Consider the following 288358-nt stretch of genomic DNA (forward strand, 5'->3'; position numbering starts at 1 on the left):
AATATGGGGGGCAATGTTGGGACTTGCTGGAGCCGCAGGGGTCTTTTCTGTCTCTGTCTTGTGGTTAGCCAGCCAATAGAAGCCCATGATTTGTGATTTATGTGTCTGCTATCTGTGTCCTTTACGTTGAGTGTATTGCTGAGTAGATCATGCCTCTCCTTGGGCCACAAAAGCAGGACAGCTCTAGTCTGCTTCCTCCCCTGGGCTGTTTTATCTTAAAGTGTTTAAAAGGAAGGAAAAAAATGAACTCCCTTAGACTATCTATCAATGCTTTCCTCTCCCCCTTTTTTAAAAAAGGTAAACCCATAATTTTTTGTTGTTTACTTTGAAATAATAATAAAATGCTATTAGGCTCTTCCTAAGAGATGGAAGAAATTATGCGACTTTTAGCTCTCCCAGCCCATGTGCAGGCAGCTCAAATGCTGATGTAGTTTCAGCTCATTGCTTGGCAGGGCTCTCCTGAATCACAGAATTTATGGAGGAAGAGCCAGCTGTATGTTTGAGTGTCAAGTTTCCCAACCACTCAGCATCTCTGTTTCTTGGTTGACTCATCTGCAAAATGGAGATCATAATACCTGTGTCAGTATTTTGGAGTTTAGGGATCATATATGTAGAGCACTGAACATGTTCTCTGGTATATTAGCAAGTACTAAAATATGGTAACAATATCATCAACTAGGACTACATGTTGCAGCCATGGAAAATCCAACTCAAAGTGGCTTATATAATAAAGGAAATTTGTTGGCTGACATATATGAAAAGATCAGGGGTAGGAGTAGCTTCAGATGAGATTTGATCCACCTTCTTAATAGTGGCACCAAGGAAACTTTCTGTTCATCTCTCCCATCCCATCCACCTTCACAATCAACCCTCTGTTCACCTTGACCTTCTAGGCTTTCCTTTTTTGACCGTACTAGTTCTAGATCTCAGATTGTCACTTTCTATCCTACAGGGAAAAAAAGAAAAAGTCTCTACTGGTGTTTCTAGTTGGAAAGAGAAGTTTCCTTTGCTTGAAACTGTAGCTTCAAGTTGCAGCTTCATATTTCACTGGTTCTGATTGGGTTTCATGCTCACACCAAACTTTGCAGCCAGAAAATGGTGTGTGTTAATTGGCTGGGCTTAATCAAGTTCTATCCCTAGAGTTAAGGCTGAGTTGATTCCCATCCAAACTACATAGCTGAGAATGGAGTAGTTGTAGTTGTGTAAAGGAAATCTGAATATAAAGGATGTTTGGTACAAGGTGTTAATGTGCAAACAACAGATGTTTATCACTGTGGTTTTTAATTTGCTCTTCTCTGATAATTAACAATAGTGAACAATTTTAATACACTTATTGGCTTTTCCTCTTTTGTGAAGTGACTGTTCAATTCTTTTGCTCATTTAAAAAAAATTGTGTTATCTTTTTTAAAAAAATTGATTTGTAGGAGTTCTTTTTGCCAGTGATACATATTGCAAATATCTTCTCCCATCTGTGGCTTGCCTTTTCATTCTTTTAAAGGAATCTTCTGATGAACATAAGTTCTTGAGTAGAGTCCAACTTATCAGTGTTATTCCTTATGGTTAGTATTTTTACTGTTCTGGTTAAAAACTCTTTTCCAACACCAGCTATCCTCTGATGTTATCTTTATTGTTTATTTTACTCTCCACATTTAGGGCTGCAATCCATCTGGAATTAACTTTTGTATACGAAGACATTTGGACCTGGAGTTTTCTTTTTTTGGAAGGGTTTTAAATTACAAATTCAATATCTAATAGATATTCACATATTTTATTTATTCTTTTGTCAGTTTTGGTTAGTTATGTTTTTCCAGGGGTGTGTTTATTTCACCTAAATTGTTGAATTTATTGGTATAAAGGTTTCAGTAATATTTCCTTATTATCCTTTTAATGTTTATAGTAGGGCTTGGCAAACTTTCTTCTGTAAAGGGCCAGATAGTAAATCTTTTAGGCTTTATGAGCCATGTGGTCTCTGCCACAAATACTCAACTCTGCTGTTGTAGTATGAAAGCAGCCATAGATAAAACATAAATGAATGAGCATGGCTGTGTTCTAATAAAACTTTATTTGTAGGCATTAAAATATAAATTTCATGTGATTTTCATATGTCACAAAATATTGTTCTTCTTTTGATTTTTTTTTTCCTCAACAATTAAAAAATGTAAAAACCATTCTTAGCTTGCAAGCTATACAGAAACAGGTAATGGCAGATTTGGCCCATGGACCATAGTTTGCCTACTGCTCTATAGCATCTATAGCACTGGACTCTCTTTCATTCCCAAGTTGTTAATTTGTGCTTTCTCTTATTCTTTTCTTACTCAGTCTTGCTGGAGGCTTTCACTTTTAATAATCTTTTTTAGAAACAATTTTTGGCTTTGCTGTCTTTTTTTTTTCCTATAGTTTGTCTATTTTCTATTTCACTGATTTCTGTTCTTATTTGTATTATTCCATCTATTTACTTTATGTTTAATCTTAGGTTATTAATTTTAAAGCTCTCTCTTTTTCTAATACAAGAATTTCAACCTTTATATTCACTCTTCTAAGCATTACATCAGGTACATCCCACAAATTCTGTTACGTTGCATTTTATGTTCATTCAGTTCACAGTATTTAAAAGTTTTCCTTATGGTTTCTTCTTTGACTTAAGGATTATTTAGAAGTGCATTGCCTAATTTCCAAATAGTCAATGTTTTTGCTTTTTTGTTATTGGTTTCTAATTTATTTCTGTTGTGTTCAAAGAATACACTCTATAAGGTTTCAACCTTTTGAAATCTGCTGAGATATTTTATGGTATGTAATATAGTTTATCTTGGTAAACATTCTATATGTATTTGAAAATCTTTATTTTACAGTTTTTGAGTTAGATATCAACTAGATCAAGTTGGTCAATAATTTTGTTCAAATATTCTCTATGTTTATTGACGTTTTACTCATTCTGCTAGTTGCTGACTGAGTGCTGCTTAAATCTCCAAATATGATTGTGGATTTGGTTATTTATTCATTTGGTTCTGTTAGTGTTTGCTTTATGTATTTTGTTAATCTTTAGTGGAGTATAATTGCTTCACAATGTTGTGTTAGTTTCTGCTGTACAACAAAGTGAATCAGCTATATGTATACATATATCCCCATATCCCCTCCCTCTTAAGCCTCCCACCCACCCTCCCTATCCCACCTCTCTAGGTCATCACAAAGCATTAGGATGATCTCCCTGTGTTATGCAGCAGCTTCCCACCAGCCATCCATTTTACATTTGGTAGTATATATATATGTCAATGCTATTCTCTCACTTCGTCCCAGCTTTACCTTCCCCCACCCTGTCCTCAAGTCTGTTCTCTACGTCGCCGTCTTTATTCCTGCCCTGCCACTAGGTTCATAAATACCGTTTTTTTTTAGATTCCATATATATGCGTTAGCATACGGTATTTGTTTTTCTCTTTCTGACTTACTTCACTCTGTATGCCAGACTCTAGGTCCACCCACCTCATTACAAATGACTCAGTTTTGTTCCTTTTTATGGGTAACATTCCATTGTAAATATGTGTCACATCTTCTTTATCCATTCACCTGTCAGTGGACATTTAGGTTGCTTCCATGTCCTGGCTATTGTAAATAGTGCTGCAGTAAACATTTGGGTACATGTATCTTTTTGAATTATAGTTTTCTCAGGGTATATGCTCAGTAGTGGGATTGCTGGGTCGTATGGTAGTGCTATTTGTAGTTTTGTAAGGAACCTCCATACTGTTCTCCATAGTGGCTGTACCAATTCACATTCCCACCAACAGTGCAAGAGTGTTCCCTTTTCTCCACACCCTCTCCAGCATTTATTGCTTCTAGATTTTTTGATGATGGCCATTCTCACCGGTGTGAGATGATATCTCATGGTACTTTTGATTTGCATTTCCCTAATGATTGATGATGTTGAGCATTCTTTCATGTGTTTGTTGGCAGTCTGTATATCTTCTTTGGAGAAATGTCTATTTAGGTCTTCTGCCCATTTTTGGATTGGGTTGTTTGTTTTCTTGTTATTGAGCTGCATGAGCTGCTTGTAAATTTTGGAGATTAATCCTTTGTCGGTTGCTTCATTTGCAAATATTTTCTCCCATTCTGAGGGTTGTCTTTTGGTCTTGTTTATGGTTTCCTTTGCTGTGCAAAAGCTTTGAAGTTTCATTAGGTCCCATTTGTTTATTTTTGTTTTTTATTTCCATTTCTCTAGGAGGTGGGTCAAAAAGGATCTTGCTGGGATTTATGTCATAGAGTGTTCTGCCTATGTTTTCGTCTAAGAGTTTGATAGTTTCTGGCCTTACATTTAGCTCTTTAATCCATTTTGAGCTTATATTTGTGTATGGTGTTAGGGAGTGATCTAATCTCACACTTTTAAATGTACCTATCCAGTTTTCCCAGCACCACTTATTGAAGAGGCTGTCCTTTCTCCACTGTACATTCCTGCCTCCTTTATCAAAGATAAGGTGACCATATGTGCGTGGGTTTATCTCTGGGCTTTCTATCCTGTTCCATTGATCTATATTTCTGTTTTTGCGCCAGTACCATACTGTCTTGATTACTGTAGCTTTGTAGTATAGTCTGAAGTCAGGGAGCCTGATTCCTCCAGCTCTGTTTTTCATTCTCAAGATTGCTTTGGCTATTCGGGGTCTTTTGTGTTTCCATACAAATTGTGAAATTTTTTGTTCTAGTTCTGTGAAAAATGCCAGTGGTAGTTTGATAGGGATTGCAATGAATCTGTAGATTGCTTTGGGTAGTAGAGTCATTTTCACAATGTTGATTCTTCCAATCCAAGAACATGGTATATCTGTCCATCTATTTGTATCATCTTTAATTTCTTTCATCAGTGTCTTATAATTTTCTGCATACAAGTCTTTTGTCTCCTTAGGTAGGTTTATTCCTAGATATTTTATTCTTTTTGTTGCAATGGTAAATGGGAGTGTTTTCTTGATTTCATTTTCAGATTTTTCCTCATTAGTGTATAGGAATGCCAGAGATTTCTGTGCATTAGTTTTGTATCCTGCTACTTTACCAAATTCATTGATTAGCTCTAGTAGTTTCCTGGTAGCATCTTTAGTATTCTCTATGTACAGTGTCATGTCATCTGCAAACAGTGACAGCCTTACTCCTTCTTTACCGATCAGGATTCCTTTTATTTCCTTTCCTTCTCTGATTGCTGTGGCTAAAACTTCCAAAACTATGTTGAATAAGAGTGCTGAGAGTGGGCAACATTGTCTTGTTCCTGATCTTAGTGAAAATGCTTTCAGTTTTTCACCATTGAGGATGATGTCGGCTGTGGGTCTGTCATATATGGCCTTTATTATGCTGAGGAAAGTTCCCTCTATGCCTACTTTCTGCAGGGTTTTTATCATAAATGGGTGTTGAATTTTGTCAAAAGCTTTCTCTGCATCTATTGAGGTGATCATATGGTTTTTCTCCTTCAGTTTGTTAATATGGTGTATCACGTTGATTGATTTGCGTATATTGAAGAATCCTTGCATTTCTGGAATAAACCCCACTTGATCATGTTGTATGATCCGTTTAATGTGCTATTGGATTCTGTTTGCTAGTATTTTGTTGAGGATTTTTGCATCTATATTCATCAGTTATATTGGTCTGTAGTTTTCTTTCTTTGTGACATCCTTGTCTTTTGGTATCAGGGTGATGGTGGCCTCGTAGAAAGAGTTTGGGAGTGTTCCTCCCTCTGCTATATTTTGGAAGAGTTTGAGAATGATAGGTGTTAACTCTTCTCTAAATGTTTGATAGAATTCGTCTGTGAAGTCATCTAGTCCTGGGCTTTTGTTTGTTGGAAGATTTTTAATCACAGTTTCAATTTCAGTGCTTGAGATTGGTCTGTTCATATTTTCTATTTCTTCCTGATTCAGTCTTGACAGGTTGTGCATTTCTAAGAATTTGTCCATTTCTTCCAGGTGGCCCATTTTATTGGCATAGAGTTGCTTGTAATAATCTCTCATGACCTTTTCTATTTCTGCAGTGTCAGTTGTTACATCTCCTTTTTCATTTCTAATTTTATTGATTTGAGTCTTCTCCCTTTTTTTCTTGATGAGTCTGGCTAATTGTTTATCTATTTTGTTTATCTTCTCAAAGAACCAGCTTTTGGTTTTATTGATCTTTGCTATCGTTTCCTTCATTTCTTTTTCATTTATTTCTGATCTGATTTTTATGATTTCTTTCCTTCTGCTAACTTTGGGGTTATTTTTCTTTCTTGTTTCTCTAATTGCTTTAGGTGCAAGGTTAGGTTGTTTATTCGAGATGTTTCCTGTTTCTTAAGGTGGGCTTATATTGCTATAAACTTCCCTCTTAGAACTGCTTTTACTGCATCCCATAGGTTTTGGGTCATTGTGTCTCCATTGTCATTTGTTTCTAGGTAATTTTTTATTTCCTCTTTGATTTCTTCAGTGATCACTTCGTTATTAAGTAGTGTATTGTTTAGCCTCCATGTGTTTGTATTTTTTTACAGATCTTTTCCTGTAATTGATATCTAGTCTCATAGCATTGTGGTCGGAAAATATACTTGATACAATTTCAATTTTCTTAAATTTACCAAGGGTTGATTTGTGACCCAAGGTATGATCTATCCTGGAGAATGTTCCATGAGCACTTGAGAAAAATGTGTATTCTGTTGTTTTTGGATGGAGTGTCCTATAAATATCAATTAAGTCCATCTTGTTTAATGTATCATTTAAAGCTTGTGTTTCCTTACTTATTTTCATTTTGGATGATCTGTCCATTGGTGAAAGTGGGCTGTTAAAGACCCCTACTATGAATGTGTTACTGTCGATTTCCCCTTTAATGGCTGTTAGTATTTGCCTTATGTATTGAGGTGCTCCTATGTTGGCTGCATAAATATTTACAATTGTTATATCTTCTTCTTGGATCCATCCCTTGATCATTATGTAGTGTCCTTCTTTGTCTCTTCTAATAGTCTTTATTTTAAAGACTATTTTGTCTGATATGAGAATTGGTACTCCAGCTTCCTTTTGGTTTCCATTTGCATGGGATATCTTTTTCCATCCCCTTACTCTCAGTCTGTATGTGTCTCTAGGTCTGAAGTCAGTCTCTTGTAGACAGCATATATATGGGTCTTGTTTTTGTATCCATTCAGCCAATCTGTGTCTTTTGGTGGGAGTATTTAGTCCATTTACATTTAAAGTAATTATCGATATGTATGTTCCTATTCCCATTTTCTAAATTGTTTTTGGTTCATTTTTGTAGGTCATTTCCTTCTCTTGTGTTTCTTGCCTAGAGAAGTTCCTTTAGCATTTGTTGTAAAGCTGGTTTGGTGGTGCTGAACTCTCACGGCCTTTGCTTGTCTGTAAAGGTTTTAATTTCTCCATGAAATCTGAATGAGATCCTTGCTGGGTAGAGTAATCTTGGTTGCAGGATTTTCTCCTTCATCACTTTAATATGTCCTGCCACTGACTTCTGGCTTGCAGAGTTTCTGCTGAAAGATCAGCTGTTAACCTTATGGGGATTCCCTTGTGTGTTATTTTTTGTTTTTCCCTTGCTGCTTTTAATATGCTTTCTTTGTGTTTAATTTTTGATAATTTGATTAATATGTGTCTTGGCATAATTCTCCTTGGATTTATCCTGTATGGGACTCTCTGTGCTTCCTGGACTTGATTAACTATTTCCTTTCCCATATTCAGGAAGTTTTCAACTATAATCTCTTCAAATATTTTCTCAGTCCCTTTCTTTTTCTCTTCTTCTTCTGGAACCCCTATAATTCGAATGTTGGTGCATTTAATGTTGTCCCAGAGGTCTCTGAGACTGTCCTCTGTTCTTTTCATTCTTTTTTCTTTATTGTGCTCTTTAGTAGTTATTTCCACTATTTTATCTTCCAGGTCACTTATCCGTTCTTTTGCCTCAGTTATTCTGCTATTGATCCCATCTAGAATATTTTTAATTTCAGTTATTATGTTGTTCATCGTTGTTTGTTTCATCTTTTGTTCTTCTAGGTCCTTGTTACATGTTTCTTTTATTTTCTCCATTCTATTTGCAAGATTTTGGGTCATCTTTACTATCATTACTCTGAATTCTTTTTCAGGTAGACTGCCTATTTCCTCTTCATTTGTTAGGTCTGGTGGGTTTTTTATCTTGCTCCTTCATCTGTTGTGTGTTTTTCTGTCTTCTCATTTTGCTTATCTTACTGTGTTTGGGGTCTCCTTTTTGCAGGCTGCAGGTTCATAGTTTCCGTTGTTTTTGGTGTCTGTCCCCAGTGGCTAAATTTGGTTCAGTGGGTTGTGTAGGCTTCCTGGTGGAGGGGACTAGTGCCTGTGTTCTGGTGAATGAGGCTGGATCTTGTCTCTCTGGTGGGCAGGTCCACGTCTGGTGGTGTGTTTTTGGGTTTTTATGGACTTATTATGATTTTAGGCAGCCTCTCTGCTAATGGGTGGGGTTGTGTTCCTGTTTTGCTAGCTGTTTGGCATAGGGTGACAGCACTGTAGCTTGCTGGTCGTCAAGTGAAGCTGGGTGTTTTTGTTGAGATGGAGATCTCTGGGAGATTTTCGCCATTTGATCTTATGTGGAGCTGGGAGGGAGGTCTCTTGTGGACCAGTGTCCTGAAGTTGGATCTCCCACCTCAGAGGCACAGCATTCACTCCTGGCTGTAGCACCAAGAGCCTTTCATCCACACGGCTCAGAATAAAAGGGAGAAGAAGTAGAGAGAAAGAATTAGTAGAAGTAGGAAGAAAGAAAGAAAGAAAGAAAGGAAGGAAGGAAGGAAGGAAGGAAGGAAGGAAGGAAGAAAGAAAGGAAGGAAGGAAGAAATAAAGAAAGAAGAAAAGAAGGAAAGAAGGTAAAAAGGAATGAAGGAAAGAAAGGAGGGAGGGAGGGAGCCAGGGAGGGAAGGATGGTGGGAGGAAGGAAGGAAGGAAGGAAGGAAAAAAGAAAGAAAGAAAGAAGATAAAGTAAAATAAAATAAAGTAAAATATAATAACATTATTAAATTAAAAAATAATTATTAAGAAAAAATTTTAAAAAAAGAAAATGGACGGATAGAACCTTAGGACAAATGGTGGAAGCAAAGCTATACAGACAAAATCTCATACAGAAGCATACACATACACACTCACAAAAAGAGGAAAAGGGGAAAAAATCATAAATCCTCCTCTCGAAGTCCACCTCCTCAATTTGGGATGATTCATTGTCTAAAGGAGGGAAGGAAAGAAAGAAAGAAAGAAAGAAAGAAAGAAAGAAAGAAAGAAAGAAAGAAAGAAAGAAAGAAAGAAAGAAAGAAAGAAAGAAAGGAAAAATAAAATAATTAAAATAAAAATTAATTATTAAGAAAAACAAAATGGACAGATAGTACCCTAGGACAAATGGTGGAAGCAAAGCTAGACAGACAAAATCTCACACAGAAGCATACACATACACACTCACAAAAAGAGGAAAAGGGGAAAAAATCATAAATCTTGCTCTCAAAGTCCACCTCCTCAGTTTGGGATGATTCTTTGTCTATTCATGTATTCCACAGATGCAGGGTACATCAAGTTGATTGTGGAGCTTTAATCCGCTGCTTCTGAGGCTGCTGGGAGAGATTTCCCTTTCTCTTCTTTGTTCTCACAGCTCCCGGGGCTCAGTTATGGATTTGGCCCCGCCTGTGCATGTAGGTCACCGGAGGGCGTCTGTTTTTCGCTCAGAGAGGACGGGGTTAAAGGAGCAACTGATTCGGGGGCTCCGGCTCACTCAGGCCTGGGGGAGGGGGGACACGGAGTGCGGGGCGAGCCTGCGGCGGCAGAGGCCGGCGGGACGTTGCACCAGTCTGAGGTGTGCTGTGCATTCTCCCGGGGAAGTTGTCCCTGGATCACGAGACCCTGGCCGTGGCGGGCTGCGCAGCCTCCCGGGAAGGGGGGTGTGGATAGTGACCTGTGCTCGCACACAGGCTTCTTGGTGGTGGCAGCAGCAGCCTTAGCGTCTCCTGCCCATCTCTGGGGTCCGCGCTTTTAGCTGCAGCTCGCGCCCATCTCTGGAGCTCCTTTAAGCAGCGCTCTTAATCCCCTCTCCTCGCGCACCAGGAAACAAAGAGGGAAAAGTCTCTTGCCTCTTCGGCAGCTCCAGACCTTTTCCTGGACTCCCTCCCGGCTAGCCATGGTGCACTAACCCCTTCAGGCTGTGCTCACGCCGCCAACCCCATTCCTCTCCCTGTGCTTCGACCAAAGCCCGAGCCTCAGCTCGCAGCCCCACCCGCCCCAGCGGGTGAGCAGACAAGCCTCTCGGGCTGGTGAGTGCTGGTGGGCACCGATCCTCTGTGTGGACATCTCTCCGCTTTGCCCTCCGCAGCCCTGTTGCTGCGCCCTCCTCTGCGGCTCCGAACTTTCCCCCTCCGCCACCCGCAATCTCCGCCCGTGAAGGGGCTTCCTAGTGTGTGGAAACCTTTCCTCCTTCACAGCTCCCTCCCACTGGTGGAGGTCCCGTCCCTATTCTTTTGTCTCTGTTTTTTCTTTTGCCCTACCCAGGTACGTGGGGAGTTTCTTGCCTTTTGGGAGGTCTGAGATCTTCTGCCAGCGTTCAGTAGGTGTTCTGTAGGAGTTGTTCCACGTGTAGATGTATTTCTGGTGTATCTGTGGGGAGGAAGGTGATAGCCGCATCTTACTCTTCTGCCATCTTCCCCCCGTCCCTCTTGTATTTTTTATTTATCAATTTTTCTTGAACTATGTTAAAAATCTTTGAAATTTTCTGATTGATTTTTTATTATTTTATTTTATTTATTTCCTTTTTATCCTATAGTTACTTTCTTTGGTGTCTATTCACTGTATTTCTTCAATTTAGTCTTAGATTCTGAAAAAAGTTTTTCTAATTCTTTTCTAACATGTCATGTCTTGCTTTATGTATTCCTCTTATCTAGTCATATATATATCTGAGCTTTTCTATTTCTTATTTGTGATATTGTGTAAAAGCTTTAATAATTCTTGAATTTTTGATTACCTCATTTTGAAATATTTGAATAAAATTTTCTGCCTTGTGGTCACATTTTAAAATCTTTAAGAACTTTGTGGGTGGGGTCAGAGGCCCCACCAGGTGAACCTTCCCTCTCTTACTCTTACTCTCAGTTTTTCTCAATTTGGTTCCTTTTTCCACTGGCTTTCTCTCAGGTAAGAATCAATTCCTCTGATATAAGTATTGGCTGAATCATTCTGAAATTAGAGAGCTGAAACACTCTTTGCCTTTCCCATGTCTTGGGGTATGTTTTTACCTTCACCTGCATCACAGAACTGGAGGAGGACTATTTCAATTTCACTTGTCATTCCTATTTCTATTTGGTTTCCTTCTGAGTAAGGTTCTCTCTCCTGTGGGTAAAGTTTTGTAGCAATGTTTAAATTTCTACAACTTGGAGGGTTGATTGGTAGTCCCCTTTTATTTCCTGCCTTCCCTACCATAGAGCTGTAAGTCCTAGGCAGGTCAAAGTTGGTGGTTTGGTAGCACTTATTCACATCTTGGGTCTGTGGCAATTCTCTATTGTGAACTTTTGTTGCTGATGGCCCCTATGGAAATTTCCCCCCTTGGTTGTGGCTGATCTATTTGGTTTGTAGGAGGTGCTATGGGGACTCTAAGAAACTAGATTCTCACCAGATCATGCTGTGCTCCCTGCCCCTTATTAGATGAACTTGCTCCCTATTTTGTCTCTAAACTTCCTGCCTACTTGCCCCTTATGCAGATGTATCTATATCCAGATCTATCCTTAGCATCTTTCCTTCAGACTCAGAAGAATGTTCTAAGTATTACCAAGGGCAGGCTTCAGTTTCCTCTCCTCTTGCTACTTCTGTGAGGTCACTCTATCCCCCACTCTTTTTTTACCTTTAATCTCTCTCTTTCCTGACATCTTCTCCTTATCTCATAAACATGATCATCTTAAAAAATAAATCCTTTTATGATGCAATACAAGACACCATCCAAACTCTCCTCCCCCTTTATCCTCAAATTAATGATTAGTAGTCTTCTTTTCCTCACCTCCCAATATCTGTAACTCATTGCAAACTGCCTTTCATTTCCACCATTGTTTTTGAAATAGATCTTGTTATAGTCATCAAGAGTTACTACTTGAAAAATCTAATGGACATCTCTAGATTTATCTTATTTGACCTCACTGTTATATTGAGACTGTTGATCATGCCTTCCTGTACTCTCCTGTGTGTACCTGTAAGTCCCTAACTCTATAAGGACTAACAAAAGAAATGTGTTTCTTTAGTGCCAGTGAAGAATTTTCCTTCTCTAGAACAATTGTTTATTATAATCTTACAAAAAGTTGATGAATAATATCTGGTGAAATAGCAAGATCAGAGGTAAAAGCTCCCAAGCTTAAAAAGTGAAGAAATGTGGCTTAGAGGAAAAGAACCATGAATGAAGTTACCTGGAGATCTTGGAACTCTCACTAACTAGCTATGACCTTGAAGGACAACCTTCTTGAATCTGTGAAATGAAATGATGGTCTAGGTAAGTGCTATGAACCCTCATAGCTCTAACATTTGATTCTAATAGTCCAGCTAGTTATTTTCAAGAAAATATTTCAAATAATGCGGGATAATTTGGAGACAGCCTGGTGCAATGGCCTGGCAAAGTAAAGAAAACCCAAGACAAAATTATTAGCACTAGATATCTTCCCTGTAGACACAGATTCATGAATTCTTGCCACATAATATGACCTTAGTTTCATGCCAGTTCCCCTTCACCCACAATCTTCTTCCTTTCCCTCTGCCTACTCATCCCACCCTCCCTTCCTCCAAGGCCCAATCATATCCTACTTCCTTATTTGTATTTGTCCTTTCTCTGTGTTTCTGTTTACTGGAATTATGATAATTACCACACTTCCATATTTAATTATTCCCCAAACATTTAATGTGACTTAAATTTACTTTTATGATGAAAAATTTTAAGCTCATAGGACACTGAGGCATGTGCTTTAACATCCTCAAGACTTCATCAGGGACTAGCACTGCGTTGGGATCATAGTGGTTCCTTATAAAATCCTTGCAGGCTGATTAATCTATAGTACCAATATAAGAAAATGTGAATCAAACATTGAATGAAGGCTGTTTGGTGCTTTGGGGAAATTTCCAGCAGAGCTTCCTCTTGGAGAGGCTTCAAGTTTCAGACCAAGATTAGGACTTTTACTGTGAATCCGAAATCTGCCACAGACATTTTTTGTATAATTTTTCATTTTCAGGTTGTTATCACTGATGATTATCCTTAACTTATGGGAGTTGGAAATGATCAGTTTGGGACCTGTGATTCTTCCCTCTTGACACCACACGGAGTTCACCTTTGCTTATTGGATATATCATCTCTTGATCAAAGCCTGGCACTATTGTTAAGCCTGTTTCAGCCTCAACTGGACAGATTCCTTTGCTCAAAAGGAGCTGCCCCAATCCTAATAGCTTCCTGCAGAGCTGGTCTGATTGCTGCTGTTATTTCTCAGCAGTCCACAGCTTTGCCACACTACTTGAAGCTTCCCACCAGGTCATCCTTAAAGCATTTGCCTGCTCTCCCTTGCAGAGTCATGGGCAAGCTTGTCTGTGTGACATACTCTTTATCTATTGGAAGATGGGGTCACCAAAACAACTCTTTTGGAAGACTGCCAGGGAGCAGGATGGGAAGTACATGGGCTACAACTCAGCTGGGCAGGTGCTGAGGATGACAGATGTGCTGAGTCGAGCAGCTCTCTGCTGCAGGAGAAGGCAGGCACTATCCTGTGGATTTTGGCTGAGGGCTTATTCTGCTATCAAGAAACCCTTGACTTCTCTCAGATGGGGGTCTGAATGTATCTCTTTCCCAAGTTTATTTAAGCAGTTACTACTAGAGGCAATGCCACATTCTCCTAAAGGCTCTTTGGCAATACTCTATTTGTATCTTTCAGAAACACTTTATAGAATGTGGCTCTTACTCCTTTAAGATCTGGTATTCAATTCAATTCATTCAAATTCAACTGTTTTTTAAGAAGCTGGGTTGCTGGGATTGCACTGTGAAGAAGACAGACATGGCATATATTCTCTGGGATTATCTCATGTTCTTCTGGAGCTTTTAAATTTTTACTTTTACATTTAAACTATTATATTAATGATTATATTAAATTAATGATATATTAAATCATTAATTCATCTGGAATTAATTTTGACATAAGGTATGAAATAAGAATATGATTTTTTATCATTTTCTAGATGATGAGCCACTTGTCCATTTTTTGAATAAATCACCTCTCTCTCTCCATGAACAGTACTTTCTTTTTTTTTTTTTTTTTGCGGTACGCGGGCCTCTCACTGTTGTGGCCTCTCCCGTTGGAGAGCACAGGCTCCAGACGCGCAGGTTCAGTGGCCATGACACGGGCCCAGCTGCTCTGCGACATGTGGGATCCTCCCGGACCAGGGCACGAACCCGTGTCCCCTGCATCGGCAGGCAGACTCTCAACCACTGCGCCACCAGGGAAGCCCACAGTACTTTCTTCATTATGGCAGAGTTCTTCCCTTGTGTTATGATGATAATTTGTTCTAAGTAGAAAATCTTCTTAGTATTATTTCAATGGCAAAAAACTGTGTAGTTTCCTGACCATCAAAGCAAAAAGATTTTATGCTAAAACAAACCCAAACCCCATTGAAATAAACACAATAACTTCAATAATTAATGTTTAGCTATTATAACCTGACATGACAAAAGCAAGTTTCATTAATTTTTCTATAATATGGTTATATACCTGTACATTCATCTCTTTCATGGCCATTAGATATTGTTGTAATCTTAAAATAATCCTCAAAGACAAAGCATTCATATAATCCTCAATATTTATGTAACTGAATTTTTTGGGTAAAAAATAATCAATGAAAATCAATCTAGATGAAGCTCTTTTCACTACTACATACTGAAGTATTTTAAAGGAAAACCAAATGAACGTGTACCAACTTTACAATTCCAAAGAGTCTGCCTGTAGGCTCTGATTTCATAGCACTTTGTTGCTCAGAGGGAATCTTAATTTATTTTCTTAAATACAAGTAAAGCCTTTTAAGCCAAAGCAGGAGTATTAAATGAAATTCTTCATAAAATGAACTCTTGCCATTTGAATGCTTATACCATAAGATATGGCTCTACTAAATCCAGTATGTATTTGTGTCTGCTTCTGGACTCACTATCCTCATTTATTATCCATCTGTTCACATACACAGCAAAATCATACTCTTCTAATTACTGTAACTTGGTAATACGCTTTACTATCACGTAGAGTTAGTCCTCACTCAATACTTTTCTTTTTCTAGAATATTTTTGTTTTATTCCTACATGTTTATTTTGGATAAACAAATAAACTTTAGAAACACTTTTGCTTAGTTATTAAAAACATCTACTGGTATTTTATTAAAATTTCATAAGATCTATAATTACTTTCTAGTGAATTGATTTCATTTTGATATTGAGTCTTACAAGACAAGAACAAGTTATGCTCTTTCATTTATTCACATCTTATTTTTGGTAGCTTCACAGAATTTAACAACTTCATATAATATAATCTTGTAAATTTCTTCTTAAGTTTATTTCTAGGTCTTTAATTCTTTTAGCTTCTGCTTTAACAGGATCTTTTTAACTGGTTTATTTTTTTGTATACAGAGTGACCATTATCCTTTATATGTTAATTTTGTGTGAAGTTAGTTGAATTATGCTATTTTTTTCTTTTTATAGATTTTCAGTAAATTGTTCCTAAGTTTTCCAGTTATATAATCATACAAGTTTAAAATTGATTTACCACGTTTGGGATTAGCACAGCAAGGTGATATTTATGTATTGAGATTTTTCTTTTTTATCAGTAATGGATTTGGGATTGTATCAAATGCCTTCTTTTTGTCTATGCAGATAATGGTATGATTTTTCTCCTTTGACTTATTACTATGGTGGTTTATATCAAGAGGTTTCTATTACAAAACATTATTAATTTCTTTGCGTTACCTCCACTTAGATACGGTCCTTAGATTTATTCTTTCAGTGTGCTGTGTGTTCTATTTACTGATGTTATATTTAGGATTATTGCATTGATATTTCATAAGTAACACTGGCCTGTAGATTTTTGTGTGTGCTTTCAGTATCAATATTATACTAGCTTCTCAAAAATTTTCTGAAATAGTTTAAAGAGTACTGTAATTACATATGTAAGACATTGATATAATCACTCCTGAAAATCTAGGTACTTAATGGTTCTCTAATTTAGTGTTCGTTATCAATTTTTTTCATTTATCTCCTAGTTGGCTAAAATTCAGCTTCTAGTAGGTTTTTATTCAAGAAAAAGTAATTTTTCTTCTTCAATTTTTGCACATTTGGCTTTTTTGTCATGTGCCGGAGACTGCTAGCTGCTTATTCAAGTCTATTATTTCTGTTTTTTGGGTACACATTTCACATTTCCCAGCCTGCCTTGACATCTGAGTTCTAGATAAAGGGATGTGAATAGAACTGATGTGTACCTACTTTAGGCCTACCTCATTAAGACCCAGGTACCATTCTGAGGACTTGGGATAAGGCAGTCCAAAAAGACCATCTCCCTGCTCTCTTGAGGCTTATATTGAAATTGAGGGAACATGAAGTGAAGAGAAGGAAAATCTGGGCAGAAAAAATTAATATGATTGAAACCCGGGAGTGTGAACTGTAGGCAACAATTAAGAGAGAGCATGTATATTGGTGTGACCAGAACATAAATGATATGTGTAGTGCTGGGTGAGGTGGTAAGAAATGAAGCTGATGAGGTGAGCAAGGATCAGATCGTGCAAGGCCAGGCAAAGGGGTTGAGTGTTAACAGTGAAGTCATATTCAGGTGTGTGGTGTCAATCAAGTCACCCTGATAATTTTCCAGAGAATGGAACAGACTGGTGCTGGACAGGAACCTGGATGACAAGTTAGCAAGTATCCTAGAAAGAGATGCTGAGGGTAGGAGGGCAGGCTGAGAGGAGGGACTGTTAATGAGGTAGAGTCAATAAACCCTTGTTACTGGTCAGATGTGGAAGATAGAGGAGGGCTGAGAGAGAGTGCCAAGTTTTTAGTGAGGATGGATAGTGGTTCCATCCACTTGGACAGTGTACAGGGCAGAGAGTGAGTTTTATCCACATTCTAATCTACAGGATTGATAACATTTTAACTTGATCAGTATCCGTCAGTTAGATTGCTGCTTATCTAAAATTTACAGGAAAATTCTTGATGACATCTCTGATTAGTGTTGGGCTTTTTCACCATAAATGGTCAATTCATATGAAAATTTTTGATTTTTTTCTCTTGCCACTTAGGCAAAATTGAGATAAAAGTTACAGGTTTAATTTGCTTGCTTATTAAATTTTTTTCAAATTATTGTTATACCTTACTTGAATGAGGTTTCACATTTATGTTTACAAATATCTGTATTATTTACTGACAAGCAGAATTCAATAAGCATGATTTCTATGTGGACAGTTTATTCACAGATTTCTTTAGAATTTAATAAAAGGTGTCACAGTTGCCAATATAAAGTGTTTTCTCTTTTCTTTTACTGTCTTTTCACACTTTTTACTACAGGCTGCTATCATTCTTATAGGAAATGAATAGCTATGAATCATAAGTATAACAGCTCAGCATAACAGTAATTGGCATTTCAAAGAGGTACCTGTCAAAGGTAAATTAAGACATATGTCCCAATGATATTTTAGTATTTATAAATTTTAGTGAAGCAAGTTTTTAAGATCTAGGGAAGCTTTTCTATGAAGTCTGCCTGGATTTGACTCATAGATTAATAATTTGAGATTTTCATCTACTGTTTATAATTAAGTTCAAAAACATACATACAAAGATAAGGGAAGAATAAGTTGCTTCTCCTACACTTTCTATTTCTGAACTTTTCTTATTATTTTTAAAAATTCACTTAGAATTAACCCAAAATGTGGTAACTGAAATACTAAAAGTTATCCATAATGCTAAAATTATATCAATTAAAAATTCTCAGGTTCATGACACTTTGGTGCAACATGACTTTTTTGTTTTTAATGTGTTATGTTAAAAAATATGTAGAATGTTGTTTTCCATTAATGTTTGTATATGCTTCACATATTTGAAACTACATGAAGTTATTAAAATACTTGTAATTTCATATAGAATTTTACACATTTAAAAAATTCTACACAGGTGTTGAGTTTAGATATTTACTGAATTATGTACTAAGCAAGCACTTCTTATTGTGTTTTTTCCCCCCCCAAGTGTAGCTACTTTTTTTGAGGATTCCTCAAACTAAATGTTTACTTATCATAGCATAGTTCCATAATTCATAGGTAATCCTTCATGTGTGCTAGGCAAAATAAGTCTTCATTTTCACTAAAACACAATTCTGATTTGGTTGGTGACATTCTTTCCTTGCCAGTTTTTTCATATTTAGGTCTATGAATTTTTTTCCATAACACCATCTGTCTTTTATCTTTGAAACTGCCAGCTAATGTGCAGGGAAGTGAGGCATATTCCAGAAAAAGAATGTGTACTCTAAGATATTTAAACTGAACTATATGGCTAAGGATGTTAAAAGCTGATCTTATACTAGACAGTAGCATTAAAGCAAACTTCCGTTTCCTCGTTTTCAATGTCATTCCTCCAATTTTTTTCCTGGGTGCATTACTTTAAAGACTTTTTATTTTGAGATGATTATAGATTTGCATGCAGTTGAAGAAATAATATAGAAAGATCATTACTACATTTCACCTGTTTCCCCTCAATGGTAACATCTTGCAAAACTATAGTACAATATCACAAATATTGATACAATCCACAAATATTATTCATATTTCCCTGGTGTTATGTATTCATTTGCGTGTGTATATATGCATGTTTTTAGTTCTCTACAATTTTGTCACATGTATAGGTTCCTGTATCTGCCACCATAATCAAGATAGACTTTCTCTGTCACCACAAGGATCCTTTCTGTGTTCTCTTGTAATGGCACCCCCCTCTCAACTGCTGACATTTATTAACCACTAATCTGCTATAATTTCTAAAATTTTGTCATTTCCAAAATGTTATATAAGTGGAATCATAGAGTATGTGATTAGCTTTTATCACTTACCCCAATTCCCTAGAGATTCTTCTAGATTGTTGTGTGTATCAATAGTTCATTCCTTTTTATTGCTGAGTAGTATTCCATTGTATGGATGTACCACAGATTGTTCATTCATTCATCCACTGAAAGACACAAAGATTGTTTTTGGTTTTGGGCTATTACAAACAAAGCTGCTATAAATATTTGTTTTAATGGTAACATAATTTTCTCTGTGATAAATACCTAACAGTGCAGTTGCTTGGTTGTAGAATAATTGAATGTTTAGTTTTATAAGAGACTGCCAAATGTTTACCAGAGTGGCTGTACCATTTTTCATCTCTACCAGCAATGTGTGAGTGATCCAGTTTTCCTTCATTTTGTCAGTATTTGGTGGAGTTATTTTTTATTTTAACCATTCAGTTAGGTATGATTGGTGATTTGTGTCTACTTGCTTTTATATCATTGATTTTCTATATATTTTTTGTCTTTGATTTTATTGATTTCTGCCCTTGTCTTTATTATTTCCTTTGTTATGCTTGGTTTGGGTTTGTTTTCTTTTGCTAGTTTTTTGAAGTAAGAATTTATGTTATTGATTTGAGACCTTTCTTCTTTTCTAATATAATCATTTAGTGCTATAAATTTCCCTTTGGAACTGTTTTAGCTGCATTGCCCATATTTTGATATGTTGTATTTTGATATGTTGTATTTTTATTCAGTTTTATGCATTTTTAAGAATTTCCTTTGAGATTCTTTAAAATTTATTTTATTGAAGTATAGTTGATTTGCAATACTGTGTTAGTTTCTGATATATATATATATATGTAACTATTTGCATCTGCTAATCCCAAACTCTCATTCCACCCTACCCCCAACCCCTTCCTCTTGGCAACCACTCTGTTCTCTATGTCTGTGAGTCTCTTTCTGTTTTGTAGATAAGTTCATTTGTGTCATATTTTAGATTCTGCATATAAGGGATATCATATATATTTGTCCTTCTCTTTCTGACTTACTTCACTTAGTATGATCATCTCTAGGTTCATCCAAGTTGCTGCAAATGGCATTATTTCATTCTTTTTTATGGCTGAGTGGTATTCCATTGTGTATATATACTACATCTTCTTTATCCATTCATCTGTTCATGGACATTTAGGTGTTTCCGTGTTTTCGTTATTGTGAACAGTGCTGCTATGAACATATGGGTGCATGTATTCTTTCAAATTATAGTTTTGTCTGGATATATGCCCAGCAGTGTGATTTCTGGATCATATGGAAACTCTACTTTTAGTTTTTTAAGGAACCTCTCCATACTGTTTTCCATAGTGGCTGCACTAATTTACATTCCCACTAACTGTGTAGGAGGGTTCCCTTTTCAACCTTTGAGTTTCTTTTATTTGACCCATGGATTATCTAGAAGTGTGTTATTGAATTTCCAAGAGTTTAGAGATTTTCCTGATGTCTTTTTGCTATTAATTTTTCCATTTCATTCAGAGAACTTTATTTGAATTCAATATTTTAAAATTTGTTAAGATTTGTTTTATGAACAGTGACATGGTCTATCTCAGTGAATGTTTCGTAACTACTTGGGGAAAATACATATTCTGCTGTTGTTGGGTGAAGTGTTCTCTATATGTCCACAAGATCCTATTGGTTAACTGTGTTGTACAGTTCTATATCCTGGCTGATTTTCTTTCTAGTAGTTCTGTCATTTACAGGAAGAGAGATGTAAAATCCCTAATCTCCATTTAGCATAATATACATTTTGCTTCTTTACTTATTCATCTGTTATTTTGCCCCCAGAGACTGTCAGCTTCATGAGGGCAGGAATTTGTGTCTATTTCATTCACTCTGTGTCATTTAACAGGCAGTATGCTGAAACCAGTATACTTCTGTACTAAAAGAGCATTAATGCTTACTGCATCTTTGCTTGAGAGAATGTCTCTCATTCAGCTTGGGCTTAGGGCCCAGAACAAACACTAGCTTTGGGTAGGTGTTTAGTAATGTCTGTGGAATGAATAAATGCATTTCCTGGATGATCCATTCCCAGACATTGGGAGGCCTATCAGACATGTTTCTGAAACAGCTTTGAGGATGGAGAGCTTTGATTGGCCCCTGCAAGGTTGGCGTCCTTGCTTGGGAAGCTCTCTGGAGAAGTGGCCATGGCAGGCAGCTTCCCCAAAAGGCAGCAGCTGGCACTTGAGATCTGTCTCTTCTTTTGCTTTGCAAAGTTTTCATGGCACAGCTGAGAATGTTCACAGAATATTACCCAATGTTGTCTAATTACATTTTAAAATTTTGTTCAATTATATTTTAGAGCTTTAGCATCTCATTATGTAGCAATTTGGTTGGTTAGGGGTGAATGGTTGCCGATGATGATTTTGGTCACTTGTATGTGTGTAATAGTTCTTCAGCGTGTGCCAAAGAAAGATTTCAGGGAGTTGAAGGAGCAAAATTATTTTTTTCCTCTTAGAAAACAAAATACTTTACTGTTAGAAGATGCTAAGAGTATCAGGATAGCAAGAAAAGATTAGCATATGGATAGAAATCAGGCATTCACATCAGACAGACTGGGTTCAAATTCTAGCCCTGTTGCTCAGTAGTTATGCAAACATTAGTTAGTCAGGTAATCTCTCTTTGCTCAATTCCTACTTCTATAAAATTATTTGATATGTTACATTACATAAGAATTGAATGAGTTTAAAATATCTAAAATGGAACCTGTGATAAATTAGAAACTCATCTAAATATTAATTTATTTCATTCCTACCCTATTTTTGACATGTGGAAACGAAGAACTCTCTCCATCTCCCAGAACATTTACACTCTGTGTCCATGTTATAATTTGACATTGTTCATGGTCAAACATATTGTGGGATACAGAGAATCTGGCATCAACAACAATTAATGGATTTTCAGACACTTCTGATGAGAATGAACATGGAAGGGAATGAAGAAAGTAAGCTAAATGTGGGCATATATCCCTGTAAAAGTAGAATAAGTAGTTACAATAGACTATCCTTATTTCCATTTTCTATTACAAGTAGGATATGATCTCAGAATGATCTGTGTCTACTGATTACATGTTACCCATTCAGTTTTCATTATCATATTTCAAGTACCCTTAAAACAAAGTCTGTGTCATACCTATAGTTTTACATTTCCTAGAACATAAAAAGAACTCACTGGATTTTATAGGTAACATTTCCACTTATTTTCATCTTTTGTAGTGCACCAGAGTGTTTTTTTGGAACTTCTAGATGAAGGAAAGAAAGGTTGCCCTGTTAAGTAAACTAAAATATCAATCCATAATTAACCAAGATGAACATATATAATTCTTTATATGAGTCAAGATTGCTCCTAGGAACCATAACCTGATTGAAGGCTAAGCTGTCCAAAGATGTCATTAAAATTGTGAGTCATACAGCACCTTTATTTTGACTACATGATTATGAATCAACACTGATTATAGTTTATTTTTCTCTATGGCATGCTACAAGAACAGTGTGCTGTCTGGGAGATCCAATGGGTTTGATCCTCTTGGAAATTTTATTTCTTATTTAGAAATAATAAAGTTTGCTCTTAATCTTGTTTTCTTTGTTATTGTGCTGTGCTCTTGAGGTACAGACAAAATTAGGTTTCTGTGTCTTTAAGGCTAAGGGCTAGGTTATTGCCTAATGCAATTTATTTGGGAAGTCCACTCTGGGAGGCCTCTAGTGAGGTGATATGCTCTGATGAGTAATACTCTAAGCTCATCACTGGCTCTTCTTTTCCTACTTGAAACATGCTTACAAAGCAACTTACTTAGAAATTCTTTACACGTTTGAAGAGACAATATGAGTAAAAAACCTAACTAATTAAAAAAGTAAAAGTGTTTCAGATCTGGATCTGGATCTCATATTCTCTTTTATATATACCAATGAAAATACTGTAAAGTCTGAGGTTTAGAAGAATCCTAAGGTTAACTCAGGAGTCCTCTTTATCTCTAGCAGATTATCATTAAGCCTCTGACTGAAGCTGATTATTGCATGAAGTAGACTCTATTTAAAAAAAATTTATGTTAAATTTATACATAGTGAAACACATATATCTGAAGCTACAATTAGTGAGGGTTTTCTTGGTAGTTATTACCTTTATTTTTAATATAATTTGTTCAATTATGCTTATATACTTTATTTTTTTATTGGAGTATAATTGCTTTACAATGTTGTGTTAGTTTCTGCTGTACAATGAAATGAATCAGCTGTATGTATACATATATCCCCTCCATCTTGGATCTCCCTCTCACCACCCCAATCCCAACCATCTATGTTGTCACAGACCACCGAGCTGAGCTTCCTGTGCTTTATATCATGTTCCCACTAGCTATCTGTTTCATGCATGTAGTATATATATGTCAATCCTAATCTCCCAATTAGTCACACCCTCCCCTTCTCCCCCTGTGTCCACATGTCTGTTCTCTATGTCTGCATCTCTATTCCTTCCCTGGAAATAGGTTGATATGCACCATTTTTCTAGATTCCACATATATGCATTAATATACAATATTGTTTTTCTCTTTCTGGCTTACTTCACTCTGTATGGCAAACTCTAGATCCATCCACATGTCTACAAATGACCCAATTTCCTTCCATTTCATAGTTGAGTAATATTCCACCGTATATATTACCACATCTTCTTTATCCATTCATCTGTCTTTGGACATTTAGGTTTTTTCCATGTCCTGGCTATTGTAAATAGTGCTGCAATAAACATTGGGCGTACATGTGTCCTTTTGAATTCTGGTTTTCCCAGGGTATATGCCCAGTAGTGGGATTGCTGGGTCATATGGTAGTACTATTTTTATTTTTTTTCTTTGCTTTTTTATATTGCAGGTTCTTATTAGTCATCAATTTTATACACATCAGTGTATACATGTCAATCCCAATCGCCCAGTTCAGCACACCACCATCACCACCCCACCACGGATTTCCCCCCTTGGTGTCCATATGTTTGTTCTCTACATCTGTGTCTCAACTTCTGCCCTGTAAACCGGTTCATCTGTACCATTTTTCTAGGTTCCACATACAGCATTAATATACGATATTTGTTTTTCTCTTTCTGACTTACTTCACTCTGTATGACAGTCTCTAGATCCATCCACGTCTCAACAAATGATTCAATTTCATTCTTTTTTATATTACCCAGGTGAAAATAAGGCTGGGTAATATAAAAAAGGCTGGGTAATATTCCATTGTATATATGTAACACAACTTCTTTATCCATTTGTCTGTCGATGGGCATTTAGATTGCTTCCATGATCTGGCTATTGTAAATAGTGCTGCAATGAACATTGTGATGCATGTGTCTTTATGAATTATGGTTTTCTCTGTGTATATGGCCAGTAGTGGGATTGTTGGATGATATGGTAATTCTATTTTATGATTTAAGGAACCTCCATACTATTCTCCATAGTGGCTATATCAATTTACATTCCCACAAACAGTGCAAGAGGGTTCCCTTTTTTCCACACACTATCCAGCATTTGTTGTGTGTAGATTTTCTGATGATGCCCATTCTAACAGGTGTGAGGTGATACCTCATTGTAGTTTTGATTTGCATTTCTCTAATAATTAGTGATGTTGAGCAGCTTTTCATGTGCTTTGTGGCCATCTGTATGTTTTCTTTGGAGAAATGTCTATTTAGGTCTTCTGCCCATTTTTAGATTGGGTTTTTTTTTTTTTTTTTTTTTGCGGTACATGGGCCTCTCACTGTTGCGGCCTCTCCCATTGCGGAGCACAGGCTCCAGACGCGCAGGCTCAGCAGCCATGGCTCACGGGCCCAGCTGCTCCACGGCATGTGGGATCTTCCCGGACTGGGGCACGAACCCATGTCCCCTGCATCGGCAGGTGGACTCTCAACCACTGCACCACCAGGGAAACCCCGGGTTGTTTGTTTTTTTGATACTGAGCTGCATGAGCTGCCTATGAACTTGGGAGATTAATCCTTGGTCAGTTGCTTCATTTGCAAATATTTTCTCCCATTTTGAGTGTTGTCTTTTCCTCTTGTTTATGGTTTCCTTTGCTGTGCAAAAGCATTTAAGTTACATTAGGTCCCATTTGTTTATTTCTGTTTTTATTTCTATTACTCTAGGAGGTGGATCAAAAAAGATCTTGCTGTGATTTATGTCAAAGAGTGTTCTTCCTATGTTTTCCTCTAAGAGTTTTATAGTGTCCAGTCTTACATTTAGGTCTAGAATCCATTTTGAGTTTATTTTTGTGTATGGTGTTAGGGAGTGTCCTCATTTCATTCTTTTACATGTAGCTGCCCAGTTTTCCCAGCACCACTTATTGAAGAGACTGTCTTTTCTCCATTGTATATCTTTGCCTCCTTTGTCATAGATTAGTTGACCATAGGTGCATGGGTTAAACTCTGGGCTTTCTATCTTGTTCCATTGATCTGTGTTTCAGTTTTTGTGCCAGTACCATATTGTCTTGATTACTGTAGCTTTGTAGTATAGTCTGAAGTGAGGGAGTCTGATTCCTCCAGCTCCGTCTTTTCCCTCAAGACTGCTTTGGCTATTCGGGGTCTTTTGTGTCTCCATACAAATTTTAAGATGATTTGTTCTAGTTCTGTAAAAAATGCCATTGGTAATTTGATAGGGATACATTGAATCTGTAGATTGCTTTGAGTAGTATAGTCATTTTCACAATATTGATTCCTCCAATCCAAGAACATAGTATATCTCTCCATCTGTTGGTATCATCTTTAATTACTTTCATCAGTGTCTTACAGTTTTCTGCATACAGGTCTTTTGTTTCCCTAGATAGGTTTCTTCCTAGGTATTTTATTCTTTTTGTTGCAATGGTAAATGGGAGCGTTTCCTTAATTTATCTTCCAGATTTTTCATCATTAGTGTATAGGAACGCAAGATATTTCTGTGCATTAATTTTGTATCCTGCAACTTTACCAAATTCATTGATTAGCTCTAGTAGTTTTCTGGTGGCATTTTTGGGATTCTCTATGTATAGTATCATGTCATCTGCAAACAGTTACCGTTTTGCTTCTTCTTTTCCAATTTGTATTCCTTTTATTTCTTTTTCTTCTCTGATTGCCATGGGTAGGACTTCCAAAACTATGTTGAATAATAGTGGTGAGAGTGAATATCCTTGTCTTTTTTTCTGATCTTAGAGGAAATGCTTTCAGTTTTTCACCATTGAGAATGATGTTTGCTGTGAGTTTGTCATATATGGCTTTTATTATGTTGAGGTAGTTTCCCTGTATGCCCACTTTCTGGAGAGTTTTTATCATGAATGGGTGTTGAACTTTGTCAAGAGCTTTTTCTGTATCTATTGAGATGATCATATGGTTTTTATTCTTTAATTTGTTGATATGGTATATCACATTGATTGATTTGCATATATTGATGAATCCTTGCATCCCTGGGATAAATCCCACTTGATCGTGGTGTCTGATCCTTTTAATGTGTTGTTGGATTCTGTTTGCTAGTATTTTGTTGAGGATTTTGCATCTATATTCATGAGTAATATTGGTCTGTAATTTTCTTTTTTAGTAGTATATTTGTATGGTTTTGGTATCAGGGTGATGGTGGCCTCATAGAATGAGTTTGGGAGTATTCCTTCCTCTGCAATTTTTGGGACGAGTTTCAGAAGGATGGGTGTTAGCTCTTCTCTAAATGTTTGTAGAACTCACCTGTGAAGCCATCTGATCCTGGACTTTTGTTTGTTGGAAGAATTTTAATCACAGTTTCAATTACATTACTTGTGATTGGTGTATTCATATATTCTGTTTCTTCCTGGTTCAGTCTTGGAAGGTTATACCTTTCTAAGAATTTGTCCATTTCTACCAGGGTGTCCATTTTATTGGCATAGAGTTGCTTGTAGTAGTCTCCTAGGATGCTTTGTATTTCTGCAGTGTCTGTTGTAACTTCTCCTTTCTCATTTCTAATTTTATTGATTTGGGTCCTGTCCCTCTTTTTCTTGATGAGTCTGGCTAATGGTTTATCAATTTTGTTTATCTTCTCAAAACTTTTAGTTTTATTGATGTTTGCTATTGTTTTCTTTGTTTGTATTTCATTTATTTCTGCTCTGATCTTTATGATTTCTTTCCTTCTACTAACTTTGGGTTAGTTTGTTCTTCTTTCTCTTGTTCCTTTAGGTGCAAGTTTAGATTGTTTACTTGAGATTTTTCTTGTTTCTTGAGGTAGGCTTGTATAGCTATAAACTTCCATCTCAGAACTGCTTTTGCTGCATTCCATAGGTTTTGAATCATCATGTTTTCATTGTCTTTTGTCTCTAAGTATGTTTTGATTTCCTCTTTGATTTCTTCAGTGATCTCTTGGTTATTTAGTAACATATTGTTTAGCCTCCATGTGTTCGTGTTTTTTACGTTCTTTTCCCCTGTAATTCATATCTAATCTCGTAGTGTTGTGGTCAGAAAACATTCTTGATATGATTTCAATTTTCTCAAATTTACTGAGGCTTGATTTGTGACCCAAGATGTGATCTATCCTGGAGAATGTTCCGTGCACACTTGAGAAGAAAGTGTAATCTGCTGTTTTTGGATAGAATATCTTATAAATATCAATTAAATCTATCTGGTCTATTGTGTCATTTAAAGCTTCTGTTTCCTTCTTTATTTTCATTTTGGATGATCTGTCCATTGGTATTAAGTGAGATGTTAAAGTCCCCCATTATTTTTGTGTTACTGTCGATTTCCTCTTTTATAGCTGTTAGCAGTTGCCTTATGTATTGAGGTGCTCTTATGTTGGGTGCATATATATTCATAATTGTTATATCTGCTTCTTGGATTGATCCCTTGATTATTATGTGGTGTCCTTCCTTGTCTCTTGTAACATTCTTTATTTTAAAGTCTATTTTATCTGATATGAGTATAGCTACTCCAGCTTTCTCTTGATTTCCATTTGCATGGAATATCTTTTTCCATCCCCTCACTGTCAGTCTGTATGTGTACCTAGGTCTGAAATGGGCCTCTTGTAGACAGCCTATATATGGGTCTTGTTTGTGTATCCATTCAGCAAGCCTGTGTCTTTTGGTTGGAACATTTAATACATTCACATTTAAGGTGATTATTGCTATGTATGTTCCTATGACCATTTTCTTAATTTGTTTGGGTTTGTTTTTGTAGATCCTTTTCTTCTCTTGTGTTTCCCACTTAGAGAAGTTCCTTTAGCATTTGTTGTAGAGCTGCTTTGGTGGTGCTGAATTCTCTTAGCTTTTGCTTGTCTGTCAAGCTTTTGATTTCTCCATCGAATCTGAATGAGATCCTTTCCACGTAGAGTAATCTTGGTTGTAGGTTCTTCCCTTTCATCACTTTAAGATATCATGCCACCCCCTTCTGGCTTGTAGAGTTTCTGCTGAGAAATCAGCTGTTAACCTTATGGAAGTTCCTTTGTGTGTTATTTTTCGTTTTTCCCTTGCTACTTTCAATAATTTTTCTTTGTCTTTAGTTTTTGCCAGTTTGATTACTATGTTTCTTGGCATGTTTCTCCTTGGGTTTATCCTGTATGGGACTCGCTGCACTTCCTGGACTTGGGTGGCTATTTCCTTTCCCATGATAGGGAAGTTTTCAACTATAATCTCTTCAAATATTTTCACGGGTCCTTTCTCTCCCTCTTCTCCTTCGGGGACCCCTATGATGCGAATGTTGTTGTGTTTAATGTTGTCCCAGAGGTCTCTTAGGCTGTCTTCATTTCTTTTCATTCTTTTTTCTTTATTATGTACCACAGCAGTGGATTACACCATTCTGTCTTCCAGGTCACTTATCCGTTCTTCTGCCTCAGTTATTCTGCTATTGATTCCTTCTAATGTAGTTTTCATTTCAGTTATTGTATTGTTCATCTCTGTTTGTTTGTCCTTTAATTCTTCTATGTCTTTGTTAAACATTTCTTGCATCTTCTTGATCTTTGCATCCATTCTTTTTCTGAGGTCCTGGATCATCTTCACTATCATTTTTCTGAATTCTTTTTCTGGAAGGTTGCCTATCTCCACTTCGTTTAGTTGTTTTTCTGGGGTTTTATCTTGTTCCTTCATCTGGTACATAGCCCTCTCCCTTTTCATCTTGTCTATCTTTCTGTGAATGTGGTTTTTGTTCCACAGCATGCAGGATTCTAGTTCTTCTTGCTTCTGGTAATTCTATTTTTAGTTTTTTAGGAGCCTCCATACTGTTCTCCATAGTGGCTGTATCAATTTACATTCCCACCAACATTGTAAGAGGGTTAACTTTTCTCCACACCCTCTCTGGCATTTATTGTTTGTTGATTTTTTTTTATTGTTTGTAGATTTTTGATGATTGCCATTCTGACCAGTGTGAGGTGATACCTTACTGTAGTTTTGATTTTCATTTCTAGTGTTTATACCTGTATAACCATTACTCCAAACAGAAGATAGACCATTACCTCATTTTTCAAACAGATATGATAACTGGAAATTTGTTTATGTTGAAGTATAATCTGACTCTTTGAAACTTCTTCATGCTCGTCCTATTTCTGTCCTCTGGAGTGTGCACATTCAACCTGATTTCTCTTTTCCTTGGCAGTCTTCAAGTATTTGAAAATTGAATATGAGAAAACAAATTCTTCAGAACTTAATAAGAATCATGTGTTCTGACACTATTCCAGAACATACTTCAGTGTATTTATTTATTTAGGAAGTCTGGTAAAGTGAAGCCTACTGCTTTCCATGTATTAATTGTGTGATCTTGGGAAAGTTTCTGTGCCGCCATAAGCTACAGTGTCCTCACCTGTAAAATGAGGGCAATACCTACCCTGTGGGTTTGCTGAAAGAATAAAATGATTCATGTATTATATGCTTAACATATTTCCCGGTCCTTAGTAAGGTATACAGTAGAAAGTTGTAGATACTATTTTAGGCAAAGTAAATTTGATCATTCTCAAAAAGTCCTTGGAAAAACTTGTTTCTAATTGTCTCATTTTTTGAAAGGTATTAAAGAGTATAATGTAGGAGACCTTCAAGATGGCAGAGTAAGATGTGCAGATCACCTTTCTCCCCTAAAATACATCAGAAATACATCTACATGTGGAACAATTCCTACAGAACACCTACTGAATGCTGGCAGAAGACCTCAGACTTCCCAAAAGGCAAGAAACTCCCCACATAGCAGAGTACAGCAAAAGAAAAAAGAACAAACAAAGACAAAAGAATAGGGATGGGACCTGGACCTCTGGGAGAGACTGTGAAGGAATAAAAGTTTCCACTTTTCTTCCACACTAGGAAGCCTCTTCACTGGTGGAGACGGGTGGTGGGGATGGGGGAGTGGGGGAAGCATCAGAGCCATGGAGGAGATCGCAACAAGTGTGCAGAGGGCAAAGTGGAGAGATTGCTGCACAGAGAATCAGTGCTGACCAGCACTCACCAGCTTGAGAGGCTTGTCTGCTCACCCACCAAGATGGGTGGGGGCTAGGAGCTGAGGCTCCAGCTTTGGACGTCAGATCCCAGGGAGAGGGCTAGGGTTGGCTGCATGAACACAGACTGAAGGGGGCTAGTGTGCCACAGCTATCAGGGAGGGAGTCCGGGAAAAGTCTGGAAGTGCCTAAGAGGAAAGAGAGACCATTGTTTCAGGGTGTGCAAAGGAAGGGAATTCAGAACACTGCCTAAACGAGCTCCAGAGAAGGGTGCGAGCCGGGGCTATCAGCCTAGACACCAGAGATGGGCATGAAATGCTAAGGCTGCTGCTGCAGCCACCAAGAAGCCTATGTGCAAGCACCGGTCAATATCCACACCTCCCCTCCTGGACCCTGTGCAGCCTACCACTGCTAGGGTCCCATGATCCAGGAACAACTTCCCCGGGAGAACACACGGCATGCCTCAGGCTGTTGCAATGTCACGCTGGGAATCCCTTTATAGCAATTTCTCCCTCCAGCAAAGGAATGAATCTAGGGTCAGAGGTTACTCGTAGTTGTCAGGTCTCTTTAGCCTCTTTTAACCTGAAACATTTCCACAGCTTTTCTTTTATGACATTGATATATTTAGTCTTTTAAAAAGTATGTCCCTCACATTATGCTTGTCTGGTGTTTCCTCTAGTCACGGTTGTGTTAAGATTATATTGCCTTGACTAGAATACCACACAGATGATGCGTTTTTCTCAGGGTATCACATCTGGAGGCACATGATGTCCATCTGTTCCTCATTGGTCATGTTAATTTTGATCACCCAGTGAAGTGTTGCCTGAGTTCTCCACTGTATATTACTGTTTATTTTTCTCCTTTGCAACTAATAAGCAGTTTGTAGAGACATGCAAATGTACTGTTTCTCATGAAGTTTCCCCTTGAATTAATATGTATTGATAATTTTTGCCTGATCCAGTCTTTATTACAACTGCAAAATAATGATTTTTCCACTCTAGCACTAGTATTCCTTACACATTTACCAGTTGGCCCTCACCATTCTACTGTAAGAAGTTATTTAATTATTTACCTAATTATTACCTTTATAGGCTCATGAATTCCTATTATTTTCAATTGTTTACAATTTATCATTGAACTTAATTATTTTGAAGGTGAAATTGTTCCAGATTTGACCAGTGGGAGCTCCTTCAAGCTGGCTATAGTATCCCTTTGTATCCTTGTGATATCCAACCCTTCTCCCTACCCCCTGTTTTTGAGCACTTCCTTACTTCCTAGTATAACAAATCAAACCAATTATTTAAGATCTACTTCAAATATCATCTTTTCCAGGGCAAACTCCAAGACTGACTCTGCCCCCAAAGATAATTTTATTTTTCAGTGCATTGATGTATAGATTGCACTGAATTCTCTTATTCCTGCTTACCCTTAGAAGTAATTTCTTTTTTTAAAAGAATAAACCATGTTCATCCAGGTGAATAAAATGGAAAAATAATATTTAACAATCAAATATCACTTATTACACTTATTTTTAAGCAAAACAACCACACACACACAATTTGCTACCTTCTGGCAAAATTCGAAACCAAAAATTTCCAGGAAGAGCACAGCAGATTGGTAAAGTGTAAAGCAGCCCTGAATTTTTTTTTTTGGGGGGGGGGGGTGGAGGGAGGCTATAATTGCTTTACAATGTTGTGTTAGTTTCTTTCTGACTTACTTCACTCTGTATGACAGTCTCTATGTCCATCCACATCTCTAAAAATGACCCACTTTCATTCCTTTTAATGGCTGATTAATATTCCATTGTATATATATATATCACATCTTCTTTATCCACTCATCTGTCGATGGACATTTAGGTTGCTTCCATTCCTGGCTGTTGTAAATAGTGATGCAATGAACATTGAGCTGCCTGTGTCTTTTTGAATTATGGTTTCCTCAGGGTATATGCCCAGTAGTGGGATTGCTGGGTCATATGGTAGTTCTATTTTTATTTTCTTCCCAAGTTCGGTGATTTTATTTTTTAAACTAATTTTTATTGGAGTATAGTTGCTTTACAATGTTGTGTTAGTTTCTACTGTACATCAAAATGAATCATCTATACATATACCTCTTCTTTTTGGATTTCTTTCGCATTTAGGTCACCACAGTGCATTAAGTACAGTGCCCTGGGCTATACAGAAGGTTCTCATTAGTTGTCTATTTCATACATAGTATCAGTAGTTTATATGTGTCAATCCCAATCTCCCAATTCTTCCCACCCTCCCTTGCTTTCTTGGTATCAGTACATTTTTTCTCTACCTCTGTGTCTCTATCTCTGCTTTGCAAATAAGATAATCTATACCACTTTTCTAGGTTCCACATATATGTGTTAATATATGATATTTGTTTTTCTCTTTCTGACTTACTTCACTCTGTATGACAGACTCTAGGTCGATACACTTCACGACAAATAACTAAATTTCATTTCTTTTTATGGCTGAGTAATATTCCATTGTATATATGTACCACATCTTCTTTATCAGTTCCTCTGTTGATGGACATTTAGGTGGCTTCCATGTCCTGGCTATTGTAAATAGGGCTGCTATGAACACTGGGGTGCATGTGCCTTTTTGAATTCTCTGGGTATACACCCAGTAGTTGGATTGATGGGTCATATGGTGGTTCTATTTTTAGTTTTTGAAGGAACATCCATTCTGTTTTCCATAGTGCCTGTATCAATTTACATTCCCACCAACAGTGCAAGAGGGTTCCCTTTTCTCCACACCCTTTCCAGCATTTATTGTTTGTAGATTTTTTAATCATGGCCATTCTGACAAATGTGAGGTGATACCTCATTGTAGTTTTGATTTGCATTTCTCTAATAGTGATGTTGAGCATCTTTTCATGTGTTTGTTGGCCATTTGTATATCTTTGGAGAAACATCTATTTAGGTCTTCTGCCCTTTTTTGGATTGGGTTGTTTGTTTTTTTGATACTGAGCTGCATGAGCTGCTTGTGTATTTTGGAGATTAATTCTTTGCCAGTTGCTTCATTTACAAATATTTTCTGCCGTTCTGAGCATTTTCTTTTCACCTTGTTTATGGTTTCCTTTGTTGTGCAAAAGCTTTTAATTTTAATTAGGTCCCATTTGTTTATTTTTGTTTTTTATTTTCATTACTCTAGTAGGTGGGTCAAAAAAGATCTTGCTGTGATTTATGTCAAAGCGTGTTCTGACTAAATTTTCCTCTAAGAGTTTTATAGTGTCTGGCCTTAAAATTAGGCCTTTAATCCATATTGAATTTACTTTTGTGTATAGTGTTAGGAAGTGTTCTAATTTCATTCTTTTACATGTAGCTGTCCAGTTTTCCCTGAACCAGTTATTGAAGAGGCTGTCTTTCCTCCATTGTATACTTTTGCCTCCTTTGTCATAGATTAAGTGACTGTAGGTGTGTGGGGTTATCTCTGGGCTTTCTATCCTGATCTATTGATTTATATTTCTGTCTTTGTGCCAGAACGATACTGTTGATTACTGTAGCTTTGTAGTATAGTCTGAAGTCAGGGAGCCTGATTCCTCCAGCTCTGTTTTTCTTTCTCAAGATTGCTTTGTCTATTTGGGGTCTTTTGTATTTCCATACAAATTGTAAAATGTTTTGTTCTATTTCTGTGAAAAATGCCACGGGTAATTTGATAGGGATTGCATTGAATTTGTAGATTGCTTTAGGTAGTATAGCCATTTTCACAATATTGATTCTTCTAATCCAAGAACATGGTATGTCTCTCCATCTCTTTGTGTCGTCTTTGATTTCTTTCATCAGTATCTTATAGTTTTCTGAGTACAGGTCTTTTGTCTCCTTAGGTAGGTTTATTCCTAAGTATTTTATTCTTTTTCTTACAATGGTAAATGGGATTGTTTCCTTAATTTCACTTTCTGATATTTTGTTGTTGGTGTATGGGAATGCAAGTGATTTCTGTGTATTAATTTTGTATCCTGCTACTTTACTAAATTCATTGATTAGCTCTAGTAGTTTTCTGGTGGCATCATTAAGATTTTCTATGTATAGTATCATGTCATCTGCCAACAGTGATAGTTTTACTTCTTTTCCAATTTGGATTCTTTTTATTTCTTTTTCATCTCTGGTTGCCCTGGCTAGGGCTTCCAAAAGTATGTTGAATTACAGTGGCAAGAGTGGATATCCTTGTTTTGCTGCTGATCTTGGAGGAAATGCTTTCAGTTTTTCACCATTGAGTATGATATTTGCTGTGGGTTTGTCATATATGGCCTTTTTTATGTTTGGGTAGTTTCCCTCTATGCACACTTTCTGGAGAGATTTTATTATAAATCGGTTTGAATTTTGTCAAAAGCTTTTTCTGCATCTATTGAGAGGACCATATGGTTCTTATTCTTTGATTTGTTAATATGGTGTATCACACTCATCAATTTGCATATATTGAAGAATCGTTGCATCTGTGGGATAAAGCCCACTTGATCATGGGGTATGATCCTTTTAATGTGTTGTTGGATTCTCTTTGCTAGTATTTTGTCGAGGATTTTTGCATCTAAGTTCATCAGTGATATTGGTCTGTAATTATTTTTTTTGTAATATCTTTGTCTGGTTTTGGTACCAGGGTGATGGTGGCCTTGTAGAATGAATTTTGGAGTGTTCCTTCTTCTGAAATTTTTTGAAATAGTTTCTGCAGGATGGGTGTTAACTCTTCTCTAAATGTTTGGTAGAATTCACCTGTGAAGTCACCTGGTCCTGGACTTCTGTTTGCTGGGAGATTTTTAGTCACCATTTCAATTCTATTACTTGTGGTTGATCTGTTTGTATTTTCTATTTCTTCCTGGTTTAGTCTTGGAAGGTTGTAGCTTTCCAAGAATTTGTCCATTTCTTCCAGGTTGTCCATTCTATTGGCATACAGTTGCTTGTAGTAGTCTCTCATGATCTGTATTTTTGCAGTGTCTGTTGCAATTTCTCCTTTTTCATTTCTAATTTTATTGATTTGACTTCTCTCCCTTTTTTTATTCTTGTTGAGTCTAGCTAGCTAAAGGTGTATCAATTTTGCTTATCTTCTCAAAGAACCAGCTTTTAGTTTCATTGATTTTTGCTCTTGTTCCCTTCGTTTTTATTTCATTTATTTCTGCTCTGATTTTTATGGTTTCTTTCCTTCTACTAACTTAGGTTTTGTTTGTTCTTCTTTCTCTAGTTGCTTTAGATGTAAGGGTAGTTTGTTTAATTGAGGTTTTTCTTGTTTTTTGAGGTACTATTGTATTGCTATAAACTTCCCTCTTAGAACTGCTTTTGCTGCATCCCATAGATTTTGGGTCATCGTGTTTTCACTGTCATTTGTTTCTAGTTATTTTTTTATTTCCTCTTTGAGTTCTTCAGTGATCTCTTGGTTATTTAGTAATGTATTGTTTAGTCTCCATATATTTGTGTTTTTTACAGTTTTTTTCCTCTAACTGATTTCTAGTCTCATAGTGTTGTGGTAGAAAATGATGCTTCATACTATTTCAATTTTCTTAAATTTGCCAAATTTGATTTGTGACCCAAGCTGTGATTTATCCTGGAGAATGTTCCATGAGCACTTGAGAAGAAAGTGTACTCTGCTGCTTTTGGCTAGAATGTCCTATAAATAACAATTAAGTCTATCTGGTGTATTGTGTCATTTAAAGCTTTTGTTTCCTTATTAATTTTCTGTCTGGATGATCTGTTCACTGTTCTAAGTGAGGTGTTAAAGTCCCCCACTATTATTGTGTTACTGTTGATTTCCCCTTTTATGGCTGTTAGCATTTGCCTTATGTATTGAGGTGCTTCTGTATTGGATGTATAGATATTTACAATTGTTACATATTCTTCTTGGATTGATCCCTTGATCATTATGTAGTGTCCTTCTTTGTCTCTTGTAACAGTCTTTATTTTAAAGTCTACATTATGTGATATAAGTATTGCTACTCCTGCTCTCTTGTGATTTTTCCATTTGCATGGAATATCTTTTTCTATCCCTTCACTTTCAGTCTGTATGTGTTGCTAGGTCTGAAGTGGGTCTCTTGTAAACAGCATATATATGGCTCTTGTTTTAGTATCCATTCAGCTAGTCTGTGTCTTTTGGTTGGATCATTTTATCCATTTAAATTTAAGGTAATTATCTACATATATGTTCCTATTACCATTTTCTTACTTGTTTTGGGTTTGTTCTTGTAGGTCTTTTTCTTCTCTTGTGTTTCCTTCCTAGAGAAGTTCCTTTAGCATTTGTTGTAGAGCTGGTTTGTTGGTGCTGAATTCTCTTAACTTTTGCTTGTCTGTAAAGCTTTTGATTTCTCCATTGAACCTGAATGAGATCCTTGCTGCATAGAGTAATGTTGGTTGTAAGTTTTTCCCTTTCATTACTTTAAATATATCCTGTTACTCTCTTCTGGCCTGTAGAGTTTCTGCTGAAAAATCAGCTGATAACCTTATGAGGATTCTCTTGTAGGTTACGTGCTGCTTTTCCCCTGTTGCTTTTAACATTTTTCTTTGTATTTAATTTTTGTTAGTTTGATTAGTATGTGTCTTGGCATGTTTCTCCTTGGGTTTATCCTGTGTGGTACTCTCTGTGCTTCCTGGACTTAGGTGGCTATTTCCTTTCCCACGTTTGGTAAGTTTTCAACTATAATCTCTTAAATATTTTCTCAGACACTTTCTCTTTCTCTTCTTCTGCGACCCCTATAATTTGAATGTTATTGCATTTATAGTTGTCCCAGAGGTCTCTGAGACTGTCTTAATTTCTCTCCATTCTTTTTTCTGCATTCTGCTCCTTGGCAGTTATTTCCACCATTATATCTTCCAACTCAATTATCTGTTCTGCCTCAGTTATTCTGCTATTGATTCCTTCTAGTGTATTTTTTATTTTGGTTATTTTGCTGTTCATCACTGGTTTTTTGTTCTTTAGTTATTCTAGGACCTTGTTAAACACTTCTTATATCTTCTTGATCTGTGCCTCCATTCTATTTGCGAGGTTTTTGATCATCTTTGCTATCATTACTTTGAATTCTTTTTCAGGTAGGTTGCCTATTTCCTCTTCATTTATTTTGGTCTTGTAGGCTTTTACCTTGCTCCCTCATTTTGACATATTTTTTGTCTTCTCATTTTTTTGATGAGTGGGTCTGTGTTCTTGTCTTGCTGGTTGTTTGGCCTGAGGTGTCCAGAACTGGAATTTGCAGGCAGTTGGTTGGAGCCAGGTCTTGGTGCCAAGGTGAGGACCTCCAGGGAAGCTCACACCAATTAATATTCCCTGGGGCCTGAATTTCTCTGTTAGCCCAGCAGCTTGGCCTCAGTGCTCCCACCACAGGAGCTTAGGCTCGACCCCCAGCCTAAGAACCAAGATCCCACAAGCCATGTGGCACAACATAAACAAAACAAAACAAAACAACAAGCAAAAAGAGCAGAACAATAACAAAGAAGAAAAAGTAAAATATAATTAGAAAAATTAAAAATATATTAGGAAAAATAAAAATGAAACAACAACAAAACAGAACCACAGCAGCAAGAAAAATAAAAAAACAAGAAATAAAATAAAAACTAAGAAAAAATAATAAAAACTAAGAAAAAATTATAAAAACTAAGAAAATAAAATTAAAATATAAGAATAAAAACAATACAAAATTTAAAAAAATAAAAACTTCCCTGGTAGCTCTGCTGTCAGTGTCTTTGCACCCACAGTGAGCTACAGCCAATCCCCACCTCCCCAGCAGGCCCTCCAAGACCTCTAGGTAGGTCTCTGGACCTGCTGTGTAAGCTGCACCTCTTACCAGTATCTGCTCCTGAAGCTAGCCTGGAGCACACATGTCCATGGACGCCAACTGGGGTGCAGGCCTTCACAGGCACAGCTGAAGGAGGCTTTGGAGGGGGGTGGTGCTTGGCCCACCTGGGCCTGCGAGGCCAGAGGAGGCCCTGTCAGTGGTGGCACTTGGGCTGCCAGGACCCACGTGTCCCTTGGAGGTTTTGGCAGGGCTGGGGTTTAGGCCTGTGACCTGCTTGACTGGAGGAAGATTTGTCAGTGTGGTGTGCAGGCTGTTGGGACCTGTGCAGCCCATGGAGGTCTTGGGGGTCCTTTTGAGGGGGCTCAGGACCAGGACCCTAGCAGGTTTGCTGGAGCCCAAGTGGGCAGGGGAGACCCTGGCCACTTTTCTCTTCAATCTCCCAATACCCCAAGACCCACCTCCATCCTGCTGATCCCCACCATGAATGGGCCTCCCTGAGTGTGAGAACCTATTTTCTCCCCCCCAGCACCCCCTCAGGGGTGCTGGTCGCATCCCGTCTCCACTTTTCTTCCAACCTCCTTCCCTCCTACGTCCTTCCTGGTCATGTGGGGATTCCTCCTGTCCCCTTAGGTGTCCAAGGTCCCCCACTGATGCCAGTAGGTGTTCTGTGAGAAATGCTCCAATGCACTCATGTTGTACTCGTGAGGAGATGCAAACTACACGTCCTCCTACTCCACCATCTTGACTCTACCCCCTAGAAGTAATTTCTAGTTGTTTTTTTATATTTGATTTATCTCTTAAAGAGATTGTGTTTCAAGGTCAGGATCTATGTTTTCTACCTAAAAAATAAGATCCCCCTTGGAAACTTAAACTGTTTTAGATATACAATAGATGCCAAATAGTGCTTTTTTTTTATAAAGAAAGGAAGAAAGGAAGGCAGGAAAGAAGGAAGAAAGGGAGGGAAGAAAGGAAGGAAACAGTCTAGAAAAGTGTTTCTATTTTATGTTTTTCAATTTATATGTTGATTGAAAACAGAGCTATGTATTGGAGTGTAATTAGACTCCAAACAGTGGGAATTGGATGTGTCCCTATACTAGTGATATAGAAAAAAGAAAAGTAAGAAATCAGTGACCTCATCAAAGAATGTTTAATGATCTCAGTTGCCCAATTGACAGGATGATTTACTTTTTATTCCTAATTTAAGGCAATTTATTGCATTATTATATTTTAGAAAATGTTGTTCATTATTTGAGATAATAATATTTTTTTAAGTTAATATTTTTTGGTGAAGATTTTCTTTGTTTTTATTAAAATTAATTTCTTGGATAGATTAAATGATTTAAAAAGTTATTGACTGTCTTGCTATGGGGTTTTGTGGTGGTGAACAAGTTTATGATCAGGAGGTGAATAGTAGAAGCTTCCATCCTTGATGTTGCTGCTTAAACTATTTCTCCCTGTTGACCCTTGAACCTGCAGAGTTGAGATGAAATGTATTTATGAGCATGACTCCCTTGCCTCGTGCCCCACTTTTATAGGCTGCATGAATTTACCCCATTCATCAAATTCAGCAAAACTTCCTAATCTAAGCTAGTCTAGGGAAATGTAGTGAATATCAGAGAATATTTATGTAATTAAATTTTCATTTTTTAAAAGTAGTAGTGTAACAATACCTCTTCAGAACACATTCATTGTGTTAAAGGCCCTTGAAGACTTAATTTGCTAAAATAATTAACCTATTAATCATTTGTATGTTATTGGGTGTGTTTTTCATAGACTCAGGGCAGCGTCAGGCTGGATGTAATTGTGGTCTTGAAGTCAGACCTTCTCATCTTACAGGTAAGGGGTTTGGGACCCAGAGAGGTCAATGAGAGCTCGCTGGTGGGAGATTTGGTCAAAGAACCAGGTCTTCTGACTCTTGATTGAGTGTTCTGTCTTCTATACCTCAAAATACACCTACGGTGTTCTGCTTATTAAACTCATTCACCTCACTCACCCATCATACCCACCACCTGCTTAGCAAATCTTTCTAATTAGAGACAGCATGGAATCTTCAGCCCACTGTGAGCATTATCCTGAATTCCAAATGTCTGAAGTCTAAGTTTGTGTTTTTACTGTAGTTCTTACTAAGCCAGTTTGATATTTAAGGTACTCTTTTGCTAGATAGAGAATGAATTAATCAAATACTGAACCAGCTCTGTAGAAATTTTTGCATTCTATAAAGACTTCCACATTAGTTTGTAATCTCTTCAGTTACATTGTTACATCACAGTAAACACCCATATTTAGGGTCAGGCCAGTTATGCAAATTAACTCTTCTGTGATCACCTATTCCCCAACAATTTCATTCATTCAATAAATTTTGAGATTTTTAATGTGCCGCACCAAGGGCTTACAACTGGGGATGTGAGGTAACTTGTAAGAACTGATCACATGCCTCACTGTGCTTGATAGATAATTGGAAACTAAAACCACCAAAGTGAAAAATTACGATAGAGGAAGAACATGGAACCATGAGAACATATGGTAGGACGACCTAACATTTCTGGGAAGTGAGGCTGAAATTGATACCTGAAGGATCATTAGTAGTAGCCCAATGAAGAGACAGAGAAAGATCACTCTAAGTAGAGGGAGTAACATGTAGGAAAACTGGAGACAAGAGAGAGCTCAGCAAAGACAGTAATGGCTGGAACAGAGAATTGAGTGAATCAGGGCAGATGAGACTCAAGAGCTGGCAGAGGGCCTTGAAAGCCATGTGGAGTTCTGATTTTTTCCTAAGTCCCTGTATTAGAGTCTAATGACTTACTCATAAGACAATGAAAGATTCATACCTCTCTTATGGGCACTTGTCTTACTATATTATAGTCATTGGTTTATAGGTATGCCTCCATGGTAGTCTCTACACTCCTTGAGAGAAAGGCTATTTCTTTTTCAGCTTTGTGTACTTAATGTCCAGCGGCATGCCTGACACTGACCAAGTGTATAGTGAATCATTGAAGCCTGAATGAATGATACAGTTAGTAATAAATAATTATCACCACGCTCTCTGAACGCAGGCTTACTTTGTACATGTAGTTACGTTAGAGTTAAATGTTTTCTCTAGAATAGGGAGGATGAATTTCTGAGATTTCTAGAATGATCTTCATAGGATATAGACTTTTTTCCTATATCCCTAAGAGAAAAGTATAAGAAGTTAAAGTTGGCTCATAGGTCATTAGGAGAATGCCGGCTGTGAGTACATGATGTCTTTCTTGTCTGTGCCCCACAACAGTTTAATTTGGGGTCTAGATAAAAAACAGTGGAAGTGCTTCTTGCTTAAAGCATTTGTTGACAAAAGCCCTGTAGCCTTTGGATCATTCTTTACAGTGAGAAGTTGACATTCTAAAGACTACATCCATAGGTGACCCCACTGTTGCAGCCCCTCTGGTGCTCACTAAGCATTATTCAAGGTGTCCAAATTCAGGCACACTGGCTTGGGGTCAGCCCTGAATCATCTGATGGTTATTTATGTAGATCTGTTGGGGTTTAGCATAAAATCACCATAATATTTAGTGACTTTGTAAAATTCCCCTTTTCTTATTTTTAATCAGGGTTGAAAGCCACAATCTTATTAAACAGTTATTTTTGACAGTGGTGAGTGCCATTGTGATTGGTTTTGGTAATTATTAAATGAGTATTTTACTGATTTCTGCCCCTTCTCTTCAGGATAGGCAGTAGCAGCCTTCTCTTCTGTATTTATTGCCATGGTAACTAAATCTAGGCTAACTGCTGCTTCAGAAATGTTCATTGGTCTGTGGGTTTCTTGGTGAGGCTCTTTGCTGATATTGTAATCCCTTATGATTTCTTTCCATTAACACTTTGTGTGTGTGTGTGTGTGTGCGTGCGTGCGTGTGTGTGTGTGTGTTTTTTTTCACTTGAATCAGTAGTTACTTTGATCTGAATCCATTTCTAAAAGTACTATATGGATTAGTTCCAACCCGGGCAGACCCCTGAGGCCATGTTGCCTGTTTGTATGTATGTGCATATGTGACTGTTGAAGAAATAATAAAAGTGGAAACTGCTATGATTTCCTCCTGAGGTGTAAAATGTCAGGTTTGGGCATCTCTCCCCAGAAAGCCTGCTATTTTTCTTCTACAATTGGTCTTGATTGTGTGATGTGTGTTTGTGTGTGTGTGTGTGTGTGTGCATGCAGGAAGGTATATTTATGTCAGACTATTTGTCTCCACTGATAATCCATGTGATTCAAGTTACATGAAGAATTACTTTCTTTGATTAGTTAGCATTACAGTTTTTTAAATCTCTTCTTGATAGAATGGGACAAACACACTATGAATTGGATTCTGCTACTATCTTTCACTTACATCTCATAAAATACTACAATGCAAATCATGCCTACAGTGTCCCAGCATTACCAAATTAGATGTTCCTTTGAGTGAGTAGGAACTGATATTTCAGGCTGAAACTGGGTCTCAGTGGAAACACATTTAAAAAAAAAAAGAAAGTGATGCCATATCATCTATGAGCCTGTAGAAGCAATATGGTATAAAGAATTTCTAGTATGCTCCAGATTAAAGTCATGGTGCCTGTTTTACCCTGTTAACTGACAGGACTACTGCACATGGAGTCTACTGCCAGTGACCCTATGTTGACTGGCTGCAGCCATTTCTCCTGCCAATATTATGGAGATCAGAGGCCATATAAGGCTGTGTAATAATGACAGGTGCCTCATAAATATTGCAGGGAGAGAAGAATAGTCAAGACAAGAACTTAATGTTGAACTTGCTGTTCTTCCTCGTTGGTAGTTTGCACTTCTGAAAGGGCTGGGTGGATGTGTCCCTCTGGAGGATACCCTTCAATCTCCTTTGCTGCCTCCTTCAAGCTTCTGGCCTCTTTCTAGAGGGCTTTGTCCAAGTCTTAGGTCAGGAAGTGTTTTTATGTTTCTCTGTGGTTTCTCTCTCAAAAACAGGATCCACTCTTAGGGCTTCAACTCCCCTTCCTCTGCAGCTTTCACTTCCCTCCTAAGTTCTGGTTCCTCATAGCCCACTTCCTGTTCTCCATGGCCTCCTAGATATCCTATTTGCATCTTTCCTCACAAATCAAGTCAGTTTTCTGGCATTTTTAGTGTTGTTAAAGGAATAATCACTATTTCTCAGTCGATTGGGCTTAAACCTTGGTCTCATTTCTGACTACAGTACTTTCTTTCCTTTCCTTTCCTCAAACTACTGTTCATACAATACTGATTTTACTTCCTTAATAATTCTTTTTTAAAAATTGAAATATAATTGACATACAATATTATGTTGTTTCAGGTACACTACATTGTGATTTGTATACGTTATGAAATGACCACTGTAAGTCTAGTTACCAACTGTCCCCATACAAATTTATTAAAATATTATTGACAACATTTCTTATGCTGTATATTACATTCCTCTGGCTTATTTATTTTATTACTGGAGGTTTATACTTCTTAATCCCCTTTACCTATTTCTCACATCCCATCCTTTGGCAACTGCCCTTTTGTTCTCTTTATCTATGAGTTCGTTTTTATTGTTTTGTTTCTTTTGTTTTTTAAATTTTGCATATAAGAGAGATTATACAGTATTTGTCTTTCTCTCTCTGACTTATTTCACTTAGCATAATATATTCTAGATTCATCCATGTTGTTGCAAATGGCAAGATTACATTTTTTTTTTTATGGCTGAGAATGTTCCATTGTGCGTATCTGTGAGTGTGTGTGTGTTCGTGTATGTATCTTTATCTATTCACCTACTGATGGACACTTAGGTTGCTTCCACACCTTGGCTATTGTTAATGCTGCAATGAATGTAGGTGGGCATATATCATATCTTATTGAATTAGTGTTTTCGTTTTCTTTGGGTGAATACCCAGAAGTGAAATTGTTGGATCATATGGCAACTCTATTTTTAATTTTTTGAGGAATTTCCATACTGTTTTCCATAGTGGCTGCACCAATTTATATTCCCACTAATAGTGCATGAAGGCTCCCTTTTCTCCACATCCTTGCCAACATTTGTTATTTCTTGTATTTTTGATAATACCCATTCTGACAAGTGTGAGATACTATCTCATTGTGGTTTTGATTTCGATTTCCATGACGATTAATGATGTTGAGCACCTTTTTATATCTACTGGCCATTTCTCTGTCTTTGGGAAAATGTCTGTTCAGGTCCTATGCCCATTTTTTAACTGGGTTGCTTGTCTTTTTGCTAATGAGTTGCATCATTTCTTTTTATAGTTTGGATATTAACCCCTTATTGGATATATTAGTTGCAAATATTTTGTAGGCTACCTTTTCATTTTGTTGATATTTTCCTTTGCTGTGCAAAAGCTTTTTAGGTTTATTAGGTCCAGTAAAACAATTTTACTTTTGTTTCCCTTTCCTGAGGAGATATATCCAAAAAATATTGCTAAGACCAACATCAAAGAGGTTAATGCCTATATTTTCTTCTAGAAGTTGTATGGTTTCTGATTTTGCACTTAAGTCTTTAATCCATTTTGTGTTTATTGTATATGATATGAGAAAGTAGTCCAGTTTGATTCTTTTGCACATAGCTGTCCAGTATTCCCAACACAAGTTATTGAAGGGGTATCTTTCCAAATTGTATATCTTGCCTCCTTTGCTGTAAACTAATTCACCAGGCAAGTGTGGGTTTATTTCCGGGATCTCTATTCTGTTCCATTAATCTATGTGTTTGTTTGTTTGTTTTCTGTCTTTATGCCAGTGCCACACTGTTTTGATTACTGTAGCTTTGCAGTTTAGTCTGAAGTCAGGGAGCATGATACCTCTAGCTTTGTTCTTCTTTCTCAAGATTGCTTTGGTAAGATTGATTGTTTTGTGTATATCTATTAATTCTACCTGGTCTAATGTGTCATATAAGGCCAGTGTTTCCTTATTGATTTTCTGTCTGGATGATCTGTCTATTGATATAAGTGGGGTTTTAAAGGCCCCTACTATTATTGTATTACTGTCAACTTCTCCCTTTATGTCTGTTAATATTTGCTTTATATATTTAGGCGCTCCTATATTGGATGCCTATATGTTAGCAAATGTAATATTCTCTTCTTGTTTTGATCCACTTATCATTATATAATGCTCTACTTTGTCTTTTGTTATAGAATTTAAGTCTATTTTATATGATATCAGTATTGTTACCCTTGTTTTCTTATCATTTCCATTTGCATGAAATATCTTTTTCCATCCCCTCACTTTCAGTCTGTGTAGATCTTTAGCTCTGAAGTGAGTCTCTTAAGCAGCACATGGACTTTTTTTTTTTTAATCCAATCAGCCACCTTATGTCTTTTGATTGGAACATTTAATCCATTGAGATTTATTAAGAAGTATGTACTTATTGCCTTTTTATTACTTGTTTTCTGGTTGTTTTTGTAGTTCTTCTCTATTCTTTTCTTCTTTTAGTGTCTTCTCTTGTGGTTTGATGATTTTCCTTAGTTGTATGCTTGTATTCCTTTCTCTCGTTTTGCACATGTATTGTAGGTTTTTGATTTGTGGTTACCACAGGGTTCATATATAACAACATATATACATATGTGTATATATGTATGTATATATCATATATAATCTTTTTAACCTTATGATCTCTTAAGTTTGAATACATTCTAATCACACTACATTTTTACTCATCTCCCTCAGATTTAATGTTTTTGACCTCACATTTACATCTTTTTGTTTTGTGTATCCCTTAACTACTCATTGTGGATGTAGATGATTTTACAACTTTTGTCTTTTAACCTTCCTACTCGTTTCATAAGTGGTTAATCTTCTACTGTACGTTTGCTTTTACCAGTGAGATTTTCCCCCACATAATTTTTATATTTCTAGCTGTAGCCTTTTATTTTCACTTAGTGAAGACCTTTTATCATTTCTTGTAAAGCTGGTTTAGTGGTTCTGAACTCTTTAATTTTGGTTTGTCTGTAAAACTCTTTATTGCTCCTTTAAATTTGAGTGATGGCTTTACTGAGTAGAGTATTTTTGGTTGTAGGCTTTTCCTTTCATCACTTTAAACATATTGTGCCACTCCCTTCTGGTCTGCAGTTTCTGCCGAAAAGTTAGCTGATGATCTTAAAGGTGTTCCCTGGTACATAATTGGTTGCTTTTCTCTTGCTTCTTTTAGGATTCTCTTTTTATCTTTAATTTTTGTCATTTTAATTATAATTTGTCTGAGTTTGGACCTCTTTGTGTTCATCTTGTTTGTTTGGGACTCTCTTTCCTTCCTGGACCTAGATATCTGTTCTCTTCCCTAGGTTAGGGAAGTTTTAAGCTATTATTTATTCAAGTAAGTTCTCTGCCCCTTTCTTTCTTCTCCTTCTGGGATCCCTATAGTGTAAATATTAGCATGCTTGATGTTGTCCCAGAGGTCTCTTAAACTACCCTATCTTTTTAAAATTCTTTTTTCTTTTTCCATTCAGTTTGGGTGATTTCCAATACCCTGTCTTCAAACTTACTGATCCATTTCTCTGCATCATCTAATCTAGTTCTAATTCTTTCTAGTGTATTTTTTTCAGTTATTGTATTCTTTAGCTCTGTTTGATTCTTCTTTAGTTTTCTAACTCTTTAAAATTCTTACTATGTTCATCCATTCTTCTCCTGAGTTTAGTGAGCATCTTTATGACCATTACCTTGAACTCTTTATTGATTAGACTGCTTATCTCTGCTTCATTTAGGTTTTTTTTCCCTGAGGTTGTCTTGATTCTTCATTTAAAACATATTCCTCTGTCTCCTCATTTTTCCCAATTCTCTGTGTTTATTTCTATGTGTTAGGTATGTTGTTGCATTTCCTGATCTTAGAGAAATGGGCTTATGGAGGAGATACCCTCTGGGACCCAGCAGCATGTGCTCCTCTGGTCACCAGAGCTATGTTCTTTAGGGATGCCCTCTATGTGGGTTGCATGGGTCCTTCTATTGTGGTGGGGCTGACTACTGTGGGTGCACTAGTAGGTGCAGCTGGCCCCTGGCCTAGTTGACTGCAGGGCTATGCCTTTTGCAGTGGCTGTGGGACTGCTGAAGAGTGGGGTAGGCCTCCTAAATGGCTATCTGCACCTCCCAGGGGACCTCCAGGCTGGTGCTGCCATTGCAGAGCAGGACCTTGTCACTGCAATGCTGTCTGCATGGCCCAGGGGGGCTTCGGGATAGAGCCAGCCTGCTAGAGGGTGAGGGCTCATCCCCAGTGCTAATAGGCTACAGGGATGACTCCAAAATAGTGCTTGAAAATGCCAGTGATGTCAAGGTAGAATGTGCTCTTCCAAATGGCTCCAGAATCTCCATTCCCAGAAGAAATACCAGTTGGGAGGCTCTTCAAGATCAGCAAGTGGGTCTGACCCAGGCTTCTTTTGAGCCTTTGTGCTGAGACTCAGAGCTTGTGAGCTTTTGTGTGTGCCCTTTAAGAGTGGAGTCTGTTTCCTATAGCCCTCTGGCTCTCCTGTATGTAAGCCCTGCTAGCCTTCAAAACTGGATATCTGGGGCTCACTTTCCTGACGCAGGACTCCCAGGCTTGGGAGCCTGATGTGGAGCTTGTACACCTTTTTCCTTGGGAAGAACTTCTACAATTATGATATTCCTTCTATTTGTGGGTTGCACAGATGGGGGTATGGGTCCTGACTATACTACATCTCTCCCCCTCCTACCCTTCTCATGGTTCCTTCTTTGTATCTTTAGTTGTGGAAAATGTTTTCTGCTAGTCTTCAGATTTTTCTCATAAATAGTTGTTCTGTAAGTAGTTGTAATTTTGGTATGTCTGTGGGAAGGGGTGAGGCACGTCTTGCTCCTCTGACAATTTGTGGACTTCTGCTTTCCTTAATAATTCTTACATTCCATCCCCAATTGTATGACTATAGTGTAGACCTTCAGTATCTCTCATTCAACATTTGCCCTAGTTTAACACCTAAACTTCCTAGCCACTACCAGCTTCTTGTTTTCCCACCCCATTCTGCCAATTGTCAAATTATTTGTCTTAAAGCCTATCTCTGATTAAACCACTTCTTTACTCAAGAATATTCAATGGCTCCCCATTGTTTCTTAGACAACTATCCACAGTGTATGATTTTAAGATTCATTACATCTTCCAGAAATTCCCTAGTACTAAGTTCTTCAAGGTTTTTACTGAACTGTAAGACTTTTTCATATCCACATATATTTCTGTGTCAAACTAAGAGTTTTTAACTTGTTTGAATGTTGTCTTGTCTCTCTCATTCACTAGACCATTAGTTCCAGAGCAGGCACCGCATCTGTTTTTGATCATGATTGTATCATCTTGCCTAGTATATCACTTGTCACATAGCACAGTAGGTAAATTTTGAGTGAATAAATGTATTTTGTGATTTGCTTCCACAGAACTTGGTGAATGTGCTTCTCATGTTTGGAGTATCTTATATGTACAACTCTGACTATTGTAATACCTTCTATGCTTCAATACCCATTCAAATATTACCCCATCTATTGATTGTTTCCTAATCTCTTTTCCTTCTCACCTTGCCTGTGTTCCCTTTCTTCGCTTCCCCAGCTGAGTGTGTTCTTTTCCTACTCCTTCTGGCTTCTTTGAATCTCCCTATGTCACTTAATATATAATGGCATCATACTTTGGATATTTGCAACATTATTAGTCTTAAGTCCAACTAGCAATGGATGTTTTATCTCTCCAGATATTATTATGCTGACTCTTTTTGGCCCTATTTTTCTCAATGATATGGACAAATGTATAACAAGCAAGCTTATTACATTTGTAGATGACGTGAAGCTGGGAGAGGAGCCAATGCTTTGATATTCAAGAAAGCCTTGAGAGGCAGAAAAAGTAGACCAAATCTAACAAGAATTAAAGAAAAATGTGATTTATTCACAAAGGCTTTATTTAAAACCAGATGTACAAGTGTAGGGTGGGAAGTATGCAGATTAGTGAAAACTTAGAGTCTTCTTTAAGAATTGGTTTAGTATGGAAAGGGTGATGTAGCTTCCAAAATGCTGAAGCAGTCTTGATCTTGGATCGTGGATATATTGACAGAAATAGACTCCAACATGAAGCAAATGATAATTCTTATCTTAGGCTGAACTGTCCACATTTTAAGAGATATAGAAACACTGGGACATGTTAAGTGGAGAGGGACAAGGATTTTTAAGGATTTGGAAACCAATCAATCATGGTCAATATAAGAAACTAGAGATATTTAACACAGAATGGGGTCATGATAGCTGCTTCTGAGATAATGGATCTTGTTTACTAAAGAAAGATAAGAAGCTACAGGAGGTCTTCAATGAATCAGAAAAGGAGAGGACATTCTGTTGAACAGAGCTTTTCTAAGTAGAAATGACTCCCTCTGGAAAGTGATTTTCTTGTCCCTGGAAATGTCCAAGCTAAAGCTGGGTCATAACAGTAAATCATTTCTAAAGTCTTTTGTACCCTTAAAAGTTACAAGATTCTAGATTTTCTTACATTTTCTTATTTATTATGAAAATGAGGGGCAATTCTTTCCATATTCATTTATGCAAACATAAATCAGAGACGTTAAGTGTCCTCAGTACTGCAATATGCCAGGTACTGGTGATACAATGTTGAACAAATAGTTTTAGCAGATGGAGGAAATTGATATAAATTAATTATTATAATACAGTTTGATGAGAGCTATAGTAGAAGTACTTATGAGATGCCATGGGAATATAATAGAAGGACATATATGTTTTCTTGGATGACCGAGGGAAGGATTCAAAGTGGAGTGACATTTGGCAGGCCCTTGAATGAATTGGAGCATGATAGGAGCATAGATGGTATTTAAGTTCTGGACCAATATGTGGGTTATTCTCAGTAGATTCAGATGAATTTACACAGGGGAGACTAAATTAATTCTCTTTACTAGCCCATAGATTATTTTATAAATTACCAATTAATTCCTCTTATAAAAGAAATACATGTTTATTTTAGGAAATTCAGTAAATCAGAAATGTACAGGAGGGGGACCTTCAAGGTGGCAGAGGAGTAAGACATGAGATCACCTTCACCCCCACAAATACATCAAAAATAAATCAACATGTGGAACAACTCCTAAAGAACACCTACTGAATGCTGGCAAAAGGCCTCAGACTTCCCAAAAGGCAAGAAACTCCCCCATGTACCTGGGTGGGGCAAAAGAAAAAAGAAAAAACAGAGGCAAAAGAATAAGGAAGGGACCTGCACCTCTGAGAGGGAACTGTGAAGGAGGAAAGGTTTCCACACAATAGGAAGCCCCTTCACTGGTGGAGACAGGAGGTGGGCAGGGATGAAGCTTCAGAGCCATGGAGGAGAGCGCAGCAACAGGGGTGCAGAGAGCAAAGTGGAGAGATTCCCGCACAGAGGATCAGTGCTGACCAGCGCTCACCAGCCGGAGAGGTTTGTCTGCTCACCTGCTGGGGAGGGTGGATGATGGGAGCTGAGGCTCGGGATTCGGAGGTCAGATCTCAGGGAGAGGACTGGGGTTGGCTGTGTGAACACAGCCTGAAGGGAGCTAGTGCACCACAGCTACTGGGAGGGAGTCCGGGAAAAATTCTGGACCTGCTTAAAAGGCAAAAGACCATTGTTTTGGGGGTGCACAAGGAGAGAGGATTCCTTCCTTGTGTGCCCACAGAAGACAGAGCACTGCCTAAACAAGCTCCAGATATGGGTGCATGCTGTGGCTACCAGCTTGGACCCCAGAGACGGGGATGAACCACTAATGCTGTTGCTGCAGCCACCAAGAATCCTGTGTACAAGCACAGGTCACTACACACCCACCCCCAGGAGCCTTCAGAGCCCACAAATGCCAGGGTTCCATGGTCCAGGTACAACTTCCCCGAGAGAGCACATGGCGTGCCTCAGGCACAGGCTTGCCCCGCATTCCAATTATAACTACCATAGCCCTTCCTCCCCACAGGCATGAGTGAGGAAAAGCCACCTAATCAGCCGCTGTTTTGACCTTGTACAGTCTGGGCAGGAACAGAAGCCTGAGGGCAACCTACATGCAGATGTAGGGTCAAAACCAAAGCAGAACCCCAGGAGCTGTGTGAACAAAGAAGAGAAAGGGAAATTTCTCTATGCAGCCTCAGTGGCAGTGGATTAAATCCCCACAATCAACTTGAGGTACCCTGAATCTGTGAAATGCCTGAACAGACAATGAATCAACCCAAAATTGAGGCAGTGGACTTTGTGAGCAAGTGTAGATTTGGGGTTTGCTGTCTGTGACTGACTTGTTTCTGATTTTTATGTTTATCTTACTATAGTTTTTAGCGTGTGTTATCATTGGTGGATTTGTTTATTGGTATGGTTACTCTTTTTTTTTCTTTTTTCAATTAATATTTATTTTATTATTTTAATACGTTTGTTTTTCTATTTTATTTATTTTATATTATTATTAAAAATTTTTTTCTTTCTTTTTTTCTCCCCTTTCTTCAGAGCCATGTGGCTGACAGGATCTTGGTGCTCTGGCCTGGTGTAAGGCCTGAGCCTCTGAGGTGGGAGAGTCATGTTCAGGATATTGGACCACAAGAGACCTCCTGGCCCCATCTAATATCAATCAGTGAGCTATCCCAGAAATCTCCATCTCAATACCAAAACTCAGCTTCACCCAACGGCCAGCAAGCTCAAGTGCTGGATGCCCCATGCCAAACAACTAGCAAGACAGGAATATAACCCCACCCATTAGAAGAGAGGCTGCCTAAAATCATAATAAGTACACAGACATCTCAAAACACACCACCAGATGTGGTCATGTCCACCAGAAAGACAAGATCCACCCTCATCCACCAGAACACAGGTACCAGTACCCTCCAGCAGGAAGCCTACACAAACCACTGAGCCAACCTTACCAACTAGGGGCAGACACCAAAAACAATGGGAACTATGAACCTGCAGCCTGTGAAAAGGAGACCTCCAAACACAGGAAGTTAAGCAAAATGAGAAGACAGAGATATTCAGCAGATGAAGGAGAAGGTAACAACCCACCAGACCAAACAAATGAAGAGGAAATAGGCAGTCTACCTAAAAAAGAATTCATAGTAATGATAGCAAAGATGATCCAAAATCTTGGAAATAGAATGCAAAAAATACAAGAAACATTTAACAGGACGTAGAAGAACTAAAGAGCAAACAAACAATGATGAACAACACAATAAATGAAATTAAAAATTCTCTAGAAGGAATCAATAGCAGAATAACTGAGGCAGAAGAACGGATAAGTAACCTGGAATATAAAATAGTGGAAATAACTCCCTCAGAGAAGAATAAAGAAAAAAGAATGAAAAGAATTGAGGACAGTCTAAGAGATCACTGGGACATCACTAAACACACCAACATTCGAATTATAGGAGTCCCAGAAGAAGAAGAGAAAAGAAAGGGACTGAGAAAATATTTGAAGAGATTATAGTTGAAAACTTCCCTAACATGGGAAAGGAAAGAGTCAATCAAGTCCAGGAGCACAGACAGTCCCATACAGTATAAATCCAAGGAGAAACATGACAAGACATATATTAATCAAACTATCAAAAATTAAATACAAAGAAAAAATATTAAAAGCAGCAAGGGAAAAGCAAAAATAACATACAAGGAAATCCCCATAAGGTTAACATGTGATCTTTCAGCAGAAACTGTGCAAGCCAGAAGGGAGTGGCAGGACATATTTAAAGTGATGAAAGGGAAAAACCTACAACCAAGATTACTCAACCCAGCAAGGAGATCATTCAGATTCAACAGAGAAATGAAAACCTTTATAGACAAGCAAAAGCTAAGAGAATTCAGCACCATCAAACCAGCTTTACAACAAATGCTAAAAGAACTTCACTAGGCAGGAAACACAAGACAAGGAAAAGGACTAAAATAACAAACCCAAAACAATTAAGAAAATGGTAATAAGAATATACATATCAATAATTACCTTAAATGTAAATGGATTAAGTACTCCAACCAAAAGACATAGACTGGATAAATGGATAAAAAAAAAAAGACCCCTATATATGCTGTTTACAAGACACACACTTCAGACCTAGGGATACGTACAGACTGAAAATGAGGGGATCAAAAAAGATATTCCATGCAAATGGATATCAAAAGAAAGCTGGAGTAGCAATTCTCATATAACACAAAATAGACCTTAAAGACTATTAAGAGAGACAAAGAAGGACACTACATAATTATCAAGGTATCAATCCAAGAAGAAAATAGAACAATGGTAAATATATATGCATCCAACATAGGAGCACTTCAATACCTAAGGCTAATTCTAACAGCCATAAAGTGAGAAATTGACAGTAACACAATAATAGTAGGGGACTTTAACACCCTGCTTTCACCAATGGACAGATCATCCAAAATGAAAGTAAGTAAAGAAACACAAAATTTAAATGACACATTAGACAAGATGGAATTAATTGATGTTCATAGGACTTTTCATCCAAAACAACAGAATAAACTTTCTTCTGAAGTGCTCATGGAACATTTCCTGGGAGAGATCATATCTTGGGTAACAAATCAAGTCTTGGTAAACTTAAGAAAATTGAAATCATATCAAGATCTTTTCTGACCACAACGCTATGAGTTTAGATATCAATTACAGGGAAAAAATGTAAAAAATACTAACACATGGAGGCTAAACAATACACTACTAAATAACCAAGAGATCACTAAAAGATAAAAGAGGAAATAAAAAAATACATAGAAACAAATGACAATGAAAACACGATGGCCCAAAACCTATGGGATGCAGCAAAAGCAGTTCTAAGACAGAAATTTATAGCAGTACAATCCTACCTCAGGAAACAAGAAACATCTCAAATAAACAACCTAAACTTACACCTAAAGCAATTAAAGAAACAAGAACAAAAACAACCCGAAGGTTAGCAGAAGGAAAGAAATCACAAATATCAGATGAGAAGTAAATGAAAAAGAAATGAAGGACACAATAGCAAAGATCAATAAAACTAAAAGCTGGTTCTTTGAGAACATAAACAAAATTGATAAACCATTAGCTAGATTCATCAAGAAAAATAGGGGGAGGACTCAAATCAACAGAATTAGAAAAGAAAAAGGAGAAATTACAACTGACCCTGCAGAAATACAAATAAACATGAGGAAATACTACAAACAACTATAAGACAACTTGGAAGAAATGGACAAATTCTTAGAAAAGCATAACCTTCTGAGAATGAACTAGGATGAAATAGAAAATATAAACCGACCAATCACAAGCACTGAAATTGAAACTGTGATTAAAAATCTTACAACAAAAATAAGCCCAGGACCAGCTGACTTCACAGGAGAATTCTATCAAACATTTAGAGAAGAACTAACACCCATCCTTCTCAAACTCTTCCAAAATATAACAGAGGGAGGAACACACCAAAACTCATTCTATAAGGTGACTATCACCCTATAACAAAACCAGACAAAGATGTCACATTAAAAGAAAGCTACATGCCATTATCACTGATGAACATAAATGCAAAAATCCTTAACAAAGTACTAGCAAACAGAATCTAACAGCTCATTAAAAGGATCATACCCCATGATCAAGTGGGGTTTATCCCAGGAATGCAAGGATTCTTCAGTATACACAAATCAATCAATATGATACAACATATTAACAAACTTAATGATAAAAACCATATGATAATCTCAATTGATGCAGAAAAATCTTTCAACAAAATTCAACACCCATTTATGATAAAATCTCTCCAGAATGTAGACATAGGGGTAACTTACCTCAACATAATAAAGGCCATATATCACAAACCCACAGCCAACATCATTCTCAATGTTGAAAAATTGAAACCGTTTCTTCTAAAATCAGGAACAAGACAAGGATGGCCACTCTCACCACTATTATTCAACATAGTTTTGGTAGTTTTAGCCACTGCAATCAGAGAAGAAAAAGAAATAAAAGGAATCCTAATCAGAAAAGAAGAAGTAAAGCTGTCACTGCAGATGACATGATACTGTACATAGAGAATCCTAAAGATGCTACCAGAAGACTACTAGAGCTATTCAATGAATTTGGTAAAGTAGCAGGATACAAAATTAATGCATAGAAATCTCTTGCATTCCTATACACTAATGATGAAAAATCTTAAAGAGAAATTAAGGAAACACTCCCATTTACCATTGCAACACAAAGAATAAAGTACCTAAGAATAAGCTTACCTAAGGAGACAAAAGACCTGTATGCAGAAAACTATAAGACACTGATGAAAGAAATTAAAAACAATACAAACAGATGGAGAGATATACCATATTCTTGGATTGGAAGAGTCAACATTGTGAAAATGAATATACTCCCCAAAGCAATCTACAGATTCAATGCAATCCCTATTAAACTACCAATGACATTTTTCACAGAACTAGAATGAAAAAATTCACAATTTGTATGGAAAAACAAAAGACCCCGAATAGCCAAAGCAATCTTGAGAAGGAAAAATGGAGCTGGACAAAACAGTCTCCCTGATTTCAGACTATACGACAAAGGTACAGTAATCAAGAGATTATGGTACTGGCACAAAAACAGAAATATAGATCAATGGAAGAGGATAGAGAACCCTAAGATAAACCCCCACACATATCATCATCTTATCTTTGATAAAGGAGGCAAGAATATACAATGGAGATAAGACAGCCTGTTCAATAAGTGGTGCTGTAAAACTGGACAACTACATGTAAAAGAATGAAATTAGAACATATCCTATTGGGATTGGCATACATACACTAATATGTCTAAAATGATAACTAATAAGAACCTGCTGTATAAAAAAATAAATAAAATTCAAAAAAAAAAAAAAAAAAGAACACATCCTAACAACTACACAAAAATTAACTCAAAATGGATTAAAGACCTAAATGTAAGGCTAGACACTGTAAAACTCTTAGAGGAAAACATGTGCAGAACACTCTATGACATAAATCACAGCAAGATCCTTTTTGACCCAACTCCTAGAGAAATGGAAATAAAAACAGAAATAAACAAATGGGACCTAATGAAATGTAAATCCTTTGCACAGCAAAGGAAATCATAAACAAGACAATAAGGCAACCCTTGGAATGGGAGAAAATATTTGCAAATGAAGCAACTGACAAAGGATTAATCTCCAACTATACAAGCAGCTCAAGCAACTCAATTCAAAAAACCAAACAACCCAATTCAAAAATAGGCAAAAGACCTAAATAGACATTTCTCTAAAGAAGATATACAGATTGCCAACAAACACATGAAAAGATGCTCAACATCACTAATCATTAGAGAAATGCAAATCAAAAATACAATGAGGTATCACCTCTCACCGGTCAAAAGGGCCATCATCAAAAAAACTACACAATAAAGGCTGGAGAGGGTTTGGAGAAAAGAGAGCCCTCTTGCCCTATTGGTGGGAATGTAGATTGATATAGCCACTATGGAGAACAGTATGGAGTTTCCTTAAAAAGCTAAAAATAGAACTATCATACCTTCCAGCAATCACACTACTGGACTTATACTCTGAGAAAACCATAGTTCAAAACAAGTCATGTACCACAATGTTCATTGCAGCTCTATATACAATAGGTGGGAAATGGAAACAACCTAAGTGTCCGTTGACTGAATAATGGATAAAGAAGATGTGGCACATATATACAATGGAATATTACTCAGCCATAAAAATAAATGAAATTGAGTTATTTGTATTGAGGTGGAAGGACCGAGAGTCTGTCATACAGAGTGCTGTAAGTCAGAACGAGCAAAGCAAATACCGTATGCTAACACATATAAATGTAATTAAAAAAATGGTTCTGATGAACCTAGGCGCAGGACAGGAATAAAGACACAGACATAAAGACTAAAATTTAGGAAAAATTGGAGGGAGAAGAATAAACTGGGATGAAGTGGGAGAGTAGCATTGACATATACACTACCAAATGTAAAATAGATAACTATTGGGAAGCAGCTATATAGCACAGGGAGATCAGCTCAGTGTTTTGTGACCACCTAGAGAGACAGGATAGGGAGCGTGGGAGGGAGGCTCAAGATGGAGGGGATATGGGGATATATGTGTACATATAGCTGATTCACTTTATTATACAGTGGAAATTAACACAACAGTGTAAAGCATTATACTCCAATAAAGTTGTTTAAGAAATTATATATATTAAAAAAGTGTAGACAAAAGAAAAGAATCTCTAATTCTGTCCCTGAGAGAGAACTTCTATTAATATTTTGGGGCAGTAGAAATTAAGGAGACTTGATGGGTGGAGTTGCAGTTTTTCGAGAGCGATGGGTAAGACCTTTCAGAGGCAATGTTAAATAAGCAGAAGCCTGCAGGATATGGACAAGTCAGGCCATTGAAAACTGGGGCTTGAACTTCCTAAATGGAGACAGTAGTAAGTGCAAAGGCAGGGAAGCAGAAAATTTGTTGCTTAAGGAATAGGAAGGGGATGAGTTTTTTTGGAATGTGTGACCAAGTGGAGAGTTCTAAGTGAGCTTGGTGAGGAAGGCAGGAGACCAATCATGCAGACCCCTGAAGGCCATGTGACCACGTTTGCACCTCCTTCCTTGTCCTCAGGGGACACCGAGAGGTTTTTCAAAGCAGGAGCAACACCATCTGGTGTATGTTTCTGGAAGATGACTCTGGCTGCCAGTGGAGAATGGACTGGGATGGAGTGCAGGGCTTGAGTGGAAGCAGAAACTAACGGCAAGGCTGACACAGTATTCTGGGAAGAGCTGACAGTGGCTAGAACTAGAGAAGTGGAGGAGGGAGAAACAGTTTGGACTTTAAAAAAACCGGATAGAACTAATAGAACTTTGTGATTCCATGTAGAGTGTGATGAAAAGTGAAATAAAGGATAGCTGACCATTTTATATCAGAAATACATTGTATCTGTTCATTATTTTCATATTTAGTACAGATACCATAAAGTAAAATCCATGTAGTTCTCATAGAGTGTGAAGTGAGTCATTCTTAACTGTTTGTTGTATTAAAAAATATTATCAACCAATCTCTCCAGATATTGTTATAAGCATATACTTGGCCTAGATGTGTCCTCACATTTGAAATCAATATTCTTTAGCTCAGGCTGTTCAAATCTTCCTCAGAAGATTACTTTGTCAAAACTTTAAAAAATATATATTTTCTATTAAATGAGTAATTATTTGTTTTATTGTAAAAGTTAAGAAAATAAAGGTGGACAGAGAGAACACAAAAATGATCATTGGTAACCTTGCTACCTAGATATATACCTGGTAACATTTTGTGATAAAAACTTTTAGACAAGGACAGATTTATGTGAAGATAATGAAACTTGCATTATGTCCCTTTTCCATGCTTGATAGGAGCCCAGGTAATTTTGTGTTCATCATTTCGTATTCTTTACCTAAAATGGTCCCTTCTTCACAAGGTATAAATTTTAGACTGTACAAAACCAAGGTCCAGCTTTATTTCCAGATTATTTATTTACAAGTAAATTTCATATTATGAAAAATAGGGTCATATTTCTATTAACTTTTATCTGCTAAAATATTATCAATATCTTTCCATACTGTTGAATAGTTTACAATCATATTTTTATGGGGTGTTTTCTTTTGCCGTATGTCTGTACCATAATGTGTTTAATTAAATGACCATATTTGAGACATTAAGATTGAGGACAGCATGTTTTCTACTTGTGTTTGATACTCATTAAATTCATGCTGTGGATCTGTTACAAGAAGGGACATATTATTGCTTCAAAAAGAATGAAATACCTAGTAACAAACCTAACTAAGGAGGCAAAAGACCTGTACTCTGAAAACTATAAGACCCCCATGAAAGAAATTGAAGATGACACAAACAGATGAAAAGATATACTGTGTTCTTGGATTGGAAGAATCAACCTTGTTAAAATGACCATACTACCCAAGGCAATCTACAGATTCAACAAAATCCCTATCATAATACCAGTGGCATTTTTCACAAAATTAGAACAAAAAATTTAAAAATCTGCATAGAAACTCAAAAGACCCTGAATAGCCAAAACAATCTTGAGAAAGAAGAATGGAGCTGGAGGAATCATGCTCCCTGACTTCAGACTATACCACAAAGCTGTAAAAACAGTATGGTACTGGCACAAAAACAGACACATAGATCAAAGGAGCAGTATAGAAAACCCAAAAATAAACCCACACGTTTATGGTCAGGAATATACAATGGAGAAAAGAGAGTCTCTTCAATAGTGGTGCTGGGAAAAATGGACAGTTACATGTAAAAGAATGAAATTAGAACATACTTTAACAACACATGCAAAAATAAACTCAAAATGGATTAAAGACCTAAATGTAAGACTGGATACTGCAAAACTCCTAGAGGAAAACATAGGCAGAACACTCATTGATGTAAATTGCAGCAATATTTTTTTTGGATCTGTCCTAGAGTAATGGAAATAAAAACAAAAATAAACAAATAGGACCTAATGAAACTTAAAAGCTTTTGCACAGAAAAGGAAACCATAATCAAGACGAAAATACAACCTATGGAATGGTAGAAAATATTTGCAAATGATGTAACAAACAAGGGGATTAATTTCCTAAATATAAAAATAGCTCATGCAGCTCGATATCAAAAAAACAAACAACTCAATAAAAAAAAATGGGCAGAAAACCTAAATAGACATTTATCCAAAGAAGACATATAGATGGCCAAAAGGCACATGAAAAGATGCTCAATATAGATAATTATTAGAGGAATGCAAATCAAAACTACAATGAGGCAACACTTCACACTGGTCAGAATAGCCATCATTAAAAAGTCTACAAATAATAAATGCCAGAGAGGGTGTGGAGAAAAGGAAACCCTCTTAATACTGTTGGTGGGAATGTAAATTAGTGTAGCCACTATAGAGAACAGAATGAAGGTTCCTTCAAAAACTAAAAGTAGAGTTACCACGTGATCCAGCACTCCCACTCCTGGACATATAACCAGAGAAACTGTAACTCGAAAAGATATATGCACCCCAGTTCATAGTTCATAGCAGCACTATATACAATAGCCAAGACCTGAAAACAACCTAAATGTCCATTGCCAGATGAATGGATAAAGAAGATGTGGTACATATATACAGTGGAATGTTACTCAGATGAATGGATAAAGGAGACGTGGAATATATGTATAAATATATATACACAATGGAGTAAAAAAGAATGAAATAATGCCATTTGCTGCAACATGGGTGGACCTAAAGATTATCATATTAAGTGAAGTAAGCCTGACAGAGAAAGACAAATATCATATGATATCACTTACATATAGAATCAAAAAAATGATACTGATGAACTTATTTACAAAGCAGAAATAGGCTCACGTACATAGAAAAAAACTGATGGTTACCAAAGGGGAAAGTGGGGGGAGGGATAAATTAGGAGTTTGGGATTAACAGATACACACTACAATATACAAAATAGATTTAAAAAAAGGACCTAATGTATAGAACAGGGGACTATATTCAATATCTTATAAAAACCTATAATGGAAAAGAATCTGAAAAATGCTATAAATATAACTATATATAACTGTATATTATATATAACTATATATATATAAAATCACTTTTCTGTACACCTGAAATTAATACAGCATTATAAATCAACTATACTTCAATTAAAAAAATAAAATTTAAATTTAAAAAAAGGGGAGAGATTACCTGTCATGCTGTGGTCAGTGGTTCTGGAGTATTGCTGGCTACACGGCTATTTCTAGGAATAGAGGTAAAATAACAGGTGAATCATTTGTTTCTTCAATACTTCTCTTACTGTTGCAGCAGTACTATGGATTTGGATGAAGTTCAGATTGACTCTTATTTTGGTTAGAATCAATTAGATTTTCCATAATACATGAAATAATTAAATTAAAAATTATACTTGGTAAAGTCTATTTAAAACGTTTTCAATTAACAGCATGCTCATTAGAATTATTAGATTCTTAAATTATTAAATATATTTAAAATATGATATCTGACTATTTCAAAAAGATAAAAATAGGTTGGGTGGATGAGCTTTGCACACAGTATTTGCAGCCTGCTTATTAGTTATTCACTTATATCAGCATGAACTCTTCTTTTTCTTTTTTTTCAACATCTTTATTGGAGTATAATTGCTTTAAATGGTGTGTTGGTTTCTGCTGTATAACAAAGTGAATCAGCTATACGTATACATACAATCTCATATCTCCTCCCTCTTCCATCTCCCTCCTTCCCTCTCTATCTCAACCCTCTAGGTGGACACAAAACACCGAACTAATCTCCCTGTGCTATGTGGCCGTTTCCCACTAGCTATCTATTTTACATTTGGAAGTGTATATATGTCAATGCCACAATCTCACTTCGTCCCAGCTTAACATTCCCCCTCCCCATTACCTCAAGTCCATTCTCAATATCTGCGTCTTTATTCCTGTCCTGGCCCTGGGTTCTTCAGAACCTTTTTTTTTTTTTTTTTTAAGATTCCATATATATGTGTTAGCATACGGTATTTGTTTTTCCCTTTCTGATTTACTTCACTCGTATGACAGACTCTAAGTCCATCCACCTCACTACAAAAAACAATTTCGTTTCTTTTTATGACTGAGCAATATTCAATTGTGTATATGTGCCACATCTTCTTTATCCATTCATCTGTCGATGGACACTTAGGTTGCTTCCATGTTGTGGCTGTTGTAAATAGAGCTGCAATGAACATTGTGGTACATGACTCTTTTTGAATTCTGGATGTCTCAGGGTATATGTCCAGTAGTGGGATTGCTGGGTTGTATGGTAGTACTATTTTTAGTTTTTTAAGGAATCTCCATATAGTTCTCCATAGTAGCTGTATCAATCTACATTCCCAGCAACAGTGCAAGAGAGTTCCCTTTTCTCCACACCCTCTCCAGCATTTATGGTTTGAAGATTTTTTGATGATGGCCATTCTGACCAGTGTGAGTTTTGTAGTTTTGATTTGCATTTCTCTAATGATTAGTGATGTTGAGCATCCTTTCATGTGTTTTTTGGCAATCTGTATATCTTCTTTGGAGAAATGTCTATTTAGATCTTCTGCACATTTATGAATTGGGTTGTTTGTTTTTTGTTATTGAGCTGCATAAGCTGCTTGTATATTTTGGAGATTAATCCTTTGGTAGTTGCTTTGTTTGCAAATATTTCTTCCACTCTGAGGGTTGTCTTTCCTTCTTCTTTATGGTTTCCTTTGCTGTGCAAAAACTCTTAAGTTTCATTAGATCTCATTTGTTTATTTTTTTAATTTCCATTTCTCTAGGAGGTGGGTCTAAAAGGATATTGCTGTGATTTATGTCATAGAGTGTTCTACCTATGTTTTCCTCTAAGAGTTTTATAATGTCTGGCCTTATATTTAGGTCTTAATTCATTTTGAGTTTATTTTTGTATATGGTTTTAAGGAATATTCTAATTTCATTCTTTTACATGTAGCTATCCAGTTTTCCCGGCACCAGTTATTGAAGAGGCTGTCTTTTCTCCATTGTCCATTCTTGCCTCCTTTTTCAAAGATAAGGTGACCATATGTGTGTGGGTTTATCTCTGGGCTTTCTATCCTGACCCATTGATTTTTATTACTATTTTTGTGCCAGTACCATACTGTCTTGATTACTGTAGCTTTGTAGAATAATCTAAAGTCAGGGAGCCTAATTCCTGCAGCTCCATTGTTCTTTCTCAAGATGGCTTTGGCTGTTCAGGGTGTTTTGTGTTTCCATACAAACTGTGAAATTTTTTGTTCTAGTTCAGTGAAAAATGCCATTGGTAGTTTGAAAAGTATTGCCTTGAATATGTACATTGCTTTGGAGAGTATAATCATTTTCACAATATTGATTCTTCCAATCCAAGAACATGGTATATCTCTCCATCTGTTTGTATCATCTTTAGTTTCTTTCATCAGTGTCTTATAGTTTTCTGCATACAGTTGTTTTGTCTCCTTAGGTTTATTTCTAGGTATTTTATTCTTTGTGTTGCAATGGTAAATGGGTGTTTGCTTAATTTCTCTTTTAGACTTTTCATCATTAGTGTATAGGAATGCAAGAGATTTCTGTGCATTAATGTATCCAACTACTTTACCAAATTCATTGATTAGCTCTAGTTTTTCTGGTAGCATCTTTAGGATTCTCTATGTATCGTATCATGTCATCTGCAAACAGTGATAGTTTTACTTCTTTTCTGATTTGGATTACCTTCATTTCTTTTTCTTCTGATTGCTGTGGCTAAAACTTCAAAAATATATTTAATAATAGTGGTGAGAGTGGGCAACTTTGTCTTTTTCCTGATTTTAGAGGAAATGTTTTCAGTTTTTCACCATTGAGAATGATGTTTTCTGTGGGTTTGTCACATATGGCCTTTATTACATTAAAGTAAGTTCCCCCTTTGCATACTTTCTGGAGAGATTTTATCATACATGGGTGTTGAATTTTGTCTAAAGCTTTTTCTGCATCTTTTGAGATGATCATATGGTTTTTCTCCTTCAATTTGTTAATATGGTTTATCACATTGATTGATTTGCGTATATTGAAGAATCCTTCCATTCCTGGGATAAACTCAACTTGATCAGGATGTATGATCTTTGTAAAGTGCTGTTGGATTCTGTTTGCTAGTATTTTGTTGAGGATTTTTGCATCTATGTTCATCAGTGATATTGGCCTGTAGTTTTCTTTCTTTGTGACCTCGTTGTCTGGTTTTAGTATTAGGGTGATGGTGGTCTCGTAGAATGAGTTTGGGAGTGTTCCTCCCTTCTGCTATATTTTGGAAGGATTTGAGAAGGTAGGTGTTAGTTCTTCTCTAAATGTTTGATAGAATTCGCCTCTGGAACCCTCTGGTCCTGGGCTTTTATTCATTGTAAGATTTTTAATCACAGTTTCAATTTCAGTGCTTGTGATTGGTATGTTTATATTTTCTATTTCTTCCTGGTTCAGACTCAGAAGGTTGTGCTTTTCTAAGAATTTGTCCATTCTTCCAGCTTGTCCATTTTTATTGACATATAGTTGCTTGTAGTAATCTCTCATGATCCTTTGTATTCTGCAGAGTCAGTTGTTACTTCTCCTTTTTCATTTCTAATTTTATTGATTTGCGTCTTCCTTTTTTTCTTGATGAGTTTGGTCAATGGTTTATCAATTTTGTTTATCTTCTCAAAGAACCAGCTTTTAGTTTTATAGATCTTTGCTTTCATTTCCTTCATTTCTTTTTCATTTATTTCTAATCTGATCTTTAAGATTTCTTTCCATTTGCTAATGTTGTGGGTTTTTTTTTTCTTCTTTCTCTAACTGCTTAAGGTGTAAGGTTAGGTTGTTTATTTGCGATGTGTCTTGTTTCTTAAGGTAGGATTGTATTGCTATAAACTTCCCTCTTAGAACTGCTTTTACTGCATCCCATAAGTTTTGGGTCATTGTGTTTTCAATGTCATTTGTTTCTAGGTATTTTTTTATTTCCTCTTTGATCTTTCAGTGATCTCTTGGTTATTTAGTAGTGTATTGTTTAGCTTCCATGTATTGGTATTTTTACTTTTTTTTTTTTCCTCTAATTGATATCTAGTCTTTTAACATTGTGGTCAGAAAAGATGCTTGAAATTATTTCATTTTTTTTAATTTATGAAGACTTGATTTGTGACCCAAGGTATGATCTATCCTGGAGAATGTTCCATGAGCACTTGAGAAGAAAGTGTATTCTGTTGTTTTGGGATGGAATGTCCGATAAACATCAGTTAAGTCCATCTTGTCTAATGTGTCATTTAAAGCTTGTGTTTTCTTATTTATTTTAATTTTGCATGATCTATCCATTGGTGAAAGTGGGGTGTTAAAGTCCCCTACTATGAATGTGTTACTGTTGATTTCCCCTTTTATGTCTGTTAGCATTTGCCTTATGTATTGAGGTGCTCCTATGTTGGGTGCATAAATATTTTCAATAGTTCTATCTTCTTGGATTGATTCCTTAATCATTATGCAATGTCCTTCATTTGCTCTTGTAATAGTATTTATTTTAAACTCTATTTTGTCTTATATGAGAATTGCTACTCCAGCTTTCTTTTGATTTCCATTTGCATGGAATATCATTTTCCATCCTCTCACTTTGAGTCTGTACATGTCAGTAGATCTGAAGTGGGTCTCTTGTAGACAGCATATATAGGGGTCTTTTTTTGTATCCATTTATCCAGTCAATGTCTTTTGGTTGGAGTATTTAATCCATTTACATTTAAGGTAATTATTGATATGTATATTTTTATTACCATTTTGTTAATTGTGTTGGGTTTGTTATTTTAGGTCTTTTCCTTGTCTTATGTTTCCTGCCTAGTGAAGTTCCTTTAGCATTTGTTGTAAAGCTGGTTTGATGGTGCTGAATTCTCTTAGCTTTTGCTTGTCTATAAAGGTTTTCATTTCTCTGTTGAATCTGAATGACTTCCTTGTTGGGTAGAGTAATCTTGGTTGTAGGTTTTTCCCTTTTATCACTTTAATTATGTCCTGCCACTCCCTTCTGGCTTGCACAGTTTTTGCTGAAAGGTCAGTTGTTAACCTTATGGGGATTTCCTTGTATGTTTTTTTTCCCTTGCTGCTTTTAATATTTTTTCTTTTTATTTAATTTTTGATAGTTGATTAATATGTGTCTTGGCATGTTTCTTCTTGGATTTATTCTGTGTGGGACTCTCTGCACTTCCTGGACTTGATTGACTCTTTCCTTTCCCATATTAGGGAAGTTTTCGACTATAATCTCATCAAATATTTTTTTAGTCCCTTTCTTTTTCTCTTCTTCTGGCACGCTTATGATTCGAATGTTAGTGCATTTAATGTTGTCTCAGATGTCTCTGAGACTTTCCTCAACTCTTTCCATTCTTTTTTCTTTATTCTTCTCTGAGGTAGTTATTTCCACTCTTTTATCTTCCAGGTCACCTACCCATTTTTCTGCCTCAGTTATTCTGCTATTGATCCCTAGAGAGAATTTTTAATTTCATTCATTGTGTTGTTCATCATTGTTTGTTTGCTCTTTAGTTCTTCTAGGTCCTTGTTAAACGTTTCTTGTATATTCTCCATTCTATTTCCAAGATTTTGGATAATCTTTGCTATCATTACTCTGAATTCTTTCTCTGGTATACTATCTATTTCCTCTTCATTTGTTTTTTTCTGGTGGACTTTTACCTTGCTCCTTCTCCTGCTGTGTATTTCTCTGTCTTCTGATTTTGCTTATCTTACTGTGTTTGGGTCTCCGTTTCACAGGCTGCAGGTTTGTAGTTCCCATTGTTTTTAGTGTCTGCCCCCAGTGGGTAAGGTTAGTTCAGTGGGTTGTGTAGGCTTCCTGGTGGAGGGGAATGGTTCCCTTGTTCTGGTGGATGAGGCTTTATCTTGTCTTTCTGGTGGGCAGGAATATGTCCAATGGTGTGTTTTGGCATGTTTTTGAACTTATTATGATTTTACTCATCCTCTCTGCTAATGGGTAAGGTTGTGTTCCTGTCTTGGTAGTTGTTTGGCATGGCGTGTCTAGCACTGGAGCTTGCTGGTCTTTGAGTGGAGCTGAGTCTTAGCATTGAGATGGAGATCTCTTGGAGGGTTCTTGCTGACTGATATTACATGGGGCCAGGAGGTCTCTGGTGGACCAATGTCCTGAATTCAGCTCTCTCACCTCAGAGGTTCAGGCCTGACAGCTGGCCAGAGCACCAAGACACTGTCAGCCACACGGCTGGAGAAGATGTGCTATGAGTTGGGTGTCAGCCACTGCCCTGTTGTAGCTCCTTCTCAGCTCTCTCCAAAAGTCTCCCATATACACTGGGTTTTTCCACCATTCCTCCAGACTTGCACATGTCAGTCTGGGATTTGTAGATGTCCTCTTGATACTCTTCTTTGAAATACCTTGCATTCATGGGGGTGAGAGATATGCTAATAGCATTGGTTCTCTTCATTTCAGAGACTGAGACCGTCTGAGCCTTCATGTGGCCAAGTCAGGAGAAGCTGACCAATGGTCCCAAAGTGATAACAATTCAGATTCCAAAAAGGCTTTCTGCAACACCTGAGCAGTAGTTCCAAGCAGCTGCTCTGCTCAGCTGCAGCACTCTGACCAGGGAACTTGGTGGGACTCTCAAACGAGTATTTCTGCTGACCCTAGAGCCAGAGTGGCCCACCCAGTCAAGGAGCTGAGGAGAGCATCTCCCAGCCCCATTTCACCAGAGGAGTGGACACCTGGAAGCTCTAACAGCATGAGCTCTTAATGAAAAAACCAATAGTCTAATTAAAAACAAACTATATGGAGATAATTTTGAGAATTGCAAGAACACCTAAAAGAAAATGTGATTTAATTCTCAAGATTACAATCCTGTACACTGAATTTTTAAGCTAACAATGGAAATATGTTACAAAGATGAAAAGATTTTGTTTTCAGATAATAACAGAAACAATCAGATATCATTTCATGAAATGACTTAATATTGATAAATGTTAAGGCAACAATTTGAATGTACAAATTCAAAACTATTGTTCAGGGCTTCCCTGGTGGCGCAGTGGTTCAGAGTCCGCCTGCCGATGCAGGGGACGCGGGTTCGTGCCCCCGGTCCGGGAAGATCCCACATGCCGCGGAGCGGCTGGGCCCGTGAGTCATGGCCGCTGAGCCGGCGCGTCCGGAGCCTGTGCTCCGCAACGGGAGAGGCCACAACAGTGAGAGGCCCGTGTACCGCAAAAAAAAAAAAAAAAACTATTGTTCATCAAAGGGTTTGCAGTATTTCGTGGTTTATGAGCTGTCTCCATGATGTACACTACTGTATTTTTACTACTGGTGTTGATGGTTTACTCTGCAGGGTAAGTTACCTCCAGTCAATATGGCAGACTGAACTGATGTGGGAAATGTAAAGAGCACATTCCCAACTCATGGAGTTGCTCCAGCGTAACTAAGTTAGAAAGCCAATAGTCCAGCTCAAAAGCAAAAAATAGAAATTCTGAGGAGCTAGAAACTAAGAGGAAACAAAGCCAGAGCCTGACTGTGGGTTAAATCTGAAAGGTCCACAGAGCTACTGAAACTTGATACAAGCTTAAAGGTTTATAGTTTCAAAAATGAGGGAAGAGCGTGGGTGGAAGTCGAGGCCAAGTATCCTGAGTCCCCTGCCTACCCTCAAAGCTGTGAAAGTCTTAATCAGGACCTAGAACAATTCTGTCCATTGGCCCAGGGACACAGCAACCATAGCAGGTACCTTGGTAATGATAGAAAAAGTCATCTGTGGGGCTTCCCTGGTGGCGCAGTGGTTGAGAGTCCGCCTGCCGCTGCAGGGGACACGGGTTCGTGCCCCGGTCTGGGAAGATCCCACATGCCGCGGAGCGGCTGGGCCCGTGAGCCATGGCCGCTGAGCCTGCGCGTCCGGGGCCTGTGCCCCGCAACGGGAGAGGCCACAACAGTGAGAGGCCCGCGTACCGCATAAAAAAAAAAAAAAAAAAAGGAAAACGTCATCTGTGAGGAAATGGAACAATGAACCTCTTCTGGAGGTGTGGAAGTTGAACCAAGAAATTTTTTTCAACAAATACTCATTTGTTGAGAATTTATGTTGTTAAGAACAGCTACATACTATTCTAAGTTCTTCACAGATATTAACTTATTTAATCCTTATAATGACTTTAGGAGAAAAATTAGTTTAGAGAAAAGAGGCAAACACAAAACTGTAGCATGAGGCCTCCTCCACAGCTGAGGTTGCATGGAACTACCACAGGAAATAACTCTTGCTAAAGATGACCTAAGCTGAAAATTACAAAGCACATATGAAAGCAACCATGACAGAAAATCAGCAGACACAATGAATGGGCGAATTCATTTTCATTATAGATAATGGAGTGCTATGTGGAAATAATCCATTTTCTATGTGACAGAAATTGAAATTTTGGTAGTTTAAGTGACCTACTTCACACAGGCACTAAATGGGGAGCCAAGATTAAAATCTAAGCCCCAGAGACCAAGCTCTTGATCACTAGCCTGTATTATGTTTTCTATAAAATTAAATTCCTTATAAATACAATATAAACTTGCCAAACTCTGAATCTATAGATATTCTAAATATAGATAATCACTGAGACATATTTCTGTCAATAGTAGCCATAGTTAAGTTAAAAGTACTAGTTAAAGAATATACATCTCAGCCCAGGCAAGTTCCTTTTCTCAATGTAAGGTATGCCTGTCATTAATTCCCTGATCAAGTTTTCTCTTCTTCTAGCTTCAAACTTAGCCTGATTTCCTCTCCCCATATTTGCGAGCCCTTAATGAACACCTTGGCCTTATCCGAGGAGAGGCATGTTTTTTTTTCCTTCAGTCTCTGGTAAGTAACACCCAAGCTTACTTCCAACAGTGGGTTTACTTTACTCTCTGTAAAGGAAAATTTTCCACTCTCAGTTCTCTCCCAAACTGAACTAAATCCCATGAAAGAAACATGGTGCCATGGTCTGAATTGGACTGTCTCAGATTTTCTCCAGTCAGGGTCAGTTTCCTTGATTACTCCAGGCAGGCACCAGTTTGCTCACTCCTCTCATTCATGTTTCTCCTTTGATACTGCCTATCTACATTCAGCAGACTTTTTCTCTCCAAACTTTCATTTGTGAAGGCCCTGTGCTGTCTCCTTGTATTGACTAGAATAGTTGATGGGACACAGTACTAGTCACATCTACAGCCATTGACCTCATGTCTCACTTTAATTACATCCTTCACCTTCTCACCATCCTGCACTGATACTAACTCTTTGGCTTAAGGACTTCTAATGAGGGTCACCTCTCAGTCTGTTGTTCTCATTGTCCTCATTCCATGGAGTCCAGCCCTCTGCTTCAGTTAGGCAGACATAGTTGCTCTGCCTTGCACCTGCTCCTCTTACAGTTAAGCCACTGTAAATATTGATCTGCTCCTAACCTGGAATTTTCTCCCTTACCTTTGTTGCTAAACCACTTTTTTTCTTTCTCTGGACAACCTTAATGTATGATTTACCCTAAAGGTCCCATTTGGCTCAAAAATGCTATGAATTCTCCCAAGAGCCTTCCAGACCAGCCACTGTAGGTTCTAGTAGATCCCTAACACTGCCCCAGCAAGGCCCTCTCACCTGACATATACAGAGGCCTATGTCAGCCACCACCAACAGCATGATAGAGTAGGTGTCCCTCCGAAGACCAATAGAATGGGCAGGTTTTCTCTGAATACATCTTATCTTGGGGAGGAGGAGTGGAAGAGGAGAACACTTAAGAATGGAGCAAAATTCAGGAAGACTGAGTAATTACTCAAAAGAGAGCTACATTGGATTGTCAAAATAAAGATTTTTTTTCCCCCTGCAATTTCTGCCATCACTGGAATTGGGAACTTAAAGGCAAGGGGGGAATATTTAAGTAACACAAAGGATGTTATTTTGTCTGCCTATATGATGAGTTCGAATAATTTTGACCCATCTTCCACTGGTTGTTGGGAAGGGTCAGTGAGACAACGTGTAAAGTGCTTTGCTCAGCATGGGGTACTCAAAGTTCAATAAAAGTTGATTTATGGAGTCCTGACATTTTTAAGAGACTTTTTCTGCAGGTGAAAACTCAGAACATCTTGTGTGACAAGTAAAAGATTTTCTTGGAATGACCAGGGTCTCAAAAAGGGGCAAAAATAGAAAGGAGAATAATAGGAGTGATAGGCAACTTCCTTTTTCTCACCTCTTGCAGAAGCCTGGTAAATGAAATACATCAGTGGATGTGAATGGATGGTGAGTGGCCATTTAAAGCCACTCCAAGTCACCACTATTTCCTAGGTTTTATGGCCAGTCCCACAGCTCCTCCTCACCACCGTATGGTCTCAGTATGGGACTTTGATGGTGCTTGCTTTTTACTGCCAATTAGGAAAAGGACTGTCCCTTGATGGGTCATCCTGGCTCTATAAAATTCTCTGGAAGAGCCCTTTGAGTTCTGAAGGAATGGGGCTGTTCACAGTGATGCCAATGGAGATGCATAGCTTTTTATAGGATTTACTCTCAAAAACACTGTTCAATATGAAAGATAAAAGAAGATACTGTCTCATCATCTCACTTCACCACTCCTGGCTGTCCTGTGGGTTACAGGATCAGCATCTGAAGTTGTTGGTGACTTATTCTCAATGTAGGTAAAGTCACAAAATAAAAGTTGTACAAAATTAATTAGGTCCGGGGTGGGGCAGAACCATTGGAAAGGAAGGTTGTGTTGGAAAACCATGTCTGTCACACGTGTCAGTGTTTCCTTCTAAGCTCTACGGAGACCGGAGCTCTGGGACTGATGCCTGACTGTAACATTCCTTTTAATCTACAGGACAGATAATTACGTGGCAGCTCTTCCCAAGGGAATGTAACTAAAATAGGCCTCAGAGGTAAAATTACATTACTTCCAGCTGAGGGTTTTTTCCTTAAAGGTTTAAATATATCTGAAATATATTTAAGTATATTTCTATTTTTTGAAATTTGGGTAAACTTTAGGTTATTCTGTCTTTGATTCTGTAATTTTGGGGCTTTAGCAATCTAGTGACCATATAATTCTAAATCCCAAATAAGAACGTTTGATAGGATATACTTTTTGGCTCAGGTAGTGGTCTGGGAGATGTCACAATATTAGAGCTTTTCTCTGAACTTAAACAAATATTTTTGGGAATAATAGATGTAATAGTTACAACCAGGACTTATCCAGAATTTTGGACATTGTTCCTGTTGTCTTTCATCTCTATGAACATCGATTTTCAAATTGGCATAGCTCTTTCTTACTTCTAAAATATAAATTTGAAGATCAACTGCAGTAATATTTGTAAGAACTTTCAAATAAATAACACAATGAACAAACTTAAAGTTCTATGACATAAAACTGTTACTTGGTACAAATAACTAGGAAGCTTAATAGGAAAGGGTGGCAAAGACTCTGTATGGAAAGGGAAGAGAAGCAGCATTATGGGAGGTCTGAAAGTGCCATACACTTACGACCTATGATCTCGTTTGGTGATTTGCATTGATTACTTTTCTAAAGTTCAGCTAACATTAAACTAACATTACTATTTTAAATCCAACTTTATTATGATATCATCATTCACATATCTTTGGGCTTTGGTTTGTTAATATTTTATTTAGAATTTTTGTCAATCTGTGTGCATAATTTCTCAGGCATATGTTTTTCCCCTCCCTTTTCTTCCTTTCGTTGTTTGTCTTTCTCTCCTTCTTACCTTTCCTCCCTACTTCTCCCCTCCTTTCTTCATCCTTCCTTCCTCCTTCTCTCTTTTCTGCTTTCCTTCATCTTTATTTCTGAGCTCTGATTGATTCCAAAGCAACCTTCCCTATAGTACTCTGGGGTGGGATTTGGAAGAAGATACTATGGATTTAATACTGGTTCATAATTACCCAGATGTTATAGCCATTTTGGGGCCTAAATTAAAGTGGGACAGTCTGATAATATTTCTCATCTCTGTTTGAGCCTGCTCTAGACTTCTGTCACCTTGGCCTCACTAGGTCACATCTGTAGCCCAGTTTCTAGGTATTTCCACATGTCTTCAGGATAAAGGAGTTTAGTTATCCTTAGGTACTCACTTTCCTTCTTGGGTTCCAGTTTTCTTCTCAACAAGGCCTGGAAGTCTCCAGAATCTGTCAGCAATTCCACACTTTTAAGATTATATATACATACATACTTATATATATATAATTTTTTTCAGCAGAAATGTTGGCATCAATAGCCTATTACCAGAAACAGAACATATTTACAATATGTTTTTAATGATTCAACTAACATTTTTGTTGTGTTACAGCAGGAGGTTTTCAGGAAAACTGTCCTTGGTATTGCCAAAAGAGAAGGTCTCCATTTTGTGGGGGAGTTGTCTATTGAACGAGGGGGATCTCTATTAAGTACAATATTTGCTGTAATTACTATCATAAAGAAGTATAAGTGACTTGGGAGCACTCTGGAGAGCTGGGTCTGGTTGTCAATTCACTCCTTAGTGCTTTTTTTCTCTATTTTTTGGCAAAACATATGGGAATCTTAAAGCTTCTTTCATGTACTGGGCCCTTAGGCCAACACTGGGTTGCACAGCTCTGGTTAACAGTAATATGTTTGAGGTCATTTTTGTACTACATATAATTTATCCCTAAAGTGTAACTTGTAAAAGGTATTAGAATGAAAATGAGCACAGTTAGACATGGTTTCAAGCGAATATTGAAAAAAAAAAAAAAGGCAGCCAAGACGCCTTCTCAACAATGGGCTGATCCCGTCTTTTCATGGCCTTTGATGTGGCTTTGATTGTGCTCATCCATGGGGTTACAGGCAGTCTATTCTTGACTTATCTCCCTGGCACTTGGAACACTTTGATTCTGGCTTAACGTAGGGTTTTACATGTCTCTTTCTGCTCAGTGTTCACTATATTGCCATTTTATATTTACACATTCCTATGTCTATTATGTAACTGTAAATGTTTGCTTTGTTTTGTAGGATGATGCTCTTGGAAGAGAAAGTGAGCAATGGATACTATTCTCGATGAAGAAATAAATTCAAACCCACTAGTAATTATACAAAGAGACATGCAAAGTATTACACATACAAGGATGCTTCTTAGGTTTGTCTCTGAAGCCTCTGTTAATAGAACCTCTTGTTTTGACTATGCCTATTGACTGAAAGTTCTAAAAAAATTTTCAGCCTCTTGAGATTAAATTTGTTTTTGTTTCCACCCACTTAACTTACCAAGGACAAGAGAATGCTTTTTGTGTGGATCCACTTAAAATTTTTTTTTAACATCTTTATTGGAGTATAATTGCTTTATAATGGTGTATTAGTTTCTACTATATAACAAAGTGAATCAGCTATATGTATACATATATCTCCATATCTTTTCTCTCTTGTGTTTCTCTCCCACCCTCCCTATCCAACCCCTCTAGGTGGTCACAAAACACTGAGCTGATCTGCCTGTGCTTTGTGGCTGCGTCCCACTAGCTATCTATTTTACATTTAGTAGTGTATAAATGTAAACTCTCTCTTATTCCTACCTTAACATTTCCCTTCCCCATATCCTCAAGTCCATCTTCTACATCTGCATCTTTATTCCTCTCCTTCCCCTAGGTTTTTCAGAAACGTTTTTTGTTTTTTTTTTAGATTCCATATATATGTGTTAGCATACGGTATTTGTTTTTCCCTTTCTGACTTACTTCACTCTGTATGACAGACTCTAAGTCCATCCACCTCACTACAAAAAACTCAATTTCATTCCTTTTTATGGCTGAGTAATATTCAAATGTATATATGTGCCACATCTTCTTTATCTTTTCATCTGTCGATGGACACTTAGGTTGCTTCCACGTCCTAGCTATTGTAAATAGGGCTGCAGTGAATATTGTGGTACATGAATCTTTTTGAATTATGTTTTTCTCAGGGTATATGCCCAGTAGTGGGATTTCTGTGTCATATGGTGGTTCTATTTTTAGTTTTTTAAGGAACCTCCATAATGTTTTCCATAGTGGCTGTATCAATCTACATTCCCACCAACAGGGCAAGAGGATTCTCTTTTCTCCACACCCTTTCCAGCATTTATTGTTTGTAGATTTTTTGATGATGGCCGTTCTGACCGGTGTGAGGTGATACCTCATTGTAGTTTTGATTTGCATTTCTCTAATGATTAGTGATGTTGAATATCCTTTCATGTGTTTGTGGGCAGTCTGTATATCTTCTTTGGAGAAATGTCTATTTAGGTCTTCTGCTCATTTTTGGATTGGGTTGTTTGTTTTTTGATATTGAGCTGCATGAGCTGCTTGTATATTTTGGAAATTAATCCTTTGTCATTGCTTCGTTTGCAAATATTTCTCCCATTCTGAGAGTTGTCTTTTCTTCTTGTTTATGGTTTCCTTTACTGTGCAAAAGTTTTAAGTTTCATTAGATCCCATTTGTTTATTTTTGTTTTTTTTTCCATTTCTCTAGGAGGTGGGTCAAAAAGGATCTTGCTGTGATTTATATCATAGGGTGTTCTGCATATGTTTTCCTTTAAGAATTTATACTGTCTGGCCTTACATTTAGGTCTTTAATCCATTTTGAGTTTATTTTTGTGTATGGTGCTAAGGCGTGTTCTAATATCATTCTTTTACATGTAGCTATCCAGTTTTCCCAGCACCACTTATTGAAGAGGCTGTCTTTTCTCCATTGTATATTCTTGCCTACTTTATCAAAGATAAGGTGACCATATGTTTGTGGGTTTATCTCTGGGCTTTCTGTCCTGACCCACTAGTTTATATTACTGTTTTGGTGCCAGTACCATGCTGTCTTGATTACTGTAGCTTTCTAGTATAGTATGAAACCAGGGAGACTCATTCCTCCAGCTCTGTTTTCTTTCTTAATATGGCTTTGGCTATTCGGGGTCTTTTGTGTTTCCATACAAATTGTGAAAATTTTTCTTCCAGTTCTGTGAAAAATGCCACTGGTAGTTTGATAGGGATTGCCTTGAATCTGTAGATTGCTTTGGGGAGTATAGTCATTTTCACAAGGTTGATTTTTCCAATCCAAGAACATGGTATATCGTTCCATCTGTTTGTACCAACTTTAATTCCTTTCATCAGTGTCTTATAGTTTTCTGCATACAGGTCTTTGTCTCCTTAGGTAGATTTATTCCTAGGTATTTTATTCTTTGTGTTGCAGGGAGTGTTTCCTTAATTTCTCTTTCAGATTTTTCATCATTAGTGTTTAGGAATGTAAGAGATTTCTGTGCATTAATGTTGTATCCTGCTACTTTCCCCAATACATTGATTAGCTCTAGTAGTTTTCTGGTACCATCTTTAGGATTCTATATATATACTATCATGTCATCTGCAAACAGTGACAGTTTTATTTCTTTTTTTCTGATTTGGATTCCTTTTATTTCTTTTTGTTCTCTGATTGCTGTGGCTAAAACTTCCAAATCTATGTTGAATAATAGTGGTGAGAGTGGGCAACCTTGTCTTTTTCCTGATTTTAGAGGAAATGTTTTCAATTATTCACCATTGAGAATGATGTTGGCTGTGGGTTTCTGACATATGGCCTTTATTACTTTGAAGTAAGCTCCCCCTACGCCTACTTTCTGGACGGTTTTTATCATAAATGGTGTTGAATTTTGTCAGAAGGTTTTTCTGCATCTTTTGATGTGATCATATGGTTTTTCTCCTTCATTTTGTTAATATGGTTTATCACATTGATTGATTTGCGTATATTGAAGAATCCTTCCGTTCCTGGGATAAACTCCACTTGATCAGGATGTATGATCTTTGTAAAGTTCTGTTGGATTCTATTTGCAAGTATTTTGTTGAGGGTTTTTGCATCTATGCTCATCAATGATATTGGCCTGTAGTTTTCTTTCTTTGTGACATCTTTGTCTGGTTTTGGTATCAGGGTGATTGCAGCCTCATAGAATGAGTTTGGGAGTGTTCCTCCCTCTGCTATATTTTGGAAGAGTTTGAGAAGGATAGGTGTTAGCTCTTCTCTAAATGTTTGATAGAATTCGCCTGTGAAGCCATCTGGTTCTGGGCTTTTGTTCGTTGGAAGAATTTTAATCACAGTCTCAATTTCAGTGCTTGTGATTGGTCTGTTTATATTTTCTATTTCTTCATGGTTCAGTCACAGAATGTTGTGCTTTTCTAAGAATTTGTCCATTTCTTCCAGGTTGTCCATTTTATTGGCATATAGTTGCTTCGTAGTAATCTCTCATGATCCTTTGTATTTCTGCAGTGTCAGTTGTTGCTTCTTTTTCATTCCTAATTCTATTGATTTGAGCCTTCTCCCTTTTTTCTTGATGAGTCTTGCTAATGGTTTATCAATTTCGTTTATCTTATCAAAGAACCAACTTTTAGTTTTATTGATGTTTGCTATCATTTCCTTCATTTCTTTTTCATTTATTTCTGCTCTGATATTTATGATTTCTATCCTTCCTCTAACTTTAGGTTTTTTAATTTGTCTTTCTCTAAGTGCTCTGGGTGTAAGTTTAGATTGTTTATTTGAGATGTTTCTTGATTCTTGGAGTAGGATTGTATTGCTATAAACTTCCCTCTTACAACTTCTTTTGCTGCATTCCATTGGTATTGGGTCATTGTGTTTTCATTGTCATTTGTTTCTAGGTATTTTTTAATTTTCTTTTTGATTACTTCATTATTCTTTTGGTCATTTAGTGTGTGTTGTTTAGCCTCAATGTATTTGTATTTTTTTCAGTTTTATTTTCCTCTAATTGATATCTAGTTTTTTAATGTTGTGGTCAGAAAAGATGCTTGATATGATTGCATATTTTTTAAATTTATGAAGGCTTGATTTTTGACCCAAGATATGATCTATCCTGGAGAATGTTCCATGAGCACTTGAAAAGAATGTTTATTCTGTTGTTTTTGGATGGAATGTTCTATAAATATCGAATAAGTCCATCTTGTCTAATGTGTCTTTTAAAGCTTGTGTTTCCCTGTTTATTTTAATTTGGATGATATATTCATTGGCGAAAGTGGGGTGTTAAAGTCCCCTACTATTCTTTTGTTACTGTTGATTTCTCCTTTTATGGCTGTTAGCATTTGCCTTATATATTAAGGTGCTCCTATGTTGGGTGCATAAATATTTACAATTGGTCTATCTTCTTCTTATACTGATTCTTTGATCATTATGCAATGTCCTTCATTGTCTCTCTTAGTAGTCTGTATTTTAAAGTCTATTTTGTCTGATATGAGAATTGCTACTCCAGCTTTCTTTTGATGTCCATTTGCATGGAATATCTTTTTCCATCCCCTCACTTTCAGTCTGTATGTATCCCTAAGTCTGAAGTGGATCTTTTGTAGACAACATATATATGGGTATTTTTTTTGTACCCATTCATCCAGTCTATGTCTTTTGGTTGGAGCATTTAATCCATTTACATTTAAGTAATTATCAATATGACTGTTTCTGTTACCATTTTCTTAATTGTTTTGAGTTTGTTACTGTAGATCTTTTCCTTTCCTGTGTTTTCTGCTTAGGGAAGTTCCTTTAGCATTTGTTGTAGGCCTGGTTTGATGGTGCTGAATTCTCTTAGCTTTTGCTTGTCTGTAAAGGTTTTAATTTCTCCATCAAATCTGAATCACCTCCTCTCTGGGTAGAGTAATCTTGGTTTTAGGTTTTTCCATTTCATCAATTTAAATGTGTTCTGCCACTCCCTTCTGGCTTGTAGAGTTTCTGCTGAAAGATCAGTTTTTAACCTTATGGGGATTCCCTTGTATATTATTTGTTGCTTTTCCCTTGCTGCTTTTAATATTTTTTCTTTGTATTTAATTTTGATAGTTTGATTAATATGTGTCTTAGCATATTTCTCCTTGGATTTATCCTGTATGGGACTCTCTGCACTTCCTGGACTTTATTGACTATTTCCTTTCCATATTAGGGAATTTTTCAACTATAATCTCTTCAAATAGTTTCTCAGTCCCTTTCTTGTTCTCTTCTTCTTCTGGGACCCCTATGATTTTTTTTTTTTTTTTTTTTTTTTTGCGGTACGTGGGCCTCTCACTGCTATGGTCTCTCCCATTGTGGAGCACAGACTCCGGACGTGCAGGCCCAGCGGCCATGGCTCACGGGCCCAGCTGCTCCGCGGCATGTGGGATCTTCCCGGACTGGGGCACAAACCCGTGTCCCCTGCATCGGCAGGCAGACTCTCAACCACTGCACCACCAGGGAAGCCCTGGGACCCCTATGATTTGAATGTTGTTGCATTTAATGTTGTCTCAGAGGTCTCTGAGAGTTTTCTGAATTCTTTCCATTCTTTTTTCTTTATTCTTCTCTGACGTAGTTATTTCCACTATTTTATCCTCCAGGTCACTTACCCATTTTTCTGCCTTAGTTATTCTGATATTGATTCTCAGAGAGAATTTTTAATTTCATTTAGTGTGTTGTTCATCATTGTTTGTTTGTTCTTTAGTTCTTTTAGGCCCTTGTTAAACGTTTCTTGTATTTTCTCCATTCTGTTTCAAGATTTTGGATCATCTTTACTATCATTACTCTGAATTCTTTCTCTGGTACACTATCTATTTCCTCTTCATTTGTTTGGTCTGGTGGGTTTTTACCTTGCTCCTTCTTCTGCTGTGTATTTCTCTGTCTTCTCATTTTGCTTATGTTACCGTGTTTGGCATCTCCTTTTCACAGGCTGCAGGTTTGTAGTTCCTGTTGTTTTTGGTGTCTGCCACTAGTGGCTAAGGTAGGTTCAGTGCGTTGTTAGGCTTCCTGATGGAGGGCACTGGTGCCTGTGTTCTGGTGGATGAGCCTGGATCTTGTGTTTCTGTTGGCCAGGACTACATCTGGTGGTGTGTTTTGGGGTGCCTGTGACCTTATTATGATTTTAGGCAGCAGTCTGCTAATGGGTGGGTTTGTGCTCCTGCCTTGCTAGTTGTTTGGCATGGGGTATCCATCACTGTAGCTTGCTGGTTGTTGAGCTGGTTCTTAGCATTGAGATGGAGATCTCTGGGAGAGCTGTTGGCGTTTGTTATTACATGAGGCCAGGAGGTCTCTGGTAGTCAAGTTACCTGAGCTCAGCTCTCCCACCTCAGAGGCTCAGGCCTCACTCCTGACTGGAGAACCAAGAGCCTGTCAGCCACACGGCTCAGAAGAAAATGGAGAAAAAAAAAAAAGAAAGTAACAAATAAAATAAAGTTATTAAAATCAAAAATAAATTATTAGAAATAAAATAAGTAAAAAAAAAATAAAAGAAAGAATGAAAGAAAGATGATAGCAACCAAAGCAATAAAGAAATCAATGATAACAAGTGTTAGAAACTAAACTAAAAAAAAAAAAGAAAACAAAAAACAGACAGAACCTTAGGACAAATGGTAACAGCAAATCTATACCTACAAAATCACACAAAGAAGCATACACATACACACTCACAAAAAAAGAAAAAGAAAAAAAAATATATATATAAATTTTAAAAGAGAGCAACAAAATCAATAAACAAATCGACCAATGATAATAATCTCTAAACACTAAACTAAGATAAACATGAAAACAGAAACAAATTAGATGCAGGAAGCAAACCCCAAGTCTATAGTTGTTCCAAAGTCAACCGCCTCAATTTTGGGATGATTCATTGTCTATTCAGGTATTCCACAGATGCAGCGTACATCAAGTTGATTGTGAGGATTTAATCTACTGCTCCTGAGGCTGCTGGGAGAAATTTCCCTTTCTCTTCTTTGTTCATACAGCTCCTGAGGTTCAGCTTTGGATTTGGCCTTGCCTTTGCATGTAGGTTGCCCTGTGGTACCTGTTCTTCATCCAGACAGGAGGAAGTTAAAGGAGAGGTTGATTCGGGGGCTCTGGCTCACTCAGGCTGGGGTGTGGGAGGGGTACTGAATGCAGGGTGAGCCTGCAGCGGCAGAGGCCTGCGTGATGTTGCAACAGTCTGAGGTGCACCGTGTATTCTCCCGGGGAAGCTGTCCCTGGATCATGGGACCCTGGCTGTGGCAGGCTGCACAGTCTTCCAGGAGGGTAGGTGTGGATAGTGACCTGTGCTTGCACAGAGGCTTCTTGGTGGCTGCAGAAGCAGCCTTAGCATTTCAGGCTGCTCTCTGGTGTGTGCAGTTATTGCCACAGCTCGCGCCTTTCTCTGAAGCTCGTTTAAGCTGTGCTCTGAATCCCCTCTCCTCGCGCACACTGAAACAATGGGCTCTTGCCTCTTAGGCAGTTCCAGACTTTTCCCCAGATTCTCTTCTGCCTAGTTGTGGTGCACTAGCCCCCTTCAGGCTCTGTTCACGCAGCCAACCCCAATTCTCTCCCTGGGGTCTGACCTCTGAAGCCCAAGAGTCAGCTCTCAGCCCTCACCCACCCCGGTGGGTGAGCAGACAAGCCTCTCAGGCTAGTGAGTGCTGGTTGACACTGATCCTTTGTTCGGGAATCTCTCTGCTTTGTCCTCTGCACCCCTGTTGCTGTGCTCTCCTCCATGGCTCTGAAGCTTCCCCCACTGCCCACCCCCTGTCTCCAACTAGTGTAGGGGCTTCCTAATATATGGACACTTTTCCTCCTTCACTGCTTCCTCCCAGAAGTGCAGGTCCCATCCCTATTCTTTCATCTCTTTTTTTTTTCTTTTGCCCTACCAGGTACATGAGGGAGTTTCTTGCCTTTGGGGAAGTCTGAGGTCTTCTGCCAGCGTTCTGTAGGTGTTCTGTAGGCGCTGTTCCACATGGAGGTGTATTTTTGATGTATTTGTGGGGAGGCAGGTGATCACATGTTACTCCTTCACCATCTTGAAGGTCCTCCTGAACATTCCTTTTTCTTATCAGAATAAGTTATCATTTTTAGCCAAAATTCTCTTCTCTCTTTTTTACCCCTGAAACATTCCTTTGCAGAGCTGAATATATATGTGATATGCATCATAAGGAAGGCTGTAAGAACGGCCAAAATCCAGAACACTGATAACATCAAATGCTGGTGAGGATGTGGAGTAACAGGAACTCTCGGTCCTTGCAAGTTTTCCTCACCCAAGACTTACTACAGAACTTGACAACTGTCATCGTCCAGTGTCCTGGAAAAGGTCTGTCACTGGAACACTGATGGCTCTCCTCCAACCGGGCAGCCCGTAAGGTCCAGGCTGGATCTACAGATGACCTCATCCAATGGGAAAGATGAGAAGTGTGTAGCAGGCAGGAGTGCCTGTGTTTTGCTTGGCATCCAGAGAAAAGGCAGAAGTGAGTGCCTGGTCCCAAGGATGCTGGAGGGTGCTGGGTCACACGGTTAAGGTCCTAGCCTGGCGTTATGCTGGCTGGGCTGCACCAGTGGCACTGGAAGACCTTGCCGCCCAGCTTCCCCACTTAAATTTTAAGATGGTTTAGACAGTAAGTTCCTGGAAGCTTCACACTTGCTTATATCTCTGAGTCTTTGTCCATGCTTCTGTCTCTTTAGAATTCCCTTTGTCTCCATTCTGCCTGACTAATTCCTTCTTATCCTTCACAGCTGCTCTGAGAAAACTTCTTTGACTTTCTAATCTGTGTAGGTTTGTGCATATGCATCCTTTTTAGCCTGTATTTGTTCTACTATGTTGTAGTTAACATGTAAGAAACTCTGGCTATAGAGCCAAGTTACACACACTCAAACCTAGGCTCCTTTAGTGACAAGCTGTGTGACCATGGACAGACTTACTTAACTTCTCTGTGCCTCAGTGTCTTCTCTGTAAAATAGGCTAGGAATTTTTAAAACAATAAGTAAGATAATATATGCAGAGAATTTAATACAGTTTGACATATAATTGGAGATCAGTAAATGTATGCTATTATTTTTCCAAGCTCTTGGCACATTGTATTGAGATACTCAAATCTCCTATTGCCAGACTTAGCTCTCTTTGAGGTCAGACATTGTCTTTCATCTCTGCCTTCTCGGCACCTGACATGGTGCCTGACCCATGGCAGATTCTCAGGAAGAATAGGACTAAAGAATGAATGATTTCTTCATTCTAGAACTCTCAGGAGAGTTGCCAGATGGTTATGGGTGTTGAGGTTTCAGTACTATATTTATGATCCTAAATTCCCATGTCTCCTCCAAAGGGTTCTGTTGGGATGGACTGTTGTACAGGAATTTATTATCATTTGTGGCCAAAGAAGTTGTGAATATCAATGATGTAGGTGTGTAACTATGTGTTTGTTGTGCATGTGTGTGTGTGTGTGTGAGTGTGAATGTGTGTGAGAGAGAGAGAGACAGAGAGAGAGAATGCAAGTTCCCTATGATAGCCAATCCTACCTGTAGCAATTAGCTAAAAATTAGTAGGGGACAATATTGGCCATGAGTTCTTAGAGATATGTTTACCAACCTTCTCCAGTGCAGATCCATGGAGACATGTGTAAGTCTATAGCAGACATAATACCTTCACAGACATAGTACCTATCCCTTTCCACAGGTTACCCAGGTAGCCAATCCAACACAGATAACTGTCCATCAGCATTCACTTTCAAACTCTATCACTGTCTTCAGTCTCCTGATGAGCATCAAGAGACCAAGCAGAGAGTCAGGGAGGGAGACTGGACAGAGAAACAATTATTGTTAATGTTGATGACATGGCTGGAGCAAAGATGGTTAGGGTCTTAATGAACACCCAGACTCCTCGTGATTGCCATCACTATTTATTTTCTTTTCGTCATGCTTTTGTTTGTCTCATAGGCTTCTAAGTATTTAGGAATTTGGGTTCTGCTGATGCCACTTTACTGAGGTTGCCCTGTTGCTGTTCAAGGTTTGTGTTCTTTTTTTTTTTTAAATTGATGTGTAGTTGATTTACAATGTTGTGTTAATTACTGCTGTATAGCAAAGTGACTCAGTTATACATACTTATATATTCTTTTTTATATTCTTTTCCATTATGGTTTATACCAGGACATTGAATATAGTTCCCTGTGCTATATAGGAGGACCTTGTTGTCCATCCATTCTCTATGTAATAGTTTGCACCTACTAACCCCAAAGTCCGAATCCATCACTCCCCCAACCCCATCCCCCTTGGCAACCACAAGTCTGTTCTCTATGTTTGTGAGTCTGTTTCTGCTTCATAGATAGGTTCATTTGTGTCATATTTTAGATTCCACATATAAGTGATATCATATGGTATTTGTCTTTCCCTTTCTGACTTATTTCACTTAGTATGATCATCTCTAGGTGTATCCGTGTTGCTGCAAATGGGATTCTTTCTTTCTTTTTTATGGCTGGGTAGTATTCCATTGTATATATGTACCACATCTTCTTTATCCAGTCATCTGTTGATGGATATTTAAGTTGTTTTCATGTCTTGGCTATTATGAATAGTGCTGATATGAACATAGGGGTACGCATATCTTTTTTAAATATAGTTTTATCCGGATATATGCCCAGGAGTGGGATTGCTGGATCATATGGTAATTCTACTGTTAGTTTTCTGAGGAACTTCCATACTGTTTTCCCTAGTAGCTGGACCAACTTACATTCCCACCAACAGTGTAGGAGGGTTCCCTTTTCTCTACACCCTCTCCAGTATTTCTTATTTGTAGACTTTTTAATAATGGCCATTCTGACCGGTGTGAGGTGATACCTCTTTGTAATTTTGATTTGCATTTCTATAATGATTAGCAATGTTGAGCATCCTTTCCTGTGCCTATTGGCCATCTGTATGTCTTCTTTTGAGGAATGTCTATTTAGGTCTTCTGCCCAGTTTTTGATTAGGTTGTTTTGTTGTTGTTGTTGTTGCTGTTGCTGAGAAACGTTTGTGTTCTTAATGTTTGTTTTGCCCTCTGTACTTGTCATGGCCCCACTCCAGCAGCACCCTCAAGGGGCAACAGCACCACAAGTTTAAGAGAAGTGTGGGCCTTTTGACACCAAGCACCCTTGGTGCAGAGACCTGCTCCATCCTCATCATTCCCCTTACGTTCACTCAGGTGTAGCTTTGGGCAAACAATTTAACCCTTTGGTTTTGTGTCTGCAAAGGGAATGGGGCTCTAATATTGTCTGCCTGTTTTCCTCATAGGCTTGTGCAGAGGATTAAGTTTGGCAATTAAAGTACTTTTATTATAAGTCTCCCTACTCCCTGGCTCCATGGACATATAAACTTGCTTTAATGTATTCTGCCTTTCTTAGGGCAAAACTACTGCTTTAGGGGTAGAGACAAAAACAATACTTCTCAGTGGATAGGTCAGATTATGTTTTTTTTTTAAAGTAAGAATCTTCAAAAGCATTCCAAAAACTCACTGCATATCCATCCCTTTTCAGCTTCAAAGTATTTCTTGATTAACCAGAAGTAATTTTTTAAAAAAAGGTGCTACCATTTGTTTTCATGGCTGCTGTTAAACATTCTGTTCAGAAAAGGAAGGTGCTTTTAGGCTATTTCATGTGTTTTATTCAGATACTATTCCTGGAATCATTAGCAGCAAAAGATATCAGGAATCCCAAAAGGGGACATTTTGCAGACTGGAAGAATCCTGTACATACCTGATTTAATTAATTCTTTACAAATCGGAGTTCTCTCAGATTACTGGCCCCTCTAGGACAAAAATCAAGCTCTATTAATCTTTGAATCACTTCATAATAGGGGATTAATACTGGTTTATTAAATTAATAAATGCATTTACAGAAACATTGCTGCAAGAGTAGATTTAGGCTTTAAACCCTATAGCTCTCTTCAAATTCTCAAACATTCAGAAAATATTTCTTGATCTCTTACAGTGGACTGGAGTCTAAGGATAGAGAAAGCCCTGCCCCTTCTCTGAGAAAGCCTAATTATTGGGGAAAATGTGGCATGAATAAGAGGGTTATGCAGAAGGGACTGCAGAAGGGGGAGAGCCTAACTCTTCCTGGGTGGTTGTGTTTAAGTATGCAGTAGAATTTTCTGGGAAGACGAGGAGACTCAACAGGCAGCCCAGAGAGAGGAAACAGCTTGGTCAGATGACCAGAAGCCTGAGCTATCACCAGTTTCGTGCTGGAGTGAACTTCTCTGGTGGCTCTTTCAGGGTGCTCTACGTGGCATTCTCAAGGAGATATTTCTGACTAGGGTACCTGAAGCAAAGGCATAAAATTACATTGACAGAACAATATCTCTCTTAAAAATTATGAAATATTATAAAAGCACTACTGGTCTATTATACAAAAGTAGGAAAAAAAACTTATAGTCTAAATTAAGAGAATAAAATAATCATCCACGATACTTTCATTTGTAGACAATCATTGTTAACATTTATGTTTTACTTCTTCCATGAGTATTGTTTTATCTAGCTGTGATCAGACTATACATATAATTTTTATATTTCCCTTAACATTTTTCAATGTCACTAAACTGTCTTTAAAAAATCCTTATTGAAGCCTGAATAATATTCCAGAATATTTGTGTACCTATAGGGTATCTATAGCTGTATCTATAACTGAGATCTCTTTTCTGGTGTTTTGGTGTTATGAATGTCATGGTGGCTAGTATCTGTAGCAGTAATCTTTGTATTTTATTTTTTCTTTTAATATAAATTCCATTCATGTAAAATTTAGTTAGTTAAAAATTGTTATAATTTAGGGGCTTCCCTGGTGGCACAGTGGTTGAGAGTCCGCCTGCCAATGCAGGGGACACGGGTTCGTGCCCTGGTCCGGGAAGATCCCACATGCCGCGGAGCGGCTGGGTCCGTGAGCCATGGCTACTGAGCCTGTGCGTCCAGAGCCTGTGCTCCGCAACAGGAGAGGCCACAACAGTGAGAGGCCCGCATACTGCAAAAAAAAAAAAAAAATTGTTATAATTTAAAGCTCCTTCATATTGCAGTGCAAAATTATTTTCTGAAAATATTAAACCTACATGTATTCCCCAAACTATGTATTTGGTGCCTATGTCACTGTAGCCTCACCTGTTGAAGATATTCTCAATTTAAAAATCTTTTTTTTCAATAGGCAAAAAATGGCACTTCATTAAAAGTTTAATATTTACAACCTTAATAATGCATTTAAATGTCTTTCAGATATTTATTAGCATTTTGTCTTGTAATCTATATGTTTATATCTTTTATACATTTTGTATTAGGAGTAGATGTGGCAAGATTAGTATTTTCTTATTTAAGAAATTTATTTAATAAGAAATAAATTTCTTATTTATTTTAATTTAAAATAAATTAAAAATTAAATTTAATTTAATTTCTTATTTAATTTAAATAAGAAATTTATTTCTTATTTAATAAGAAATAAATATTTCTTATTTATTTATCTTATTAGTATTTTCTTATTGAATTATATAGGTTTTAGATGTATTACCACTTCATTATATTTAATGTAAATATTTATATATAGTTTCTTGATTATATGTTTATCTAAAATCCAAATAGGTTTATGTAAAATACAGACATTTAATATTTTTAGCTGTCTAATATGTCAATATTTTAATATTTGGGAGGGATTTCTTTTAAGCTTATAATTCCCCTTCTTACTTAAAGAATAGACAAATATTCAACTATATTTCCTTTTTTTTTATAACTTCATTCAATTTCTATATGTACTAGCTCCTGCTTCCTGGTTATATATCACTTCATAGATTTGCCCATCTATTTTCATGCCAGTGCCACACTGATTAGCTTTATAATGTTTTAATATCCAGTGAGTCCATTACATCTTTTCAATTTTTTTCTTAGCTATTCCAGATGAACTTTGGAATCAGTCTGTCAAAATATTTAAAAACACAGTTGGAGTTTTGATTGGGAACACATTGTCTTCAAATTAACTTGGAAAAAATTGAAACTTCCTGCTAGTTTGTCTTCTTATCCAGGAATCTGGCTTGTCTACTTATTTAAGCCTCTTTTTTTTTTCTCTCTCTGTAGTTTGGTAAATTTTTCCCCATGTGCATATAACCCTGACTTTACTTAGTCTTTTCCTCCTTGTCTTTACATATTTTCCTTAAAAATCTAAATAAGTTGTCTCTTAGATTCCAGTTCTACAACTTATGGGAGTTCAATGTCCTCCCTAAAATATTTTGCAACATTGCTGTTTTTATGGTCATTGCTGGCTCTGAGCTCAGGGCTAAGCTAACTGAATAAGTTCAGTTTTTGGATCATTGCCATACTACCTTGACTGCCCATATTTTATACCCATTGACCACGAAGTGGAATTTGGTCTCATTCCTTGATTTACACACACACACACACACACACACACACTCTTACATACTCACATACACATGTACACACTCAAATTCATGTGCTCACTTATACAAAATCTACTTTCAAAAGGCGTTTGTAGATTAGGAAGGTTTGGCTAAAAGCTTGAGGGGACACAATATTGAACCTTAAACACTCACATAGTTAAAAACCTTTAGGCTACCCAGCTTTGTTCATTAGCCATTTCCCATCCCCCAATGCATCTTTATTTATTATGCAAAACAATTCAGGTATCTTTTTTGTTTCTTTTTCCTAACTCCCTTTGCCCTCATGGTTTCTGCCCTTTATCCCCAGTGACTCAACAAGATAATTCCCCCAAAAAAGTTAGCTCTGTCCATCATCCAGAGCCAGATTTAAAAATAATATCCCCAATAATCTATGATTTCACATTTCTTATTGGACTTATTCACATATATTTAATCTTTTTAGTTGTTATTAAGAAAGGAAGGACATTTTTGTTTTCTTTTAATTAATTATTGATGGTATTCATGAAACTCTAAAAGTTATATATTCATTTATATCCCGACACCTTTCTAAACTCTTACCAGTTCTACGACTATATTTTTAAAAGTCTATAATACGAATTGTAATTAATATATTCTCCTGTTTTCCAATAGTTGGATACCTCATTTTGTTCTATGTCATATTGTAAAATATGAATTTTTTGTGTATGTTTGTGATCACCCTTCTCCCATATCAAAGATTCTATAATACTTTTAGGGTAAGCTCAGGGAAGAGATTATAAAGAAGTTATAGGGAGTGGCTATGGAATAATGATCCCTGATTTTCTCCCATAATATCAAGGTAGTACTTAAAATGTTTGTTTTTAAAGACACTTTCTGGTAAAAACAGATCAACAATGGTGATTTCATAGTAATAGTCAATAAGCTTTTTTCTTTCTTGTTGGTTTCAGCAACCTTAACCTGCCAGTCAGTCTTCCAAAGAAGACTTCCAAATGCTCAGAGCATTTATTTTGCCTCCAGACATAGTACCATAATTTCTCATTATACATTCCTGATAAGAGATTTCTAGTGTATAATTTTTCCACATTCCCCCAACTTTGTGATAATGTCCTATCTTAACATGGTTAAGTTTGGGGGATAATAATCATAAGTGTTAGATTGTATTTTCTCTTTTCTTACTATAGTTTAGCATTAGTAGTTAAAATATAAAATTTAAAAACTACAGAGCCCCATAGTTGCATAGTTGGCACCTTGAACAGATTTCCCACTGAGGATAACTAGAAAAGTTGAAAAAAGTCTACTTAAAGAAACAAGTGAACTAAATGGCAGTAAAGAATTCCTGGGTGAAGATCTGGAAAAAGCCAAACTTATTTGAAGTTTTTTTTTTACCCCTACATGCATCTACTGACTCTTGAGAAACCTGGTAATAGGCTGAAAATGTGACCAGTTTGGAAGGACTTTGAGGCTTGTGGGACTGACATTGGAGAGCACAGACTGCCAAACATAAGGACCTAGTGAATCCCTCTTGCTTTAGATTAAATGTGGAAAGGCTAAAGTCTATAGGTAAGGATGATCTCGGTGAATTAGAAATAAACAGGTTTTCACAGGGACTGCTGCTCATATTTCAATCATCTCATGCATAAAACTGCCAGAAACAAATGTAAACCCTCTTTGGAAAAAGAAAAATTATTCTAGTCCTTAATTATTTCTATTTTTAAAATATTTATATTTTATCAGTGTGATGTTTAATTTAATTAATTAATTAACTAATTAAAAAAATTTTTTGGCCATGCCACACAGCATGTGGGATCTTAGTTCCCCAACCAGGGATCGAACGCACATCCCCTGCATTGGGAGTGTAGATTCTTAACCACTGGACCACTAGGGAAGTCCCTATTTCTATTTTTTAAAAGGTGCAATGTGCAGCATATAACCAAAAATATCTAGAAACCTGAGATAAGACAATGTGAACAAAACCCAGCAGAAAAAATAGAGAATAGAAATATATTGTGGCTAGTACTTCCAATACTATGTTAAGTAGTCATGGCGTGAGTGGGCATCCTTGTCTTGTTCCTGATCTTAGAGGAATAGCTTTCAGCTTTTCTCTGTTGAGTATAATGTTCACTGTGGGTTTGTCATAAGTGGCCTTTATTATGTTAAGATATGTTTCCTCTATACTGACTTTGTTGAGAGCTTTTCTCATGAATGAGTGTTGAATTTTGTCAAGTGATTTTTCTGCATCTATTGAGATGATCATGTGATATTTATCCTTTGTTTTCTTAAGATGGTGTATCATGTGGATTGACTGATGTTGAACCACCTTATATCCCTGGGATAAACCCCACCTGATCATGGTGTGTGTGTTTTTTAATGTATTGTTAAATATGGTTTGCTAAGATTTTGTTGAGGATTTTTGCATCTATGTTCAGCAGTGATATTAGCATGTAAATTTCTTTTTTAAAAAATGTCTTTATCTATTGGTATCAGGGTAATGCTGACCTTGTAGAATGAGTTTGGGAGTGTTTCCTCCTCTTCATTTTTTTTGAGTAGTTTGAGGGATAGGTATTAGCTCTTTAAATACTTGGTAGAATTTCCCTGTGATGCCATCCAGTCCTGGAGTTTTGTTCTTTGGGAGTTTTTTGACTACTGATTTAATTTCAATACTAGTAATCAGTTTGTTCAGATTTTCTATTTCTTCCTGATTCATTCTTGGAAGTTTGTATGTTTCTAGGAATTTATTCATTTCTTCTAGGTTGTCCAATTTTTTAGTGCATAACTCTTCATAGTATTCTCTTTTAGTTGTATGCTCTGATTTTGATTATAAGTTCTCTTCTTATGTTTATAATTTTGTTTATTGGGGTCCTCTCTCTTTCTCTTAATAAGCCTAGCTGAAGGCTTATCAGTTTTGTTTATGTTAAAAAAAAATGGAAGGATAATTACAATTGCAGAGGTTCTCACCCCAAGGAGTGAGGGATCTAAGCACCACATCAGGCTCCCCAGCCAAAGAGGTCCTGCACTGGGTAGATGGACCCCAGAATGTTTGGTTTTGATGGACAGCTAGGCTCACTTTTGGGAGAACCAGAGGATTTTGGGAAATAGAAACTCCACTCAAAGGATACACGCAAAATCTCAAATTATTGAGTCTGCCAGAAGCAGTAACTTAAAAGGATCCTAGATCAGAGCCACCTGCTGATCTTGGAGAGCCTCCCAGAGAGATAGAAGGCAATTGAAACTCACCCTGGAGATATAGACACTGGCAGCAGCCATTTGGGGAAGCTCATCCCACCACCAGGACATTGGTGCTGATAAGCACCATTTGGGAGTACTCTTACTAGCTTATTAGTGCTGGAATCTGACCCTGCCCACCAGCTTGGTGGCAGCAGTCCCAGCATTCCCCAGGTCAGGCAGCTAGCTAGGAAGGGACATGGCCTGACCCACCAGCAGGCCAGCTGCAGTAGGACTCCCTGAGCCCCCAGCATCCCTAGGACCTATCCAACCCACCAGAGGGCCGCAAACAAAGTGAGTTGGCACTAGCTCTGGGACCCAGCCTCACCTACCGGGGGGGAGGTACCAACACAGGGACTTCCTTGGTCCTGATCCTGCCCACCTGCATGATGACACCACCTCCATAACATCTAGGTTCCACAACCAGAAACCCCAGGATGTAGCTCTGCCCACCAATGGACCGACACTATCCCTGGTACCTGGCCTCACCCACCTGTAGGCAGACACCAGCCCTGGGACATCCCTGGGCCCAAGCCTCACTCATCAGTAGGCCAACATTAGCTCCAGGACACTTTGAGTCCCTCAGTCAGACATCAGTGCCCACCCACCAGTGGCCTGTCATCAGCTCTGGGTCATCCCAGACTGTGCAGTCAGTAGTGTCAGGAAGTGGCTTTGCCCATCCCATAGGCCAGATAAGCCCTAGGACACCCCTGGTCCATAGCCCCACTCATCAGTAGGCTGATGCTAGGTCCAGGATCCCTATCCCACAGCCAGCCACCCCAGGAACTGACTCCACCCACCAGTGGGCCAGCACTAGTCCTGGGACCCCATGGGCTCTGTAGCAAGTTGCCTCATGATCTGCCCTGCCCACTTATGGGCTGGCAACAGGACCAGGACTCCCCTGGACATGCAGTCAGCTGCACCAAGACCTGGCCTGGCCCACCAGCAGCCAGCAGCTTCCTCAGAAGGCAGGGCCTGGCAACCAACCAGACTGGGCCCCAGCCATGCCTACCAGGACACTCACAGTAGTCAGCCTGCCACAAGGACCCACATATGGGACACCCCTAAATCATATAACTCTGCTGACCAGAGGGGAGTGTGCTTCTGTGCCACACCAGATGTTTCCTACATAAGACCATTTCTCCAACATTGGGAAACAAAACCAACCTATCAAGTACATAGAAATCTAAAACGTGAATTAGGCAAAAATAGGTGACAGAGAAACATGTTCAAAATGAAGCAACAACATAAAACCTCAGAAAAAGAACTAAGTTAAGTGGAGATAAGCAATTTACCCAGTAAAGGGTTTAAGGTAATGATCATAAAGATGTTCAAATAACTTGGGAGAAGAATGTATGTACAGAGTGAGAAGTGAGAGGCTTTAGCAAAAAGTTAGAAAATATAAAGAAGAACCAAAGAGAGATGAAGAATACAATAACTGAAATAAAAAATACACTAGAAGGAATTACCAGTAGATTAGATGATACAGCGGAATAGATCAGCAAACTAGAAGACAGAATAGTGGAAATCACTGAAGCTGAACAGAAAAAAGAAGGAAGAATACAAAAAATGAGTACAACTTAAGAGACCTCTGGGACAACAACAAGCATACTCACATTCACATTATAGGGGTCCCAGAAGGAGAAAAGAGAGAGAGAAAGGGGTAGAGAACATATTTGAAGACATAATAGCTGAAAATTTTCCTAACCTGGGAAAGGAAACAGACATCCTTGTACAGGAAGCACAGAGTCCTCAAAAGGATCAACCTTGTAATTAAAATGGCAAAAATTAAAATGGCAAAAATTAATTGTAATTAAAATGGCAAAGATTAAAGATAAAGAGAGAATATTAAATGTAGCAAGGGAAAAGCAGCAAGTTACATACAAGGGAAGTCCCATAAGGCTACCAGCCAACTTTTCAACAGAAACTCTGCAGGCCAGAAAGGTGTGGCAGGGTATATCCAAAGTGATGATAGGGAAAAACCTAGGACCAAAACTACTCTACCAGACAAAGCTTTCATTCATATTTGAAGGAGAGAGCAGAAGTTTACAGACAAGGAAAAACTAAAAGAGCTCAACACCACATGACCAGGTTTACAAGAAATGTTAAAGGGACTTAACTAAGTGGAAAAGTAAAGGTCACATCTAGAAATATAAAAAATTATGAAGTAAAAAATTTCATACATAAGGGTAAATATACAATAAAGGCAGTAGATTAACTATTTATAAAGCTAGTAAGAAGGCTAAAACCAAATACAAATATAAATACAAAACTAAAAAAAAAGAGTAAAATATAATGACAAGCAGTAAATGTAGGGGAAAGGGAGTAAAAATACAGGGTGTTTAAAATGTGTTTGAATTTAAGAGATCAGCAACCCTTATCTCTTACCAACATACCTCTTGGTAACCACAAGCCAAAATCTGTAATAGGCACACAAACAAAAATGCAGAAGGAAATCCAAAAATGAAAGGAATCTAAATTGGAAAGGAAGAAGTGAAATTTCACTGTAAACAGATGATATGATACTATACATAGGAAATCCTAAAGACACCACCAAAAAATCTATTAGAACTCATCAATGAATTTGGTCAAGTTGTAGGATACAAAATTAATATACATAAATCTTGTGTTTCTCTACACTAACAACAAACTATCAGAAAGAAAAATTAAGGAAAATATCCCATTAACAATCACATCATAAAAAATAAAATGCATAGGAATAAATCTAAGTAAAGAGGTAAAAGACCTGTTCTAGTAAAACTATGAGACACTGATGAAAGAAATTGAAGTTGACACAGATGGAAAGATAGACTGTGGTCATGGATTGGAAGAATTAATATTTTGTTGCCACACCATGTGCTTGTGGGATCTTAGTTCCCCAGCCAGGGATTGAAACCAGACCTTCGGCAGTGAGAACATGGAGTCCCAACCACTGAACTACCAGGGAATTCCCTTAATTTTGTTAAAATGACCATATTACTCAAGGCAATCTACAGACTCAATGCATTCCCTATCAAAGTACCAATAGTATTTTTCATAGCACTAGAACAAATAGTTCTAAAACTTGTATGGAAAGACAAAAGACCCTGAATAGTCAAAACAATCTTAAGAAAGAAGAAAAAGACAGGAGATATCATGCTCTCTGATTTCAACCTATACTACAAAGCTACAGTAATCAAAACAGTATGGTACTTGCATTAAAAACATACATAGATCAATGGAACAGAACAGAAAGCCCAGAAGTGAACCCACACTTAGATGTGCAATTAATCTATGACAAAGGAGGCAAGAATATACAATGGGAAAAAGACAGCCTCTTCAATACATAGTGTTGGGAAAACTGGACAGCTACATGTAAAAGAATCAAACTGGATTGCTCTTCCACACAATACAGAATAATAAGAAAAATGGATTAAAGATTTAAATGTAAGACCCAAAACCATAAAAATTCTAGAAGAAAACATAGGCAATATGCTCTTTGACATCAGTATTAGCAATATTTTTTGGACATATTTTGTCAGACAAGGGAAACAAATAAAAAATAAACAAATGTGACCTCGTCAAACTAAAAAGCTTTTGCGCTGTGAAGAAAACTATCAACAAAATGAAAAGGTCATTTACTGAATGGGAGAAGATATTTGTAAATGATATATCCAGCAAGGGGTTAATATCCAAAATATACAAAGAACTCATACAACTCAACATCAAAGCAAACAACCCAACTAAAGAATGGGCAGAGGACCTGAACAGACATTTTCCCAAGAAGACAAATAGATGGCTAACAGGCACATGAAAAGGTATTCAATATCACTAATCATCAGGGAAATGCAAATCAAATCCACAATGCGATATCATCTCACATCTGTCAGATGGCTATTATCAAAAAGACAACAAAAATATAAGTATTGGTGAGGATGTGGAGAAAAGGGAATCCTCATGCACTAAAGTAGGAATGTAAATTAGTGTAGCTACCGTGGAAAACAGTGTGGAGATTCCTCAAAAAATTAAAAACTGCACTCTTATACAAGCAGCAATTCTACTTCTAGGTATTTATCTGAAGAAAATGAAAACAATTGAAAAAGATACATGCACCCCTATCTTCGTTGCAGCATTATTTACAATAGCTAAGTTATGGAAGCAATCTAAGGGTCCATCAATAGATGAGTGGATAGAAGAGCTGTGGTATATATATAAAGTGGGATATTCCTCAGGCATAAGAACTAATGAAATCTTGCCATTTGTGACAACATGGATGGACCTAGAGGGTATTATGCTAAGTGAAATAAGTCAGATATAGAGAGACAAATACTGCATAATTTCACTTATATGTGGAATAAATAAAAATGCACAAACATAACTAAAAAGAAACAGTCAGATACAGAGAATAAACAGGTGGTTGCCAGAGGGGAGAGGGATGGAGTGAGAAGAGAAATAAGTGAGGGAAATTAAGAGGTACAAATTTTGTTTACAAAATGAATGAGTCATGGGTATGAAATATATAGTATAGTCACAGGTATGAAATGTATAATCACAGGTATATAGTCAATAATTATGTAATATCTTTATATGGTGACAGAGTAACTAGACTTATCATGGTGGTCATTTTGAAATGTATAGAAATTTTGAATCACTATGTTGAGTACCAGGTAGTAATGTAGAGTTGTAGTGTAGTAGGCCCATTATACTTCACAAACAAACAAACTCATGGAAAAAGACATCAGATTTGTGGTTACCAGAGGTGGGGGGTGAGAGGAGGGGAAATTATATAAAGGTAGTCAAAAGTTTCAAACTTCCAGTTATAAGATAATTATTAGAGATGTAATATACAACATGATAATAAACACTGCTGCATGTTTTATATCAAAATTAAAAGAGTAAATCCTAAGAGTTCTCAACACTAGGAAAGAAAATGTTTTCTATTTCTTTAGTGTTGTAGCTATATGAGCTGATGGAGGTTCACTAAACCTATTTGAGGTAATCATTTCATGATGTACATAAGTCAAACTGTATGTTTTACACCTTAAACTTATACAGTGCTATAAGTGAATTATATCTCAATAAAACTGGGGAAAAAAGAGCAGAGCCTTGGGTTTTTTTTACAGCCTTCTAGTAAATCTCACTGGTTTTCAAACCAATTAAGGGGGCGTGTATGCCTGGTGTCAGAGCCCAGGGTGGGGTGCCTAATGTGGGGTTCAAATCCCTTGCTCCTTAGGGAGGATCTCTGAGCCAGTGATATCTCCCTCCTCTTCTGGTCACCTGCTAGGGGTATGGATCTCTACTAGATACTTCTCCCCTCCTACCACACTCCATGTGGCTCTTTCTGTGCAGTGTTCATTGTAGAAGAGCCATTCTGCTAGTCTTCAGGTTGTTCTCAGTGACAGTTGCTCTATTTGTAGTTGTAGTTTTAATGTGTTCATGTTCATGGGTGGAGGTGAGCTCAGGGTCTTTCTACTCTGCCATCTTGATCCCTCTCCCTAAGTAATCATGTAATCATTTTTCATTAGTTTTTAATTTATCATGTCATTTGTTAAAAAATAAGTGTATACACACACACATGTATATTTGTATTACTCTTTCCCTTTCTTATAAAAGGTAACATACTATATATGCACTTTCCTTTTTTTAGCTTAGCAGTATGTTAATATGTAGAAATATTCCACAATCTCTTTTTTATACCTGAATAGTACTACATTGTGTGACTGCACCATAATTTCTCCAACCAGCCCCATTTGTGCCGTTTCAAGTCTCTTTCTACTACCAGTAGTGCTGTATTGTATAGTCAGGTGTGTACATCTTTTTGCATTATTGCAGATATAGTGGTATGGTTGGATCAAAGGATAAATGCATATGTAATCTTCTAATTATCAAATAAAATATGTTGATTAAATTAAAATTAAGCACTCTAACAAAAGACACAACACCATTAAAAGAATGAAAAGGCAAGTCACAGAGCAAGAGAAGTTATTTGTAACACGGACGACTGACAGAGGAGCCTTATCTAGAATGTATATATGTGTATATAAATCTTTTATATCTACAAGAAAAAGAAAGGCAACTTAATCCGATAAAAAAATGGATTCAATAACATTAAAATTATGAATAGAAATTGAAATAAAAACTTGTAATTGTTAAAATCAAAAAGTTGGCTAAAACCGAATGTTGATGAGACTACAGAGCAAATGGAAAATTGGTGGTAGTGTTGATTGGTACAATTTGGAAAACAGTTTGATGTAATTTATTAAAGCTGGAAATACACATATTCATGATTCAACATTTCCTCTCCTAGATATATGCACAACTAAAATGTGTGTAATTGTGCACTAAGAAATGTGTTCGAGAATGTTCATAGTAGCATTGTGCAAACATCCACATGTAGAATGGTTAATAAGTTGTGGTTCATTCATGCAATGGAATGTTATATATTCATGCAAACGAATAGACTGCATCTACCTGTCACAATGTGAACTTTTAAATATAATATTGAATGAAATAAGCCTGACATACTCTTGGTGCATATCTACATTTTTAGAGGAGGGAGGGAGGATTACCTGGGAATAATGGATATTGCTGCTCTGGGGTCAGAGTACATTGGTTTGTTTCCTAGCTTCTTTTTTTCTAACTTTATGACCTTGGAAGGCTGCTTACCTTCTTGTATCTGTTTCCTTATTTCTACAATGGTGATGATAATAGTAACTGCCTCATAGCGCTGTGAGGATCAAGTGTGCTAATAAATGTGCTCAAAGCAGGACACAGCACATAGAGCTCAATACAGGCGTTCCTCTGTATCTGTGGGGGATTGATTCCAGGACTCCCCAGGATTACCAGATCTCTTATAAACATGGTGTAACTCAGCCCTCTGTATTTTTGGGTTCAGCATCTTCAGATTCAACTAACCACTAATCAGCAGATGGTGTGGATGTAAAACCCGTGGATATGGAAGACCTAGTGTGTATAGTAACAATTAATTTCCTCTTTCTCCATTTCCTCTCCTTTTCTTCATTGTTGTTATTTAAGTTATTATTATTATTATTATTACTATTCTCTCAGGCCACAGTTAATGCAGAGGCTCTCAACTATCTTTTAAAGTAAGAAAGCATATAGCTCTCCTTTCTCTTAAGGCTCCAACCCCACGGGAGGAAGTCTTCCTAGGGAGACTACCCTTTTTCTTTTGAGAACCCTTATCAGAGCTTGAGCCTGGGGGCATAAGCTGTTCTGTCCCTTGTTCTGTATATGCAGGTGATGAGGAGGAGCCTAAAAGGCCTGGCTGTTCCAAATGTAGTTCTTAATATAATTACCCTGATTGTTGTCCCTATTGACCTCTCTGACTATTGGATTTAGTCCTTTGAGTTTGGAGCTTCTCCAAAGCACCCTTGAGAAGAACTATACTCCCCTTTGATATGTTGGACAGATGTTTTGTCTGCTATGGCTTCTCTGTCTATCTGATCCCAGGGATTTCCAGATGTTATAAATTTGTCCACATTTTTATTCTGTTGATTGCATTCTTTATCATTTTCTAGTACTATTATGGTTTTTTCCTTTAAAAATATGTTGGGATTTTTGTCATTTCAAAAGAACCTTTGGAGAGAGGAGGTAGGTAGAAGTACTCCTCTTTGATCTTGTTGTCTGTTCAGAATTAGACTATATTTGACTCTTGTTATTTGGACATGTTGTCTGATTGTCTGTTCCTATCTGACAAGAAGATGTTATATCTTCTGAGATTAGCTTAATTTCTGTTAGGTTTTCCCCTACCTCCTGATTATGTCTCCCCCCTCTCTTCCTGTGTACCACATGCTTTAAATCTCTCTGGGGGCTAGCCCCTAGAATAATGCCCCAGTTTGACACTAAATGAATGTTTGAGTAATTTGCATTAAATATGGCATTTTCCTCTATTTTTAAATGTATTTTCATCCAAGCAACTTTCTTCCACATGTATCACATTTCTCCTCTGGGTTGTCATTTGATACAAGTACCAGGTCACTGGGAAAATACTGGCCTCTTGCTCGACCTTGGCCTCCCAAACCTCTACTGCTGTAGATTTCCAGTTTCCAAGGATGGCTGAAAATGTGATTTATGACTCATGGATTCCTGCTGTAGTAATTCAGTAGAGGAAATAAAGTGGTAGAGAAGATGTAAGTTAAGAGTAGGGGTAATTATACAGCTACAGACCTTTCATTCAAATCCCAGGTTCTCAGAAGAGCATGGTAAAATTGGGCTCAATTTGAGCTTGATTTAGTATCCAATATATCTGACATTTGATGTGGACATGGCAATAAAAGCCTCTATGCAGTGATAATCATCATCTAGGCAATAGACTCATCCTCATTCTGGTTGGTCCCTGCTATGTATGACAGCGTGCAGAGAAAGGATCTGACAAGTCTAAACAACAATCTAGAGCTCAGGCCAAATAGTCTGGGGTTCAGGGGACAAATATTGCTTCTACAGGACGTGGAAATACAAAATAGAAAACCACAGCATCTGTCACTTTGCAAGATTGGGCAAACCCAAGAGAAGGAAGGCTACAGCCTGTGACGGCCAGTGGCTGGCCAGGGCTCACACAGACTCCACTCACTGAGGCAGGTGGGGCTCTGAAAAGACCTCCAAGCCTGGGGATGATGGACTCTGGCCAGGCTGGGGTTTGACTTGCAGATTGAGGCTGGGGAAGTTACGGACTAGCATGCATCTTTGTTTCTTCCAGTTGCTCCTCTGGGTTTTCAATGCAGCTTCCATCTCTAAGACCTATTGCCCTTTGCAGCTGGTCTTCTTTATTTGCCAATCAGAAAGGTCCTCATTCTTAGAGTTGGGTGATGGGTGAAATGAATGCTTATGAGCTCCTCCTTCCCAGCCTCTGATCCCATGAGAGGAGCCAGTGTGGAGCAGAATCTTGAATCAAGCAGGCCCCAGGGATTTCAGCCAGTGGCGTCAGCACTTCCTCTGCCTTAGGTGTTATTTGTTTATTTATTTTTTAACAAATTTGACATAGTGATACTTCTGGGTGCTGACAGACCTTGCAAATTTGTCTTGCCAACTGCTCCCGCCAAAGCAAGAAGGTGAAAGAGCAGCCACAGATGCTGCCATCACAGCCACAGCCATCTGCTAGATGATTATATGCATACAGTGCTGGTAAGAGGAATGGGAAAGAAGAGGATGCACTTGAAATGTACAGGCCGCTCCAGCTTAGACTCCAGGACACAGCAGAGCTCATAAGTGGTTTCTTGTTTTCCTTTCCTGAGGTAACTCTCCACACCTCCCCACTGCCTCTCACCTCCTCCAACTCTGCCATTTCCTGGTGAACATTCAGATGGTGAGCAATGCCCATCTCCCACCCCTTTCTTGGGAGTGCTTCTCAGAGTTGTGGCACCTTTAGGGCCTGCCTTCCAAGCAGAGATTTTGTCACCATTCGACCCTCTAGTTCCCTGACCTCTAGTCTTTAAACATCAATTAAAATCTTTTTTATTTTTTTTTGCCAAGTGGCATGCAGGATCTTAGTTCCCCAACCAGGGATTGAACTGGCTCCCCACTTCAGTGGAAGCGCAGATTCTTAACCACTGGACCACCAGGGAAGTCTCTCTCCTCTTTCTTGAATCTTTTTCAACCCCAGTATAGAAGTTAATGCTACTTGCATTTAGGCCTCCCAGACATAAATGTTACCATGATTTTTTTTATTAATATGCAGGTCAATAAAGGCTATAAACAATTCTTGGATGTTGGCTAAGTCAACTTCTCTACACCCCAGTGTTCCCGTTTCTAACGTAGCAGTAGCATTCATAAATTCTAACACTTATTGAGCACTTTGATATATGTCAGGCACTATTTTAAGTACCCTGAGAAGTAGGTATTATTATTATCATCCTTATCTTACAGATGAAGAAACTGAGGTGTAGAGAGTGTAAGTAACTTTTCTATGCAGCTAAAGGTGGTAGAGCTAAGGTCAATTCTAGGCAGCTTGGCTCCAGGTCTTGTTATTCTATTCACTATATTACACGGTCTCTAGAGCTCTTCCAGTTTTAAGGTTTCACAATTTTCTTCAAAGCTCTAGCTTTTCTTTTTTTCCTTATCATGGAGAACAGGATTGCTAGAGTTCAGGACTTTAAATGATTATGAATTTCTCATCCTAGTAGAAATGTAGCAGTTCATATCTGGATTGTTAGGCTTCCAACCTTTTCCTGACTCACCAATTCCTGGAACTGCCCATCATGTACACCAGGCCATTCCTCAACCCCTAGGAGCATCTGCTGACTTCTCATATCAAGTGTCGACTTCATCAGGCTACTTTAGAAGCTTTCCAACTATATGAATTTGTGTTTCTTGTGTGATACCATTGCTTTCTAACACATTCCTCCATATAGTAAAACTTGTATTCTTGTTTTCTTATCCTCCCACTTCATTTTGCCCTGAACATTTTGTTTTCATAAGGAATTCACTGTTTTACATTTGTTTGCTTCTCAGTTTACAATGTGTTTTCAGATACCTTATTCCATTGGCTCCCCATGACAAACCTGGATTATTGTAACCAAAGATTAGTTTTTCTACCTTCAGACATGTCCACCCCAATTTCTTCCTCCACATAGCTGTCAAAGGAATATTTCAGAATGAATAAATCTGTCCATATCACTCCCTTGCTTACAATTTTCCAGTGGATTCTCATGCTCATAGATCATGTTGCTTTCCACCCTTCCTACCCCTTTCTCCTCATGCTCCTCTCCCCACCATGTGACTCAACAAGTGTAGTCCCCAGAACTCACCACAATGTCTCATACCTCTAATCTTTTGCTCCTGCTCTTCCTGGGGCATCACCTGCCGTCTTCTTTCGTTGCCTCTCTAATTCCTATTGTCCTTTATGATTCTGGGGCCAGCTCATCCAGGCAATTTCTCTGCTAACCTCCCTGCTCCAAGATCCTGCTCCCCTAGTGTGTCCATCCACATCCTAACATTCATCAGTTTGTATTGAAACGATTTATTTGTTATGTGCCTTTTCTCTCAAACTACCTTTATTCTTGAAGTACTAAACTTTATCAGATATATCTTTGAAGCTTTTGAATCCCCAGATCTTAATACTGCTAAACTAAAGAAAGTATGTAGGCCTGACTGAATTCTCATTTTGTTGATCAGTCAACTGAGCCTGAGAAAGGTTAAATCAACTTCTGCAGGTCTCATGGCTGAAAATGACAGAGCTAGGATTAGACTTCAGGATTGCCAGTGCCTTAACACTCTTGCCCAAGTTGTCCTAAATATGTGGAATAATCTTCCTCCTATTTTACGTAAGTCTCTCCCTCTTTTTCAAATAGTTTCCCAAGATGTACCTTCTCCACCAATCTTCTCCCTTAACTCAAACTTATAATGACTCTATTTACTGGATTACCTATTTTATATCACAATTTCCCCCACTTGTCTCTAATCTTTAGATCAGGAACTGCATCTTCTTTCCTCTCTGCCTCATTGCTTAAAAAGGGCACCCAGTGGGCCCCAATCAGTGCTCTCCTTCTGACTGAAATACATCAAAGGAAACCTCAGTGCACATGAACAACACACTTTCCCAGCTTGTGGAGATAGTTATTAAGCTCTGTGCCTAGGGCTGGGCCTCCTCTAGCTCTCCCTCATTTATTCCAGTGTAATGTGCTATTGTCAGTTTCCCACTACACCCCATTTCTTTGAGACATCTCCACTTGGCCGAACAGTCTTGGCATCTGACACAGCCTGAGCAGATTTGTCTTGCTCCAACTGTATAGTAGAAAATGCAAGGGCCTTAGAATCAAAAGAACTAGGTTTGTGTCCCAGGTCTTTGAGCCCCAGTTTCTCATCTGAATGTTGGGAATCAAAATAGCATATGTCCTGTTTAAGTTACAGAGTTATTACTGTAGGAGGAAATGAGATAAATACATGTGAAATGTATTTTTAAAATTTCAAATATACATAATATATATAATACAGTTTATCCTTTATCCTTATTATTTGTGGATTCTGTATTTGTAAATTTGCCTAAAGTTTATTTGTAACCTCAAAATCAATACTTGTGGCACTTTTATGGTCATTTGCAGGCATGCACAGGGCTGTGAAACATTTGGGTTGTTCAACATGCATGTTCCCAGCTGAGGGGGAACAAAGTGATGCTCTGCCTTCCTGTTTCAATTCATACTGTAAACAAGTGTCATTTTCACAATGTATTTAGTGCCATTTCTTTTTTGCATTTTTGTGCTTTTTGCTTGTGATTTCATGGTTTAAAATGGCTCTCAAGCATAGTGTTGAAATGCTGTCTTATGTTCTCAAGTGCAAGAAGGCTGTGATTTGTCTTTGGGGAAATTACAGTACTATAACTCATGCCTTCACTCAGGTATGAGTTATAGTACTGTTGGCTGTTAGTTTAATGTTAATGTACCAACAATATATAATTAAATTAGATGTCTTTAAATGGAAGCACACATGAAACAATACTGTGTGTTGATTGGTCGATGAAAATGTCGTGACCAGAGGTATTTGTAAAAACAATGGTTTCGTACTTGCTAGTTCAACGTTCATGGTAACTTTATAAAACATAACTACCATGAATAATGATAATCAATTTTATAAGATTTTAAGAGAATCTTCTCACTTGAGGCCACTGCTATTCTGTTTCTTGGCCAGTCCCAATCCTTAGCCCAGTGATCCTCAAACTTTTTTTGCTCCTTAAGGATAATGGAGAAGCCTGTTAAAATGTGAACCCCTGACCACAACCCCAGAGATGTAGATTGAGTAGATTTGATGCAGGTAGTGGTCCAGGAGCACATGTGGAGAAGGCTTGACTCAGACAAAGGCTCTTGGGTGGCATAGGGCTGGCAGGCTATGGAAAGCCACGAGCTTATCATGCTAGGACCAGTAAGTCTTCTGAAGACTTTCTGTCAAACCCAGTGCTCTGAGAATCTTTTCCCCTGGCCTGACCCCAGTTCCTGTATGTTCCCTTTCTTATCTTTCACTGGAGTTTCTGGAACCAGAGATGAGGGGAAGGCTGAGGAGAGAGGAAGGGAATGACCACACTAGTACCAATCACTCAAGCCTTTGAGGTTTTGGAGAATCCCAGGCACATCCTGCTCTTCAACTTTTTACTAAATTGTCTCCTCAGACATGGATGAGAAGCCAAATCGTATCCCCCCAGCCCACAAGCACCAGGCTGAGCAGCAGCACGGCCACTGCTGTCAGATTAATACTTCATACCAGATAAGTGGTAACACTGGCCAATATTTAAATTCATTGTGTTTTGTCAAGGGAATGCTAATTAGTTTCCTACAAGAATTGACTTTTCCAATTAATCTCTGCTCCCAAACATTACAAGAATATTTAGAGACTTTTTTTAAATGACAAGGACTTTATGTTGTGTTCAATGAGGAAAAAAAAAATGTTTTCAGAGCTCATCAATGTCATGCTCAAAGTAGGGCACTCCAGGAGTCAAGATAGTATGTCCTCACAGAGTGTTAAAGAAGGTGGTTACAGTGGAAGAAGGTGTGCTGTGGACATCAGACAGCCTGTGTTCAAACTCTTGCTTTGTTATTTTCTGGCATTGTGAGTTCAGAAAAAGTACTCAACCTCCCTCTTCCTCTTCTATAAAAAATGTAGACAAAGGCTTCTGTAAGGTTAGAAGATGCCGTGAAGGTTCCCAGCCTGGTACACCTTGGAACATGGTAAGAGCTCCACAAATGTTAGCTTTCTCTCCCTTCCTCTTCCAACCTCCTGTAGACATCAGGAGGCTTTCTCATTTCTTTCATGTCTCTGTGGTACTGGCTATGCTCCAAATTCTAGATGGAGTGCTTTCTACCCCCCTTCCTCCCTCTCCTTTTCCTTTGAAAATTTCTTCCATTTCTTTAGAGCCTTTTGTGGGAATGACCTTAGTTGACAAGATGATTCTATGCTGATGTGATTATGGGTAGTAACGAGTTAATGCATCACCCTTCCCATGTGACAAGTTCCACTTTATCAGGGATTTTCCAGAAATGAATACTGGGAATTTCTGAGTGACTTAGTTTGAGAGTTGGGGGCATCTCTCAAGTTAGGAGAGGTTTAGCATGTATGAGGGGTTGGCCTTGACTGAGGACTTATTGCTGGAGGATGATTCAACTTTGAAGGGAGAAGACTAGGATCCTGAATTATAAAATAAGACAGTCATATATATAAATCTTGACTTTACCACTTACTGTGTCACCCTAGGCAAATAATGACCTTTCTGAGCCTGAGGTTTCTTAGCTGTAAAACAAAGATAACAATACTTGTCCTTTAGAGTTTTTGTGAGGATAGGGAGTATTATAGGTAACTGTCTGGCTCATAGTATGAGATAAACAAATGGCAGTTGCTATTATAGATCAGTGAAATGTTGAGCTGGAAATGGCTAACAGCTGACAGGCTCAATGAGTATGAACTGTGTCAGTAGTTTTCAACTAGTTTTACTAGTTTCTTTCAACTAATAATTTCACACTTAGTGATAATCTGGTGTCAAGCTAATTTCAAGATAAATCATAAGCAATCTTTCTCTATTAACAGTTAAATAACTAACATTGGGGATAATTTTTAAGCTATCACTCTCATTTATTTGTCTTCTGATATGCTTTCTTGAATAGGAGAGAAAGGTGTGGATTAAATGCCAGTTTCATGGAAAGAATGTATATGAGAATGTATCTTGTATGTGAACATCCTTCATTGTGTATATTAAGGGATAAAAAAGGTTAAAAGTCATTGAGGTAAGTTAGAGCCAGAAGCAGCAGCTAGTCAGGTAGGTACTGACAATACCCTTTGGGGCTCCCTGCTTCAGAGTTATGTGAGTGTGCACAGCTGACTGTATGGCCCCTACCCTCTGTTTCTCCACACTCCTATTTTGCTTGGTGTGAAGCCATTGCCCAGATCTTTCTCTGGGTACAGGCTGGTTGCAACTTTCATTCCTTGGGGCTGATCACACTGAAAATGCCTTGGATCTCTCCAGCAGCCAAGTGCCTGAGGTTCTTGGCTTCACTCAACTGGACTTTCACATCATCCTCTGATAGGTGAGCTTGAGTGTTACCATTAGTAGAGAAGCCAGTTTTAGGAGTAGGACTTGTTTGTCCCACTGAAAAAGTAAGAACTTGTCCTTCCCCAAGATTCATTCAAATCAAGTACTCCCTGAGCTTGTGCTGAAAACAGGGAGAAGCCGATTGACCATCAGGAATGACCCACCTCTCCTAGGCTGAGTTGGGTATAACTTCTGTAGGAACTAATATGATGTCTTTGCCTTTTTATTTCTTTCATTCTTCTGATTTTTCTTTATAGCTCAGGCATAGGTACACAGCAGGCATCAAGAAAATGTTTCTTCAATGTTTAAACAAATGACTGGAGTAGTTTATGTTTGTTTAATATAATTCCAGTGAGATTAAGCATAGGAATGCTTCTTTAAGGAAAATTGAAGGAAATTGTTCAGAAAGGTTTTGGGTTGCACCAAACAAAAAAAGGAAAGCAATATACAAATAAACAAAAGCTTATTGTGTTCTTGTTGCTCCAGGAATGATTGCTCTATACTTTCCAGATAGGAAAACTAAGGCATGGAGAATATAAGTGATTTGCCCTAGTTCACACAAGTAGTAAATAGGAGATCCAGGATTTGGAACCAGATTTAACTTATTTCCCTCATCTACCCACTCATACAACCCACATTAAATCTAAGGAATGCGAGTATGTGGCATCAGAGCCCCTTTTGTTGTGAAGGAAATAATTAAGCTGGGTTGCCCCAATCTAATAAAAAGCTACATCTTTAACTTCAAAAGAAATTAGATTGGCAAAATACATACCATTTGGCCATTAATATAGTTGATTAAATCAACACTAAGGATTTCTGTTCAAGGAAGGGCACCATAGAGAAAGATAACTAAGAGATGATAGACTAGGAAGAGATGTCTTGTGATATCTAGAATCAAAAAGCAACTAATATCTAAACTATAGAAGGAACTTCTTTATTTAATAGGAAAAGACAGAAACCACAATAATGAATGTGGAAAAAAACCTCCCCAAACAACAAAAAACCCCAAACTCTTTAAATAGATGAGATGGCTCCAAGTCACTCATTATCAGAGATGTGTAAAATAAAACAACCACTTTCTTCATTTTTACTAAGTCTGGGTGTAAATTGGATAACATGGAGTGTTAGCAAAGCTGTGGGGAAGCAGGACACTCTTGCAGAACTGTGAGTTAACACAGGCATTGGATGAAGCCACCTGGTGGCCCTCAGTGAAGCCAAGTCTCTCCCTGCTCCATGACCCAGCAATCCATTCCTGGGACTATATCCCAGAAAATCCTTCTGTAAGTCCACAGGAGGACTTAGCTGAATGTGGTCGTGAGGAGCTGAACCACCTTTATGGTGGCTGCTGTCTATGTCTCCTCTGCAGCTGTTAGGAGTGAGAAGCACACTCAGCAACATGGATAAATCTTAAAATGAGATTAGAGTGAAAAAAAAGAGAATGAAATCTGTTATCCAATATTCAGGTTAATTAAAGATAAAACTATTTTTACAAGAAAAAAATTGTTCCACTTTACTGAGGTATAATTGACGAAGTTATAAGATATTTAAAGTGTACAATGTGGTGATTTGATATACATATACATTATGAAAGTATTCTCTCCATTTAGTTAATTAACATATCCATCACTTCACGTTTGTCTCTTTTGGTGAGATCATTGAAATTCTACTCTCTTCGCATATTTTAGTTATACAATAGCATTATCAACAATAGTTACCATGTTATACAGTAGATCCTCAGATCTTATTCATCTTACAGCTGAGAGTTTGTACCCTTTTACCAAGACATCCCTATTTTTCCCAACCCTCAGCCCAGTTTGCTACTCCATTTCTTTTTTTTTCTTTTTTTTAACATCTTTATTGGAGTATAATTGCTTTACAATGGTGTGTTAGTTTCTGCTTTATAACAGAGTTAATCAGCTATACATATACATATATCCCCATATCTCCTCCCTCTTGCATCTCCCTCCCACCCTCCCTATCCCACCCCTCTAGGTAGTCACAAAGCACCAAGCTGATCTCCCTGTGCTATGTGGCTGCTTCCCACTAGCTATCTATTTTACATTTGGTAGTGTATATATGTCCATTCAACTGGCAATCACTTTTCAATTCTGTTTCTATGAGTTTGACTTTTTAAATAGATTCCAAATATAAGTGATATCATACAGTATTTGCATTTCTCTGATTTATTTCACTTAGCAATGCCCTCCAGGTTCATCCATGTTGTCATGAATGGCAGGATTTCCATCTTTTTAAAGGCTGAATAATATTCCATTGTGTGTGCCTATCTATCTATCTATATCCATCTATCTATCATCTATCTATCTGTCTGTCTATCACATTTTCTTGATCTATTCATCCATTGATGGATACTTAGAGTGTTTCCATACCTTAACTATTGTGAATAATGCTGCAATGAACATGGGAGTATAGATTTGTGTGTGTGTGTGTGATAATGATTTCATTTCCTTTGGATATATACCCAAAAGTGGGATTTTTAATTTTTTGAGAAACCTCCATACTGCTTTCCATTGTGGCTATGACAGTTTACATTCCCACCAACTGTGTCCAAGTGTTCCCTTTCCTCCACATTCCCATCAGAATTCATTACCTCTTGTCTTTTGGACAATAGCCATTCTAACAGGTGTGAGGTGATTGTGGTTTTGCTTTGCATTTCCTTGATTATTAGTGATGTTGAGCACCTTTTCGTGTTACTCTTGTCCGTTTGTATATTTTCCTTGGAAAAATGTCTATTTAGGTATCTTCCCATTTTTTAACTGGGTTGTTTATTTTATAGCTATTGAGTTTTGTAAGTTCCTTGTATATTTTGGATATCAACACTTTATTGAATATGTGGTTTGCTAATATTTAATACTTCCACTCAATACATTGCCTTTTCATTCTGATGATGGTTTCTTTCACTAGGCAGAAGCTTTTTAGTTTGATGTAGTCCCGTTTATTTTTTCTTTGGTTGCCTTTATTTTCAGTGTCAGATCCAAAAAAATGATCTCCTGTGTTTTATTCTAAGAGTTTTACAGTTTCAGGTCTTAATTCAAGTCTTTAATCCATTTGAGGTGATTTTTGTGAATGGTATAAGAGAGGAATCCAGGTTTATTCTTTTGGATGTGGTTATCAGGTTTCCCAACACCACTTTTTAAAAAGTTATTATTGGATTACAGTTGATTTACAATGTTGTGTTAGTTTCGGTGTACAGCAAAGAGAATCAGTTATACATATATATATATATTCTTTTCAGATTCTATTCTCATATAGGTTATCACAGAATACTGAGTAGAGTTCCCTGTGTTATACCATAGATCCTTGTTGGTTATCTATTTTATATATATTAGTATGTGTATGTTAATCCCAAGATCTTAATTTATCCTTCCCCCCACCACATCTCCCCTTTGGTAACCATAAGTTTTTTTTTTAATATCTGTAAGTCTGTTTCTGTTTTGTAAGTAAGTTTATTTGTATCACTTTTTAGATTCCACGTAAAAGTAATATATGATATTTGTCTTTCTCTGTCTCACTTCCTTCGCTCAGTATGACAGTCTCTAAGACCTTCCACGTGCTGCAGATGACATTATTTCATTCTTTTTTATGGCTAAGTAACCATAAACCATATGGTAACCATATGTGTATATGTAACACATTGTTTTTATCCATTCCTCTGTTGATGGACATTTAGGTCACTTCTATGTATTGGCTATTGTAAATAGTTCTGCAATGAACATTGGGGTGCATGCATATTTTCAAATTATGATTTTCTCTGGATATATGCCAAGGAGTGGGATTGCTGGATCATGTGGCAGCTTTATTTTTAGTTTATTTAAGGAAACTTCATAGTGTTTTCCATAGTGGTTTTACCAATTTACATTCTCACCAACAGTGTAGGAGGGTTCCCTTTTCTCTACACTCTCTCCAGCACTTATTGTTTGTAGGCATTTTGATGATGGCCATTCTGACTGGTGTGAGGTGATACCACGTTGTAGTTTTGACTTGCATTTCTCTAATAATTAGTGATGTTGAGCATCTTTTCATGTGATTTTTTGGCCATCTGTATGTCTTCTTTGGAGAAATGTCTATTTAGATCTTCTGCCCATTTTTTGATTTAGTTGTTTGTTTTTCTGATATTCAGCTGCATGAACTGTTTATATATTTTGGAGATTAATCCTTTGTCGGTTGCTTTGTTTGCAAATATTTTCTCCAATTCTGTGGGTTGTTTTTTGTCTTGTTTATGGTTTCCTTTCCTTTCCTAATTAAGCTCTTAAGTTAAATTAGGTCCCATTTATTTCTTTTTGTTTTTATTTTCATTACTCTAGGAGGTGGGTCAAAAAGATCTTGCTGCGATTTATGTCAAAGACTGTTCTGCCTGGGTTTTCCTCTAAGAGTTTTAGAGTGTCCAGCCTTACATTTAGGTCTTTAATCCATTTGGAGTTTATTTTTGTGTGTGGTGTTAGGGAGTGTTCTAATTTCAATCTTTTACATGTAGCTGTCCAGTTTTCCCAGCACCACTTATTGAAGAGACTCTCTTTTCTCCATTGTATATTCTTGCCTCCTTTGTCATCTATTAGGTGACCATAGGTGCTTGGATTTATCTCTGAACTTTCTATCCTGTTCCATTAATCTATATTTCTGTTTTTGTGCCAGTACCATACTGTTTTGATAACTATAGTTTTGTAGTATAGTCTGAAGTCCGGGAGCCTGATTCCTGCAGCTCCATTTTTCTTTTTCAAGATTGATTTGGCTATTTGGGGTTTTTTGTGTTTCCATACAAATTCTAAAATATTTTTGTTCTAATTCTGTGAAAAATACTATCAGTAATTTTATAGGGGTTGCACTGAATCTGTAGATTGCTTTGGGTAGTACAGTCATTTCCACAATATTGTTTCTTCCAACCCAAGAACATGGTATATCTCTCCATCTGTTTGTGTCATCTTTGATTTCTTTCATCAGTATCTTATAGTTTTCTGACTACAGTTCTTTTGCCTCCTTAGGTAGGTTTATTCCTAGGTATTATATTCTTTTTTGATGTGTTGGTAGATGGGATTGTTTCCTTAATTACTCTACCTGATCTTTCATTGTTAGTGTATAGGAATGCAAGAGATTTCTGTGTGCTAAGTTTGTATCCTGCAACTTTATGGAATTCATTGATGAGCTCTAGTAGTTTTCTGGTAGCATCTTTAGGATTTTTATGTATAGTATCTTGTCATCTGCAAACAGTGACAGTTTTACTTCTTTTCTGATTTGGATTCCTTTTATTTCTTTCAATTCTCTGATTGCCATGGCTAGGAATTCCAAAACTATGTTGAATAAATTGGCGAGAATGGACATCCTTGCCTTGTTCCTGATTTTAGAGGAAATAAGTTTTTCACTATTGTGTTGACATTTGCTGTGGGTTTATTGTATATAGTCTTTATTATGTTGAGGTAGGTTCTGTCTATGTCCACTTTCTGGAGTTTTTTTTTTTTTTTTTAATCCAAATGGGTGCTGAATTTTGTCAAAGCTTTTTCTGCATCTATTGAAATGATCATATGGTTTTTATTCTTCAGTTTGTTTATGTGGTGTATCATATTGATTAATTTGTATATATTGAAGAATCTTTGCACCCCTGGAATAGATCCCACTTGATCATGGTGAATGATCCTTTTAATATGTTGTTGGATTCTGTTTGCTACTATTTTGTTGAGTATTTTTGAGTCTATGTTCATCAGTGATATTGGCCTGTAATTTTCTTCTGTGTGTGATATCTTTGTCTGGTTTTGGTTTCAGGGTGATGGTGGCCTTGTAAAATGAGTTTCCTCTGCAAATTTTGGGAAGAGTTTCAGAAGGGAAGGTGTTAACTATTCTCTAAATGTCTGATAGAATTTGTCTGTGAAGTCATCTGGTCCTGGACTTTTGTTTGTTGGGAGTTTTTAAATCACAGTTTCAACTTCAGTATTTGTGATTGGCCTGTTCATATTTTCTATTTCTTCCTCATTCAGTCGTGGAAGGTTGTACCTTTCTAAGATTTGTCCATTTCTTCTAGGTTGTCCATTTTATTGGCATCTAGCTGCTTGTTGTAGTCTCTTGTGATCCTTGGTATTTCTGTGGTGTCCATTGTAACTTCTCCTTTTTCATTTCTAAAATTACATATTTCAGCCCTCTCCCATTTTTCTTGATGAGTCTGGCTAAAGGTTTGTCAATTTTGTTTATCTTCTAAAAGAACCAGCTTTTAGTTTCATTGCTCTTTTCTACTGTTTTTTTCATCCTTATTTCATTTATTTCTGCTCTGATATTTATGATTTCTTACCTTCTACTAACTTTGGGCTTTGTTTGTTCCTCTTACTCTAGTTGTTTTAGGTGCAAGGTTAGGTTGTTTATTTGAGATTTTTCTTGTTTCCAGAGCTAAGATTGTATTGCTATAAGCTTCCCTCTTAGAACTGCTTTTGCTGCATCCCATAGGTTTTGAACTGTTGTGTTTTCATTGTCATTTGTTTCTCGGTATTTTTTGATTTCCTCTTTGATTTCTTCAGTGATCCATTTGTTGTTTAGTAACATAGTGTTTAGCCTTCATGTATTTGTGTTTTTTATAGTTTTTTTCCTTTAATTTATTTCTAATGTCATAACATTGTGGTCAGAAAAGATGCTTGAAACGATTTCAGTGTTCTTAAATTTGCTGAGGTGTGATTTTTGGACCAGCATGTGGTCTATCCTGGAGAACGTTCCATGTGCACTTGAGAGGAATGTGCATTCTGCTGCTTTCAGTTGGTATGTTCTGTAAATATCAACTAAGTCCAACTGCTGTAATGTGTCATTCAAGGCTTTTGTTTCTATATTAATTTTCTGTCTGCATGATCTGTCCATTGGTGTAAGGGGTGAGTTAAAGTCCCCCACTATAATTATGTTATTTGTCAATTTTCCCTTTTATGGCTCTTAGCACTTGCCTTATATATTGAGGTGCTCCTATAAGCACCTCTTCTCTTATGATTTGATGTCTATCTTTAGTGTTTGTTTGGATTGCTTTTCCTTTTTTTGTGTGTGTATCTACTGTAGATTTTTGGTTTGTGGTTCCCATTAGGTTTTGATATGGCAGTCTATATATGTACAAGATTGTTTTAAGTTGCTGGTCTCTTAATTTCCAGTGCATTTCCAATATCCTGCGTTTGTACTCTTCTCATGATTGCTGGTTTTTATATCATATTTTTGTGTGGATTATTTCCTACCTTTGCTGTATGTTTGCCTTTACTGGTGAGCTTTCTCATTTGTAATTTTCTTGATTCTAGTTGTGACTTTTTCTTTTATGCCTAGAGAAATTCCTTTACGATTTGTTGTAAAACTGGTTTGGTGGTGCTGAATTCTCTTAGCTTTTGCTTGTCTGTAAACTTTTGATTTCTTCATCAAATCTGAATGAGAGTCTCCTGGGTAGAGTATTCTTGGTTTTAGGTTCTTCCCTTTCATCACTTTAAATATATCATGCCTCTCCCTTCTGGTCTGCAGAGTTTGTGCTGAAAAATCAGCTGATAACCTTATGGGGATTCCCTTGTATGTTATTTGTTGCTTTTCCCTTGCTGATTTTAATATTTTTCTTTGCCTTTAATTTTCTTCCATTTGATTAATATGTGTCTCAGCATGTCCCTCCTTGGGTTTATCTTGGATGGACGTCTGTGCTTCTTGGACTTGAGTGTCTGTTTTCCCAGGGAAGTTTTTGGTTATATCTCTTCAAATATTTTCTCAGGCCCTTTCTCTCTCTCATCTCCTTCTGGGACCCCTATGATGTAAATGTTGGTGCATTTAATGTTGTCCCAGATGTCTCTGAGACTGTCCTCATTTCATTCTTTTTTCTCTTTTCTGTTCCATGGCAGTGATTTCCACTATTTTGTCTGCCAGCTCACTTTCCCGTTCTTCTCCCTCAGTTATTCTGCCATTGACTTCCTAGTGTATTTTTCATTTCAGTTATTGTATTGTTCATCTTGGTTTGTTTGTTCTTTAAATATTCTAGCTCTTTGTTAATCATCTCTTGTAACTTCTTGGTCTGTGCCTCCTTTCTTTTTTGAGATCTTGGATCATATTTACTATCACTACTCTAAATTCATTTTTGTGTATGTTGCCCGTCTCAACTTCATTTAGTTGTTCTTGTGAGTTTTTTTCTTGTTCCTTCATCTGGAACATATTTCTCTGCCATCTCATTTTGTCTAACTTTCTGTGTTTTTGGTCTCCTTTCTGCTGAATGGAGGATTGTAGTTCCTCTTGCTTCTGGAGTCTGCCCTCTGGTGAGTGAGATTGCTCCTGAGACTTGTGCAGGGTTCCTGGTGGGAGGGACTGGAACCTGCCCACTGGTGGGTGGAGATGGGTCTTGTCCTCTGATGGGCAGGGCCATGTGAAGGGGTGTGTTTAGAGGTGGCTGTGAGCTCATTATGGCATTAGACACCCTGTCTACTGATGGGTGGGTCTGTGTTCCTAACCTGCTGGTTGTTTGGCCTGAGATGTTCCAGCACTGGAGCCTGTAGGTTATTGGGTAGGGCTAGGTATTGATGCCAAATAGGTGACCTCTGGGAGAGCTCATGCTATTCAATATTCTGTGTGTTTTCTGTCACCTGTGTCCTTGCTCCACACTCCCCGCCCCCAGTGAGCCACAGCTGACCCTTTCCTCCCCAGGAGACCCATCAAGACTTGTAGGTAGGTCCAGCCCCAGTTCCCATGGAGTTACTGTTTTGGGCTGGGTCCCAGTGTATGTGAAACCTTGTGTGTCCCCTCCAAGAGTGGAGTCTCTGTTTCCCCCAGTCCTGTGGAACTCCTGTACTCAAATACCCTGGTCTTCAAAGCCAAATGCTCTGGGGGTTCCTACTCCTGATGCAAGACCCTCATACTGGGGAGGTTGATGTTGGGTTCAGGATACTCACTCTTGTGGGAGAACCTCTACAATATATTTTCCAGTTTGTTGGTCAGGTATGGGATGGGATTATGTCATGAAAGTGGCCTGCCTACCATTTAATTGTGGCTTCTTCCTTGTCTTTGAATGTAAAATATCTTTTTTGGTAGGTTTCAGTCTTTTTTGTCAATGGTTGACAGCAGTTGTTTGAAGACTTTACTGTTTTCATGAGAGGAGGTGATCTCAAGTCCTTCTACTCTGCCATCTTTTCCAGATTCCAGAAATATCTAATTTTGCTCTCTCCTAAACCCTGTAAAAACTTCAGAGAATCACAGCATTAGGAGGAAGAACCTTGAAAACCAACCATTTCCGAAATGTCAAGCCTGTGGTCTCCAAACCTCAGGAGTCTCCTCAGCAGTCCACATGGCCAGTGTGTTCTGCTCCCTGCCTTGTAGAAGTAACCTTTGTTCTCTGTGTTCATTTTGCTCTTTGGCCTTACCCTAATAGACACTTTTTTCCCCTGAACTATTTGTCTATTTTTGCTCTGGGTATCCCTCACAGCACATGATCTTTGCCAGCAGTTAACAATTTTCTTTCTCCCAACACCATATATTGAAGGGACTATCCTTTCCCCACTGTATATTCTTGGCTCCTTTGTCAAAAATTAATTGACCATATATGAATGGGTTTATTTCCAGGTTCTTTTTTTCTTAGCAGCTGCTAAAGCTCTGGCACCAGATGTATGTACAAGCTCCTTCTAGGGAGATACTGGTGACTTGATGTTACCTATAAGAAGAAGGCAGGGTAATGTCCACCAGATTCCCTCATCTCCAGGGAGGAATATAGCTAGTCCTTAAATGTATGCTTAATTGGAATCCTGACCCACAACCAGCATGTTTTAAAGTATGCAGATGAATCCCTTTTAGGGAAAGACTGAGATATGGGCATTTTTGTTTGTTCTCTCTGTACTGAGCCCTGGGTGGATAGCCAGTTTAGAACTACTTCTTTGTTTGCTACAGTTCTGTGAGCCTTCTGAACAAAAGCACCATTGGCTATCAGAGCCAGGCAATCTGGGTGTTCATTCTTGGACAGTAGTGCAAAAGCTGGGGTGCAGACATGTGTATAGGCTTCTTTCAAGGAGATACTGCTGACTTAGAGTAGGCTGGAGAGAAATGGCAGGGGGAGTGTTTGTTGGTTTTCCTCAACTCTGGGAGGATTACAGACTGCCCTTAGATGTGTGCTAATAAATGAGAAGCCCAGCCCTCATGCAACAGCTTTCAAATGTATGCAGATAGACCTGTTTCAGGGAAAGACTGGGAGATAGGCATTTTTTCCCTACTACCAGTGCACTTGGCCCTGTGCTGTGGTGAGTCCTCACTGACCATTAACAACTGCTTCTTTGTTTGCTATGGCTTTGTAGTCTCATGGATGCAAGCCTGGTTGGCTTTCAGAGTTAGGAGTTTTGGGGGCTCACCCTTTTGGTGGGAGTCTTAAAAGGTGGGGTGCCAAATGTAGAGTCCAAATCCTTCACTGTTCAAAGAGAAGCTGGGATTTGGGACTTTCCTCCTGTTTGTATGATGCTATACCAAGGTGGGCTTTATGGTGAGAGTGTGTCTCAGCCTTTCCTAGCTACTTCAGTGTGGATATTTTCTCATCCTCCTGATGTGTAGGAGTCAGCCCTTCAGCTTGTTTCTGGTTTTCTTTCAGAGGTAATTGCTCTGTGTGTAGTTGTATATTTGCTGTGTCTGTGGGAAGACAGGAGTTCAGGAGCCTCCTATGTTGTCATTTTGGTCAATCCCTACCCAAAAAACTTGTTTAAGGAAGCAAATGGATATGGTTCTTAACTTCTAGCATATCCAGTTTTTGAGGTTTAAACTTGTTGACTGAATAAAAAAAGCATAACCTAAAAATTGAGAATTATGTTTTGTTCTGTGGACTTCCTGAGGACTTATGCCTGGGATACAACCTCTCAGATAGCTCTGAGGGACTGTTCCAAAAATGTAAAGGATGAGCCAGGATATGTAGGAGTTTTTGCTAAAAAAACTCCATGTAGTCGAATATCAGAAGATTACTGTAATCACAAATACAGACATCTCAAGTTAATGATTTTAGTACTTTTCTGTGAGTGGGAAGTTGCAAGAATCTGGACTTATTTAAATCACTCCTTTGATATGTACCTTAACTATCTAGGGCTAATATCCTGTTTTTTCTCCATCTGTATTCCCCTCAGGGCCCACTGTGCAGGGTGGCTGCAGTGACTGATGCCTTTAAGGGTGAAACATCCTTTGTTTACCATAAATTCTAGAAATGCATATGAAAATATCACATAAACTTTCCTTAATAGATATATAGATTGCTTTGTAAGATGTGTTTCTAATGTGTGAAAACTTTTATGTATCTAAAAATCTAAATGCATTGAAGTTTAAGTTGAATATATGGAAGAAGTCTATAATTTTTTTATTAGAGCAAAAATTATTTGGAACCAAATAATTATTTATTTGTTTCTCACTTTGTCTTTTTGTACCTGGGATTTATTAATGCAAACACATCATTTTTTTTTCTGAATAAGAGGTAATAACCATCATTTGATGAAGCTCTTTAAAGATTTTATCATATGCTTCATTTTTGACAGAGGATTACTGAGGGATGGTAAAGTTACAGGGTACAAAATAAGGCTGAGCTGTAATTGGCTCATTCTATATAGGTGCTGAGATTTGCAAAGCACTTTCCTCCTCATGCAGATTTTCTAAAGATGTTTTAGGAAAGGTAAATGGATGTATGTCTGTGTGGTGAAAATCCACTCTTATCCTAAATGAAATAAACAGGCATGCCCAGTGGAGTGTGCAGGCACCAGCCTGGTTACAAGCGTGTTGCCAGAAAACTAGCAGAGATGAAGGCAGGGTTGACATGAGGCAGGAACATTTCAAATGGATGCCAGAGAGGCAGGACATCTTCATGAGGGTCACTACAAGTGGCAGGTACAGATGGCTGGAAATTTTCAACACTGACTCCAAGGCAATTACTGAAGTGACTGGCTCTGTTTAAACTAAGAAGCCAAAATCATCTACCAATAACCTGAAATGGTGGCAGCTGTATTTTTAAGGAAAGAAGACATAAATCTCAGGGTCAGTGATTTCTATTAAAGGGTGACATCTACCTATCATTTCAGGGTGATCTAGCATCTGTGCACCATTCAAGAGTAAATCTAATCAGATATAGCACTCAAACTGTGCCTTTTACATTTGCAGCTAAAGACTTTCCATTGCACTCAGCTTTGTTCAAAGGTGGCATAGGGGGCTAGTGACTAACAGTAGCTTTAGACTCTATTGGATTATATGTCGTTCATTATGTAATGGACTTTTGTCACTTATTTTGACAGCTTAATATCTTCTTCTGTTTGGAAATGTCTTATGAGCCTGTCTCTCTATGAAAGCTTAAAATGTTCAGATATTCAGTTTCCCAGCCTCCCTTTCAGTTAGGGCTTAGGCACATAGTTTAGGCTCTGCCAACCACATACAACCACCTTGCATCTTGATCCAGGAGCTAGAAGTGCTAAGTAGCTGAGACGGAGGAACATGAAGAACAGTAACATCAGTTTTCAGGGGAAACAGCCATAGCAGCACAATGGCTGTATCCACTGACTGGTGCCCATAATGGTGGTGGGAGTCTGGGGTTGGGAGGTGACAGTGTCCTCAGCAGATGGTTTTGTGGTGTGGTGATTTTGGCTGTAATCCAGGTTAATGTATTAGCTTCCTTTATTCTTGACTGTTTTCCAAACCTGGCCTTCCTGGCAACTATGAACTACCCAGTAGCCTTTCAAAAAATTTGTTTTTGCTTATGTCAGCCAGAGTTGGTTTCTGTTGCAACCAATAAAGCTGACTGATACAGGATGCATACCCAGGTTTCTGATGGTAATTGCTTTCTGGAATCAAGTTTGTAGCCTGTGGCTTTTCCACATTTGGTTTGTCTCTGGTAAGGTCTAAAGCTATATTATAAATAGCTCATCATCATAATCTTTTCAACTCTGTGATTTCAATGTCACATCTTTAAGTTATTCACAAAATCAACATTAAATGAACACCTACTATGTCCCAGATACTATACTAGAAATTGGAATAACCAGTAGCTCCTGGTCTCGTGGTGCTCACTGTGTAAGAAGGGAGATGGACAAAAAAATGAGCAGTTGCATTATAGTTATTGTGTAAGGGCAGTGGGCTTTAAGAGCACCTAAGAATGGGCTTCCCTGGTGGCGCAGTGGTTGAGAGTCTGCCTGCCGATGCAGGGGACACGGATTCGTGACCCGGTCCGGGAAGATCCCACATGCCGCGAAGTGGCTAGACCCGTGAGCCATGGCCACTGAGCTTGCGCATCCGGAGCCTGTGCTCCGCAACGGGAGAGGCCACAACAGTGAGAGGCCCGCGTACCGCAAAAAATAAATAAATAAAAGAGAACCTAAGAAGATCGTCTAGCCATCTAGCCTTATAAGGGACTGTGTAGCTGCGTATAGTATACATTTACCTGAATAGGCTATTTTTTAATTGAAGTATAGTTGATTTACAATGTTTCAGGTGCACAGCAAAGTGATTCATCTATACATATATACATATATATTTTTTATTTTTCAGATTCTTTTCCACTGTAGGTTATTAAAAGATATTGCATATAGTTCCCAGTGCTATACAGCATGTCCTTTTTGTTTACCTATTTTTATATATAGTGGTATGTATCTGTTAATCCCAAACTCCTGATATGAGTTCATTTCTGTTTTACAAATAAGTTCATTTGTGTCATATGTTAGATTCCACATATAAGTGATATCATATGATATTTGTCTTTCTCTGTCTGACTTAATTCACTTAGTATGATAATCTCTAAGTCCATCCATGTTGGTGCAAATGGCATTATTTCATTCTCTTTTTATGAGCAATATTCCATTGTATGTATATATATATTCTATTGTGTGTGTGTATATATGTATATATATTTATATATGTATCACATCTTTTTTATCCATTCATGTGCTGATGGACTTTTAGGTTGCATCCATGTCTTTGCTATTGTAAATAATACTGTTATGAATACTGGGGCTGAATGATCTATTTTTGTCTTAAATCCATCTTCATTTCTACCTTCTGCTCCATTACTTTATTCCCTTATTATTACATTTCCATTACAATACCATTATCCTCCAAGTTATCTAGACCTTCACCTGGAGGATAATTCTTACACCTTCATTCTCTATATTCACTTAGTTACCCAAATTGCAAACTAAAGACACATACTTGCACACCACAACTGAAACAATAGTTTCATGAAATAATATTTTATAGGATAGTCTCCATTATGTCCTATGCTATTATGTCATATTGAATTTCATGTTTCCAAAAAAATGCAATCCACTAAAATGATTTCATGACTTCCTGTTTTATTACCCAGTCTTGAAAAACTCTGTCTTCTATATATTAACACTTTTACTTCTAACTAGATCTTTTACTTTTTATTTAAGCATGACTCTTCCATCTTAAAAGAAGCAGTGTGGATAACAAACCTTTCAAAACACTTTCTCCTAATCTTTAGTCTCATCATAGCCCAAAGGATCTCTATTTTCTTTCTCCTCCATTCACTTAAATTTAGCTTTCATCACTAGTATGCCAGAGAAACTGCTTTCTCTAAGGTCACTAGCTACTTTCATTTTTCTAAATCCAATGGATATATTTTCATCTTTTTCTTGATGAATATCTCCCTCCTTCAGAAACACTTCTTAACATGGTTGCTGTGACCCCCACCTACTGGTTTTCCTTTTATTTCTCTGGTATCTCCTTATTTTAGGTTTTCTTTTCTGGCTCATCCTCTTCCATCTGGCCATTCAAAATTTCTCAAGACTCCAACCTAACTTTTTTCTCACTCTCTAGTCTCATTATGGTCACAGATTTAATTTCCATGTACATGCTGATATTTCTCAAATCTGCCCCAGGATTTCTAAAGCTTGGCATTATTGATATTTGAGGCTGGATCATTCTTTGTTGTGAAGGGGCTGTCCTATGCATTGTAGGATGTTTAGCAGCATCCCTGGCCTCTAATTACCAGTAACAAACCTTCCATCTCCAACTGTGACAATCAAAATGTTTGTAAACATTGTCAGCTGTCCCATGGGTAAAGTCACTCTTAGTTGAGAATCACTGTCCTACCCTGACCTCTTGTCTGAATACTTGGCTGCATTTCCAACCACTTAATCAACACTTTCACTTGGATGTTTCAAAGACATCTCAAATTCACCATGTCAGAATTGAATTTAACTTACTTATCAATCCTGTCAATTTACCTATCAATCCCAGTCCTTTTCTAATAATACTATACATTCATCCAGTGTCTTAAGCCAGAAAGGTAAAAGTCATGCTTGACATCTTCCTTTCCTTCCATCACCACTCTTCTCTTCCCAAGCCCAAAACTCATGGAAATCATTGGAAGTTCAGAAACCCTTGGATCTTTCCCTTCCATTCTTTCCTCTGTAAAAGTTTAATTATTTTTTGTCTTTAAAAATCTTCCAGATTTTCCACCCTCCTACTTCATACTTGAATTATATCAACAGCCTTCTTACTACTTATCCCTGGCTCCAGTCTCTCTCTCTTCCCCTTTTCATATGTGTATAAACTCAGAGATCTCTTCCTGAAAATCTGTCCATGATTTCAAATCTCCATATTCATTATTTATTCCTCTACTCTATAACCAAAAATTGACCCTAAAATTTTCTCTGTTTAGATACTTCAGTCCAGTTTTTATAGCTTTCCCTAATCTGATACCTCTCTCTCAGTATCACTGGTCCTCGTCCAAAGATGCCCTCTGCTCCTGACATACTGATCACTTCATCAGTATCTTGTCTGGATATTTGCACCTGTTGTTCTCCCCATCTGCAACTCTATAACCTCTATTCCACTCACTGAAATCTCTGTATCTGAGGGCAAGCTCAATAAATCTTCCTTCAGCTAATCTACTCCACAGATTGCTTTCCCCTCTCTAATCTCCCATTTATACTTCTAGTCAACACAAAATTCGTTCTTAATTGCTTAACTTCCTTTTAATTTCATGCACACTAGGTTTTCTACTCCCAGCTTGATGGCAAGTTTATTGAAAGCAAGGTCTTCATCTTACATGTCATTTACATTCCATGTTTCATTGATCAGAATGACTGGTACATGGTACATATTTAATAAATGTTTGACTAAATGTTCCTAGGTTTAAAAAACCTTCTAGAAAAGACAGAAGGCCTCTTTCAGTCATTTTTTTTCCAGAAAGTTTTTCCTTATACCCTTACATGCTTCCTTCTTTTAGAGTTTAAACCTCATTGTCTTGTTTTGAACTCATAGAAATAAAAATAAAAACATTTTTATAAACATAAAATCTATGTCCTCCTTTCAGCTTGTTGAAGTTATGTTTTAAAAATATCCCATTGCAGAGAAGATTTAAATGCCTTTATTGAAAAATATTCTCTCTAGTTGTAAATGTTTAAGACTGTTCTCTTAAAATATTTTGGGATCTTTTTTTCTTTCTAAAATAGGAATAATAAATGGAAGTATTATTGGAAACCAATTACTCTTGGGGTCAATGTCTACTGGAAAATAACATGCGTGATGAGAAGAAAAGGCCCATCTCAGAACAGGAAGCAGGAATTCTGATTAGGCTCCCAGAATCATTTTCTGTGGGGGTGAGTTTTAATATTTGAAGGTTAGAAAGGTGAACTCAAGCTGAGCACGGTGTATGAAAACTGCCTACTTTTGCTAAGCAAATTACCTTGGGAGTGATTCAGTGTTGGATTCAGGAAAGCTTGTGCTGGTTCTCAGAGGAGAAGGCTGAGGGGAAACTATGATTTCTGCCGGTGAGTGTCAGCTATCCATCCAAGCCCATCAATCAATAATGGAAGTCAGAAATGAGGTTGAATGTCCTGATTCCTCTGATAATGGCCAGGGAAATTAAGATATCCTGGAAGATGTCCTGAAGCCGAAAAGCATTTGGATTTCAACACTGTCCCGTAGACATGGACTCTGCAATACTTTCTCTAGGATCATGCTTAGTATTCACTCCCAAACATCCTCTAAGGATCTCAAAGAATTTTGCATATACCATCCCATTTACTGTGTCTTTTTGGCAGAAGAGTCTTGTGTTGTGGGCTTGTTTTCAGATTTGGGGTGTAAATAAACAAGGCCCATATTCAGGCCTAAATAAAATTTATCTAGCACCTACCATGTGCCAGACACTGTGCTGTTTTTACAGTTGCAGCTTTCATGTAATTTTTCTCAGCAACATTGTGAAGTAGATATTAATAATTCCATTTTACAGATAACAGAATTGAAGCTCAGAAAAGTTATGCAGTTTGTCAAAGACACCTTGTTAGAATCAGGTTCCTGACTGAAAATGCATGTTATTTGACTTCAAATCTCATATTTGTTTTGCGCTACCCTGGAGAAAGTCTTGTAAGTGTGCCAATCCCATGAAACTCAAGTTCTCTTTCAGCAGAAGACTAACAACCACTGAGATAAAATGAGTATGCTGTTCTACAGCTCTGTTTCTCATATGTGAATGAAGTGGGGTGTGAACCATGTGATTTCAGATCACACAAACTGATTGGAATTTGACTGAACTTGTTTCAGAATATGTGAACTTACACACTTGCCCATAACTGCACATGATAAAATAGTCTTAGCAGGTTGTAAACTGGGGATATCTTATCTGAGGACCTCAAGACACATGAGGGCTGTGGTTGGGCTTTAATTGATCAGTTTGGTGTACTTATGTTTGCTTTAACTAGCTTTGAAATTACTATTAGGTAGAGCAGATAGTCCCATAAATTTGCTCCTGGCCTCATTATTCTCTGATCATTGCTTTTAGCCAATTCACACAATTCTGTGACCTTCCTGATCCCTGAAGACATTTGAGCTTGAATTCCTGATTAAAGCCTTCAGAATCCATTATAATTTCACACTGGGACCTAATGGTTTCATTGCCTGAGGATTCCAGGCCTCACCTCCCTAGAGGACAGTATAATCATACAACTGATTAATTTCAGTGAAGGCTAGACTCTGCTAGGTGCAGAGGATGGAGTTATATTTAAAGTATAGTTCTTAGCCTCCGGAAGCTCACAGACTAGTGAGGGGATAGTTATATAAAAATATATTCCATACAACATGAGAGGTATGAACATGTGGAGAGAGTTCTTAACAATAAAGAATGAAGTCTTCAACAGAGTATGTAACTTCTGAATTGTGTCTTGAAATTATAGCAGACGTTTTCTAAGGAAGTAGGCAAGAAAGGGCATTTTCAACACACGAGAAAGCTGGAATGTATTAAAGTACGTGGCCTGATTGGGTAAGAGCAAACTGTTTGATTGTGATTATGACATCATGTGCATGGGAATAATGGTTAAAGTTGAAATAAAGGAGAATGTTATACAGGATGTGAAGGATATTATATGTTGTACTAACAAGTTTAGATTTTATTCCATAGGTAATGGGGAGTTATTAAATGATTTTAATTGATGAAGTAACATGACCATATTTGATTTTTGTTTTTTCTTTGGAAGAAACTGGAGTTAAAATTAGAAGGGAAAGACAATCAAGACAGAGATCACATTAGGACCTTATTTAATAGCCCAGGTAAGAAATATGAGGGCTTGAACTAAAGAAATGACAATGATTTTGAAGAAGCATAATTTCAAGGGATTATTAAGAGGTAGAATGAACCAGATTGAGTAAAGGAGAGAGGAGTAGGCCTATGCACAGTGATCCAGGGTAAAAATGGACTGCTGCTGCACTATGGTCTCACCTTGGGGGTGATCATAACAGACAGTGGAAGGGACATTATCCCAGTGGATGGAACTTTGAGCAGTGTACTTGATCATCTACTATGCGTGGAGAAAGAAGTGGCCCAGGATAAAGATATACATAAACTCTTTGGCTGTGATGAATGGCTTGGTTGGTTGATCAGGGTTCTGGAAGGAGCAAGATAGGAAGGTTAGAGACAAGAAGGTCTGAGGAAGGAAGATGTAGAGTGACCTATGGGAGTGAACACAAACTATGAGGATCTTTGTATTGTGTGTTAATGTTACCAGGAAACGTCTCCTGCAGAAGACCCCCAAGCAACCAAATGAACAGGATGATATACACGGTAGATGTCAGCCAGCCTCTGTCCCCACCATTCCCTGTGTTTTCACAATAGGTTCACAAATGAAGTAGGTAAGGTTGGAGAGAAAGAAGCCTTGCATGGGCCTCTCCTCACTAAGGCTGATCTGACTTCTGATTTTACAGAGTATTCTGATCTTCCAGTAACAGAGACTGATGCTGAACCCCTTGATAGAGTATCATATCTTAAGGAGACCATCTAGTTACTTGAAGTCAACTTTGATTAATCTATCCCATTCTACCTTAGAAAGGAAGACATTTCATTTTGGACTAACACACATTTTGGATGTGAGTTTGCTTTCCTGCTGCAGGGCCTCAGCCCAATGTTACTATCTGAGGCCTCATAAAATGTCCAGTGTGACATATTTAACATTGCCTCAGCTCAAGGGACCATTTTACAACAAAGGAGTTATAGCAGTGAGCATGTGGCCAGGCAAATTGCTGGTCCTTCAACTTAACACACTGTCTAGAAGGGCTTTTTAAAGGCACAGCAGTGAGAATCAGATGTTCTGTTTCAGAATATGATATACATCTTAAGACTTAGACCATTGTATGGTAATGTGTCTCAATTCATGGATCCAACAATCAAGGAATTGAAATAAAAGTGGTTCCATTTGCCATGATTTCCAGTGACTCATTGGAGACATTTTGTGGTTTTTATCCCTGTGACTTTGTGTTCCTAGAAAGCCTGGGGTCCACTGGGGGTGCACATTACTCAGGGGGTACAGTGAGAGCCCCACAAAACTTAAAGATACAGCTATCACCTGTTACTTCGTGATCGTTGTGTTTAGACCACTAAACAAGGGTAATTGAATCTGATTATTATGAAGAGGGGGACTGCTGCTACATAGTGGGGCATAGAGAAATATAGTTAAGACTTAAGAGTTCTACTGGGATATCTTTTTTTCTGTTAATGGAAAAGTACAATAACTATGATCAGAAAAGAACCAGCTGTTTAGACCTGGACCTTTAGAGAAGAGGATCTATGTCATCCCACTAGGTAAGCCACCTAAACTAGCAGAAGTACTAGCCAAGATGGAGGGAATATAATATGGGTAGTGAAGGAGGGAGATGATGAGTGTCAGTTACAGTCTCAGGACCATCTATAGCAGTGGGAGTAGTAATTCCTGCCACTAACTCTTCTCTTAGAAGTTTTAAAGAAATTATGATGAATTAGAGTTGAAGAGAGGCTGTGCTTTGTTAATGTGAACCAATATAAGAAGTAAGTGGATCCAGACTGTACAAGTGTTGGATTAGTCACCTTGCCTTCCCAGATCCCCTTCACAAGTGCACCAATCCCACAGTTGCTTTTATTACTAAAAGACAGCTGCTAAAGACTCATGATTGCTTCTTCTCCAGAGAATTGTCTTCTGCTGATCAGGAGCCATTTTGTCCCAGGAGATCTATCCCCAACACCTCTCCAGGAGAAGCCAGAAGCTACTAGCTGACTCATATAGGGGTACAAGAGGCTGATCACCTTGAGTCAAGATGATACCACTAGTGTGCAGCAGAATGCATATTCTTATTTAGCATTTTATCCTATTCTGCTTTCCTCACTTGCTTTATCATGAGAGCAGGTTCTGCCTCTTAGGAACCTGACTTGAGTCAGGAGATCTGGCTTGGAGGGATATGTTATATATGTAATGAGAAGCCTATGGATAATAGTTGATTATGTGAATGCATGAGAATACTCAAGGAGAGCAGTTAAAATGAGAAGAGAAATAAAGACAAACTTTGAAGAGCACTAAATTTGGATGAGAGTTCAGAAAAAGAATTTAGAGCAGAAGATAGTTAAAGAGAGGGAGAAGAGAGCAGTGAGAAATTAGTAGGAAACAGTGAGATTGTATATCAGGTCTCATCAACTCCTTTGGATTATAGCAACAAGCATCTAACTCTTGTCTTGGACGTAGAAACCAAAGAATAGAATTTAACAAAAAGATTGGCAAATATGATGAAGGATGAGAAGAAGAGCCTGTCTGATGTGGTATGAATTTGAAATTCACTGCTCTGAAGGAATATTTCATATTTACCATAGAAACTATATTTACTCTAGAAACTCTGTGTACTTATGGGTCAGTTGATGTTTATGACACTACTTATGAGATTCTGTGCTCTGATCACATCTGCTTTTCAACACTGTTCAATATACACCATTTTTGCTAAACTCAGATTGTGGGTGTAGGGGACAAGGAGAAGTAGCTGAAAGACTTTTGTGTCCTAGTGTGCTGCTGAGCATGAAGATTGATCCATGAAAAAACAATGGATTATTCATCAGTGTTGTTGCAGCAAATGGCTGGCCATCTGTAAAAGAAAAAAAAAAAGTGGACTTTAAGCTCACTTTTTACATTTAAATAAATTCCATATGGACCAAAAATTTAACATAAAAGATTAACTATAAAAGTCTCAGGGTAAAAATAAAATAGGCAAACTATTTTAGTTTTAGTGTGGGGAATGTCTAAGTAAAACACAACTCAGAAACTATCTATGAAAACACTACATTAAAATTTAAAATTTCTTCAGGACAAAAATAATAGTATTTAATGATAGTTAAGGTTTGAGTACTATATGTGTGTTTTACGAGTACTATCCCATTTATTCTTCTAAACAAATATGCCAGGTGAGTATTATTGCTATCCTCATTCTAGGCTAAGGCAACAGAGGATCAGGAGGATTAGGCAAATTTTATAATACTACAAAATAGTAAGAAGCAGAGTTAGAATTCAACCCAAGTGGTATGCTTCCAAAGCCTATGCTTTATTTTTAGCTTTTTATTTTGAAAAATTTAGACTTAAAGAAATTGTACAGTGAACTCCTATATAACCCTCATCAAGCTTTCTCTAATGTTGACACCTTACATAACCATAGTAGTGTTATAAAAACTAAGAAATTAATTTTGGTTGAACTACAGACTTTATTAGAATTTCCTCATTTTTCCAATATCATTCTTTTTTGTTTCCAGATGCAATCTGGAAACATCTGACACTGTATTGTAAAATTGGGTTGACTGTTTTGATGTGTATTTATTGTATGTGTTTTCTATGTGTTCTGGATATTAATATCTTACCAGATATATGATTTGCAAATATTTTCTCCCATTCTGTGAAGTTCCTTTTCACTTTCCTTTTAGTGTCTTTTGAAGTACAAACTTTTAAAATTTTGATGAAGTGCAATTTTTTTTGGTTGGCTATGTTTTTAGTGTTATATCCAAAAAAATCATTACCAAATCCAACATAATGAAGCTTTTCCTCTGTCTTCTTCTAAAAGTTTTGTAGCTTTAGCTCTTATATTTAGGCTTTTTAAAAATCAGCTTTGTGTTAATTTTTATATATCGTCTGATATAAAGGCCCAATTTCATTCTTTTGCATGTCGGTATCCAGTTTTCTCAGCACCATTTGTTGAAAAGATTGTCCTTTCTTCATTGATGGTCTTGGCACCCTTGTCAAAAATCACTTGACCATATATGTGAGAGTTTATTTCTGGCCTCCCCCTCCCCATACCTTCAAGTACATTCTCTAGTAGGTCTGTGTCTTTATTCTTGTCTTAACCCCAGGTTCTTCATGACATTTTTTTTTAATTCCATGTATATGTGTTAGCATACAGTATTTGTCTTTCTCTTTCTGACTTACTTCACTCTGTATGACAGACTCTAGGTCTATCCACCTCATTACAAATAGCTCAATTTTGCTTCTTTTTATGGGTGAGTAATATTCCATTGAATATATGTGCCACATCTTCTTTATCCATTCATCCGACGATAGACACTTAGGTTGTCTCCATCTCCATGCTATTGTAAATAGAGCTGCAATGAACACTTCGGTACATGACTCATTTTGAATTACAGTTTTCTCAGGGTATATGCCCAGTAGTGGGATTGCTGGGTCATATGGTAGTTCTATTTGTAGTTTTTTAAGGAACCTCCATACTGTTCTCCATAGTGGCTCTACCAATTCACATTCCCACCAGCAATGCAACAGGGTTCCCTTTTCTCCACACCCTCTCTAGCATTTATTGTTTCTACATGTTTTGATGATGGCCATTCTGACTGGTGTGAGATGATATCTCTTTGTAGTTTTGATTTGCATTTCCCTAATTATTAATGATGTTGAGCATTCTTTCATGTGTTTGTTGGCAGTCTGTATATCTACTTTGGAGAAATGACTATTTAGGTCTTCTGCCCATTTTTGGATTGGGTTGTTTGTTTTTTTGTAATTGAGCTGCATGGGCTGCTGGCAAATTTTGGAGATTAATCCTCTGTCATTTGCTTCAGTTGCAAATATTTTCACCCATTCTGAGGGTTGTCTTTTTCTCTTGTTATGGTTTCCTTTGCTGTGCAAAAGCATTGCAGTTTCATTAGGTCCCATTTGTTTATTTTTGTTTTTATTTCCATTTCTCTAGGAGGTGGGTCAAAAAGTATCTTGCTGTGATTTATGTCATAGAGTGTTCTGCCTATGTTTTCCTCTAAGAGTTTGATAGTTTCTGGCATTACATTTAGGTCTTTAATCCATTTTGAGCTTATTTTTGTGTTGGGTGTTAGGGAGTGATCTAATCTCATACTTTTACATGTACCAGTCCAGTGTTCCCAGCACCACTTATTGAAGGGGCTGTCCTTTCTCCACTGTACATTCCTACCTCCTTTATCAAAGATAATGTAACCATATGTGCATGGGTTTATCTCTGGGATTTCTATCCTGTTCAGTTGATCTATATTTCTGTTTTTGTGCCAGTACCATACTGTCTTGATTACTGTAGCTTTGTAGTATATTCAGAAATCAGGGAGCCTGATTCCTCCAGCTCCGTTTTTATTTCTCAAGGTTGCTTTGGCTATTCGGGGTCTTTTGTTTTTCCATACAAATTGTGAAATTTTTTGTTCCAGTTCTGTGAAAAATGCCAGTGGTAGTTTGATAGGGATTGCATTGAATCTGTAGATTGCTTTGGGTAGTAGAGTCATTTTCACAATATTGATTCTTTGAATCCAAGAACATGGTATATCTCTCCATCTATTTGTATCATGTTTAATTTATTTCATCTGTTTCTTATAATTTTCTGCGTACAGGTCTTTTGTCTCCTTAGGTAAGTTTATTCCTAGATATTTTATTCTTTTTGTTGCAATGGTAAATGGGAGTGTTTTCTTGATTTCACTTTCAGATTTTTCATCCTTAGTGTATAGGAATGCCAGAGATTTCTATGCATTAATTTTGTATCCTGCTACTTTACCAAATGCATTGATTAGCTTTAGTAGTTTTCTGGTATAATCTTTAGAATTCTTTATGTATAGTATCATGTCATCTGCAAACCGTGACAGCTTTATTTCTTCTTTTCTGATTTGGATTCTTTTTATTTCCTTTTCTTCTCTGATTGCTGTGGCTAAAACATCCAAAACTATGTTGAATAAGAGTGGTGAGAGTGGGCAACCTTGTCTTCTTCCTGATCTTAGTGGAAATGCTTTCACCATTGAGGACGATGTTGGCTGTAGGCTTCTCATATGGCCTTTATTATGTTGAGGAAAGTTCCCTGTATCCCTACTTTCTGCAGGTTTTTATCATAAATGGGTGTTGAATTCTGTCTAAAGCTTTCTCTGCATCTATTGAGATGACCATATGGTTTTCCTCCTTCAATTTGTTAGTACGGTGTATCACGTTGATTGATTTGTGTATATTGAAGAATCCTTGCATTCCTGGAATAAACCCCACTTGATCATGGTGTATGGTCCTCTTAATGTGCTGTTGGATTCTGTTTGCTAGTATTTTGTTGAGGATTTTTGCATCTATATTTATCAATGATATTGCCGTGTAGTTTTCTTTCTTTGTGACATCCTTGTCGGTTTTGGTATCAAAGTGATGGTAGCCTCGTAGAATGAGCTTGGGAGTGTTACTCTCTCTACTATATTTTGCAAGAGCTTGAGAAGGATAGGTGTTATCTCTTCTCTAAATGTTTGATAGAATTCACCAGTAAAGCCATCTGGTCTTGAGCTTTTGTTTGTTGGAAGATTTTTAATCACAGTTTCAATTTCAGTACTTGTGATTGGTCTGTTTATATTTTCTATTTCTTCCTGATTCAGTCTTGGAGGTTGTGTATTACTAAGAATTTTTCCATTTCTTCCAGGTTGTCCATTTTATTGGCATAGAGTTGCTTGTAGTAATCTCTCATGATCTTTTGTATTTCTGGAGTGTCAGTTGTTACTTCTCCTTTTTCATTTCTAATTCTATTGATTTGAGTCTTCTCCCTTTTTTTTTTTTTTTTGATGAGTCTGGCTACTGGTTTATCAATTTTGTTTATCTTCTCAAAGAACCAGTTTTTTTGTTTTATTGATGTTTTCTATCGTTTCCTTCATTTCTTTTTCATTTATGTCTGATCTGATGTTTATGAATTCTTTCCATCTGCTAACTTTGGGGTTTTTTTGTTCTTCTTTCTGTTATTGCTTTATTCTTCTTTCTGTTATTGTTATTGCTTTCTGTTATTGCTTCTTTCTGTTATTGCTTTTGTTCTTCTTTCTGTTATTGCTTTCTGTTATTGTTATTGTTATTTCTTTCTGTTATTGCTTTCTGTTATTGTTTTGTTCTTCTTTCTGTTATTTAGGTGCAAGGTTAGGTTGCTTATTCGAGATGTTTCCTGTTTCTTAAGGTAGGACTGTATTGCTATAAACTTCCCTCTTAGAACTGCTTTTGCTGCATCCCATAGGTTTTGGATCGTCGTGTCTCCATTGTCATTTGTTTCTAGGTATTTTTTGATTTCCTCTTTGATTTCTTCAGTGATCACTTCGTTATTAAGTAGTGTATTGTTTAGCCTCCATGTGTTTGTATTTTTTACAGATCTTTTCCTGTAATTGATATCTAGTCTCATGGCGTTGTGGTCAGAAAAGATACTTGATACAATTTCAATTTTCTTAAATTTACCAAGGCTTGATTTGTGACTCAAGATATGATGTATCCTGGAGAATGTTCCATGAGCACTTGAGAAAAATGTGTATTCTGTTGTTTTTGGATGGAATGTCCTATAAATATCAATTAAGTCCATCTTGTTTAATGCATCATTTAAAGCTTGTGTTTCCTTACTTATTTTCAGTTTGGATGATCTGTCCATTGCTGAAAGTGGGGTGTTAAAGTCTCCTACTATGAATGTGTTACTGTTGATTTCCCCTTTTATGGCTGTTAGTATTTGCCTTATGTATTGAGGTGCTCCCATGTTAGGTGCATAAACAGTTACAATTTTTATATCTTCTCCTTGAATCAATCCCTTGATCATTATGTAGTGTCCTTCTTTGTCTCTTCCAATAGTCTTTATTTTAAAGTCTAATTTGTCTGATATGAGAATTGGTACTCCAGCTTTCTTTTGGTTTCCATTTGCATGTAATATCTTTTTCCATCCCCTTACTTTCAGTCTGTATGTGTTTCTAGGTCTGAAGTTGGTTTCTTGTAGACAGCGTATATATGGGTCTTGTTTTTGTATCCATTCAGCCAGTCTGTGTTTTTTGGTGCGAGCATTTAATCCATTTACATTTAAGGTAATTATTGATATGTATGTTCCTATTCCCATTTTCTTAATTGTTTTGGGTTTGTTATTGTAGGTCTTTTCCTTCTCTTGAGTTTCTTGCCTATAAAAGAACCTTTAGCATTTGTTGTAAAGCTGGTTTGGTGGTGCTGACATCTCTCAGCTTTTGCTTGTCTGTAAAGGTTTTAATTTCTCCATCAAACCTGAATGAGATCCTTGCTGGGTAGAGTAATCTTGGTTGTAGGTTTTTCTCCTTCATCACTTTGAATATGTCCTGCCAGTCCCTTCTGGCTTGCAGAGTTTTTGTTGAAAGTTCAGCTGTTATCCTTATGGGGATTCCGTTGTGTGCTTTTTGTTGTTTTTCCCTTGCTGCTTTTAACATGTTTTCTTTGTATTTAATTTTTGACAGTTTGATTAATATGTGTCTTGGCATGGTTCTCCTTGGATTTATCCTGTGTGGGACTTTCTGTGCTTCCTGGACTTGATTAACTATTTCCTTTCCCATATTAGGGAAATTTTCAACTATAATCTCTTCAAATATTTTCTCAGTCCCTTTCTTTTTCTCTTCTTCTTCTGGAACATCTATAATTCGATGGTTTGTACGTTTAATGTTCCCAGAGGTCTCTGAGGCTGTCCTCAGTTCTTTTCATTCTTTTTATTTGTTCTGCTCTGCAGTAGTTATTTCCACTATTCTATCTTCCAGGTCACTTATCCATTCTTCTGCCTCAGTTATTCTGCCATTGTTCCCTTCTAGAGTATTTTCAATTTCATTTATTGTTTTGTTCATCATTGCTTGTTTCATCTTTAGATTTTGCAGGTCCTTGTTAAATGTTTCTTGCATTTCCTCTATTCTATTTCCAAGATTTGGATCATCCTTACTATCATTATTCTGAATTCTTTTTCAGATAGACTGCCTTTTTCCTCTTCATTTGTTAGGTTTGGTGGGTTTTTATCTTGCTCCTTCATCTGCTGTGTGTTTTTCTGTCTTCTCATTTTGCTTTTCTTATTGTGTTTGGGGTCTCCTTTTTGGCTGCAGGTTCGTACTTCCCTTTTTTTTTTTGGTTTCTGTCCCCAGTGGCTAAATTTGGTTCAGTGGGTTGTGTAGGCTTCCTGGTGGAGGGGACTAGTGCCTGTGTTCTGGTGAATGAGGCTGGATCTTGTCTCTCTGGTGGGCAGATCCACGTCTGGTGTAGTGTTTTGGGGTGTCTGTGTACTTATTATGATTTTAGGCAGCCTCTCTGCTAATGGGTGGGGTTGTGTTCCTGTTTTGCTAGTTGTTTGGCATATGGTGTCCAGCACTGTAGCTTGCTGGTCATTGAGTGAAGCTGGGTGTTGCTGTTAAGATGGAGATCTCTGGGAGATTTTCACCTTTTGGTATTTTGTGGAGCTTGGATGTCTCTTGTGGACCAGTGTCCTGAAGTTGGCTCTCCCACCTCAGAGGCACAGCACTGGCTCCTGGCTGTAGTACCAAGAGCATTTCATCCACACGGCGACTTGCAGCACATTCTCCACTGAGCCGCTGTCCAGCAGATGGATTCCCTGGCATAACAGGAGCCCCTCGCCACCAATATGATATTCTCTAGGTTCATCCATGTTGCTTCAAATGGCATTATTTCATTCTTTTTATAGGTGAGTAGTATTCCATTGTATATATATACACCACATCTTTTTAAACCAATTCTCTGTTGATGGTGCCTTGGGTTGTTTCTATGACTTGTGTCTTGTAATTAGTGCTGCTATGAATATTGGGGTGCATGGATCTTTTCAAGTTAGAGTTTTCCTCTTTTCTGGATATATATCCAGGACTGTGATTGTTGGATCATATGGTAGATCTATTTTTAGTTTTTTGAGGAACCCCCATAATGGTTTCAATAGTGGCTGCACCAACTTACATTTCCACCAACGTGGAGGAGGGAGTAGGAGTGTTCAATTTTCTCCACAACCTCTCTAGCATTTGTTATTTGTAGACTTTTTGATGGTAACCATTCTAACAAGTATGAGGTGATACCTCATTGTCGTTTTGATTTGCATTTCTTTAATAATTAGTGATGTTGAACATCTTTTCATGTATCTGTTGGCCATCTCTATTTTTTGTTGTTTGTGTTTTTTTTTAAATGTCTATTTAGGGCCTCTGCCCATTTTCTTAATTGGGTTGTTGTTGCTGTTGTTGTTGCTGTTTTTTGGTATGGAGTTGTATGAGCTGTTTGTATATTTTTGACAATTAGCCTCTTGTCAGTTGCATCATTTGCAAATATTTTCTCCCATTCAGTAGGTTGTCTTTTCATTTTGTTGATGATTTCCTTTGTTGAACAAAAGATTTTAAGTTTGATTAGGTCATATTTGCTTATTTTTGCTTATATATATATTTTTTGGTCTTGGGAGAATGATCTAAGAAAATATTGCAATTTATATCTAAAAATGTTTTGCCTATGTTCTCTTCTAGGAGTTTTATGGTGTCATGTCTTATATTTAGGCCTTCAAACAATTTTGAGTTTATTTTTGTATATGGTGTGAGGCAGTGTCCTAATTTCATTGATTTAGATGTAGCTGTCCAGCTTTCCCAACACCAGCTGCTGAAGAGATTGTCTTTTCTTCATTGTATATTTGTGCCTCAATTGTTTTCTTAATTTCCTTCCCAGATTGCTTATTAGTAGTGTATAGAAATATAATTAATTTTTGCATATTGATTTTATATCTTGCAAATTTATTTATTATTTCTAACAGCTCTTTTGTGGAATATTCAGGCTTTTCTACATATAAATCATGTTATCTCTGAACAAAGATAGTTTTACTTCTTCTTTTCCAATTTGGATGTGTTTTTTATTTCCTTTTCTTGTCTAATTTCTCTGGCTAGAACTTTCAGTACTATTTTGAATGGCAGAAGCAGGCATACTATTCTTATTTCTGATTTTAGGGGTAAATCTTCCAGTCTTTCACCGCTGAGTATGATGTCATCTGTGGATTTTTCATATATGGACTTTATGGCAGTTTCCTCTATTTCTAGTTTGTTGCTATTTTTTTCCTGAAAGGTGTTGAATTTTCTACATGTTTTTTATGCATCAAGTGAAATAATCATGTTGTTTTTTTCCCTTCATTCTGTTAATGTGGTGCATTGCATTTATTGATTTTTGTGTATTGAACCATATTTGCATATCAGGAATAAATTCCACTTGATCATTATAGTGTATAATCCTCTTAATGTATTGGCAATTCTGATTTGCTGGTATTTTGTTGAGGATATCTTCATCTATATTCATAAGGGATATTGTCTGTAGTTTTCTTTTCCTATAATGCTTGCATCTGGTTTAGGAATAAGGGTAATGCTACCCAAATAGAATGAGTTAGGAAGCATTCCCTCCTCTTCATTTTGTGGGAAGAACTTGAAAAAGATCAGTGTTATTTCTTCTTTAAATATTTGGTAGAATTTAACAGTGAAGACATATGGCTGTGGCATTTTTCTTTGTTAGAAAGTTTTTGATAACTTATTTGATCTTATTACTAGCTATAGGTCTTTTCAAGTTTTTCATTTCTCATGATTCAGCCTTGGTAGTATTTGTGTTTTTAGGAATTTTTCCATTTCATCTAGGTTATCCAGTTTGTTGGTATACACTTACTTATAATAATCTCTTACAATCATTTTTAAGATCAGTAGTAATATCTCCATCTTCATTTCTGATTTTAGTAATATGAGACTTCTCTCTTTTTTCTTAGTCAATTCAGCTAAACGCTTTCCAATTTTATTGATCTTTTTAAAGAAAAAACTTTTGGTTTTGTTGATTTTCTCTATTGTTTTTCTATTTTACTTATCTCTGCTCTAATATTAATTCTTTCCTTTTTTCTGCTATCTTTGGATTTAGTTTGTTCCTAGTTTTCTAGTTTCTTAAGGTGAAAAATTGCTGATTTGAAGTCTTTCTTCTTTTTAAAATATAAGCATTGATAGCTATAAACTTCCTTTTTAGCACTGCTTTTGCTGCCTTCCATAAGTTTTTGTATGTTGTGTCTTCATTTTCATTTGTGTAAAGATATTTTCTAATTTCTCTTGTGGTTTCTTCTTTGGTTGGAGTTTAAGTGTGTGTTGTTTAATTTTCACATATTTGTGCATTTCCCCATTTTTCTTCTGTTATTGTTTTCTAGTTTCATTCCATTTTAATTGGAAAAGATATTTTGTGTAATTTCAATCTTTTTAGATTATTAAGACTTGTTTTCGTGACCTAACATATGGTCTATCTTGGAGAATATTCCATGTGCACTTGAGAAAAATGTGTATTCAGCTGTTGTTGGATGGAGGGTTATGTATATTTCGTATATCTAATTAGTTTATAATGTTGAAATCCTCTATGTCCTTGTTGATTTTCTCTTTGGTTTTTCTATTCGTTATTGAAAGTGGGGTATTAAAATCTCAAACTATTATTGTAGAGCTGTCTATTTCTCCCTTTAATTCTGTCAATATTTGCTTCATATGTTTAGGCATGTTGGTGTTTGGTTCTTATATGTTTATACTTGTTATATCTTCTCAGTGAATTGATCTTTTCATTATCATATAATGTGTTTTGTCTCTTATTACAGTTTTTAAATTAAAGTCTATTTTGTTTGATATTAGTATAGACATGCTAGATTACTTTTGGTTACAATTATCATGGAACAACATTTTCAATTCCTTCACTTTCAATCTACCACTGTCCTTTGATCTAAAGTGAGCCTCTTGGAGACAGCATATAGATGGGTCACATTTTAAAAAATCCATTCTTATATTCTCTGTCTTTTAGACTGTGGAGTTTAAACTATTTACACTTAAAGTAAATGTGGACGGTGAAAGATTTTATTTAGTCATTTTATTGTGTTCTGTATGTCTTCTTTTTTTCTTTCATTTCTGCCATTACTGCCTTTCTATATATTAATTAATTAAATAATAATTAATTAATTTAGTGACATGTTTTGATTCTCTTATTTCCTTTTGTGTATATTCTATTGATATTTTCTTCATATCAATATATATACTCTGCAGGGTAACCATGAAGAAATTAGTAATAGAATATATATATATATATATATATATATATATATATATATATACCTTCCTAAAGTTTTAATAATCTATTTTGAATTGAAACCAATTTAACTGCCTTCACATAAAAAATCTACTGTGCAGCTCCATCCCACACCTTGTTATTGATACCACAAATTGCATCCTTACACTGTGTACTCAATAACATAGATTTATAGTTATCTTTCATGCATTGGTCTTTTAAATCCTGGAGAAAATAAAAAGTGAAATTACATACCAAAATTGCAATGATATTGTTTTTCATATTTTTCCTTGTAATATTTACTTTGTAGATACCTTGTATTTAGGGGTTTTTTCCCCCTTTTTTAAACATCTTTATTGGAGTATAATTCCTTTACAGTGGTGTGTTTGTTTCTGCTTTATAACAAAGTGAATCAGCTATACATATACATATGTCCCCATATCTCTTTCTTCTTGTGTCTCCCTCCCTCCCACCCTCCCTATCCCACCCCTCTAGGTGGCCACAAAGCACTGAGCTGATCTCCCTGTGCCCTGCGGCTGCTTCCCACTAGCTATCTATTTTACATTTGGTAGTGTATATATGTCCATACCAATATCTCACTTTGTCCTAGCTTACCCTTCCCACTCCCCATATCCTCAAGTCCATTCTCTAATAGGTCTGGGTCTTTATTACTGACTTGCACCTAGGTTTTTCATGACCATTTTTTTTCTTTTTTAGATTCCATATATATGTGTTTGGCATACGGTATACGTTTTACTCTTTCTGACTTACTTCACTCAGTATGACAGACTCTAGGTCCATCCACCTCACTACAATTAACTCAATTTCGTTTCCTTTTATGGATGAGTAATATTCCACTGTATATATGTGCCACATCTTCTTTATCCATTCATCCCATGACAGACACTTATGTTGTTTCCATCTCCCAGCTATTGTAAATAGAGCTGCAATGAACATTTTGGTACATGATTCTTTTTGAATTATGGTTTTCTCAGGGTATGTGCCCAGTAGTGGGATTGCTGGGTCGTATGGTAGTTCTATTTTTAGTTTTTTAAGGAACCTCCATATTGTTCTCCATAGTGGTTGAATCAATTTACATTCCCACAAAGAGTGCAAGAGGGTTCCCTTTTCTCCACACCCTCTCCAGAATTTGTTGTTTGTAGATTTTCTGATGATACCCATTCTAATTGGTGTGAGGTGATACTTCATTGTAGTTTTGATTTGCATTTCTCTAATAATTAGTGATGTAGAGCAGCTTTTCATGTGCTTCTTGACCACCTGTACGTCTTCTTTGGAGAAATGTCTATTTAGGTCTTCTGCCTATTTTTGGATTGGGTTGTTTGTTTCTTTAATATTGAGCTGCATGAGCTGTTTATATATTTTGGAGATAAATCCTTTGTCCATTGATTAATTTGTGAATATTTTCTCCCATTCTTAGGGTTGTCTTTTCATCTTGTTTATGGTTTCCTTTGCTGTGCAAACCCTTTGAAGTTTCATTAGGTCCCATTGTTTATTTTTGTTTTTATTTCCATTACTCTAGGAGGTGGATCAAAAAAGAACTTTCTGTGATTTATGTCAAAGAATGTTCTTCCAATGTTTTTCTCTAAGAGTTTTATAGTGCCTGGTCTTACATTTAAGTCTCAAATCCATTTTTTATTTTTTATTTTTATTTTTTGTGGTACGTGGGCCTCTCAAGCTGTGGCCTCTCCCATTGTGGAGCACTGGCTCTGGACATGCAGACACAGTGGTCATGGCCCACGGGCCCCGCCATCCTGCAGCACATGGGATTCCCCCGGAGTGTGGCACAAATCCACGTCCCCTGCATCGGCAGGCGTACTCCCAACCACTGTGCCAGCAGAGAAGCCTTTGAATCTATTTTGAGTTTATTTTTGTTTATGGTGTTAGGGAGTGTTCTAATTTCATTCTTTTACATGTAGCTGTCCAGTTGTCCCAGCACCACTTATTGAAGACACTGTATTTTCTCCATTGCATATATTTGCCTCCTTTGTCAAAGATTAGTTGACCATAGGTGTGTGGGTTTATCTCTGGGCTTTCTATCTTGTTCCGTTGATCTATGTTTTGGTTTCTGTGCCAGTACCATATTGCCTTGATGACTGTAGCTTTGTAGTATAGTCTGAAGTCAGGGAGTCTGATTCCTCCAGCTCCATTTTTTCCCCTCAAGACTGCTTTGGCTATTTGGGGTATTTTGTGTCTCCATACAAATTTTGAGATGATTTGTTCTAGTTCCGTAAAAAATGACATTGGTAGTTTGATAGGGATTGCATTGAATCTGTAGATTGCTTTGGGTAGTATAGTCATTTTCACAATATTGATTCTCCCAATCCAAGAACATGGTATACCTCTCCATCTGTTGGTATCATCTTTAATTACTTTCATCAGTGTCTATAATTTTCTGCATAAAGGTCTTTTGTTTCCCTTGGTAGGTTTATTCCTAGGTATTTTATTCTTTTTGTTGCAATGGTAAATGGGAGTGTTTCCATAATTTCTCTTTCAGATTTTTCATCATTATTGTATAGGAATGCAAGAGATTTCTGTGCACTAATTTTGCATCCTGCAAGTTTACCAGATTAATTGATTAGCTCTAATTGCTTTCTGGTGGCATTTTTAGGATTCTCTTATGTATAGTATCATGTCATCTGCAAACAGTGACAGTGTTACTTCTTCTTTTCCAAGTTGTATTCTTTTTATTTCTTTTTCTTCTCTGATTACCGTGGCTAGGACTTCCAAAACTATGTTGAATAATAGTGGTAAGTGTGGACATCCTTGTCTCATTCCTGATCTTAGAGGAAATGCTTTCAGTTTTTCACCATTGAGAATGATGTTTGCTGTGGGTTTGTCATATATGGCCTTTATTATGTTGAGGTAGTTTCCCTCTATTCCCACTTTCTGGAGAGTTTTTATCATAAATGGGTGTTGAATTTTGTCAAAAGCTGATTCTGCATCTGTTGAGATGATCATATGGGTTTTTTTCTTCAATTTGTTAATATGGTGTATCACATTGATTTGTGTATATTGAAAAATCCTTGCATCCCTGGGGTAAATCCAACTTGATCTTGGTGTATTAGCCTTTTAATGTGTTGTTGGATTCTGTTTGCTAACATTTTGTTGCAAATGTTTGCATCTATATTCATCAGCGATATTGGTCTGTAATTTTCTTTTTTTGTACTATCTTTGTCTTGTTTTGGTATCAGGGTGATGGTGGCCTCATAGAATGAGTTTGAGAGTGTTCCTTCCTCTGCAATTTTTTGGAAGAGTTTGAGAAATATGGGTGTTACCTCTTCTCTAAATGTTTGATAGAATTCACCTGTGAAGCCATCTGGCCCTGGACTTTTATTTGTTGGAAGATTTTTAATCACAGCTTCAATTTCATTACTTGTGATTGGTCTGTTCATGTGTTCTGTTTCTTCCTCGTTCAGTCTTGGAAGGTTATATCTTTCTAAGAATTTCTCCATTTCTTCCAGGTTGTCCATTTTATTGGCATAGAGTTGCTTATAGTAGTCTCTTAAGATGCTTTGCATTTCTGCAGTGTCTGTTGTAACTTCTCCTTTTTCATTTCTAATTTTACTGATTTGAGTCCCCTTCGCTCTTTTTCTTGATGAGTCTGGCTAATGGTTTATCAGTTTGTTTGTCTTCTCAAAGAACCAACTTTTAGTTTTATTGATCTTTGCTATTTTTTCTTTGTTTCTATTTCATTTATTTCTGCTCTGATCTTTATGATTTTTTTCCTTCTTCTAACTTTGGGTTTTGTTTGTTCTTCGTTCTCTAGTTCCTTTAGGTGTAAGGTTACATTACTTACTTGAGATTTTTCTTGTTTCTTGAGGTAGGCTTCTATAGCTATAAACTTCCCTCTCAGAACTGCTTTTGCTGCATTCCATAGGATTTGAATCACCGTGTTTTCATTGTCCTTTGTCTCTAGGTATTTTTTGATTTCTTCTTTGATTTCTTCAGTGATCTCTTGGTTATTTAGTAACATATTGTTTAGCCCCCATGTGTTTGTGTTTTTTACGTTTTTTTCCCTGTAATTGATTTCTAATCTCATAGTGTTGTTGTCAGAAAACAGGCTTGATATGATTTCAATTTTCTCAAATTTACTGAGGCTTGATTTGTGACCCAAGATATGATCTATCCTGGAGAATGTTCAGTACACACTTGAGAAGAATGTGTAATCTGTCGTTTTTGGATGGAATGTCCTATAAATATCAATTAAATCTATCTGGGCTGTTGTGTCATTTAAAGCTTCAGTTTCCTAATTTATTTTCATTTTGGATGATCTGTCCATTGGTGTAAGTGAGGTGTTAGAAGTCCCCCACTATTTTTGTGTTACTGTCGAATTCCTCTTTCTTAGCTGTTAGCAGTTGCCTTATGTATTGAGGTGTTCCTATGTTGGGTGCACATATATTTATGATTGTTATATCTTCTTCTTGGATTGATCCTTGATAATTATGTAGTGTCCTTCCTTGTCTCTTGTAACATTCTTTATTTTAAAGTGTATTTTATCTGATGTGATTATAGCTACTCCAGCTTTCTTTTGATTTCCATTTTCATGGAATATCTTCCTTCCATCCCCTCACTTTCAATCTGTATGTGTACCTAGGTCTGAAGTGGGTCTCTTGTAGATAGCATATATGTGGGTCTTGTTTTTGCATCCATTCAGCAAGCCTCTGTCTTTTGGTTGGAGCATTTAATCGATTCACATTTAAGGTAATTATCGATATGTATGTTCCTATGACCATTTTCTTAATTGTTTTGGGTTTGTCTTTGTAGATCCTTTTGTTCTCCTGTGTTTCCCACTTAGAGAAGTTCCTTTAGCATTTGTTGTAGAGCTGCTTTGTTGGTGCTTAATTCTCTTAACTTTTGCTTTTCAGTAAAGCTTTTGATTTCTCCATCGAATCTGAATGATATCCTTTCTGGGTAGAGTAATCTTGGTTGTAGGTTCTTCCCTTTCATCACTTTAAGTATATCATGCCACTCCCTTCTGGCTTGTAGAGTTTCTGCTGAGAAATCAGCTGTTAAGCTTATGGAAGTTCCCTTGTGTGTTATTTGCCTTTTTTCCCTTGCTGCTTTCAATAATTTTTCTTTGTCTTCAATTTTTGCCTATTTGATTACTATGTGTCTCAGCGTGTTTCTCCTTGGGTTTATACTGTATGGGATTTGCTGTGCTTTCTGGACTTGGGTGGCTATTTCCTTTCCCATGATAGGGAAGTTTCTGACTATAATCTCTTCAAATATGGTCTCAGGTCCTTTCTCTCTCTCTTCTCCTTCTGAGACCCCTATAATGCGAATGTTGTTGCATTTAATGTTGTTCCAGAGGTCTCTTAGGCTGTCTACATTTCTTTTCATTCTTTTTTCTCTATTCTGTGCCATAGCAGTGAATTCCACCATTCTGTCTTCCAGGTCACTTATCCGTTCTTCTGCCTCAGTTATTCTGCTATTGATTCCTTCTAGTGTAGTTTTCATTTCAGTTATTGTATTGTTCATTTCTGTTTGTTTGCTCTCTAATTCTTATACATATTTGTTAAACATTTCTTGCATCTTCTCAATCTTTGCCTCCATTCTTTTTCCGAGGTCTTGGATCATCTTCACTATCATTATTCTGAAGTCTTTTTCTGGAGGGTTGCCTACATCCACTTCAGTTAGTTGCTTTTCTGTGGTTTTATTTTGTTCCTTCATCTGGTACATAGTCCTCTGCCTTTTCATCTTGTCTATCTTTCTGTGGATGTGGTTTTTGTTCCACAGGCTGCAGGATTGTAGTTCTTCTTGCTTCTGCTGTCTGCCCTCTGGTGGATGAGGCTATCTAAGAGGCTTGATGGGAGGGACTGGTGGTGGGTAGAGCTGACTGCTGCTCTTGTTGGCAGAGCTCAGTAAAACTTTAATCCACTTGACTGTTGATGGGTGGGGCTGTGCTCCCTCCCTGTTGCTTGTTTGGCCTGAAGCAACCCAACACTGGAGCCTAACTGGGCTCTTTGTTGGGGCTAATGACAGACTGTGGGAGGGCTCATGCTAAGGGTTATTCCCAGAACTTATGCTGTCAGTGTCCTTGTCCCGTCTCTGAGGCACAGCCCACCCCCCGCCTCTGTAGGAGACCCTCCAACATTAACAGGTAGATCTGTTTCAGTCTCCCCTGTGGTCACTGCTCCTTTCCCTGGGACCTGATGCACACAATACTTTGTGTGTGCCCTCCAAGAGTGGAGTCTCTGTTTTCCCCAGTCCTGTCAAAGTCCTGCAAGCAATTCCACTAGGCTTCAAAGTCTGATTCTCTATGAATTCCTCCTCCCGTTGCCGGACGCCTCGGTTGGGAAGCCTGACATGGGGCTCAGAAAGTTCACTCCAGTGGGTGGACTTCTGTGGTATAAGTGTTCTCCAGTCTGTGAGTCACCCACCCAGCAGTTATGGGATTTGATTTCACTGCGATTGCACCCCTCTTCCCGTCTCATTGTGGCTTCTCCTTTGTCTTTGGATGTGGGGTATTTTTTTTTTTGGTGAGTTCCAGTGTCTACCTATCGATGATTATCCAGCAGCTAGATGTGATTCTGGTGTTCTCACAAGAGGGAGTGAGAGCACGTCCTTCTACTCCACCATCTTGGTTCCTCTGTTTGTAGAATTTTGATGATGGCCATTCTGACCGATGTGAGATGATATCTCATTGTAGGTTTGATTTGCATTTCTCTAATGATTAATGATGTTGAGCATTCTTTCATGTCTTTGGTGGCAATGTGTATGTCTTCTTTGGAGAAATGTCTATTTAGGTCTTCTGCCCATTTTTGGATGGTGTTGTTTGTTTTTTTGATATTGAGCTGCATGAGCTGCTTATAAATTTTGGAGTTTAATACTTGGTCAGTTGCTTCATTTGCAAATATTTTCTCCCATTCTGAGAGTTGTCTTTTCATCTTGTTTATGGTTTTCTTTGCTGTACAAAAGCTTTGAAGCTTCATTAAGTCTCATTTGTTTATTTTTATTTCCATTTCTCTAGGAGGTGCGTCAAAAAGGATCTTGCTGTGATTTATGTAATAGAATGTTCTTCCTATGTTTTCCTCTAAGTGTTTGATAATGTGCGGCCTTACATTTAGGTCTTTAATCCATTTTGAGTTTATTTTTGTGTATGGTGTTATGGAGTGTTCTAATTTCATTCTTTTATATATAGCTGTCCAGTTTTCCCAGCACCAATTATTAAAGAGGCTGTCATTTCGCCCCTGTATATTCTTGCCTCCTTTATCAAAGATAAGATCACCATATGTGTGTGGGTTTATCTCTGGAATTTCTATCCTGTTCCACTGATCTATATTTCTGCTTTTGTGCTAGTACCATAGTGTCTTGATTACTGTAGCTTTGTAGTATAGTATGAAGTCAGAGAGCCTGATTCTTCCTGCTCTGTTTTTCTTTCTCAAGGTTGCTTTGGCTAATCGGGGTCTTTTTGTGTTTCTGTACAATTTGTGAAATTTTTTGTTCTACTTCTGTGAAAGTGGCCAGTGGTACTTTGACAGGGATTGCATTGAATCTGTAGATTGCTTTGGGTAGTAGAGTCATTTAACAATCTTGATTCTTCCAATGCAAGAACATGGTATATCTCTCCATCTATTTGTATCATCTTTAATTTCTTTCCTAGTGTCTTATAATTTTATGCATACAGGTTTTTTTGTCTCCTTAGGTAGGTTTATTCCTAGGTATTTTATTCTTTGTGTTGCAATGGTAAATGGGAGTGTGTTCTGAATTTCACTTTCAGATTTTTCATAATTAGTGTATAGGAATGCAAGATATTTCTGTGCATTAATTTTATATCCTGCTACTTTACCAAATTCATTGATAAGCTCTAGTAGTTTTCTGGTAGCATCTTTAGGATTCTCTATGTATAGTATCATGCCATCTGCAAACAGTGACAGCTTTACATCTTCTTTTCCAATTTGTATTACTTTATTTCTTTTTCTTCTCTGATTGCTGTGGCTAAATTCCAAAACAATGTTGAAGAATAGTGGTGAGAGTGGGCAACTTTGTATATCTCCTGATCTCAGTGGAAATGGTTTTAGTTTTTCACCATTGAGGACTATGTTGGCTGTGGGTTTTGTCATATATTGCCTGTATTATGTTGGGAAAAGTTCCATCTATGCTTACTTTCTGGATGGTTTTTATCATAAATGGGTGTTGAATTGTGTCAAAAGCTTTCTCTGCATCTTTTGAGATGATCATATGGTTTTTCTCCTTCAATTTGTTACTATCGTGTATCACATTGATTGATTTTTGTATATTGAAGAATCCTTCATTACTGGGATAAAACCCACTTGATGTGCTGTTGGATTCTGTTTGCTAGTATTTTGGGGGGGATTTTTGCATCTATGTTCATCAGTGATATTGGCCTGTAGTTTTCTTTCTTTGTGATATCTTTGTCCAGTTTTGGTATCAGGTTGATGGTGGCCTCGTAGAATATGTTTGGGATTGTTCCTCCCTCTGATATTTTGGAAGAGGTTGAGAAGGACAGGTGTTAGCTCTTCTCAAAATGTTTGATAGAATTCTCCTGTGAAGGCATCTGGTCCTGGGCTTTTCCTTGTTGCAAGATTTTTAATCACAGTTTCAATTTCATTCCTTGTGATTGGTCTGTTCATATTTTCTGTTTCTTCCTGGCTCAGTCTCTGAAGGTTGTGAATTGCTAAGAATTTGTCCATTTCTTCCAGGTTGTCCATTGTATTGGCATATAGTTGCTTGTAGTAATCTCTCATGATCCTTTGTATTTCTGCAGTGTGAGGCTTTACTTCTCCTTTTTAATTTTTAATGTTATTGATTTAAGTCTTCTCCGTTTTTTTTCTTGATGAGTCTGGCTAATGGTTTATTAATTTTGTTTATCTTCTCAAAGAATCATCTTTTAGTTTTATTGATCGTTGCTATTGTTTCCTTCATTTAGTTTGCATTTATCTCTGATCTGATCTTTATGATTTCTTTCCTTCTGCCAACTTTGTTTTTTTTTTGTTCTTCTTTTTCTAATTTCTTTAGGTGTAAGGTTAAGTTTTTTATTTGAGATGTTTCTTGTTTATTAAGGCAGGATTGTATTGCTATAAACTTCCCTCTTAGAACTGGTTTTGCTGCATCCCATAGCTTTTGGGTCATGTTATCATTGTTATTTGTTTCTAGGTATTTTTTGATTTCCTCTTTGATTTCTTCAGTGATCTCTTGTCTATTGAGTAGTGTATTGTTTAGCCTCCATGTGTTTTTATATTTTACAGAGCTTTTCCTGTAATTGATATATAGTCTCATAGTGTTTTGGTTGGAAAGATACTCGATACAATTTCAATTTTCTTAAATTTACCAAGGGTTGATTTGTGACTGAAGGTATGATCTATCCTCGAGAATTTTCCATGAGCACTTGAGAAGAATGTGTATTCTGTTGATTTTGGATGGAATGTCCTATAAACATCTGTTAAGTCCATCTTGTTTAACGTATAATTTAAAACTTGTGCTTCTTTATTTATTTTCATTTTGGATGATATATCCATTGGTGAAAGTGGGATGTTAAAGTCCCTTGCTATGATTGTGTTACTGTCGATTTCCCCTTTTATGGCTGTTAGTATTTGTTTTATGTATTGAGAGGCTCCTAAGTTGGGTGCCTAAATATTTACAATTGTTATATCTACTTCTTGGATTGATCCCTTGATCATTTTGTAGTATCCTTCTTTGTCTCTTGTAATAGTGTTTGTGTCAAAGTCTATTTTGTCTGATATGAGAATTGGTACTCCAGCTTTCTTTTCATTTCCATTTGCATGGAATAACTTTCTCCATCCCCTCACTGTCAGTCTGTATGTGTCCCTAGGTCTGAAGTGGGTCTCTTGTAGACAGCATATATACGGGTCTTGTTTTTGTATCCATTCAGCCAGTCTATGTCTTTTGCTTGGAGCATTTAATACATTTATAATTAAGGTAATTATCATATGTATGTTCCTATTACCATTTCTTTAATTGATTTGGGTTTTTTATTGTAGGTCTTTTTTTTTTAAACATCTTTTTGGTGTATAATTGCTTTACAATGGTGTGTTAGTTTCTGCTTTATAACAAAGTGAATCAGTTATACATATACATATGTTAACATATCTCTTCCCTCTTGAGTCTCCCTCCCTCCCACCCTCCGTATTCCACCCCTCCAGGCGGTCACAAAGCACCAAGCTGATCTCCCTGTGCTATGTGGCTGCTTCCCACTAGTTATCTATCTTACATTTGGTAGTTTATATATGTCCATGCCTCTCTCTTTCTTTGTCACAGCTCACCCTTCCCCCTCCCCATATCCTCAACTCCATTCTCCAGTAGGTCTGTGTCTTTATTCCTGTCTTACCCCTAGGTTCTTCATGACATTTTTTTCTTAAATTCCATATATATGTGTTAGCATATGGTATTTGTCTTTCTCTTTCTGACTTACTTCACTCTGTATGACAGATTCTAGGTCTATCCACCTTATTACAAATAGCTCAATTTCGCTTTTTTTTTTTTTTTAACATCTTTATTGGGGTATAATTGCTTTACAATGGTGTGTTAGTTTCTGCTTTATAACAAAGTGAATCAGTCATACATAAACATATGTTCCCATATGTCTTCCCTCTTGCGTCTCCCTCCCTCCCACCCTCCCTATCCCACCCCTCCAGGCTGTCACAAAGCACCGAGCCAATATCCCTGTGCCATGAGGCTGCTTCCCACTAGCTATCTACCTTACTACGTTTGTTAGTGTGTATATGCCCATGACTCTCTCTCGCCCTGTCACAGCTCACCCTTCCCCCTCCCCATAACCTCAAGTCCGTTCTCTAGGAGGTCTGTGTCTTTATTCCTGCTTTACCCCTAGGTTCTTCATGACATTTTTTTTCTTAAATTCCATATATATGGGTTAGCATATGGTATTTGTCTTTTTCTTTCTGACTTACTTCACTCTGTATGACAGACTCTAGGTCTATCCACCTCATTACAAATAGCTCAATTTCGTTTCTTTTTATGGCTGAGTAATATTCCATTGTATATATGTGCCACATCTTCTTTATCCATTCATCCGATGATGGGCACTTAGGTTGTTTCCATCTCTGGGCTATTGTAAATAGAGCTGCAATGAACATTTTGGTACATGACTCTTTTTGAGTTATGATTTTCTCAGGGTATATGCCCAGTAGTGGGATGGCTGGGTAATATGGTTGTTCTATTTGTAGTTTTTAAGGAATCTCCATACTGTTCTCCATAGTGGCTGTACCAATTCATATTCCCACCAACAGTGCAGGATTGCTCCCTTTTCTCCACACCCTCTCCAGCATTTATTGTATCTAGACTTTTTGATGATGGCCATTCTGACTGGTGTGAGATGATATCTCTTTGTAGTTTTGATTTGCATTTCCCTAATGATTAATGATGTTGAGCATTCTTTCATATGTTTGTTGGCAGTCTGTATATCTTCTTTGGAGAAATGTCTATTTAGGTCTTCTGCCCACTTTTGGATTGGGTTGTTTGTGTTTTTGTTGTTGAGCTGCATGAGCTGCTTGTAAATTTTGGAAATTAATCCTTTGTCAGCTGCTTCATTTGCAAATATTTTCTCCCATTCTGAGGGTGGTTTTTCATCTTGTTTATGGTTTCTATTGCTGTGAAACGTGTTGAAGTTTCATTAGATCCCATTTGTTTATTTTTGTTTTTATTTCCATTTCTCTAGGAAGTGGGTCAAAAAGGATCTTGCTGTGATTTATGTCATAGAGTGTTCTGCCTATGTTTTCCTCTAAGAGTTTGAGAGTTTCTGGCCTTATATTTAGGTCTTTAATCCATTTGGAGTTAATTTTTGTGTATGGTGTTAGGGAGTGATCTAACCTCATAGTTTTACATGTACCTGTCCAGTTTTCCCAGCACCACTTATTGAAGAGGCTGTCCTTTCTCTTCCATACATTCCTGCCTCTTTTATCAAAGGTAAGGTGACCATATGTGCGTGAGTTTATCTCTCGGCTTTTTATCGTGTTCCATTGATCTATTTTTCTGTTTTCTTGCCAGTACCATACTCTCTTGATTACTGTAGCTTTGTAGTATAGTCTGAAGTCAGGGAGCCTGATTCCTCCAGCTCCATTTTTCATTCTCAAGATTGCTTTGGCTCTTTGGGGTCTTTTGTGTTTCCATACAAATTGTGAAATTTTTTGTTTTAATTCTGTGAAAAATGCCAGTGGTAGTTTGATAGGGATTGCATTGAATCTATAGATTGCTTTGGGTAGTATAGTCATTTTCACAATTAGATTCTTCCAATCCAGAAAATGGTATATCTCTCCATCTATTTGTATCATCTTTAATTTCTTTCATCAGTGTCTTATAATTTTCTGCATACAGGTCTTTTGTCTCCTTAGGTAGGTTTATTCCTAGATATTTTATTCTTTTTGTTGCAATGGTAAATGGGAGTGTTTTCTTGATTTCACTTTCAGATTTTTCATCCTTAGTGTATAGGAATGCCAGAGATTTCTATGCATTAATTTTGTATCCTGCTACTTTACCAAATTCATTGATTAGCTCTAGTAGTTTTCTGGTAGCATCTTTTGGATTCTCTATGTATAGTATCATGTCATCTGCAAACAGTGACAGCTGTACCTCTTCTTTTCCAATTTGGATTCCTTTTCTTCTCTGATTGCTGTGGCTAAATCTTCCAAAACTATGTTGAATAAGAGTGGTGAGAGTGGGCAACCTTGGCTTGTTCCTGATCTTAGTGGAAATGCTTTCAGTTTTTCACCATTGAGGATGATGTGGGCTGTGGGTTTGTCATATATGGCCTTTATTATGTTGAGGAAAGTTCCCTCTATGCCTACTTTCTGCACAGTTTTTATCATAATTGGGTGTTGAATTTTGTCAGAAGCTTTCTCTGCATCTATTGAGATGATCATGTGTTTTTTCTCCTTCAATTTGTTAATATTGTTTATCACATTGATTGATTTGCGTATATTGAAGAATCCTTGCATTCTTGGAATAAACCTCACTTGATCATGGTGTATGATCCTTTTAATGTGCTGTTGGATTTTGTTTGCTAGTATTTTGTTGAGGATTTTTGCATCTTTGTTCATCAGTGATATTGGCCTGTAGTTTTCTTTCTTTGTGACATCCTTGTCTGGTTTTGGTATCAAGGTGATGGTGGCCTCGTAGAATGAGTTTGGGAGTATTCCTCCCTCTGCTATATTTTGGAAGAGTTTGAGAAGGATAGGTGTTACCTGTTCTCTAACTGTTTGATAGAATTCAACTGTGAAGCCAACTGGTCCTGGGCTTTTTTTTGTTGGAAGATTTTTAATCACAGTGCTTGTGATTGGTCTGTTCATATTTTCTGTTTCTTCCTGATTCAGTCTTGGAAGGTTGTACATTTCTAAGAATTTGTCCATTTCTTCCAAGTGGTCCATTTTATTGGCATAGAGTTGCTTGTAGTAATCTCTCATGATCTTTTGTATTTCTGCAGTGTCAGTTGTTAGTTCTCCTTTTTCATTTCTAATTCTATTGATTTGAGTCTTCTCCCTTTTTTTCTTGATGAGTCTGGCTAATGGTTTATCTATTTTGTTTATCTTCTCAAAGAACCAACTTTTAGTTTTATTGATCTTTGCTAGTGTTTCCTTCATTTCTTTTTCATTTATTTCTGATCTGATTTTTATGATATCTTTCCTTCTGCTAACATTGGGGTTTTTTTGTTCTTGTTTCTCTAATTGCTTTAGGTGCAAGGTTAGGTTGTTTATTCAAGATGTTTCCTGTTTCTTTAAGTGGGCTTGTATTGCTATAAACTTCCCTCTTAGAACTGCTTTTGCTGCATCCCATAGGTTTTGGGTCGTCGTGTCTCCATTGTCATTTGTTTCTAGGTAATTTTTAATTTCTTCTTTGATTTCTTCAGTGATCACTTCGTTATTAAGTAGTGTATTGTTTAGCCTCCATTTGTTTGTACTTTTACAGATCTTTTCCTATAATTGATATCTAGTCTCATGGCATTGTGGTCAGAAAAGATACTTGATATAATTTCAATTTTCTTAAATTTACCAAGGCTTGATTTGTGACCCAAGATATGATCTATCCTGGAGAATGTTCCATAAGCACTTGAGAAAAATGTGTATTCTATTGTTTTTGAATGGAGTGTCCTCTAAATATCAATTAAGTCAATCTTGATTAATGTATCATTTAAAGCTTGTGTTTCCTTATTTATTTTCATTTTGGATGATCTGTCCCTTGGTGAAAGTGGGGTGTTAACGTCCCCTACTATGAATGTGTTACTGTTGATTTCCCCTTTTATGGCTGTTAGTGTTTGCCTTCTGTATTGAGGTGCTCCTATGTTGGCTGCATAAATATTTACAATTGTTGTATCTTCTTGGATCGATCCCTTGATCATTATGTAGTGTCCTTCTTTCCTTCTTTTAATAATCTTTATTTTAAAGTCTATTTTGTCTGATATGAGTATTGCTACACCAGCTTTCTTTTGGTTTCCATTTGCATGGAATATCTTTTTCATCCCCTTACTTTCAGTCTGTTTGTGTCTCTAGGTCTGAAGTGGGTCTCTTGTAGACAGCATATATATGGGTCTTGTTTTTGTATTCATTCAGCCAATCTGTGTCTTTTGGTGGGAGTATTTAGTTCATTTACATTTAAGGTAATTATTGATATGTATGTTCCTATTCCCATTTTCTAAATTGATTTGGATTCGTTATTATATGTCTTTTCCTTCTCTTGTGTTTCTTGCCTAGAGAAGTTCCTTTAGCATTTGTTGTAAAGCTGGTTTGGTGGTGCTGAACTCTCTCAGCTCTTGCTTGTCTGTAAAGGTTTTAATTTCTCCATCAAATCTGAATGAGATCCTTGCTGGGTAGAGTAATCTTGGTTGCAGGTTTTTCTCTTTCATCACTTTCAGTATGTCCTGCCACTCCCTTCTGGCTTGCAGAGTTTCTGCTGAGAGATCAGCTGTTAACCTTATGGGGATTGTCTTATGTGTTATTTGTTTTTTTTTCCCTTGCTGTTTTTAATGTGCTTTCTTTGTATTTAATATTTGACAGTTTGATTAATATGTATCTTGGTGTATTTCTCCTTGGATTTATCCTGTATGGGACTCTGTGTGCTTTCTGGACTTGATTAACTATTTCCTTTCCCATATTAGGGAAGTTTTCAACTATAATCTCTTCAAATATTTTCTCAGTCCCTTTCTTTTTCCTCTTCTTTTTCTGGAAACCCTATAATTCGAATGTTGGTGCATTTAATATTGTTCCAGAGGTCTCTGAGACTGTCCTCAGTTCTTTTCATTCTTTTTTCTTTATTCTGTTCTGCTGTAGTTATTTCCACTATTCTATCTTCCAGGTCACTTATCCGTTCTTCTGCCTCAGTTATTCTGCTATTGATCCCTTCTAGAGTATTTTTCATTTCATTTATTGTGTTGTTCATCATTGTTTGTTTCATCTTTAGTTCTTCTAGGTCCTTGTTAAATGTTTCTTGTATTTTGTGTATTCTATTTCCAAGATTTTGGATCATCTTTACTATCATTATTCTGAATTCTTTTTCAGGTAGACTGCTTATTTCTTCTTCATTTGTTAGGTTTGGTGGGTTTTTATCTTTCTCCTTCATCTGCTGTGTGTTTTTCAGTCTTCTCATTTTGCTTATCTTATTGTGTTTGTGGTCTCCTTTTTGCAGGCTGCAGGTTTGTAGTTTCCTTTGTTTTTGTTGTCTGTCTCCAGTGGCTAAGGTTGGTTCAATGGATTGTGTAGGCTTCCTGGTGGAGGGACTAGTGCCTGTGTTCTGGTGGATGGGGCTTGATCTTTTCTCTCTGGTGGGCAGGTCCATGTCTCGTGGTGTGTTTTGTGGTGTCTGTGGAGTTATTATGATTTTAGGCAGCCTCTATGCTAATGGGTGGGGTTGTGTTCCTGTTTTGCTAGTTGTTTGGCATATGGTGTCCAGCACTGTACCTTGCTGGTCATTGAGTGAAGTTGGGTGCTGGTGTTGAGATGGATATCTCTGGGAGATTTTCACCATTTGCTATTATGTGGAGCTGGGAGGTCTCTTGTTGACCAGTGTCCTGAAGTTGGCTGTCACACCTCAGAGGCACAGCACTGACTCCTGGCTGTAGCACCAAGAGGCTTTCATCCACATGGCTCAGAATAAAAGGCAGAAAAAGTAATGAGAAAGAATTAGTTGAAGTAGAAAGAAAGAAAGATAGAAAGAAAGAAATAAAGAAAGGAAGGAAGGAAGGAAGCAAGGAAAGAAGGAAGGAAGAAAGAAAGAAGAAAAGAAGGAAAGAAGGAAAGTAGGAAAGAAAGAGAAAGGAGGGAGAGAGGTAAGGAGGGAGGGAGAGATGGTGAGAGGAAGGAAGGAGGGAAGGAGAGAAGGAAGAAAAAAGGAAGAAGAAAAAGTTAAATAAAATATAATATAATAAAGTTATTAAATTAAAAAATAATTATTAAAAAAAAAAGGACAGATAGAACCTTAAGACAAATGGTGGAAGCAAAGCTATACAGACAAAATCTTACACAGAAGCATACACATACACACTCACAAAAAGAGGTAAAGGGGAAAAAATCATAAAACTTGCTATCAAAGTTCCCCTCCTCAATTTTGGATGATTCATTGTCTAAAGGAGGGAAGGAAGGAAGGAAGGAAGGAAGGAAAGAAAGAAAGAAGGAAAGAAAGAAAGAAAGAAAGAAAGAAAGAAAGAAAGAAAGAAAGAAAGAAAGAAAGAAAGAAGATAAAGTAAAATAAAGTTATTAAAATTAATTATTCAGAAAAAAATTAAAAAAAAAAACGGATGGATAGAACCCTAGGACAAATGGTGGAAGCAAGGCTATACAGACAAAATCTCACACAGAAGCATACACATACACACTCACAAAAAGAGGAAAAGGGGAAAAAATCATAAATCTTGCTCCCAAAGTCTACCTCCTCAATTTGGGATGATTCGTTGTCTATTCATGTATTCCAAAGATGCAGGGTACATCAAGTTGATTGTGGAGATTTAATCCGCTTCTTCTGAGGCTGCTGGGAGAGATTTCCCTTTCTCTTCTTTGTTCTCACAGCTCTCAGGGGCTCAGTTTTGGATTTGGCCCCGCCTCTGCATGTAGGTGGCCGGAGGGCATCTGTTGTTTGCTCAGACAGGACGGGGTTAAAGGAGCCGCTGATTCGGGGACTCTGGCTTACTCAGGCCGGGGGGAGGGAGGGTCGCGGAGTGCAGGGTGAGCCTGCGGCAGCAGAGGCCAGTGTGACGATGCACCAGCCTGAGGCCCGCCGTGCGTTCTCTTGGGGAAGTTGTCCCTGAATCCCGGGAATCTGGCAGTGGCGAGCTGCACAGGCTCCCCGGAAGAGGGGTGTGGATAGTGACCTGTGCTCGCACACAGGCCCCTTGGTGGCAGCAGCAGCAGCCTTAATGTCTCCCGCCTGTCTCTGGGGTCCACGATTTTAGCTGCGGCTCGCACCTGTCTCTCGTTACTGTAGGTCTTTTCTTTCTCTTGTGTTTCCTGCCTAGAGAACTTCCTTTAGCACTTGTAAAGCTGGTTTTGTGGTGCTGAATTCTAGCTTCTGCTTGTCTATACATATTTTAATTTCTCTGTCAAATCTGAATGAGATCCTTGCTGGGTAGAGTAATCTTGGTTGTAGGTTTTTCTCCTTCATCACTTTAAATATGTGCTGCCACTCCCTTCTGGCTTACAGATTTTCTGCTGAAAGATAAGCTGTTAACATTATTGGGATTCCCTAGTATGTTATTTGTTGTTTTTCCCTTGCTGCTTTTAATATGTTTTCTTTGTATTTAATTTTTGATAATTTGATTAATATGTCTTGGCATGTTTCTCCTTGTATTTATCCTGTATGGGACTCCCTGTGCTTCCTGGTCTTGATTAAATATTTCCTTTCCCATATTAGGGAAGTTTTCAACTATAATGTCTTCGAATATTTTCTCAGTCCCTTTTTTTTCCTCTTCTTCCTCTGGAACCCCTATAATTCGAATGTTGGTGTGTTTATTGTTGTCCCAGAGGTCTCTGAGACTGTTCTCAATTCTTTTCATTCTTTTTTCTTTATTCTGCTCTGCAGTAGTTATTTCCACTATTTTATCTTCCAGGTCACTTGTCCGTGCCTGTTTCTCAGTTATTCTGCTATTCATCCCTTGTAGAGAATTTTTAATTTCATTTATTGTGTTGTTCATCACTGTTTGTTTGCTCTTTAGTTCTTTTAGGTCCTTTTAAACATTTCTTGTATTTTCTCCATTCTATTTCCAAGATTTTGGATCATCTTTACTATCATTATTCTGAATTCTTTTTCCGGTAGACTGCCTATTTCCTCGTAATTTGTTAGGTCTCTTGGGTTTTTGCATTGCTCCTTTATCTGCTATGTGTTTCTCTCTCTTCTCATGTTGCTTAACTTACTGTGTTTGGGTTCTCTTTTTCGCAGGCTGCAGGTTCATAGATACCATTGTTTTTGGTGTCTGTCCCCAGTGGCTAAGGTTGGTTCAGTGGGTTGTGTAGGCTTTCTCGTGGAGGGGACTAGTGTTTGTGTTCTGGGGGATGAGGTTGGACGTTGTCTTTCTAGTGAGCAGGTGCACATCTGGTGGTGTATTTTGCAGTGTCTGTGGCCTTATTATGATTTCAGGCAGCCTCTGTACTAATGGATGGTGTTGTTTTCCTGTCTTGCTATTTGTTTGGCATAGGGTGTCCCTCACTGTATCTTGCTGGTTGTTGAGTGGAGCTGGGTCTTGGCGTTGATATGGACATCTCTGGGAGATTTTCTCCATTTAATATTACATTGAACTGGGAGGTGTCTCGCAGACCTGTGTCCTGAAATTGGCTCTCCCACATCAGAGGCACAACCCTGACACCTGGCTTCAGCACCAAGTGCTTGTAACCCCCACAGCTGAGAATAAAAGGCAGAAAAATGAAAAAAGAAAGAACAAGATAAAGTAAAATAAAATAAAATACAGCTAGTAAAATAAAAATAAATAATTATTTAAATATATTTTTAAATAATTAAATAAAAAAGGACAGAGAGAAGCCTAGGACAAATCGTAAAAGCAAAGCACTACAGACAAAATCACACACAGAAGCATACACATATACACTCACAAAAAGGGGAAAGGGAAAAAATATATATATATCGTTGCTCCCAAAATCCACCTCCTCAATTTGTGATGTTTTGTTGTCTATTCAGGTATTCCACAGATGCCGGGTACATCAAGTTGATTGTGGAGATTTAATCCACTGCTCCTGGTGCTGCTGGGAGAGATTTCCCTTTCTCTTCTTTGTTCGCAGAGCTCCTGGGGTTCAGCCTTGGATTTGGACCCGTCTCTGCATGTAGTTCGCTGAAGCGCATCTCTTCTTCGCTCAGACAGGATGGGCTTAAAGAAGCAGGTGATTCAGTTGCTCTGGCTCACTCAGGACAGGGGATGGGAGGGCTACGGAGTGCAGGATGAGCATGTGCCGGCCGAGGCCAGCATGACGTTGCACCAGCGTGAGGTGTGCTGTGTGTTCTCCTGAGGGAGTTGTCCCTGGATCACAGGACCGTGGCAGTGGAAGGCTGCACAGGCTCCCAGGAGGGGAGGTGACCTGTGCTTGCACACAGGCTTCTTGGTGGCTGCAGCAGCAGCCGTAGCATCTCATGCCCTTCTCTGGGGTCCAGGCTGATAGCCGCAGCTCACGCCCATCTCTGGAACTCCATTAAACAACTCTATTAATCCCTTCTCCTCGCGCACCAGGAAACAAAGAGGGAAGAAAAAGTCTCTTGCCTCTTTGGCAGCTCCAGACTTTTCCCTGGACTCCCTCCCAGGTAGCTTGGAATACTAGCCCCTTCATGCTGTGTTCACGCAGCCAACTGCAGTTCTCTCCCCGGGATCCGACTGAAGCCAGAGCCTCAGCTCCCAGCCTCTGCTGCCCCGGCAGGTGAGCAGACAAGCCTCTCAGGCTGATGAGTGCTGGTCGGCACTGATCCTCTATGTGGGAATCTCTCCACTTTGCCCTCCACACCCCTGTTGCTGTGCTCTCCTCTGTGGATCTGAAGATTCCCCCCTCTGCTACCTGCAATCTCTGACTGCAAAGGGGCTTTCTATTGAGTGGAAACCTTTCCTCCTTCACAGCTCCCTCCCCCTGGTGCGGGTCCCATCCCTATTCTTTTGCCTCTGTTTTTTCTTTTGCCCTACCCAGGTATGTGGGGAGTTTCTTGCCTTTTGGGTGGTCTGAGGTCTTTTGCCAGTGTTCAGTAGGTGTTCTGTAGGAATTATTCCACATGTAGATGTATTTTTGATGTAATTGTGGGGATGAAGGTGATCTCCACATGTTACTCTTCCACCACATTGAAGCTCCTCGTATTTAGTTTTATAAAGAGATTTTTTTCATATGTATTTATAAAGAGAACGTTTTATATAGCTTCAAGTTAACATGTAGTGTCCTTTTATTTCAAACTGAACTATTCCCTTTAGCATTTTTTGTATGACAGACTTCATGGTAATAAACTCCTTCAACTTCTGTTAAATGAGAATGTCTTAGTTTTCCTCTCATTTTTGAAGGACAGTTTTGCTGGGTATAGAACTCTTTGTTGACAGTATTTTTTTTTCCCTATCACTTTAAATATATCATCCTACTGCCTTCTGGCCTCTAGAAGTTACTGCTGAAAAGGCTGTTGATATTTTATTGAAGATCCCTTGTTTTTGACAAGTTGTTTTTATCTCACTCTTTTCAAGATTCTCTTTTTGTCTTTGTCTTTCAACAGTTTGATTATAATGTATCCTGGTATGGATCTCTTTGGGTTTATCCTACTTGGATTTATCCTATTTCTGTGTCCTATATTGGTAGATTCAAATCTTTCATCACACTTGAGAAATTTTTGATCATTATTTTTAAATAATCTCTGCCCCTTTCTCTGTCTCTTCTTTTTCTGGGACTTTCATAATGCGTGTTAGTCTGTTTGATGGTGTCCCACAAGTCTTCCATGTTCTGTTCACTTTTCTTCATTCATTTCTCTTTTTTTCCTCTGACTCAATAATTTCAAATGTACTACCTTCAATCTTGCTGTTTTCCTGTACCTGCTCAAATCTGCTGTTGAAATCCACTAGTAAATTTTCAATTCAGTCTTTGTATTTTTCAGCTCCAAAATTTCTTTTTGGTTCCCTTTTACACTTTCTCTTTGTTGACATTCTCATTTTATTCATATATCATTTTCCTGATATTCTTCAGTTCTTTGTCTATTTTTTCCTTTACCTCTGTGAGTATACTTAAGACAGTTTTTATTTATTTTATTTATTTATTTTTTTGCAGACGTGGGCCTCTCCTGTTGCGGAACACAGGCTCTGGACGTGCAGGCTCAATGGCCATGGCTCACGGGCCCAGCTGCTCCGTGACATGTGGGATCTTCCCAGACTAGGGCATGAACCCATGTCCCCTGCATCAGCAGGTGGACTCTCAACCACTGCTCCACCAGGGAAGACCAAGACAGTTTTTAAATGTTCTGTCTTTTAAGTCCTATGCTTATGCTTCTTCAGGGACAGTTTTTGCCAATTTATTTTCTTCATTTGAATAGGCCATGTTCTCCTATTTCTTTGTTTGCCTTGTTATTATTTTTAATATGGAAAAAAAATAACCCAGATACTTCTGCCAGTCTTTTCAGACTGGCTCTGTACTGGTCAGGCATTCACTAATTAGCTGGATATGCTCTGAGTCTAGAGATCAGGCAAGGTGAAATCTCAAGGTCTTTTCTGGTCTTTTCTGAGCATGTGTCTTACCTTGGCATATGTGTGTCTTTTTCAATTGCTTGATTCACATACTTTTGACTGTTTCAATTTCCCAACAAGTCTCACCTCAACTTCTCCTTGGGACTTTATATGTTCTATTTTATGTCTCTACTAATAATCTCTTGACCCAGGCATATGTGGGTCTGTAGTCCCTCTGAAGGTTTCATGACCACTGTCTGCCATTTCTCCTGTCTGAGACCCAAATTAGATGAAATAAAGACCAGTCCTCAGGAAGTGCTCAGATAGGTTAAAATGTTGCACATAAAGTCTGAGTTGAGAGGGATTGGGAACTGGGATGTCACCTCCTCCAGATCAAGATCTCACTGTGCCAGAGAGTGGGTGGAACAAGGAGAGGTAAAAATGACACAAAATTTCCTTCTGGTTTGAAAATAGTTTTTTTTTTTTTCTTCCTGGATTGTGAGTTTGCTTAGTTCATGCAGACCTAAGGTAATTTTAGCAGTTTTTAGTTTTCTTTAAATGTTTGTGTGGGAAAATGAGGGCTTTAAGTTTCCTAGTACACTATTTTCTCTGTACCATTTTCCTTGAGGACTGTTCTAAAGCTTTTTGGCAAGTTGTTTGAACGTACTTCCAAGGTGTCGTCATTTTGGGGGTTTTAATTGTATCCCTGAGTGTTAAAAAAAGTCCCCCCCCCATGACTCATTAAATCTAGAATGTCTCTAACTTCAGTGTGATTTGTGGAAATTATTCAGCTTATGGTTTCCTGGTAGATTTTTGCCCATCCTTTTGAGTTTTACAATACACACTTTCACCTTAATATTTAGCAATAGATTTGAGAAAAATCCTGTGAAGATTTCTAGAGATATTTCTTTGTATACATTTATCTCTTCTAATAATCTGTTCTGCAAATTTCAGCCATCCCAGCCTCCCTGAACTCTAATCTATGTCTCCTCAACCCAGTGAAGCCACCATGGGCTCTCCCTCTCTTCACATGTTCAGATAATACCTCCAAATAGAAATTCAGGGCTCCCATTGATTTTTGTCTTTCTCTAATTGTTTATGTTCCTTAACTGATTACATATTGTCCAACATCAGAAAATAGCTTTTTCACATATATTTTTCTATTTACTAGTTATGTAAAAGAAGGCAAATTCAATCTGGTCATTGTTGCAGGTGGAAGAAGTCTACAAATGGCTCTTACTCTTTTGAATATATATTAAACTTCATAATTAAAATACTGTGAATTAAAATGCATATTTTTTACATTTACAGTGCTAAAATTGGGACCTTTAGGTGTGGGGTAGCAGTGGAGCTCAGTTTGACAATCTTCCTTAGCCATAATATCCAGAACAGGAATCACATAGAGTGAGTGCTCAATATGTATTTGTCAAAAAATTCTCTAAGCAAACAGGGGACATGTTTGTGCAGAGCATAAATCCAGGGGAAACAGATTTTGAGCTCAGATCCAAATGTCAAGCCACCTCAGGTTGGTAATCAGTTTGCTTCTATTTCTAACTCCATTCCAGGAGCTCTTGGATTGTGATTTGTTCTCAGCTTGGCCATCCTTTAAGGCCTTTACTCTTGAATTGCCTTGAGACAGTCTAGGAAAAGTACAGCTTTCATGATAGTAGCTGATGTGTCACAAAAGGAGATATAATTATTTTCTGCAGAAATAGAATATAAGAAAGCTGAGTATATCGGGGGTTTGCCATCGCCATTACCTTCAGGTAATGTAATGTCCATTAAATTCCCAGAGTGTGTGTGTGACCATCTGCATCACTTCTGGGGATGTCACAAAGCTCTGAGATGATGCAGACATTGGTCTTGTGAGAAATATGGTTGTATTTTTAAATAATTTGCATCTAGTAAAGGTTGTTTAAATAGGGCAGTCCTGGCATTGGATTTCCATTGGTCTTCTCCCCTTTCTGCTGCTAATGTACCTAGAAAGATCTCACCATTTTTAATATTAGCTTTGATCTCAGCACCTGAAGATAACCCTGCTTTTATTTTTTAAGGTTTCACATATATTTTATTTTAACATCATTATTGGAGTATAATTGCTTCACAATGTTGTGTTAGTTTCCACTGCATAACAAAGTGAATCACCTATATGTATACATATATCCCCATATACCCTCCCTCCCAATCTCCCTATCTGACCCTTCTAGGTGGTCTCAAGGCAACAAGCTGATCTCCCTGCACTATGCAGCTGCTTCCCAATAGTTATCTATTTTACATTTGGTAGTGTATATATGTCAATGCTACTCTCTCACTTTGTCCCAGCTTACCCTTCCCAAGCCATGTCCTCAAATCCATTCTACGCATCTGCATCTTAAGTCCTGTCCTGCCCCTAGGTTCTCCAGAACCATTTTTTATTTAGATTCAATATATATGTGTTAGCATACGATATTTGTTTTTCTCTTTCTGACTTACTTCACTCTGTAAGACACACTCTAGGTCCATCTACCTCACTACAGTTAATTTCATTTCTTTTTCTGGCTGAGTAATATTCCATTGTATATGTGCCACATCTTCTTTATCTATTCATCTGTCGATGGACATTTATGTTGCTTCCATTTCCCAGCTATTGTAAATACAGCTGCAGTGAACATTGTGGTAAATGTCTTTTTTTGAATTACGGTTTTCTCAGGGTTTATGTCAAGTAGTGGGATTGCTGGGTCATATAGTAATTTTATTTTTAGGTTTTTAAGGAACCTCCATACTCTTCTCCATAGTGACTGTATCAATTTACATTCCCACCAACAGTGTAGGACGGTTCTCTTTTCTCCACACCCTCTTAGCGTTTATTGTTTGTAGATCTTTTAATGATGGCCATTCTGACTGGTGTGAGGTGATACCACACTGTGGTTTTGATTTGCATTTCTCTAATGATTAGTGATGTTGAACATCCTTTCATGTGTTTGTTGGAAATCTGTATATCTGTGGAGAAATGTCTATTTAGATCTTCTGCCCATTTTTTGATTTGGTTGTTAGTTTTTCTGATACTGAGCTGCATGAACTCTTTGTATATTTTGGAGATTAATCCTTTGTCAGTTGCTTCATTTGCAAATATATTCTCCCATTCCGAGGGTTGTCTTTTCGTCTTGTTTAAGGTTTCCTTTGATGTGCAAACTCCTTTAAGTTTCATTAGGTCACATTTGTTTATCTTTGTTTTGTTTCCATTTCTCTAGGAGGTGGGTCAAAACGGATCTTTCTGTGTTTTATGCCATAGAGTGTTCTGCCTATATTTTCCTCTAAGAGTTTTATAGTGTCTGGCCTTACATTTAGGTCTTTAATCCATTTTGAGTTTATTTTTGTGTATGGTGCTAAGAAATGTAATTTTATTGTTTTACATGTAGTTGTCCAGTTGTCCCAGCACCACTTATTGAAGAGGTGTCTTTTCTCCATTGTATTTTCTTGCCTCCTTTATCAAAGATAAGGTGACCCTATGTGCATGGGTTTATCTCTGGGCTTTCTATCCTGTTCCATTGGTCTATATTTCTGCTTTTGTGCCAGTACCATACTGTCTTGATGACTATAGCTTTGTAGTATAGTCTGAAGTCAGGGAGCCTGATTCCTCCAGTTCCATTTATATTTCTCAAGATTGCTTTGGATATTCGGGGTCTTTTGTGTCTTCATACAAATTTTAAGATTTTTTGTTCTACTTCTGTGAAAAATGCTATTGATAGTTTGATAGGGGTTGCATTGAATCTATAGATTGCCTTGGGCAGTATAGTCATTTTCACAATGTTGATTCTTCCAATCCAAGAACATGGTATATCTCTCCATACCTTTGTATCATCTTTAATTTCTTTCATTAGAGTCTTATAGTATCCTGCATGCAGGTTCTTTTCTCCTTAGGTAGGTTTATTCCTAGGTATTTTATTTCTTTTTGTTGCAATGGTTAATGGGAGTGTTTCCTTAATTTCTCTTTCAAATTGTTTCAGCATTAGTGTATAAGAATGAAAGAGATTTCTGTACATTAATTTTGTATCCTGCTACTACCAAATTCATTGATTAGCTCTGGTAGTTTTCTGGTAAAATCTTTAGGATTCTCTATGAATAGTATCATGTCATCTGCAAACAGTGACAGTTTTAATTCTTCATTATCAATTTGGATTTCTTTTATTACTTTTTCTTCTCTGATTTCCATGACTAAAACTTCCAAATCTATGCTGAATAATAGTGGTGAGATTGGGCAACCTTGTCTTATTCCTGATTTAGAGGAAATGGTTTCAGTTTTTCAACACTGAGAACAATGTTGGCTTGTGTTCGTCCTATATGGCCTTTATTATGTTGAGGTAGGTTCCATCTATGCCCAGTTTCTGGAGAGATTTTATCACAAATCGGTGTTGAATTTTGTTGAAAGATTTTTCTGCATCTGTTGAGATTATCATAGGATTTTATCGTTCAATTTGTTAATATGATATATCACATTGATTGATTTGTGTATATTGAAGAATCCTTGCATTCCTGGGATAAACTTCACTTGATCATGGTGTATGATGCTCTAAACGTGCTGTTGGATTCTGTTTGTTAGTACTTTGTTGAGGATTTTTGCATCTATGTTCATCAGTGATATTGGCCTGTAGTTTTCTTTTTTTGTAACTCCTTTTTCTGGTTTGGTATCAGGGTGATTGTGGCCTCTTAGAAGGGGTGTTCTCCCTCTGCTATATTTTGGAAGTGTTTGTGAAGGATAGGTGTTAGCTCTTCTCTAAATATTTGATAGAATTCACCTGTGAAGTCATCTGGTCCTGAGCTTTGTTTGTTGGAAGATTTTTAGTCACAGTTTCTATTTCAGTGCTTGTGATTGGTCTGTTCATATTTTCTATTCCTTCATGGTTCAGCCTTGGAAGGTTGTACTTATATAAGAATTTGTCCATTTTTTTGCAGGTTGTCCACTTTATTGGCATGTAGTTGTTTTAGTAGTCTCTCATGATCCTTTGTACTTCTGCAATGTCAGGTGTTACTTCTCCTTTTTCATTTCTAATTCTGTTGATTTGAGTCTTCTCCCTTTTTTTCTTGATGAGTCTGGCTAATGGTTTATCAATTTTGTTTTCTCTTAAAGAACCAGCCTTTAGCTTTATTGATCTTTGGTATTGTTTCCTTCATTTCTTTCTTTATTTAAATTGTCTCTATTACAGTTTTTTTTTTGTACTGTTTTTTTCTCTCTTTTTTGACATCTTTCTTGGAATATAACAGCTATACAATGTTGTGTTGATTTCTGTTGTATAACAAAGTGAATCAGCTATACATATACATATATCCCCATATCCACTCCCTGTTGCATCTCCCTCCCACCCTCCCTTTCCCACCACTCTATTTGGTTACAAAGCACAGAGCTGATCTCCCTGTGCTATGCGGCTGCTTCCCAGTAATTATCTATTTTACATTTTGTAGTTTATATATGTCAAAGCCACTCTCTCACTTCATCCCAGCTTACACTTCACCCTCCTTGTGTCCTCAAGTCCATTGTCTATGTCTGCATCTTTATTCATTTATTTCTGATCTGATCTTTATGATTTCTTTTCTCCCACTAAGTTTTGGGTCTTTTTGTTTTTCTTTCTCTAATTGTTTTAAGTGTAAGGTTAGGTTGTTTATTTGGGATTTTTCTTGCTCCTTGAGGTAAGATTGTGTAGCTATAAACTTCCCTCATAGAACTGCTTTTGTTGCATCCCATAGGTTTTGGATCATGTTGTTTTCATTGTCATTTGTGTCTAGGTATTTTTTGGTTTCTTAATTGATTTCTTCAGTGATCTCTTGGTTATTTAGTAGTGTATTCTTTAGCCTCCATGTATTTATAGTTTTTACAGTTTTTTTCCCATAATTGATATCTAGTCTCATAGTGTTGTGGTAGGAAAAGATGCTTGATATGATTTCAATTTTATTATATTTACCAAGACTTGTTTTGTGACCCAAGATATGATCTATTCTGGAGAATGTTCCATGAACACTTGAGAAGAAAGTGTATTCTGTTGTTTTTGGATGGAATGTCCTATAAATATCAATTAAGTCTATCTGGTCTAATATGTCATTTAAAGCTTGTGTTTCCTTATTTATTTTCATTTTGGATGATCTGTCCATTGGTGAAGGTGGGGTGTTAAAATCCCCTACTATTATTGTGTTACTGTTGATTTCCCCTTTTATGGCTATTAACATTTGCCTTATGTATTGAGATGCTCTCATGTTGGGTGCATACATATTTATAATTGTTCTATCTTCTACTTGGATTGATCCCTTGATCAGTATGTAGTGACCTTCTTTGTTTCTTGTAATAGTCTTTATTTTAAAGTCTATTTTTTCTGGTATGAGTATTGCTACTCCAGCTTTATTCTGATTTCTGTTTGCATGGAAATGGAAATATATTTTTCCATCCCCTCACTTTTAGTCTGTATGTGTCCCTAGGTCTGAAGTGGGTCTCTTGTAGACAGCATATATATGGTTCTTGTTTTTGTATCCATTCAGCCAGTCTGTGTCTTTTGGTTAGAGCATTAATCCATTTACATTAAGGTAAGTATTTATATACATGTTCCTATTACCATATTCTTTATTGTTTTGGGTTTGTTTTCGTAAGCCTTTTCCTTCTCTTGTGTTTCCCACCTAGAGAAGTTCCTTTAGCATTTTTTGTAAAGCTGGTTTGGTGGTACTGAATTCTCTTAGCTTTTGCTTGTGGTAAAGGTTTTAATTTCTCCATTGAATCTGAATGAGATCCTTGCTCGGTAGAGTAATATTGGTTGTAAATTTTTCCCTTTCATCACTTTAAATATGTCCTGCCACACCCTTCTGTCTTGCAGAATTTCTGCTGTAAGACCAGCTGTTAACCTTATGGGGATTCCCTTTTATGTTGTTTGTTGCTTTTCTCTTTCTGCTTTTAATATTTTTTTTTGTATTTAATTTTTGATAATTTGATTAATATGTGTCTTGGCATGTTTCTCCTTGCATTTATCCTGTATAGGACTCTCTGCACTTCCTGGACTTGATTGACTCTTTCCTATGTTAGGGAAGTTTTCTTCTATAATCTCTTCAAATATTTTCTCAGACCATTTCTTTATTTCTTCTTCTTCTGGGACCCCATTAATTCAAATGTTGGTGTATTTAATGTTTTCCCAGAGGTCTCTTAGACTGTCCTCAATTCTTTTCATTCTTTTTTCTTTATTCTGCTTAGTTGCAGTTATTTCCACTATTCAATCTTCCAGGTCACTTATCTGTTCATCTGCCTCAGTTATTCTGCTATTGATTTCTTCTAGTGTATTTTTAATTTTATTTATTGTGTTGTTCATCATTGTTTCTTTGCTCTTTAGTTCTTCTAGTTCCTTGTTAAACATTTCTAGTATTTTCTCCATTCTATTTCCAAGATTTTGGATCATCTTAATATCATTACTCTGAATTCTTTTTCAGGTAGACTGCTTATTTCCTCTTCATTTGTTTGGTCTGGTGTGTTTTTTCCTTGCTCCTTCATGTGCTGCATATTTCTCTGTCTTCTCATTTTGTTTAACACTGTGTTTGGGATCTTCTTTTCATAGGCTGCAGGTTCATATTTCCCATTATTTTTGTGTCTACCCCCTGTGGTTGGGGTTAGTTCAGTGGGTTTTGTAGGCTTCCTGGTGGAGGGGATTGGTGCCTGTGTTCTGGTGGGTGGGGCTGAGTCTTTTCCTTCTGGTGGGCAGGGCTGCATTTGGTGGTGTGTTTTGGGATGTCTGTGAACTTAGTATAACTTTAGGCAGCCTCACTGCTAATGGGTGGGGTTGTGTTCCTGTCTTGCTAGTTGTTTGGCATGGGGCATTCAGCACTGGAGCTTGCTGGCCATTGGGTGGAGCTGGGTCTTAACATTGAGATGGAGATCTCTGGGAGAGCTCTCGCCAATTGATATTATGTGGGGCCAGGAAGTTTCTGATGGTCCAATGCCCTGAACTCAGCTCTCCCACATCAGAGCCTCACACCTGACACCCAACTGGAGCACTAAGACCCTGCCAGCCACACGGCCCGGAAGGAAAAGAAGAAAAAAATAATGAACAGATAGAGCCCCAAAGCAAATTGTAAGAGCAAAACTAAACAGACCATATCAAACAAAGAAACTTACACACACACACTCATAAAAAGAAAACAAACAAACATAAAAAAGAACAGACAGAACCCTAGAGCAAATGGTAAAAGGAAACCTAAACAGACAAAATCACACGAAGACACATACAAACACACACTCACAAAAAGATAAAAAAGGAAAAAAAAAAAAAGAAAGAGAGCAACCAAACTAATAAACAAATCCACCAGTGATAACAAGCACTAAAAATTAAAGTGAGATAAACAGAAATCCAAAACCAAATCAGACGCAGAAAGCAAACCCCCAGTCTACAGTTGCTCCCAAAGTCCACTTCCTCAATTTTGGGAACATTCATTGTCTATTCAGGGTTTATCAAGTTGCAGGGTTTATCAAATTGATTCCAGGTATTTAATCCCTTGCTCCTGAGGCTGCACAGAGAAATTTCCCTTTCTCTTCTTTGTTTGCACAGCTCCTGCGGTTAAGCTTTGGTTTTGGCCCTGCCTCTGTATGTAGGCCTCACTCACATTTCTGTTCTCTGCCTAGAGAGGAGGGGTTTATAGCAATGGCTGATTACATCTCTCTTGCTCACTCAAGCCAGGGAGAGGGAGGGGTATGGTAGTCATAATTGGATTGCAGGGTGAGCCTGCAGCAGCAGAGGTCAGTGTGACATTGAAACAGCCTGAGGCATGCCATGTATTCTCCCTGGGAAATTGTCCCTGGATCATGGGACCCTGGCAGCGGCGAGCTGCACAGGCTCCTGGCAGGGGAGGTGTGGATAGTGACCTGTGCTTGCACACAGGACTGTTGTTGGCAGCAGTGGCAGCATTAGCAGTCCATGCCCGTCTCTGGGGTCCAAGGTGGTAGCTGCAGCTCATGCTCATCTCTGGAGTTCACTCAGGTGGTGCTCTGCTGTCTGTGGGCACACGGAGCGGGAAGTCCCTCTCGTTGCACTCCCTGAACCAGTGGTCTCTTGCTTCTCCAGAAAAGTCTCCAGACTTTTTCCCTGACTCCCTCCTGGCTAGCTACAGTGCACTAGACCCCTTCAGCTTATCTTCATGCAGCCAACCCCAGTCCTCTCCCTGGTGTCTGACCTCCAAAGCCTGAGCCTCACCTCCCAGCCCTCACCTGCCCCAGTGGTTGAGCAGACAAGTATCTCAGGCTGGTGAGTGTTAGCTGGCACCAATATTCTTTGTGGGAAGCTCTCTGCTTTGCCCTCTGCACCCCTCTTGTTGCACTCTCCTCTGTGGCTCTGAAGCTTCCCTCCCCCCATCTCTGACAGTGAAGGGTATTTCTAGTGTGTGGAAACATTTCCTCCTTCACAGCTCCCTCCTAGAGGTGCAGGTCCCATCCCTATTCTTTTGTGTCTGCTTTTCTTTTTCCCTACCCAGGTATGTGGGGATTTTCTTGCCTTTTGGGAAGTCTGAGGTCTTCTGCCAGCATTCAGTAGGTGCTCTGTAGGAGTTGTGCCACATGTAGATGTATTTTTGATGTATTTGTGGGGAGGAAGGTGATCTTCACGTCTTACTCCTCCACCATCTTGATGGTCTCCAACCCTGTTTTTTTGATTGGTTTTTTTTTGGAGATGGTGGGCACAGGAAGTAATTGTAATTAAGTGCAAATAATTTAGAAAAGACTTCAAAGGTTAGTTCAATCACATTCTATTTCTGTGACTTGTGGAATTTTTTAATCCTTTCCAGGTTTTTTTCTTCATTGGCAAAATGAGGGTAATAATTCCTTCTTTATAGCACAGCTTTGTGGATTAAATGGAATAATATGTAAAGTTCAGTGCAAAGTTTCGAATGTTATTGTAAACCAAGTAAATTGATATTATTATGAATGTTAGTAGTAAAGATATATTGCTAAATTCTAAATAACAGTACATCAAATATTTTAGTCATAATTGCTGCTTTGTTTTGGTTCTGTCCTTCACGTACAGTCAGTGAGATATTTTTAGTTTTACAGTCACTTTTTCAAGGCCACAGATAACCAGCTATTCTCTGTTCAGAAGACCCCATATCATTTGACGCTGAAAACCCCCCACCTTGTCAGCAGGAGTCAGAGTTGTCTTTAAGTTAGAGCCAGACCATGGCCCTGTTGCCATTAGCTCTCTCTCCTCTTTACCACTTTCTATGACATGTACAATGACAGAACACAATCCTCAGTCTGAGTTTGGTATTTCAGGGATGGGACTGCCAGAGAACAGTTGTGTCTAGTTTGTCACTGTACATCCACATAGGACACCATTCCACTAATAAACCCATCTGGGTTTCTGCTGTGCAGACAATGGCAATTGATTGTTTTTACTGAAAATTACAATCAGAATTGTTCTCTAAAAATACCGCTGCTGAGCCTATGGTCACAGCCTAAACACTTAAGATTGTCAGTTATCCACAGTCTCCAAGGATATCTGTGAAGGGTTCCTAGAAGCAGCTTGGCTCTACCTCCCAAGTGTGTGCTGATGACAGTGATGAGCCTTGCAGAGGACAATTTCTCTCTCATTTGGAATAATTCCTTATGCTCTTCTGAGGGGTCTCAGGGTAATTCTGAGTTGGTTAGAGATTGAAATGTTTGCTTTTCAGATTCTGTGGTAGGTTGTGGAAATTATAGTTTTTTTTTCCCATCCCAAGGAAGTGTTTTCTTTAACAATAAAAGATGATTACTATAGAAGCTTTATAAATATAACACTTGAAAGAAACAGAAAAATTAGCCCCTACACACACACAATCCTGTAATCCAAAGGCAATCACATTTTGAATTTTGATTTTTTTCCTTGGCTTAAAATTTTTTTCCATTACCAGGTGTTTCTGGCAGACAGGTGGTTGCCCACTCAATAGCTGTTTAGCCTTCCTCTCTTGCTATTACGACCCTCAAATTGTTGGAAAGACAATGCACCTGGTCTTAGGTGGTGAATCATAATCATGTTAGATTTTAGCCAAATATGACAATTCTGTTTCATTTTGGCAATGACTGAATTAAGAGTGGCTTGTATCCTGGGACAGTGAGATGCATGAGGATGTCTACTGGGTGAGGGGCTTGGGAAAGATTTTTATCTCTTATTAAAAATAGAGTCAAACAAAGAGAGTTTTAAATGTTGACATTTAAAGATATTCTGTCTGGAGGATTAGCAGCCACGTGAAGCCATGAAGTTACATGCCTTGGTATGTAAGTCAATATCCTGAGGATGATGAAGTGGGAGCTTGAAAGGAGCCTAGGATTTTGATGAAGCCGTGAAGCTGGTCAACCAACCAAGTTTCTTGTCAATAAATAGTGCATGTCAAAATAGTACAAAACAATGCTAGTTTTTGTTATTGTTATTACTTGTTGTTGAACACATACTATCTGATGAACAGATCCTTTGAAAAACTGTACTGAACAAAGTTTCAGTTATGAGACTGAAGGAAAGACTCTTGTTATTGGAAGTAGTAGGACAGTTAGAATTTTCAGGATCAGGGAGGTGTCATAATCCATGCTCTGTGCCCTTAAGACATTATAAGTTGATTTAATGTTACTCTATTGAAAGAAAATGTGATTGAGCTGAGGATACGCTTTCCTCATGTGCATATGTGTTTTTGGAGCACATATTCTTCATGAATTATTTGCATTACTGACCTCCTTAGAATCTATTTTGCAAAATGTTTAAAGGTTGGTGAATGTGATGGCGGAAATTATGTTGGCCACATTCCACTCTGGAGTCAGTGAATTGGCATTTGGCTGCTCCTGGAAATGGTACTACACAGTTCATCTGCTTTTGAACATCTGCTTTTTGAACAAGATGTTACAGGGATTGTAACATCTTGCAAAAGTGTTGTTCTGGCTACCAGTCAAGTTTTATCTGATTCTATAGGGCATGGGTAAAGTAAAATAGATGAGAAAAATAATGAACTTTTTCTCTGTGAAAAAAAAAGAAAATGAAAGAGTGAAATAAGTTCAAAGAGATGGAATTGTGATAACCTACAACATTTCGAATAGCAATGTGTTGGGGCTGACCCCAGCCCCAGAATAATGTGGATAGCTACTATTTAGAATGGTAGAATATGTCTATGATTTCACATTTATCTCTTTCAATTTAATCTTTTATAAGTATAAGAATTATCTCCAATTAGTTTGTAAGAGATTGTTGTGCTTCCCAGTTAAACATGAAACGTGTCCTCAAGTAGAATCCCTTCTGCTTAATATTTCTTCCCTATCATTCTCTCCTGTATTCCCTTACATAATAGGGATGGAATGGGCACACAGCCATTAGCACATGACCCTTAGAACAAGACCCTTAGTGTGAGACCTTTAGCATGGTGGTTTTACCAACGGTCAGCCTCGCAGGGCATCCTGGGGACAGAGAGTGCAGTGAGAGGTGGATCGTGGCCTTCACTGCAGGGTTCTCCAAGCCCTCTAGCCTTGGACCAGCAGGTGAGCTGGGAGGCCTGGGCACAGGCTGGGGGATGTGTTCTGCAGAACTCCAGAGCCCTCACCATGGCTGCCCACTGGCCAGGCCCAGCCCTTGAAGCAGCAACAAACCTCTCCCCCATCCCCACCTCTTCAACTTGATGGTGGTGGTGGTCTCCATGGGTCTCAGTCCATGAAGCCTCAGCAATTGGAGTATATGGACACTCCAGTTGTCCATATGGTAAGCCATGAAGGTAACAGTTTCAACCAGCTTCAGTCTGGGAATTAACCTGATTGGTATTTGCTACAACATGTATTCCTATTGATCCTACACGAATGATTTTCTCCAGTTTAAATGAAAAGCCTGAGGGCCACCTGAGTGCTGGCCACCTTGCTCAGTGTTGACATCTGGGCAAAGTCTGGAGACCTGTCTCTGAGGATGCCATTAGCTGAGATCTGCCTCTTCAGCTGGTCCTGGGCACTGGTGGGAGGACTCAGACTGGGTGTTGCATGAACACTTCCGTGCAGGGACCCCCTCCTGTTAGCCAGGACATGGACCTCGGAGGGTGAAAGTTGAGCCTTGGAACCTTCCCCTTTCTTGTCAGAACAGAGAGTAACATTTGTTTGAGTGGAGGTTTACAGGAACATTATGACATGACTGTGACCTGACCTCAAGAACAAAGGATCTGACACAAAGAAACTTGCAACAACTAACCATGCCCTTCCCTTCCCTTTCCTTTAAAAGGGCTTTGCTGAAAGCTTTCAGGGTTTTTAAGGTATGAGCCACATGTCTCCTTGCATGGCCCTGCAATAAACCTTTCTCTGCTCCAAACTCTGTTTCAGTTTGTTTGGCCTCACTATGCATCAGGCACATGGACTTGCATTTGATGATAACACTTAGGCATTCATAAGAGTTACCTGGTAGGCTATGTGACCAATTCTATTCTATATCTGAAATATTGATGCTGAGAAGAGTTAGAAATCAATGTGGAAAAAATGAAACCTGGCTCACACTGTATACAAAAAGTCAATTTCCCAACAGATTATATATCTGAATATGAAAAAAAAAAAGGTGGAATATGTTCATGGATTTGGGTATGGAAATATTTATTTATTTTTTTTAAAGAGAGGCATCTTTTTTTAAAAATTAATTAATTAATTTGTTATTTTGGCTGTGTTGGGTCTTCATTTCTGTGCGAAGGCTTTCTCCAGTTGCGGCAAGTGGGGGCCACTCTTCATCGTGGTGCACGGGCCTCTCACTGACGTGGCCTCTCTTGTTGAGGAGCACAAGCTCCAGATGCGCAGGTCAGTAGTTGTGGCTCACGGGTCTAGTTGCTTCGTGGCATGTGGGATCTTCCCAGACCAGGGCTTGAACCTGTGTCCCCTGCATTGTCAGGCAGACTCTCAACCACTGCACCACCAGGGAAGCCCGGAAATATTTTTTAAAAGGAAGCAAAATGCACTAAAGATAAAGAGCATGATTATTAAATTGGACTACACTAATATTAAGAACTTCTTTTTCTCAAAAAACACCATTAAGTTAGTACAGTGGACACTCTACTGTGTCATTCAGATTCCTCTTCAGTGAAGAACTTGTTGTCTCACTTGTTTGGAGTGTTGTGGTTAGCCAGTCAGCAGCTGTCTGCTTCTTCAGGAATTGTCTCAGCTACAGAGATCTGCCTTGCCCAAGACCACCCCTTTTTCTGGGATGGCACATAGCCATTGAGTGATTGATGCAGGAGTATAAAGGTCTGGCTATATCCACCCAACTCAGAACAACTGTAAAAGGTAATTCTACTCCAAAACTCCCTGTAGGCCCAGCTGAGTCTCTCATTGGTCCTGCATCACAGATTGAATTTCTCTGTTTAATCATGTTTCTTTTCCTTTCCATAGTTATTGAGCCATATGAGACTCTTTAATAAATATTCTGCATGCTAAACTTTGCCTGAGTCTGCCTCCTGATAACCCAAACTGTGACACAGAATTTTTAAATAAAAGCTATAGAGACAGAAGAAATCTTTGCAATTCATATAGCTGAAAAGAGATCATAAGTAAAATTTATAAAGAATTTCTACAAGTCATTAAGAAAGGTAAAGAACCAATATAAAAATGTGCAAGAGATTTGAACAGTCAGTTCACGAAACAGAATATGCAAAATAACCAATAAAACTGAGAAAAGGTGTTCAACCTTGTTAGCCATCAGAGAAATACAAATTAAAAAAACACAATGAGATAACTCTACACATCCACCAGAATGGTTAACATTAAAAAGATGGTCACTGGGAAGTATTGGTGAGGATATGGAGCAAGAGGGAGTCATGTACACTGTTGTTGCTAAAGTTCATGTAACCACTTTGGAAACTGAAAAAACAGATTAGGATTATTTACTAAGGTTTATGTATACACTATGATCAGCAATTTCACTCCTAGATATACACCCAGAAGAAATGTGGGCATATGTTTAGAAGTCAAGATAATGGCTATCTTTTGGGTGATGGGGAAGAGGCACAAAGGGGATATTTGAGGTGCTAACAATGTTGTATGTGGTAATTCACTGTGGTATACATTTATGTCTTCTGCATTTTGCTGTATGTGTGTTAAATCCCACAATTGAAAGAAGGTTAAAGGATTGACTGTGAAACCTAAATAATAATGATAATAATAATATTTTAGTACTGGAAGTATGAAAAATTTTCCTTCCAAGTGAATCAGAGAAATAATGGAGACTATGGGGAAGTGGGCAGAATGTCCATAATGTTGTCAATATCAGAGGGGAAGAACAGGTAAAAACGTGATAATCACATTAAGGCAAGAACTTTATTTTCCAGTGTTACATCAAGGCGATGCCACATCACTAAATAACAGCAGGTTTCAGCATCTCAGATTATATGTCAGTAGAAAGAGGACTGGTTCTGTCATTCTGTTTCCACAGGTAAGTTATTTATTCTCTGAATCATTGTATCCTTGTTGCTAAAATGCTAAGAAGACCCATCTCATGTTGTTATTGTAAAGAATAAAGAAAATAAGGTACAGAAAGTGTCTGCATATCATAGATACTAGATGATAATGGTTTCTTTGTCACCACATCCCTCTCAGAATATTGTTACATTGTTGGCTTGTCGCAGTGGGCATTGGGATTGATCCTATCAACTCCCTCTCTGCCATGGAGAAATGATGTGGCTTTAGAGGTATATTCTAATTCCAGGGTTGGATTCTGATTTGTCTAATTTATTCATGGAAATCCCAAACTCCTTGCCAGTGACTGGTTCAAGAACCGAGGTTAAACTTTCCCAGGCAATGGGATTTCTCTGAGAAATCCAGCTTGAGAATGAAGATGATCCACAGCAAAGAGAGACTTGTGGGGAAACAAAGCTTAAATCTTGCTCACAATACACCCAAAGCAGCCTCTTCCACTTCTCAACTTCTGGTTATATTAATATAAAATTTCATATTTCTTAAAACCTATATGGGTTGGAATTCTATCATAGTCAAACTATTCCACATGATACACTCATATTGATTTATGATCAAAATCATTAGATCTTCTTTATATGAAATGTTTTTAAGCCCTGAATCTTTATAATTGATTTGGAAAAAAGTGTTATGTGACTATTAAATACCGCTTAATTTTAGTCAGACAGTTCTGATCTGTTTGAAGTTTCTTTCCTAGAACTCATATTAGCAATACCTCTTCACAAAGTCCCAAGCTCCAGAAAAAACAAAAAAAAATTCCTGCATGCGGCAGTAGCCTTCCCAACACAAATAAGTAGGGTCCTGTTCCCTTCTTCCTTTGTAGTAACTTATCACTCTGTATCTCTTTGTCTCTCTGCCTTTATTGCTCTGTGCTGCTATATCTCTGTCTCTGTCACTTCTTCATCTCTTGTCCCTTTGTCTATCTCACTCTGTTTCTGCATCTCTCTGTCTCTATCCATCTGTCTCTTTCTGTATTGTCTTTTCTTGGTTTCTTTTTCCCTGTTTTTATCTTCCTGTCAGCACAGAGAGACTTTACTTTTCTTGCCAAGAAGTATTGATAATTTTTTTTGGAATAGTGAGTGACTCGTGTGTTTCTGACTATTCACTTTTCTGACCTAAATGGTTGTAGTAGAGATTATGTGAAATAACATATAAAGTTCCAGGTACATGGCAGGCACTAAGTTAAAGGGATTCACCATTGCCTTTCTCTTTTGAATTCTTCTTCCTATAGATAACCAAAAAAATGTGCCATGTTTTCTCCTCACTTTGAATAATTTGCCATCTGAAGTGTGGGGGACTCATGACTGAGAATATCTGGTGTTTCATTTCTGTTATTGTGAACTCTTTGGAGGCTTGGCTGCACTCTTCTAAGGTACTTCTCATTCCCACTGATTAACGTATCTTTCTCTTTTTTTGTGATGTTAAGTTCAGAGGAGAACAGTAGAGTAGACAGAATATGGTCTTTGGAGCAAAATACTCTCATCTTTCCTCTGTCCAAGTGGTTTGTGGACTATTGCCACAAACATATTTTCCTTTTTTCTGTGATTTATCTTGTCCTCAAAGTTCTCTCTTCATCATGTACTTCCACATCCAGGTTTTGGGTTTCATTAAAAGATTTGTCATCTTGACTTAGAAACCTCTATTTTTTAACCTATCTTTAGAATCTGTTTCTTTTAGATACTGTATATCTTCTAGTGTTGATTCTAGTAATGAGTTCCATCCAGTCAAATCTCGAGAGAATTTATAATATTTTTAGTCTAATATTAAAATAGCAAATATATTTGATATATATAGTCTACTAGTGTATTCAGTGATATTAGGACAATTCATTTGTTTAATAAATATGCATTGTGTGATATTATATATCTATAAATATATATGTATAATATAATAAATAAAATAAATCTCCTACCATGTGCTAGTGCTGGCTGCTGGAGTGCAATTGTGAATAAGATAAACCTAGTCTCCTCATTCTCACAGGGACCACTGTACTGGGTTGGATAGTGTTTATCCCCCCACCCTTAAATTCATGTCTATCTGAAGCCCATGGGTGTGGCCTTATATGGAAATAGGGTCTTTACAGAGCTAATCAAGTTAAAATAAAGGTTATACTAGATTAGGGTGGGTCCTAAATTCAATATGACAGGTATTTTTTTAAGAAGAGGGAACTTTGGACAAACGAGGGTGATGCAGAGAGAGGATGGACAGAGGAGGAGGCAATGTGAAGTTAGAGGCAGAAATTGGAGCCATGTGTGTTCAAGCCAGGGGATGCCAAGGACTGTCAACAACCACCAGATGATAAGGGAGAAGCATGGAATAGATTCTGCCTCAGAGACTCTGGTAGGAACCAACCATGATGACACCTTGACTTCAGACTTCTAGCCTCCAGAATTGGGAGAGAGTACATTCCTACTATTTAAAATCTACCCATTTTGTGGTTATTTGTTACAGCAGCCCTAGGAAATTAATTATATACAGTGTCCTTCCTAAGCTCTTTTCTTGCTAATTTTCCTTTTGTTTTTTATGGAGGAGGTCTCTCCTCCACAGTTTTCCTTTCTGTGGTCCCACTCTGTCCACTTCTAAAGTATTATATAAGCATATACCTTCATAGCTCTGAGCCATTTATGTCTTCAGGATCATGATGGTAATTCATTTATTCTTGTTTACCATGGGATTCGTCCTTTGCCTGCCCGTAGCCTCTGAATTAGAATCATATATCACAGTCTGGAAACTTGTTCTTTGATACCATCTATTTAATCAGCATCAACTATATCCCTATCTTCCACCCCCAACCTAAGGTATGACCTTCCACAGGAAGAAAAACACACCTTATTCTTTTAGTCCTTCAAGGATGCACTCATTGCATGTGTTCTTTTGACAAATGGCTTCCCATTTAGTATTTAATTCAGTTTGACTTGTGCCCCCTGTATTACTTTTTTTTTCTCTGAAGAAAATGTATGTGCACTGATGGTGGAGAATATTGTTTTCTAATTCTCTTTCTCCTTTCTTTCCTTTTAATAATGTTTATCACTGAGATGAGTACAAAGTCAGCATTTAGTACTAATTGGGTGACTGATTTGCTTTGACTCTTACTTTTATCCCAGGGGAGTTTGGGGTGTAGATGGACATACATTAATCAGAATGCCCTTTGGAAATCCCTGGCCAGGTCCTAACGATGTTCAGAACTCATGAAAATATGTCAACTCCCAGATTTTGCCACTAAGGGATTTTGGATAACCCTCTTGGGAGGATCCAGGTTATGACTATTTTCTCCACCACATAGTTTAGGGTTACTGGAGGATACCTATATTGGGATTTAGATTCCTCTGAGAGTCCTATGAAGTCAATATTGGTGCAAGTGATCCTCAAGGGAAAAGCTCTGTGAAAGCCTGGCTTCTCAGGATATTTGACTTGAATTGAAAGTCAGTGTGCATGTGCAAAACTGTTGTCAGTCAGCACAGTTATTCATTTGGATTAAAAATTACCCATCTCTGAGTGGTTCTAACTGATTCTCACCTGCCATTTACACCAAAATATTTTCTTATTATTTATTCAGATACTAGGGTTTAAAAAATTAAGTTTCTTTGTGTTAAGCTCTGGCAAAATTTGTAAATTGTTCTGAAGATATTTACTTTTCTTGGTAAAAATTCCCAAAGGAAGTATAAACTTAGAGGTGTAGATTGCTTAGTTGAAATGTTTGATTTTTGAAGAATTACATCCAAATTTTAGTGAGCATAATATGATTTGAGTCTTTGCAAAATCGTAGCTAAGCATTAAGAAAAGTCAAATACAACATGATGGAATAGCCACAAAGATATTACTGAGTGCTTGATTTTTTTTTTTTCCTGTACACGGGTCTTTTTTTGATTTTTTAATTTTTTTAATTTTTGTGGTACGCAGGCCTCTCACTGCTGTGGCCTCTCCCGTTTCGGAGCATAGGCTCCGGACGCGCAGGCTCAGCGGCCATGGCTCACGGGCCTAGCAGCTCCGCGGCATGTGGGATCTTCCTGGACCGGGGCACGAACCCATGTACCCTGCATCGGCAGGCGGACTCTCAACCACTGCGCCACCAGGGAAGCCCCAAGTGCTTGATTTTTAACACACAGTTTGGCTGAAAGCTATTTCTAGGTAATAAGAGAAGCTAGTTAGAACACATACTACCAAATTTAAAAAAGATTAATGGTCTCAGGCACCCAATATTTTTGTATGTTGTCATTTGTATGCAGTAATAGTTGTGAGTTAGACTGTACTGTAAGAGTAGACAATGAAATGGAGGCAATATTAGTCAAACTAACTGTATACTAAATTACTCTTTCTGAAAAATCATTTATATCATGGATCTGTTTATGCAATTAATAGTTATTGAGTGTCTTAGTCTGTTTGGGCTAGGATGACTGGTTGGTTTATAAACAGTGGAAATTTATTTCTCACATTCTGGAGTCTGGGAAGTCCAAGGTCAAGGTGTAAGCATGGTCATGTTCTGGTGAAGGCCCTCTTCCTGGTTCAGAGCTGGTACCTTCTCTATATGTCCCTCTTGTACCTCTCTCTCCCTCCTTGATGGTGTCTCTTTTATAAGAACGCTAATCCCACTGATGATGACTCCACCCTCATGACCTAAGCACTCCCAAAGGCCCCACCTCCTAATATCATCACATTGGGCATTAAGATTTCAACATACAGATTTTGGAGGGACACAAACATTCAGACCAATAGAATTGAGCGCCTTAGAAATGTAAGCACTGTGATAGTTAATTTCAATGATACAAAGATGTATGATTTGGTATCTACTTCCATGGGTCTTACAATCAACCTAGAGGGATGATAAAGCAGTGCAAATGTAATGAATATTTCTCATTCTTTTAGGCTTCCTAGAATCCAAACCCTCTTTAATTCCTCTTCAAGGAATTTTTCACCTTGTGAAACTTGGTGGGAGCTAGGGCCCGTCTCTCACCATAGAATCTGAGTATTCCAGACTCATTTTGCTAGCCAGCCTTGCACCTAGAGTGTGACAGTGTCATCTGGTACATATTAATTAGGTGCTACCATGCTGGACAGAAAGATTCAGGAATGAGATAAATTATCTGGTGATTGTTCCTATAATGTTGAGTTCCTCGTGAAGCCATGCAGCTGGCAAGACTCAATATCCATGACAAGGGCCAGTAGTGTCTGTGGGTCAAGATGAGACCCCTGGAAGTTGGTAGCAACATCAGTGATGTATGTATTCCCCAGAAAAGTTTTATAGCTGGATTTGGATATTATTTCTGGTTTCTTAGCTCCTGGCCTGATTCTTCAGCTTTCCTGGCAATTCTAATAGTACTCAATTTACATTTCTGCTTAAATAATCCAGAGTTAGTTTTTATTTATTAAGAAGCCTGAATGGTTCTCTCTCTCTCCATATAATTCAGTTTGTAAAAAGTGTTATAAGAATAGCAGAAGAATGAGGTTGCTCTAGATGGGGTCCTTTCAATCTACCTCTGACTCTAAAGGGTGTGTGACAAATGTTTATACCAATGTTAATACCCACTGTGATAAACTTTGAAAGGTTGGGTTGTCTATTCCAGCACTGTACAAATGGATTTTCTTCATTTATAATCTGTCACCTGCAAAGTTCTGTAAAACCTTGTTAGATCTACAAATTATTCTAAAATACTTTCAACCTAGACCTCTCTGGGGCATAAGGAACTTAATACATGGATCATACTTTAAACATACTTCATGACACTTTTGCCCTATAATGTATCTGGTGAATTGGTTAGCTTGATTAACACAGAGAGTGAAATCAGATAATTAAAGTTAAAAAGAATAAAAGCTATTCTAAGTCCAAATTAACCACATTTCTATTTTGATCAAGTAAGTACGCAATTGTCAATGTTTCATGTTCCTTTTTTTTAAGCTGCTTTGATCCAGTAGAAAGCTGGGCCAAGGACAGATAGCCTGGATATTCTGAAGTTGTGGGGGTCATTCTGCCAAGCTTCACTGGCAATAAAGAATGCCAAAATACAAATTTCTGCCAAGTGTTCTGTCATGTTCTCTAGGAGGTGGAACCAACTTCCAAACATGCTGATTCAACTGCAATCATCCATACACATTTGAGGTTCTATAGTGCAGTCTTCCTATAATATTTCTACCCATTTAAACTTTCATTCCAAAGTATGGTCTTATTAGCAACTTGGAGAAAGAATTACAGGAAGTAGCCAAATAAATGTATACCCTTTCCAGTTTCACATTCCTTACTTCCATTGGACTTCCCAAGGGTTTAGAATTAATCCAAGTCATGTATTCAGATTGGAAATTTTCTCATCTGTTTTACACACACTGAGCAATGGATTTCAATTCAGCAGTGGTTTCAGAGCATTTGCCTTGTGTCCAGGCTACACAAGTACTCAAAAGACTCTTCTGCATCAATCTGAGCAAAGATCAGCCATTACAAAAATTGTATTAAACTCCTTTGGAAGGCTGCTGGCTCTACATAGAGTCAACGACTCACAAGTACATTTATTGAACAATGATTGTGAAATTTTGTCACCTTCCTTCCTACTCTCCCTTAAAATGCCCTTAACCTACAACTATATACTATGTGATGCTGAACTCATCATCTGTTTATTCAGGTGTTGATCTAGTTCAGTATATGTGGTCTGTTCATTTGGGTTAGTATTTTAAATTGTAGGTTGAATGATAATTGAGAATAGATAATGTATTTGTTTAATCTTCCTTGGGATCTTCCCCTGGACAACCTTAATTGAGGATGATCTATCTATTCTCAATCATACACTTTTTTTTTTGTTTAAAGTTATTTTATTTATTTTTTACATCTTTATTGGAGTATAATTGCTTTACAATGGTCTGTTAGTTTCTGCTTTATAACACATTGAATCAGTTATACATATACATTTGTTCCCATATCTCTTCCCTCTTGTGTCTCCCTCCCTCCCACCCTCCCTATCCCACCCCTCCAGGCTGTCACAAAGCACCAAGCTGTTCTCTCTGTACTATGCAGCTGTTTCCCACTAGCTATCTACCTTACGTTTGGTAGTGTATATATGTCCATGCCTCTCTCTCGCTTTGTCACAGCTCACCCTTCCCCCTCCCCATATCCTCAACTCCATTCTCTAGTAGGTCTGTGTCTTTATTCCTGTCTTACCCCTAGGTTCTTCATGACATTTTTTTCCTTAAATTCCATATATATGTGTTAGCATACGGTATTTGTCTTTCTCTTTCTGACTTACTTCACTCTGTATGACAGACTCTAGGTCTATCCACCTCATTACAAATAGCTCAATATCGTTTCTTTTTATGGCTGAGTAATATTCCATTGTATATATATGTGCCACATCTTCTTTATCCATTCATCCAATCATGGACACTTAGGTTGTTTCCATCTCTGGGCTGTTGTAAATAGAGCTGCAATGAACATTATGGTACATGACTCTTTTTGAATTATGGTTTTTTCAGGGTATATGCCCAGTAGTGGGAATACTGGGTCATATCGTAGTTCTATTTGTAGTTTTTAAAGGAACCTCCATACTGTTCTCCATAGTGGCTGTACCAATTCACATTCCCACCAACAGTGCAAGTGTTCCCTTTTCTCCACACCCTCTCCAGCATTTATTGCTTCTAGATTTGATGATGGTCATTCTGACTGGTGTGAGATGATATCTCATGGTAGTTTTGATTTGCATTTCTCTAATGATTAATGATGTTGAGCATTCTTTCATGTGTTTGTTGGCAGTCTGTATATCTTCTTTGGAGAAATGTCTATTTAGGTCTTCTGCCCATTTTTGGATTGGGTTGTTTGTTTTCTTGTTATTGAGCTGCATGAGCTGCTTGTAAATTTTGGAGATTAATCCTTTGTCGGTTGCTTCATTTGCAAACATTTTCTCCCATTCTTGAGGGCTGTCTTTTGGTCTTGTTTATGGTTTCCTTTGCTGTGCAAAAGCTTTTAAGTTTCATTAGGTCCCATTTGTTTATTTTTGTTTTTATTTCCATTTCTCTAGGAGGTGGGTCAAAATGGATCTTGCTGTGATTTATGTCATAGAGTGTTCTGCCTATTTTTTCCTCTAAGAGTTTGATAGTTTCTGGCCTTATATTTAGGTCTTTAATCCATTTTGAGCTTATTATTGTGTATGGTGTTAGGGAGTGATCTAATCTCATACTTTTACATGTACCTGTCCAGTTTTCCCAGCACCACTTATTGAAGAGGCTGTCCTTTTCACATGGATCCACAAAGAAGGCAGTTGGCTTATTTTGGTAATTAATTTTTTTAATTGAAATATAGTTGATGTACAATATTATTTTAGTTTCAGGTATATTGATACTACATAACAATTTAACACACACACACACACACACACACACACATATATATATATATATATATATATATATTACATATGAAATGATCACCACAATAAGTCTAGTAACTGTCTCCATACAAAGTTTTACAATATTATTGACCATAATTCTTATGCTGTACATTATATTCCCATGACCTATTTATTATATGACTGGAGGTTTGAACCTCTTAACCACATCACCTATTTCACACACACCCCTACTCTTCTACCTTCTGAAAACCACCTGTTTGATTTCTCTATCTAAGGGTCTGTTTTCATTTTGTTTTGTTTGTTTTGTTTTTTAGATTCCACATATAAATGAGATTATGTGTTATTTGTCTTCCTGTGACTTATTTAACCTAGCATAATAACTCTAGATCCCTTCATGTTGTTGCAAATGGCAAGACTGCATTTTTAGGGCTTAGTAATATCCCATTGTATATGTATATATCACAGCTTATTGATCCATTCTTCTATTGATGAACACAGGTTGCTTCCATATCTTGGCTATTGTAAACAATACTGTAATGAACATAGTATTGCATACATATTTTCAAAGTAGCATTTTTTTATTTCTTTGGGTATGTATCCAGAAGTGAAACTGCTAGATTTTATGGCAGTTCTATTTCTAATTTTTGAGAATGTCCATATGTTTTCCATAGTGGCTACACCAATTTATATTCCCACCAACAGTGCATGAGGTGACCCTTTTCTCCATATCTTCACCAACACTTGTTATTTGTTTTCTTTTTAATGACAGCCATTCTGACTTATGTGAGGTAGTATCTCATTGAGATTTTGATTTGCAAATCCATGATGATTAGTGATGTTGAGCATCTTTTATGTGTCTGTTGGCCATCTATATGTCTTCTTTGGAAAATGTTCAGGTCCTCTGCCCAATTTTTAATCAGGTATTTTTTTAATGTTGATTTGTATGAATTCTTTGTATATTTTGTATAATAACCCCTTGTCCGATATATTATTTGAAATATCTTCTCCTGTTCAGGAGGTTGCCTTTTTGTTTTGTTGATAGTTTCCTTTGATGTAAAAAAAAGGTTTTAAATTTGATTGGATCCCATTTATTTATTTTTACTTTTGTTTCCCTGGCCTGAAGAGATGGAGCTAAAAAAAAATATTGCTAAAACTGATGTCAATGAGCACACTGCCTATGTTTTCTGCTAGAAGTTTTATGGTTTCAGGTTTTACACTTAAGTTTTTAACAATCATTTTGAGTTTATTGTTATGTATGGTGTGAGAAAGTAGTCCAGTTTGATTCTTCTGCATGTAGCTGTCCAGTTTCCCAGCACTATTTATGAAGGGACTGTCTTTTCCCCATTGTATATTATTTCCTCCTTTGTTGTAGATTAATTGACCATAAGTGCATCAGTTTACTTCTGGCCACTCTATTCTGTTCCATTGATCTGTCAGTTTTTGTGCCAGTGCCATATTGTTTTGATTACTGTAGCTTTGTAGTAGAGTTTGAAATCAGTGAGCATAAAACCTTCAGCTTTGTCCTTCTTTCCCAAGATTCTTTTGGCTTTTGGGTTTTTTTGTGTGTTTCAATACAAAGTTTATAACTATTTATTTTAGTTCTGTGAAAAATACCTTTGATATTTTGATAAGAATTGAATCTGTAGATTGCCTGTGTAGTATGGTCAATTTAACAATATTATTTCTTCCAATCCATGAACACAGGTTGTTTTTCTGTTTGTTTATGTCATCTTCAATTTATTTTATCAATATCTTATAGTTTTCTAAGTACAAGTCTTTTACTTCCTTGGTTAAATTTGTTCCTAGTTATTTTATTCTTTTTGACACAATCATAAACGAAATTGTTTTCTTAATTTCTTACTGTGATAGTTTGTTGTTAGTGTATACAAATGCAATAGATTTCTGTATATTAATTTTGTATCCTGCAACTTTACTGAATTCATTTATTAGTTCTAATAGTTGTTTGGGGGTGTTTTTAGGATTTTCTATGTATAGTATCATGTCATCCATAAGTAGTGACATTAAGCCAGACATTCTGGGGGTAGCCCTCCTGGTGCAGGATCTTCAGACTGGGGAGTCCAACTTGGAGCTCAGACTCCTTAGTACTTGGGAAGAACTGCTGCAATTGGGATTATACTCCCATCTGTGGATCACCTAACCAGGGGTGTCAGCCTTGACTATACTACATCTCTGCCCCTCTTACCTATCTTGTTGTGGATCCCTTTTAATATGTTTAGCTATAGGAAATCTTTTCTTCTAGTCTTCAGGTTGTTCTTAGAGATAGTTGTTCTGAAAATAGTTGTAATTTTTGTGTGCCCATGTGGGGAAGTGGGCTCAGGGTTTTCACTCTGTGCTTCTTGGCCATTCCTCTTGGTAAATAATTTTTAAAAAGACATCATCACACCATATACATCCATATAAGTGTAGTTCTATTTAATTTTTTTAATACTGTATAAAAATAGATGGAATTTATAAAGAATGATTTGACAGCATGAGGTGTAGGTATAAGAAATTAATGAGAAATATAGCAGAGGGAGGAACACTCCCAAACTCATTCTACAAGGCCACCATCACCTTGATACCAAAACCAGACAAGGATGTCACAAACAAAGAAAACTACAGGCCAATATCACTGATGAAAATAGATGCAAAAATCCTGAACAAAATATTAGCAAACAGAATCCAGCAGCACATTAAAAGGATCATACACCATGATCAAGTGACGTTTATTCCAGGAATGAAAGGATTCTTCAATATACGCAAGTTAATCAATGTGATAAATGATATTAACAAATTGAAGGAGAAAACCCATATGATCATCTCAATAGATGCAGAGAAAGCTTTCAAAAAAATTCAACACCCATTTAAGATAAAAACCCTCTAGAAAGTAGACATAGAGGGAACTTTCCTCAACATAATGAAGGCCATATATGACAAACCTACAGCCAACATCGTCCTCAATGGTGAAAAACTGAAAGCATTTCCTCTAAGATCAGGAACAAGACAAGGTTGCCCACTCTCACCACTCTTATTCAACATAGTTTTGGAAGTTTTAGCCACAGCAATCAGAGAAGAAAAGGAAATAAAAGGAATCCAAATCAGAAAAGAAGCAGTAAAGCTGTCACTGTTTGCAGATGACATGATACTATACATAGAGAATCCAAAAGGTGCTACCAGAAAACTACTAGAGCTAATCAATGAATTTAGTAAAGTAGCAGGATACAACATTAAGGCACAGAAATCTCTGGCATTCCTATACATTAATGATGAAAAATCTGAAAATGAAATAAAGAAAACACTCCCATTTACCATTGCAACAAAAAGAATAAAATATCTAGGAATAAACCTACCTAAGGAGACAAAAGACCTGTATGCAGAAAATTATAAGACACTGATGAAAGAAATTAAAGATGATACAAATAGATGGAGAGATATACCATGTTCTTGGATTGGAAGAATCAACATTGTGAAAATGACTCTACTACCCAAAGCAATCTATAGATTCAATGCAATCCCTATCAAACTACCACTGGCATTTTTCACAGAACTAGAACAAAAAATTTCACAATTTGTATGGAAAAACAAAAGACCCCGAATAGCCAAAGCAACCTTGAGAAATAAAAACGGAGCTGGACGAATCAGGCTCCCTGACTTCAACTATACTACAAAGCTAAAGTAATCAAGACAGCATGGTACTGGCACAAAAACAGAAAGGTAGATCAATGGAACAGGATAGAAAGTCCAGAGATAAACTCACGCACATATGGTCACCTTATCTTTGATAAAGGAGGCAGGAATGTACAGTGGAGAAAGGACAGCCTCTTCAATAAATGGTGCTGGGAAAACTGGACAGGTACATGTAAAAGTATGAGATTAGATCACTTCCTAACACCATACACAAAAATAAGCTCAAAATGGATTAAAGACCTAAATATAAGGCCAGAAACTCTCAAACTCTTAGAGGAAAACTTAGGCAGAACACTCTATGACATAAATCACAGCAAGATCCATATTTTGACCCACCTCCTAGAGAAATGGAAATAAAAACAAAAATAAACAAATGGGACCTAATAAAACTTCAAAGCTTTCACACAGCAAAGGAAACCATAAACAAGACCAAAAGACAACCCTCAGAATGGGAGAAAATATTTGCAAATGAAGCAACCGACAAAGGATTAATCTCCAAAATTTACAAGCAGCTCATGCAGCTCAATAACAAGAAAACAAACAACCCAATCCAAAAATGGGCAGAAGACCTAAATAGACATTTCTCCAAAGAAGATATACAGACTGCCAACAAACACATGAAAGAATGCTCAACATCATTAATCATTAGAGAAATGCAAATCAAAACTACCATGAGATATCATCTCACACCAGTCAGAATAGCCATCATCAAAAAATCTAGAAGCAATAAATGCTGGAGAGGGTGAGGAGAAAAGGGAACACTCTTGCACTGTTGGTGGGAATGTGAATTGGTACAGCCACTATGGAGAACAGTATGGAGGTTCCTTTAAAAACTACAAATAGAACTACCATATGACCCAGTATTCCCACTACTGGGTATATACCCTTAGAAAACCATAATTCAAAAAGAGTCATGTACCGAAGTGTTCATTGCAGCTCTATTTACAATAGCCCGGAGATGGAGACAACCTAAGTGTCTATCATTGGATGAATGGATAGAGAAGATGTGGCACATATATACAATGTAATATTACTGAGCCATAAAAAGAAACGAAATTGAGCTATTTGTAATGAGGTGGATGGACCTAGAGTGTGTCATACAGAGTTAAGTTAGTCAGAAAGAGAAAGACAAATACCGTGCTAACACATATATATGGAATTTAAGAAAAAAAATGTCATGAAGAACCTAGGGGTAAGACAGGAATAAAGACACAGACCTACTAGAGAATGGAGTTGAGGATATGGGGAGGGGGAAGGGTGAGCTGTGACAAAGCGAGAGAGAGGCATGGACATATATACACTACCAAACGTAAGGTAGATAGCTAGTGGGAAGCAGCTGCATAGCACAGGGAGATCAGCTCGGTGTTTTGTGACCACCTAGAGGGGTGGGATAGGGAGGGCGGGAGGGAGGGAGACACAAGAGGGAAGAGATATGGGAACATATGTATATGTATAACTGATTCACTTTGTTATAAACAGAAACGAACACACCATTGTATAGCAATTATACTCCAATAAAGATGTAAAAAAAAGAAAGAAAGAAAGAAAAAATAAGTTAATGAGAGACAAGTTTGAAAAGTTGGATTTGTTCCAGTTTAGAGTTCTTATTTTTAGGATTATTATTATTTTTATTTTATTTTATTTTTAGTGAAATATTTTTGATTTCAAATGTTATATTAGTTTCAGGTGTACAGCATAGTATTTCAGTATTTTTAAAGATTATGCTGCATTTAAAGTTATTGCAAAAAAATGGCTGTACTTTCCTATGCTGTGCTTCCTATCCTTGTTGCTTATTTATTTTATATGTAGTAGTTTGTATCTCTTAATCTCATTCTGCTTTCTTGTCCCTCTCTCTTCCCTCTCCCCTCATGAAACCACTAGTTTGTTCTCTGTATCTGTGTGTCTTTTCTGTTTTGTTATATACATTTATGTTATTTTTTACATTCCACAAATAAGTGATAACATAGAGTATATGTCTTTCTCTGTCTGACTTATATCACTAAGCATAGTACCCTCAAGGTCTACCCACATTATTGCAAATGGTAGAATTTTATTCTTTTTTATGGCTAATATTCCACTGTGTGTGTGTGACATATGTATATATATACATATATATACATATGTACATATATATGTACATCCCACATCTTCTTTATCCATTCTGCTGTTAATGGACAACACTTGGGTTGCTTCCATATCTTAGCTATTGTAAATAATGCTGCTATGAACATTGGGATGCATGTGTCTTTTCAAATTAGTGTTTTTGGTTTTTTTCAACTATATACCTAAGAGTGGAATTGCTCGATCAAATAGTAATTCTATTTTTAGTTGTATAGGGAACATCCATGCTGTTTTCCATGGCGGCTGCACCAATTTACATTCCCATCAACAGTGTGAAAGGATTCCCTTTTTTCCATGTCCTTGCCAACATTTGTTATTTGTAAATTTTTTTTTTAGTCATCCTGACAGGTGTGAGGTGATACCTCATTGCAGTTTTGATTTACATTTCTCTAATAATTAGTGATGTTGAACATTGTTTCATATGTCTGTTAGCATCTGTCTTTCTCCTTTGGAAAAATATAGACTTGGGTCTTCTGCCTAGTTTTAAATCATTTTTTATATTGAGTTGTATGAGCTGTTTATATGTTTTGTGTATTTACCCCTTATTTTTCATGTCATTTGCAAATATTTTCTCACATTCAGTTGTTTGCCTTTTTGTTTTGTTGATGGTTTCCTTTGCTGTGCAAAAGAGTTTAAGCTTAATTAGGTAGGTCCTAATTATTTATTTTTGCTTTTACTTATTTTGCCTTAGGAGACAGATCTAAAAAATATTGCTATGATTAATGGCAAAGAGTGTTCTACTTATATTCTTTTCTAAGATTTTTATGGTTATAGGTTTTACATTTAGGTTTTTAATCCATTTTGAGTTTATTTTTGTATATGGTGTGAGGGAATATAATAAACTCATTGTTTTACATGTGGATGTCCAGTTTTCCCAGCACCACTCATTGAAGAAACTGTCTTTTCTCCATTGTGTATTCTTGCCTCCTTTGTTGTAGCTTAATTAACCATGGGTGCATGGGTTTATTCCTGGGTTCTCTATTCTGTTCCATTAATCTATGTATCTGTTTTTGTGCCAAAACCATGCTGTTTTGACTACTGTAGTTTTGTAATATAGTCTGAAGTCAGGTAGTGTGATACCTCCATCTTTGTTATTTTTTCTCAATATTGCTTTGGCAATTCAGGGACTTTTTGGTTCCATATCAATTTTAGGATTATTTGTTTTAATTCTGTGCAAAATATCATAGGTTTTTTGATAGGGATTGGATTAAACATGTAAATTGCTTTAGGTAGTATGGCCATTTTAACAATATTAATTATTCCAATATAAGAACACAAGGTATCTTTCAATTTCTTTGTATCATCTTGAATTTCCTTTCTTAATATTTTATAGTTTTCCGAGTATACATCTTCCACCTCTTTGGCTGAGTTTATTCCTGGGTATCTATCTATCTATCTATCTATCTATCTATCTATCTATCTATCTATCATCTATCTATATCATCATCATCATCTATCTATCATCTATTTATTTATCTATGACATGATTTTAAATATTGTTTTTGCTTTCTCTTCTGATAGTTTATTATTAGTGTATTGAAAAGTGACAGATTTATGTATATTAATCTTGTATCCTATAACTTCAATGAATTCATTTATTAGTTCTAATAGTTTTTCAGTGGAGGATTTGGATTTTCTATATGTAGTATCATGTCATCTGCAAACAGTGACGGTTTTACTTCTTCCCTTCCAGCTGGATTTGTTTTATTTCTTTTTATGGTCTGATCACTGTGGCTAGGACTTCCAATATTATGTTAAATAGGAGTGGTGACAGTGGACATCCCTGTCTTGTTCCTGACTTTAGAGGAAAGGCTTTTAGCTTTTAACTGTTGAGTACAATGTTAGCTATGGGTTTCATAAATGGCTCTTATTATGTTGAGGTTTTTCCCTCTCTACCAACGTTGATGAGAATTTTTAAAAATTTTTATCATGAATGGTTATTGAATTTTGTCAAATGCTTTTTCTGCATCTATTGAGATGCACATTGATTGACTTGCAAATATTGAGCATCCTTACATCCCTGGATAAATCCCACTGGGTCAATGGTATATGATTCTTTTTATATTGTTAGATTTGGTTTGCCAATATTTTGTTGAGGGTTTTTACATCTATAGTCATCAAAGATATTAGCCTGTATTTTTATTTTTTTGTAGTGTCTTTGTCTGAGTTTGGTATCAGAGTAATAATGGTGGTTTCATAGAATGAATTTGGAAGTATTTTATTCTCTTCAATTTTTTGGAACAGTTTGAGAAGCATGGGTATTAGATCTTTTTAATATGTTTGGTAAAATTCTCCTGTGATGCTGTCCAGACCTGGACTTTTATTTATGGGAGGTTTTTTAAATTACAAATTCAATTTTACTAGTAGTGATCAGCCTTCACAGATTGTTTCATCCTGATTCAGTCTTGGTAGATTGCATGTTTCTAGAAATTTGTCCATTTCTTCTAGGTTGTCCAGTTTGTTGGCATACAACTTAATAGCATTGTCTTATGGTTTTTCTGCATCTCGGTGGTATCAGTTGTCATTTATCCTTCTTCATTTCTTATTTTATTTGGGTTCTCTCTCTTTTGTTCCTGATGAGCCTGGGTAAGGCTTATCAATTTTGTTTATCTTTTCACAAAACCAACTCTTGTTTTCAATTTGTTTCTATTTTATTTATTTTCTCTCTGAGCCTTATTATTTCCTTCCTTCTGCTGACTTTTGGCTTTGTTTGTTTTTCTTTTTCTAATTCCTTTAGCTTGTAAGTTAGGTTGTTTATCTGAGATTTTTGTTTATTTTTTCTTGACAAAGGCCTATATGACTATGAACTTCCCTATTAGTACTCCTTCTGTTGCACCCCACAGAGTTTGGAAAGTTGTGTTTCCATTTTCATTTGTCTCAAGGTATTTTCTGATTTCCTCTTTGATTTCTTCATTGAAACATTGATTTTTTAGTAGCATGTTTTTAGTCTCCCTCTGTTTGCACTTTTTATTTTTATTTCTGTAATTGATTTCTAGTGTTATACTGTTGTGGTTGGAAAATATGCTTGATATAATTTCTAACCTATTAAACTTGTTGAGATTTTTTTTGTGGACTAGCATATGATCTATTCTGGAGGGTGTTCCATGTGCACTTGAAAAGAATTTTGATGGAATGTTCTGTAGATATCTGTTAAGTCTAACTTGTTTATTGCACCATTTAAGATCACCATTGCCTTATTGATTTTCTGTCTGGATGAACTGTCCATTGATGTAAGTGGGGTGTTGAAGTCCCCTACTCTTATTGTATTATTGTAAGTTTCTCCCTTTATATCTGTTAATACTTGCTTTACTTATTTAGGTGGTCCTGTATTGGGTGCATTTATGTCAATGAATATAATAATCTTCAGTCAGCCCTCTCTGTCCTGCCTCAGGGGCAAGCCAGCCCTTCCACACTCCCCTTGAGTGGATTTCAGGCCTTCCCACAGCCTTCCTGTTAGTCCCAGAAGCCCTCCAACCAGCTAAGAGGGCTTGTCTTCCCTGCATTGAACCCCAGGACTGGGGTGCCCAATATATGCCTTGAACTGCTCACTCCCCAGGACAAGTCTTTGCCCATGTAATCTCCCTTTCTTCTTTTCCTACCTAATTATGTGTGGATTTTTCTTACAGCCTTGGTTGTACAGAAGTCTTTCTTCCAGTTTACAGTTGGTTTTCCACATATAGATGTATTTTTGATGTGTTCATGGTGGGAGGTGAGTTCCACATCTTCCTACTCTGCCATCTTGATCCAAAGTTGAGAGGTCTTGATTTTTACATAAAGGAGTTTAGACATCATTGCATAGGCATATGGAAAATGTTCAAGGTCTTTGAAGAAAGGATTGACATAACTGGAGTTGTGATTTGAGAAGCTCAATCATGCATCCAAGTGCAGGCTAGACTGGAGAAGGGCTGAGTGTGGAGGTGAGAGTCAATAAGGCCTTATTACTCTTGACACTGTTCTGAATTGCCGAGCTGAACACACATGACCAACAGTCATATTGTTCCATACATTTCCAGCTATGTGTCCTTGTTATTGCTCTAGGACTGAGAAAAATAAGTTGCCTACAAACTGAAACAAAAAACTGTTCACAGTTTCAATTTACCCGTGGAAAATCAGGTAGCTAAATTTGGTGAATTGAGAATAAGGTGATGATGAGCCAGAGAATATTATAGGGGATTACAATGAACAGTGATTAGGCTTCTGTGCTAAACATCTTGCATGCTTATTTCTAGCTCTACCTATACCTCTACATGGCTTAAATATACATTTAATAACTAGGGCTTCACATAACCAAAGATTCACAGATGGGAGAATTCAAAAGGGAGAAAACACCAAAGAATTACCTTTAAAGACATGTGAACAAGTGAAGAAAAGGCCTTCCCATCTTTTGAGGGGGAGGTTCTCATTTTCACAGGTTTGTGAGATTATCTTCAGATGCAGTAATAGACTGAATAAACAGGACTGGGTAATTGAATATGACAGTGTTGACTTTTACCTGAACTTTGTGCTCCTATAAAGCGGCTAATGGTAAGACATGCTCCCATCATCCTGTACCTATGGAAATGATTTTTTTTGCAAAGGATTTCTCTTTCATATATAGCTTAGATAAGACTCATGGACACCCCTCCTGATTACCTATCACAAGATCAGACACGGACCTTCCAAATTCCCATTCTTTGACTCATAAATGATTAGCTGAGCTGTTTGTACCCATTGGCCAAACTGTATAGTGATAAAAGAATCTTTTGGCCTAGATATATCTGGATCCAAGTGTTAATAATTGTTGACCTTAAGCAAATACCCCCTTTAGTCCTCAAGTTTATTCAGCTATGAAATAGGCATAATAGTAACTACCTCATTGCTCTTGGAGGATTGGAGAAAATAAAATGTGTGTAACACAGTGCCTGCAACATGGTAGGTGCTCAATAAATGGTAGCTGCTATTACTAATACTGAAGCATCAGTATTATTCACAAGCTCTGATAGAGCATAGAAGAAATTTCCATTTTTCCAGGATCTGCTAAAAACAAAAACAAAACAAAAAATCAACCTGCTAGCTTGACTTGATTGAATTTTAGTTAAGCTTCTCTCTTTCCCCCAGGACCTTAAACTTTGACCCATCACCAGACTGAGCCAGGACAGAAGCCCATCCTTAATGCTGTGAACATTAACTGACCACAAAGAAAACATTCCCTGATCAACTGTCCCATTAGTTCACTCCTTCATCCCACTTACCCCTGTCCAGTTCTTTCTAGCCCTATTCACTCCTCCTTATAAAATAAAGCCTTTTTCTGCCTGTCTTTTGAGACACGTGCAGACCTCATAGTCAGAGCCTTCTTCCCATTGCAATAGTCCTCAGCAATAGTGTCCCTATTGTTATAGCCCTTTAACTTCTCCCAAAAGTCCTTTCAAATAAAGTCTCTCTTTACCTAAGTGCAGACTTATTTTTTTTATTTGGCAAGTAGGATGTGGAGAAAGAAATTATTGACAGAGCCTGCAAAGAAGTTACTGCCAACCTTGTTCCCCTCCTTGCTAGAAATTCCAACCAAAAAAGGGAAGAAGTTAGCACAGTGATAACTCAGTTGGACAACGTGTTATTGTCATAGAATCTTTTAATTAGAATGAATCTTGGGGATGAACCCTCAATTTGCAAACGAGGAAACTATGGCCCCATGCATCAATTTTGTATTGCCATGTAACAAACCACTCAAAACTTAGTAGCATTAGACAGCAAGCAATTATTTAGTTCAAGATTCTGGTGGTTGGCAAGTTAGGTTGGCTCTAGGTTTTCAGCTCTGTGAGACTGGCCTGGGCTCACTTGTGGGTCTGTGGTCAGCTTCCAGGTCAGCTAGGGACTGGCTGGTTTAGGAGGGCCTCAGCTGCGATGGCTTACCTCTGCTCCACATGGTCTTTCATCCCCAGCAGGCTAGCCTGGGCTTGCTCACATGGTGGCTGTGCAGGGTTCTAAGAGATTGAGTGGAAGTGTGTACAGCCTCTTCAACCCTAGATTCAGAACAGACATCATATTGCTTCCAATGTATTCTATTGACAAAGTCAAGTCACAAGGTCTGGCCCATATTCAGAAGGGGGAGAAATAGATTTCATGGCTTGATGGGAGGCACTGCATGGAATTATGGCCATTTTTGAAATCTATAAAATTCCATGAGGTGAAATAATTTGTCCAAATTTGGTTCACCCAGTCAATTCTGAAGTTGGACCTGAAAGAAATGATATATGTCTTAGTTCAATACATTTTGCTGATCACAGCTTTGTAGTCTCAAGATGACACGATTCTGATTAGGGACTCTTGAGCCAGAAGAAAGAGGAGGACCATCCCTTTTCAAAGGATTTGATGAACCTAGGGGAAGAAAAGGAATAAAGACACAGACATAGAGAATGGACTTGAGGACACAGGGAGGGGGAAGGGTAAGCTGGGATGAAGTGAGAGAGTAGCATGGACATATATACACTACCAAATGTAAAATAGATAGCTAGTGAGAAGCAACTGCATCACACAGGAAGATCAGCACAGTGCTTTGTGACCACCTAGAGGGGTGTGTTAGGGAGAGTGGGAGGGAGATGCAAGAGGGAGGGGATTTGGGCATATACATATACATATAGCTGATTCACTTTGTTATACAGCAGAAACTAACAGAACATTGCAAAGCAACTATACTTAAATAAAGATGTTAAAAGAAAAATGGATTTACCATGGAAAGCACATGGGAAGAGCGGGACAGATAGAGCATGATGGTGCAAGTTGTGCCCTGCACAAGGATGATGGGCTGTGAAGGAGAGTGGGAGCTGAAACTGTTCGTGCTCTGTCCACAAGGTTTTATTTGCTTGGAGAAAAGATTTCCTTTAACTAATTTCTACAAGGTCACTGTTTCTCAGCAAGCCATGCTCCCGTCTGAGGGGACACCTATTTCTAATCCTCTCAAAGCTTCCTGTGAACTGGTTTGTCTTGACCATACAGCTCCCAACACTGCTAAGAAGCCAAATATGAAGGCAACAGTACCAAGCTCTTCTCTCAAATCTGCCATTCTGATGGACAGCTCAGAGATGTCAGCCTTTGGAAAACTGTTGATGGAAACTGGTGTAGATACTGAGAAATAACTGATGATAAGAGGCAAATCCAATTTTGAAAACATTGAAAGGAATTTCAGGAACAGGAAAGGTCCTCCTTAGTGTTTTTGGTTCATCCCACACTTGGCTTCCTGTTCCTCTTACCACTTTCCTCTAGCCCTTATACTTCTCTAGAAATAGCAGTTCTGTAGGTGTTGTCGACCACATTGGTAGTGTGCTTTGTCTCAGTCACCTCCCTAGCAGCTCATTCCTTATGTTCACTGATTGCTGTGGGCTGTTCTACTGGAATTTGCTCACTGCACATGATTTATATAAAATCTGATCTCTTTACTTTCAAGACTCTAAAGGAAACTGATTTTTTTTTGCAGGAAAATTAAAGAAATAAAGTATATGATATCCCCTTAAATTGGAAGATCTTCTCTAAAAAAACCCATAAGTATTTTCAGACAATTTGTTCTATGCTACCAAATTGCATTCTATGCAACAACTCACCCCACAAGGTGGTCCCTGACAATAGCAGCCTCCAGTCAACTGAGTTTGGGAGACATTCCATATTTGTATTCCCCTCTTAGAAAGTTACACATACATTAGCATGTTAAAGGAAGGTTCTTCAGGAATGAACTGTATTTAACATTTTTAACAAATTTCTTAAATGTCTTAGCTTATGAAGACCTTTATTCGCTTAAAACTACAAATATCTGGTAGATTTGGTGGTAGAAGTTAGATAGAACTAAGGACAATTTAGCTTGAGTTCTGACCCCATCTCATTGCTAACCATCTTTGTGGCTTAGAAGGGACAAGTTACTCAACCTCTTCAACTCAAGGTTCACCTTTTTTATGAAGACTTTCCTGATCACCCTAGGCTTTTATGGCCTCTCATATTCCTGAAATTCTCTTGCATTCACTGTGCTACTAATCTTTTCTTTGGCATTCCCTTTGAGCCTTTTTGTGCCCTGGCTTTAATCCTGGCCCCTCTCTCTCTGATGGACTTTTACAGAATTCTCCTAACTGGCACCCTATCTCTGATGTGAAACTTTGACCCCCACCCCACTTTTAGTCTTTTACTCTGGCACTGAATTTGTCTAAAACAAATTCAAGTATTTAACTCTCTTACTTTAAAATATTTTTATGAACACTTTTTGCCTGCAAATAAAATTCAAACCTCTTATTTTGGGCTACAAAGCATATACTAAATTGACCCAATTTAACTTACTTGCCTTTTTCTTTACTACTTCTGCCCAAACACCTGATAATCTATCTACACTGGACTCCGTCTTGTTTCCTAGACATAATAAGCACTTTGCACATGTACTCATACTCTCTCTACCTTTTCTGCTTGGAGTCTCCTTATTATCCTTCAAAGTCAGTCCTGAATAGCATGCCCCTGAATAGCATGCTCTATTTTTTACATTTATATAGCCCTTTGTATATACCTATATAATAGCAGTTAATCATATTGCATTATAGATGGTCATGGGCCTGTATTTATAATATATTATGAGCTCTCTGATTGCAAAGCCTGTATCACAGGTTCACAGTACCTCAATGCATAGCACAGCATCAACACATTCTGTAAATGTGTGTGAGTAGATTGAAAAATGATCCAGACCTTACTAACTTTAACTGGAAGGTATCTTTATGATGATCTAGTTAAGGTTATGGCATATATATTGCCCTTTCCCTCCAATACTCTCCCTTTTCAGACTCATGGTAGTCATTGCTAATCAAAAATGGCACCTTTTCCAATGAGCCCAGGTATATTTTAGAATCAATATCATCACATTGCTCTAGGAAGTCTTTATTGATTGATTAGTGTTGGCACCTAACTTGAAATATAGTTTCCATCCTTGATATATTTGAACTCTTATAGATGTGAGAGACTTAATGAGTTGTCCAGGAGTTCACATAGCAAATAAATATCAGACCCATGACTTGAATCCATGTTTCTTCATTACTGCTCTAGTGCTCTCCCCACTATACTGCGATGTCCCTCTTTGTTAATTTTTATTTTATTACTGTATTTTCTGGGCTCCTCAATAACCTTGAAATTATCGAGGGAGAGGACTAATGATTATGCATTTTAGTGCCTCTTGTTGCCTTGTACATTGTAGAAGCTCAACGTATATTTGCATGGATTCTGAATGAAGAGATGATGTTTTACTGTGCCTCTTGGTTCTGCCACTCCACTTTGCAGCGTTGGCTTCAGCATCACATGACTCTTCACTTATGAAGTTGCCAGACATTTTGTGAACACTACATTTGCAATCAAGATTTCTCCAAGTACCCCTGCCCCAAACTAGGCAGGCTCTAGTAATACCTTCATCACAGCAGGGGAAAAAATAAAATAGATTTGTAAATCATGCAACACATCAAGCACACCTATTCTTCCCTTCCCCATATGGGACTTGTGAACACACATTTAAACAGACCAAAAAATCTTTACTCTTTATAATCTTGTGTGTGTGCATGTATGTGTGTTTCAAATCAGTGATAGATTTTCTTTGTCCTACAGCAGCTACTTACACATAGCTGTGAATTAGGAAAATGCTGGGAAGTGTTCTTCTCTGAGGAGCGCTAATGTGGTTCTCTGCTTCAAATTACCCCTTTTCCCTTCTCTGCCCTGATTTTGACATACCAACATTCTGGAAATTCCCACCATTGGAGTGATTCTTTTAGGCCGATGCATATTTCCAGAAGGCAAGAGCTAAAATACCAAAATTCCTGTGAACATTGCAGTATGAAATGTTCAAACCAGTCAACTTTTTATAGAAGAGTAAGGGTATAGGTCCCTAAGTAGACAAGTTGTTCAAGTTTTTCAAGAATTGTTCTTCAAGAATTAAAGAGCAGGAAAGTCTAAAGTCTGGGTGTTTCCTGGGTATAGGAGTTCCAAACACCCAAAAGATAGCATATGGGCACTGGGTACCTGTAGTGGGGTGTTGAATGGGGGACCCCTAACACTGATGCAAAGATGGAGAAAACTATAAAAGCAAGCTTTGTCTCAAATTTAGCTCATGAATTTGATGACTAAATGGCTAATAATTTGGAGAGTCATGCCATCCTTCGGGTGATATTATGCATTTTACCATGTTTGTTTGGATTTATATAACATCTTCTACCACTGACCTAGTTTGGCCCCTTTGTCTCTCACCTAAAATATTGCAGGTGCTATTAACTGGTCTGCTTCCTTCCAGAACCCCCAATCAGTTCATTCTCCACACCACGGTTATTTTTCTCAAATACAGATGTGATCAACATCCATTTTATTGCCTTGGTTATTCTGTTCCCTCTTCCTGATGGGTTTCCTTCTCTTCTCTGTATTGCCTGCCTCTAGTCAGTATTCCAAGCCCAATGCAAATGCTACTTTTTCAGTGAAAAGTCCCATATCCACCAGACCATTAAATGCTATCTTACTTGCATTCATATTTTATTTCCTGGTAGTGATTTTGTGGCAACAACACTTGGCCTTCTGTCCAGTGGTCTATCAATCTGGTTTTCCCTGTCCAAGTCACAAACTCCTTTTCCTGTTTATTTACTTTAGGATGTCTAACACTTAGTACAATTCCTGGCAATTAGTGTGACCTCATTAGTGTTTTTAGAATTGAGTTGAACCCAAAGCATTTGACAATCAGTAAAATAGAGCAAACTTGACATAAAAAATGAAGAACTCTATATTTGGGGCCATTCTCAAGAGCTAGAAGCAGTATCTTTCAAAGTGTAATGCCTTCGTCTCTCTCGTTTGGATACTTAAAAATCTTTTTCTGTTACCTAGAAGAAAATCAAATTAAAAAGGAGCTTCTACTTACACTGAATTCTTTCTATCTTGCTTTTTCTCTTCACATGATTTTGATTTCCTTTAATAGATTGCTACTTCCCTTTTTCTAAAATGTTAGATTTGGTGGAGTTCTTTTCCTTCCCCTTCCTCCTCCACCTTCTCTTCCTTTTCCCTTCCATCAATGTTGTTGCTGTCATCAGTCATTACTATCATTTTCCCCATTGCCCTTATTCTATGTGCCAGATGCTTTATAAATATCATCTCACGCTTAATTCTCACAATGTTTTGCAGCAAGGATCTTATTTTACTTTTTTTAAAGATGGAGAAACTGGGTTCAGGAGGTTGAGGGACTTGTTCAGTGTCACAGAGCTGGTATTTAATGCTAAGAATGTCTGTCTCTCCTTCTCTCTCTCTCTCTGTCTTGCTCCCTCTCTCTTCCTTCCTCTCTCTTCTTCTCTCTCTTTTCTTTTTTTCTTTCTTTGTTTCTTTCTCTCTTTCTTTCCCCTTCCTTCCTTCCTGCCTGCCTGCCTCTCTTTCTCTCTTCCTTATTATTATAAAAGAATAAAGCCAGGATTTAAAATTCTGCCCTTTGACTTCTGGAAGTGAATTTCTTTGGTTTGTTAACATATGTGCATAGTTTGGGCAGTTTTTTCACTCACTTAAATAAGCCCTTTTCAAACTCAAATGCAGGTGGAGAGGCTGGATTAACCTGACTGTTGTTGAGAGATGCTTGTGCAGTTATGTATAACTTGCTAACTATCAGCCTAGATCTATACCCAGGGCCTATTCAGTGCTCACTGTGTGGGTGGCTCTTTCAGAGACAGATTTTTCTCCTTCCTTCACCAGTTTGTTCTTCCTGATCCCTTATTTTAGATCCAAATGTTTTCTTCTGGAAAATATTATATTTCACTGTGGTCTAGTTTCCCCAGTACAATATCAAATTAAGTTTTTGTGTATTTATGGACAATTAGATTAAAAGAAACACTTTTATATCCCTAAGGAAGTTAATTCTTAAACTTGAATAGATCACCAGAGACCCTTATCCAGGATTTGTATACATATAGTGTAGGTGGATTGCAGATGATTCTCTAATAGGAAAAGGGGGGAATATCCAAAATCAAGCTAGACAATTTTCCTTCTAATATGTTCAATTCTTAAGTATCACTGACCCAGATAAATGGCAACAGATGGGCTGAGAGCTAACTTGAGCTAGGATGTGGCCATCTTTGCAACCTACTCTAAGTTTACAGATACTGTTAAAGACAAGTGCTGGAACTGAGAAATGAGCTGTCCTCTCCAGGGGCACCCAGTATAAATGGTGTGATGACTGAAGCACCTCCTCTGCTACATGTTGTCCCTCATGACCTCATTGTCCCCAGACTTCAAATGTTTCTCCAAAGGGCACAACTCCCAGTCAGTTTTATTGCAATCTTTTTTCTGGGGTGGGCGCTGCCTGTTTCAAGAGACTTCCCTGGTGTCAGCATTCTTTTCTTCAGACCTGCCATCTGCTCCTGTGAATAGTTCTACCAACCACCTTCTCTGTGATTTGCTTCATTATGTCTCAACGTCCCTTACACAGTGCGTGATTTGTATGGAGTTGGCGTTTCTTGGGGGAGGAGAGCGGAAAGGAAGGAGGGGGTTCATAAAAATAATGAGACTGAGCTTTGCTTTAAAGTGTTCCAAAATTTCCCAGTTATAAATTGACTGTTTGGAGAAGCAGCTTTCAAAATTGGCTGGGGAGCTAGAAGGAAAAGAAGTAAAAATAATTCAAGCTCAGTGTATATATATATATATATATATATATATATATATATAAAACATATTCAAAGAGAAGTGGATGAAGAAACCTGGGTAAACAACCAAAAACCAGCAAATGAGAATAACATCGCAATTGAGCCACACAGCTGACATATGAATAGTAAATTCCGATGGGGAAAAGTTGCAGATCAGGCAGCCTAGGAAAGCAGAGATTATCTGGGAAGCTGGAGCCTATCTGCCCCAAAGTCCCAGGGCCCCTGCTTGAGAAAGAATATGGAGCCTGGACAGTGTGGAATGTCCTCTTGCCTCAGCATCAGAGTAAGACAAATACACCACTCTGTGTCCCAACATCATTATTCTCAGCTTAGCTCCAATTCCTCTCTGGCCCCCTCCTGAGAGGTCATACTCCTCCCTCATGGACCATTTATGGAAGAACTCTCACTTGTTCTTTCATTCAATCAACACACAATTGCCAGGAACTATGTTAGTTGCATGCAAATATTGATTTGTATTTGTACAGTGATTTATAAATTAGCAGGGGTGTTCCAGTACAAGTTCCCCAACAGCTTGGGAAGTAGATTATAATACTTTCATTTCATAGATAGGTGAGAGATAGGGAAACTCAGAAGCCTAAATGACTTTGTCTAAGATTTTACAACTCTCTAGTGGAAAACTTGACATTGAGCACCTGTTGTGCATTATACACAGCACAGTATTAGTAGCTGTGACCCCAGAGATGAATAAGATGTGATCTCTGTCTTGGACAAGATTAGAAACCAAAAAGGGAAAGCAGAGAAGAAAAGACTTCTGTATGGATAATGCAAGAAAGGAACTAGATGTGATAAGAGAGATGTTGATAAGAGAGGAACAATTGAGTGGAGCTGATAAAAATTTAAGGAATCTTTCTTTCCGAGGACATTTGAATTTTAGTTAAGAAGAGATGAAGCTGAAAGATCTGAAGGGATGCATCATAAATGAGGGCATTTCAGGTAATGGTGAGTGGCAGGTGGGAAAAATAAATTTGGGCAGGAATCCTGCTGGTTGACTCCTAATTTGTACAGTGTAGGCAGTTTTATATTGTTAAATCTGACTTGTTGGTTTATGTTGGCAAGTGGCTAAGGACAGAATCCCCAGTGAGTGGATTAGAACTCCGTTGTTAGAGCTCAGACTATGAAAGTGGTTTCTTCCTTATATGCTACTACTCTGAAATTGTGTGGGTCCTAACCTGTACTTGACTGTGTAAGTGAGAAAACTCAGCCAACTGGTTAAAAATCCATACCTGTGCAGTACCTCCTACAACTCTCCTCTAATCCCCATTGTTTCTGCCACAGAAGGATCTCATTTTTCACCTAAACTAACCTATTACAATGGCCTCCTACAGCTTCTCTTTGGCCTGTGCCCTACTGTGCTGCACAGTGAGCAATATAACTCACAGCCATGATCTGTAGCACTGCTGGGTTCAAAAACTTTGGATGACTCCCTTGGCTAACAGAAAAATATCCATGGAATGATATTAAAGTCTAGGATAGCCATGAATCTCACTTTGCCCAGGAGGTGGGATGATTTACACCTGTGGTTTCAGCATCATAGTTCTTCCCTTAAATGTGCCCTGGTTTAGATATCACCCTATTCTATGTCCTCGACCATCTGGTCTCTGCTTATCTTTCCAGTCCTGTGATCCACCCACCGCTGTCTTCCCTAGTACTCAGTACTGCAGATAGAGCCCTCTTAATCATTCCCAGCCAGGGCCTACACTTCTGTAACTTGGCACTGGAGTGACTTTTTTTTTCCCTGTCACACTCTTACTCATCTTTCAAAACCAGCTCAGATGCCACCTTCTCCTTCTATCCAACTCAATCCACTCCAGAATTCATTGCTTTCTCCTTCTGAACCCAGAATACTTCTCTGATCTCTATCATAGGTATTGGGTCCTTTTGTCATGTACTATAATTGTTGTCTACAGATCAGACTCCCTCACTTGAGTGTGAGTTCCTTAAGGGCAAGGACTGTGTCAGTTTCTTGTCTTCCCATTAGTGGTTTCCTGGCCCAGTATTGTGTACATACGAGGGGCTCAGAAGTTTTGACATGACTTAGTTGTTGAATGGTTCAGTAAATTGAGAGTTAATTCATGGCTGGTCAGTTCCGATAAGATTACTCTCTTTTCCAACAGTCACATCTCCTGGGGCCTTTGTGACCCACTACACTTTGCCAGAGGAACCTCATATGACTTCTTGTATAACTGAGTCATAGGTTTCAACCACAGATACATTATCCTGCATCAGATATTCTTTGCATCATTAATAACCATTATCCCTTTCCGTCTACTTTGTTTACTGAATACTTGTGTCCTATTTTGAGTAAACTAGGGTTTGTGAAACGCATTAAGGAGTAACTGTTTGCTTTATGTAAGGATTCTCCATAGGATTGTTTTGGTAGGAAATTTCTGTTATGTTCTTTATTATTTTATTTTAAAAATACTTTAAAACCCTGTATTTTAAAGATTGTGAGTGGATTTGTGTCTTGATATTGGTTATCCCTTCTTGGTTTCTTGATTGTTTTGAGATAAGTCCACTTACCTTCGACCATTCTGGGTTTCTGCTCCTGTCAATTCTTTGCTTTTATGAATATGAATGAAGACTTTAGCCCTAATTATTTCTGTATCACCTCACTAGGTAAACAGTTCTCATTCTTTTTGGCCATCGAGCACCTTTGAACACTCTCCATGTTTGAGGAATTTACTACCATGTAAGTCATCGCCTACCAGTGTAGAAGACAAAAAAAAAAGTGTTTTCTTAGCTTTCCTTGTAGCCAGGATTTATGCAGGTGGCTTTGGTGCTTGCCAGCAGGATATCCTCACCAAACTTCAAATTGGAAGCTAGTGCTGCAAAGCAAAAAGTACATTGGGAAAAAAACACTGTGGCAAGCATGGTGACAGTTACATCTGATTTTCTGAAACATCAGGGCCTGTATCCAGCCTTGGTCATGTGGGAGGTCAGTTGTGGGGTCTCACACTAGTAGTAGGAGCAGTGATATTTCTAATGAAGCAGGATTATGATGTAATTTTGCCATGACTCATGGCTGCAGAACACTTTATTCTGCTTCCCTGACCCTCCAGGAGATTCTGTGGGTGACCTAATATTCTCCCTGCCGCAGCCAGAGGGAGTGTCCTGAAGTGTGCATTTGAATTTGGTATTCCGCTCTGTGAATCTCTCTAGTGGCTCACCAATATCCTTCAAGTACACTATGAAGCCCCTCGTATGGTTTCAAGACTTTAATGTCATAGCTCTGTTTACTTTTCAAACCCAATATCTCACTTCTCTGTTCCTCTTACTTCATGTTCCAAATATATCAGGTTTTTACCAGTTTCTTGCACATGGTCCTAACCTCTGGGTCACTCTGTTTCTTCTGCTTAGAGCACTGTTTTCCTCCTCATTCAGCCTCTTTTGTCTGGCTCACTCTTTGCAATAAGCAAGGTATTGCTAGGTACTGTAAAAGAAAAATCCAGAATTTTCAGAGACTTAACACAGAGAGAGTATGTTTCTCTTTTGCTTCAGAGTCCAGTGTTGGCATTTCTCATTGGGAGGCTTTCTTCACGTCCATCCTGGAACCTAGGCTCCTTCTGTCTCCATGGGTTCCATGTCCTCTAGGTCCTTGGAGAATCCCCCCTTCAGTGGAGCAGGGGGAAAGAGAGAATGAAGGATCTCTGATCCAAGCCTGAACGAACACCGTCTCTCTCACATATACACACCTCAGTCACATAGTTACCCTTAATTACGACAGAGACTGGAGGCTGTAGTCTATTCCTGTACCCTGTAGGAAACAGAGTGGAAGTCTCTGTCACAGAACTCATTAATTTTCAAGGTTTCAGCTATGACTACCTTTTAGAGGACTTCTTTGATTCTCTGGTCCCAATTCTATTCAGTACCCCTTTTGGTACTCTCAAAGTAGCATGTTTTTAAAGAGACAATGCAGCATAGAAGCTAAAATGCAGGTTCTAGAACCAGATTAACAGGGGGTTGCATCTCACTTCACTATTTACTAGCTATTGGATTTGAGCAAGTTACTTAACTATGTTTTGGACATAATTACCTTTCCTGTAAAATGTAGGCAGCAGCATTGCTTACTTTGGAGTGATGAAGATTAAATGAGGTGATGCATGTACAGCAATTAGCACCCTGCTATGTATATAGTATTGGTAGTTTGAAATGAGGCAATGTGTGAGTATTTATGCCATCAAAATAGGCAAATGCTACAAAATATCCGGGTTTTTTTTTTGTTTTTTGTTTTGCCTTCACACCAGTGCTTCGGCTTCTGCATGTATTCTTTACATAGTTCTATGGGGGAAGTTTTGTGAAGGAAAAGCCCAGCATAGTACCTTATATGTATCAATAATACGTGCTCAGTAACTACATTTTGAAAGACTGGTTGAAAGAGTTGGAGGGACATACACTGAAGAACCATAGAGTGGGTGAACAAAGTAGTGTTCACCATGAGTGACAGGAGGCCTGAGTGACAGGAGATTGAAGTTGCTTTGTCTCCGAAGACTTATCCACAGTATGACTTGACTGAGCTGGTTAGGAAACAATGAGTAGAGACAGTGAGGTCAGAACAGATTAATGATGCATGTTTGTGTTCTCTGGTGTCACTGAGAAGTGCAGGGTGGTAGAAAGGTGAAGTTTCTCAAGAAAAAAAAAATGAGCTGGTAATTCCTGGACAAAGATGATACAAGTAATGGAATGGAGAACAAATGCCATAACTGACCTCATGTTGAATTTCCTCCACCATACTTTTGAGCTGGATTGACTAGTTTTATTTTTCAGGAATTATTTTCCATGTTTGCCCTTGGTGCCAGGATCAGCTTATGTCATGCCTGTTATTTTATACATTACTTATTAATTTTGAGGAGAGGATCATTCATTCTTTTATCAATCCTGTCTGGAAAATATCACAGTGTTCCAGGGCAAGAGGAGATGTTATCTGTTTGGGTTCTCTGCCTCCTGTCAGGCTTACCTCTGTTTTCCTTAGAGTATCTAGCCCATGTTCAATAAATACTTATTAAAAGAACAGTATTGACTAGATATATCAGCACACTCTCAACCAAGAAGACAATCTAATCTATTTTCAAAGGTATTCAGAGAGGTTTCCCTATACTCACCCATTTATATGACGGGTTTTCATTCCTTTTCCACCCTCTCTTCCTCCCACCCTTTCTTTCTTTTATTAAAAATTTCAACCTAACTCCATGTCTATTACTTCACAGGTGTGACTCACTGAAGATAGTAAGTGGTAGTTAAATTTTATCATTCATTTATCACCTCAGATGCAATACTTTCTGCACATAAAGACTATTTAGTTAAACTTCAAAACTGTCTTCTCTGAACTTTAAAAATCCAATCCCCCACCCAATTTTTCTTTACATTACGAGTTCAGCAACACTCCAAACCACCATTATGTAAAAGGGGTCTCCCCGGGCTTCCCTGGTGGCGCAGTGGTTGAGAGTCCGCCTGCCGACGCAGGGGACACGGGTTCGTGCCCCGGTCCGGGAAGATCCCACATGCCGCGGAGCGGCTGGGCCCGTGAGCCATGGCCGCTGAGCCTGCGTGTCCGGAGCCTGTGCTCCGCAACGGGAGAGGCCACAATGGTGAGAGGCCCGCGTACCGCAAAAAAAAAAAGGGGGTCTCCCCATAGGCATCATTTCTTTGGGTTGAAATTTCCTCCTGACCTACCTCTCAGTCTAGGTTGTGACTTACTTGAGAACAAGGTCTTTGTTTTATTCCTCTAGGTATAGAACAGAGTATCTGATGCATAGGAGAAGTTCTAGAGATATAAATATTATGACGGTATATTTCAACAATGACAGAAAAAGCTGAGCCTTATAGTACTTCTATTTGCCTTATAGTGCAGAGGATATAGCATTCTTAAACACTGAAGGGAATTTAGAAAACTTTTTACATTCCCAAATTCTCATTCATGGACAAAAGACCTGAAGCCTCAAAGAATGGAAAGCAAAACTGAAATTCAAAGTGAATTTCCTGAGGTCACACAGCTACTAAGTGGCAGGGCTGAGACTTGAACCCAAGACTCCTAGCCCCAAACCAAACTCTTTCAGTAACATTACAGCTGCACTTCTGCTGGTGGGCATATTCTGATGGATTGCCCTGGGGCAGACCATGGTGATGAAAAAGAACTGAGCAGGTCCTTTTAGGGGGCAAGTGCCTTTTTTAAAGGTCCATTTAGCAGAAGAATGGCTATAAGTTGCTACTCAGAGGTTATAAAGTTGTATTTATCTCTGCAGGGAAGACAATACACCACCAAATGAAGACTAATGTGCACTAGTCACTGCTCCTTCTGATTCATTAATTTAAGGGGACTAAGGAAGTGTTATTATTTAGAAAATTTAATCCAATCTGAAGCTGTGAAAATGCCAGTCTCATTCTTACTGAGGGAGAAAATATACATTTACTAGGAGATTAAAGCTGTGGCTATTTGCATTTTTGAAATGGACATTAAAAATTTATCCTCTAAGATCAGGAAAAAGGTAAGGTTGTCCACTCTCACCACTATTATTCAACATAGTTTTGGAAATTTTAGCCACAGTAATTAGAGAAGAAAAAGAAGTAAAAGGAATCCAAATCAGAAAAGAAGTAAAGCTGTCACTGTTTTCAGATGACATGATACTATACATAGAGAATCCTAAAGAGGCTACCAGAAAACTACTGGAGCTAATCAATGAATTTGGTAAAGTAGCAGGATACAACATTAAGGTATGGAAATCTCTTGCATTCCTATACACTAATGATGAAAAATCTGAAAGAGAAATTAAGGAAACACTCCCATTTACCATTGCAACAAAAAGAATAAAATATCCAGGATTAAACCTACTTAAGGAGGTAAAATACCTGTATGCAGAAAACTATAACACACTGATGAAAGAAATTAAAGATGATACAAACAGATGGAGAGATATGCCATATTCTTGGATTGGAAGAATCAACATTGTGAAAATGAATATACTACCTAAAGCAATCTACAGATTCAGTGCAATCCCTATCAAACTACCAATGGCATTTTTCACAGAACTAGAACAAAAAATTTCACAATTTGTATGGAAACACAAAAGACCCCAAATAGCCAAAGCAATCTTGAGAAAGAAAATCGGAGCTGGAGGAATCAGGCTCCTGGGCTTCAGACAATATTACAAAGCTACAGTAATCAAGACAGTATGGTACTGACACAAAAACAGATATATAGATCAATGGAACAGGACAGAAATCCCGGAGATAAACCCACACACATATGGTCACCTTATTTTTGATAAAAGAGGCAAGAATATACAATGAAGAAAAGACAGTCTCTTCAATAAGTGGTGCTGGGAAAACTGGACAGCTACATGTAAAAGCATGAAATTAGAACACTCCCTAACACCATACATAAAAATAAACTAAAAATGGATTAAAGACCTATATGTAAGGCCAGACAATATAAAACTCTTAGAGGAAAACATAGGTGGAACACTCTATGACATAAATCACAGCAAGATCCTTTTTGACCCACCTCCTAGAGAAATGGAAATAAAAACAAAAATAAACAAATGGGACCTAGTGAAACTTAAAAGCTTTTGCACAGCAAAGGAAACCATAAACAAGATGAAAAGACAACCCTCAGAATGGGAGAAAATATTTGCAAATGAAGCAACAAAGGATTAATCTCCAAAATTTACAAGCAGCTCATGCAGCTCGATATAAAAAAACAAACAACCCAATCCAAAAATGCACAGAAAATCTAAATAGACATTTGTCCAAAGAAGATATACAGATTGCCAACAAACACGTGAAAGGATGCTCAACATCACTAATCATTAGAGAAATGCAAATCAAAACTACAGTGAAGTATCACCTCATGCCAGTCAGAATGGCCATCATCAAAAAACCTACTCACAGTAAATGCTGGAGGGGATGTGGAGAAAAGGGAACCCTCTTGCACTGTTGGTGGGAATGTAAATTGATAGAGTCACTATGGAGAACAATATGGAGGTTCCTTAAAAAAGTAAAAATAGAACGACCATATGACCCAGCAATCCCACTACTGGGCCTATACCCTGAGAAAACCATAATTCAAAAAGAGTCATGTACCACAATATGCACTGCAGCTCTATTTACAATAACCAGGACGTGGAAGCAATCTAAGTGTGCATTGACAGATGAATGGACAAAGAAGATGTGGCACATATATACAATGGAATATTACTCAGTCATAACAAGAAATGAAACTGAGTTATTTGTAGTGAGGTGGATAGACCTAGAATCTATCATACAGAGTAAAGTTAAGTCGGAAAGGGAAAAACAAATACCGTATGCTAACACATATATATGGAATCAAAAAAAAAAAAAAGGTTCTGAAGAACCTAGGGGCAGGACAGGAATAAAGACACAGATGTAGAGAATGGACTTGCAGCACGGGGAGGGGGAAGGATAAGCTGGGACAAAGTGAGTGAGTGGCATGGACATATATACACTACCAAATGTAAAATCAATAGATAGTGGGAAGCAGCCGCATAGTATAGGAAGATCAGCCTGGTACTTTGTGTCCACCTAGAGGGGTGGGATAGGGAGGGTGGGAGAGAGATGCAAAAGGGAGGAGATATGGGAATATATGTATATATATAGCTGATTCACTTTGTTATAAAGCAGAAACTAACAGACCATTGTAAAGCAATTATACTCCAATAAAGATGTTAAAAACAAAATCTATGATGGAATAATAGCCACATGAGAGAAATGTCCAATCACAAGTGTGTAACAAAAATAAACCAAGAACTAGAAAACGATGAGAGAATTATCTAACCCTTAAGCCTACTCTCACTATGACTGATGTGTTTGGAATCTCCTTTATTGAACTGAGCCACCGTTGTGCTCTTTTGACTTTTTTGAGTACAGGGCTTGCTGACTACAGGGTTACTATTGTTGTTGTTTTAGCATAGCAATTTCTCAGGAGACAGGGCCTCTACCTGATACCTATTGCCTGATCAGCAACAAGAAGGATGTTTCTGAAATACATAATTGTTTTTAAGAGTTTTCCATAATTGAAATGAAGGGAAGGGAAAACACACCATGTTTTATCTGATGCATTTCATTCCCCTAAATCCAGTGTCTGTAGTTACTGGACACTGGCGATATGTATGTGGTCAGCCTGGGAAACAGAAGTTGTCAGGATATCTCTCTCCTTTAGCTGTCCCTTCATCTTTTGACAATAGCTACATACCCACTGTAGGTGTCAAAATCATTTCAGACCCACCAATGTACTTGGATGACGGGACATACACTACACTTCTTTTGTATTCTTCCATTAATGTAGCGCACAGCTCAGTACTTAATAAATGCTCAGTAAATATTTATTAAATGAATAAATGAATCCTCTCTTATTTTGTCTTCAAAGTGCTTTGACTGACATTAGTCTACTTGATCTATCCTCCAACCTTGAGATGTGGGATCTATTAATGACATTTTACAACTGTAGAAGTTGAGTCTCAAAGAAATTAAATGATTTGCCTAAAAAGACATGAAGAAACACTTCACAAAAGAAGCATAAAAATAATAAACACATTTAAATAATTTTAAATTCATTAGTAATAAAAGTGCACCCAATAGAACATATCATTTTTACTCATCATATTAATGAAAATCAGAAAGAGCACTATTGATTGTTGACAAAACTGTGGGAAAATAGGAACTCTTATGTACTTTTAGTATGAGTATAAATCAATATAACCTTTTCTGAGATCAAGTTTTGGTATATAACAATCCTTGAGAATTTATAAACCTTTTGATTTAGCAGTCTTTTTTAAAAACATTTATTTTAAGAAAGTAATTACACAAGATATTTATATGGGTGTTTATTAAAGCATTATTTATACTAAAGGGGAATAAAAGTAAACTAGAAATTCACCAATAGAAGATTGCTTAATTGAAATATGTATTGGTTTATGTATGAATATCCATGTATTAATTACACTATCATTTAGAAATTAAATTTGACTAGTGTGATAACATTTATTGATATGGAAGAGGTTCCATGACTTTTTAAGTCAAGAAAGTAGTTTATGAAATTGTTTGCATAGTGTGATTACCTTTTGTTTAAAAAATCTTTATGTCTGTGTGCTTGTGGATCTGCGTATAGATCCTCATATGTTTATGGGTATGTGTGTACATATTTGGAAGGATACATCAAATTTAACAAAAGTCTTTTGGTGTATTAATCATACTTTTTATTTTCTGTGTCTTATGATGTTTTGACATCTAGAGGGGACTTACAGGCCTGGGGAGAGACTGCCTCCCCAGAGCTATCTAATTCCTAAAGACAGTAAACAATTTGAACACACATCTCCTCTGCAAGCCAACTACCCCCTTTATTTAACTCTCAGGCACCAAGCCAATAACTTCCCTGCCCTAAATCTACCCAGGACCATGTATCACTCAGCTAGGGACAGCCCCTATGCGCCCAAGCCCATCAGAATTATTCAAACTAGCCAATCCTGAAATATTTAATCTGCATTGCCTTGCCTTTTCTGTGGAAATCTCAGTAAAGGCTCAGACCTAGGCTTTCCCTTGCTCCTACTTCTGCTTCCTGACCAAAACCTGATGCTTCCTCTGTGGGCCTGCTTGGACTGGCATGCCCCCTTGGGAAATGTAAGTAATAAGTTCTTCTTCCAATGATATTGACCTCTCCATGTCATCACTAGTCATACCCATAGATTAAAATCCTGTAAGTACAAATGAGATATGTAGGTAGAAATTCAGGTTAATTTTACCTTTTTCTTCTTTTTTATATTTTATGCATGTGGACATTTAAAAAATATAACATTTTTTCCTCTTATGCTTTTTTTTTTTTTTTTTTTTTTTTTGCGGTACGCGGGCCTCTCACTGTTGTGGCCTCTCCCGTTGCGGAGCACAGGCTCCAGACGCGCAGGCTTAGCGGCCATGGCTCACGGGTCCAGCCGCTCTGCTGCACGTGGGATCCTCCTGGACCGGGCCACGAACCCGCGTCCCCTGCATCGGCAGGTGGACTCTCAACCACTGCATCACCAGGGAAACCCCAGTATTCTTCTTTTAAGGACTATTTGAGAGCGTTTGGTGTTTTGGAAAATCTTATTCCTGTTGATCTTGACTTCACTGGCTCACTCATGGTGCTTTCTTGTCTGTTGATAACTCAGTGTGCTCATCTTACGCGGGCCCTATCTGAAGAAATCTTATGTAGTTTCCTAGAACTTTTTCCTGAGGAGTTTTCCATTATAACTCAAATGGTATCACCAACTACCGTTTCTCAGTTTGAGGCATCCCTGATCATGAAGGTGGTGTACATTTAACCATCAATGCAGTATGAGGCCAGGGGGTTGTTTCAAATTCTCTCAGGAGTTTTAAATTTCTCACTTAAAGCACACGGAGCAACAAGCAAACTTCCTGTGACCCTCCTGAACTGGTAGTCAGTTCTCTTTTTGTTTCCTAGCCTACACTTTCATCATTGCTCTCCTTACCTTTAGGCTTACATTTTGCTTTAGATCTCTTTTACATTCACCCAGGTCTCTTCATCTTCCTCATTATCGATGTCCCTGTCATTACAACCTTCTTCACCTTGACCTTCTCTCCATTCACGTGAGGGTCTAAATCCAACTCTTCACCTTGCTTGAGCTCAGGGACTCATCCACCGTTTTCATCTGGACATTAAGTCTCAAGACTCTTAGCTCCTGTGCATGGTGTACTGCCCCATGGACCATCATCTCTGCCACAATCACTTTGCTCGTATTAGCTCATAAGCTGGCTGCTTTCTCTGGTTTTTAGTTTCATCTTTGTGTTTTGGCTCCTGAGGATTTTCCTTACTTTTCTAAGAGCTCAACTTTTTATTTAAAAGAATGTCATATTTTATCAACTTTACAATGTGCTTTGCAGAAAGAGTTTTAAAATTATGTCCTGGAAATATAAATATTACATAAATAGGGAGAAAAGCAATAAAATTGTTTCATTTTGGGAAACAAAAATGATTTGTCCAACATGATAAATTGACAGAGTCAAGACTTAAGAATAGGTCTCTGGCTCCACATTTTGTGTTCTTTTTCATTGTGTCTACTGACCCTTTTAGAAAAGAGCACAGGAAGACAGAGAGGCAATGAGCACCATATGAGAAGGCAAAAGACCTATATTTTTTCCAATAAATTTACCACCTGCTTGATCTTGAGCAAGCTTTATTACTTCTCATATTCTTAGCTTCATTATTGGCAAAATGATAATAATATCTACTCTGCTTATTGCCAATCTTGCCATTAGGATGTCCATAAACAAAAGACTAAAAGTGCTTATAAATTGTTCAGAAAGAAAAAAAGCTGTCTTGTAAAAGGATGTCTGTGGAAGTAGAGATGATGTTACAGATTCATTGATCCTTAAATATCTTGTTTACAGCTAACTCTTTATCTTCCATTTTATCCTTCATCATCAAGATTTTCAGACCCCATATGGTCCTTTCCACCTCTTATCTTCACTTGTTTTCTGATATTTTGAACCCTGTTTTTCTTTTATTAATTATTCAGATATTTATTAAAGATCTTTCTGCAGATACAAAGAGTTCATAGCCCACTGTTGGTGCAGTGAGATGAGAGTTGGGTATGGGTAAGCACAGGGCTAGGGGATCCAAGGGAAAGAGACTCCTTTCCATCTCTCCCACCATAAAATCATATTTGTCCTGTGTACTAGGCCTTTGGAGCCCTACTTCCAGCTCAGTGAGTACATGAGAGAATATACTGAGCTATTTTGATAGAGGCTGTTGATTTGTTAATCTTCAGGAAATAAACTTTCTAGAGCCAGTGCCCCATCCTGAAGGAATGATATTAACAGTGGGAATTCAGGCATCCCAGGCTGGCAGAGGGACTGCTTTGGAGCAGGCAGGCCTCTGGTGCATCCTTGGATCACATCTTGACAGTTAGCTATGTTGACAGATGGCCTAGAGAGACCCTGAATGGACAGCTCAAGCTGAGTTTCTTTTTAAGAGAGCTATCTGGCAGCATTGACAATATCTATTTTTTTAAGAGGGGTAGCTTTGTGTCTAAATAGGGAAAGCTTTCTTCCATGAAATGCTATTCGTGTTTGTAACATGTACCCTTGGAATGGTCTTGTTGGAACAGGATCACATATCAGTATCAAGTGTAGAATCAGTTTTGTTGTGACCTTTTAAAATGGCTTGAGATGTCTCAATCTTTTAGTTCTGAGTTTATCAAAGTTACAGCCTACAGTAAATTTGTCCTACTGAGGAATCTGCTCAAGGAAAATAAACCAGGGTTTGGTGGAGAGCATGGAGGTGGTTGAAAGGGGGTAACTAATCTTAGAATAGGTTACAAAAGCAAAACTCCCAAAGTAGAAATATTTAAAAATAGAGAAGCCTCTAGGACCAGATGGGCAGAATTGTGAACAAGACTGGGGACAAAATTAAATAAACCCTCAGGGAAATATTTTGTCATTTTTGGAAGCCTTGTTGGGCACTTAGAACTGCTAAAATTCTTCCTGTGCCCCCTCCTCCATTTAAAAGCTATGGTAGTGAGAGTTAGCTGAGATCTGACCCACTTTCCAGGAAACTTTTTTGGTTAGAAAGACAAGAGAAAACATGAAATGATGTGGAGGCAGTGGGGTGCCGAGGTAAAAAGTCTGGATTTACTATCAAGAAACCTGGACAACAATGCTAACTCTATTGATAATAAGGTAACAACATTTATTGAGTGTTCAGGGCACTACATATATTACCTTATCTAATGTTTGTGAAATCCAGACATATGGGGCTATTGTCCTCATCTGATCAACTTAGAAACACTGGAAGAGGTATAAGAGAGGAACACTTCCTTCTACCCTCGTAGGTTCTGTAGCTGGTCTAAGAATTGAACTGTCATCAGGCAGTTTAGCAGGAGAAAAACATAAAAATTTATTTAATGTTTGTATGTGTATGCAGGAGTCTTCAGAAGGAAAATGAAGACCTGAAAGGTTACATACCTTTTTACATAAAGGATGATAAATTGTGGGGATGTGGCAACACAAAGGGCTTGGGCTAGGGCTAATAAATTGTGGGACAGTGACAAGAAAATATATGGAGAAAACTCGTGGAAGATAAGTTATTTTAGTAGGTTTGTACAAATTCATTTTGGCACTGACTTTCAGTCTCTGGTGATAAGAATGTCCCTTCTCTTCCTGGTAAAGGGAGGGCATCTTTCTCATGAGGAATTTTATGACCTGCTCTCAGGTAGAAAGAGGGAAGTCAGAGAGCCCTTCCTGTATCTGCTGTTTCTCAAGTGCCTCCAGCTCAAAATAATCAATATGCTAAAGCAGCACATTTTTGGGGGCATGTTCTGAACCCCTTCAGGGCTTAAGTACCGTTCCTGATGTTCTGCAGCTATTAAAGAGCAAAGCAAAGACTTGAACTTGGGTCATGTTTTATTTCAAAGAACCTGCTTATAGGCATATGCTTACTGATGCATCTACCTTGCTCACACTGGGAGAGTCACTTTTTTTTCACTTGTACGTGATCCAGCTAGACTTGTCCTATCTGTTGATAAGTGCATAATTATTAGATTAATGTTCATCTCTCTCTCAGATTGTCACAAGGACAGCTGCTTTGTTGGAATTGACACATTTCTAGCACCAGGCACAGAGTCTGACATATGGTGGATGCCCAGGAAATATTCCCTGAATGGGGAGATGAACCATGGCCAATCTCTTTCTCCTGTTAATCCTGAGATCCTACTGCCGCAAAGTCAGATGAGACTTTTGCACTACTTTTCCTGCTTCCTAAGGAGTTTGTCCAGAGGACAAGGACTTGCTTGTTTGGCTTCTCTGTGATTTTGCTCTTGGAGTCAACACTCATTTCTGAAAGACAATTTCTGTCCCCGACACAACAACCAACATTGTCATATATTAAAATCTCTTTATACAGTTTAAGAAACAATGGCATAGTCAATTATAAGAACTTAAAAAAGCACACTCCCTCTGCCCAGCCTTGCACTAGTCACTATCAGATTGGAAATGACCCTAACCTCCCCTACTTGGGGCCTCAGTTTGGTCAGGACAGCAAGCATATGCAGACAAATGCAATTGTTAAAAAATACCATGTAGGAGCAAGGGCCAGATTATGTGATACCAAAGTAATCACACTGTGGTTGTCCTGAGAAGGGAAGGCCAGCTGCAGCAGTTCTGAAGGCTTGGTGGAGAAGGAACAATGCGGGAGGGAGAGCAGGGGGAAAGGGTTTAAATAAGTAAAGAAAGGGCACAAGGACAGGCCCTAAAAAGTTTTCATCCTCCTTTCAGAGAGTAGAAGCTCGCACAACTAATTCCTACTGGTCCCCAGGCACAGAAATAATGACATCAACATAACATTTATTGAGCATTAACCACACGCCATGCACTGTAAGTCCTTTTACATGTATTATATACTATATAATGCTCAATACAATCCCAGCAGGTAGTACTGTTTGTCATTATTGTTTCCATTTTGTAGATAAGAAAGCCGAGGCACAGAGGGGTTAACAATATGCCCAAAGGAACACACTTAGTAAGTGGTGGAACCTACATTTAAACCTGAGAATCTGCATCACAGAGTATGTTCACAGAAGAAGGGACCTCCACATGGATTTGTGGTGAGGAGTTTCTCAGCTTCCAGAATGGCCCTGCTCTAGGAGAGGCAGTGTGTGCTCCCCTCACAGCCTGGTCTCTGTGCTTTCTCATGCTCTTCTGATCTTAAGGCCCTTACGTATGGGAAATACAGGGAAAATAAAAATCATAAACCAGATGGACTCTTAGTATGCAGATCAGAATTGTGGAAACCCTCAAACCTCAACTAGTATGGCTAAATTAAAGTGTGGTTTAGACATGCCTAACCTCATCAGGATAAACTTGGAAACTGTGAAGATGAGAAGACAGATTGACAAACCATCAGTTTGCAGCAGCTCAGAAGGATCCAGTCTCTAATGTTAACAAGGAAAGAGGTTCATGTTGCCCCCACCGGTCTCACCCTCCTAGATGGAGGTATGTTTCTTGTAGGATCTAGAAACCTGGAAAAGGTGATGTAGAGCAGGGGTCCCCAACCCCCAGGCCATGGACTGGTATCACTCGCATTACTGCCTGAGCTCTGTCTCCTTGTCAGATCAATGGTGGCATTAGATTCTCATAGGAGCATGAACCCTGCTGTGAACTGTGCATGTGACGGATCTAGGTTGTGATCTCCTTATGAGAATCTAATGCCTGATGATCTGAGGTGGAGCTGAGGCAGTGATGCTAGCACTGGGGAGTGGCTGCAAATACATATTATCATTAGCAGAGAGGTTTGAATGCACAGAGACCATAATAAATGAATTGCTTGCAGACTCATATCAAAACCCTCTCAGTGAGTGGCAAGTGACAATTAAGCTGCATCTATGGAGTAGATTGGACATAAGCAACACACTTCGGGTGTCACTGTCTCCCATCACCTCCAGATGGGACCATCTAGTTGCAGGAAAACAAGCTCAGGACTCCCACTGATTCTGCATTATGGTGAGTTGTATAATTATTTCATTATATATTAAAATGTAATAATAATAGAAATAAAATGCACAATAAATGTAATGCACTTGAATCATCCCCAAACCATCCCCCGACCCCCGTCCATGGAAAAACTGTCTTTCACAAAACCAGTCCCTGGTGCACAAAAGGTTGGGGACTGCTGAGGTAGAGTCCTGTGCTTCTGACAAAGGTCAGCATCATCTGGGATAGGTAGCACCTACTCCCAGAGAAGAGACTGAACACATGATTTATAGGTGCCTCCAGAGTGAACAGGAAACTGATCTGAAAGGTCATGAAGCTGAGGAAAGGGATGAAATGGCTCAATCTACATCCCAGCTTTGTATCTTCCTTGGAGGGCTAGAGCATGGCTGACTACGCTAATGGCTTTCTCGTAACTGTACTGTGAAGCCATTGCAGTTAATGACTTCTGTCTATCTTTCAAATGGACTCTGAATCAGTGTGCATTAAGATGATAGAAAACTTTTCACACGTGCATGTCTTGTGGCCTTAGCTTTGTAAGTTTCTGGATAGTATATCCTGTAACCTATTACTTTTTGTATTCATTGCAGAGCTAATGATTTTCAGTCTCTTCCAGTCCTAACATTCTGAGATTCATTTGCTTATATCCAAAATTTTAGGGGTCATTGGGGCTGGGGTGGGAGTAGGGAAAGCTGGGAAAACTGGCAGCTATTGATGTGGCAGGGTCCCTTTCATTGATTATTAATAATCTAGATGAATGATGGGAAACTGCTTTTTTACTCTCTGAAGATTGAAACTTGTATCTCTTTTTTTAAAATTTTATGTTGGGTTTGCTGGCTAGCAAGTCTCAGGACAGTTTGAGGTAGAATTTTCAGGGACATTTTACAGAATTTTCTTTATGAGTTTTTCTTCAATGTGGAAAGCCCAATTCGGAAACATTAGTTAACAAAAAAAGCATATTCCCTTGTCAACATGTGAATTAAAAACTCCATTGTTTTAATGTTTTCCAGATACAATTAATATCTATAGTCACTTTCTTCATGAGCAAAGAAAGCATTTTCCCACTGTCCTATTAAGGAAAGGGTTTGCTCACTGAGGCAGGGCTGAGGCTCAAAGAGTTGCAGGAAGTGGGGGAGGAGGGCAGACCTCATAATGACAAGAGTCACAAGAATAACATTTATATTGTGTGAATGTCGAATACTTAAGTGTGATGCCCTTGGCCTTGTTTTGACCTGTCCCCGCTACTGACAAAAGTGTAATAAAAGGTGATATACTGATTCTTCAAACTTCATATTCATGGTGTTTGCCTTTTTGTCAAGATACCACATTCTTTTGTATCTGTCATTTCTAGAATGCTTTCCCTATAGCTAACTTGATCCCTCTAATAAAAGGGTATTTTGTCTGATAATGCTCCTCTGTATTAATATTTGTGGAAGCTGAGAGCCTTTTTTGGGGAAACCTCATGATTTTCCTGTTCTTCTTTTTTTAAACAGGCTTGTCTTTTTTAAAAAAAAAAATTATTGGAATATAGTTGATTTACAATGTTGTGTTAGTTTCAGGTGTGATTCACAGCAAAGTGAATCAGTTATACATATACATATATCCACTCTTTTGTTTTAGATTCTTTTCCCATGTAGGCCATTACAGAGTATTGAGTAGAGTTCCCTGTGCTAAACAGTAGATCCTTATTAGTTAGTTATTTTATATATAATAGTGTGTATATGTCGGTCACAATCTCCAAATTTATCCCCCCCCCTTATACCCTGGTAACCATAAATTTGTTTCTATATCCATGACTCTACTTCTGTTCTGTAAATAAGTTTATTTGTGCCCTTTTGCTTAGATTCCACATATAAGCAATATCATATTATATTTGTTTTTCTGTGTCTGACTTACCTCATGCAGCATGACAATATCTAGGTGTATCTATGTTGATGCAAATGGCATTATTTTTCTCTTTTTTTTGCTGAGTAATATTCCATTTTATATATGTACCACATCTTCTGTATCCATTCCTCCACTGATGGACAATTAAGTTGCTTCTATGTCCTGGCTATTGTAAATAGTGCTGCAATAAACATTGGGTTGCATGTATCTTTTTAAATTATGGTTTTCTCTGGGTATATGCCCAGGAGAGGGTTGCTGGGTCATATGGTAGTTCTACTTTTAGTTTTTTAAGGAACCTCCATAATGTTCTCAATAGTGGCTGTACCATTTCACATTCCCACCAACACTTTTCTCCACATCCTCTCCAACATTTACTGTTTGTAGATTTTTTTTTTTTTTTTTTTTTTTTTTGCGGTACGCAAGCCTCTCACTGTTGTAGCCTCTCCTGTTGTGGAGCACAGGTTCTGGACGCACAGGCTCAGCGACCATGGCTCACGGGCCCAGCCACTCCGCGGCATGTGGGATCTTCCTGGACCGGGGCACGAACCTGTGTCCCCTGCATCGGCAGGCGGACTCTCAACCACTGCACCACCAGGGAAGCCCTGTTTGTAGATTTTTTGATGATGACCATTCTGACTGGTGTAAGGTGATACCACGTTTTAGTTTTGATTTGCATTTCTCTGATAATTAGTGATGTTGAGCATCTTTTCATGTGATTTTTGTCCATCTGTGTTGCTTCTTTGGAGAAATGTCTACTTAGATCTTCTGCCCAGTTTTTGACTGGTTGTTTTTTTTGATATTGTGCTGCATGAGCTGGTTGTATATTTTGGAGATTAATCCCTTGTTGGTTCCTTCTTTTGCAAATATTTTCTCCCATTCTGAGGGTTGCCTTTTTGTTTTGTTTATGGTTTCCTTTGCTGGGCAAAAGCTTTTAAGTTTAATTATATCCCATTTTTTTTTTTTAATATCTTTATTGGGGTATAATTGCTTTACAATGGTGTGTTAGTTTCTGCTTTATAACAAAGTGAATCAGTCATACATAAACATATGTTCCCATATGTCTTCCCTCTTGCGTCTCCCTCCCTCCCACCCTCCCTATCCCACCCCTCCAGGCTGTCACAAAGCACCGAGCCAATATCCCTGTGCCATGCGGCTGCTTCCCACTAGCTATCTACCTTACTACGTTTCTTAGTGTGTATATGCCCATGACTCTCTCTCGCCCTGTCACAGCTCACCCTTCCCCCTCCCCATAACCTCAAGTCCATTCTCTAGGAGGTCTGCGTCTTTATTCCTGCTTTACCCCTAGGTTCTTCATGACATATTTTTTCTTAAATTCCATATATATGTGTTAGCATACGGTATTTGTCTTTTTCTTTCTGACTTACTTCACTCTGTATGACAGACTCTAGGTCTATCCACCTCATTACAAATAGCTCAATTTCGTTTCTTTTTATGGCTGAGTAATATTCCATTGTATATATGTGCCACATCTTCTTTATCCATTCATCCGATGATGGGCACTTAGGTTGTTTCCATCTCTGGGCTATTGTAAATAGAGCTGCAATGAACATTTTGGTACATGACTCTTTTTGAATTTTGGTTTTCTCAGGGTATATGCCCAGTAGTGGGATTGCTGGGTCATATGGTAGTTCTATTTGTAGTTTTTTAAGGAACCTCCATACTGTTCTCCATAGTGGCTGAACCAATTCACATTCCCACCAGCAGTGCAAGAGTGTTCCCTTTTCTCCACACCCTCTCCAGCATTTATTGTTTCTAGATTTTTTTGATGATGGCCATTCAGACCGATGTGAGATGATATCTCATTGTAGGTTTGATTTGCATTTCTCTAATGATTAATGATGTTGAGCATTCTTTCATGTGTTTGTTGGCAGTCTGTATATCTTCTTTGGAGAAATGTCTATTTAGGTCTTCTGCCCATTTTTGGATTGGGTTGTTTGTTTTCTTGTTATTGAGCTGCATGAGCTGCTTGTAAATTTTGGAGATTAATCCTTTGTCGGTTGCTTCATTTGCAAATATTTTCTCCCATTCTGAGGGTTGTCTTTTGGTCTTGTTTATGGTTTCCTTTGCTGTGCAAAAGCTTTGAAGTTTTATTAGGTCCCATTTGTTTATTTTTGTTTTTATTTCCATTACTCTAGGAGGTGGGTCAGAAAGGATCTTGCTGTGGTTTATATGATAGCGTGTTCTGCCTATGTTTTCCTCTAAGAGTTTGATAGTTTCTGGCCTTACATTTAGCTCTTTAATCCATTTTGAGCTTATTTTTGTGTATGGTGTTAGGGAGTGATCTAATCTCATACTTTTACATGTACCTGTCCAGTTTTCCCAGCACCACTTATTGAAGAGGCTGTCCTTTCTCCACTGTACATTACTGCCACCTTTATCAAAGATAAGGTGTCCATATGTGCATGGGTTTATCTCTGGGCTTTCTATCCTGTTCCATTGATCTATCTTTCTGTTTTTGTGCCAGTACCATACCGTCTTGATAACTGTACCTTGGTAGTATAGTCTGAAGTCAGGGAGCCTGATTCCTCCAGTTCCTTCTTTCGTTCTCAAGATTGCTTTGGCTATTCAGGGTCTTTTGTGTTTCCATACAAATTGCAAAATTTTTTTGTTCTAGTTCTGTGAAAAATGCCAGTGGTAGTTTGATAGGGATTGCATTGAATCTATAGATTGCTTTGGGTAGTAGAGTCATTTTCACAATGTTGATTCTTCCAATCCAAGAACATGGTATATCTCTCCATCTATTTGTATCATCTTTAATTTCTTTCATCAGTGTCTTATAATTTTCTGCATACAGGTATTTTGTCTCCTTAGGTAGGTTTATTCCTAGATATTTTATTCTTTTTGTTGCAATGGTAAATGGGAGTGTTTTCTTGATTTCATTTTCAGATTTTTCATCCTTAGTGTATAGGAATGCCAGAGATTTCTGTGCATTAACTTTGTATCCTGCCACTTTACCAAATTCATTGATTAGCTCTAGTAGTTTTCTGGTAGCATCTTTAGGGTTCTCCATGTATAAGATCATGTCATCTGCAAACAGTGACAGCTTTACTTCTTCTTTTCCAAATTGGATTCCTTTTATTTCCTTTTCTTCTCTGATTGCTGTGGCTAAAACTTCCAAAACTATGTTGAATAAGAGTGGTGAGAGTGGGCAACATTGTCTTGTTCCTGATCTTAGTGGAAATGCTTTCAGTTTTTCACCATTGAGGATGATGTTTGCTGTGGGCTTGTCATATATGGCCTTTATTATGTTGAGGAAAGTTCCCTCTATGCCTACTTTCTGCAGGGTTTTTATCATAAATGGGTGTTGAATTTTGTCAAAAGCTTTCTCTGCATCTATTGAGATGATCATATGGTTTTTCTCCTTCAATTTGTTAATATGGTTTATCACATTGATAGATTTGCGTATATTGAAGAATCCTTGCATTCTTGGAATAAACCCCACTTGATCATGGTGTATGATCCTTTTAATGTGCTGTTGGATTCTGTTTGCTAGTATTTTGTTGAGGATTTTTGCATCTATGTTCATCAGTGATATTGGCCTGTAGTTTTCTTTCTTTGTGACATCCTTGTCTGGTTTTGGTATCAAGGTGATGGTGGCCTCGTAGAAGGAGTTTGGGAGTGTTCCTCCCTCTGCTATATTTTGGAAGAGTTTGAGAAGGATAGTGTTAGCTCTTCTCTAAATGTTTGATAGAATTCGCCTGTGAAGCCATCTGGTCCTGGGCTTTTCTTCGTTGGAAGATTTTTAATCACAGTTTCAATTTCAGTGCTTGTGATTGGTCTGTTCATATTTTCTATTTCTTCCTGATTCAGTCTTGGCAGGTGTGCATTTCTAAGAATTTGTCCATTTCTTCCAGATTGTCCATTTTATTGGCATAGAGTTGCTTGTAGTAATCTCTCATGATCTCTTTTATTTCTGCAGTGTCAGTTGTTACCTCTCCTTTTTCATTTCTAATTCTATTGATTTGAGTCTTCTCCCTTTTTTTCTTGATGAGTCTGGCTAGTGGTTTATCTATTTTGTTTATCTTCTCAAAGAACCAGCTTTTAGTTTTATTGATCTTTGCTATCATTTCCTTCATTTCTTTTTCATTTATTTCTGATCTGATTTTTATGATTTCTTTCCTTCTGCTAGCTTTGGGGTTTTTTTGTTCTTCTTTCTCTAATTGCTTGAGGTGCAAGGTTAGGTTGTTTATTCGAGATGTTTCCTGCTTCTTACGGTGGGCTTTTATTGCTATAAACTTCCCCCTTAGAACTGCTTTTGCTGCATCCCACAGGTTTTGGGTCGTTGTGTCTCCATTGTCATTTGTTTCTAGGTATTTTTTGATTTCCTCTTTGATTTCTTCAGTGATCACTTCATTATTAAGTAGTGTATTGTTTAGCCTCCATGTATTTGTATTTTTTACAGATCTTTTCCTGTAATTGATATCTAGTCTCATGGCGTTGTGGTCGGAAAAGATACTTGATACAATTTCAATTTTCTTAAATTTACCAAGGCTTGATTTGTGACCTAAGATATGATCTATCCTGGAGAATGTTCCATGAGCACTTGAGAAAAATGTGTATTCTGTTGTTTTTGGATGGAGTGTCCTATAAATATCAATTAAGTCCATCTTGTTTAATGTATCATTTAAAGCTTGTGTTTCCTTATTTATTTTCATTTTGGATGATCTGTCCATGGGTGAAAGTGGGGTGTTTAAGTCCCCTACTATGAATGTGTTACTGTCGATTTCCCCTTTTATGGCTGTTAGTATTTGCCTTAAGAATTGAGGTGCTCCTATGTTGGGTGCATAAATATTTACAATTGTTATATCTTCTTCTTGGATCGATCCCTTGATCATTATGTAGTGTCCTTCTTTGTCTCTTTTAACAGTCCTTATTTTAAAGTCTATTTTGTCTGATATGAGAATTGCTACTCCAGCTTTCTTTTGGCTTCCATTTGCATGGAATATCTTTTTCCATCCCCTTACTTTCAGTCTGTATGTGTCTCTAGGTCTGAATTTGGTCTCTTGTAGACAGCATATATAAGGGTCTTGTTTTTGTATCCATTCAGCTAATCTGTGTCTTTTGGTGGGAGCATTTAGTCCATTTACATTTAAGGTAATTATCGATATGTATGTTCCTATTCCCACTTTCTAAATTGTTTTGGGTTCGTTATTATAGGTCTTTTCCTTCTCTTGTGTTTCTTGCCTAGAGAAGATCCTTTAGCATTTGTTGTAAAGCTGGTTTGATGGTGCTGAACTCTCTCAGCTTTTGCTTGTCTGTAAAGGTTTTAATTTCTCCATCAAATCTGAATGAGATCCTTGCTGGGTAGAGTAGCCTGGCTGCAGGTTTTTCTCCTTCATCACTTTCAGTATGTCCTGCCACTCCCTTCTGGCTTGTAGGGTTTCTGCTGAGAGATCAGCTGTTAACCTTATGGGGATTCCCTTGTGTGTTATTTGTTGCTTTTCCCTTGCTGCTTTTAATATGTTTTCTTTGTATTTAATTTTTGACAGTTTGATTAATATGTGTCTTGGCGTATTTCTCCTTGTATTTATCCTGTATGGGACTCTCTGTGCTTCCTGGACTTGATTAACTATTTCCTTTCCCATATTAGGGAAGTTTTCAACTATAATCTCTTCAAATATTTTCTCAGTCCCTTTCTTTTTCTCTTCTTCTTCTGGAACCCCTATAATTCGAATGTTGGTGCGTTTAATGTTGTCCCAGAGGTCTCTGAGACTGTCCTCAGTTCTTTTCATTCTTTTTTCTTTATTCTGCTCTGCAGTAGTTATTTCCACTATTTTATCTTCCAGGTCACTTATCCGTTCTTCTGCCTCAGTTATTCTGCTATTGATCCCATCTAGAGTACTTTTAATTTCATTTATTGTGTTGTTCATTGTTGCTTGTTTCATCTTTAGTTCTTCTAGGTCCTTGTTAACTGATTCTTGCATTTTGTCCATTCTATTGTCCATTCTATCTCCAAGATTTCGGATCAACCTTACTATCATTATTCTGAATTCTTTTTCAGGTAGACTGCCTATTTCCTCTTCATTTGTTAGGTCTGGTGCATTTTTATCTTGCTCCTTTATCTGCTGTGTGTTTTTCTGACTTCTCATTTTGCTTATCTTACTGTGTTTGGGGTCTCCTTTTTGCAGGCTGCAGGTTCATAGTTCCTCCTGTTTTTGATGTCTGTCTCCAGTGGCTAAGGTTGGTTCAGTGGGTTGTGTAGGCTTCCTGGTGGAGGGGACTAGTGCCTGTGTTGTGGTGGATGAGGCTGGATCTTGTCTCTCTAGTGGGCAGGTTCACATCTGGTGGTGTGTTTTGGGGTGTCTGTGGCCTTATTATGATTTTAGGCAGCCTCTCTGCTAATGGGTGGGGTTGTGTTCCTGTTTTGCTAGTTGTTTGGCATAGGTTTTCCAGCACTGTGGCTTGCTGGTCATTGAGTGAAGCTGGGTGCTGGTGTTAAGATGGAGGTCTCTGGGAGATTTTTGCCGTTTGATATTATGTGGAGCTGGGAGGTCTCTTGTTGACCAGTGTCCTGAAGTTGGCTCTCCTACCTCAGAGGCAGAGCCCTGCCTCCTGGCTGGAGCACCAAGAGCTTTTCATCCACATGGCTCAGGATAAAAGGGAGAAAAAATAGAGGGAATTAGTAGCAGTATGAGGAAAGAAAGAAGGAAAGGAGGGTAGGAAGGAAGGAAGAAAGAAAGAAAGAAGCAAAGAAGGAAAGAAGGCAAGAAGGAAAGAAAGGAGGGAGGGAGGGAGGGAGGAAGGAAGGAAGGAGGGAAAGAAGGAAAAAAGACAGAAAGAAAGAAGATACAGTAAAAATAAAATAAAGTATAATAAAGTTTTTGAATTAAAAAATTCTTATTTAGAAAAAAAAAAAAGGGACGGATAGAACCTTAGGACAAATGTTGGAAGCAAAGCTATACAGACAAAATCTTACACAGAAGCATACACATATACCCTCACTAAAAGAGGTAAATGGGGAAAAATCATAAATCTTGCTGTCAGAGACCACCTCCTCAATTTGGGATGATTCGTTGTCTAAAGGAGGGAAGGAAGGAAGGAAGGAAAGAAAGAAAGAAAGAAAGAAAGAAAGAACGAAGGTAAAGTATAATAACGTTATTAAAATTAATTATTAAGAAAAAAAATTAAAAACAAACCAAAAAAAAACATGGACGGATAGAACCCTAGGACAAATGGTGGAAGCAAGACTATACAGACAAGATCTCACACAGAAGCATACACATACACATTCACAAAAAGAGGAAAAGGGAAAAAATCATAGATCTTGCTCCTAAAGTCCACTTCCTTAATTTGGGATGATTGGTTGTCTATTCAGGTATTCCACAGATGCAGGGTATATCAAGTTGATTGTGGAGCTTTAATCCGCTGCTTCTGAGGCTGCTGGGAGAGATTTCCCTTTCTCTTCTTTGTTCTCACAGCTCCCAGGGCTCAGCTTTGGATTTGGCCCTGCCACTGCGTGTAGGTCGCTGGAGGGCGTCTGTTTTTTGCTCAGACAGGATGGGGTTAAAAGAACCGCTGATTCGGGGGCTCTGGCGCACTCAGGCCGGCGGGGAGGGAGGGGCACGGAGTGCGGGGCGGGCCTGCGGCGGCAAAGGCCGGCGTGACTTTGCACCAGCCTGAGGCGCGCTGTGCGTTCTCCCGGGGAAGTTGTCCCTGGATCCCGGGAACCTGGCAGTGGCGGGCTGCACAGGCTCCGCGGAATAGCGGTGTGGAGAGTGACCTGTGCTCACACACAAGCCCCTTGGTGGCGGCAGCAGCAGCCTTAACGTCTCCCGCCCGCCTCTGGGGTCCGCGCTTTCAGCCGCGGCTCACGCCCGTCTCTGGGGTTCGCGCTTTTAGCCGCGGCTCACGCCCATCTCTGGAGTTCCTTTAAGCAGCGTTCTTAAACCCCTCTCCTCACGCCCCAGGAAACAAAGAGGGAAGTAAAAGTCTCCTGCCTCTTCGGCAGGTGCAGACTTTTCCCCGGACTCCCTCCCGGCTAGCTGTGGTGCACTAACCCCTTCAGGCTATGTTCAAGCCGCCAACCCCAGTCCTCTCCCTGCGCTCCGTCCGAAACCGAAACCCGAGCCCCAGAGCCTCAGCTCGCAGCCCCGCCCGCCCCGGCGGGTGAGCAGACAAGCCTCTCGGGCTGGTGAGTGCCGGTCGGCACCGATCCTCTGTGCGGGAATCTCCCCGCTTTGCCCTCTGCACCCGTTGCTGTGCACTCCTCCGCGGCTTCGAAGCTCCCCCCTCCGCCTCCCGCAGTCTCTGCCCGCGAAGGGGCTTCCTAGTGTGTGGAAACTTTTCCTCCTTCACAGCTCCCTCCCACTGGTGCAGGTTCCGTCCCTATTCTTTTGTCTCTATTTTTTCTTTTTTTCTTTTGCCCTACCCAGGTACGTGGGGAGTTTCTTGCCTTTTGGGAGGTCTGAGGTCTTCTGCCAGCCTTCAGTAGGTGTTCTGTAGGAGTTGTTCCACGTGTAGATGTATTTCCGGTGTATCTGTGGGGAGGAAGGTGATCTCCGTGTCTTACTCTTCCGCCATCTTCCACCTTCCCCTCCCCCATTTGTTTATTTTTGCTTTATTTTCATTACTCTAGGAGGTGGATCAAAAAAGATCTTGCTGCGATTTATGTCAAAGAGTGTTTTACCTATGCTTTCCTCTAAGAGTTTTGGTGTCAGACCTTACCTTTAGGTCTTTAATCCATTTTGAGTTTATTTTTGTGTATGGTGTTAGGCAGTGTTCTCATTTTATTCTTTTACATGTAGCTGTCCAGTTTTCCCAGCATCACTTATTGAAGAGACAGTCTTTTCTCCATTGTGTATTTTTCCCTCCTTTGTCATAGATTAGGTAACCATAGATGCATAGGTTTATCTCTGGGCTTTCTGTCCTGTTCCATTGATCTATATTTCTGCTTTTGTGCCACTAACATACTGTCTTGATTACTGTAGCTTTGTAGTATAGTCTGAAGTCAAGGAGCCTGGTTCCTCCAGCTCTGTTTTTCTTTCTCAAGATTGCTTTGGCTATTCGGGGTCTTTTGTGTTTCTATACAAACTGTAAAATATTTTTTTCTAATTCTGTGAAATATGCTATGAGTAATTTGATAGGAATTGTATGGAAACTGTAGATTGTTTTGGGTAGTACAACCATTCTGAAAATATTGATTCTTCCAAATCAAGAACATGGTATATCTCTCCATGTGTTTGTGTCATCTTTGATTTCTTTTATCAGTAGCTTATAGTTTTCTGAGTACAGGTCTTTTGTCTTCTTTGTTAGCTTTATTCCTAGGTATTTTATTCTTGTTGTGGTGGTAAATGGGAGTGTTTCCTTAATTTCTCTTTTTGATCTTTTTTGTTAGTGACTAGGAATGCAAGACATTTCTGTGCATCAATTTTGTATCCTGCTACTTTACCAAATTCATTGATGAACTCTAGTAATTTTCTGGTGGCATATTTAGGATTCTCTATGTATAGTATCACGTCATCTGCAAACAGTGACAGTTTATTTCTTTTCCAATTTGGACTAATTTTATTTCTTTTTCTTCTCTGACTGCTGTGGCTAGGACTTTCAAAACTATGTTGAATAACGGTGGCAAGAGTGGATATCCTTGTCTTGTGCCTGATCTTGAAGGAAATGTTTTCAGTTTGTCACCATTGAGAATGATGTTTGCTGTGGGTTTGTCATATATGGCCTTTATTATGTTGAAGTAGGTTCCATCTATGTCCACTTTCTGGAGAGTTTTTATCATAAACAGGTGTTGAATTTTATCAAAACTCTTTCTGCATCTGTTGAGATGATCAGATGGTTTTTATTCTTTAATTTATTAATAAGGTGTATCACATTGATTGATTTGTGTATAGTGAAGAATTTTTGCATCTCTAGGATAAATCCCACTTGATCATGATGTATGATCCTTTTAATGTGTTGTTGGATTCTGTTTGCTAGTAATTTGTTGAAGACTTTTATGTCTATGTTCATCGATGATATTGGCTTGTAATTTTCTTTTTAGTGTGATACCTTTTTCTGGTTTTGGTATTCAGATGATGGTGGCATTGTAGAATGAGCTTGGCAGTTTTCCTTCCTCTGCAATCTTTTGGAAGAGTTTCAGAAGGATAGGTGTTAGCTCTTCTCTAAATATTTGGTAGAATTCACCTGTGAAGCCATCTGCTCCTGGACTTTTGTTTATTGGAAGATTTTAAATCACAGTTTCACTTTCAGTACTTGTGATTAGTCTGTTCATATTTTCTATTTCTTCCTGGTTCAGTCTTGGAAGATTGTGTCTTTATAAGAATTTGTCCATCTCTTCCAGGTTGTCCATTTTATTGGCATAAAGTTGCTTATGGTAGTCTCTATGATCCTCTGTATTTCTGAGATGTCAGTTTTAACTTCTCCTTTTTCATTTCTAATTCTATATAGTACTAATAGGCTATATAGTACTACAATATGGTATTATAGTACACTATAATATGTTTATAATACTTTTCACACAAATAATTCTTAAAAACAAACAAACACAAAAAATACAGGAAACTTTTTTAATCTTCCAGTACAGTCCCTTGAAAAGTACAGTAGTATAGTACAACAGCTGGAATCTAGGGGCTGGCATCAAGTGAAGAGGCAAGAAGAGTTACTGCTTGGAGGAGGGTGAGGAGGTGGGAGATGCTAGCACTGAAGGATAATCAGCAATAGGAGATAGAACACAGACAGAAATTTCACACATGCCTGACGTCGATGGAACACATTTTGGCATCTTTGAAATTTTGCAAATTAAATGTTGGTATGTAGGGGACTTACTGTATTGCTATAAACTTTCCTCTTAGAACTACTTTTCCTGCATCCCATAGATTTTAGGTCATCATGTTTTCATTATCATTTGTTTCTAGACATTTTTTTTATTTCCTCTTCAATTTTTTTTAGTTATCCATTGCTTACTTAGTAGCGTATTGTTTACCCTCCATGTGTTTGTGTTATTTACTTTTTTTTCTCTGTAATTGATTTCTAATCACATAGCATTGTGGTTGGAAAAGATGCTTGATATTATTTCGATTTTCTTAAATTTACCAAGGCTTGATTTGTGACCCAAGATGTGACTTATCCTGGAGAATGTTCCATGAGTGCTTGAGAGGAAAGTGTATTTTGTTGCTTTTGGAGGAATGTCCTAAAAGCATCAATTAATTCTGTCTCGTCTAATGTGTCATTTAATGCTTGTGTTTCCTTATTAATTTTCTGTTTGGATGATATGTCCATTGGTGTAAGTGAGGTTTTAAAGCCCCCCACTATTATTGTGTTACTGTCGATTTCTCCTTTTATGCCTTATGTATTGAGGTACTCCTATGTTGGGTGCATAAATAGTTACAATTGTTATATCTTCTTCTTGGATTGATCCCTTGATCATTATGTAGTGTCCTTCTTTGTCTCTTGTAATAGTCTTTACTTTATAGTCTATTTTGTCTGATAGGAGAATTGCCACTCCACCTTTCTTTTGATTTCCATTTACAAGGGATGGCTTTTTCCATCCCCTCATTTTCAGTCTGTATGTTTCCCTAGGTCTGAAGTGGGTCTCTTGTAGACAGCACATATACAGGTCTCCTTTTTGTATTCACTCAGCCAGTCTATGTCTTTTTTTTTTTTTTTTTTTTTTTTTGCTGTACGCAGCTCTCTCACTGTCGCGGCCTCTCCCGTTGCTGAGCACAGGCTCTGGCCGCGCAGGCTCAGTGGCCATGGCTCATGGGCCCAGCCGCTCTGTGACATGTGGGATCCTCCCGGACCGGGGCATGAACCTGTGTCCCCTGCATTGGCAGGAGGACTCTCAACCACTGTGCCACCAGGGAAGACCCCAGTCTATGTTTTTTGGTTGGAGCATTTTTTCCATTTATAATGCATTTAAAGTAATTATTCGTATGTATATTCCTATTGCCATTTTCTTAATTGTTTTGGATTTGTTTTAGTAGGTCTTTTTTCTTCCTTTCCTCTTATGTTCTCTTCTCGTGTTTCTTGCCTAGAGAAGTTCCTTTAGCATTCGTCATAAAACTGGTTTGGTGGTGATGAATTCTCTTAGCTTTTACTTGTCTGTAAAGCTTTTGTGTTCTCCATCAAATCTGAATGAGATCCTTGCTGGGTAGAGTATTCTTGGTGGTAGGTTTATCCTTTCATCTCTTTAAATATATCCTGTCATTCCTTTCTGGCCTGTAGAGTTTCTGCTGAAAAATCAGCTGACAACCTTATGGGGGTTCCCTTGTATGTTATTTGTTGCTTTTAATATTTTTTATTTGTATTTAATTTTTGTTATTTTGATTAATATGTGTCTCATGTATTTGTTCTTGGGTTTATCCTGTATGGGACTCTCTGCACTTCTTGGATTTGGGTGACTATTTCCTTTCTCATGTTAAGGAAGCTTTTGGCTATGGACTCTTCACATATTTTCTCAGGCCCTTTCTATTTTTCTTCCTCTTCTGGGACCTGATTTTCTTGCCCTTGCTGTAAGTTCATTCCTTTGTATTACTCAGTATAGTATTCAGTGTTATGTATATAATGCATATTTTTCTTTTTAAATAAACATTTACCTATTGAAGGACATGTGTTTTCAATTTGGGGCTATTAATAATAAAGCTGATATAAACATTTATGTATAAGTATTGGGGTGAACATAAGTTTTTATTTTTCTCAGAAAAATATCTTAAGAGTGTAATTGTTAGGTTGTATGATAATTACATTTTTAGTGTTAGACTACCAAACTGTTATCCAAAGTGTTTGTGCTATTTTGCATTCCAAGAAGCAATGTATAATTTTCTCCACGTGCTTGCCATCATTTGGTGTTATTATTTTTTTAATTTTAGTCATTTTGTAGGCATGTAGTGAGTGATATCACATTTTAGTTTTAATTTACATTTCCTAAATGGCAAGGATGTTGAATATCTTTTCATATACTTATTTGCCACCTATATATCCTCTTTAGTTAAGTGTCCAATTATTACTTTTTAAAATTTTTATTGTATATTTGAGTACAGTTGATTAACAATATTGTGTTAGTTTTAGGTGTACAGCAAAGTGGTTCAGTTATACATATACATGTATCTATATTTCTTTTGTTAATTGACATTTTGAATATCTTCTTTTGTAAATTATCTGTTTAATTTTTTCCTATTTTTTCTATTGGATTTTCAGTATTTTTTTTCTTTTTGATTTACAGGAGTTATTTATATATTCTGATTTTGAGCCATTTCTGGATACATATGTTGAAGCTACTGTAATGGTGCTTAATAATAAATGGGAGATCTTAATTTTAATGAAGTCGGATTTATCCAAATTTTCTTTTATAATTAGCATTTTTTGATCCTGCTTAAGAAATCTCTGACTACTTCAAGATCATAAAAATCATTTCCTACATTTTTCCCAAAAGTTTTTGTTGTCACTTTTTAATGTTCTTGAAGATTAGGTCTTTGATTGGTACTATTCCTTCCTAAGATATTTGGAGAATTCAACAGAGAAGTCATCTGTGCTTGAGGTTTTCTTCATGAATATGTTTTAAATCAAGGGTCAAATTTCTTCCTTCTTCCTTCCTTCCTTCCTTCCTTCCTTCCTTCCTTCCTTTCTTTCTTTCTTTCTTCTTTCTTTCCTTTTCTTTCTTTCTTTTCTTTCTTTTTTTTTTTTTACTGAGGTATGGTTGTTTACAATGCTCTGTTAGTTTCTGCTGTACAGCAAAGTGAATCAGCTATGCGTATACATATATCCCCTCATTTTTGGATTTCCTTCCCATTTAGATCACCACAGAGCATTGAGTTCCCCATGCTATAGAGCAAGTTCTAATTAGTTATATATTTTATACATTCAAATTCCTTAAATAGTATAAAACTATTCATAATTTCTATTACTTTTTCTGTTAGCTTTGATAATTTCTGTTTTATTTAAATTTTACCTAATTTTTCATGTAACATTTTCTTTTTTTCTTTTGGTGTCTAAAGATCTGAAGTGATGTTTCTTTTTCATGTCTGTTAATAATAATTTGTATTTCTCTCCTTTCTTTATCAGAATTGATAGTTTGTCAGTTTTATTTACCTTACAAGGAAATATTTGAGTATGTTGTTTTCTGTCATATTCCAATTCATTAATTTATCTTACCTTACATTATTTATTTATTTTATCTTTATTATTTCCTTCCTTCTATTTTGCATAGATTGATTTGCTGTTCTTTTTTATATTAGTGTGATGGAGCTTAAATCATTGACTTTCTGTCATTTTAAAATAACATAAACACATAAAGCTAATAATTTCCCTCAAAGAACTGCTTTCATTATATTCCACAAGTATTAATATTATATATATATATATATATATATATATATATATATTATAAACAGCTTCATTATTCAATTCAAAATTTTTAACTTTTAAAAATTTTCCTTCGGGCTTCCCTGGTGATGCAGTGGTTGAGAGTCCGCCTGCCGATGTAGGGGACACAGGTTCATGCCCTGGTCCAGGAAGAGTCCACGTGCCGTGGAGTGGCTGGGCCCGTGAGCCATGGCCACTGAGCCTGCGTGTCCGGAGCCTGTGCTCTGCAATGGGAGAGGCCACAACAGTGAGAGGCCCGCATACAGCAAAATAAACAAACAAAACAAAACAAAATTTTCCTTCAATCATTATTTATTTCTAAGTATATTGTTTAATTTTCACGTAACTGGATGTTTTTTCTGAGTATTTTCTGTTATTGAATCAAGTTTAATTCCATGTGGCTATAAAATGTATTCTAAATGATATCAATCTTTTAAAATATGTTGAGGGAGAATCTTTGCCATGGGGGAGCAGTAAGATGTGGAGATCACCTTCCTCCCCACAAATACATCAAAAATACATCTACATGTGGAACAACTCCTACAGAACACCTACTGAATGCTGGCAGAAGATCTCAGACCCCAAAAGGCAAGAAACTCCCCATGTACCTGGCCGTGCGTGTGGCTGACAGGGTCTTGGTGCTCTGGCCAGGTGTCAGGCTGGAGCTTCTGAAGTGGAAGAGGGGAGTTCAGGACATTGGACCACCAGATACATCCCAGCCCAACATAATATCAATCAGCAGGGGCTCTCCCAGAGATCTCCATCTCAATTCTAAGACCCAGCTCCACTCAACGACCAGAAAGCTCCAGTTCTGGACACCCCATACCAAACAACTAGTGAGACAGGAACAAAACACAACCCATTAGAAAAAAGGCTGCCTAAAATCATAATAAGTTCACAGATACCTCAAAGCACAGCACTGAATGAGGTCCTGCCCACCAAAAAGACAAGATCCAGCCTTATCCACCAGAACACAGGAACCAGTCCCCTCGACCATGAAGCCTACACAACCCACTGAACCAACCTTGCCCACTGGGGGCAAACACCAAAAATAACAGGAATTATGAACCTGCAGCCTTAAAAAAGGAGACCCCAAACACAATAAGTTAAGCAAAATCAGAAGACAGAGAAATTCACACCAGATGAAGGAGCAAAGCAGAAACCTACCAGACCAAATGAAGAAGAAATAGGAGGTCTACCTGAAAAAGAATTCAGAGTAATTATAATAAAGATGATCCAAAATCTTGGAAATAGAATGGAGCAAATATAAGAAATGTTTAGCAACGACCTAGAGGAACTAAAGAGCAAACAAACAATGATGAATAACATGTTAAATGAAATTAAAAATTCTCTAGAGGGAATCAATAGCAGAATAACTGAGGTAGAAGAATGGATAAGTGACCTGGAAGATAAAATAGTGGAATTAACTACCACAGAGCAGAATAAAGAAAAAAATATGAAAAGAATTGAGGAGAGTTTCAGAGACCTGTGGGACAACATAAATCGTACCAACACTCAAATAGAGGCTAAACAATACACTACTAAATAACCAAGAGATAACTGAAGAAATCAAAGAGGAAATCAAACAATACCTAGAAACAAATGAAAATGAAAACAAGATGCCCCAAAACCTATGGGATGCAGCAAAAGCAGTTCTAAGAGGAAAGTTTATAGCAATACAATCCTATTTCAAGAAACAAGATTCCTAGTGTGTGGAAACCTTTCCTAAAGGTCATGTAGAACCTAGGCATAAGATAGGAATAAAGACACAGACCTACTAGACAATGGACTTGAAGATATGGGGAGGGGGAAGGGTAAGCTGTGACAAAGTGAGAGAGTGGCATGGACATGTATACACTACTAAACGTAAAATAGATAGCTAGTAGGAAGCAGCTGCATAGCACAGGGAGATCAGCTCAGTAGTTTGTGACCACCTAGAGGGGTGGGATAGGGAGGGTGGGAGAGAGGGAGATGGAAGAGGGAAGAGACATGGGAGCATATGTATATGTATAACTGATTCACTTTGTTATAAAGCAGAAACTAACACACCATTGTAAAGCAATTATACTCCAATAAAGATGTTAAAAAAAAAGAAACAAAATAAATAAATAAATTGCCAAAAAAAAAAAAGAAACAAGAAAAATCTCAAATAAACAACCTATCTTTACACCTAAAGCAATTAGAGAAAGAAGAAAGAAACTCCAAAGTGAGCAGAAGGAAACAAAACATAAAAATCAGATCAGAAATAAATGAAAAAGAAAATGAAGGAAATGACAGCAAAGATCAATAAAACTAAGAGCTGGTTCTCTGAGAAGAGAAAGAAAATTGATAAACTATTAGCCAGACTCATCAAGAAAAAAAGGGAGAAGACTCAAATCAATAGAACTAGAAATGAAAAAGGGAAGTAACCACTGACACTGCAGAAATACAAAAGATCATGAGAGATTACTCCAAGTAACAATGGGCCAATAAAATTGACAATCTGGAAGAAATGGCCAGATTTTTACACATATACAAACTTCTGAGATGGAATCAGGAAGAAATAGAAAATATAAACAGACTAATCACAAGCACTGAAATTGAAACTGTGATTAAACATTTTCCAACAAACAAAAGCCCAGGACCAGATGGCTTCACAGGTGAATTCTATCAAATATATAAGAAGTGCTAACACCTATCCTAATCAAACTCTTCCAAAATATAGCAGAGGGAGGAACACTCCCAAACTCATTCTATGAGGCCACCATCACTCTGATACCAAAACCAGGCAAAGATGTTGCAAAAAAATAAAACTACAGGCCGATATCCCTGATGAACATAGATGCAAAAGTTCTCAAAAAGATACTAGCAAACAGAATCCAAAAGGACATTAAAAGGATCATACACAATGATCAAGTGGGGTTATCCCAGGAATTCAAGGATTCTTCAATATATGCAAATCAATCAATGGGATACACCATATTAACAAACTGAAGGATAAAAACCATATGATAATCTCAATAGATGGAGAAAACGCTTTTGAAAATATTCAACACACATTTATGATAAAAACTCTCCAGAAAGTAGGCATAGAGTGAACTTATCAGAACATAATAAAGGCCATATGACAAAACCACAGCCAACATTTCTCTCAATGTTGAAAAACTGAAATCATTTCCACTAAGATCAGGAACAAGACAAGGTTGCTCACTCTCACCATAGTTTTCGAAGTTTTAGCCACAGCAGTCATAGAAGAAAAGGAAATAAAAGGAATCCAAATCAGAAAAGAAGTAAAACTGTCACTGTTTGCAGATGACATGATACTATACATAGAGAATCCTAAAGATGCTACTGGAAAACCACTGGAGCTAATCAATGAATTTGGTAAAGCAGGAGTTTGCAAAATTAATGCACATAAATCTCTTGCAAAATTAATGCACATAAAATCTTGCATTCCAATACACTAATGATGACAAATCTGAAAGAGAAATTAAGGAAACACTCCAAGTTACCACTGCAACAAAAAGAATAAACTACCTAAGAATAAACCTACTTAAGGGGACAAAAGATCTGTATGCAGATAACTATAAGACACTGATGAAATAAATTAAAGATGATACAAACAGTTGGAGAAATATACCATGTTCTTGGATTGGAAGAATCAACATTGTGACAATGACTATACTACCCAAAGCAATCTACAGATTCAATGCAATCCCCATCAAACTACCAATGGCATTTTTCACAGAACTAGAACAAAAAAATTCACATTTTGTATGGAAACACAAGAGAGCCCGAATAGCAAAAGCAATCCTGAGAAAGAAAAACAGAGCTAGAGGAATCAGGCTCCCTGACTTCAGACTATACTACAAAGCTACAGTAATCAATGTAGCATGGTACTGGCAGAGAAACAGAAATATAGATCAATGGAACTGGATAGGAAGCCCTGAGGTAAACCCACACACATATGGTCACCTTATCTTTGATAAAGGAGGCAAAAATATACAGTGGAGAAAAGACAGCCTCTTCAATATGTGGTGCTGGGAAAACTGGATAGCTAAATGTAAAAGAATGAAATTAGAACACTCCTGAATACCATACACAAAAATAAACTCAAAATGGATTAAAGACATAAATGTAAGGCCAGACACCATAAAACTCTTAGCCGAAAACATAGGCAGAACACTCTATGACATTAATCACAGCAAGATCCTTTTTGACCCAATTCCTAGAGAAATGGAAATAAAAACAAATAAAAATAAATGGGACCTAATGAAACTTAAAAGATTTTGCACAGCAAAGGAAACCTTAAACAAGACGAAAAGACAACCCTCAGAATGGGAGAAAATATTTGCATACGAATCAACTGACAAAGGATTAATCTCCAAAATATACAAGCAGCACATGCAGCTTGATATGAAAAACACAAACAACCCAGTCTAAAAATGGGCAGAAGACCTAAATAGACATTTCGCCAAAGAAGATATACAGTTTGCCAACAAACACATGAAAGGATGCTCAACATCACTAATCATTAGAGAAATGCAAATCAAAGCTACAATGAGGTATCACCTCACTCCGGTCAGAATGGCCATCATTAAAAATCTACAACCAATAAATGTTGGAGAGGGTGTGGAGAAAAAGGAACCCTTCTGCACTGTTGTTGGGAATGTAGATTGATACAGCCACTATGGAGAACAGTATGGAGGTTCCTTAAAAAATTAAAAGTAGAACTACCATACCACCCAGGAATCCCACTACTGGGCGCATACCCTGAAAAAAACATAATTCAAAAAGCGTTATGTACCACAGTGTTCACTGCAGCACTATTTACAATCTCCAGGACATGGAAACAACCTAAGTGTCCATTGACAGATGAATGGATAAGGAAGACGTGGCACATAAATACAGTGGAATATTACTCAGCCATAAAAAGAAATGAAATTGATTTATTTGTAGTGAGGTGGTTAGAGCTAGAGTTTGTCATACAGAGTGAAGTAAGACAGAAAGAATAAACAAATACCATGTGCTAACACATATATATGGAATATAAAAAAAACAATGGTTCTGAAGAACCTAGTGTCAGGACAGGAATAAAGATGCATACGTAGAGAATGGTCTTGAGGACATGGGGAAGGGGAAGGGTATGCTGGGATGAAGTGAGAGTGTGGCATTGATATATATACACTACCAAATATAAAATAGATATCTAGTGATAAGCAGCTGCATAGTACAGGGAGATCAGGTCGGTGCTTTGTGACCACCTAGAGGGGTGGGATAGGGAGGGTGGGAGGGAGATGCAAGAGGGAGAGGTGGGGATATGGGGATATATGTGTACGTAAAGCTGATTCACTTTGTTATACAGCAGAAACTAACACACACCATTGTAAAGCAATTATACTCCAATAAAGATGTTAAAAAATGATAAAATAAAATAAAATATGTTGAGGTTTTCATAATGGCAAAGTAATAATCTTGGTATGAAATGGAAACATCTAGAATTTTAAAATATGTTTGTTTCATTAATACATAAAAATGTATTGAAGTTGTATAATAAGGAACATAAAAGAGTGAAAAACGTGGGATTCAGAATGATTGTTACCTTTTATTGGGGGAGAGAATTGTATGTAAGGAATAGAACATATAATTGTGGTTATATTCTAACCATATGGTTAGAAGCAGATTGTTTTAATATTCCTACCTTCTGGTTTGAATTGTGGATTCTTGTTTCTTAATAAATATTTAGAGTAACCAATCATTATGTTTATAAAAATCCATGTTTTTACTATTCAGAACTATTTCAAACATACAAAAAGGGCTGGAAATAATATAGCATAACTCCCCTAAACACACTGGATTAAATTATGTTAGCATTTTTCTTTGTTTATTTCAGATCAGAATTTTCTGTATGTATATTTAAAGAAATGTATTACAGGTATTGTTAAAGACTTTTAACACATTCTTTTCTTCTCCTTATTGCCCACTACCTCAAAATGGTGTGTCTCATTCCATGCAAGGTTGAATACTTTCACTACATTTGCATATAGTGATAAATGATATCTTCAATTTCTTGTGATCTTAAATTTTGAAAAAAATAGTGTTATATTTTGAAACACATTGAAGAAGATATATTTTAACTGCTGTATACTAATCCATTATATTTAAAAATCATAGTTTGTTTATCTATTCCTCAAGTTTTTCATTATTATGAATAGTAAATATTTATTTTATATATCCTTTTGGGTATGTATTTGTATCTCTAAGGATGTAACTAGTAGTGGAATTTTACTAGATTATTGTAAGAATGCTCTTCAAAAGATTTTAACAAGTTACACGGTTAACAGCAATGAATGGTTAGTATCATTTCTTATATCCTTGCAAAACTTGATGCTCATTGCTCTTTTAAAATAAATTTACATTTCTCTGAAATCCAAATAAATTTCTTTTAAAATGTTAAGGTTTTTTTTTGCAAATTGCTTGTCTGTAATTTTTGCTTATTTCTATGAGTTCATTTATCTTTTATTATTTATTTGTAGTGGTGTGTAAATACACACTTGAACAATCTGTTCACTAATCCTTTGTAGGTTTTATGTATTATAAATATATTTTTCTAGGCTGAATATTAACTTTGTACTTTGGTTGATGAAGTCTTTTGTCATTCAAAAGTTTAAGATGTAAAGTAGGTAGATTTATCACTTTATATTTTGTCCTTTTAATGTCTTATTTAATAAATCCTTCCATACTTACATGTCATGAACATCTTTTACTGTATTTTATGTTTTAAAATATCAAGTTTTTTTGCATTTATATCTTCTAAATGTACTTTGGATTTATTTTGACATGTCATATGAAGCAAGATTTTTTCTGTCCTCATATTGATAAACTGGTTTTCTTGTCACCATTTATATGAATATTTCATTATTTCCTTGCTGTTTTGTAATGTGGGCTCTGAAATATACCACATTTTCATATATACATATGTCTGTCTCTGAGTTGGTTCCAATGGTCTATTTATCTTTACATGCAAATAATATAAAATCATTATAGTTTTACAGTAATTTATACAAATATGGAAAGTCCTGTATTTTTCTGCTTCTACAAATTTCTCTTCAAATTTATCTTGACCTTTTACTTTTCCAAATTAATTTAGGATCAACTTGTCAAAAATTTCTTGGAAATAAGATCAATTTGAGGAGGAATTATTTTAATAATACAGAGTTTTTTCATCCATGAATGTGATGTGCCTTTCCATTTATTTAGGTTATCTTTAATGTATTTTAATAATGTTTTATAATTTCATCCATAAAGGTATAAAATAGCTCTTGTTAGAATTACTTCTAGTTACCATATTGCTTTTCTTTCTATTGTAAATGAAGGAATTAAAAAATAAAACAGTAATTGCTATTGGTTAAAGTAATGGTATTGATTTTTTTTCTTAATCTGTTATCCACCAGCTCTCTATTCTGTTCTACTGACTTTTTTGTCTATTCTCTTGCCAATATCACACTCTTTATTACAGTTGCTTTATAGTAAGTCTTGAAACCAGGTAGTGTCAATCCTCCAACTTTGTTCTTCATCTTCAATGTTGGCTATTCTGGGTCTTTTATCTCTCCATATAAATTTAGAATCACTTTGTCAATATGTACAAATTAATTTGCTAGGATTTTGACTGGGTCTGTGTTCAATATATAGATAAAGTTGGGAAAACTGTTTTCTTGATGATATTGAGCATTGGTTTCCATGAACAATCTCTCCATTTATTTAGTTCTTCTTTGATTTCTCTCATCAGAGTTTTGTAGTTTCCCTCAAATAGATCTATTACATATTTTGTCAGATTTATACCTAAATATTTCCTTTTTAGGGGTGCTAAAGTAAATGGTAATCATTTTAAATTTCAAATTCCACTTGTTCATTGCTAGTATATAGAAAAGTGTTAACTTTTGTATATTAACCTTGTAAATCCTGCAACATTGCTATAATTGCTTACTAGTTCTGACAGTTTTTTGTTGATTCTTTTCATATTTTCTCCATAAGTGCTCATGTCACTTGAGAATCAAGACAGTTTTATTTTTTCCTTGAATCTGTATATCTTTTATTTACTTTCCTTGTCTTATTGTATTAGCTAGGAATTCCAGTACAATATTAAAAACCAGTGATGAGAGGGGACATCCTTACCTGTTCCTGATCTCAGTGAGAAAGTTACTAGTTCACCGTTACCTATGATGTTAGCTGTAGGTTTTTTGTAGATGTTTTTATCAAGTTGAAGACGTTTCTGTCCATTCTTAGTTTGCTAAGAATTTTATCATAAATAGGTGTTGGATTTTGTTAAAATGCTTTTTATGCATCTATTGATATGATCATATGATTTTTCTTCTTTAGCCAGTTGATGTGAAAGGATATATTAATTGCTTTTTGAATGTTGAACTGTACTTGCATACTAGGGATAAACCCCACTTGGTCATGGTATATAATTCCTTTTATACATTGTTGGATTTGACTTGCTAGTGTTTTATTGAACATTTTTGCCTCTATACTCATAAGATATGTTAGTCTGTGGTTTTCTTTTCTTATAATGTCTTTGTCTGGTCATGGTATTAGGGTAATGTTGGCTTCATAGAATGAGTTAGGAAGTATTCTTTCTGTTTCTATCTTCTGGGAGAGATTGTAGAGACTTGCTATAATATCTTTCTTAAATGTTTGCTAGAACTCACCAATGAATGCTTATGGCTCCTTCCTCTCCTGCCTATTTAAATCTGTTTTCTCTGCCTGAAATGCACGTCTTCATCTATTATATCTAGAAAACCATGACTTCACCTTTTAAAAAATTTTCTCTGGGAGAAGTTTACCATATTTATATTTGTCTCCCCAAAGCCCTTGGGTCTGTACTACATTTTTTTTACTACCTTTCACTTTGCCCTCTCTTTCTTTTTATAAGCCTGTCCACTGTATGAAGCACAATATCCAACTCCTTCCTTTCCTCTACCTTTGAAGGCATGCCCACAGGTCCTTTTTAGTGCAAAAGCTTTATTGCTTCTCATTGAGTAGCAAAAATAATTAAATGTGATTTAATTCTTTTATTATTCTTAGAATAATAATCTCTGGCCTATGTTTCTCACTTCTCCTTTGAGTTTTAAATTTATAAAACAACCTATTGACTAGGTTATAACGTGGTAATAAATAATGCCCAAATATCAGCGACTTATCACAGCAAAGGTTATATCTTCTTCATGCTACATTTTCATCATGGTCACTCAGGGACCCAGACTAATGAAGCAGCAACCATTTCCAACACTACTGGTGGTGGTGTTGCAGGAAAAAGCAACTTAGGGTGGGGAGGGAGTGTGTGTGTATCTTGCTCTATGTGCCCTGAAGAGACACATACCTTCCTTATAGAACTTATTTGCCAAACCTAGTCACATGACCCTACCCAATAACAAAGGGATCAGGACATGGTGAAAAACTGGAAATATTTGAGGGAACAGTATTAATGCCTACCATAGTGAACAAGATCTTCTTTATATTTCTTAGGGAGAGGTCCACAACTCTAATTGTTCCAACTCTTTACCAAATTTAGGGGAAAAGCCTGCCAAACTGCTCCTTTTCTTCACAGTATGACAAAAGCTTGCTGAGAATGTTGGGATAAAACAATACATGTCTTCGTGTTTTAAAAGGACAGTTTTCACCTCTAAGAATATAGTGTGAGAGATACTTATCTCAGGGTCTCTGATTCAAATAGAAATGATTCTTTTTACGCATCTGGATTCTAATCTTAACTTTAATTAGCTCTGTAGCTTAGAATTAATAATAATGATAATGATTAAACTTGACAGTAATTTGGTGATTACTATATTCCAAGTCTAAGAAGTCTGTATGCATTAATTTATGTAATTCTCACAACATCTGTCTGAAGTAGATAGTATTAGTAACCCCATTTTACAGGTGAGGAAACTAAAGCATCAGAGAGTTAGAAACTTTCCCCAAATTCTCATAGCTAGTAAGTCAAGGAGTTAGGTTTCTATCCTGAGCAATTTGACTTAACTACTAAAGTAGTCCAGTTTTATGTTTTCCAGTTTCTTAACCATGCCACTTGATATGCCAACTTTATTTTATTTTGTTTTATTTTATTTTATTTTATGTCCATTGTCTAGATTAGTATTTGTGGTATATACCAGAATGGCAATCCTGAGTCAGTGACAAAGTTTACTAATTTTCCTCCTTGCTCTCAAATATGTTATGTTTTAGTCTATCTTTAGGTGTTTTTGAACCATTTGATAGTCTTAGCTACACTGAACTAATGGTACTGATAAAATGTCATGGGTCATGACATTGCCTCTCCACAAATATCCTAAAGCATGTCATCTGTTCCATTTTCAATTTATCAGTCATGGTCCAGCCAGAAAAAAAGAACCTCTTTAGGAATTTTATACAAAGGGAATTTATTAAAAGAATTGGTTTGATGTGAGAGAGGAAAGTAATCAAATAGGGAATAGTGAGGTAATCCAGAGACTAGTAACAGCTAAAAGCTATTTCTGCCCCTGGGGCTGGAAAGACAGTAGGAGGAAGTTTGGTTCCAGAATCCAAAGGGCAGGACAATTTAGTAAGAGTTAGACCATGATGGGGGGCTGCTAGAGGACCTGGGACCTCAGAAGGAGGAGATTCTAGTGGTAGCTTGAGTCAAGGGGAAACATCCTTCTGCTAATGATGACAAGAGAGGAAAAAATATCCTGGCTTTCTCCCATCTTCTCTTGGGTATTCTACCAGTTCCTCACTTGGCCAAAAATTTCCAGATGCCAAGGAAGCCTAAGAAATCAGGTACCTTCCAATCCAGAGGATACTGGGGAAGGGCAGATAATGGATTTGAGAACAAATGAACAAATGACTGGCACACTAACCATCTCTGTAATTCTCATGGAAAGAAAGGGATATTTCAATTTAGTATTGCTCAGTCTGTGCCATTTAAAAATTATTTCTTAAATTTCTCTCTTAAACATATGCTATGTGATACAATCAGCTTGAATGAATTTTTCACTTTAAAGTGAATGATTTGATATCATACAGACACAGTCATACTCAATAAGTTTTACTAATTATTTAAAGGTTATAATTTCACATAGCAGGCAAAAATTAATTATTTATGGCCTATCATATATGATTATATAATCCTTTCCAGCCCTCTTACCATTCTAGTTGCCTGAAATTACAATATTTTATCTCAGGATTACTCACTGTGCTCTCCAGTGAAGCCCCAGGAATAACAAGTTTTCAAATGACATGTAGGATTATGATCCTTAAGGGTGAAGCAAAGATCTACAACTATGTCTATGTGACATAAATTTACCTTATTGAAAAGGGAGAATAAAATCTACTAAACTGTTATGGTGAGTCATATAGAACAGCACTTCCCATACTGTGTTTCAGACACAAATCATGCAAGATGCTCTGTGGAAGAAAACAAACTGTAGCAAAATGAATTTGAGAAGATCTCACAATTTATCCCCCTCCAGGAAAGTCACAATGTTTAATAAGGGCTTGGTAACAAAAAATTGTTTAATCCAGCATTCGGAAACTAATATGTTTTAAAAGAGTCAGGCTGCCACCATCATCCAGGTAGAGGTAGTAGATGTCTGAATTAAGACTGTGATCACAGCAGTGATATGATACATGAAAGAGACAATGTAGACATCGAATTGATAAGGATTGTCTTAAAATTAGACTGGGAATGGTATTAAGTTGAAAGAAGTCACAAGAAGCCAGCACTTTCAATGCTCAAAAGAATAGTTGTGTCAACACACACGAGATGTATAAGGATTTTTTTTTTTGACTGAGTTGGGTCTTTGTTGCTGCACATAGGCTTTCTCTAGTTGCAGAGAGTGGGGGCTACTCTTCGTTGCAGTGCACGGGCTTCTCATTGTGGTGGTTTCTCTTGTTGCAGAGCATGAGCTCTAGGTGTGCAGGCCTCAGTAGTTGTGGCTCATGGGCTCTAGAGCACAGGCTCAGTAGTTGTGGTGCATGGACTTAGTTGTTCTGTGGCACGTGGGATCTTCCTGGACCAGGGTTTGAACCCGTGTCCCCTGCATTGGCAGGTAGATTCTTAACCACTGTGCCACCAGGGAAGCCCAAGGATGTTTGTTGAATCACAATTTATAGTAGTAAAAATCTGAAAATAAAGATGCTTATCTATGATAATTATTAAATAATATATATTGAATATTATATAGAATATATGAATGTACATATATATGTATATACATACATATATCTGTATTTTAATATACATTCATATATTCTATACATACATATAGGATTACATCCTTATTAACAAGAATAAGTAATCTCTATACTAATAAACTTGAAAGAATTTAAATGATGTTTGAGTGACAAAAGCAAGCATGTAGAATATGATCAAATTTTAGTATAAAAAGACAAAATTTTAATATAAAAAGACAAAATATGAAAATGTAAAAATGTTTATTTGTTATGGTAGACTCCATTGCTCTAACAAATTAACTCCAAAATAAAAGTGTCAATGCAATAAATCTTGCTCTTGTTGAATCTTGCTTTTGTCATAGTCCAATGTGGATCAGCAGGGGTTCTTCATTCCTCTCCATTCAGGTGGAAGATGCAGAAAGAGGACAAAATATGTGGAAGAATGATATGCTTCTTTTTATGAGTCAGGCCTGGCAGTGGTGCACATTACTTTCACTAACATTCCTTTGGTCACACCCAACTGCAAGGGAGGCTGGAAAATGAAATCCAGGCATATGCCCAGGAGGGAGAGGGGAACAGAGAAGTTGGTAAGCATTGACAGTGTCTTCTTCAAAGAGTTATCATTAATACCTGGCCATTATGGGAGGGGGGTGAAAGACACAAGAAATAAAATAATTATAATAGACACTGAAGTCAGGCTGAGATATTGAGTAAGGAGATAGGAAGTTATAATTGGCTTAACTTCTGGAATAATCAGGGGTGCTGATGAGATACCTTAAAGAAGAGACCAAGTAGGCAGTAGGAAATGCAAATGGATCATGGAAGAGAAGTAGGAACTGGAGTAAAATATTGATCGGTTTGCCTGAGATAAAACACATGCAAACTGAAAAGGCTGCCATGGACCACGGACAATATATTCATTGACTTCTATGAAAGGAAGTGGGAGAAGAAAGCCAAAGCAAAAGGGCAAACTAGGCAGAGAAGTAGGAAGAGAACCAGAGTACCATAGTGCCATGGATGTGGAGCTTGATAAACTCAGGTTCTAAGCAACAGTGGCTGCAACAGGTGATGGGTTTTTATAAAAATTTGGGAATGAGCCATAGCTGAAGAACTCATCTCAGTAGCTAAGAGGAAGACATTAAGAAGAATCAGAATAGTTTTTATAAGCATTGTGCCTCTAGCAGCTCATTTCCTCTTGACTCAGCACTTCTCTCTCTCTCCAAGACTCTCTTTGCTTGACTGACTCTCTTTCTATGTGTAGCTTACATTCATACCTTCCAAGAGAGGAGTTGATTGATGCAGGTTGTTGTTATATAATATAGAGGCTCTTGTGACAGAGGTATAGGACTGGGCTTCCTCAAGAGCTATTGGCAGAACTTCTAGTATAAATATGGTTGGTTAGCTCAGAATCTACTTTCTTCCTCAGGGAATAAAACAGAACAAAGATGCACACACACATACACATACACACACACACTTCGCTTTCAGTGAAACCAGGAGGCACATAAAATATGGGCACTCCAAATATTGTGTAATGATGGCCAGAAGTGTCTGAGAAGCAGAGCTATGTGGGAAGTGATGTTGGAAGGGTGGGCTGGAAAAGCTCAGGTACTCAGGGTCCTGAGAGTTCAGGAAGAACTCACAGTACAGTCCTTTAGGAGAGAAGCCAAACCTGATAGTACAAGAGCTGAAACTTAAGCTGATGCTGCTATGAGAAGATCTAAGCTCAAACAGGGCTAAGGTCAGGTCATAGTCAAGTGCACAGGGCAGGTGAAGAGCAAAGGGGCAGAAAGTATTACAGAGGAGACTATTAAACTTCAAATTATAGAGACTCCAGGTAAATAGTTTTGGAAGGACTCAGGAGATACAGTTGATCCTTGAACAACATAGGTTTGAACTACATGGGTCCATTTATACACTGATTTCTTTCAATAAATATATACTGCAGTACTGTGTGGTCCACAGTTTGTTGAATCTGTGGATGTGGAACCTTGGATTTGGAGGGCTGACTGTAAAGTTACATGCATATTTTCCACTGCATGGAAGTCAGCCCTTCTAACCTCCCCCTAACCCACCCCACATAGTTCAAGGATCAACTGTAATTATTTTGTGAGTCCTTCTTAAGGAACCTACTAAAAGGCCCCAAACCAAGAGATGACTGGAAAAAACTTGGCGAAAGACTGGTGGTAAACACTGAATATATATAAGATTAGAATTAAGGGGAAAAAAGAAAACTGAGTTTTGGAATAAGGAGGTGAGAAGTATAATAAGCTTTTTGATTGCTTCATTTTTATTCCAACTAGATCAGCTGCACATGTATTAGTTACAATTATTGCTCCAGGAAGACAAAAAGATTTAATGTGGAAAACAAAGGAACACTCTGAAACAAGATGTTTCACAAGTATCTCTCGGACTAATATTCTGGGAATTTATGTTTATTTTGCAAAGTGCCTTCCTCTCCTTAACTGGACTTGTGGTAACTTGTGCTTGTCCTTTTTAAGAGATGACTGAGGGTAAATAGAGCTAGCATGTGATCTGTAGTCCTAGAAAGATGTGCCCCAAAGCCTGGCTTCATGAGAGTTTGGGTCTGGACTCGGCTTGAGACTGAAATGTTGGGCCTTTACCACCCTGCAGACCCTCCTTCCCTTGTTTGCACTCAGGTGAGCTTGGTTTACAGAGTACAATTATTTGTGAGGTTGATAAATATTTGTCCCTTTTCTTTCTCTCTCAGCCCTGTGGAGGCAAATCTCCTCAATTGTCCCCCTACATCCCTTGTATCCCAGAACCCTTGCTGAGCACAGCTTTATAGAGATTTGAGGATGGTGATTATGAGGGTTGCTTGAAAGGCCAATCTCTCTGTTCCCCTGAGGAAACTTTGTCCTGTTGTATTGTCTGCTGCTGAATTTTTATGAGCTTATTTTAATTAAACCTCATAGTGAGTGCCGAGTCTGATTTATAGAAGTCAATGTGAAAAACAAAAGGGAAAAGAAAAATGGTTAGTTCATGTCTTTTCCAAAAGCACCAAAATAAACTGGTAAGCTTAGTCAAATCAGTCTGATTTTATTTCCATAAAGTGAATTCATCCATTTGCTTGTTTGGGTCAGTTGACTGCCTAGTAATGATCACATCCACAAGGATGGAAGAACTAGCTGGGCTATTTCCACTGCATGGGTGACACAAAGAGGGGAGGTATGGCTCATGGTTCAGACTGGCTGGAGTTTGTGTTCAGTCATGAGTGATGGGAACTCTCTCATCAGTGTGATTTATATAATTGAGAAAGGGCCTTGCCCACAAATGACCCTTCTGTGTTTCATGAAACCCCAACATTGTTTGTGCCTACATTCTTGGGTCCTGGAGATTGATGTATAAATGTGGTATAAAAATACCCTGTGGAGGGCTTCCCTGGTGACGCAGTGGTTGAGAGTCCGCCTGCCCATGCAGGGGACGCGGGTTCGTGCCCCGGTCCGGGAAGATCCCACATGCCACAGAGTGGCTGGGCCCGTGAGCCATGGCCTCTGAGCCTGCGCGTCCGGAGCCTGTGCTCCGCAGAGGGAGAGGCCACAACAGTGAGAGACCTGCATACAGCAAAAAAAAAAAAAAAAAAAAACCAACCCTGTGGGAGGAAAAACACATAAAATCACTATGATGCAGTCATACCGCAGCTCAAATTCGTGTGTAAAAATAGCCTTCCTGGAACCCACAAGAGGCCTAGTACATGGGGCGGAAGGAGGAAGATTTTCATGAACAAAAGGGAGACAAGAGAGTGTAGAGGGTACAAAGGCTACCTGAATAAGTGGCTAATATAATGTGCATGGGAGCCTTGGAACAGGGCTAGAAAAGGGTTCTGAAAGGGGAGTTTGGGGCCAGGAATTAAGTTGATTTATTTTCTAATTCTGCATAGGGAGGACCTGCCTCTGACAGAAATGGAAATTTCACATACACTGCACTGACCTCCTTTCCTAACGTTATGCTGAAAAGCGTCTTCTATTTGGGCTAAGAGGTGAAAATAAGGAAGACAAAAGGGCAAAGAAGGGTCAGTTATTTAGGGTACTCAGAGGGAGAACATACGAAGCAGTTTGGTTAAAATTGGACAGAAAGAAGCAGCAGTTAAAAGTCAATCTGTAGGAGATTAGGCCAGAGGGTGGACTTTAAAGCTCCAGTTTTGCCTCTGTCATCTTTTTGATCCTTCCCAAGAAAAAAGGAGAACAGTGAGTTTTCTCCCGGCAATGGCCAGGAATCAGGAGTGAACCTGTGGTGTATGATACAGTTTCATGTTTAGGGGTAGATAAGAACTGCCTTCAGATCCATAGAGTTGTGCTTCTAATTGTTTTTTCCATTGGGAATTCACTGGGATTTAATCCTTTGCTTGGAAGCGTCACTGTGTGCTGAGTACATTGTTTAGGGGACTTACCCGCTGAGCCAATGTTTTGGAACTCTAGGTTGAGGGTGTTGACGAAGGACAGGACTGAGTGGAAGCAGAACCCCAGAAGTGCAGCCCTTGGGAAAGAAAATACTGCCAAACATGTGACTATGAGCACCTGAGAGCATGGACTGTACCTTACAAGTTGTTGTAGGTTGGGTCCCCCAGGAAGCAGGCTCTGAGATGGAAATCAGCATGCAGGGTGTTTCACAGGGAGTGCTTTTGAGATCAACATCTGTGGAAGGGAAGGGAAAGAAGCAGGATGGGGCAGAAGAAGAAGTTGAGTGAGCCCCATAGGGAGTTCTGCAGCTAACGTGGCCCTTTGGTTGACATGAGTTGGAGGAAATGAAGGCATGAGTGGATTCAGGCTGTCTGGGTAAAGAGGTGTGAGCTTGGGTAAGGCAGGTTTCTCCTGCCAATGAAGCATCAAAGAGGGAGAATGGCTCAGAGCTATCTTTCAGGAATACTTTCAGCAGCTGGGGAAATGAATCCATAAAATCTGACATCCTCAACACCTAACACAATACATGGCAGTCAGTGCTAAGACATATTTTTTGACCAGATGTTCAACTGATCTTCTAAGAAGTAATAAAAACATCACCTCTGCAAGGATCCAATCTCCATTAGTCCTGTGACATCCTTCTGCACTTATCCTTGGCAGGATGGAATGGGTTAAAGTGGATTTATAGAAAACCACTGCCTGAACAGTGTTCAAATTAATGTACACAGAATCAGTTACATTCTTCCAAGGTGAGAGTCAAGTGGCTCTCAGTTGGGGTACTTTTGCCTCTGAAGGACATTTGGCAGTATCTGGAGACATTTTTGGTAATCATGATTGAGGAGGGTGGTGCTACTGGCAACTACTATGTTGATGTCAAGGATGCTGCTGAACATCCTACAGTGCACAGGAGAGTGCTCATAACAAAGAACAATTTAGCCAAAATGACAGTAGTGCTGAGCTTGAGAAACCATGGCTTGGCCCATAGAGTAACCATGAGAGTGCCTGGTGCTCTCTCTCTCCCCTTGACGTGCACCCCTTCAACCCCACCGCATGTATTTTGTGGCTACCTCTCCTACTCCACTTAACTTCTGTCCTGATTCAAATGTTGTTGAATACTTGTCTCATTCCTTTAGGAGACTATGAGTGCCTGAAAGGCCTGAGTAGTCTTATTTACTCTAAATCTCTCATAACACCTAGCACATGGTAAGAGTAAAATTGTACTGAAATACATTGGAAGGGCATTGATTTTTCAGGCTGATGTCTCTGTTCCAGACCATACTGGTGCTCCTCTCATCATCTCAGGTACTCACTAGGAGGTGTCAAGAGCTTGGGTCCTGTTTGGAGTCATCAGGTGAGCTGGACAAAGGATGATTTATATGTTAAGGGAATTCAGGACACAGAAATCTCAGCCTGAATAGTGTGTAGTTGTTCTTTATTTTCTCAGGGTCTCAGAGGTGGAGGCTAGCTAAAAAGGACCTCTGAAGTTGAGGACAGGAGGAAGCATCCAAGAAAGAGAGGATTGTTTCTTTTTTATGTCTGTTTCATTTCATACCCCCAGTGCTCTGAGCTCACTCATCTTCCCTCCTTCCCCTGCACATAGTCCAGGGGGAAGATGGCCCTGTTACTTATTTCTCTGGGTCTCTTGGAATCAAGACCATCTGTAAGCATGTATATGGGACCATGCTCAGAGCTGCAGTCTTGACTGAAGAAAGAGGGGGTGTAAGAGCCTCCTCTTCTTTCTTCTACATTTCCTTGCCTGGGAGGAGATGGCAGAATTACGAATCAATTTTCAAAGCTTGATTTAGAGACAGGCTGGATCCCAGTCCCCACTGACAATAACCCTGTATCTACCCACTCAATACCCATTTTAATGTCATTTTAATCTGCAAGTTTATGAGACCACCCAATGCAATCAAATCAATGTACTAAAACTGCTTCAGTGCAGAGTATATATTACTGTTCATGGAGCAGTTTATTTTTCCAGATTTTTCTGGAAGAAGACTATAAGTATTTCTTGCTAGTGGTGGAGCAATAGGAACTAAAATCCTTGGTCTTGAGTCTTGTGGGACTTATTCCAAGTGGAATAAGTCCTCCCTCTCTGGTCTCTGAAGATCTGCTTTTTGGTGTTCAGCCCTGAAGGAGTCCTGAGAGGTGATGTTTTGCCCATATCAATAAAATGCATATCCCCCCATCCTGCAGAAGATTATGTCATTTACATAACACATTCAGCCCAATTGACACTGTTGTCATCTATCATTCAATTAGGTATTTACCATATGTTCTATTCTGGTCATAATAAAATCATTATGAAAACTCATGGAGAAATGCATTCTTCTCAGGCAGACATTGGTTTTTAAATTAGAACATCTCCACTGTTATTATTAATTGTTTTTGTGTGAAAATATCATGTGATTGGACCAAATTACAAATCAGTCCTCTGCCAAATTAAATTCTTAAAATCACTATCATTATTGGGTTATGCTATTGTGAAAGAGAAGCAATCAAACCTAGGAAACAATAGAATATTCTTACATGCCTAACAAGTAGAGAAACAGGTTGATTTCTGAAATGTCTCACTCCCCAAACCACCCACTCCTTTATCATCCCCTCGATGAGTTCATCTGTATGTGCATGCACCACACATACATGCGCACACACAAGAACACCCCTAAAGATAACCTAGCAGTAGATCAAAGTCATTAAAGCCCTAAATCCATAAGTCTAGCCACATTTGGAATAAGGACTTGATAGTCTCATCATTTGTGATAAGAATCCAACTGGTTCACTGTGCCCTGGATGTTTATTCTCAAATATGAGATTTGGTATTATACTTGGGAAGATACACAGAATTTTAAAGTAATTTTTCTAGGGAAGATAAGCAGGAGAATGTTTTATTAATAATAAGAAAAACTACAGGATATATAAGTTCGATTATTTATTTATTTAATCTATTTATTTGAGGCTCAGAAAATTCAACATGATTAATATAAAATTTGAGCAAATTTGTATATGTGCAACCTCCTGAAACTTTATTTTCCAGCTTTATTGAGATATAATTGACATATAATATTGTGGAAATTTTAATACATACAATGCAAGGATTATATATATATATATATATATATAATCATGAAATGATTATCACAATAAGATTAGTTAACACATTCATCACTCATCTAGTTATAATTATTCTTTGTGTGTGCAGTGAGGACTTATAAGATCTACTCTCAGGGGGACCTTTAAGATGGCAGAGGCGTAAGATGTGGAGATCACCTTCCTCCCCACAAATACATAAAAAATACATCTATATGTGGAACAACTCCTACAGAACACCTACTGAACACTGGCAGAAGACCTTGGACTTCCCAAAAGGCAAAAAACTCCCCACGTACCTGAGTAAGGCAAAAAAAAGAAAAGAAAAAAGAAAAAACAGAGACAAAAGAATAGGGATGGAACCTGCACCTCTTAGAGGGAGCTATGAAGGAGGAAAAGTTTCCACAAACTTTTTCAAAATATCAAATTTTGAATTCATTTAACCAGAGTAAATTGAAGAAATAAAATTAACTAAAGGATATGAAACAGTGAGGGGAAGATTATGGTAAAAGATTCTCTTTAAATTCACTTAGGTACTTCCCTGTTAGCGCAGTGGTTAATAATCCACCTGCCAATGCAGGGGACACGGGTTCGAGCCCTAGTCTGGGAAGATCCCACATTCCACGAAGCAACTAAGCCCATGCACCACAACCACTGAGCCTGCGCTCTAGAACCCGTAAGCTACAACTACTGAAGCCTCCATGCCTAGAGCCCGTGCTCTGTCACAAGAGAAGCCACCGCAATGAGAAGCCCATGCACCGCAATGAGAAGCCCATGCACCACAATGAAGAGCAGCCCCTGCTCACCAGAAATAGACAAAGCCTGCATGTAGCAGCATAGATCCAACAGAGCCAAAAATAAATAAATTTATAAATAAATAAAGAGATAAATTCACTTAAAGGAAAGTTTACAAATACAAGTTTTAAAACACACAAATGCACTTTAATTTTGCAAGTCATAATGAATTTTTAGTCTACTAAACTTATCTAATTGAAGATAAAATATCCACCAACACACATGGAAAGGAACCCCTGAAAGCAGAAATCCATTTCCCTAGAAATGTATTTATTTTGCCTTTAAATAGTAAGTGAAGGAGTGAAAGAAGAAACAAGGATTCTTCTAAAGAAATATTAGCTTCAGGGCCCAGATTTTTAAATTACAGTTATGGCATCAGAAAGAGGACTAGACCTGAAAATTGAAAATAAGATTTTGGGTCCTGGCTTTGCAATTTACCAGCTCTATTACCTCAGAAAAATAACTTTACTGCAGTATTTCAGTCTTAAAATATGTATAATCATAACAATTATATAGTTGTTATATATATAGTTGGTATATATTGGATGCTCAATAAATATTGGTTAAATGAATTAAGGGTGTTTGTGAGATTACTTTGCAAACTGTGTAGACAACAGTACTTCCATAGCACTTAACAGCACCTGAAACAATGACACATATTACTCATTTATTTTTGATTTCTGCCTCCCCCTCAACTAAAGGCAAGCTCTATGAAAGCAGGAAATTTTTTGCCTTTTCTGGTCTTGTATCTCAATTTTCTACACCTTCACATTTAAATTTACGGAGACCTTCAGGATGGAAGAAGACTAAGACGTGGAGATCACCTTCCTCCCCAGAAATACATCAGAAATATATCTACATGTGGAATATCTCATACAGAACACCAACTGAATGCTGGCAGAAAACCTCAGACTTCCCAAAAGGCAAGAAACTCACCACATACATGGGTAGCGCAAAAGAAAAAAGAAAAAACAGAGACAAAAGAATAGGGATGGAACCTGCACCTCTGGGAGGGAGCTGTGAAGGAGGAAAAGTTTCCACACACTAGGAAACCCCTTCACTGGTGGAGACAGGGGCTTCAGAGCCATGAAAGACAGCACAGCAATAGAGGTGCAGAGGGCAAAGAGGAGAGATTCCCGCACAGAGGATCAGTGCCGACTGGCACTCACAAGCCTGAGAGGCTTGACTGCTCACCCGCTGGGTCAGGAGGGGGCTGGGTGCTGAGGCTCGGGCTTTGGAGGTCAGATCCCAGAAATAGGAGTGGGGCTGGCTGAGTGAACATAGCCTGAATGGGGCTAGTACACCACAGCTAGCTGGGAGGGAGTCCAGGAAAAAGTCTGGACCTGCCTAAGAGGCAAGAGACCATTGTTTCAGGGTGCACGAGGAGAGGGGATTCAGAGCACTGCCTAAATGAGCTCCAGAGATGGGCACAAGCTGTGGTTATCAGCGCAGACCGCAGAGATGGGCATGAAATGCTAAGGCTGCTACTGCAGCCACCAAGAATCCTGTGTGCAAGCACAGGCCACTATCCACAGCTCCCCTCCTGGGAGGCTGTGCAGCCTGCCACTGCCAGGGTCCTGTGATCCAGGGACAACTTCCCCGGGAGAAAACATGGCATGCCTCAGGCTGTTGCAACATCACGCTGGCTTCTGCCACTGCAAGCTCACCCCGCATTCCATACCCCTCCCTGTCCCTGGCCTGAGTGAGCCAGAGCCCCCTAATAAGCTGATACTTTAACCCTGTCCTGTCTGAGTGAAGAACAGATGCCCTCAGGTGACCTACACACAGAGGCAGGGACAAATCCAAAGCTGAACCTCAGGAGCTGTGCGAAAAAGAACAGAAAGGGAAATTTCTCCCAGCAGAGGCAGGAGCAGCAGATTAAATCTCCAAAATCAACTTGATGTACCCTGCATCTGTGGAATACCTGAAGAGACAATGAATCATCCCAAAGTTGAGGCAGTGGTCTTCGGGAGCAATTGTAGAATTGGGGTTTGCTTTCTGCAACTAATTTGTTTCTAGTTTTATGTTTATCTTAGTTTAGTATTTAGAGCTTATTATCATTGGTAGATTTGTTTATTGATTTGTTTGCTCTCTTCTTTTTTTAAAAATATATTTTTTTTCCTTTTTCTCTTTTTGTGATTGTGTATGTGTATGCTTCTTTGTGTGAATTTGTCTGTACAGCTTTGTTTTTACCATTTGTCCTAGGGTTCTGTCGGTTTTTTTTTTCTTAGTATAGTTTTTAGTGCTTATTATCATTGGTGGATTTGATTTTTGCTTTGGTTACTCTTTTCTTTCTTTTTTTAATTACTGTTTATTTATTAATTTTTAATAATTTTATTTTTACTTTTTCTCTTAATAACTTTATTTTATTTTCTGTTTTTCTTTCTTTCTTTCTTCCTTCTTTCCTTCCTTCCTTCCTTTCTTTCTTTCTTTCTTCTTTCCTTCCTTCTTTCCTTCCTTTCTTCTCTTTCTTTCTTTCTTTCTTTCTTTTCCTCTGAGCCATATGGCTGACAGAGTCTAGGAGCTCTGGCCAGATGTCAGGCCTGAGCCTCTGAAGTGGGAGAGCTGAGTTCAGGATATTGGCCCACCAGACACCTCCTGGCTCCATGTAATATCAAATGGCAAAAGCTTTCCCAGAGAACTCCATCTTAACACTAAGACACAGCTCCACTCAACGACCAGCAAGCTACAGTGCTGAACAACCTATGCCAAACAACTAGCGAGACAATAACACATCCCCACCCATTAGCAGAGAGGCTGCCAAAAATCATAAGTTCACAGACACTCCAAAACACACCCCCAAACGTGATCCTACCCCTCAGAAAGACAAGATCCAGCCTCATTCACCAGAAGACAGGCACAAGTCCCCTTCACCAGGAAGCCTACAGAACACACTGAAACAACATTACCAACTGGAGGCAAACACCAAAATAAATGGGAGCTATGAACCTGCAGCCTGCAAAAAGGAGACCCCAACAACATTAAGTCAAGCAAAATGAGAAGACAGAGAAATACACAGCTGATGAAGGAGCAAGGAAAAAACCCACCAGGCCAAACAAACAAAAGAGGCAGTCTACCTGAAAAAATATTCCTGAAATTATAGGGGTCCCAGAAGAAGAAGAGAAAAGGAAAGGGACTGAGAAAATATTTGAAGAGATTATAGTTTATAACTTCCCTAAAGTGGGGAAGGAAATAGTCAGTCAAGTACAGGAAGTGCAGACAGTCTCATACAGGATAAATCCAAGGAGAAACATACCAAGTCACATATTAATCTATCAAAAATTAAATAAAATGAAAAAATATTAAAAGCAGCAAGGGAAAAGCAACAACTAATATACAAGGGAATCCCCATAAATGTAACAGCTGAACTTTCAACAGAAACTCTGCAAGCCAGAAGGGATTGGCAGCACATATTTAAAGTGATAAAAGAGAAAAACCGACAACGAAGATTATTCTACCCAGCAAGGGTCTCATTCAGATTTGACAGAGAAAATAAAACCTTTACAGGCAAGCATAAGATAAGAGAATTCAGCATCACCAAACCAGCTATACAACAAATTCTAAAGGAACTTCCCTAGGCAGGAAACACAAGAGAAAGAAAAGACCTACAGTAACAAACCCAAAACAATTAAGAAAATGGTAATAGGAACATACATATCAATAATTACCTTAAATATAAATGGATTAAATGCTCCAAAAAGACATAGACTGGCTGAATGGATACAAAAAGAAAACCCGTATATATGCTGTCTACAAGATACTCACTACAGACCTAATAACAGATACAGACTGAAAGTGAGGGGATGGAAAAAAGATATTCCATGCAAATGGAAATCAAAAGAAAACTGGTGTACCAATTCTCATATCAGACAAAATAGACTTTAAAATTAAGACTATTACAACTGACAAAGAAGGACACTACATAATGATCAAGGGATCAATCCAAGAAGAAGATAGAACAATTGTAAATATTTATGCACCCAACATACGAGCACCTCAATACATAAGGCAAATGCTAACAGCCATAATGGGGAAATCGACAGTAACACAATCATAGTAGGGGACTTTAACACCCCACTTTCACAAATGGACAGATTATCCAAGATGAAAATAAATAAGGAAACACAAGCTTTAAATAATACATTAAACAAGATGGGCTGCTGAGCCTGCATGTCTGGAGCCTGTGCTCTGCAATAGGAGAGGCCACAACAGTGAGAGGCACGCATACTGCAAAAAAACAAACAAACAAACAAAAAAACCAAGATGGACTTAATTGATATTTATAGGATATTCCATCAAAAAACAACAGATACACTTTCTTCTCAAGTGCTCATGGAACATTCTCCAGGAAAGATCATATCTTGGTTCACAAATGAAGCCTTGGTAAATTTAAGAAAATTGAAATTGTATCAAGTACCTTTTCCGACCACAGTGCTATGAGACTATATATCAATTATAGGAAAAAAAATCAGTTAAAAATACAAACAATTGGAAGCTAAATAGTACACTACTAAATAACCAAGAGGTCACTGAAGAAATCAAAGAGGAAATTAAAAAATACCTAGAAACAAATGACAATGAATACACAATGATCCAAAACATATGGGATGCAGCAAAAGCAGTTCTAAGAGGGAAGTTTATAGCAATACAATCCTACCTTAAGAAACAAGAAATGGCTCAAAAAAAAACAACCTAACCTTACACCTAAGACAATTAGAGAAAGAAGAAAAAACAAACACCAAAGTTAACGGAAGGAAACAAATCATAATGATCACATCAGAAATAAATGATAAATGGGAGTGTCTTCTTAATTTCACTTTCAGATTTTTCATCATTAATGTATAGGAGTGTCAGAGATTTCTGTGCATTAATTTTGTATCCTGCTACTTTACCAAATTCATTGATTAGCTCTAGTAGTTTTCTGGTAGCATCTTCAGGATTCTCTATGTATAGTATCAGGAGAAAAACAAATACTGTATGCTAACAAATATATATGGAATCTAAAAAAAAAAAAAGGTCATGAAGAACCGAGGGGAAGATGGGAATAAAGACACAGACCTACTAGGAAATGTACTTGAGGACTTGGGGAGGGGGAAGTGTAAGCTGGGACAAAGTGAGAGAGTGGTAGTGTATATATGGACATATATGCACTACCAAATGTAAAATAGATAGCTAGTGGGAAGAAGTTGCATAGCACAGGCAGATCAGCTCAGTGCTTTGTGACCAGCTGGAAGGGTGGGATAGGGAAGGTGAGATGGAGGGAGACACAAAAGGGAAGAGGTATGGGGATATATATATATATATATATATATATATATATATATATATATATGACTGGTTCACTTTGTTATAAAGCAGAAAGTAACACACCATTGTAAAGCAATTATACTCCAATAAAAATGTTTAAAAGAAAAATAAATGAAAAACAAATGAAGGAAACAATAGCGAACATCAATAAAACTAAAAGTTGGATCTTTGAGAAGATAAACACAAATTGATAAACCATTAGCTAGACTCATCAAGAAAAAAAGGGAGAAGACTCAAATTAATAGATTTAGAAATGAAGAGGAGAAGTAACAACTGACACTGCAGAAATACAAAGGATCATGAGAGACTACTACAAACAACTGTAGGCTAATAAAATGGACAACCTGGAAGAAATGGACAAATTCTTAGAAAAGCACAACCTTCTGAGTCTGAACCAGAAATAAATATAAAATATAAACAGACCAATTACAAGGACTGATATTGACACTGTGATTAAAACTCTTTCAACAAACAAAAGCCTAGGACAATTTGCCTTCACAGGTGAATGCTATCCAACATTTAGAGAAGAGCTAACACCTATCATTCCCAAAGTCTTCCAAAATATAGCAGAGGGAGGAACAGTCCCAAACTCATTCTACAAGGCCACCATCACCCGGATATCAAAACCAAAGATAACACAAAAAATGGAAACTACAGGCCAATATTACTGATGAACATAGATTCAAAAATCCTCCACAAAATACTAGCAAACAGAATCCAAAAGCATATTAAAGGGATCATACACCAAAATCAAGTGGGGTTATCCAAGGAATACACGGATTCTTCAATATATGCAAATCAATCAATGTGATACACCATATGAACAAACTGAAGGAGAAAAATAATATGACCATCTCAATAGATGCAGAAAAAGCTTTTGACAAAAGTCAACACCCATTTATGATTAAAAAAAACCCTCCAGAAAATAGGCATAGAGGGAACTTACCTCAACATAATAAAGGCCATATATGACAAACCTACAGCCAACATTGTTCTCAACGGTGAAAAATTGATACCATTTCCACTAAGATCAGGAATAGGAAAAAGCTGCCCACTCTCACCACTCTTATTCAACATAGTTTTGGAAGTTTTAGCCACAGCAATCAGAGATGAAAAAGACATGAAAGGACTCCAAATCGGAAAAGAAGAAGTAAAACTGTCATTGTTTGCAGATGACATGATATTATACATAGAGAATCCTAAAGATGCTACCAGAAAAATACTAGAGCTAATCAATGAATTTGGTAAAGTAGCAGGATACAAAATTAATGCACAGAAATCTCTGACACTCCTATACATTAATGATGAAAAATCTGAAAGAGAAATTAAGGAAACACTCCCATTCAGCATTGCAACAAAAGTAATAAAATACTAAGAAATAAACCTACCTAAGGAGAAAATATATCTGTATGCAGAAATCTATAAGACACTGATGAAAGAAATTAAAGATGTTACAAACAGATGCAGAGATGCAACATGTTCTTGGATTGGAAGAATTAACATCATGAAAGTGACTATACTACCAAAGCAATCTACAGATTCAAAGCATTCCCTATCATATTACCAATGGCATTTTTCACAGAACTAGAACAGAAAAAATTCACAATTTGTATGGAAACACAAAAGACCCCAAATAGCCAAAGCCATCTTGAGAAAGAGAAATGGAGCTCAAGGAATCAGGCTCCCTGACTTTGGACTATACTATAAAGCTACAGTAATCAAGACAATATGGTACTGACACAAAAACAAAATATAGATCAATGGAATAGGACAGGAACCCCAGAGAAAAACCCATACACATATGATCACCTTATCTTTGATAAAGGAGACAAGAATATACAGTGGAGAAAAGAGAGCCTCTTCAATAAGTGGTGCTGGGAAATCTTGACAGCTTCATGTAAAAGAATGAAATTAGAACACTCCCTAACACCATACACAAAAATAAACTGAAAATGGATTAAGGACATAAATGTAAGGCCAGACACTATAAAACTCTTAGAGGAAAACATAGGCAGAATACTCTATGACATAAATCACAGCAAGATCCTTTTTGACCCACCTCCTAGAGTAATGGAAATAAAAACAAAAATAAACAAATTTGACCTAATGAAACTTGAAAGCTTTTGCACAGCAGAGGAAACCATAAACAAGATGAAAGAAGAACTGTCAGAATGGGAGAAAATATTTGCACACAAAGCAAGTGACAAAGGATTATTCTCCAAAATATACAAGCAGCTCATGCAGCTTGATATCAAAAAAACAAACAACCCAATCCAAAAATGGGCAGAAGACTTAAATAGACATTTCTCCAAAGAAGATATACAGATTGCCAACAAACACATGAAAAGATGTCCAATCATCTAATCATTAGAGAAATTCAAATCAAAGCTACAATGAGATATCACCTCACACCAGTCAGAATGGCCACCATCAAAAAATCTACAAACAATAAATGTTGGAGAGGTTATGGAGAAAAGGGAATCCTCTTGCACTGTTGGTGGGAATGTAAATTGATACAGACACTATGGAGAACAGTATGGAGGGTCCTTAAAAAACTAAAAATAGAACTGTCATACAATCCAGCAATCCCACTACTGTGCATATACCCTGAGAAAACCATAATTTTAAGAGTCATGTTCCACAATGTTCATTGCAGCTCTATTTACAATAGCCAGGACATGGAAGCAACCTAGGTGTCCACTGATAGAATAATGTATAAAGAAGATGTGGCACACATATACAATGGAATATTACTCAGCCATAAAAAGAAACAAAATTGATTTATTTGTAGTGAAGTGGATGGACCTAGAGACTGTCATACAGAGTGGTATAAGTCATAAATAGAAAAAGAAATACTGTATGCTAACACATATATACGGAATCTAAAAAAAAAACTTTCTGAAGAACGTATGGACAGGACAAGAATAAAGGCACCAATGTAGAGAATGGACTTGAGGACAAGGGGAGGGGGAAGTGTAATCTGGGACGAAGTGAGAGAGTGGCATGGACATACATACACTATGAAGTGTAAAACAGATAGCTGAAACAGATAGCTAGTGTGAAGCAGCCACATTGCACAGGGAAATCAGCTCAGTTCTTTGTGTCCACTTAAAGGGGTGGTATAGGGAGGGTGGGTAGGAGACTCAAGAGGGAAGAAATATGGGGATATATGAATATGTATAGCTGATTCACTTGTTATACAGCAGAAACTGACACACCATTAAAAAGAAATTATACTCCCATAAAGGTGTTGAAAATAAAAAACACTTTGATTTTGTAATGCTCACAGAAGTGACAGAGTACACACACTCGAGAAACTTCATTGAATAGATGATAGAATAAATAATTCTTTGGATTTTCTGGAAAAAAATCTACTGTCAGCAGCTTTCAAATATGCAATACATTATTTTTAACTGTAGTCACTATGCTGTATATTACGTCTCAAGTACATCATCTTACAACAGGAAATTTGTTTCCTTTGACAACCTTCAACCCATCCCTCCCCCTCCCCTTGCCCCCTTCCCCTAGCAACCACCAATCTACTCTTTTTGTCTATGAGTTAGTTTTTTTTCATCTTACAATAAAATGAGATCATACAGTTTGTCTTTGATAAAGATCTTAATAATATATTTAAGTATTAATTTATCAAATTAATTCATTGAATTAGATTTGTTAATTTATTAAATTTATTATTTAGAGACAAAAATCAACTCTAAGTTCATAGTTTATCAGGCAGTTATGTGAGAAATGAAAGAAGAAAAATTATTGCTATTAAATCACCAACTGAAACAACCAGAAAATATACATTTAGGGAATCAGAGATTCCAAGAAATATAGTGAAAAGATGATGATTTGGAGTTGGAAAGCCCAGGTTAGGTATTTAATGTTTTTGAGTCTCAGCTGTAAAGTCAAATATATCTTCTAGGTTAAAGTAGACATCAAGGAGATAATATATATGAATTCATTTTATAAACTCCAATGGCATATCTGATATTATTTATCATCAACATCATTAGGTTATTTTAGTACTTATACATTGATCCTTGAACAACGCAGTGGTTAGGGATTCTGATGCCCCGTGCAGTCGAAAATTCAGTATAACTTTTGATTCCTCCCAAACTTAACTAGTAATAGCCTACTGTTGAATAGAAGGAAGACTTACTGATAACATAAACAGTTAATACATATTTTGTATGTTAATTTTTTATATACTATACTATTACAATAAAGTAAGCTATATAAAAGAGAATGTTATTAAGAAAATCCTAGGGAAGAGAAAATACAGAGTACTCTACTGTATTTATTGCTACTCTAAGATTAGTCATCTGTTTACGAGACGAATTGTTTGCCAGTACCTACATCAATATTGTCTTAAATGATACAAAACACTGTATACATTATACATATTACACTAGACATCAAAAAATGAAAACATAATGTTATAAAGAAATATTTATTTACAGGTATAACAATTCATGCATTGATAATGGAGAAGCAGCAATATTATTGCTTTATGCCTAATGTAATCAATGCAATTGTTTCACAGTAGCCTATCTTATACACTAATGAATGGTTATAAAATTTTTATGGCATACAGTATTACAGTCATATTCACAATATAGTATTGGAAACATAATTACATTTCTTAAAAAAACACTTACCTGTTATGATAATTTGATATGCAGTTTCTCCAATTACCAGATCAAGTGAGGATGAGAGTGCGAGAGAGAGAGAGAGAGAGAGAGAGAGAGAGAGAGAGAGGGAGAGAGAGAGAGAGAGAGAGAGAGGCATACTGTACTGCAATGTAATTCTTTGAAGGTAAAGTTATAAAGCAGTAAGAAAACTAACACATTGTTAGCTTTATATTAAATATCACTCACCTTATGCCTATGTAAGGACAGGCTATGCATTTCAATACAAGCCTTGCACACAATGTTCTTCTATGTCTTCTTCCTCATAGTCTGGAAGTAGTCCTGGAAGCACTCATCTCCATCTTCTGTTAATCCCTCTGGTGTAGTAACTATTAGCACTTGAATTTCTCCAAGATCCATATCTTGCAACCTTTCACTCTCTACCTTTGTTGCCATATCCACAATCCCTTCCATGATTTCCTTGATTGGCTCTGTCATAAATCCTGTGAAGTCATGCACAATATCTGCACATGGTTTTCTCCAGCAGGAATTTATTGTTTCAGGCTTGATGGCTTTCATGACTTTTTCTATAGCAACAGTAGTATCTTCAGTGGTGTAATCCTTCCAGACTTTCATGAGGTTCTCTCTAGCGGGGTTCTCTGCTAGAGTGTTGACAATCCTTTCCATGTGTAATGAGCCTTAAAGGTCCTTATTGGTATCCTGATCTAAAGTCTGAATTAGAGACATTGTGTTTTGGGGTCAAGTAGGCCACTTTGAGGCCTTCAGTGATGAACTCATGGGGTTCTGGGTGACCAGGAGCATTATCCAATACCAAAAGAACTTTGAAATGTATTCCCTTATTGAGAAGGTACTTCCTGACTTCAGGGACCAAGCATTGATGGAACCAATCCAGAAAAGCAGTTCTCATTATCCAGGCCTTCTTGTTGTACAACCAAAGACTGGCATCTGGTATTTATATTTTCCCTTCAAGGCTCAGGGGTTAACAGCTCTGTAGAAAAGGGCAGTCCTGATCGTAAACCCAACTTCATTTGCACAAAACAGTAAAGTTAGCCTATCCCTTCCTGTCTAAAATCCTGGTACTCACTTCTCTTTCTTACTAATAAATGTCCTTTGTGGAATTTTTCTTTTTCTAGAATAGGGCACTTTCATCTGTATTAAAAACCAATTCAGGTAAATATCCCTTCTCCTTAATGATTTTCTTAATAATGTCTGGGAACTCATCCGCTGTCTCTTAGTTCGCAGAAGCTGCTTCTGTTATCTTGCCATTTTTTAAGCCAAACCTTTTTCTAAAATTATCAAGCCATCCTTTGCTTGAATTAAATTCTGGTGAGGAAGGTGAGTTTTAGATCCTCATCTTACTCTTGATTTAAGTTGTCATATAATGAATTCATTTTTTCTCAAATCATATTAGAGTGTGTAGGTGTATCTTTCCTATAACAATCCTGCACCCATATCAAAGCTGTATTTTCAATACAAGATTAAAAGGTGTTTCACAAAAAGTGCAAGGTTTTCGTGCCTGCTGACATAGCTGTGGTCACAGCTTCATGGATTTCCTTTTCTTTTTTTACAGTGATTCTTCGGCTGGATTCATTTATCTTGAAATGGTGGGCAACTGCAGCTGCAGATCTCAATCTATAGTACATGTAAAGCAATTCCACTGTTTCCTGTAATGTCATGACTTCTCTTTGCTTCTTGGGAGCAAATCCAGCATCACTAGTGACACTTTGTATGGGTTCCACAGTGTTATTCAGGTTTATGGTATTGTACTAAACATGATGAAAAATATGCATGAACTATGAGTGTTCATTTTTCACTGTGATACTCAATTTACTGGAAAGATGAGCTGCTCATGTGAGGATGATTAGTATCACACAGCATTTTAAGCAGACACAACACTTGAGCTCACTGCAATAGCAACAAGAGGTGGCTATGAAATTATTACAGTGGTACAGTATGTTCTACAATTAATTTTATGCAGGTATGTTTAATAGTGCATCTTTACATTTTTGTTGACTGTGAATGGCACCATATATGGTCTTATTGTGTGGGTAAATTTTAACTTTTTAGAATAGATTTGCATATATTTTATGGTGGTATATGATAAAATAAACTACATATATTTTATGCATTCATATGTATTTTTTGACATACCTAACTTTTCCTTAGTATTTTTGATATTTCTGGTCTATGTGGTTCATCTGCAAGTTTTTTGCAAATTGTTGCAAATATCCAGAAAATTGCCCTATATATTTGTTGAAAAACATCTATATGTAAGTGGACCTACACATTTCAAACCCATGTTGTTTAAGGGTCAACTCTGATTTTTATTAGAGCAGGGTACCGTGTTTTAGTTTCCAGAGAATAGCAAGCACAGTGTTTTGAAAAATAGAAATAATTCTCAAATCTGACTCATTAGGAATATCATTTTCAACAATCTCTGATTTTCTTTTCTGAAGCGTTTTCCACAACTGAAATAAAAGGGCCACTATTTGTCTAGGGCAGGGTGGTTTACCCAATTTCTCAATCATCACACATTTCCCTAAAGAAGGTCCCTGTCTCAGGAATGGGGAACAGGGACAGCCCATTTGATAAGGAAAGTGTGGCAGTGGTAGCACAAAGCTGCTGGGTCACAAGGCACGTGGCTGAGGGTATCTGGAGTGGCACAGAGTTAGGGAGAGAGAGGTTCCTGCCAACTAAGGTGCAGGACAATGTACAAGCAGAAAAGAGCTCCAAGCTTGCTTTATAATATCAAAGGCCAGTTCTGCTTGTGAAAGATTCATATTTACAAGCCTTCAGTATTTCCCACCAAGAAACCACTGGGTGAATACTGGTTTTGTACATTTGGCTCTCTCTAATGCCTTATATGTGGTTATCCTTTTTTGTTATTTTCTTCTTTGGCAAAAAAAAAAATTGTAAAACACCAACCCTGACTAGACTAGAGATGGTGTTCGATTCCTGGTTGTCTGGGATTCCGATCTTGGAGGAGGCAGGCTGAGTCCTAGACAGACAGCAGATACGCATTAAGAGTGGGGAAACAAAAATTTTGCCCTGCTTATTGGGTTGACAGATGAGGGATGGGGTGGAAGGGAGTAATTTTTTGGTGCAGAGTCAGCAAATGTGCCCAGGCATGAGCTTAGGGGACTCTGATGGATATGAGCAGCTGTGACTGTATCACCTGTCCAAAAGCATTACCCAAGTCAAGTCAGGTCAGTGGAGGATGCAGGCCACTGATGTGTAGCTAGCCTCAGAGAAGATTGACTGGATCACAGTAGAAAGGTGGCAGTAGGGGATGTCAGGGTAAGTACTTACTTAGTAACAGCATAGGCAGTGGCTTGATAAACAGCCACTGATTTAGGTAGGATGACCTCAGTGCCCAGGTCTCATCTGGGTGCTGGTGCCTCCATCTCTCTCTGGGCTCTGCTGGCCTCAGGCAGCTATTCTCTCTTGATGCGTTTCTGCTTGGCTACTTGATCTCTGACACACTGCTCCTCAGTTTGTGAGTGTGCCTCGATCCCTGTCATAGGTGTATGAATTATTCAACTAGTCCTTTCCTGTCTTCGCAGACATGCTCCATGGCTTCTGTTGCTGCTTATAATCCCAGAAATCACAGGGCCCTGGTAGGGGAAGGCATTCTAGAACAAAAATATATACAACAGGTAAACCAATTTTATTTCTGCAAGATGCTACTGAATTCAGTTAAACAACTACTCAATTTGGCCAGAGGTGAAAGGAATATGAGTTGGAAAAAAAAATTAAAACAGCTGGATTAAACTGACTAGTCATTTCAGCCTAAATTCTTGATCACTTTGGACTGCATAGACAAAGCCTTAGAGAGCTTCTGGAACACCGTTCCCATAGCAACTATACAGAGAAAGCGGCAATAAGAAACAGTGCATATGAAATTTATTTTATCTTCTTTGCCTGACTTCATTTAGGACCATCTCATATTCCCTTAGGCCCTGGTCATCTGGGCATGTTATTTACTTATTTTTTTAACATCTTTATTGGAGTATAATTGCTTTACATTGTTGTAATAGTTGCTGTTGTATAACAAAGTGAATAAACTATATGTATACATATATCCCCATATCCCCTCCCTCATGCATCTCCCTCCCACCCTCCCAGGTGGTCACAAAGCACTGAGCTGTTCTCCCTCTGCTATGCGGCTGCTTCCCACAAGCTATCTGTTTTACATCTGGTAGTGTATTTATGTTCATGTCACTCTCCCTCTTCATCTCAGCTTACCCTTCCCCATCCCCGTGTCCTCAAGTCCATTCTCTATGTCTGTGTCTTTATTCCTTTCCTGCCCCTAGGTTCTTCAGAACCATTAATTTGTTATTGTTGTTTTTAGATTCCATATATATGTGTTAGCATACAGCATTTTTTTTCTCTTTCTGACTTACTTCAATCTGTATGACAGACTCTAAGTCCATCCACCTCACTACAAATAACTCAATTTTGTTTCTTTTTATGGTAGAGTAATATTCCATTGTATATATGTGCCACATCTCCTTTATCCCTTCACCTGTTGATGGAGACTTTGGTTGCTTCCATGTCCTGGCTATTGTAAATAGAGCTGCAACAAACATTATGGTACATGACTCTTTCTGAATTATGGTTTTCTCAGGGTATATGCCCAGTCGTGGGTTTGCTGGGTCATATGGTATTCCTATTTTTAGTTTTTTAAGGAACCTCCATCCATTTTCTGGATGTACCAGAATTTATACATTCACCTGCTAAAGGACATCTTGGTTGCTTCCAAGTTTGGGCAATTATGATATAAACATTTTGTGCAGATTTTTGTGTGAACATAACTTTCCAACTCCTTTGGGTAAATACCGAGGAGTGCAGTTGCTGTATCATATGTTAAGAGTATATTTAATATTGTAAGAAACTGACAAACTGTCTTCCAGCATAGCTGTACCATTTTACATTCCCACCAGCAATGAATGAGTTTCTGTTGCTCCACATCCTTGCCAGCATTTGGTCTTGTCAATGTTCTAGATTTTAGTCATTCTAATAGATGTATAGTTGTCTCTCATTGTTATATTTGCATTTCCCTGATGACATATGATGTAGAGCAGGGGTCCCCAAACCCCGGGCCATGGACCGGTACATGTCTGTGACCTGTTAGGAACCAGACCACACAGCAGGATGTGAACAGTGAGCAAGCCAAGCTTCATCTATATTTACAGCTGCTCCCCATCACTCACATTACCACCTGAGCTCTGCCTCTTGTCAGATCAAAGGTGACATTAGATTCTCATAGGAGCTCAAACCCTACTGTGAACTGTGCATGCGAGAGCTCTAGGTTGCACTCTTTATGAGAATCTTATGTCTGATGATCTGAGGTGGAGCTGAAGCAGTGATGCTAGCACTGCGGAGCAGCTGCAAATACAAATTATCATTATCAGAGAGGTTTGACTGCACAGACAACATAATAAATAAATTTCTTGCAGACTCATATCAAAACCCTATGCATCTATGGAGTAGACTGGACATAAGCAACACACTTTGGGTTTCACTGTCTCCCATCACCCCCAGATGGGACCATCTAGTTGCAGGAAAACAAGCTCAGGGCTCCCAATGATTCTGCATTATGGTGAGTTGTATAATTATTTCATTATACATTACAATGTAATAATAATAGAAATAAAGTGCACAATAAATGTAATGTACTTGAATCATCCTAAAACCATCTCCCTGCCACGGTCCATGGAAAATTTGTCTTCCACGAAACTGGCCCCTTGTGCCCAAAATTTTGGGGACCACTGATGTAGAGTGTCTTTTGATATGTTTATTTATCTCTCACAGAATGTTTCCCCCTTACCAAGAGATAGCCAGGGAATTAGTCTGAAAGCTGTGAAAGTAGTTCCAAGTATAGTGTGGACTAGAGTAGCTCCAAGAGGTGCTGTAAGTTTGGAGTAGGTAGTCAGTGACAATTTCCAAATTGCCAGGCATTTTAAGTAAGGACTGTGTAGCTGTACTGTGGTTAATCAAAATTGTATCTTTACCATGGTATGGCAATGGTATCTTTATTGCATACATTACTGGGTCCATTTGGAAAACAGGAGCACTGAAAGATCAGATCCTGATCAAAAATTTCCTTGGGAGTCATTTGAATCTATTCAAGGGAAAAAACATTGATTCTTTAATTTCATATTTAAAGAAATAATTGTGGTATATTTGGTCATAGCCTCCATTTACTCTTGGCAACAATAGCTCTCTTTTTCTTTTTTCTTTCTGTCTTCTCTAGAACATAAGCTCCAAGTATCTCCTTGAGAGAATTCTTGAGCAGCTTAGTGCAAATTTGCAGTGTCTTTGATGGGCCCTGCTCTACTCACAGCTTCCTCATGCAGTTTCATTGTTGATCCACGTGTAGAATCCTTCCCAAGGTGACTTTTGTTCACACTGAGAAAGTAGTGGGGAGTACAAGGGACTTCACAGTTAGGGCGTATTATAGAAAGTGTATGGGTTGAAGGTAAGGTGGACTGGAGTATGAGTCACAGCTCTGCCATCTTCTGTCTCTGTAAACTTGGAAAACTTACTTAACCTTTGTGAACCTCAATTCCCTTATCTGAAAAATTGGGATATGATCATCATTAGTTGATATTACTGTGATTGATAAAATATATTGATTATTTACAAAGTACTTGGAAGGGTGGCTACAAGGATCAAGTGAAACAATGCATATTTTTATGTAAAATGTAATGCATGGTGAATAAGAGCTTATATTGCTCTCATTCTTATTCTTGACTCTTTATGAGTTTCTACTTCTTACACTGTGCTGCCCTTCCTCTCATGACCAGCTCATCCACACACTTACATTTCTTAAATTTATTAAACTTTAAACAAATAATTAGTCAACCAATTAATAAATCAGTCCACAAGAATTTATTTGTTATGAGTATATGTACTACCCTGGGGTCTCTAATAAGTAGTTATTTTTGTTATAGGCTAGGAAAATGTACATCTTTGGAATTTCTTTTTTCTAGAAGGGATCAAGCTGGACCTCTCTCCAACTAAGTGGTTTTCAGGTGGGGACAATTTGCTCCCCAAGCAGACACTTGGGAATATCTGGGTACATTTTTATTGTCACAACTGGAGGGAGGGGTACTCCTGGCAAGTCTGGGATGCTGCTACATTTCTTACACTGCACAGGACATGTGCCTCCCTACAAGAAAGCATTATCTGGCCTAAAATGTCAATAGTATTACTACTGAAAAATCCCACAGTCCAACTGAGGAGAATGGGAAATTTTAAGTGAAGAATGGATTTTGAAAAATTCTCACTCTTACTTTAAGAATGATGCTGAATTTGGACATAGGCAGAGAAGTGTCTAATGATGCTGAACTGTTTGGGTAATTCACATTGAGACTATCTCTGCAAAAACCCATGTGGTTCTGATTGATTTAATAAGTAGAAGGAGCAGGGTTTCTATCCTCTTATTGCTGACAGATTAAGGTAAATGACTCAGAATTTCTGGCAGAAATTACTGAAAACAATCTTGCTTTCAACTGCTCCAGAACCTAGGATTTAAAAGCACACAAACACAAGATGACAACCAAAACACAAGCTCAGAGCTGTCCTGTCTCTCACTCCTCACTTAAGCTTTCTTTATGTTTGAATCATTGGATGCTCAGGGAATGACCCACCCATTTCTCTGGAGCTGTATTCTGAGGGATTGAAGTGTTTGCATAGTTCTCTTGGATAGATTATAATGTGAGGATCCCAGGATAAGTTTCCCCACCACCCACTCTACTTCCTCCTTTCCTCTTACCTCTGGCCATGTGAAATCTGGGAGGTTCACCCCTTATGTTGCATGTGGCAGTTGACAAAGCTGAGTTCAGGAATTGAACTCAGAATTCAGGATCAGGCTTAATATATCAAAAGTTGTTTCAAATAACAGGACTTTGTTGAATTACACCAAGAGGGGGTCAGAAATTAAAAATCAAGGGAGAAGCTAAGCTAAAATCTATAGTGAGTAATGTTGCAGAGTCTGGCTAGCTATTCACCAAATCTGTTTCCTTTTTTCTCCCAAGCTCACAGTTAGACTTTCTTAGACTCTTTTGTAGTAAGCTGTGGCATGTGACTGACCATTGGAACATGAGAGTAAATAATGTTTGCCACTTCGGGATAGGCCTATAAAAACATTCCACATATCTGTCAACTGGACTTGGATGCTTAGGGAAAACTTGGAAGTCATATGTTGAAGATGGCAGAGCCTGCTCCTCCCACAAGTAATATAATATCCAAGGTATGAGAAGCAAGAACATATCCAGAATCCTGAATGGAAACCTCTTGGGGACCAGAGAAGTCAGCTGACAACCAGCAGGAAGAAGTAGATGCGATAAGACATTGATGACTATGAAAGAGGGGTATGTCTGATTTTTTCCTAACCAAGTATTACTTGTCAGAGAACTTTCACTCTGGCTGCATCTTGCAGGTACCATTCAGCTCTGGACAATGATTTTGCACAGCCAAAGAGGAATTTGATAAATGTGACAGTAAACAATAATTATGTTTAAGTCACTGTGATGAAAAGCACAGCCTTCACTCTGACAGGTCTGCCTGAAGAGGCAGAAGTCAGAGATGGACATCACTCTAGAAAACATTGTTAATGTCTTCCTCTTATCCACAACTTGCACTTATTCTGGCCAAATATTTTTCCATTATTCTGCTTCTTAAGGTAAAAAGAAATTCTTTTTCACAAATAAAAAGGCATACTAATGAAAAAAAACAAAAAAAAACACAATTCTTTCCTGAATGTCCTATTAAAACACCCTCAGACTTTAATTAATAAAGATCTTTTTTTTTCCCACCTCAAACCTGGCCTTCCTGAACAGCACAGGTGCCCATAGAAATCACTCGGAAATGACCTGGGAGCTTGTTTAATGTCACTGCCTAATCATTTTGCTAAATGTCACTGCTTCAGAGCATGCATTTCAATATTAAGTTTCTCCTATGTTCATCTTCCCTCTGAGGTAGGAGTACCTCAATGCATCTACAAGAAGAACAAACCTTCTCCAGCTTGATTTCCCTCTTTTTTTTTTTTTTTTTTGAAGTTTTGGGAGAAACTCTAGGCAGGGAATACTCATACAAATGACCAGATAGTGTTTCTGTTGCAATAAAGAATTTCTTAATTTATGACAACTAAGATTCCCTTTAATGCATAGAACTAGGGTTTTATATATATTTATGATTCTTCCAAACTCCTGAAATTTTGGCAAGAAGTTCTGCCACCCTGACCCCCTACCTCAGACCTGTTTAGATACACAAGGGCATAAATAGCACATCTCAGTTTTCTCTAAATATTTCATTGGCATACACAATTCTTTTGCTCTTCCTTCCAAATTCAGTCCTTGCCCCAGACTTTTATTCCATGCTCATTTTCCCCAACTGATAAAGAGCAGTAGTACATTTAAAACATATCTTAAATAAACCACAAAAAGAAAAGTACAACATCGGTTATTCTTTGGGGCCTTAACATGAAGTGATAGCACAGATGAAGGTTATGGATGGAGACATATGTGGAGCAAAGGACATTGGAGGCTTAATCTGGCCTTTTTACCTCAGAATCTTAGAACTTTACCAGGTTAAATATTGTTACTCTTTTTCTTCATCATCCTCTACTTTTGAAACAATGATAATATTGTCAGATTTCCTCTCTTTTTTCATGTTCCTTTTGGTAAAGTGGGCTTTTTTATTTAAAAAATTGAATAATAATAGCAAACCTCACAGAGTAGGGAAATGAGAGCTGCCTTAAACAGTGGGAAACACAACTTTTTACTCAGCAAGCATCAACCTCTCCCATTTCAGAGATGGAAATAAGTCCGTTACTGTGTCCTGAGAGTTCCTGGTTCAGTGGTAAGGAAGGATGTATTAGAACATTATTACAACAAGTATAAATACCTTTAGGAAGGTGACAAGACACCACAGGAGCCAGCCAGGAGGAAAGCGTCTGAAAGGAGGAAGTAATTATTTGACTTGATTGGCAAATGATGAACAGTGCTATTAACTCAATGGGTGAGAATGTGAAAGAAACAGTTTTAGGGAAAGATGATTTTAAACTGGCTGTAGGACATCAACATGGAAATATTGGTCTTGAAGTCAAGACGTGTAATAGCAGATCTGTAATAGACAATGTAACAGTAGATTTGGGTAACTGTGGCAGATAATAGTTGCAGTAATAGAACTAAATTTTCCCAGGAAGAGTATATAAAGTGCTAGAGAATGAATGCAAAGACCAGGTGGATGGTGGAAGAAGGAATATTGTACACAAGAGGTTCTCAGTAAAAGCCAGTAGAGAAGAAAATGAAAGATACATTTCAAGAAGGATGACTTGTCAACAGTGTAAAATGCTGAACAGGGGATAAGTAAGATTGACATATCCATTAGGCTGGACTAAAATTTGTGTGTTTAATTCATGTATCAGAAGATTATCCACAAAATCTATGTTTTATATTATGGAAAACTTTAGGTGCATTTCCTGTTCAATGTAATCCTAGAGATTCTGACCAATGTAATAAGATAAGAAATAAAAAGCATAATCATTGGAAAGGCAGACACAAAATTATGATTGTTTGCATATTATTTCAATAAAAGCCTAGGAAAATCAGCAATCTATTAGACTAATAAGAGAGTTCAGCAAAGTTACTGGATTAAACATTAGCAGTAGCATTTTTCTACATCAGTTAGCAATAGCTAATTAGAAAATGTTATAGTAAATACATACCTCCCAGAGTAGAGAGCTCAAGATGGCAAAGAGGATGTGGAGCTCACCTCCCTCCACAAACACTCATCAAAAATACATTTATATGTCAAAAAATTTTCATGGAAAACTAACTGAAAACTGGCTGAAGGACTCTACAACAAAGGTTGTAAGAAAGATATACACATAATTGGGTAGGATGGGAAGAAAAGCATCAAGTCAGGACCTGTGCTCCTGGGAGGAGACTAAGAGGAAAAGGGAGATTCCTTGGGCAGACACTTGCCTTGGAGAGGGAGCGGGTGGAGCCACAGACTGGGCATCCCGATCTTGAGATCCTATGTGTAGGAGACAAACTGCCCCAGCTGCTTAGAAAACCCCTGGGACAGATAGAAAGGCTGGAGAAACCTAGACTTCACTTGCAATAAGCGTGAAGGTGCTAGCTTGCCAAGAGACAGTGTGGAAGGAGGCCTGCTCCTGTGGCTGCTGCTTCACCTTATTTGCCAGTCTAAGTCAAATGAATACCCTGGCCCTGCTCACTCCAAGTAACAGCTTGGTATTGGATCTAGGATGGTCAGAAACTGGGAAAAGACTTGACCTAGGGATGGAGAGGGGACACAGAGCCCCTGGATGTAGTCCAGGTGGGGCAGTGGTGGCCATTGTTGGTGCTTGCTCAAACAGCATTCCAGAGGCAGCCCAGACTTCTGATGGCAGCATGGTTGCCAGAACTCCTGCAACCATCACATTGAGCTCTGCATTCCCAGATGAGCTAATGCTCTGACCCCAACCACACCACACCACAGCATAGCACTAGTTCTGGGGCAGCCAGAAAAGGGGAAATGGTGCAACCATGGGCTACATCTGAGTGGAGCCACAGATACCTAAATAGGCAGTGCCTCAGACTTTGTTAGTGCACAAACCACACAGGCCTCAGTATAGGGAGAAGAAAAAACTAAAGGAACAGAGCCAGCTATGCTTGACTCTCAGGGCTTCCACTCCAGCAGTTTGGGAGCACCCCTGCCCCTGACAGGATGGTGACAGCCACTGAGTGGAGAGTCTGCTGCACACCCTGCACAGACCCTAGCTTCTCCATTACCAGCCACACCCCCTACCAATGTGATGGTGGCCAGCACATCCTAAGGAAAGATGTGACTGGCATCCACATCAAATCAAGCCCCCCCATGAAAGGCATTAGGCACTAAAATTCTACATAGGGATACTCCCTCATAAGGACACCCCTTTAATACCACAATAATAACTGTTTCACCTAAATTCGAAGAGACAGTGAAAGTTAAGTAAAATGAAAAGGCAGAGGAACTGCTCTTGATTGAAAGAGAAAGAAAGAAAGAATGAAAAAGGTAAAAAGTCTACCAGACAATGAATTCAAAACATTATTAATAAAAAATCTAACTGAATTAGAAAATAAAATTGATCTAAGTACAGATCATTGTAACAGGGAACTAGAAAATATAAAGAAGACCCAATCAAAAATACAGCACTCAATATCTGAGTTAAAAACATCCTAAAAGTGATAAATAACAGACTAAATGACACAAAAGAAAGTCTAAGTGATCTGGAAGATAGAATAATGGAAATCACCCAATCAGAACAGCAGACAGGAAAAAAAGAAAGCAATATCTGAGATCTATAGAATAACATTAAACATGTCCACGTTTGCATTATAGGAGTTCCATAAGGAGAAGAGAGAACATTATATACAAAAAAGGCAGTATACACATTCTTTTCAAGTGCACATACAATGTTTTCCAGCATAGATCGCATACTATGTCATAACATAAGCCTCAAGAAATTTAGGAGCATAGAAATTATATCAAGCATTTTGTCTGACCACAACAGTGCAAAACTAGAAATCAACTACAGGAAAAAAAAATGGTAAAAGAAAAAACACATGGAGATTAAACAACATGCTACTGGAAAACCAATGAATCAATAGACAAATCAGAGAAGAAATCAGAAAATACTTCAAGAAAAATTAAAATGGAAAAACAACTTTCCAAAATCTATAGAATGAAACAAAAACAATTCTAAGAGGGAAGCTCATAGCAATAAGCCTTTCCTCAAGAAACAAGAAAAATTTCAAATAAGCAACCAACACTATCACCTAAAAAACTGGAAAGAGAAGAACAAACAAAGCCCAAAGTCAGCAGAAGGAAGAAAATAATAAAGATCAAAGAGGAAATAAATAATATGGTGATCAAAAAATAATAGAAAAGATCAATGAAACCAAGAACACATTTTTTGAAGAGATAAACAAAAGTAATAAACCTTTAACAAGGCTCACCAAGAAGAAAAGATAGAGGACCCAAATAATCAAAATAAGAAATGATAGAGGAGAAATAGAAACTGACATCACAGAGATATAAAAAATCATAAGAGAATACTATTAAGAGTTATATGCCAAAAAATTGGACAACTTAGAAGAAATGGACAAATTTCTAGAAACATATGACCTGCCAAGTCTGAGTCAAAAAGAAAAGGACAATTTGAACAGACTGATCACTAGAAGTGAAATGGTATTTGTACTTAAATAATACTCCCAGCAAACAAAAGTCCAGGACTAGACAGCTTCACAGTGGAATTCTATCAAACATATAAAGAAGAATGAATACCTATGCTTCTCAAAGTATTTCAAAAAATTGAGGTTGCGGGAACACTCCCAAACTCATTCTATGAGGCCATCATTACTCTGATACCTAAACAAGACAAAAACATTACAAGAAAAGAAAATTACAAGCTAATATCTTTGATAAATATAGATGCAAAAATCCTCAGCAAAATGTTAGCAAACAATCCAACAATACATAAAAAGAATCATAAACCACACTCATGTTGGATTTATTCTATGGTCACAAGTATAGTTCAATATATACAAATCAATCAATGTGATACAATACATTAATAAAAGGAAAGATAAAAATTATATGATCATCCCAATGGATGCAATAAAAACATTTGACAAAATTTAATACCTATTCATGATAAAAACTATCATCAAAGTAGGTATAGAGGGAACTTATCTCAACATGATAAAGGCCATTGATGACAAACCAACAGCCAACATAATACTCAATGGTGAAAAGCTGAAAGCTCTCCCATTAAATTCAGGAACAAGACAAGGATGCCCACTCTTATCACTTCTATATAACATAGTATCAGAAGTCTTAGCCACAGAAGTCAGACAAGAAAAAGAAATAAAATGTATCCAAATTGGAAGGGAAGAGATAAAACTGTCATAATTTGCAGATGACATGAGAACCCTAAAGTCTCCACCCCAAAACTATTAGAACTAATAAATGAATTCAACAAGTTTGCAGGATACAAGATTAATATACAGAAATTTGTTTTGTTGTTATACACTACTATTGAAACATAAGAAAGAGATTTAAAAAAAACTATTTTACTTAAAATCACTTCAAAAAAAACCCCTATGAATAAACTGAACCAAGGAGGTGAAAGACCTATACTCTGAAAACTATAAAACATTGATGAAGCAAATTGAAGATAATTCAAAAAAGTTAAAAGATATCCCATGGGGCTTCCCTAGTGGTGCAGTCATTGAGAGTCGGCCTGCTGATGCAGGGGACATGGGTTCGTGCCCCAGTCCAGGAAGATCCCACATGCTACGGAGTGGCTGGGCCCGTGAGCCAGAGCCTGTGCTCTGCAATGGGAGAGGCCACAACAGTGAGAGGCCCAAGTACTGCAAAAAAAAAAAATATATATATATATATCCCATGTTCTTAAGCTAGAAGAATTGATATTGTGAATATGACCATACCACTGAAAACAGTCTACAGATTCAATGCAATCCCAATCAAAATACCCAGGACAGTTTTCACAGACCTAGAACAAATAATCCTAAAATTTATATGGAACCACAAAAGACCCTGAGTTGCCAAAGCAATCTTGAGAAAAAGGAACAAAGCTGGAGGTATAAACCCCCTCCAGACCTCAGACTATATTACAAATCTACAGTAGTCAAAACAGCATGGTATTGGGGAAAAAACAGACATGTAGATCAATAGAAAAGAATAGAGAGCTGAGAAATATACCCATGAACCTCTGTTTAATTAATTTATGACAAAGGAGACAAGAACATACAATGGAGAAAAAACAGTCTCTTCAATAAGTGGTCCTAGAAAACTGGACAGCCACATTTAAACAATCACATCATATACAAAAATAAACTCAAAATGGTTTCAAGAGCTAAATGTAAGACCTGAAACCATAAAACTAGAAGAGAACATAGGCATAACAATGTTTGAAATAAATTGTAAAAATATTTTCTTTGATCATTCTCCCAAGGGGAAAGAAATAAAAGCAAAAATTAAAAAATGGGACTTAATTAAACATAAAAGCTTTTGCACAACAAAGGAAACCATTGTCAAAAGGAAAGACAACCTACAGAATGGGGAAGAAAGTTTGCAATGATGCAACCAACAAAGGATTAATATCCAAAACATACAAATAGCTCATACAACTCAATATCAAAAAAAAAAACTAGGGCTTCCCAGGTGGCACAGTGGTTGAGAGTCTGCCTGCTGATGCAGGGGACAAGGGTTCATGCCCCAGTCTGGGAGGATCCCACATGCTATGGAGCAGCTGGGCCCGTGAACCATGGCCACTGAGCCTGCACATCCAGAGCCTGTGCTCCACAACGGGAGAGGCCACAACAGTGAGAGGCCCGCATACCGCAAAAACAAACAAACAAAGACAAACAACCCAATCAAATAATGGGCAGAAGACCTGAATAAACATTTCTTTGAAGAATACATACAGATGGCCAATAGGCACATGGAAACATGCTCAACCTTGCTAATTATTTGAGAAATGCAAATCAAAACCACAATGAGGTATCCCCTTACACTGGTCAGAATAGCTGTCATCAAAACATCTATAGATAATAAATGTTGGAGAGGATGTGGAGAAAAGGGAACACTTGTACACTGTTGGTGGGAATGTAAATTGGTGCACCCACTGTGGAAAAAAGTATTGAGGTTCCCTAAAAAACTAATAATATAACTACCACATGATCCAGCAATTCCACTCCTGGATATATATCTAGAAAAAATGAAAACACTAATGTATAAAGATTTTACAACCCAATGTTTATAGCAGCACCTTTTATAATAGCCAAGACATAGAAGCAACCCAAGTGCCCATTAACAGATGACTGGAATAAGAAGATGTGGTATATATATATATATATATATATATATATATATATATATATATACAATGTTGCCATTTGTCACATAGTGGATGAACCTAGAGAATATTATGCTTAGTGAAGTAACTCAGAGAAAAACAGTACTGTATGATATCATTTGTATGTGGAATCCAAAAAATAATACAAATGAATATGCAAAGCAGAAACAGGCTCACAGATATAGAAGAAAAACTTGTTTTTGCCAAAGAGAAGAGGAAGAGGGGAGGGACAAATTAGAGGTTTGGGATCAACAGATACAAGCAACTAGATATAAAATAGGTAAAATGAAGAATATGTTCTATAGCACAGGGAATTATACCCATTATGTTGTAATAACCTGTAATGGAGTATAATGTGCAAAAATAGTGAATCAATATGCTTTACACCTGAAACAAACACAATACAGTAAATCAGTATACTTCAAAAAATAATCCCAAAATAGAAAATGCATACTACTTAAAATAGACAAAAGCCTATTAAAATATTTAGTAATTAACGAATTATTCACAAATTTTTGAAAATTAAAAATAGGGAAAATGAAGAGGATTTTTTGAACAGGATATGACAAGCTGATTCTAAAATTTATATGGAGAAATAAATCCTTGTGTACTAAATAAATTTTTTTGAAAAAGAAAACAAGGAAAGCAAGAAGAGTAGGCCCACCCTACCAGATACTAAGAAATAATATAGTAATAATAATTAAAACAGTGAAGTCCTGGTGCAGATACAGATACATAAACAGAACAGAATGGAAACCAGAAACTGGCACAATTTGTACAAAAAAATTGGTATATGATAGAAATGATACTACAAATTAGTGAGAAAAGGAAATTACAAAATGGGAAATACAAATTACTTCTAAGTATATGAAAAGATGCTTCATTTCACTGTTAACCAGAGAATTGTAAATTAAAAATCAATTAATTAAAAAAGAAAAGAATTAAAACTTATCACAGGAAAAAAAAAGTCAATGAAATAAAGAAAGGCAGGAAGTGAGGAAAAGAGGAGCAAAAAGACCCTACAAGACGGACAGGAAACAATTAACAAAATGGCAATAGTAAGTCCTTCCCTATCAATAATTACTTTAAATATAAATGAGTTAAACTCCCCAATCAAAAGGTACAAAGTGTATGAATGGATACAAAGAAGACTCAACTATATGCTGTGTACAAACACTCACTTTATATTTAAAGACATACATATCCTGAAAGTGAAGGCATGCAAAAAGATGTTCCATATAAATGGTAAACAGAAGAGAGCATGAGTGACCATATTTATATCAGAGAAAATAGACTTCAAGTCAAAAACTGTCACAAGAGGCAAAAAGGACATTATATGATGATAAAGGGATCAGTTATTCTGGAAGATACATGTATATGCACCCAAAGTCAGAGGACTTAAATATATAAAGCATAAATTGACAGAACTGAAGGGAGAAACATACAGAACTACAAGAATAGTAGAAGAATTCAATATCTCACTTTCAACAATGGAACTAGATCGATGAAAACATCCAGATGGACTACTAATAAGGAAGTAGTGGACTTGAACAACACTGCAAAAAAATCGACCTAGTAGACATATACAGAGCATTCCACCCAATAACAGTAGAATTCACATTCTTCTCAAATGCACACTGAAGGTTCTCTCAGATAGAGCTTGTTAGGCTACAATACAAGTCTTAACAATTTTAAGACAATTGAAATCATATCTTGTTTGAGCAAAATAGAATGAAAGTAAATATCAGTAACAGAAGGAAAATTAGGAAATTCACAAATATGTGGAAATTAAGCAACACAGTCTTGAACAACCACTGGGTCAAAGAAGAAATCAAAAGGGAAAACAGAAAATATCTTGAGATAAATGACAATGAAAACAAAACATATCAAAACTCATGTAATATAAGCAGTGCTAAGTGGAAAGTTTAGAGTGATAAATGCTAACATTTAAAAAGAGGAAATATCTCAAATACACAACCAAATTTACAGCTCAAGGAACAACAACAACAAAAAAGAACACACTAAAACCAAGATAGAAGAAAGAATATTTTAAGATTAGAGCAGAAATAAATGAAACAGAGAATAGAAAAACAACAAAAAATCAATTTTACAGTTGTTTTTTGAAAAACATAAGCAAAATTGAGGAACCTTTAGCTGAACCAAGCAAAAAGAGAGAAGAGACAAATTCAGAAATGAAAAAGAGACATTAAAGCTGATACCACAGAAATTAAAAAAATGGTCATAAGAGACTACTTTGAACAGTTAAATATCAGCAAACTGGATAACTTCGAAGAAATGGATAACTTCATAGAAACATAAAACCTACAAAAACTAAACCATGAAGAAATAGACAACCTGTACAGATCAATAATGATTAAGGAGATTGAATCAATACTCAAAAACCACCCAAGAAAAGCCTAGGACCAGATGGCTTCATTGGTGAATTCTACCAAACATCTAGAGAAGAATTAATGCCAATCCTTCTCAAACTTCCAAAAAACTAAAGAGGAGAAAACACTTCCAAACTTATTTTATGAGGCCAGCATTACTGTGATACCAAAGCCAGGCAAAGACACTACAAAAAAAGAAAACTACAAGCCAATATTCTTGATAAATAGAGATGCAAAAATCCTCAACAAAATATTAGCAAACTGAATTCAGCAGTACATTTAGAAGATCACATATTATGACCAAGTAAGTTTTATCTCCAAGATACAGATTGGTTTAATGTAACATAAATCAATAAGTGTGGTACCTCACTTTAACAAAATGAAGGATAAAAATTATATGATCAACTCAATATATGCAGAAAACTTTTTGACTAAATTCAACACACTTTCATGATAAAAACTCTCAACAAACTAGGTATAGAAGAAATTTATCTCAACATAATAAAAGCCATATATGACAAGCCCACAACTAAAATCATACTCAACAGTGAAAAACTAAAGTTGTCATTTAAGATCAAGAACAAGACAAGGATGCCCACTCTCACCACTCTTATTCAAAATACTACTAGAAATCCTAGCCAGAGCAATTAAGCAAGAAAAGAAAGACATGTAGACAGGAAAAAATAAAATGATCTCTGTTTGAATATGACATGCTGTTATATGTAGAAAACCATAAAGACTACCAAAAAATTTTAAAACAAATAAATTACTTAGTAAAGTTGCAGGATACAAAATCAACATACAATGAAATCAGTTGCATGTTTATTCACTAATAACAAACAATATAAAAGGAAATTAAGAAAAAAAATCCAATTTAGAATATCATCAAAAACAATAAAATATTTATGAATAAACTTAACCAAAGATATTTAAGATTTGTACACTGGAAATTACAAAACATGGAAGAAAGAAATAAAGAAGATACAAATAAATGGAAAGATATCCAGTTTTCATGGATTAGAAGACTTGATATTGAAAAATGTCTATGTCATTCAAAGTGATCCACAGATTCAATTCAATCCCTATCAAAATCCCAATGTCATGTTTTAACACAAATAGGAAAAAATCTTCTAAGATTCATATGAAATTACAAGACTCTGAATAGGACCCGGAGCAGAGACAAGATGGTGGAGTAGAAGGATGGGAGCTCATCACTTCTTACAAAAATGTTGAACAACCATTGACAAAAAAACACTGGAACCTACCAAACAAGATGCCCTACATTCAAAGACAGCAACAAATGAGATGGTAGGAAAGGTGAAATCACAATAAAATCAAATCCCATACCTGCTTGGTGGGTGACCCACAAATTGGAAAATAATTATACCACAGAAGTTCTCCCACAGAAGTGAAGGTTCTGAGCCCCATGTTAGGTTCCCTGGCCTGAGGGTCTGGCAATGGGTGGAGGAGATCCCAGAGAATCTGGCTTTGAAGGTCAGCAGGGTTTGATCACAGGAATTCCACAGGACTGGGGGACACAGAAACTCCATTCTTGGAGGGCACACACAAGGTCTTGTGTGCATGAGGACCCAGGGGAAAAAGCAGTGACCTCATGATGGATGGGGCAAGATGTACCTACTAGTATTGGAGAGTCTCCTGTGGAAGTGTGTGTGGGGGGTGGCTGTAGCTCACTGAAGGGACAAAGACACGGACAGCGGCAGTTCTGGGGAGTACTCATTGGCATGAGCTCACTCGGAGGCTTCCATTTTCTTACCAAGACTTGGCCCCACACAACAGCCTGCAGGCTGCTGGGATGCCTCAGGCCAAACAACCAACAACGTAGGAACACAAGCCCACCCATCAGCAACAAGCTGCTTAAAGTCTTCCTGAGCCCACAGCCCTCTAGATAACCTCCTTGGCCCAGCCCTGCCCACCAGAGGGACAAAAACCAGCACCACCTACCAGTGAGCAGGAACCAGTCCCTCCCACCAGAAAGGCTGCACAAGCTTCTTAGACAGCCTTCTTAGACATTCCATCAAGGGACAGACAGCAGAAGCAAGAAAAAACTACAATGCTGCACCTGTGGAACAACAACTGCAATCACAGAAAGTTAGACAAAATGAGATGGCAGAGGAATGTGTCCCAGATGAAGGAACAAGATAAAACCCCAGAAGAACAACTAAGTGTGTCGCAGATGAAGGAACAATATAAAACCCCAGAAGAACAATTAAGTGAAGGGGAGATAGGCAATCTACCAGAAAGGGAATTCAGAGTAATGATAGTAAAGATGATCCAAGATCTCAGAAAAAGAATGGAGGCACAGATTGAGAAGATGCAAGAAATGTTTAGCAAAGACCTAGAAGAACTAAAGAACCAACAAACTGAAATGAACAATACAATAACCAAAATGAAAAATACCCTAGAAGGAATCAATAGCAGAATAACTGAGGTAGAAGAATGGATAAGTGAACTGGAAGACAGAATGGTGGAAATCACTGCCACAGAAGAGAATAAGGAAAAAAGAATGGAAAGAAATGAAAACAGTCTAAGAGAACTCTGGGCCAACATTAAATGCACCAACATTCTCACTATAAGTGTTCCATAAGGAAAAGAGAAAGAGAAAGGAATTGAGAAAATATTTGAAGAGATAATATCCGAAGACTTCTCTAACATGGGAAAAGAAACAGTCACCCAAGTCCAGAAAGCACAGAAAGTCCCAGGCAGGATAAATCCAAGGAGGAACATGCCAAGACACATAGTAATCAAATTGACAAAAATTAAAGACAAAGAAAATATATTAAAAGCAACAAGGGAAAAGCAACAAATAATGTACAAGGGAACTCCCATAAGGTTATCAGCTGATTTCTCTGCAGGCAAGAAGGGAGTGGCACAATATATTTAAAGTGATGAAAGGGAAGAACCTACAACCAAGAATACTCTACCCAACAAGACTCTCATTCAGATTCAATGTTGAAATCAAAAGTTTACAAACAAGCAAAAGCTAAGAGAATTCAGCACCACCAGACAAGCTCTACAATAAATGCTAAATAAACTTCTCTAGGAAGAAAAGAAAAGGCCACAACTAGAAACAAGAAAATTATGAATGGAAAAGTGCACTGGTAAAGGCAAACATACAGTAAGGTTAGAAATCATCTATACACAAATATTAAATCAAAACCAGCAACTATGGGAAGAGAAGAACACAAATACAGGATATTGGAAATGCATTTGAAATTAAAAGACCAGCAACTTAAAACGATCTTGTTTATATATAGACTACTATATCAAAACCTCATGGGAACCACAAACCAAAAATCTACAATAGATACACACAAAAAAAATAAAAAGGAATCCACACACAACACTAAAGTTAGTCATCAAATCACAAGAGAAGAGAATAAAAGAGGAGGGGAAGAAAAAAAGTATAAAACCTAATTCAAAACAATTAACAAAATGTCAATAAGAACATACATACTGATAATTACCTTAAAAATGTAAGCAGATTAAAGCTCCAACAAAAAGACACAGACTGGCTGAATGGGTACAAAAATAAGACCCATATCTATGCTGTCTACAAGAGACCAACTTCAGATCTAGGGACACATAGATACTGAAAATGAGGGGATGGAGAAAGATATTCCATGCAAATGGAAATCAAAAGAAAGATGGAGTAGCAATTCTCATGTCAGACAAAATAGACCTTAAAATAAGGACTGTTACAAGAGACAAAGAAGGACACTACATAATGATCAAGGGATCAATTCAGGAAGAAGATATAACAACTGTTAATTTATATGCACCCAACATAGGAGCACCTGAATACATAAGGCAAATACTAACAGCCCTAAAAGGAGAAATTGACAGTAACACAATGATAGTGGGGGACTTTAACACCCCACTTTCATCAATGGATAGATTATCCAGACAGAAAATCAATAAGAAAACACAGGCTTTAAATGACACATTAGACCAGATGGACTTAATTGATATTTATAGAGCATTCCTTCCAAAAGTAGCAGAATACACATTCTTCTCAGGTGCACATGGAACATTCTCCAGGATTGATCACATGCTGGGCCACAAAGCAAACCTCAGTAAATTTACGAAAAATGAAATCATATCAAGCATCTTTTCAGATCACAAAGCTAGGAGATTAAAAATCAACTACAAGAAAAAAACAAACAAATAGAGGCTAACCAATATGCTACTAAACAACTAATGGATCACTGAAGAAATCAAAGAGGATATCAAAAAATACCTAGAGGCAAATGCAAATGAGAACACAGTGATCCAAAATCTATGGATGCAGCAAAAGCAGTTCTAAGAGTGTAGTTTATAGCAATACAATCTTACCTCAGGAAACAAGAAAAATCTCAAATAAACAACCCAACCTTACACCTAAAGCAACTAGAGAAATTGGAAAAGAAGGAGTAAAACTATCACAGTTTGCAGATGACATACTATACATAGAAACTCCTAAAGATGTTTACAGAAAACTACTAGAGCTCATCAGTGAATTCGGTAAAGTTGCAGGATACAAAATTAATACACAGAAATCTGTTGCATTTCTATACACTAACAATGAAAGATCAGAAGGAGAAATTAAAGAAACAATCCTATTTACCATGGCATAAAAAATAATAAAATACCTAGGAATAAACCTACCTAAGGAGGCAAAAGACCTATACTCAAAAAACTATAATAGATTCTGATGAAAGAAATAGAAGATGACTCAAACAGATGGAAAGGTATACCATGGTCTTAAATTAGAAGAAACAATATTGTCAAAATGATTACATTGACCAATGCAATCTACAGATTCAATGCAATCCCTATCAGATTACCAATGGCATTTTTCACAGAACTAGAACAAAAAATGTTAAACTTTGTATGGAGACACAAAAGACCCCAAATAATCAAAGTAATCTCAAGAAAGAAAAACGGAGCTGGAGGAATCAGGCTCCTTGACTTCAGACTACACTACAAAGCTACTGTAATCAAAACAGTATGTACTGTCACAAAACAGAAATATAGATGAGTGGAATAGGATAGAAACCCCATAAATAAACCCATGCACTTATGGTCAATTAATCTACACTGTTGGTGGGAATGTAAATTGGTGTGGCCACTATGGAGAACGGTATGGAGGTTCCTTAAAAAACTAAAACTAGAGCTACCATATGATCCAGCAATCCCACTCCTGGGCATATATCCAGAGAAAAGCATGGTTCTAAAGGATACATGCACCCCAATGTTCATTGCAGCACTTTTTGTAATAGTCAAGACATGGAACAAAGCAAATTGTCCATTGACAAATGAATGGATAAAGAAGATGTGGTACATATATACAATGGAATATTACTTAGCCATTAAAAAGAATGAAATAATGCCATTTGCTGTAACATGGATGGACCTAGAGATTATCATACTAAGTGAAGTAAGTCAGATAGAGAAAGACAATAACATATGATATCATTCATATGTGGAATCTAATTTTTTTAAAATTATAGAAATGAACTTATTTACAAAAGAGAAACAGACTCACAGATTTAGAGTACAAACCTATTGTTACCATGGGGGACTATTGGTGAGAGGGATAGTTTGCGAGTTTGGGATTGACATGTACACACTGCT

This window comes from Orcinus orca, chromosome 8, assembly GCF_937001465.1.
Source record: "Orcinus orca chromosome 8, mOrcOrc1.1, whole genome shotgun sequence".
NCBI classification, from domain to species: domain Eukaryota; kingdom Metazoa; phylum Chordata; class Mammalia; order Artiodactyla; family Delphinidae; genus Orcinus; species Orcinus orca.